The 285120-nt window shown below is 48.4% G+C and overlaps 4 protein-coding genes and 2 long non-coding RNA genes across 20 annotated transcripts; 3 read left to right on the forward strand and 3 right to left on the reverse strand.

Moving 5' to 3' along the window:
- Positions 1-8646: 8646 nt before the first annotated feature.
- On the reverse strand, positions 8647-119444 carry EVA1C (eva-1 homolog C). 11 transcript variants are annotated; one of them, XM_043448719.1, is made up of 8 exons: positions 118381-118678; positions 73829-74025; positions 70599-70722; positions 60719-60871; positions 48041-48184; positions 37887-37967; positions 36765-36854; positions 27682-28250 (listed from the first exon to the last, which is right to left on the reverse strand). In XM_043448719.1, exons 1-8 carry the CDS (start codon positions 118538-118540, stop codon positions 27874-27876), a joined length of 1326 nt encoding a protein of 441 aa, XP_043304654.1. In that variant the 5' UTR covers positions 118541-118678; the 3' UTR covers positions 27682-27873. The 11 variants fall into 11 exon arrangements, with proteins under 11 accessions (XP_043304653.1, XP_043304654.1, XP_043304655.1 ...); XM_043448720.1 differs by lacking the exon at positions 118381-118678 and adding an exon at positions 95285-95518; XM_043448718.1 differs by lacking the exons at positions 27682-28250; positions 73829-74025 and adding an exon at positions 8647-8793 and having other exon boundaries at positions 118381-119444.
- A 130-nt stretch (positions 119445-119574) lies between these two features.
- LOC122428692 lies at positions 119575-130578 on the forward strand. Its single transcript, XR_006265795.1, has 3 exons — positions 119575-119926; positions 126629-126735; positions 129502-130578. It is a non-coding gene; the product is annotated as an uncharacterized LOC122428692 (long non-coding RNA).
- On the reverse strand, positions 128604-138368 carry LOC122428691. 2 transcript variants are annotated; one of them, XR_006265794.1, is made up of 3 exons: positions 138324-138368; positions 132135-132228; positions 128604-128927 (listed from the first exon to the last, which is right to left on the reverse strand). It is a non-coding gene; the product is annotated as an uncharacterized LOC122428691 (long non-coding RNA). The 2 variants fall into 2 exon arrangements; XR_006265793.1 differs by having other exon boundaries at positions 138276-138343.
- A 51-nt stretch (positions 138369-138419) lies between these two features.
- On the forward strand, positions 138420-214460 carry URB1 (URB1 ribosome biogenesis homolog). Of its 3 annotated transcripts, none has more exons than XM_043448707.1 (39): positions 138420-138654; positions 140945-141084; positions 141992-142143; positions 143048-143180; positions 149392-149488; positions 151250-151335; positions 152868-152993; positions 155695-155819; positions 162224-162419; positions 164171-164308; positions 166900-167073; positions 167743-167872; positions 168583-168699; positions 170027-170139; positions 171908-172027; positions 173610-173726; positions 174409-174547; positions 175315-175485; positions 176662-176855; positions 178673-178915; positions 179788-179967; positions 181344-182202; positions 182992-183193; positions 183859-184042; positions 187293-187351; positions 188862-189055; positions 191287-191397; positions 191729-191792; positions 193804-193975; positions 194354-194456; positions 203131-203291; positions 203741-203852; positions 205936-206042; positions 206570-206713; positions 207811-207920; positions 209761-209958; positions 211366-211607; positions 211968-212537; positions 213698-214460. In XM_043448707.1, the coding sequence occupies exons 1-39, from the start codon at positions 138513-138515 to the stop codon at positions 213877-213879; spliced, it is 6807 nt and encodes a 2268-aa protein (XP_043304642.1). In that variant the 5' UTR covers positions 138420-138512; the 3' UTR covers positions 213880-214460. The 3 variants fall into 3 exon arrangements, with proteins under 3 accessions (XP_043304642.1, XP_043304643.1, XP_043304644.1); XM_043448708.1 differs by having other exon boundaries at positions 206573-206713; XM_043448709.1 differs by lacking the exons at positions 209761-209958; positions 211366-211607; positions 211968-212537; positions 213698-214460 and adding an exon at positions 208299-209737.
- A 7554-nt stretch (positions 214461-222014) lies between these two features.
- Positions 222015-238262, reverse strand: LOC122428797 (melanocortin 2 receptor accessory protein). Its single transcript, XM_043448905.1, has 3 exons — positions 238060-238262; positions 224654-224753; positions 222015-222563 (listed from the first exon to the last, which is right to left on the reverse strand). The coding sequence occupies exons 1-3, from the start codon at positions 238163-238165 to the stop codon at positions 222200-222202; spliced, it is 570 nt and encodes a 189-aa protein (XP_043304840.1). The 5' UTR covers positions 238166-238262; the 3' UTR covers positions 222015-222199.
- Positions 238263-254335: 16073 nt separating this feature from the next.
- Positions 254336-266235, forward strand: MIS18A (MIS18 kinetochore protein A). 2 transcript variants are annotated; one of them, XM_043449010.1, is made up of 5 exons: positions 254336-254700; positions 258499-258565; positions 261476-261598; positions 263929-264025; positions 264543-266235. In XM_043449010.1, the coding sequence occupies exons 1-5, from the start codon at positions 254361-254363 to the stop codon at positions 264621-264623; spliced, it is 708 nt and encodes a 235-aa protein (XP_043304945.1). In that variant the 5' UTR covers positions 254336-254360; the 3' UTR covers positions 264624-266235. The 2 variants fall into 2 exon arrangements, with proteins under 2 accessions (XP_043304945.1, XP_043304946.1); XM_043449011.1 differs by lacking the exon at positions 263929-264025.
- The last annotated feature ends 18885 nt before the right edge of the window (positions 266236-285120 follow it).

A 285120-nucleotide genomic window follows, 5' to 3' on the forward strand; every position in this document is an offset into this window, starting at 1 on the left:
TTACAATCATAACCACACGGCTGGTCCAGCCACAACAATGGTTATTAGCAGCTGAGACCAGCACACAACAATGACCTCATTTAACCTTGTCTCCAAATGCAGTCACATTCTAAGATGCTCAAGGTTCAGGCTTCATCACATGAATTTTGGGAAGACATAGTTCAGTCCATAGAGGCTAGAGGCTCTGTCATTTAAGAGCTGCCAGGCCTTGGATAATTTTATCAACTTATAAGCTTCAGTCTCCTTCATAAAAGGAAATAAAAACATTCTCTATTTCATCCATTAGGACGATGCATGAGACGTGAGTTCGATCCCTGAGGGGGAGAGGCCCCCTGGAGAAGGAAATGGACACCCACTCCAATATTCTTGCCTAGAAAATGCCATGGGCACAGTAGCCTGGCGGGCTTCAGGCCATGGGTTCGCGAAGATTCGGAATGGCTGAGCACACACATATGCACCAGAGACATAATCACAGTAATTTCATTAAAATAGAGGTGACATTTTTCTCATATAACAGGAGGTTGGAGGCGGACAGTTTGGGATTGGTGCAGCTGAGGACCCAGGCTCCTTCTGCCTTCTTACTCCATCATCCAGGGCTTGAAGCTTTCTGCTCTTACGCCTGGAAGTTGGCTCTCACGTCTCTAAGCGCCCGACTTATCTATCAGGCAAGAGGACAGAGGAGGGGCAAAAGGCCGGAGGCTGCAATGTGGGTGCCGCTTGTGTCTGCTCCCTCCTGAAAAAGTCCCCAGGACCTCTTTCCTTCATATCACGTTGTCTAGAACTGGTTGTTGCATCCTTGTTACTGCCTATTAAGCAGTACAGAGCAGTCAGTATTTCAGCCAGGTGTGTTACTATCTTGAACACAATTGGAGTTCCGCTGGTAAGGAAGAAAGGGAAAATGGATATTAAATACTTAACCAATCTTATCTGCTGTATCTAACCTCAAGGTTGTTGAAGGATTACTTGAGATGATATGTTTGACAGAAGACAAATAAATAGTGGTGATGGTATAAAAACTTAGCCGTTAATTCAAGACACAAGGTCCTAAAACATCAAATGTGTAAAATGATGGATTGCATTATTGCATGACCAATGAAAGGAAGAGGACAGTACTGGGGAGCCAAAAGTGAAAGAAAGTAAAGTTGCCCAGTCGTGTCCTACTCTTTGCAGCCCTGTGGACTGTAGCCTGCCAGGCTCCTCCATCCATGGAATTTTCCAGGTAAGAGTATTGGAATGGGTTGCCACTTCCTTCTCCAGGGGATCTTCCTGACCCAGGGGTCGAACCCGAGTCTCCCACATTGCAGGCAGACGCTTTACCGTCTGAGCCACCAGGGAACCAGTCCATGGAATTCTCCAGGCCAGAATACTGGAGTGGGAAGCCTTTCCTTTCTCCAGGGGATATTCCCAACCCAGGGATCAAACCCGGATCTCCCGCATTGCAGGTGGATTCTTTACCAGCTGAACCACAAGGGAACCAGTCCATGGAATTCTCCAGGCCAGAATACTGGAGTAGGTAGCCTTTCTTGTCTCCAGGGGATCTTCCCAACCCAAGGGTCAAACCCAAGACTCCCACATTGCAGGCAGATTCTTTACCAGCTGAACCCCCAGGGAAGCCCCTGGGCAGCCAAATGGCTGAGCCATTCAGGGTCCAAGGGCTCGATCCATGCCCATCCTGGTCAAAACTGAGATCTGAGGCATCCGTGTGTTTCTGATGCTTTGACTTTGGGCTTTTGCTGGCCCTGGAGGGACATCCCGGGTTAGCTGATTCCTAAAGACAGCAAACAGTTCTGCTGGGAGCAGAGCTGTTGGGGACAAAACAACGAATCCCGAGTCCACCCCAATCACTCCCTTCGCTAAGCTCTCAAAGAGCTCTCACACTCAGGGCCACTTATCCCCCTGCCCTAGTCTGGGTACCAGACAGCCCTGGCCTCCGGAGTTGGCTGGAATTATTTGCAACAGCCAGTCCCAAGCCTGTTTACCCTGCCTCGCCCGTTCCTTCTAGTTAGGCCACAGTGAAGGCTGTTTCTCACCCCTCCCCGCACTCCTCCATCTCCTGATAGACCCTGGTGCTTCCCAGTGTGGCTCTGCGAGGGGCCGTGTGCACCCCTCTCCTCTTGGGAACTGTGAGTAACAAGCTGCGTCTTCTCAGGGGACATTGTCTCCTCATCTGCTGGCTTTGCTGGCCCCAAATAATAGTAAAACCTATGTTTTAACACAAGAGGATTACATTTAGGCAAGAACAGGCAATTTAGAGAACAGCTCACGCCTGGGAAGGAGTCATGCATTGGGAGGACTGATGCTGAAGCTGAAACTCCAATACTTTGGCCACCTGATGTGAAGAGATGGCTCATTGGAAAAGACCCTGATGCTGGGAAAGATTGAAGGTGGAAGGAGAAGGGGACGACACAGGATGAGATGGTTGGATGGCATCACTGACTCAGTGGACATGACTTTGAGCAAGCTCTGGGAGATAGTGAAGGACAGCGAAGCCTGGCGTGCTGCAGTCCGTGGGGTCGCAAACAGACAACTTAGCGACCTAACAACAATGTGCCCAGGGGCATGGCTGAGATCCTGGCATGCAGCTTGGCTTCAGGTGGGCTACCTGCCCCTGCCAGGGTCTGAAGGTGCCGCTTCTTTTTCCATCGAGACAGGATGCATGGGGGGGCCACACGGGTGCCCGCCCCTTCCTCCAGGGGTGGCCCTTCTTGGCAGCTATGCCCCCACATTGCTATCTGACCCCTGCCTCATTGCCCAGCCCTACCCACCCCACTGCACCCCAGTCACGAGGCTGAGTCGGGTACAGTGGCCAGACCTTTGGCTTCCTGGAGCGCAGGCTCTAACTGAACCCATATTTGGGGAACAGAGTGGGGAGAAGAGCTCCTAAGTTTAGAAACTCAAAGAAAAGTTCTGCAGCCTGTGAAGCCAGATGCGTTCAGTAAGAGGAAGTTTATATAAAGCTGTGGGAAAGGTGGCACTTCCTTGGATACAAACGGCCCAGTTACGCATGAACCCGAGACCTTGCTGTCTTGAGAGTGAGTTTCAATAGCTGGAGACCAAGCCGCCTCCCAGCAAGAATGTGGGTGGCCAGGTGAGGTCAGGGGGACCAGCTGTTCTCCGCGGCTCCAGTCCGGGCATGGGGGAACCAGGCGCTCCCTGGATGGATGGAGCCGGGCCAGGTGTGGGGAGGTCATCACACCGCTGGCCCAGGGTAATAAATGGAACCGCGGGTCACATGTGGGACAGAACCTCCCAAAGTCACAGCCCCACCTTCTCTCTGGAGCTAATTATTCATCACCTCTGAGTGCCCGGCCAGCCGCCCCGAGGGTCGTGATGTTTTCTTCTGGCTGGGGGAACGGGCACCTCTAGTCCACGTAGAGCTCTGGATGTGGTTCCTTCTAGGCCTTTCCTGTGGTTTCCTGATCCCGGCTTCGGGTGGTCCCCTCACAAGCACGTGTGATGAGCTCTCAACCACATTCTCAAGGGGGTCTCTGCTCACCTCCGGGTTCTCCCTCCCCGTGCCCGCCTCTCATCCCCGACATCCTGGCCCGCGGCTGTGGTCCCCTTGGTCTCCCTAGACCCTCATCTCTGTGTCTTCAACTCAGGTGGCCCGCTGGGGCCCCCACCCCCAGGCTGCCCCTTTCCTAGGCTGCCCCCGAGGCAGGGGAGTTAGGGAAGCACCGCCCCTTCTCGCCTGACGTCCAATGTCCTAAAGATGTCGTTTCACATACTTTTAAAAGAATTTGGTTGTTTCAGGTGGCAGGGTGGAGGGACACAAGTCAGTGGGGCTGGAGTACGGGGTACTCCTCACACTTGGGAAATAACCACTTATGGTTTTCTGGGTGACCAGGAGACATGATGCCAGCCCCTAGTCACCATCCTCTTTACTGGGGCTGCCATTCACAGTGGTTCAGGTTGTGCACTGCACAAATGTTCCTGGCTGTGTGGCAGCTGAGATTCAGCACGGAGCTGCATCTCCTCAGAGAAAGCAATTTTTCTTATTTTCCACAAACATTGTCCTATGACTGAGCCATCTATCAGGGACTCCATCCATCTAGAGGAAGGACACTTTTTCTCATTGTCACAGTGGCAACATCTGGGCCAGTGCAGGCCCTTAACTTGTCCCACCTGAGACTCCTGCATGGGTGGCTTACTGAGTCTGGGGAAGCTGGATGATGCATGGACACTTCTTTTTTCAGTTTTTATTTATTTGCTCATTTTTAGCTGTGCTGGGCCTTCACGGCTGCACGGGCTTGTCTCCAGTTGCAGGGAGCCAGGGATACTCTAGTTGTGCTGTCCATGCTTCTCACTGCAGCGGCTTCTCTTGTTGCTGAACGCAGGCTCTAGGGCACTTGAGCTTTAGTAGTTGAGGCACATGCGCTCAGGAGTTGCGGTTCCCGGGCTCTAGAGTACCAGCTAATACTTGTGGCACACGGGTTTAATCGCTCCATGGCATGTGGGATCTTCCCGGACCAAGGATCAAACCCATGTCTCCTGCATGGGCAGGCAGATTCTTTACCACTGAGCCACCAGGGAAGCAAGCCCTATGCATGACTACGTCTAATAACTGGTCTGAATTCATGAGAGATGGGCCAAGTCCTGAACTTGACTCTCTGACATTGTCAAGGATCCTGCACTGGATGTCAGAATAAATAGACTGACAGGGACCCCGCAGTGCTGGCCCTCATCCCTGGCATGATGAAATAGAGTGGACTCCCACTTGAATTGGCTGGGAGACAAATTTAATGTCTTATTTTTACTATTTAAATAGCACACCCCTGTGTGTCCCACCTCCAGGCTGCTCCAGGGGAAGCAAGAATCACCCTCAGACCAACCACCTCTGAGCGCTTTGCTTGCATATGATTTTCTAGCATAGCTTGTCCACAGAGCGCAGCACCAGGCACATGTACGTGTCCAGTTCGTCCTGAACCCATGACCTTCATCTTCTTCCTTAAATGTGTGTTAGTCACTCAGTTCCGTTCAACTCTTTTTGAACCCCATGGACTGTAGCCCACCAGGTTCCTCTGTCTGTGGGATTTGGAGGCAAGAATACTAGAGTGGGTTGCCATTTCCGTATCCAGGGAATCTTTCCAACCCAGGGACTGAACCTGGGTCTCCTGCACTGCAGGCAGATTCTTTACCACTTGAGCCACCAGGGAAGGAGTCTTTCTTATAATTCAGGACAGTAACTATAACAAAGTCTGCTATTTGCCTCCAAATAGTAATTCTTTCCTTTTCTTCTAGCAAAAGAGCACTTTTTTTTTTTTTTAATCTGGATACACTGCTGCCAAGTAAAACACTACATCCCCTAGTATTTTCTATATCCAGGGGTAGCCAGATAATAAAGCTTTGGACAAAGAAATTAAAGTGAAGGGGTGGAGATATCACTTTCTCTCTAAAAGTGACTTCTTCCTCATCTTCTCTTTTCTGTCACCCAGAATGCAGAGGTAATGGCTGGAGTTCCAGCAGTGATATTGGACTATGAGATGACCTTGGAAAAGAAAGCCATGTGTGTTAAAGCAACGAGATAGAAGGAGCCCGGGTCTGTAACATCATGGGCCACCGTACCATGCAGGAATGGATATTTGTGTTCTTCTGTATAGATTAAGTCACTATTTTCAGGACGAAGTTACTTGTAGATGAACCCAGTCTAACTGGTATAGCAACACAACCCGTCTCATCTTCCTCTCGCGGCCTGATGGCCTCATTCCTGCAGTGCTTAGCAATGTAAACAAGAGAAATCAGAGTAGGAACTGATGAGGTAGCCTCCAGCTCTGGAAAATTGAGATCCACTGAACCAATGCATTGTGTGGGAGTGTGGAAAAATGGAAGGGCAAGTGCCTGACAGAGGAAAACAAAGGAACACATCAGAGTCTTCCCTGAGTTCCACGCTCAAAAGAAGACCTGAGCCAGATGCTCCATCACTGCATCGTCAGATAGACAAATGTGGGAATTTGCTCCTGAGTCAACATCTACTCTGGCAACTTCCCTTTTTCCTCCACTGAGCGTTTTCTGCCAGAAGTTTTTTTTTTTGGTTGTTGTGCATTTGTTTTGGCCACACTTCACAGCTTGCAGGTTCCTAGTTCCTCAACCAGGGTTTGAACCTGGGCCCCCTGAAGTGGAAACGTGGAGTCCTAACCACTGGATTGCCAGGGAATTCCCTCGGCAGTTTTGAAACGGTAAGTGGTCATGGCAAGCGGCATTTGGCCACTTAACTGAGAGAGAAGAAACAGTAAGACCTGATCACTGAGTGGGTGACTACAGAAGGGGGACGGGGAGTAAGTTTTGAATTGAAAGAAAAATCTTTTAACTCCAGAGTTGGGGTGAGTGAGCAGCACCCCTGATCTACAGACATTTCAGTTTAGGCTTTTTTGGCAATTGCTTGTGATGGTAGCAGGCAGAGGAGCTTGGGTGGAGACCATGGGCTCCATGTTCAAATCCTGACACCATCACTTGCTGGCTCTGAAATCCAATCAAGCTACTTTACTTTTGTCTGCCTCAAGGCCCTCATCTTAAAATGGGAATGATGATACACCTAATTCCATAGGGCTGTCATGAAGATGAAAATAAATACTCTCCTTAAAAGCACTTAACATGGCACAGAGAAAGAGTTTCAGAATCTCAGTTATTTGTTCACAGTTTCAGGAGGTGCAATTTCAGGACAGTCACACCCACCAGAACCAAATGATACTTGAGTTCTCCTGGACAGAGGGATGAACCTGGCATATCACCGCCTCTATCTCAGAACACAGCCTCCCCAGGAAAGATGTTTGTTAGGTTTGGGTCCAGCTGGGGTCTCTCTTGTAGTGCCTGCCACAGGTCAAATTTTAATAGAAAATTGTCAGGAAAGAAAAACCTAGGACTAAAACTACAACATGACCCAGCAATTCCACTACTGGGCATATACCCTGAAGAAAACGTAATTGAAAAAGACACAGGTGCACAATATCCACTGCAGCACTATTTACACTAGCTAGGACGTGGAAGCAACCTAGATGCCCATCAACAGATAAAGAATGGATAAAGAAGTTATGGTACCTGTATATGATGGAATATTACTCACCCATAAAATGGAACACATTTGAAACAGTTCTAATGGGAAAGTGAAGAAGAACTAAAGAGCCCCTTGATGAAAGTGAAAGAGGAGAGTGAAAAAGATGGCTTAAAACTCAACATTCAAAAAAACTAAGATCACGGCATCTGGTCCCATCCCTTCATGGTAAATAGATGGGGAAACAGTGGAAACAGTGACAGAGTTTATTTTTTTTAGACTCCAAAATCACTGCAGATGGTGACTACAGCCATGAAATTGAAAGACGCTTGCTCCTTGGAAGAAAAGCTATGACCAACCTAGATAGCATATTAAAAAGCAGAGACGTGACTTTGCCAACAAAGGTCCGTCTAGTCAAGGCTATGGTTTTTCCAGTAGTCATGTATGGACGTGAGAGTTGGACCATAAAGAAAGCTGAGCGCAGAAGAATGGATGCTTTTGAACTGTGGTGTTGGAGAAGGCTCTTGAGAGTCCCTTGGACTGCAAGGAGATGCAACCAGTCCATCCTAAAGGAAATGAGTCCTGGGTGTTCATTGGAAGGACTGATGTTGAAGCTGAAACTCCAATATTTGGCCACCTGATGTGAAGAACTGACTCCTTGGAAAAGACCCTGATGCTGGGAAAGATTGAAGGCAGGAGGAGAAGTGAACGATAGATGATGAGATGGTTGGATGGCATCACTGACTCAAAGGACATGAGTTTGAGTAAACTCCGGGAGTTGGTGATGGACAGTGAAGCCTGGCGTGCTGCAGCCCATGGGGTCACAAAGAGTCGGACACGACTGAGCAACTAAACTGAACTGAATGGGGAAGATGAACCTAGAGCCTATTATACAGAGTAAAGTAAGTCAGAAAAAGAAAAATATTGCATATTGATGCATATACATGGAATCTAGAAAGATGGTACAGATGCACCCATTTGCAGAGCAGCAGTGGAGACGCAGACAGAGAGAACAGACTTGTGAACGCAGCAGGAGCAGGAGAGGGAGGGACGATTTGAAAGAGTATCATGGAAACATAGACGTTACCGTATGTAAAACAGACAGCCAGTGGGAATTTGCTGTGTGATGCGGGGAGCTCAAATCCATGCTCTGTGACCACCTAGAGGGGTGGGATGGGGTGGGAGGTGGGAGGGAGGCTTAAGAGGGAGGGGACATAAGTATACCTGTGGCTGATTCATGATGCTGTGTGGCAGAAACCAACACAATATTGGAAGGCAATTATCCTCCAATTAAAAAAAAAAAGCAGTTGTCAAATGAGGAACTTCACTAAAATGTAGAGGGTCCAGGGCCCCGTGATCTGCTTGGGGACCATCCTGGGTGGTCCCATCATGTCCTTTATTCCCATTTTTGATGGTTCCAAGGAGCCACGGAGTATGTAGCCTTCTCTCATGCTGACCCAACATCCTTCCATTAGTCTCTCGAGAGCCTGTGGAACATTGGAAAAATCCCTCATATGCTCAGCCTCCCCTTCAGTGTCTCCTTCCTTGTGAAAGTGAAGTCGCTCAGTTGTGTCCGGCTCTTTGAGACTCCATGGACTGTAGCCCACCAGCCTCCTCTGTCCATGGAATTCTCCAGGCAAGAACACTGGAGTGGGTTGCCATTTCCTTCTCCAGGGGATCTTCCTGACCCAGGGATCAAACCCAGGTCTCCCACATTGCAGGCAGACGCTTCACCATCTGAGCCACCAGGGAGGCCGTTTCCTTCCTTGAATCTCATCAAAAGCCTGAGTTGGAATACACAAAATCTGTAATGTGCAGAATAAAATATAAATAATAATATGTTCATCAGAGTAGTCAAGATTAAAAGCTGTAACTAGTATTTACAGAGTTCCTTAAAAAAAAGATGTTGGCGATCACGCGTGGCTTAAAGGAGTATTTGTGGATTATTTCACATAAGCTTAAATAAATAAAAAGAGAAAGAAAACAGAATAAAAGAGAAAGAAAGCCTGGCTCTCCCGTGAGGACGCTCTCTGCACAGCTGTGAAGTAGGGGCCGGTTTCTCCCCGCACCCCGATTCCCAGATGGGTACAGGTCGCTGTTCCCCCAGGTTGTTCTAGATCATAACCCTCCCTCCCCCCTCAAAACCCTGTCTCTGACACCTCATCACCCCTCAGGGTCTTCGTTCGGCTCTGCTAGCTCCCCCTCAGCACCCCCACATATGAGCACCCCCCCCCCAGACCTCAGGGCACCATGAAAGCACCCTGGCAGGTCCAGTCAGTGCCCACACTCAGCTCTCTCCCTGGGGCCCATTCATTTGGCAAAAACCCCAACCATCATTAAAACCACAACTGTCATTAAAACCAACATTCCAGCAACATGGTGGAGTGAGCCCCAGAATCACGGTCATGGGGGGCACCCCAGGTCCTTAGATTCCCCCCCTGCAGCTGCATCACGCCTCCTCTCTCAGCAGCTCCCTGCCCTCCGCCCCGTCCTGTCTTACCCCCCAATTCACAGAGAAGACAGACGGCCCCCGCCCCCCACTGCAGTGGACAGACCGTCCGGGCTCCCGCCAAGGCCACCCTGGGCTTTGCTCCCCACCCAGGACACCATTCTGCTGGGACCCCCTCCCTCCTCCACAGTGTCATACTCCTTACAGCATCACCCATGCCACTGATCTCTCATTTTGTAATAGTCCCTATCTTCGAGGAGACTTTCCCGTAGCTTGGAGAAGGGAATGGCAACCCACTCCAGTATTCTTGCCTGGAGAATTCCATGAACAGAAGACTTACCGGGCTACAGTCCATGGGATCGCAGAGTCAGACACGACTGTGTGACTAACTAAAATTTTCCCTGTATCTCAAACGGTAAAGAATCTGCCTGCGAGGCAGGAGACCAGGGGTTCGATCTCTGGGTTGGGAAGTTCCTCTGGAGAAGGGAATGACAATCCACTCCAGTATTCTTGCCTGGGGAATTACATGGACAGAGAAGCCTGGCGGGCTACAGTCCGTAGGGTCGCAAAGAGTTGGACAAGATTGAGCGATTAACACAGTCCATAGTCCCTATCTTAGAGCGTTTCCCAGGTGGTGCTAGTGGAAAAGAACCCGCCTGCCAATGCAAGAGACATAGGAGACCCGGGTTTGATCCCTGGGTCGGGAAGATCCCCTGGAGGAGGAAATGGCAACCCACTCCAGTACTCTTGTCTGGAGAATCCCATGGACAGAGGAGCCTGGCAAGCTACAGTCTATGGGGCCGACCTATCTTCAATCCTCTCTTTCCACGTAATGAATTTGGCATCAGAAGTATCTCTTCTCTTTAGGGCTTCCCAGGTGGCCCTAGTGGTAAAGAACCTGCCTGCCAATTCGACAGACACAGGAGATCTGATGTTTGTATTTAAAAAATAGTATCACGGCATTTTAGTTAGGGTAACCTGACAAAAGGCAACCTTTCAGAGGCGAGTACAATAGAAACATATTGCCCGCTCGTGTAAGAGTCCTGCAGACGTTTATGGTTGGTGGACAGTATTTCTCCGGTGGTGGTTCAGTGACTCAGCGATGGGTTCCTCCCATCTGGTGGGCTCTAGTGGGTTTCCCAGGACCTTAAAGGGGCTTCCGACTGGTGGAGACGAGAAGAGAAAGTGGAGAACGCACAGTGTCTCTCACTTTCCCTGGAGGTGGGCACCCACTTCCGCTCACATTCCAACGGCCAGAGGTAGACTTACAACTTCACGTGTCAGTGAAACGTGCGTGCAGGAGGCCAGGTGGGGGGTGGGCAGCCACCCCCCATTGGGGATAGGCGTTCTTGTTTGTAGTCATCAGTTGAAATCACAGCCACCCTGATGCAGGGCGTTTTGGTAAATATCTGTGTGTGTTAGTCACTCAGTCATGTCTGACTCTTTGTAACCCCACGGACTGTAGCCCTGCAGGCTCCTCTGTCCATGGAATTCCCCAGGAAAGAATACTGAAGGGGGTTGCCATTTCCTTCTCCAGGGGATCTTCCCGACCCAGGGATCAGACCTGAATCTCCTGCATTGCAGGCAGTCTTTACTGTCTGAATCACAAGGAATTCCTGGTAAATATACACCAGATTCTAAAGTATACATATCCTTTGACCTCATAATTCCACTTCTGGCGATTTTTCCCTACAGATATATTCACAAATGTGTGTATATTTGTGTTTTAAGGATGCACTTAGTATGTTTGCTTCTTGTGGCTGCTGTCACAGATGACCACAGTGAAAGTGAAGTGAAAGGTTGCTCACTCGTGTCAAACTCTTTGTGACCCCATGAACCAGGCTCCTCTGTCCATGCGATTCTCCAGGCAAGAATACCAGAGTGAAGTAGCCACAGAATTGGTGGCTTAAACAGCAAAAATTTATTATCTCACGTTTTGGAAACCAGAAGTTCAAAATTTGTGTCCTGGAGCCAAAAATCCAGGTGTCAGCAGGTTTGTGCTTGCTGAGGGCTGTTGGAGAGGGTCCTCCCTTGCAGTCCAGTGGTGAGGAGGCTGTGCTTCCAAGGCAGGGGGTATAGGTTCAATCCCTGGTCAGGGAACTAGGAGACCACATGAGACATGGTGTCACCAGAAAAGGGAAAAAAGCCAGGGTGACCATGTGTGCCCGTTTGCCTGAGACGTGTCCCTATTAGAGAGCCCCTCCGTGCCTCTGCCACTTCTGGTGGCTGCCAGCACCCCGGAGCTTCCTCCATCTTCACATCCCCATCGCTCTGTGTGTGCCTCCTTCTCTTCTCCATAAAAGATCCTATTAAAAAGTCCTCTCTTGGGAATTCCCTGGCAGTGCAGTGGCTAGGACTCTGCTCTCTCACTGCCAAGGACCCAGCTTCCATCCCTGATCTGCGAACTGAGATTCCACAAACAATGCTGCTCTGTCAAAAAAAAAAAAAAATTCTCCCTTGACTGCCCATCCTTCTCTAGCTGCTGCCTCCCTTCCCCATGTCCCTTTCTAACAAAGCCTGTTAAAAGCCCTACCCACACCTGCCGTTCCCTCCCATCTTCTCTTGGACCTACTGCAGGCGGGCTCTCGGGCACACAGCCTCCCGGAAGTGGCTACTGTCGGACCACCATGCCATTGACCTCCACGCCATTGGAAACAGAGTCTTGGCAGACATAGTGAAACTCAGGACAAGATCACCCTGGTTTATGCAGGAGGGACCCAATCCAGTGACAAATGTCCTGATGAGAGACACACAGAAAAGGAGACGCGGAGAGAAGGGAGGCCACGTGGAGATGCAGGCGGGGACTGGAGGGATGCGGCCACCAGCCAAGGACCACGAGGCGCCCCCGGAGACTGGAGGAGCAGCCAGGAGACTCTCCTGGAGCCTGCAGAGGGCACAGCCCTCCCGAAGCCTGGGGGTCTGACTTCTCGGGTTCAGAACCGTCAGAGACTAAATTCTGCTGTTTTAAGTTTGCAGTACTTGTTACGACAGTTACAGGAAATGGATACACACTCCAAAGGCAAAGTCCTTCCCAGGCGCCTACTGGGCTCTTAGGGACCAGCGCCTGCCCTAGACTCCCCCACCCTGACCTCCTGCTCTTCTTCACTCGGGCCAGCTCCTTTCCCTCCTCAGGGCCTTTGCACCGGCCCTGCCTCTCCCCGGAGCCCTCCTGCTCCCCCGGCTTCGTGGCTTCTTCACCTCCTTCTCGTTTGTTCTCTCATCTGCCTTATTAGAGGGGACTTCTCTGACCATTCTTATAAATAGCACCGTGTTCTCCCCCTCCCCCTTTACTGTTTCATTTGTCCCCGTAGCATTTCTCACAAGGCGGCCTGCGGTGGGTTACTTAGAATGTAAGTTCCAGGAGGGCAGGCTGTTTTCCGTTTTGTTCACTCCCTAGAACAGCACTCAGCACAGGGTAAACCCTTGTATTTTTTCAAAAGTCCTTATCTGATCAAGGACTAACCTACGAAATATATAAAGAGCTCTTAAAACTCAACAATGAGAAAACAAGTTTATTTTTCCTTCTAAAAGTAGGGAAAAAATCTGAAAACAGACACCTCACTAAAGAAGAGATGGCAAATTCAAGAAATATTTATTGAATGAATAAATGAAAGGAATTTCATAAACTAGGACATCTGCTAATTTCTCAGGAGCTTGTCTGGGTCCTTTTTTTAAAAGTACCCTTTGTGCATTGTGTGTGTGTGGGGGGGTGTTGTTAGTTGCTCAGTTGTATCCAACTCTTTGCGACCCCATGGACTGTAGCCCACCGGGCTCCTCTCTCCATGGGACTCTTGAGGCAAGAACACTGGAGTGGGTTGCCATCCCCTTCTGCAGGAGATCTTCCCAACTCAGGGATCGAACCCAGGCCTCCTGCACTGCTTCTTTACCATCCAAGCCAACTGGGAAGCCCAAAGTAGTCTTTATTTACTCATATTTTTTCCTTTTTAAGTAGATTTTATTTTTTAGAACCGTATTAGATTCACAATAAAATGGAATGGAAAATATAGAGAGGCCTTGGAACTCGCTGTTCCCCCACCTGCCATGCAAGGCCTTTCCCAGTACTGAGACCCCACACCAGAGCAGCACATGTGTTCCAGCAGCTCCACTGACATTTTATTACCACCAAAGTCCATAGTTTACACTGAGGTTCACTCTTTATGTTGCATATTCTACAGGTTTGGGCAAATGTATAATGATGTACATCTGTTAGGGTGGGCGTGGGGGTTACCTGCCAGGGCCAGAATATCTGGAGAATCCTAGGTAAAAAGGGCTCCATTTTGTAGGGTGACATCAGGGCCCTCTGCAATCACTTGGCACTCCCAACCTCACTTACCTCCTGCCACCACGCTCTGTACTACTGCGGTCTCCACTTTCCAGAGGAGGCGCAGAGGGCTCAAGCCAGCCACCCAGGGTCACACAGCAACTGAGTGGCCGAGATGGGATTTGACCCCAGGTCAGCGGCAACCAGCACCCACCCTGCAGACTTTGTCACCAGCTGGCTGCTGTTGGAACTCACACACGCAGACCTACAAAGTGGGAACAGCACCCGCCACCCTGGCTGCTTGGCAGCGCACAGACTCACAGATAGGCACGCACACGCACGCATGTGTACACATAGATGCGTACGCACACCGTTCTCTGTCCTTCAATAGCTGATGATTTTGGCAGGAGGAACAGCTGAGCCAGTGGGGATCTGAGAGGCTGAAAGCCCAGTTTCTGCAGCTCTCGGGCCGGGTAGCCTTGGTGTGAGTGTGTGTGTGTTGGGTGGGGGGTGGCTGTCACGGACACAGTGCTCTGTCCCCGAGTTGATGGGGCTGGAATTTGAAGGCGCTGATGGATCCTCCCGGCCCCACCTCCACGCCTTGGGTGAGATCCAGACACACTTTCAGGCTGGAATCAAGATGAGTGGCTGAAGCCGAAATAAATGACGCTTGTTTGTGAAAGGACTTTTTAAACAGACCTCCTGAGCAGGAAGAGTCACAAGAGGATGAGAAGGCCGCGGCACCCGGGTGAGGTCACTGGATTGAGCCCTCCAGGAAGCCGAGCTGGCCAGCCAGCCAGGGCAGCCTCGCAGGTCCCCAAACCCCGCCGCCCTCCGCTCCGCATTCTCCTTCCTCGCTCTCTGGGGTCACGTTCCGGGAGCATCGAATATGTCAACCTGACATGTCACGGTTCAGTCATCCAAGCTTAGAAAGGGGCATTATTTTTAGACTGAAAAGGTGTATTTTATATTCACACACTTGACTTTCAAGACCCTGAATGAATTTTGCTGAAATAAATATTCTCCTTTGGGTCCAGTCCAAGTATGTGAAGTTTTTAGTCCCAATGGCCTTTTCTTTTTCTTTCTTGCTTTGAAAAGGAATATTAAAAGTGGCTGAAAAGAGGGATTTAGGAATGAAAGGCAATTTTCAACATGTTTTATAAAATGAAAAGGAGCAAACGCTATAATATTTCCTCAGGACACGGACTGAAGTAAAACAAGATTTAGAACCCAGTGGTCATTCCTTGCAATGTGAAATGTCTGTCTTTTCAGGACTCAGGATTCGGCACGGCCAGGTCAGAAGGAAGATGGGGATAAGGGGGACCACCCATGTGTGTCCACCCATGGAGGATTGGCCAGGACAGTAATCCTGGTTTTAGCCTTGAGACTCCTGAATTGCAGAAAATCCCTTGGTCTCCAGCAAAGCAGGATGAGGGGTCATCCTCATTGAAATCACTATGAGAAGACCTCATAAAACCCCACTGACCGGAGTATCTCACCAGCCCTGTAGGCAGGGCTGTAGGCTGCCTACTCTGGGTCAGTGTGGGCTTTCAGACAGGCTTACAGGAGGGTGTGGGATTTTTGGAGGCGTGGAGTGGAGCTGTCTTCACCTGCTCAGCTTCCTGCCCTCAGCCTGTCCCAAGCCAAGGACCCCCTGCACCCGAGGACCACCCCTGGTCATCAGACAAGGCCATCTACAGCCTGCCACCCTCCCCATCCCCAGGGTTCTCCACGTTGTCTAAGAAGATAGATTCCAAATCCCCAACCAAAATCCACTGAGTCTCAGGGAGGGGGTTGCCCAGGGATCTGCATTCTCATCTCAAGCTCCCCTGGGCTGCTTTCTCTTTTTTTCAACTGTGCCACAGGGCAAGTGGGATCTTAGTTCCCTGACCAGGGATCGAACCCTGGCCTCAGCAGTGAGAATGAAGAGTCCTAACCACTGGCCTGCCAGAGAATTCCCTCCCTTGGGTTTCTGAAGGTGGCTAGAGGCCTGGCTTCCCTGGGCTTCCCGAGCCCCGTCGTCTACCTGCTCATCTCCTGCAGCATTGGGGATTTTTGTTTGCCTCTACACAGAATCCTTCGTCTTTGGCCCAACCCACCTGCTCTGGGCTCCCTTCCAGCCTCTCCACCCTGTCCTCTGCCCCAGTGTCTTGTCAGCCATCCTGACTTCCTACAGGGCTGGGCCCCCAATAGCAGATCACATCCTTTAAGGCTGTTTGGGGGGCCACAGGTGGGACACAGCATGAACTCAGGAGCCCGGTGGTCCACACTTCGGTATGTGAGGCCCCTCCCGGGGAGGGACCAAGGGCAGGTGGGACAAGACGGGCGGGTCAGGACCCAGCCAGCCCCTCCACCCCACACCACCACATCGGCACCAGACCCTGAGAAGTCTGGGAATTCCAAGTTGAAACCTGGTCTTCAGGGTTGTTAAAAAGGTATGTTTGTCAAGGTAGGCAAGAGAATGTCTTTTACATAATTTTTTATTTTAGGCCTGATGTTTATAAGATTTTAACACTTGGCTGTGTGGTATGTGACACTCATTTCTTCTCTCCGAACCTACAAATGTGATAGGCAGACCTATAGTTTTTTGGTCTTTTTTTTTTTTTTGGCCTTGCAACAAGCTTGCAGGATCTTAGTTCTCCAAGCAAGAATCCAACCCAGACCCCCAGCAGTGGAAGCATGGAATCCTAACCACTGGATCACCAGGAAATTCCCAGACCTATAGATGTCTATGCATACACAGAAGAAAAATAGAGTTTTATATGGAGTCCTTTTCTTTTACATAATGATATAATGTACGCATTGTTCTCCAATTTGCTCTTTTCACTGAATAACATGACTTCAATAATTTTTCATGTTGGTGCATACAGATCTACCTCATTGAAAAACAACCAGTCAATCCTAAAGGAAGTAAGCTGAATATTCATTGGAAGGACCGATACTGAAGCTGAAGCTCCAATATTTTGGCTACTTGATGCGAAGAGCTAGCTCACTGGAAGAGACCCTGATGCTGAGAAAGACTGGAGGTGAAAGGAGAAGAGGGTGGCAGAGGATCAGATGGTTGGATGGCATCACCGACTCAAAGGACATGAGCTTGAGCAAACTCCAGGAGAAGGTAAAGAACAGGGAAGCCTGGCGTGCTGCAGTCCACGGGGTCCAAAGAGTCGGACACGACTGAGTGACTGAACAACAACTATGTGCTTTTATTCCAATTTTTTCAGGACGGTTGAAATTCTTCCCAAGACATCTTCCTTAAGAAAAGAAGTTTTCCACGTGTCTGAGCTACGTGATGTAGGCGAGTCTGATTGAACAGAAACCTTGGTGGCAGCCAGCACGGCCAGCCCGTGGATACCCGCCTCTGCTGAGCACACGCCTCACCCTCCCAGGGTCCGGAGGCTTTACAATCAGAGGTCACGTTCTAAGGAAGGAAGGTCAGGCTCTCAGAACTGGGAGGCAACTCACTGGGTTTGCAAATTCTTCATCGATTTGTAACACATTCTCTTGCTGGTTCATTGTCAGTGGGTCAGGAACATTCTGCTTTCTTCTCCTTAAGGGAGTTCATGTCGTGATTCCACACTTGCCTCTAATTGCTGCTCCCTCCCTTCCTCGGAAACTAATCGAGCATTTTCCAGGTCAGGTTGCTGTTTAGTCATCTGAACACGAGTCCCCTTCCTCTTGCCGTAATCTTTCCCAGGCTGGATTTTGTCTTTGAAACAATAGGAAATGACAAGGTCTATTTTTCTTTTCTTGAAAGAACTCGATCCATGGAGTCATGATTTGGAACAGAGAAAGTCCGGGGAATTAATATGCACCCCCGATCGGAAGTGACCAGCTTTCCTGCCTTTGTTCTGCCGAGTCCTGGAGTCTGAGCTCATGATACCCGGGGCAGTTTGCTTACAAGCAGGAAGGCTGCATTTTCACCTCCAGATAAATCCCCATCTGGGTTTTCTGTTGGACCCATTGGAAAGAAATGCAATTAGGCCCTGAGCAGTCTTCAAGCAAAGACTGGAAACCTTCCAAGGAAAGGCTCTGCCAAATATCACCCTTCGGTCCTCGACATACATTTGCATCATTGGAGAAGTTCACTGTGTCTTAAAGCACCCTCGAGAGTCAGGCCCTGGAAGAGCTTTCTAATAAAAGTTGTTTAATGTCTCCAACAGAAAATTCAGTTGTAATTTGGTAATTTCTAAGACACTGAGACTAACTGGGGCTTCCCTGGTGGCTCAGTGGCAAAGAATCTACCTGTCAATGCGGGAGACGCGGATTTGATCCCTGATCGGGGAAGATCCCACGTGCCAGACAGCAGCTAAGCCCAAGCGCCACTTGAGCCTGAGCCCACGAATCCTGGAGCTTATCCTCCAGAAGAAGAGAAGCCACTGCAACGAGAAGCCCATGAACCACAACTGGAGGATCGCTCCCACTCGCCACAACTAGAGAAAAGTCTTTGAAGCAAAGAAGACCCGGCACGGCCAGTAAATAAATAATCAAATAAATGAAGAAAGAAAATTATATTTCAAAAAGGCCACCTGGATAGTGATCAGCAACCTTCAAATGAGGAGAAATTACTATTCCAAGACCTCGAGGCCTACGTGGTTGGAGGCCAGGCCCAGCTGATTACTGGCTGTGAGTGGGTTGAAAGCCTGATCTCAGGGCTTCCCAGGTGGTTCAGTGGTAAAGAATCCTCCTGCCACTGCAGGAGATACGGGTTCGATCTCTGGGTCAGGAAGATCCCCGGGGGAAGGAAATGGCAACGCACTCCAGTATTCTTGCCTGAGAAATCCCATGGACAGAGGAGCCTGGCGAGCTACAGTCCATGGGGTCGGAAAAGAGTCAGACACGACTTAGTGACTAAACAACAAACCTGCTCTCAATGCTGACGTTGGCTTCTAGGGGGAAGGAAGGATGCTGGCCCAAGTGGGTGATGCCCTCTCTACAGCCAATCCTGTTGCCTGGAGTCCAGCTCCTGGGTTTCTGTACCGTTAGACTGAGCCCTCACTGCTCCCCATTCCCAAACATGCACCTCCTGTTCCCACCTCCTGGCCCGTTGCTGCGGCTTCCCCCGCCCCCCCGCTCAGGTTCCTGTAAGACCACCTTTGACAATTCTGCTCATTCCTAAGGGCCCCATTGTGCACCACCTCCCATCAGCCTCTCCAGCCCATCAGGTAGAACCATTCTCTCTGGGTTCCCAGGGCCATCTTATTTGACCATTTAACATCATTCTTACACTCTGGGTTGGGCAGCTGAAATCCCCAAAGGATAAAGAGAAGGTCTTTGCAGACTCTGCTCCCAGATTCAGCCAAGAAATGGAAGCTCCCGAAGGTTAAGAGGAAGAAGGAGGCGGAGGGGTGGGCCTGGTGGATCAGCTGCTGTTGCCTGGCGGGGTAGGGAGACAGGGCCTCGAGGTGAGCAAGGCTTGGCCTGAGGTCTCTCTCTGGACCCTTCCTGGGGGGCGGGGCGTGCTGCTAGCTGGTTGGATCAGGAAGAACTCGGGGGCTGGCTCATCTAGGAAGCTGTGTGCTTCTCAGGAGGCAAAAGAAGGGGAATGTACAGCAGCTGCTGCTGCAGGACAGGTGACCGGGGCAAAAGGCCCCCGTGGGCTGTTCCCCCCACCCCCCGGGACAGGGAAGGCGGACCCGACGGCCGGGGCTGTGGTTCTGCAGGGATCGGGACCCACAAAGACTGGACGGCACCAAGGCCCGCCGTCAGGACAGAGCCTGCAGGGCTTGGGGACTAGGGACGTGTGGGGTGTCCCCAGGCAGGTGAGCCCAGGGGGAGTAGGTGGCAACTTTGCCCCACGTTTCTGTCCCAGGATAATTTTTATTTATTGAGTCAGCAAACATTATATATATATGTTATACACATATATATGTATACATATAAACTTTTTATTTTGTATTGGGATATAGCCGATGAACCGATACAAGCCGAGTCGTGATAGTTTCAGGGGAACAGCGAAGAGACTCAGCCACACGTACACTTTCTGCACCTGGCATGTTGACCCGATGACACCCTCGGTTGGTAATGAAATGTCCACTCCGCTTCATCGCAGTGAGCTGGGCCTGGTTCTCCCTGTCTGACTGAACACTCTGGCTCAGCAGAGCTCCCTGCAGCACCTAAGACGGGAGCCACTGGCCACGTGGCCACTGAGTCACTAGCGTGACTGAGGAGCTGACTTTTAAATGCTATTAACTGCTTTCAGTTTAAGATTAGCTAGGCGCATGTGGCTGCTGGCTCCGTGTTGGACGGTCAGCATCGTGTTTAGACATCGGCTCATTCATTCTCCAGGGAGCCCAGCGCTGCCCCCGCAGGGAGGTGCCTGTTGACTTGAAATTCCTACAAAGAATGTGATGGCCTTGGATAATTATTAGCTGGCTTCCTGCATTTTCCCTTATCTGGCTGATATTATCGTGCCTCTTTCTTGCCTTATTTCCAGCTATAGACCAGTATGGCTTCCAGTCGACAGGGCATTTAGCTGGAGTGTTTATTTAGGATTTAATCTCTGAGGCTACGGGCCAGTCATGGAATGGAGTTTGGCCAACTCTGCACTGGTGGTCAGGCTTACAATGGGCTTCTTAAAACCAAACTGACCACAGTTCCGGGTTTATGACTATCCAGACAACACTGGGCCCGGCCTTTCAGGTCCCAGTGTGGGAGACTTCACAATGGACTTGGCTGAAGAATCCAAAGAAGGTCAGGCCTTGACGCTTTCCTGGGAGCTCTGCGGACAATCGTTCCTCCTCCAAACTCCCCTCTGTGGCGGGGCTGGAGGCTGCCTTGTTCTCCTCTTCAGCAGCTTTTTCTTATTTTGCCCTTGAGTTCTGTCTGGTCCTCTGAGGATACGGTAACTGGTGAAGTTTTGGCCATGCTGGATGCTGAAACTCAGGAGGAAGAAATAATTGATGATGAAAGCTTTCATTTATGGTGGTTCTTCTTTTTTAAATGCAGCTTTAAAAAAAATTATTAATTTTGGCTGTGCTGGGTTCACGGGCTTTTCTCCAGTTGCATCAAGTGGGGGTTGCCCTCCAACTGCAGCTCCCGGGCTTCTCGTTGCGGTGGCTTCTCTTGTTGCAGAGCATGGGCTCTAGGTGTTGGAGCTGCAGCAGTTGCATTTGAGGGCTCAGTGGCCGTGGGGCACCGACTCAATCGCTCCACAGCGTGTGAGACTTTCCCCGACCAGGGATCAGACCTGTGTCCCCTGTGTTGGCAAGTGGACTCCTACTCACTGTGCCACCAGGGAAGCCCAGTTTCCCAAGATTCCTGAACGAGTGGCCTATTGAAGCAGTGCTCTTAGGAGAAATACTTCTAAGAAAATTGCTGTGGTCTGATTGATTGTCTGTGTCCCCCTCCACCCAAATTCACATTCACGTCCTAAGTCCCAGAGGTAAAGCCTCCAGGAGATTTTTTTTTTTTTTTTTTTTTTGCCACATCACATGGCAGGTAGGATTTTAGTTCCCCGATAAAGAATGGAACCCACACCGTCTGCACTGGAAGCTTGGAATCTCAACCACTGTACCACTAGGGAAATCCCTCTGGAGGTTTCTAGATCAAAAACATGGAGCCCTCATGAATGAGATTAGTGCCCTTATAATAGAGACCCTACAAAGCCCCCCGTGTCCCTTCCATCATGTGAGAACACAGCAGGAAGTCTGCAACCTGGAAGAGGGCCCTCCCCCCACCATGCTGACACCTCGAGCTCGGACTTCCAGCCTCCAGACTGTGAGAAGGAAATTTCTAACTTGTATAGGCTACCTAGTCTGTGGGATTTTTGTTACAGCAGCCCAAGCAGACTAAGACAGAAATGTGCTCATTCAGTCATGTCCGACTCTTTGCAACCCCATGGACTGCAGCCTGCCAGGCTCCTCTGTCCATGGGATTCTCCAGGCAAGAATACTGCAGTGGGTTGCCATTTCCTCCTCCAGGGGATCTTCCCAACCCAGGGATCAAACCAGGGTCTCCTGCATTGCAGGTAGATTCTTTACTGTCTGAGCCACCGGGGAAGCCCTAAGACAGAATTGGAGAGGGGCAATTCTCTGCAAAAGAGGACAGCTGTGGGCTACTCGCAGCTGCCCTCACAGCAGGTGGGGTGGTGCCAGGCCTGGTGCAGGGTTCTGGGTGGGCACAGCATCACGCATGGCCCACTTGTGGGGTTGGCACTGGGACCACTCACAGGGCCTCCCGGAAATTGCTTGGTCCCTGGCTGTGTGCAGGCTTCCCTGGTGGCTCAGAGGGTAAAGCGTCTGTCTGCAATATGGGAGACCTGGGTTCGATCCCCGGGTTGGGAAGATCCCCTGGAGAAGGAAATGGCAACCCACTCCAGTACTCTTGCCTGGAAAATGCCACGGACGGAGGAGACTGGTAGGCTACAGTCCCTGGAATCGCAAAGAGTCACACATGACTGAGCAACTTCACTTCTTCTGGCTGTGCACTCCTTCTCCGTGAAGCAGCAAGTGCCCCAACATTGACAGAGCAAGAGGGGCCCAGCTAACAAAGAGCTTGAACCCAGAAGGATTGAACTTTACAGCAGGGCTCACATTTTCAAAGTCAGTGTTTTGCAGCAAGTAACTGAGGCAGTGATATGGGCAAACCTCCCACCGAGCTGGCCTCTTTTCACAGGACTTCTGGGACCCCACCGCCTGGAAACCGTGGGGCGTCTGTGGCCCTGACTTGCACAAAGCTTAGAAGCACTAGCCTATGTGTGGCGTGCAATCTCTGGGTAGAATTCCACCTGGGAGCTTCCACCAGCCACCACACTCCATCAGCAACCCCTGATCCAAAGCTGCTTTGGTCCTTTCCTTCCTGGGCTTGGTGCCCAGCCAAACATTCTCAGCAGGACTCCTCAGCCTCCTTCCTTGAGAAGACCATGGCATTCTTCTCTTGGGCTCGGAAAATGCAGACAAACAACTTACTGCATTTGCGCAAGCCAAAGACTGCCCTTCGCCTTGGCTGGCCTGTTTTCCAGCTACCTCTTCTGGGGTCCCGGGAGGCTGTGCATGCGTGTGGGGGGTGGGGGGAGACACAGATAAGAACCATCGTGGCATTCAACACGAGCTTTGAGACAGGTCATTGTGGGCGCAGCTCTTCCTCTGGCTGGAAATGTGAAAACCTTCAGCTGCCATGTTCTCTTTAGGCTCACAGAGCCAGAGATGAAGGTAGTTATGTTCACGGAGCCAGAGAAGATGCTGCTTGGGAATTAGGACTAGAGACCATGGGGGGAGGCTGTTCTGGGAGCCGAGACAGCACTGAAGTGCCTCTTGCTGAGCTCAGGAAATAAAAGGACAAGGGTTCTCTTTGATTAGAACAAAATTCTCATGAAGAATTTAAACAATGGAGCCATATGTTCATTCTCTGCTATGACCTGGAAGAGATTTATCTCTAATGACAGACTGAAAGCGAGTCATCCCGCCCTGTCAACTTCTCCCAATCCCTTATGTTATAGATGGACGACTCGGGTCCGTGGAGGTGCTGAGGGGTTTCAGCCTCCGCCTACACCACTCCAGCCTGTGCATATGACACCTCTGTGGACAGAGCCCTACCCTCCCACCTTCTCGGGAAAGTGTAAGAGACGCACATTCTGAAATTGATAGAAGCAAGAGTGTCACTCTGACTCACCTTCAGCCCCAGTTCTTTAGTTGAATGGAATCCACCTAATGCCTAATCAACTGTATCTGCAATTGCCTTTTTACATGTAGTTTCTTTTCCTTTTCTGGCTGCACTGTGAGCAGTGTATGAAATCTTAGCTCCCGACCAGGGATCGAACCTGCACCCCTTGCATTGGAAGGCACTGGAGTTTTAATCATTGGACTGCTGGGGACGTCCCCTGTAGTTTCACTGCCGTTAAAATGCTACACATGAGTGTTTACAGCAGCGCTACTCACAGTAGCCCAAAGTGGAAGCAACCCCGATGTCAACAAGTGGATGAGTTAATGAACTTAGCGTGGTCTACCCATATATGAAAGTGTTAGTCCTTCAGTCGTGTCCTACTCTTTGCAACCCCATGGAATGTAGCCTGCCAGGCTCCTCTGTCCATGGAATTCTCCAGAAAAGAATACTGGAGTGGATAGCCATTTCCTTCTTCAGGGGATCTTCCCGACTCAGGGATTGAACCAGTTCTCCTGCATTACAGATTCTTTATCGTCTGAAGCACGAGAAAATCCTGGTTTATCCATGTAGTGGATAAAAAGCCATAAAAAGGAAGAAAGTACTGATTCATGCCACAGCATGAATGAACTTGAAGACATTATGCTAAATGAAAGAAGCCAGTGACAAAAGATTCCACTTATATGTGTGATTGCCTTTATATGAACTACCCAGAATAACTAAATGCATAAGGACAGACTGGTAATTGCCAGGGGCTGGAGGAAGGAGGGAATGGGGAGTGACTGCTTAATGGGGAGTGGGTTTTATTTTCTGGTATTGAAAATGTTTTGGAATTAGGTAGAAGGGGCTTCCCTGGGGGCTCAGATGGTAAAGAGTCAGGCTGCAATGCGGGCGACTTGGGTTTGATCCCTGGGTCAGGAAGATCCTCTGGACAAAGAAATGGCAACTCACTCCAGTATCTTTGCCTGGAAAATCCCACAGGAGAAGCCTGGCAGGCTACAGTCCGTGGGGTGGCAAAGAATTGTACACGACTGAGCGACTTAACTTTGGAATTAGGTAGAAGTGGTGGTCCTACCACATTGTGAATGTATTAAAAGCCACTGAACTGTGTGCCTTAAAATGGTCAATTTTGCTTCCCATGAATTTCAACTTTGGTGTAGACTAAAAGTTTGTGTACCTTAAAACTCATGTTAAACCCTAACACCCAGTGTGTTGTTATTTGGAGGCGGCACCTTTGAGAAGTGATTAGGTCATGATGGCAGAGCCCTCATGGATAAGACTAGCACCCTTATAAAGGAGACCTCCAGCTTCCTGGGTGGCTCAGTGGTAAAGAATCTGCCTGCCAATGCAGGAGATGCAGGATCAATCCGTGGGACAGGAAGATTCCGTGAAGAAAGAAATGGCAACTCACTCAAGTATTTTTGCCTGGAAAATCCCATGGACAGGAGCCTGGTGGGCTACAGTCCATGGGGTCATGAAGAGTTGGACACGACTGAGCAACTGCGCATGCACCAAAGGAGACCTCAGAGAAGTCCCAGCCCCTTCTGCCATGTGGGCACCCAGCAAGAAGATGGCCAGCTATGAGCTAGGAAGCCAGGCTCCCACCAGACACTGAATTTGCTGGCCCCCTGATCTTGGACTTTCAGCCTGCCAAACAGAAATAAATTTCTGTTGTTTATAAGCCATTCAGTTTATGGTATTTTTGTAATAGCAGCTAGAATGAACTAAGGCAAACTGAATTATAAAAAACAAAGCAAAGCAAAATGCAGCCGCTCCCGGACACGGGCAGCCAGGCTGGTTGATGAGAGACAGACCCTTCCCCCCACACCCACCTCCTCTGTGTGACTCAGATGGGCCTTCCACCCTCAGGATCTGGGGACTGGGAGGGAAATGCCTTCCATCCTATCTGTTGATACCTGGGATGCTGAGGGAACAGCTGGGATTTCCTCCTCAACTTGCCGCTGAGTCAGCTCCAGCACTTTGTACCATGTGACTTGGCCCCAAAACTTAACCTGTCAGCCTTCAGCCTCCTCAACGACTTATACCTGCTTGCAGGGTTGATGTGATGATGAAGTAAGATAAAGAGGGAGACCTCGTTGGTAGTCAGCATATGAAGATTTGACACCATCGTTTTTATGCTCTAAGTACCTCTGGGACAAGAAAGAAAAAAAATCTTTTCTTGTTCTACTTCACCGCTATAAACCTCCTGTCCACCAGGGGGAGCCGTCTAAAGGAACCCATCACCAGTTCTCCCATCCGGAATCTGTTTCCTTAGCTCTCTTTCTTCTACTCCTTCACCTGCCCCTCCTCCCAAGCTGGCAGGACCCGTTTTTATAATTTGAAAACCAACTCCACTTGACCCCTGCCCACAGTACTGCAGGGGAAATCCAGTTAATTGTTTTCAGCACCTTAAACTCTAAGCCTGGAGTCAGTGAGCTTTTCTGTACTGGGCAAGAGAGTAAAAATTTTGTGTTAGTCACTCAGCTCAATTCAGTTCAGTTCAGTTGCTCAGTCGTATCCGACTCTTTGCAACACCATGGACTGCAGCTCGCCAGGCCTCCCTGTCCATCACCAGCTCCCGGAGCTTATTCAAACTCATGTCCATTGAGTCGGTGATGCCATCCAACCATCTCATCCTGTGTCGTCCACTTCTCCTTCTGCTGTCAGTCTTTCCCAGCATCAGGGTCTTTCCAATGAGTCAGTTCTTCACATCAGGTGGCCAAAGTATTGAAATTTCAGCTTCAATATCAGTCCTTCCAATGAACACTCAGGACTGATCTCCTTTAGGATGGACTGGTTGGATCTCCTTGCAGTCCAAGGGACTCTCAAGAGTCTTCTCCAACACCACAGTTCAAAAGCATCAATTCTTCAGTGCTCAGCTTTCTTCACCATCCAACTCTCACATCCATACATGACCACTGGAAAAACCATAGCCTTGACTAGACAGACCTTTGTTGGCAAAGTACTGTCTCTGCTTTTTAATATGCTGTCTAGGTTGGTCATAACTTTTCTTCCAAGGAGCAAGCATCTTTTAATTTCACTGCTGCAATCACCATCTGCAGTGATTTTGGAACCCCCAAAAAAGTCTGACAGTTTCCACTGTTTCCCCATCTATTTGCCATGAAGTGATGGGATCAGATGCCATGATCTTAGTTTTCTGAATGTTGAGTTTTAAGCCAACTTTTTCACTTTTCTCTTTCACTTTCATCAAGAGGCTCTTTAGTTCTTCTTCACTTTCTGCCATAAGGGTGGTGTCATCTGCATATCTGAGGTTATTGATATTTCTCCTGGCAATCTTGATTCCAGCTTGTGCTTCATTCATTAGTCACTCAGTCATGTCCAGCTCTTTGTGACTTGATGGATTGTAGCTCACCAGGTTCCTCTGTCCATGGAATTCCCCAGGCAAGAATACTGGAGTGGGTTGCCATTCCCTTCTTCAGGGAATCTTCCCAACCCAGGGATCAAACCTGGGTCTCCTGCATTGCAGGCAGATTCCTGGGGGAGGAGCTAAGATGGCGGAGGAATAGGACGGGGAGACCACTTTCTCCCCTACAAATTCATTGAAAGAACAGTTGAACGCTGAGCAAACTCCACAAAACAACTTCTGATCACTAGCAGAGGACATCAGGCGCCCAGAAATGCAGGCAGATTCCTTACCATTTGAGCCATTGAAAACCATTGTTGTTTTAGTCACTAAACTGTGTGCAACTCTTTTGTGACCTGCTCCCCCCACCCCAACCACCATGGATTGTCTCCTGCACTGGCAGACAGATTCTTTACCACTGAGCCATGTAAACCATAATTTATTTATAAAATCAAGACCAAATCCAGTCTACGGCCTGTTTTTGTACAGTCCATGAGCTAAGAATGGCTTTTACATTTTAATGTAATTGATTAAGAACATATGACATGTGAAACTTCATTAATTTCAAATTTCAGTTTCCACAAATAAAGTTTTATTGAAACACAGCTGTGTTCATCCATTATGTATTAGATGTGGTTGCTTTTGAGCTCCAGTGGCAGAGGTGAGTAGTGGTGGTGGACACCATCTGACCAGAAATGCCTAAAAGATTTATTATCTTCACCTTAAAATTTTTTTTGCCAACCCTTTCTCCAAACATAATACCACCAGTGAGCCTGAGGTCACTCAACTCATGTTTGCCATCTTGAATATTAGTATAATTTCTTAATGAATAGATAGAGATCTTCTAAAAATCCATCTGTAAAATGAGAATGATAGCATCATCGCATGAAGTTGTCATGAGTATTAAATAACTTAATGCATGAAAAGCAACAGTGCTTGGCATTAAAAGTGCTCGATAAATGTGAACTCTAGTTCTGTTAGCATATACACATGAATTTAAATAAATAACAGGAGACAAAGACTTCTCCCCTCCAATTTATTTTGAGATGTGCTGTAAACAGTTTGAAATGTCCCTTTAAGAACTTTCTGGCTTCCCCAGGATTGGATGGCATGACAGACTCTCCTTCACAGAAGGTACAAGTGGAACAGACTGGAGGGGCTTTTGGAACCTTCCCTCCTCAGAAAGCGTGCTCACGTCAAGATGTATCTGGCTCTCAGTAGAACTGGCCCATGTTTCTTGGGAGTGAAGTGTCCAAGCCACTGTTCATCCATATTTCCTGGATGATCTGTTCCCTGCGCTCAATCCTTTCTGCCAGCTCTGCAGCCTCTATGGAGCTGTAGACAGGATATGTAGTCCTACAGAACCCCGAGAGTTCCCCTGGAAAGTCAGAGTCAGAGGAGTCCTCCTCCCCCTCCTCGTCCTGGCTGTCCTCCTCGGCCTTGTCGCTTCCTGGCACCAGGTGCTCCCTGGCCAGCTGCAGCTCCTGGAGGTCCTTGGTGCAGGACACTCTGATGACCAACGCACACAGCGTGAGCGCCAGACCGATGCAGACGCTGGACACGAACAGCAGGGCGGCTCTCTCGGGGTGGGCTGTAAAGGAGAGAACACGTCAGGGCCCGGAGGAGCTGCCGGTCCTCACCAGGCCCAAGTCCCATAGAGACAGGCGTGCGCCCGGGCAGGTGGGTAATGCAGAGTCCCAATCCTGGACAGCATCTCTGAGACCATCCACACCTAACAGCACAGACGCCTACTAATTAAAACAAACAAAAGAAAGAGTTGGAGTATGTATGTATGTATGGAGTCAATATATGTATGTTTATGAGAGGACACATAGCAATGGACCTTTCTGAGTTCAAATGCAGGCCTGCCACTCACTAGTTGTGTGACTTTTGGCAAATTACATCACCTCTCTCTGCCTCAGTTTTTTCACCTGTAAAATGGAGCCAAAAGCCCCTTTCTATCATAAAGTTGAGTTACTTTCTATGATGCTCTCAGAACACTCAATGACACATAACAAATATTTAAGAAGCTGTTAGTTTTATTAATAGTAGTAAACTTTGAAAAATGAAATACATATAAAGTATGAGTGTAAGTCCTAAGATTAAATGTTACACAGCATAATTTCTTTCAGATTAAAAAATAAATATAAATTTTAAAAAATAAATAGAATAAATAATAAATAAATAAAATAAATAAAAAATAAAATAAATAAATAAAAAGGTTCTGGTAATGAAAGTTCAACATCCAAATGACTGTATAATAGGAATAGAAGTAATACTAATTTGTACTATGTACCCTGGTCTAAATCCTAACATGTGTTTAATCCTTACATTAACCCTATGTGGAAAGGACTATTCCTCTTCAGCTCTGTATCCCCTGAGGTGCTAGCATTCCCATTTGGGGAAGTAACAATCCAGTTAACTCTCTCATAATATAGATCAGGAGTTGACAGGTTTTTTCCCTGTAAAGGGTCAGACAGGACCTATTTTAGGCTTCGTGGGCCACAGGATCTGTGTTGCAACGTCTCAGCTGTGCTGTCGTAACATGAAAGATGATACAGATATGGCTGTGTTCTAATAAAACTTTATTTACAAAGGCGGCCCGTGGGCTGTACTTTGTGAATCCCCAATATAGAGACTCAGACTGAGGTCAGCGGGTGGCCTGGGGAGCCACCGTCTGAGCTTGGGTGGAGCCAGGACGGGAAGCCAGCTCCTGAGCTGTGAGCAGCTTCTGAGACGTACACCCAGAACCACTGGCACGTGCTCCTACATCTCGACAGAACCATCCTCCTCCAGGCCCACGCGCCCCTGTTCACTACACTTGAATAATGACTGTCGTCACCGCTGCCTCGGTCCTTCCCAGAGATGCAGACTGGAGGTTCAGATCTCCACGGCTGTTACGTTTCATGTCCAGTCAAGAAATCCAGCTTCTGTGATCTGACGGGAGAGCTCTAAGTGGGACACGTTATCTTCTTGAAACGTGAAACTTCCCCGGTCGGCTTCCTTCACTCACAGTTCAAGTCCCTGGTGAGGTCACCAGCCTCAAGTGCTCTTTGTTGCCGTCAGCCCTCTGAGCACAATCTCATCACTCTCTCTAAGTCACACAGGTCTGAATGCAGAGCTGATTTTGGCGGGGAGAGGGGGAGTGAGCTGTGTCTGCAAAGCAGACAATATATTATAACATTATAAAAATAAGAACAACATATCTTTCCCAGAGTTAAGGTTATTTTGATCCTGGAAGTGTTGCTAGTCACTCAGTCCTGACTCTTTGTGACCCTATGGACTGCAGCCCACCAGTCTCCTCTGCCCATGGAATTCTCCAGGCAAGAATACTGGAGTGGGATGCCATTCCCTTCTCCGGGGGATCTTCCCAACCCAGGGATGGAACCCACATCTCCTGCACTGCAGGCAGGCTCTTTACCGTCTTAGCCACTAGGGAAGCCCCGAGGTAGTTTGAAGATTTGGTCAACTGGAGGCACATCTTTTGTGTTCTATTTCTGCAAGTGGTAGTAGAATGGCGATTGGGAGATGCTGGCATTTGGGACACAGTCGTGAAGCCATTAAGCCAGAATATTACAGAAAATGATGCTGAGACCCAAGGCCCTGATCTGAGGAGGCAAACCCTTTCTCCTTCTCCCCTTGCATGTCAAAGCCTCTTCTGGGAGTGGACTCACTGCTTCTAACTCCACTCCCCCCTTCCTTTCCTTCAAATCCTCCTCCTTTCTTCTTCCTGCTTCCTCCTGCTCCCCCCCCCACCCCCACTGCCCCACCAAACATCCGGATCATTGTCTTCTCCAATCCCTCCTGTCCTCATGGTTCTGATACGGGCTTTCAGTGCAGCCATAATTCAGCTTCCCCTTCTCCTGGGAAAGCGTCAACCTTGAGCCCACCGACAGCCAGGCCTACAACATTACCTCCTGCCATGCCTGCAAGGGCTGCTGCCGATGGCGAAACGGACTCCCACCCATTTGTGACCTTTTCCAGCCAGCCCCGTTCAGGACAGGCCAGTTCCAGGCAGAAACAGCCCGTGCCAGTCAAGCTTCTGGGAAACAATGATCACCCACAGCCCTCTTCTCTCCTTGCCCACAAGACCATCATTCCCAGCAATGGTCTCAGGGGCGAACAAGGGGCTCAGGCCAGGACAGAGGAGGTCTGCCTCTGTTCCAGGTAGCCGGGCTAGTTACTGTTCCCCTTCCTTCCTTTCTCTCTCTCTCCTTCCCAACCCTATTTCTTTTTAAAGAATTAAACTAACCATGTTGTTGTTTAGTAGCTCAGTTGTGTCTGAGTAGTTGCAATGCCATGGACTGTCGCCTGCCAGGCTCCTGTACCCATGGGATTCTCCAGGCAAGAATACTGGAATGGGTTGCCAGTTCCTTCTCCAGGGGACCTTCCCGACCCAGGGTCCTGGAAGATCTAAGAACCCACATCTCTTACATCTCCTGCATTGACAGCTGGGTTCTTTACCACTAGCGCTACCAGGGAAGCCCTTTGAGAGGGTAACAGGCAGGACGGCCAGGGGTCTCCAAACAGAGGAAATAGGCTGCAAGTGTCAGACACTTTTATCTCTCTTAAGCGGCAGGAGGAAACAAGCTAGTGATATATATGTGTGTGTATATATATATATATATATATATATATATATATGTATATTTTTTTCCCCCTTCTCTATACAAATTTAAAAAGGAGGTTTCTCTTAAAATACTGTGTTGCCATAATGACACCTGGTTCCACCCTGAAGTTAACTATTCTCCAACTCTGAGTTAACCAATGCATTTTTCTTATGGAAATGTTTGTCCTAAAGCTATGTTAATATACTATGCATTCACCCCAGACTCTAATGGCTCAGAACTGACTTGACAAACCATTATGTTATACTCAGACGTTGTTCCCCTAATCTGTGTAAACGAAACTATTTGTATGGTAATCTGCCCTTCTACAGGATTCAAGTCAATCGTTTTATGGCCCAGGATGACTCATCTGGTGCCAAGATTATCCCAAAATACATCTTATGGATGAGGGGCCTGGTGCCATTCTGAGTTTTAAGACATTCCTTTCTTTCATTAACAGACGGCTAGTGACTATATAACATCCAGCTAAAAACTAGATGGGGGGCACTCTTTCTGCCCCCTTCTGATGCCCATGTCAGAAGCTTTCTCTATCTCCTTTATATTTTAATACAACTTTATTACACAAAAGCTCTGAGTGATCAAGCCTCATCTCTGGCCGCGGATTGAATTCTTCTCCTCTGGAGGCCAAGAATCCCTGCGTCTTTTCGTGGGTCAGCAACGACCATTCACCTTTCCTATTATATATTCTGTTAAAATAAAGGCGTGAGCCTCCTTGTTAAACAGAATCTTCACACTGTGCTCTTGTCAGTCTTACTCTCGCAGCTCCAGTGAGTGACTTGCATTTCATCAGTGGTAGCAAACCCTGGGGAGTCTCACCATGGTGGCCCGTGGCCTTTAAGGTCCCTCGACCCTTAGAACTCTGGTCTGCAGCCAACACAGCTCCAGCTCAAAGTTACTGTGTCTAAAAAAGACACCAAGAGACTGGGCGAGAGTTCCATCCTGGGGGCCCTGCTACCGTCGGGTGAAAGCAGGAGGCATGCTGGGCCTGGTCTGACAGCACTTAGGGATGTGATAGTAACTTTCTGTCATGGGACCAAAGATTAGAGGCCGTGGGAACACTTCAGAACCCACACCTCCATGACAAGCCGATGCTGATTTCCCATCCTTCTCCCTGACAGGGGATCATGTAACTCCAACTTCGGAATGTGTTATGATACTTCTGTTTCATTGTGGGTCTGTCTGATATCCTGGAGCTCCTTTCACATGAAACAATGACACCCTCCCAATGCAGAACGTGCAGAAATGCTGCGTTCTCACCCATGGCCCCGCTTACCCCCATGCACCCCGAAAGTCCACAGTGAGCTCTTCCAGAGGCCAAGGACACACACAGGCCCAAGTCCAAAGCAGGGTCAGAAATACTAGGCCGTGAAGGGCAGGAAATATTAATAAAAATGCTCACTAGATGGAATGGAAGACATCAAGTTCTGAGCAAGACTAAATAAATATCTTTTGACACAATCTTCAGCTGAGCCAGCTAACAAAGTCACTTCCCCAAATCTCCAACACACACACACACACATTCATACACACACACTCACACACACACAGACACACACACATACACTCACACAGAGAGACACACACACATCCATCCCTTTCCATTTCCTTAACTTCGAAAATTTTCTATGAGTTTCTTCAGACCCATGATCTAAATTCTAGAATGAATTCAATAAATATGTCTATATCATTGAGAAGAGGGTAAATTCAAACGTGGGCTTCCCCAGTGCGCTGTGGTAAAGAATTTGCCTGCCAATGCAGGAGACACGGGAGACGTGGGTTCGATCCTTGGGTCAGGAAGAGCCCCTGGAGAAGGGAATGGCAACCCACTCCAGTATTCTTGCCTGGAAAATTCCATGGACAGAGGAACCTAGTATAGTCCATGGGGTCACAAAGAGTCGGACATGACTGAGCGCCTGAGCACACACAAATTCAAACATTCCTGTGGAGATGTCTCACAAACCATTTAAATGGTTCAAAGAGAAATCGTCCATCAGGAACCCTTGGGTATTTCTGTGTCTGTTCCACCAGCCTCTGTGTCTCCACATCCCGGGATAAGCCCCTTGATTCTGGGTTCTAGCCTGTTGGTCCCCCACGTGCACTTGGTGGCACTAATGTGACAAAGCTACCTGTAGCCTGACCTGAGGACATGTCCTTCTGATTTGCTCAGTCCATTGTCTATTTGGTGATTTTGCCAGAATCTTCCCAGCTCACCCTTGGTAGCTTCTGTTGGGACCTCTCCCCTAGGAGGGCCTCCTCCTCTTAGTGGGTGCCCAGGGAGCCTGGTCCAGCCTTCAGATCACATCCCTACATCAAGGATGAAGATGCCACTGAGAGTTGGCTGGGGCACCACTTTCTAGTGATGATGAAGGTGATACTCTCATCATGCGATGCTTGTGTTGAAATGGCTCAGCCTAAGGTCCTGCCCTTCACTGCAATGTGCTGGCCTAACCAGTGAGGAGGATGCTGTGAGCTGGGGACCATTAAGAAGAGTAACAAACCCAGAGAGTAACACACCCAGGAAATTCACAGGCAAGGGCAGAGGCCCCTTCCCCCTAAGACTTTGTGAGCCTCTGTGATTTGACGAATGAACTTCTAGTAGCAGCTCTGTTTCATTAACACCTGACACAACACATTGAGAGTCTCTTTCCCTTTGACATGAAATTTTGGCTTGGCCTCAGAACATGCCTAAACATCCCTCGGTAAAACCCAATAACCCACTGAGTTTGTACAGTCCTTAGAAATTGGATACCTACAAACAGCAAATACAGGGTGATGATAAGGTACGGGATAGCTCATGAGACCAGAGGAGGACTCATCATCTGCTCACTAATTAACCATTAACTGTGCGTCTACTCGGCGCCAGCTCTGTCTCAGCCACTAGGATATGGCAATGACTAGAATGACAAACATCTGCAGCTGAAACCTTAATGTCTAGTGGAGAGATGAGTGCCTAATAAGTAAATCTCTCTAAGGACTTCTGATGCTGATGCTGAAGCTGAAGCTCTGATACTCTGGCCATCTGATGCAAAGAGCTGACTCACTGGAAAAGACCCTGATACTTTGAAAGATCAAGGGCAGAAGGAGAAGGGGGCAGCAGAGGATGAGATGGTTAGATAACATCACTGACTCAATGGACATGAGTTTGAGCAAACTCCGGGAGATAGCGAAGGACAGGGAAGCCTGGCGTGCTGCAGTCCATGGGGTCACAAAGAGCTGGACATGACTTAGCGACTGAACAACAACGGCAATGACTTCTTGGAGTTATGAGTGTGCAAGAGGATAGATAAGGATGGAGAGAAGCTAATTCAGATCTCCCGAGGATATTAGGTTTCCATCCTTCAAAATTCTGAAGGGCACACGTCTCTCTTGGAGAAGCTGGAGGGCAGGTTTTGTATCTGTTGAGGCAGATCCTGCCCTGCTGCTGGCCACGCAGTGTCCTCAGGAACACGGCTCAAGTCCTCTGATCTCAGCTTCCTTGTGTGCAGGAGAGGGGATGAGTCCCTCTGTCAGGGTCACTACTATGCATTGTAACCTCTGAAACTCATGCACTGAAGCCTTAACCCCCAATGTGACTATATCTGGAGACAGAACCTATAAGGAGATAATTAACTTTCAATGGGGTCATACGGGTGGGGCCCTGATCCAACAGGATTAGTGTCCTTATAAGAAGAGACACTAAATGGAATCTAAAATATGACACAAATGAACTTATCTACAGACTCACAGACATAGAGAATGGGCCTGGGGTTACCAGGGGTGAGGGTACGGGTAGGGGAAGGTTGGACTGGGAGTTTGGGATTAGCAAATGCAAACGATCAATATAAGATGAGTAAACAACAAAATCCTAGTGTATAGCACAGGGAACTACATTAAATAGCCTGTGATAAACCATAATGGAAATGAACATGAAAAAGAATGAATGTGTATATTAATATATGTATAACTGAACTGAACTGATAACAAAATCACTTTGATTACAGCAGAAATTAACACAATACATTAAATCAGCTATAGTTCGGTTAAAAAAAAAAAGAAGAGACACCTAGTGTTTTCTTTCTCTCTTTCCCTCCCTGCTGTGTGAAGACACAGGGAAAGGTTGTCTACAAGCCATGAAGACAGCCCTCACTAGGCACCAGGCCTGCTGGAACCTTGATCATGGCCTTCAAGCCAGGAAGAAAATACAGTTCTGTCGTTTAAGCCACCCGGTCCATGGTCTCTTGTTAAGGCCGCCTGAGCTGAACAAGACAGTTGTTGAGGAGAACGCTACAGCCCAGAGTGGCCGCAGCACATAAGCAGCCTAGCCGTCATGCCTCTCTGCAAAGGATTTTCACATTGCCTTTCCACCAAGGGGCTCTCTAGGGACTCTGAAAATATGAGATATTTCCAACAATAAAATCCCTTATATCTCTTAAGTTTGACAATTATCAGGAACAGAAATGGGATGGTGGTTAGAAAGGAGAGGACTCTCAACAACCACACAACCACCACACAAGGAGAATATTGGTAAGAAGGTCCCAAGATTACTCCAGCTCCTGGGTTGAGGTGTCTCCTCAAGCCTTTATTATCCTCTACGGAAGGCTCACTCCAAATAGCCCCAGCTCTGGCAAGGGCTCGAATAAGTCATGCCATGATGTGTTCTGTTACCATGTATTTTACAAAAGTTCTCAGAAATTTTGGCTCCCTGAACAGAGTCAGGCAGGCATTGCCGAAACTTGCAGAGTCAACATTCCAAAATATGGTCCATCCAGAGGTAAGCAGAGAGGCTGACGAGGAAAGACAGCGTGCACCATGCCCTTGCAGACAAGCCATTTGGGCTCCGCTAATTAAGGAGGATGGAGTCTGATTGATCCTCGAGGGGAAGATTATCCAGGGAAGCCTTGGCAACCGCGAGCAGTAATGCTGGTGACTCAGAAAGGGTCTCTGCCTCCACAGACCACGACCTGTTCTGTTCAGTAAGTCATCTTTCGGCTCAATGTTCTTCCAGCCAAGGGTGGAATTCAATAATCCTGTGCCCTTCCCAAGTTTTCAAGCCGGAAAATGCATTCCTCAGCTTCCTATTTTGCAAAGTGGAAAATTCCCCTGGAGACTAGCTGCTGGAGAGTGTGACTTAAGTGTTTGTGGTTCTCTTGTTGATCGCCAGTGGACCAGTACCTAAATTCAGATCTCTGTGCTTCTGGATTGTAGAAGACTGCAGTTGCTGTGTCAAATTTAAAGTCTGTCTTCTTTAATATTTTATTTGGCTGTGCTGGGTCTTAGTTGAGGCACGCGGGACCTTTTTTTGTTGTTGTTGCAGCATGTGGGATCTAGTTTCCTGACCAAGAATCCAACAGGCCCCCTGCACTGGGAATGCAGAGCCTTAGCCACTGGACCAGCACGGAAGTTCCCCGCTTTCTTTAGCCATCCAAGTGTTACAATTAAACAGAACATTTGTGAATAAGAATTCAGTAAATCCATCTAGGAAGTTTTCAATTACCTACCTCTAATGTAAGCAAATGCTGCCAACGAGTGGCTGACAATCACGCCATCTTTCCTCAGAATCCTCGGTTCCCTTGGGTCAAGGTCTACACCTGTTTCATTAAAAACAACAACAACAAAAAAATGAAAGGCTGATTAATCATAGCTGTTCCCAGTTTGCCTTTTGTTCCTAAACCAGGACTGCCATCATAAATAAAAAGCCACAGAAATCCAATAAGTGGGCCTTTGACAAAATTAGGGACGACTAAGCCAGAAAGAGCATTTTAGCAGATAGTAGCTTATGGCCTCTGGGGACCCTGGGAATGTTAGATAGGGTTTTCAGGCCTCCACTGCAGGGGGGCCAGGATATTGATGGGAACCTGGTAGGAGCCCTGTTAGAAAGAGCAGAGAGGTTGAGAGAGGCAGGGCCTGGTGGAGAGCTAGAGGGGCAGAGCTAGAATATTAACAACAATTATTCCAGGCTTTGAGACTAGGGAGGAGTTCTATTTACTTGATATTTTCCTGTGTGTTCCATATCAAGCATACTTTACTTTTATACTTAGAGGGAAAAGACTTCATAAATGGAATTCAAGTAACACAAGAAAAACTCTCAACCCACAAAGTACAACATCTTACACAGACTGTCTTGGGGGCCTCTGTAGTTTCTACTAGGAGCCCCAAGAGTCTAAATTCCATTCTAGATTTGATTTTAAAGACAAACCCAAAATATTCAGTCCCTTATTTACCAAAGCCCAGGGAAAACCTGAGGCAGAAGGGCATATATGGATGGAGGTCTGCAGGTCCAGCCTGGGTCTGACCCTTCAGGTTCCCAAATGGGATCGTCTTTCCAACAAGCCCATCAGATAATCCAGGAACCCCAGATTTATTTCTGAGCAGATCTCCTTTTTCAAGGTGATTTTTTCCTTTAGGAAATAAAGGGGAATGGAAGGAGGATTTACCCTACTTATAATTCAAAACACCCCAGGTTGGCCACCATGAGTAACCATCTGCCACAGCTCTGCCGTTCTCAGAGCCGGCAGCGCACACACCTGAGGGCCCTCTGTGTCCTAACCAGTGCATCCACCTGTGGCCACGTGGGGCTGTGCACTTAACGAGAAACCTTGGTAGTAAGCCATAAACATTACCGTAGTCGCCGTCTTTCTGCTTCACAGAAGGTTTTATATTAGCAACTGATGGATCAATTGCTGTGAGTATATTCTTGGGAACTGAAAACCAAAAAGAGATATTTTAGATACTTTGGACACTTAACAGATCTTTAAAATGTCCTGTCGATAAGATTTAAAAAGATCAATTTTCAAATCAGTACATATATCATTCACTGTGCTTTTCTAACACACTCACACAGATACACCAATGGTACCCACGTGATCATCAAATGTCCCAGAAAGGTTACCCCTTAGATCTATCTTGTAGTATTAAAAAAAAAAAAAAAAAAACAACAACACCAGGGAGAACAAATAAAGAAGATATGGTATGTCTATCCCATAGAATAATATTTAGTTGGCTTCCCTGGTGGCTCAGTGGTAAAGACTGTAATGTAAGAGCTGCAGATTTGATCCCTGTCTTCGGGAGGATCCCCTGGAAAAGGAAATGGCAACCCACTCCAGTATTCTTGCCTGGGAAATCCCATGGACAGAGGAACCTGGTGGGCTATAGCCCATGGGGTGGCAAATGAGCCAGGCAAGACTTAGCAATATGGTGTATCTATCTAATAGAATAATATTTAGCAACAGCAAGGAATGGAGTCCAGTCGTTGGGATCCTCTTGGTTTGGTTCCAGGACCCACCTTGGATACCAAAATACACAGGTGCTCAATTCCCTCATATAAGATGGCATCTGATTTGCCTGTAACCCACCCAATATCCTATCGTATACTTTAAATCATCTCTAGGTTGCTGATAATACTTAGTACAATGTAAATAGTCATAAATACAATGTAAATGTATTATAGTAAATAGTTTGTCAATGTGGAGTAAATTCAAGTTTTGCTTTTTGGAATTTTCAGGAACTCTTTTTCAAATATGTTCAGTTCTGTGGTTGGTTGAATCCACGCATGTGGAACCCACAGATACAGAAGGCCAACTGCTACAACATGGATAAACCTCGAAAACATTACGCTCAGTGAAGGAAGCCAGACACAAGAACACATACGGCATGATTCCGTTCATATGAAATCTCCAGACAAAGCCAAGTTTATAGGGACAGAAAGTAAGCTAGTGGTTCCCGTTGACTCAGTGGTAAGAATCTGCCTGCATTGCAGGAGAGAAGGGAGACATGGGTTCTATCCCTGGGGCCGGAAGATCTCCTGAAGGAGAAATGGCAACCCACTCCAGTATTCTTGCCTGGGAAATCTCATGGACAAGAGAGCCTGGCGAGCTACAGGCCAGGGAGTTGCAAAAGAGTAGGACAGGACTGAACGACTGAGCACCTCAAGACCGAGGTGGGGAAGGGGAGTGACCACGTGTGCCCATGAGGGAACTTTGGGGGATCACGGAGGTGTTTTAAAATTGGAGTATGGTGAAACCTGCACTTGTGTGCATGCGCAGTCGTGTCCGACTCTTTGTGACCCCAGGCTCCTCCGTCCATAGGTTTCCCAGGCAAGAATGCTGGAGTGGGTCATCATTTCCTTCTTCATGGGATCTTTCTGAGCCAGGGATCAAACCCACGTCTCCTACCTTGGCAGGCGAATTCTTTACCACTGAGCCACCTGGGAAGCCAGGTGAAGGCTGACAGCTCTGTACATTTGTCAGAAATCACTGAATTGTTTCTACATGAACTGGGTGAATTTTAAGGTGTGTAACTCACACCTTAAGAACGTTAATGCTGAACATCAACTTCCCCGAGATACGGTGAAACAAAAGGAATGGAACCAACTCAAAACCCAGCACTGACCTCTCCCGGCTGCAATTCTGCTTTCTGCCCACAGCTCTTAACTCTTCACTTTCTTAATAAGCCTACAGAGAATCTGAAGGCTCCGTGCTAGAATGCAGCTCTCCATATTGTAAGAAAGGATGACAGAACGATAAAGTGAGAGGGCAGTGTAACAGATTCCCATAGAAGATGGTTCAAGAGTCTGCTAAATTGACCCTAAGAATAAACTATCCGGATCTCAAGACCCTCCAGGCAAGGCAGAGGCGATGGTAGCAGGAGTCAAAACCGGAGAGCAAAGCATGAGTTCTGAAGACCCCCGCACTGCAGCCCAGCTGGGAGAAGGGAGAGGAAGCCAAGTGTTTTTGCTGCAGAAAACTGTTTGTTTTTATTTGTTCTTCGGCCCAGCTGGGATCTGGGAGAAGTGGCAACGGGAAATAGAAGTGAAGCCAATACAAACTGGGCAAGTTCAACTGTGCTGACTTTTTTTTTTTTTTTTTTTTGCCAAAGCAGTGGTAAGACACTTCTAGCAGCAAGAAAACTTCATTTACATTCTCAAAGTGCTTAACAGAAGTCTTTTGGGGGATGTCCCAGGACGTTCCTACATTGTGAATATTCCATGGGCAGGAGGCCCCGGTGCCTTTGTGACCGTCAGCAGCGGGGGTCACTTTTCAGGGCGGCAGGGTGGCATTGCTGGAGGTGGTGGACGCTGTCCAGCCCTTCCCTAGAAATGCCCCTTGGCCAGCAAGCTGCTGATCCCGGGACCCCTGGTGGTGCCCCGGGTTGCTGAGCTGTGTGGCCCCGGATGCTTCCTGATGGGACAGGCTCTGCGTCACCCCTACACCCTGACCCGTCGGCAGGAGTGAGCTTTCTCTAAATGAGTGGTGCTTCTTTTCTGTGTCTTATCTCTTGGCTTGTTCCCAAGATACAGTGGGAGGAGAGCTGGGATCCCTGAACATGCCGGAGGCTTTTCAATGCAGGCAAGACGGACTGCTCGGAGACGAAGGGCATTGTGGGATGAGTTCTGCAGAATAAAACATGAAATCGCCTGTGTATGCTATAGGTTGGGCTTCCCTTGTGGCTCAGCTGGTAAAGAATCCGCCTGCAGTGTGGGAGACCTGGTTCGATCCCTGGGTTGGGAAGATCCCCTGGAGAAGGGGAAGGCTACCCACTCCAGTATTCTGGCCTGGAGAATTCCTTGGACTGAATAGTCTATGGGGTCACAAAGAGTCGGACACAGCTGAGCGACTTTCACTTTCTCCACATGCTATAGGTACAGGGAACTTGCCCATTTACTGCTGGAAAATGGCTCTCACGGTGGGAGACTCTTTCAGACCTTTAAAATGACAACAGTTATGAACACACCTGTCAGATTCTTATATCCTGTTTCAAACTGATTTAGAATAAGGACAGACACTGGGTATGAATTATTACCACCCCACAAACCCAGCCCCCTCCATTTGAGGTGAAAAGTGTTGGTCGCTCAGTCCTGTCCAACTCTTTGCGACCCCATGGACTACAGCCCACCATTCTGCCCATGGAATTCTCCAGGCAAGAACACTGGAGTGAGTTGCCATGCCCTCCTCCAGGGGATCTTCCAGACCCAGGGATCAAACCTGGGTTTCCTGCATTGCAGGTGAATTCTTTACTGTCTGAACCACTGGGGGAGCCAGCAAACCACTTTTCACAAGGCTCCCATTAAGTGTGGGATCGTGTGAAGTCCTCTTAGTGACTGAGTCCTCTTAGTGAGGATGTGTAACATTCCCATTCCTGCAGATGGGAAAACTGAGGCTCAGAGCGCACCATCACCTAGTAAAGAGTGAAGCTTCAATTCCTAGTCTCACTCACATATGCCCTTGCTCTCTTCTGTGACCCTGGGACATTAAGCCTCTGGCAACTGGATAAAGGAGAGGACGAGACGGTTGGACGGCATCACCGACTCGAGTGTGAGCAAGCTCTGGGAGATGGTGAAGGACAGGGAAGCCTGGCGTGCTGCAGCCCGGGGGGTCCCAAAGAGTCGGGCACGACTAAGCGACTGCACACAACAACCAAGACGTTAAGCGAGTCCCACTCAGACAGTCCCTCTCAAGTCTGTTACATAAGACCAGAGATGACCATTCCAATGGGCTCCAACAGTTCGCTAAATTTAGGCAGGCCCCTTCCTGAGTTTATTTTCTCCCGGAATAAGTCTGTGTCAAGCCTGGGCCAGAGCGGCTTTAATAAAGCAGCCTCCATGGGTTGAAATTAGAGCCCCAAGTAATTTCTCACATCAGAGACAAGAGACCTCTGCTTCACTGTCGTTGCTTTTCACTAGGTACCCACACTGCACGTGCATCTCTGAATCCTGGCACCCCCTCATCCTGCCGGTCCCAAACCTGCACCACCCCTCCCTCCTGTCCCCCAGTGCAGCGCCTGCTGAAGGGGGCACCCCGCATTCCGGCACCACCGTCCCTCTCGTCCCCACATCCTCTGGGCGCCCAGCCCCTGGGAAGAGCCGCAGACGCCTGGCTGAGGTCCGCATGTTCCCTGTCCCTCTCAGGAACTGTCAGGGCAGGGATGCGGGATGTTCCTCTGTCTCCGTGACCCTCAAGGATCACTGGCTTTGGGCCCAGGGAGAAGCCCTCTCCGAGAAGGAGAGGGGAAAAGCTGACCGAGTTCTCTGGGTCTGCCCCCTCCTATGAGGAAGAAAGTCTAAAACCTAATCCCATCCAAGAAGTGTGGCAAATAACAAAAGCTGGATAAAAATTGAGAGCCAGGACCTCATCTAGCCATGCATTAAAGAAGAGTGCTCAAGCAAAACATCTCCCAGCACAATCAATGACCAAGGGTCTGACATCAGCCAGACCTGCTGCCTACAGTTCAAAGAGCAGAAGGCCTGCAGCCTGGATCATTCCCCTGAGGGTACATGGAGAGCTGAAACTCTAGCCCAGCCAAAGAGCAGTGAGGGAGGGAGAGGCAGGATTAACTGAAGCCAAAAAATAGGAGGCATGTTCTTATTAAAATGTAAATTACTTACGTTCTCAAAGAAAACCCTCCAAAGGCTCCCCTCTGCCCTTAGTGTTAAGTTGGTAAGCCACATCCAGCTCTCTGTGACCCCTGGACTGTAGCCCACCAGGCTCCTCTGTCCGTGGGATTTCCCAGGCAAGAATGCTGGAGAGCGTTGTCACGGCCTTCTCCAGGGGATTTTCCTGACCCAGGGATTGAACCTAGGTCTCCTGCATTGCAGGCAGATTCTTTTGCCATCTGAGCCACCAGGCGCCCTCAGCTACAAGCCAATCCTTAGTCTCCCATCTCCAAGGCCCCGAGGCCCTGTGCTCACCTCCCAATATCTGCCTGCCCTTCACCTTGCTGACTCTCACTCACCTTGTCTCACTTGACCCACCCCCCTGGGAAGCCCTCCTGGTCCGCTACATCACTGGGGCCTGGAATCACCACATTCCACCCAATGAGGGCAGGGCCACAGTGCTCACTCCCCCCAACCCAAGGGGTGGGGTAACCTCCTGGGTGGGCACCTCAAGACTGCTGGGCAGGACAGCAAAGCCCGAGAGGAGACCGCAGTTAGGAGACGGGTATTGGAACAGACATCAGTGGGGTGGACCTTCTCTGGGTCTCGGGCTCCCCTGAAAGCTCGGTCGGTAAAGGATCCACCTGCAATGCAGGAGACCCCTGGTTCGATTCCTGGGTTGGAAAGATCCGCTGGAGAAGGGATAGCTACCCACTCCAGTATTCTTGGGCTTCCCTGGTGGCTCAGCTGGTAAAGAATCTGCCTGCAATGCAGGAGGCCTGGGTTCGATCCCTGGGTTGGGAAGATCCCCCCCGAGAAGGGAAAGGCTACCCACTCCAGGATTCTGGCCTGGAGAATTCCATGGACTGTATAGTCCACGGGGTCGCAAAGAGGCGGACGCGACTGAGCGACTTTCCTTCACTTCCCTGAGCCTCTTACGTACGAGCATCTAGATTAGGGTGGGAGGTTGGCTGGGCTGCTCTCTGGCAGCCAAGTTTATAATCATATCATGTCACATGGTCCCTGGCCAAGGCAGATCACAGGAGGGGGCTACCTGACCCCAGACCAGTCAAAGAAACAGCTCTCTGGTAGGAATCTGGAAGGAAGTTGCCAGATTGGGAGTCTTCACATTATTAGAACATAAAAGTGTAACGTAAGAATCACCTGGGTTGTGGGAATGACTGTAGGCCATCTAGCCCAGGCTCAGAGAAAAGCTGTAGAGGCGAGCGAGAGGAGAGAGAGACAGAGAGACTTCATGCTCAAGAAGTTTCCGGTTTAGTCCCACCCTGAGCCTTTCCTTCCTGGTCTGGCTTCTGAAGATGGCCTTCTAGCCATAGGCTACCTCCCCAACCCAACTCACTTTTGGCTTAAACCAGCTCAAATTGGTTTCTTCACTCATATCCAAAGAAGTAAGACAGATCCGCTTAGAAATTAATTCCTGACATCCTTCATTTCTGTATGAACTTCCACATGAGTGGGAATATTTTTTTTTAAACACAAAATGCCCACATTCCATGCCCCATTTGGTGATCTAAAAAAAAAATACAGACATTGCAAATCACTTTCTAATGATCCAATTTCACAGTGACGACCCATCTGTCAGGGGGAGAAATGATTTAAAAATGTCAACCACTTAGAAGGTGATTAGAAGTGATAAGAAGTTGCCTGAGAAGGCATTTGTTTGGATGGGGGAGCAGGGAGGAGGGGTTGGGGACGCTGAGTTGCTCAGAGTGAGAGTCACCTCCTCTCCTTTAGAATAACTCCTGGGGACCCAGAGGGAAGACAAGGAGGGAACTGTCCAAGGTCCAACATCCGAAACCAAGACACAAAGCCCCCTCTCTGACCTCGGCCTCCTTCCTCCAGTGAACTCACTCAGATGCCTCCCCGGCCATCCTCTGACCTCATCCGAACCAGTAAGCCTGGAGGAGCCCATGTCCCCCAGCCAGCCCTCATGCATCTAGCTGGACGCACCCACCAACCAGGCAGACCAGCGTCCCCAAGAACTTCGACCACTAACCTCACAGGCCCTCGGCACACCAAGCTAGCACCACCACTGTCCTTTCTGAAGTCAGCCTGCCCTCCGGCCCCCACGGCCCTCACTTCAGACTTGCACCTCCTCCATCCCCTCTCCCCTTCCCCACGCCCCATCCTCACAGCCGACCACCTCAGCTCACACTTCTTTTGAGAAGACGAGAGCCAGAGCCGTGTGGTTGGAACTCTAAGCCGTCCCTCCATCCATCCCCAGAGCCTCTGCTCCCACCCCATGGTGACAAAGGACACATACTTCTGGCCCTCATCACCTTCTCTGGACCCCAATCTTTCCAAATAGGCCAGGTGCCCCCAGCATCTCAAATTATCTTCCTACTTTCCCAAAACTCTCCAATCCGCCCAATTTTTACCATGTCTTCGGGCCCGTTTCTGGTCTAACTGGTCTGTGCCCAGCCCCCCCTCTACCTTTCAGCCGGAGCTGTCCTTTAAGAGTCTAAACATCATCACTGAATGAGTCTCCTGCTGGCACCTCCTCCCAGGCCCCACAGGACCTGATCCTGGCCCCCTCTTGTACCACCTCACCCACCTGCTTCCTCACCCACTCACTCCTCCTCTCCCACTCAGCATCTGCCAGCTCACGCCTGCCCACCCCTCAGAGCACAGGGGCAAATTCACCCCCAAGGAAGGTACTCTTTAGAAGATTTCTCAACTCTCCCGCCAAATTAAAACAGCCCCTCTACCATTATCCTTCTGCACAGCATCCTGGCCTTTAAAAAAATAAAATTATCTGGCTGCACTGGGTCTTAGTTGCGGCATGTGGGTTCTCCCTGACCAGGGATCTAACCTCGGTAGCCCCCCATTGGGAGCTGAGTCTTAGCCACTGGACCACCAGGGAAGTTCCATCCTGCCCTTTGCTGAAGCATCGTTCATCACAATGGGTAAAGACAGATTTCTCTGGTTATTTGTTTAATGCTCATCTCTCTTCCCCCAGGACTTCCCTCATGGCTCAGACGGTAAAGAATCTGTCTGCTATGTGGGAGACCTGGATTTGATCTTTTTCCCTGGAGGAGGTCATGGCAACCCACTTCTTGCCTGGAGAATCCCATGGTCAGAGGAGCCTGGTGGGCTACAGTCCATGGGGTCGCAAAGAGTCTGACATGACTGAGCCGTTAGGCACATTTCTCTTCCTCCACTGATAATTCATAACAGCGTCTTTTCTTTTTTAACTAAAACACACCCACAACGTGCTGAACGAGTGAATGAAGGAGAGGAAGCTTGGGCTGGGATGTGTGACTCCTCAGGCCCTGAAAGCCCACCCTGTCTTAGCTAAAAGGAGCCTCAGCCTGGGCATTGCCCTTGCCTCGCCCGGGAAGGCATACCAGGAAATCCACCTTATTTGCAGGTTAACATCCTGCCCTTCCTTCCACGCTCAGCTAGAGAGACCGGCAGTTACTAGAACTTCAGACTGTTCTGTGTGGCTTCCTGGGGTTTCCCAGGTGGTGCTAGTGGTAAAGAACTCGCCTGCTAATGCAGGAGACACAAGAGACACAGGTTCCATCCCTGAGTGGGGAAGATCCCCTGGAGGAGGGCATGGCAACCCACTCCAGTGTTCTTGCCTGGAGAATCCCATGGACAGAGGAGCCTGGCAGGGCTGCAGCCCATGGGGTAGCACAGAGTTGGAAGCGATTTAGAATGCACATGTGACTTCTTGAGTTTCTTGAGGAAACTCAACCAGAATAGGTTCCAGGCTACCCAGAGCTGCTTCACACGGGAACCAGTAAAGACTGGAGGGCAAATAAAACCATGCCTCCTGGAACGTGAATGTGGGCGCTATTATTTTGGGAATATATTTCTACATCTACTTCACTGTACCTATTCCAGCTCTGATTTGGAGAGGACATATTTAGCTCAGGATATAAAAGGCTGGGGTTGCAACAAAATATTATTGAGCTGTAAAAAGGAATGATGTATTGGCACATACTCCAACATAGATGCACCTTGAAAACACACTAGGTAAAGAAGCAAGTCACAGAGAATCACACATTGTCCAATTCCATTCATATGAAATGTCCAGAAGAGATAAATTCATAAGACGGAAAGTGGTAGTTGCTTGGGGTGGGGCTGGGGGGCGAGGGGTAGATTGGGAGGTGACTGCTAAACGGTCCAGGGTTTCTTTGGGAGTTGAAGAGACTCTTCTTAAATTTTTAAAAAATTTTCATTTATTTTACTGACTGTGCATATGTGATCTTAGTTCCCTGACCAGGGATCGGACTTCTACCCCTTCAGTACAAGCTTGGAATCTTAACCACTGGACCGCTAGGGAATTCCCACGAATGTTCTTAAGTTAATTGCAATGCGAGTTGCACAATTCTGTGACTCTATTGAGACCACTGATTTGTATGATTAAGGGGTGAACTGTATAGTTTGTGATTTATAGCTCAATAAAGCTGTTAAAAAAGAAGAAGAAGAAGAAGAAAAGGCTAGGGGTATCTGGCAGGGGGAACGAGGCTTCCATGAGCACAAGTATTGGGTTCTTCAGTTATGACGTTCTTTGCTTTTCCTTTGCTTCTATACTTATTTGAAAAAAAAAAACAAAAAACCCCATACCAATCCATGTGTCAGGATTACAAACCAGAAATCCATGGTATCCTCAGAGGGTAATTAACACTTGATTTTTAAAAGTAGCTTTATAAAATTGGAATCAAATGAACTAAGAATTTCATTTTATGATTTGAAGACACTAGGAAAACAAAGTAAGGCTGTCACGTAACATATTTAAAGGCTGTAGGTAAGCACTTGATCTGTTGGCTTAACCCTAGGGATACATTGATAAAATGCCTGTTGGCAGTCCAGAGAATTAGTCATTTTAGAGCCCAAACACAAGACTGGAAGATTAACTAGGAGTCAAGCAATACTCCGTAAACTTACATGACATATCCATAAATTCTAGAGCCTCCTGAAAACTCAGATTAAACTCGTTCTTCTCAGTGACATCCAGTTTATCCCATTTCCTTATTCTTCTCCTTCCCTTCCCTCTTGTTGCCAATCTGATTACTAAAAGCACTTCTCTTTTTTTTTTTTTTTTTTGGCCAGGTGGCATGCAAGATCTTAGTTTCCCTACTAGGGATCGAACCCATGTCCCTTGCAGTGGAAGGGCAGAGTCCTAACCACTGAACCGCAGGGAAGTCCAGCTAAAAGCACTTTTGACCCAAGAAAATTCTATCACCTATCTGACACGGACGTTATAAACAAGGATGAAGGACAGGAGGAAGGCTCATGAGCATGAGGGAAGACAACCCAGTGTCAGGATGTGTTGGGCGGATTGCCGCGACTTGCTCCAAACCTCCTTCTGTTCAGACGACCACTGCCCCCCCAGGAGGCAGGTCTCCAAACAGCTGGCCGAGGGTGTATCCTTACCACATGCGTAGAAGACCGAGAGGTATTTTTTCACTCCTGGCAGACAGGGGCTTCCGAAGTGGTGGTTGTTGACGAGGACTTTGCATCTCTGCTTCCCATAACATCTCCTGGATAACACGTGCAGAGCCGAGTAAGACAGACAGTCTGAGAGGCAGGAGACATCAAAAACCTTTAGGTTAGAATCCATGTACTGCTTCGGTTATTTTCTGAGCTGGACTTCACAGTTCATGGAGATCAGCTGTGATTACTTGATTATTTTCCGTCTCATTAAAGCACCCACAGTGGGCTGAGCACTATACAGGCAGTGCTGGAAGGGCTTGCTTTAATCAGCTTGCTCTAATACCCTGCTGTCATCGTCTGAAAATCTATCTGTATATTATATTGTGTTATATAAGATGAGAGACTTACTAAAATTTTCTTTTCTCTTTTAGTTTTTATTGGAATATAATTGCCTTATATACTGTGTTAGTTTCTGCTGCACAACGTGAACCAGCTACACACACACACCCGTCCCCTCCCCCGAGCTTCCCTCTCGCCACCCCGCACCCCAGCCCCCTGGGTCAGCGCCGAGCTCCAGACTGCGCTGGCTGTGCCGCTCGGCAGCCGCCCACTGCTTATTTTACACAGAGCGGTGTGCGTCTGGCAGGAGCGCTCCTCTTCCGATCCATCGCCCCTCTTGCTTCCCCCCGCTGTGTCCACACTTCAGTTCTCTGCATCCCTGTCTCGATTTCTGCCCTGCAAATAGGTTCATCTGTACCATTTTTCTAGACTCTGTGTATATGCATTAACGTGCAATATCTGTTTTTCTCTTTTTGACTTTACTCTGTGTGACAGACTCTAGGTGGACCCACGTCTCTACAAACAAGCCAATCAGAAATCCTTACGCATTTTTGAACAAGGGGCCCTAGATTTGCATTTTACACTGCCCCGGCCCAGTCATGTAACTGGTCTTGCATACACAACAGGCAAAACATGTAGAACGCTGAATAAAGATTCTTTCTTTTATTCTTTTAGTTTAGTTATTGGTTACTGCTCTTTGAAACAGTTTAGTTATTGGTTGATTTTGAGAATCCTTCTCTTCTATGTGAACATAAGCACGATGAGGACAGAGGCTATTTTTATTTTGTTCATCATCTAATTTTTCCGGCCTGACCTGCTGTGCAAATCCAATAGCTGATGAATGAATGAATGAAAAACGGACAGGTGGATGAATAAACATGTGCATCACTTTTTCAGGACCCTGGCACAAGGCCTTCACAGTTACTAAACATTAACTGAACACGTTTGAAGAGTGAGGCACTGTGCTACATGCAGTCAGAAGAAAACAGCCAAGAGAAGCCCACCTTGCGTCCACAGGATGTGTGATGGGGCTGAAAGACAAAGCCCACACAGGCGACCCGACATCTAACATGAGACAGAGTGAGTACCAGCAGTGACTGGCTCAGACAGGACGTGATGGGGTCGGAGGAGGGGGAGATTGCTGGGGACCAGAGTGGTCAAGGCAGGCTTTACAGAGGAGGGGGCTTGGTCCTTGCAGAAGGATCATGAACTGGGTATCGGCAGGCCAAGAGAGAAAAGTATAAGCACCAAAGTCAGTGAGCCAGAAGCACTTAGTGGGCGTCTAGGGGCTGAGCCTGAGGTGCGGGCAGGGAAGCTGCGGTACGTGACCAGGAAAAGTAAAGGAGAGCAAGATCCAACTTCTTCTGAACGCTGAGCTAGAGACTTTGAACTTTATTCTGCAAGTACCAGGGAGCCTAAGAAACGCCCTGATGCGTGGGTCCTTTGGCGACATCATTATTGGTTGCCCTGGGAGAGTCAAGGAACCAAAGGCAGGGAGACTGGTTTGGAAGCAATTTTAATCATACACGTTGGGAGGAGTTAAGGGCTTGAAGAGCAGGGAACAGAGAAGGAGAGAATTCTAGAGACCTTGCAAAGTTCAGCTCACTTACAACAAACATTCTGCCGAGGCTGTGTTCTCAGCGCTTGTGTGTCTCATGAGATAGGTTGTTTATTACACATCTTATATTTCATAGAAAATATACAGAGAATATGATACATTATTAGTATCATAAGTTGTTTATATAACAGTATGCAGCTAGATAAAGGTGGGGAAGCTCACATCTCAGGGAAGTTCCATCTCTCTCTCTTGTATTAATACTTTAGAGATCTCTAAGAGTCTAGTTGAAAGCAAGAATCTTTGGGAAACACCAGAAAGGTGGGAAGACAACGATCTTAAGGAAATGACAATTAAATAAATACACACACACATATAAAACATATAACTTAGATATATTTATTTATATGTGTATATTTTATATTCCCACATATAATAATATATGGGGCATGCTTATATGGACCATATAAACATATATGTATAAATGTGTGTGTATATACATGTGCATATGTATGGCTATATATTACATATTTTTGTTATATATCTTGTTTGGTTTAGTTGCTAAGTCATGTCCAACTCTTTTATTAGCCCATGGACTGTAGTCCACCAGGCTCCTCTGTCCGTTGGATTTTCCAGGCAAGAACACTGGAGTGGGTTGCCATTTCCTTCTCCATGTTATATATCTAAAAGTATGTACTATGTATATCCCAACAAATAATGAGGAACATTATCATGAAGGCACTTGATCTGAATATCTTCATAAAGGTTCGGGTTTATTTGCCAAGTCCAAGCCCACGACGCCTGATCACTGGAGTGCAGGGCACACGGTAGGCGCCCAACAATGATGCATCCAATGAATGGACTGGTGGACTGCCATGGACACCAGGAAATGCAAACAGCCCATACATGTGGCTTTGGAATGTGTTCTGGGAGGATGACCCCTGAGTTCGAATCTATGCTGAGAAAAGCTGCCTGGAGGGGCCGCCGGAAGCTGTCATCCTTTTGTTGGCCCCTGGATCAGTTCTACTTGGCAACTTGCATCTGTTTTCTGACTGCTTCTGATATTTCTGCCTAAAGGATGTGTCTTGCTGGACCGAATTTGGTGGGTTTTCATGAATGACAGAAAAGTAAACAGAGCAAGTCAGGCAGCCAATGAGGATGGAATGAAATGGTTTGAAGTGCCGGAGCATCAAGCAGGTCTCTGTGAAGAGTAAAGACTAACAGCCTGAAGGGTGTTCTGGCGGTCCACCCAGGGCTCAAATCGGGCCACGTAAAGTGGGCTTGATAAAGAGACTTTACAAAGGCGTGAATGGGACATGAACACCTCAAAGGACGGTGCAGGGCCCTGAGGCGAGAAACAGCAGAGAGAGGCTACCAGCCCCAAGCCTGAGGGGCGAAGGCAGTGGTTTCCAGAGCACAGAGTGGGCTGCCCCATCGGGCGGGCTGCTGCATGGAGCTGGGGTCTGCAGTGGGCACTCGTGATGCTCACAGTGAGTCACGCTGTGTTCTGTCAGTTGCTTTTGTGCCTGGATCTCTCATTGGATGGGGAGCTCCCGGAGGGCACTGGGGTTTCTCTGCTGTTTGCCCAGCACCTACTATCTGTTCAACTCACTGAGACTCTGTGCTCCTCCCCCATAGCTTGAGGAACATCATTTTTACCATCTTTCCGTGAGACCTGTGCTAAGCAACTGCAGGAGTCAAAGCCCGCATACACGTGAACTGTTCTCACCAGCTGTCGCTGAGGGTGAATGAGCTCCCTTGCTGAGCCTGTGTCCTCACTGGACGGCGACGATACGGACAGCCATGCTGGTTTACTGGCTGGCATGACCACTGAACGATGTTACATTTGGAGGGTCCAATGCAGCGCCCAGTGTCTGTCAGTTTCCATTACTGACATCAGGCCATCACCTTAGATGGGAACGTGGTACCTCCACAAAAGGCCTTTGGGACTTAGATAATTTATAGTCTAAACTAAATGCCTTCTTTGGTTCTTTCAAGTGAAAACAGGCATATGGAATGATGAAACCTATATACTACAGCTTAATCTGCAAATAAACACACACACACACAAATACTGGAAGGAGAATTACTAAGATTCTCAGGGTGCTATTTTTGGCTGATGAGAAAGAATTTTTTCCCCCCTATTGATTTTAAGATACTTTCCAAGTTTTTGTGAGTTTACACTGCTTTGAAATGAAAGCATACAAAATGAACTTTCTTAAAAAGAAAAACAAAATTCGTATCTGGATAGAAGACAGCTTTTCAATATGAGTGTCTCTGGGGTAATTTTTTTCAGAAATGTAAATTTTTCTGCAAATGTAATGATAAATGATCCTTTTGTATACCTCAATTTGCCCCAGAAGCTACGGGAAGTTTATCTAGGAGTAAAGATATATCCTTTGAATTTTCTTCCAGTTTATTTAAAATTTTGTATTGAAGTAGGATTAATTTACAATGTTGTGTTAGTTTCAAGTGTATAGCAAAGTGATTCAGTTATAATATATATTCTTTTTCAGATTCTTTGCCATTATACGTTATTACACAATATTGAATATAGTTTCCTGTGCTATACAGTAGGTCCTCGTTGTTTACCTGCTTTATATAAAGTAGTGTGTATCTGTTAATCCCATCCCCTAATTTATCTCTCCTCAGCCCCCTGTAGTTCATTTTTATTACTATTTTTCATTGCTTTGTGGGTGCACAGGGTTGATTGTGAATATTTTTCTGTCTTTAGGAGCCTTATTATTATTTGGACATTTATCAATTGGAAATTCATCTATTATTAGCATATCTATCAATTGGAAAAAACCCTTATATCTCAAGATTGAGAATGAGTTGTATGATTTCTGGACAAGCCACCTATATTGAAAAGAAGTAACAAAAGAATTATGAAGTTATTCTTGGAAGTCCAACACCTATTATCGTTTTTTCTGTAAGCTACTATTTTTTTCTGTTTCAAATACATGTTTATAGCTGAAAACTTGAAAACCACAAATACTCCTAAACCAGGAAAATAAAAATCCTCAGTAAATTCCACTAATCAAGAAAAACAGTGGTTAACCTTTAAAGAGCATCTTTCTAGTCACTTTTCTATATTTAAATGTCCTTCCCCCTCAATGGATCGTATACATATGACTCTGTATGCTACTTTTCCTCATTTATTAGCATATTTATGAAAAACTTTAACATAAGCATCATTTTAAAGAGTTGTATAGTTTCTCACTTTATAAATGTACCAGCTCTATTTACAATACCCTATTGGTAGATGTTCCAATGGTTTCCATTGTTTAATGCCATAAAGAATTCTGCGTGAAACATCCTTAGAGCTAAATACTTGCACACAAGCATGACGGTTTCTAACTCTTGGAAGTAGATTGCTTTGTCAGAGGGTATTCAAAATATTAAAGCTTTTGATATACACTGCCAAGCCGTTCAGAAGGGTTGTATCAATTCACACTCTTGCCAGAACTGTATGAGAGCCCCAGAAGCTTTATATTTTCTTAGGACGCGTGCCTGATCATATTTCTTAAGGCTAACAGAGGAAGGGGGTAGGGAAGACTCCATTTGTAAGACCACAATCTTCTTGGACCCAGGAGGTCCTGTGACCAGCGTGATTTACAGAGACAGGCTTCTGCACTCATAGTTACCCTGGGAGCAAAAGAATTTATACTGGTGAGAGTGAAAGAACCCATGGTGTATTTTTAGGAAGAGGCCCAAGGCAGTTCAGGTCCTATGTAGCTCTGACCATTTCCTTGTTGACACTGAGCTCTGAACCATTGGCAGGATTCTTTTTTTTTAAGTGGTTATTTCCCTCCCAGGCTGACTTTGTTTGCACCTCTCTGCCTGGCAAACTACCCTCCGCCCCAATACATGTGATAACAAGATACTCAACTGTTTAATTTTTATATTTTTGGCTACCGTTTCACACTGAAACTGCAGTTAATCGCTCTTTACAACCTGTGTTTATTTAGATAATTAGGCTGGTTGCTCTTACGAGACTGTCTTGGCAGTGGGAGCACCTGGCACCTTGATCTTTGGCTGAAAAGTCCAGGCCTGCCCACACTTGGCCTTGGGGTGGCCTTAGTCCAGCCTTTGAGACCCATTGTGTGGTTTTTCTCACTCTCTTATTAAGGAAATAGCACCCTTGGAGCCCACCCAGAAAGTGTAACTGCTGCAGGAAATGACGTGCCACGGTGGACACCCGGCCAAAGTAGCTTTCTGGAAGCCTGCTTTCCCAGGTCTGTGGGAAGGCTTATCCTTTCTTGTGTCAGATGCTGCTCCACTGGGGTTTCTCTGCGACCAGCGCTGATCAGTCACTTTCCTATTTTCTTTCAGTTTCTTTTCCAATAGAGGAGCCATAACTTCTTCCTTTTAAAAAAAAAATTTTGGCTGCACCACGTGACATGTCGGATCTTAGTTCCCTGACCAGGAATCAAACCTGTGCCCCCTGCATTGGAAGCGCAGAGTCTTAACCACTGAACCTCCAGGGGAGTCCCAAGAGGAGCTGTAAGTTCTGAAGGATCTGACTTGCCTGAAGACCTTTCAGAAATGTCTTTGGGTCATCACCTTCAAGAGAGACACCAGAGACACCAGATTGTGTTTAAACCTGTATGACAGTTCAGTTCAGTTCAGTTCAGTCGCTCAGTCGTGTCTGACTCTCTGCGACCCCATGGACTGCAGCACACCAGGCTTCCCTGTCCTTCAGCATCTCCCGGAGTTTACTCAAACTCATGTTCATTGAGTTGGTGATGCCATCCAACCATCTCATCCTCTTTCGTCCCCTTCTCCTCCCGCCTTCAATCTTTCCCAGCATCAGGGTCTTTTCCAATGAGTCAACTCTTCGCATCAGGTGGCCAAAGGATTGGAGTTGCAGCTTCAGCATCAGTCCTTCCAATGAACACCCAGGACTGATCTCCTTTAGGATGGACTGGTTGGATCTCCTTGCAGTCCAAGGGACTCTCAAGAGTCTTCTCCAACACCACAGTTCAAAAGTATCACTTTTGACAGCTGGCATGGTCATCAGCCTTGATGCTCTTTCTAATTTTTTTGCTTGAAAGCTGTGATGATCAGCCTTTGTGTTAGTTCCTAGGGCTGCGGTAACAAAGGCCACACCCTGGGTGCCTTAAACCATAGAATTTTGTGTCCTCTCAGTTCTGAGGTGGGAAGTTGGTGCTGTCCAGTGGGTGGGCGCCTTCTGAGGCTTCCTCTCTTGCACCTCTCCCTGCGTCCTCATGTCATCTTCCCTCCTGTGCGTCCATGTCCCGAGCTCCCCTTCTTGTGAGGACAGCAGTCACACTGGATGCAGGCCCTCCTATATTACCTCAAATTAGTCACTGCTTTAAAGGCCCACCTCCTCACACGGTCACATTCTGAGGGGGTTAGGACGTCCGCAAGGGGGTTTTAGGGGGACACAGTTCAGCCCATAACGGCCTTCTGGACGGCCCACCACGGAACTCACGCCCGTGTGTAGCCTCCTCCCTTGAGGAACCAGCTGCTCTCTGTGACGGCAGACTCGAGAGGTGACAGGGTGTGGCTTCCGTTTGCTCCTCTGCCGCTTGGGCTCTGGAAGAAGAAGCTGGCTGCCATGCTGCAAGGACGCTCAAGAGACCCAAGTGGGGAGACCAAGGCCACCCATCAACAGCCAGCACCAACTTGTCCATCGCGTAAGGGAGCCTCCTTGGATGCCCAGCCCTCAGATGACCACACCCCGAGCCAGTAGCCTGACGAGGCCTCACGAGACCCTAAGTAAGAACTTCCCAACCAGGCTGCCCTGGAACCCCTGACCCCCAGAAACTGTGAGGTGCTAATCGCTCATTTTTGCTTTTAAGTCATTAAACTTGGGAGTATTTCATTACAATGCAATAGCAACTGGGGTGCAGTGGCTGGTAACACCGCAGCACGCCAGGCTTCCCGTCCTTCACTGGCTCCCAGAGTTTGCTCAAGTTCATGTCCACTGAGTCGGTGATGCTACCTAGCTGTCTCATCCTCTTGCCGAGTAATTGAGAGGTAAAGCCTTGCTCCGCTCTGCTTCCTGACTGCGTGTGACGAGCTGCCCTGGGTACCCAGACTCAGCCTGCGGGACTGCCCCAGACGTTAGCTTATATCGCAAGAGGAAAAGCGCACACATCCCCTTGCAGAGGCCCACGGTGAGCCCTGACCACTTGGCCTCCAGGCAACTATCCTTCCAAGTTCAAGCCAGGTTCCAGGGCCAAAAATAAACAGCGCTTTCTCCTTCTTCAAAGCACTAAGGCTGAGCCGCCGTAATAACTGGGAACCGAGAGCAGAGATCTCACGCCGGGGGCCGTGGACCGGATGTGGCCTGTAGGCATATTTTGTTTGGCTCTCACAGTGTTTTAAAAGTTGGAAAACTTCACATTAGAAAAAAAATCAGATTTCCAGCATCTCACGAGAGGTTGGAAGCTACGACAACACCAGGCCCATGTACCAGCCGGCAACCATCCACTTGCTGAGCCCAGTGTGGCTCACCCCACTTAGGAAGGGGGGGGGTGTTGGTGGTTCTGATTCATTCACGGGGCTCAAGATTCACTCGGGCACCTACTCTGTGCCAGGCCCTGCTCTGCTGGCTGGGAATCCTCATGGCACAGACACACGTCACCTCTGCAGTGCTGGCCTTCTCCTGGGTAGAGAGACCAGGCACCTAAGTGACTCCAGACTGTGGAGACCATCAGACAAGGACAGCTCGAGGCGGAGACCCGGACGAGGTGCCACGCTGGCAGGGTGCCTGGGAAGATCCCTGAGATGACGTCCGAGTGGATTCCCGAGTGATGAAACGAAGCTGGCCATGTGAAGATGTGGGCTGAGAACATCCCAGCCCAAAGGCAGAGCGTGTGCAAAGGCACGACAGTGTGAATGAGTGAGCAGGGCTCCAGAGGCAGAGAAGGAAGGAGAGAGGGACGCAGGACCACGACTGGGGATGGGATTCATTCTAATTACAGAAGACAGAGTTGGGGGCTTCAAGTGGGATGGGGGCTGTGATCTGAGTTGCCTTAGATAAAAACTCCCTCTGACTGCTAAGCAAAGAAGCGGCTAAGGGAGGGAACAGAATCAAGGAGAAGGGAGGAGGCCCAGATAGTCTAGATGAGAGAAGTCCAGAGCGGGCTGGGAGCAAACGGGCTGGATTTGGGATCCTGAGTGCAGGGAGTGCCCACAAGACTTTCAGACGCAGCGGAAGGGGGCTGGGGGTCAAAAGAGGGAGTCCAGCTTTCTAAAGTGGGGGACATTAAAGTGTGCTTACACCAGATGGGAAACTGACGATTCTGTGGGACAGACATGCCAAGTGCAGTTTAAAGCCTTCATGGACAGCTCACCTGCACCGAGGAGTAGAGAATTTCTTAGCGTTCAGTAAGATTAAGAAAACTCATTGGCACTGGCAGCCAAGGTTTCCTGGCGCCACACACATGTACAGTTCCGCCCTGCAGTGCTGACCTGAAAGGTGAGAACCGGGTTGAGACCTCCATAGAGAGCTGGGGGACAAGATGAGTGGGCACTTCCAGCCTGGACGGGAGAAGGTTTTGGGGGAGAACGGATACATGTGTATGTATGACTGAGTCCCTCTGCTCTTCCCCTGAGACTACCACAACACTGTTGATTGGCTATACCCTAATACAAAAAGTTTCTGCTGCTAAAAAAGAAATCAATGGGCATTTGAGATGGTGAGTGGGTGGGGACCCAAGATGGTGAGATGAATGGGCACTTTCAAGGACCCTTTCATTTTTGCCTGGACCCGTTCACACTGCAGAGCCTGGGGCCTGTAGGTCTCTGACACGGGGTGTTGGGTCATGAATGCACTTGTGGGGCAGGGAGGGAGGTGGGGGAAGAGGGCAGGGGTTTCGCCATGTGACTCAGCCAGGGCTTCAAGCTTTTAAAACTGACCAGCCAAGCAAAGGGCTCAGTGTCCCATTCACAGACTTTGCCCGAGTCAACAAGGCTTATTCATGACTGACTCGAGGATTCCTTGAACTCTCCATGGGAACCTGTCTTTTAGCCACGGTGTCTGCTACTGTTTTCTTTGGCTGATGACTTATCTCTTTAACCCTAACTCCTGAATCCAACTTCCCAGGAACGTAAGGCAGCAACTTTCAGAACATCAGTCATTCAGCCTGCATGTGCATCTACCAACTTCTGCTCAGAAGAACCCCTGATTAATATTAAGTGACCCCACACTGAGGTTAAGCAGTGTAATACCTTTCTGTAGATAGAGGTCAGGTCATCCGGGTGCCTTGTTCAGCTAAGCAAACCAGAGGACATAGGGAGCCCCTGGAGGACATGCCGGGGGGCAGTGATCAGACTGGCCCTTTAGAAGGCTGCCTCTGGCCACCCTGGGGGGAAAGCCATGTCCAGGGACAGGGGGCCTCCTGAGGTGACCAGGCAATGGTCCCTTGATCTAATGCAGCAGCAGGGACAAAGGGAGGACCGGGTCGAGACATGAACGCATGCAGATGTTATATGAGAGGGAGGCTGGAGTTTCCAAACTCACAGGTCACCTTCCGGGGCCCCGGGCACGGACAGACGGGGGAGCCACCCCGTGAGTGTCTCTCCACCCACGTGGCAGCCAAGCCTGTTAAGATGGGGGCTAATTAAGAGAGGTTGGATGCCCACTTCAGGCTGCTTCTGCTGTCTGCTGGGCTGTCCTTCAGACACCCTCCACGCTCCTGACCAAGGGCCTTCCTTCCCTGAATGCTGGGCGAGGGGCCTCAGAGACAAGGGACACGTGTTCCTTGTGAAATGGTGTTTGGCTCTCTCTCTAGTCTTGCCTGAGAGTCTGCCTGTGTGGCTAGGTCACTTTCTTTCCTTTTTTTACCCCCAGATCCAAGGTATTACTTACTCATAAACTTCTTTTTAAAATTAATGTTTCATTTCACATGTGATCCGGGGATCCGCTGCAACAATTTAACACAATAAGGAGCTCATTTGAAATTTGATGAGTGAAGTGCACCTTTTTTGCTGTTTCACTATCGAGTCTGTTCTCCCTGGTAACATGGCAGGTCTAGGCGAGGTTGTTTCACCACCGCAGATTGGGGACTGGGATCGTTAACTTCGTGTGTCATTTTGGCCAGACTACGGTGCCCAGGGGTTTGGTCAGACACCAGTCTAGATGTTGTTTTGAAGGCATTTTAAAGATATGGCTAACATTAGACATAGAGAATAAACTTATGATTATCACAGGAGTAAAGAGGCAGGATAGATTAGGAATTTGGAGTTAACAGATACATTACATCTAAAATAGATAAACAACAAGGACCTACTGTACAGCACAGGGAATTATATTCAACATCTTGTAATAACCTACAATGGGAAAGAATCTGTAAAAGGTGGCAAAAGGTAAAGAATCCACCTGTCAATGCAGGAGATGCAAGAGACGCAGATTTGATCCTTGGGTGGGGAGATCCCCTGGAGGAGGAAATGGCAACCCACTCTGGTATTCTTGCCTGGAGAACCCCATGGACAGAGGAGCGCTGTGGGCTGTGGCCCGTGGGGTCGCAGAGTCAGACACGACCGAGTGAGCACACGTGTCTATAAAGCTGAATCACTTTGTCGTACACCTGAAACATTGTAAATCACCTGCATTTAAATTTTAAAAAGATACGACTAACACTAAATCAGCAAACTTTGAGTAAAGCAGGTCACCCTCCATAACCTGAGTGGACCTCAACTGATCCATGGAAGGCTTCAAGCGCAAAGACAGGTCATCTGAAAAAGCTTTTCTCCAGGCTGAAATACAAAACTCTACCAGTATTTCCAGTCTGCTGTCCTGTGGAATTCAGACTCAAGACCGAACATCAACTCTTACCTGCATTTTCAGACCACTAACCTGCCCTACAGATTCAAACTTGCCAGGCCACACAACTGCGTGAGTCAATCTTTCAAAGCAGTCTATCTATCTGTCTTAATTATCACCTAATGATGCTGTTTCTCTGGAGAGCCCTAATAATAACAGGTGACTTTGAAGGGTGGAATGTTTCCCTGGTGGCTCAGATGGTAAAGAATCTTCCTGCAAGGCGGGAGACCTGGGTTCGATCCCTGTGTCGGGAAGATCCACTGGAGGAGGGCATGGCAACCCACTCCAATATTCTTGCCTGGAGAATCCCATGGACAGAGGACACTGGTGGGATTGCAAAGAGTCCATGGGATTGCAAAGAGCTGGACACAATTGAGCGACTAACCCCTTCACCTTCACTTGAAGGATGGGCCTTTCAGACATGTCTTAGCTCCACACTGCAGATTTCTCAGAGTGACTCGTTGAGCTCTTCTTCAGCCTGCAGGCTCAGAGCCTTCCCCTGGCTCTTCTCTCCACTTGGACACCTTCCCCAAGGTCTGCAGGCTCTCCTCCTCGCGTCTCTGCTCAGCACGCCTTCACCCGTTTACCCTGTGCCTCCCTGCAGCCCCCCACCTGCCAGCCTGCCCTCTCCTTTCCACACCGGCTTGTGCCCTTAATGCTGATCAGCACCTGAAATCTGAGGTATGCGCTCGTGCATTATCTGCTTTCACATCGCGTCCTCGTCCACCGCGGGAAGGTCAGCTCCAGGTAGACTGTCGGTCACTAACGACTCTCCCAAGCCTGGGATGGGCCTTGCATACAGCAGGCACTCAATAATGACAACGCCAGACGGATTATGCAATGGGTTGGGGGCAGAAGGAGGCAGACCCTGGTGAGGGGTTCCCCTCGCCCTTGACTTTCCCTCTAGCCAGGGTACCAGCCAGTGGAGACCGGAGCCCCAGGCTCCTCGGACAGCACCCTGACAGCACCCACATAAGACACCTACCAAAGGGGGGGAGCCGCCCGGCTTCCGAGGTGCAGACGTCCCTCTCCTGGGTCCTCCTGCCGTAGGTCGCAGAGTAGATGTTGAGGAACTTGGACTCGTGGCAGTGCAGTTTCAGCTCGTGGTCTTCACACACGGTTTTGTTTTTTAATTCATCTGAAGCAGAAACCAAAATCAGCGGCACCATCAGCTTCCCCAGAAGGACTCCGTGAGCATCGCCCGCGTCCTGGGCAGCTCCCATCCCCTGCGGGGCTGCACCCCCGGAAAGGGACAGACGGCATGGCACTCTGACCCTGCGATCCTTCTGCGGGGGGGAGCAATGAGTGGATCAGGGTAGAGACCCAGGGACGACACTGAGGACCAAACGGAGGAGGAGGGACGTCGGGGTGGAGAGGGCAGGGCGCACTGGGCCAGCCCTAGGACAAGCCTGGCCACGGAGGGACTTCACTCTCCCTCCCCACCTGAACACACAGGTTCCTTGATTCCAGGGAGCCTTTTCTCAAAGGTCATCTCGGGACCCCCACAGCTGCATGCTTAGTCCCCCAGTCGTGTCCAACTCTTTGTGACCCTTGGACTGTAGCCCACCAGGCTCCTCTGTCCGTGGGATCTGCCAGGCAAGAACACTGGAGGGGGTTGCCGTTTCCTCCTCCAGGGATCTTCCTGGCCCGGGAATTGAACCCGCATCTCTTGAGTCTCCTGTATTGGCCGGAGGGTTCTTTACCATTAGTGTCATCTGGGAAGCCCCCACACAGGTAAAGACCAAGAATAATCTCAGAGGGAGTCCAGTGAAACCTTACCACCCAACTTCACAACATTCTCACGTCCCATTGGTGTATCTACCAAGAGACAGAGAAACTACGCACAAGCAAATTATTTCCTTTTCCAGGAAAGGAACAAAAAACAAGGAGCCGTGTCTGTGAACAATTCCTCCTGGAAACACAAGGTCCTATTACACAGCATAGGGAACGACATCCGACAGCGTGTGATAAACCCGAACGGAAAAGAATATGAAAAAAAAGAATCCCTCTTTGGAGGTGTGAAGAGCTGGTTCCAAGTTTGGCAGTTCCGGAACAACGGGCCCTCAGGCTGGTGTAGGTCCCAGGAGAGGAAGATTCCAGCTCATGGTTAGTCCTCAAAGAATTTACAAAAAGTTTATTTGTTTAATCTGAGTACCACAGTGAAATTCTCTTTGCAACATTACACAGAGGTGACATTATAAACGCACCCTGGAGAAAATAGAGTTTATTGTTTTTTTTTATTGACTGTACCAAAAAAAAAAATTCAATTAATTTAAATGTTTACTAATGAATGGATTTTTTTTAGTATTTTTGAAGTAATAATAGTATTTAAAATAATATTAAATAATAACACTATTATTATAATAGTAGTATTAAAAATAATAACACCACAGACACAAAAGACTACCTAATATGTGATTCCATTTCTGTGAGATATCCAGTAAAGGCAAACCTCTAGAGACAGAATGAAGGTTGGTGGTTTTCTGAGGCTGAGGGTTGGGGACAGGAAGTGACAATGACAAGTGGACACGGAAGTATTTTGAGATGATGGAAATGTTCTGTAGCTGGTCTGATGTTGTGGTTGCACAACTCAGTACAGTTACTAAAAATAGTTGAGCTGGACACTTAAAACAAGTGAGTGCAATGCTGTGTAAGTTATATCTCAGCAAAGACATTTCTGCCTTATTTTTATTTATTTGGCTGTGCTGGGTCTTAGTTGTGGGATCTTCTGTCTACGTTGGCATGTGGGATCTTTAGTTGCAACATGCAAACTCTTAGCTTTGGCATGTGGGATCTAGTTCCCTGGCCAGGAATTGAACCCCAGGCCACCTGCATTGAGAGTGTGGAGTCTCAGCCACTGGACCACTAGGGAAGTCCCAACAAAGATATTTTTAAAACAACAATCGCTAATATTTACTGAGCCGTTTCTCTGAACTTGGGGCTTGTTCTATGATCTTGGTATGTCTCAGTGAATTTAATCATCAAAACAGCCCTTCTGCGAACCACCTCTTCTTATCCTTTGCATGTTATGTTTTGGATTTTTAGAAAATCATTTGTAGGAAGCATTCATAGATGCTGGATGCTAACTTTTGAACTTTTGTCTCTTACATGCGATAAATATCTTTTCCTAGCCTCCCACTGATTTTGGACTCTGCAAAATAAAAGCAAAGGAAAACCTAAAGGGGACCAAGGTTATTTCTTTGCATGTGTGGTTCTCTCCTGCCCCCTCCAAATGTTTTTATAAGAAAAACCATGAAAAAATGCTAGCCCCACTCTGTCACTCCAATCCTAGTTTTTTTATACTTTGAAATGGCAACCAGGGGCACATCTTACAGCCAGACAAGCACTGGTGTCACCAGCAAACATGAGCTAAATTCCAGGATGGGGAGGAAGAACAAGGAAAACTAGTCCACACCTCCCATCACCCCCACACCCACCATTTTATTTCTCTCTCCCACTCATGTTTTTATTCCACTTTTCTTCCCTGGATTGGAGGTGCAGGCTGATCCCTCAAATCAAAGTTTTCCAGTTGTCGCCTGAGGCCCATCATGAAATCAATTTAATGAGTCATGATTAGAAATCAAAAAAAAAAGAACAGTTCAGAAAACTTCAAAGTGCATCATATAAAGTAAAGATAAACACTATTTAATAAAGGATTCCTTTTAGTTGTGTGTGGTTATGTTGCGCCAAGAGGCAAAATGTTTTTCTTACTCTGGGTTGCGATCAAACCATTCTGAAATTCCCTGAAGGAGAAGGCATGAGCAGTAAACATCAGGGCAAAGGTGGCCAGCGGGACCTTCATATCCTGGAATTACCGATGCTTAAGTCCCAATCTTAAAACATGAAAGAAAATAATTTCCTAATAGAAATTCCACCTTTCGGTAACTTGTAAATCCCCATGCCTAAAAACACAGAAGGAGCAGTGAGGCCAAGCTTTTGAAGTGCTTGAAGGAAAAATTTTAGTATCTCAAGATTACCATCAGCTCCGGTGCTAGAAAACTTGGGCAATGGTTCTTTAGAACATGTTGATGGGAAAATTCATGAATGAGAGATGTAGAGCAGAAAGCAAGTTACAGATGTTCCCAGAATCCTTATCCTGTCTAGGATTTCCACATACCTGCAAGGACCCATCAGAGGAGGAAAAAGTCAAGTGATGACTAAGCAAATGTTTCGGAAGCCCTTTACCCAACGTTAAAATCTTAATAAAGCAGTTTAAACTTAGAGCCAAGAAAAGTTTTGTTTTCTTTTTCTTAATAAAAAGAACACGGAGTCTGACCTTGACATTGGAAGGTTTGATTTCGGTGAGTCATATCCGCACTGCTATGAGTTCTTCAGAGATTTTGATGAGCAAACACTAAATCCCACCAACACCAAAATACTGCCTGACTTCAAAGGTCCAGTGTGAGAGACAGCCTTTGATGCAGAACAGAGGGCTCGGGTAGACACACCAAATGAGTCCAAGCACCCTTCCAACTAGAAGAATACCAAAAATGCTAAGAATGCCCTCCATTGGCAGAGCTCACCAAAAAAGGAGGAGGGAAAAGGCAGGACGAAAACCTAAGCCTTATCTCAGTATTCCGGAAATTTTTGAACAGGAATGGTTTCTTTCTTCTTTATCAGAACTTTTTAAAATTAGAAGAGCTTTTTTAAGGCATGTCATGAAATGCATTTGGTGGTGGTGGTGGTTTAGTTGCTAAGTCATGTCCAACTCCTGCGGTCCCATGGAGTGCAGTATTTAGTAGTCCCCACCTGCCTGGTTTTTAAGATTCATAGATTAAAGGTACCAGCCTCGGTATAAGCCAAAAACTCACCCAGAGTAACGCAACACCCCCATGTAAGGCCTCCAGTGGTTTCTGTCCCCAGATTACGGGCAAATCACTTCCTGGAATGGAGGGACCTGTGCGTGTCATGTTACACGCTTGGGGTTACCACTGTATGCTGCTGAGTCTCTTGGTTCCTTGGGAATGTATTAATTCACTGTCATCGAAGAGTGACATTTCTGGGTTCTAAAAACAATGGTACTAGTAACATAATTGCCGCTTTTCTTGGAGAACTAGAACTTGTGTCAGAAGTGAGTCAGAGTGCTGGATGGCATCAGAAAAGAAAAGGTGTGGGCAGCCTTTGCAGAAACGTATTGCCAACATCCGTGTGGGTTTGGATGCTTTACCCAGGAGCCTGGGTGGAGTTACAACCACCCAGGTTTAAAGGTGGCAAATTCTCCCTCCTAATTAGAGGCCGATGTGTGCGATTCATTCCTCTTTAACACGGATCTGCACATCAGCGGATCTGCACATCACCAGCGGCCTTTCAGAGATGGGTAGTGGGAGTGATGAATCCGAGCAGGGACTCCTGGGCATGGAAGTCTTTCTGGCCCCTGCTTCTTGTTTGGAGGGAATAGACTCCAGCCTCCACGATATTCCCTGAACTGCAAAGGGCAGATCAGAACAGTTGCTAATCAGAGAAGAGAGGACATGCGGAAACTAGAGAAGAGTAGCCAAGAAACAACAGTGCAGCCTTGGGGCAGGTCCTGGTTCCTTCTCCGGGGATACACACAGCAATATCTTTGAGCTCTTTACAGAAATAAAATCCGCAATGAATGGAAGGTGTTCAGCTCAGTTCAGTTGCTCAGTCGTGTCCGACTCTTTGCGACCACATGGACTGCAGCACGCCAGGCCTCCCTGTTCATCACCAACTCTCGGAGTTTACTCAGACTCATGTCCATGGAGTCAGTGATGCCATCCAACCATCTCATCCTCTGTCGTCCCCTTCTTCTCCCGCCTTCAATCTTTCCCAGCATCAGGGTCTTTTCCAATGAGTCAGTTCTTCGCATCAGGTGGCCAAAGGATTGGAGTTTCAGCTTCAGCATCAGTCCTCCCAGTGAATATTCAGGGTTGATGTCCTTTAGGATGGACTGGTTGGATCTCCTTGCAGTCCAAGGGACTCTCAAGACTCTTCTCCAACACCACAGTTCAAAAGCATCAATCCTTTGGAGCTTTTGGAAGGTGTTAGCATTCTTCATTCAAAGAACACCACCTGAGGCCCGATTAAAGGAGTACAGGCCCTGCATTCACCCTAACCTTATCAGCAAGCCCCCTTGAACCACTGCTATGAAACGCCTCACCAGACCCCCACGGGCTGGGACTTGCAGTTTTTTGAGGCAGCAGCGTGCTGTGTCCCCCTTTCCCTGGCAAAGCAGTAAAGCCATCCTTTTTCTACTTCACTCAAAACTCTGCCTCTGAGATTCGATTCAGCACCAGTGCTCAGAAGCCAAGCTTTCAGCATCGGTGCTTTGCCCTGATGGGAATATGTTATTATTGACATTATTTACAGCTGCCAAAGCATGACAATGTTAACGTGAAGACAACTATTTAGCCTCTTTTATTGTGTTTTTAGGGGCTTCTCCTGGAGAAGGAAACAGCAACCCACTCCAGTATTCTTGCCTGGAGAATCCCATGGGCAGAGGAGCCTGGCAGGCTAGAGTCTAGAGTGTCACAGAGTCAGACACAACTGAAGCGAATGAGTACACACACACGCACGTTGTGTTTTTAAGTCCTCAACGGACAATGCACCCCACTATTACCTGGGGCAGAGCACACACAGCCCACCCCAACCACTGGTATGTCACTGCCTTGCAGTCATTCATATCTTTAGCAAGAATTACTTAAGGACTTCCCTGCTGGTCCAGTGGTTAAGAATCTGCCTGCCAATGCAGGAGACATGCGTTTGATCCCTGGTCCAGGAAGATTCCACACCATGGGGCAACTAAATCCACGCACCAAAACTATGGTGCCCATGCTTCACAGCCTGAGAGCTGCAACCACTGAAGCCTGGATGCTCTGGATCCCATGCTCTGCCACAAGAGCAGTCACTGCAGTGCGAAGCCCACTCACCTAGAGAGTGGTCCCTCTCACTGCAACTAGAGAAAGCCCCCACACAGCAATGAAGACCCACTGCAGTCAAAAATAAAATAAACAAATAAATTAAAAAAATTTAAAAGACTTACTTTAATCTGCCACTTGGGGATAATAGCTACCAGTGCCTGAACTCAACTCCCTGACAGGTCCTAAGCATTTTACACACAGAACTATATTTTTATTCTTTGCAGCAGCCCTGCATAGAAAGTGTAATGTGTGTTATCTTTATTTTATAATTGAGTTACGGAGGCTCAGAACATTTCCCTCCACTGCCCAAGATCACACGGCAGCTCCACAGCAGACAAGAACATGAACCCTAAATTCAAAAACTTGCTGAAACCAAAAATTCTCCAAAGGAATGAGATTTAAGGATGAGGTAAAGCATGGCACACAATCAAGGAAAGAAGATTCTAGTGAGGACTGCTGATAAAATACTCTCCAAAAAAACAAATACATGAATGTGCCCTGATTTGTAGCCTCAGCCAAGTTCCCTGGTGTAAATACTTCCATCAAGGCAGGTGTCACTGCACACAGGTAATGCTGGGCAGAGAGGGGTAAATTGGCTCCTGTGGTGAAGATGGCTCCATGTGCCCTGGGTTCAGCAGTGGGGCCTTGGACAATCAGAGTGTTATGCAGGAACTGGAACTGGGGCCATGGGGAAGAACCTCTGGAGGTGAGAGTGTTGCAGAAAAAGAGGGAGGCAGGTGTGGGAACAACCTCACTTCCACCACTATTTCATAACAGCCCATAGGAACTACCAGAACACTTCAGTGCCCCAGGTCACCAATGTCCATCCAGGTCACATAAGATGCTCTGGTCTGAATCTTTGTCCCGCTAAAATTCGCTTGCTGAAATCCTAATGCCCACGTGATTGGGAGGTGGGATTAGACATCAGAAGGTGGGGCCTTTGGAAGGTGCTTAGATGATGAAGCACCTAAGCTTCACGGGTGCACCCCTCATGAATGGGGTTAGTGCCCTTACATATGGGACCCCAGAGAGATTCCTTGCCTTTCTGCCAAGTGTGGTTAGAGTAAAAAGGACAGCTGTCTATGAGAAGCAGGCTGTCAGAAGATACCAAGTCTGCACCTTGATCCTGGCCTTCCCAGCACCCAGAATTGAGAGGAAAAAATTTCTGTTGATTGTAAACCACCTCATTGATGGCATTTTGTGATAGTAACTCAGACGGACTAAGACACAGGGCTTGGCCCTCTAGTGTTATACATGAGGCAGCCAGAGGGGGCTTTACAAGCCCATCCGAGGGCCCTCCCTGCTTAAATGCTGCCCTACGGGAAGACTCCACCTCCTTCCCTGGCCCTCAGGGCCCTGAATCCTGCTCCAGCTCTCTGCCTGGTGCTCCTTTTTGCTCCCTCCAGGCCCCTGCACCTCCGGCCACAGGCTTCTCTAAGGAGTGAGCTTCCTGTGCCCTGACCTGACCCCAGGAGTTCCTCATCACTTGTTGGGAAAGTCTTCCCTGAACTGAGGTCAATCAATTCCTCCTTTGAGCTTCTTGCACAGTATCAAGGGCACAGGGGTCTTCTTTAGGTATGTTTTTAAGAGAGGGTCTTTCTGGGGAAAGGAGATATTTGGCCTAGAATCTAAGACACAAGCAAGTATGTAAAGATCTCAATAAATGTTTTCTGGATGAAGGGACAATGGAAATCACCCAAGACAGAACAACCATCAAGGAATCCTCTGCCAGACGTGAGTTCTCTTCATAAGCAAGACCTGGCCCACACCTGTGCACAGCGGTTAGTTAGTAAGGGTCTGACGAAGTGAAATGAGCAGACAGACCTCACTGCCCACTGTAGAAACATGCTGTGACCAGCACTAGCTTTTCTGGGGTCCTGCTGATTTCATAAGGGCCTTTTCACTTCTTTTAGATGCTGGTCCTGCCCAGCTTTTTATCATAAGCAATTTTCCAACAGACAGAAAAGGTCAGAGACTATCACAACAAATCGGCAGAAGGGGAAAAGAAGGCGAAGCTTAGGCAGACAAGGTGTGGCCAAGGGTGTCGTCTTTTTTTGGGTGGGGGTGGCTCTTTTTTTGGCTGTGCTGGGACTTTGTTAGGGCACGAGGGATCTTTAGTTGCCGCATGTGGGATCTAGTTCCCGGACCAGGGATTGAACCCAGGCCCCCTGCATTGGGAACACAGAGTTTTAACCACCAGGCCACCAGGGAAGCCCCTGGTGTGGTCATTTCTGAGATCAGGTGCCTCTAAGAGCGTGGGCATCTAGAAGTGAATTTCCTGACTCTACTGAGTTGGGGAGGAGTTGGTGAGAATTCCTGGGGGGCGGGGGTAGACTGTTCTGCAAAGTTTGGGGGAGGAGTTGGTGAGAATTCCTGGGGGGCGGGGGTAGACTGTTCTGCAAAGTTTGGGGGAGGAGTTGGTGAGAATTCCTGGGGGGCGGGGGTAGACTGTTCTGCAAAGTTTGGGCCTATTTGTGGGAGTCTGTGATTGTGTGTACTTGCGAGTGAGTGTGTGGCTACATGAGTGACAACGCCTATGTGTGTACTATGGGTGTGATGGTACGCACGTGTGAGAGTCCAGGTGTGTGCACTGTGAGTGACAGTGGGTGGGGGCACATGTGAGTGTGAGTCTGAGTGTGTGTCTGGATGAAGTGCTGCATTGTGGTGGCAGTGCAGAATTTTACAAAATTTCTTCCCCGACCGTTGGCCAAATGTTGCTAGCACACTGCTGTCTTTCCAACAAGTTTTTCAAGTATTACCAGGAACCTGTAATTACCTACGCTTCTCTCAGGCCCTCCACGCCTGGAGGTGGGACCTCCTCACGGAACAGCAATTATTTGGGGACTGCAACCGGTTAACCACAAAACTGGTGTGCGTTAGAAAGGGGGAAGTCAGTGGAGAAAATTGCAAGAATCAGCATGGAAGAAGTTGGAGACTTCCTTGGCAGTCCAGTGGTTAACACTCCAAGCTCCCACTGCAGGGGGTGCAGGTTCAATCCTTGGTCGGGGAACTGAGATCTCACATGCTGCACAGAATGGCCGGGAAAAAAAAAAAGAATAGGAAAGGTTGCTCCTACCAAGTCCTCTTCTTTTCCTTAGGAAAGATGCCGCTTCAGGATGACCCGCTGAAGACGAAAGTGGGAAGAAGCCAGCTCGTAAAGGTCTGTCATCGTGGGCTCAGGCGGCAGCTGTGCCATCGGCCACCCCAGAAGAACAAGCTGCCCTGCGGCTGAGGGGGTGGGGGGAACCTTACAACAAGCCCTCCTCTGAAACGGAGAACCAGCTCCCCATACTTGGGAAAATCAATTGCAGTCTCTTGTCACCCGGTACCTTTAGCATCAGTACCACCGAATTTTACATAGTCGGAGGGATTTCTAAAAACACTCAGAGGTGGGCTTCCCTGGTGGTCCAGTGGCTAAGAATCTGGCTGCCAATGCAGGGGACACGGGTTTGATCCCTGGCCTGGGAGGATCCCACATGTCACACAGTAACTAAGCCCAGATGCCATGACTACTGAGCCTGTGCTCTAGAGCCTACAAGCGGTAACTACTGAGCCCCCGAGCCACAACTACTGAAGCCCGAGTGCCCTAGAGCCCGCGTTCTGCAACAAGAGAAGCCACTGCAACGAGAAGCCGGTGCCCTGAATTGAAGAGTAGCCCCCTGTTCCCCTCAACTAGAGAAAGCCTGCATGCAGCAAGAAAAAGCCCGCATGCAGTAACGAAGACCCCAGCATAGCTAAATAAATAAAAGAATTAAAAAGCAAAAAACTCAGGGGGTTGCAAGAACATACACAGATAAGTTTGCCCACACATGAGGCTGGGACCCTGGCATTTCTTTTTTTTTTTTTTTTGGCATTTCTACTAATAAGAGTTTCAAAGTGGGACGAATGCCAACTGGTCCACTGGCGGAGCATTTTCATCAGGCTATGAATGAAACCGAGAGCCCACACCCCCCACACACTCTGTCCCCCTCAGCAGTTACTTACTAGGTTGGCATTTAAAGGAGACCAAGAGGTATTTACTGCTTCCTGGACAAAGGTCAGGTCCAAAAACACGGCTATTGACCAGGAGGTGGCAGGCCCGCTGGTTCTGACACTCGTCCAGCACCTTCTAAAAGGAGGGGGTAGAAAAGGGACAGGCTTGAGAATCACACGCAGCGTCTGCGGGACCCCACACCTGGGCTGCTCTGGAGGGAGGGGCGCCTGCCTGCCTGGCCTGGGGCTCACACTTAAAGCCTTCACGCTGGTATCAGCTGAGTCTAAGACGGACACACCCACAAGGGACTGATCAGATTGGCTCTCTGTCTCCCCATCACTCCTCACAAAAGAATATCTGCTCCAACAGTGCCAGGCCTCCCACAGAAAACCAGTCTCCAATTAGCCTTGCCTGGCACCACTACTGAAGTTCTAGCAAAAGAGTGACATTGTGGTGTCCTGGGGACATAAGCCATATCAAGGTACCAGAGACTGTGGACTGGAAGAAACGCAGATGTCCACCCCTACCCACCACTGCTGTGTGAAACAATCACAGCTACGCATCCTTAGAAACACCCAACATGGGTCACAGGAACGGTCAGCATTTGGAAGACTTCTGGGCTTCCTTGGTGGCTCAGATGGTAAAAGAATCCACCTGCAAGGCAGGTGACCTGGGTTCAGTCCCTGGGTTGGGAAGATCCCCTGGGGAAGGAAATGGCTACCCACTCCAGTATTCTTGCCTGGAGAATCCCATGGACAGAGGAGTCTGGAGGGCCACAGTCCATGGGATCACAAAGAGACAGACACGACTGAGCGACTAACACTTTCACTTGCAGTTTTTGGAAACCCCGACCCAAATGCAGGTCAACACATGAAAATTAAAAAGTTGATCCTCACCCTCACCAACCTCAAGGACACAGGACCCACCCGCTTCTGGGCGGTATCCCACCCAGCGAACACTCAGGCTTGCTGTTGAGCTGGCTTTAAACACTTTTCTTCAAACCTCTCCTGACCTTTCCCAGGCTGATCACACCTTTGTGAGTGAGTCTGCTCTGGGCAAGCTCGGGGATCACCCACCACTGGGTCGCAGGTGGACCCCCATCCCACTGCCGCCCTTTCAGTTCCCACATGGGTCAGGACTCCCCCCCCGCTGCCCATCATGAACACAGAGGTCCTCCACGCCAAGAATAGGAAAAACGCTCCCAAGAATCTACTTATTCCTGTTGGACTGAATTTAGTGCCGATTCACAAGCCTGTCTAGAGTCTCCATGTTCTCACGGTAGCCCATGGAATATCTCCGCGCAGGATGCTGGCCCTACTGGGTATTCTCTGTCACCTTAGGGGCCTCACAGTTGTGCATAAAATCAGGAAAAATGCCCAGGGAAACCCCCAAGGACCCCCAAAGGATGGTGCATATTCCTTGGCTGAGGGAATCATCAGCCCTTGCATGGCTCCTTGTGTTACAACCACGGGACCCAAGGCAGCGCTCTTTCCGAAGTGTGTCAGAGCTGAGAGACGCTGTAGCCATTTAGTCATGGGATGAGGTGGGATGGGCAGACGTCAACCCGTCCCCTTCTACGTCGGGCAACCGCTCTCTGAGGAAGCCCCTTGCGTCAGCTCTCAAACACAGGTTAAAAGACAGAGGAAAGAATCTCTTAACCTCTGGAGGAAAAACAGCAGCGCGCAGGGACGCTTCTGGCAAACGAGCTCTCCGAACAACATCCGGGCTGTGTTTACAAATGCTGAGTCGTCCGCCTGGTTACGGGAACATCCTCTTCCCTCGGGGTTGCCTGGCAGAGGCAGGCGCCCTGATCGGAGGATGAGGTTGGCTCCCGCGTGTGCCAGGAGCTCACGCCTCCCCAAGCAGGCACTTCCGCCCTGGAGGCACTGGCCACCGTTCTTCGCAAACCCAGGGGAGAGCCTGACACCAGGCAGGTGGGCTCGGGCTGAGGAACGGGGAGTTCTCAGGGCAAGGGGGAGGGCTGGAGGGAGGGTGGGGCACGCAAGGAAAGGAACCGCTGGTCTCCAGAAGAAGCATGCTGTCTCTCCTCAGGGCGTGGAAACCAGGGGATTCATTCAAACACATTTATGTGGTTTCTCAGTGGGTGTCTTCACCAATCACGTGACCACCCAGATACTACAGCGCTTGGCATGAGGCAATAAACAGTCCAGGCAACAGAAAAACCCTTACGTTATCACATTAGGCTTGCTTCTCCTCTTCCAGCCTCAGGGAGAGCTGCGCCGTGTTGAGGCTGATTCCATTTCTCCTCAGTCCTCTTTGGAAATTTACCGTTACCCTCATTTCTCACAACGGACAAAAATCAAGCTGACATCTAATTCACCAACTACTCTAACCGCCTTGATGTCAACGGATTCATAGGGAACTTCAGAGTCATTAAAAAAAAATCCAAACCCAAGTGACTCCATAACCTTGGCCAACTAGTTATAGATGTTGAGGGGCCAGGAAAGCAGGATGGAGGTTGTTTGGATAACTGAAAGCAAGAATAGTCGAAAGTCATCATGGATACTGGGGTTGGCCAAAAGAGTTCTTTCAGGTTTTCTGTACGCTGTTACAGAATACATTTGTTTTGACCTCCTCATAGACCAAGTATTTCCCCAATGCCAATCAAAAAAAGAATGAGTCAGCTCCCCGCCTCCACCCCCAATTCCTGGTACTATCAAGAATAAACCAGCAGAGACTGCTCAACACAGATCCAAACCAGAATAACACGATTATCTACAACTGGAGAAGCAACCCATAAAAAATAACAAAGATAATTATTGATATTTCTCTTCCTTGAGTGCATTCTCTAAGAATCTGACCATGACCTCTGATGTCTGCCTTGCGGTTTCTACTGAAACAGGCATGGCCTTCCCTCATCTCCTGGGGGTGGGGTGGGGGGTAGAGGGGCTGACGAGAGATGTTAAGCCTCGAGGTTGAAACCCAGCATAATGGTATGACTTAGCTTTATTGCAGGGAGCAGCGTGCCTTTGAATAAATTCATTCTGCAAATGTATTAAGGGAGGGCTCCAATAAGTAGGCATTCTATATAGACTCAGAAGCAAAGAATAGCTCACTTGCCAAATTCGTGATCTGTCTACATGGAGATTTTCAGGGATCAGGTTTGCTTGGAGTGAACTGTGGAATCACAAGTATATACACAGAGAGAGGGACAGACAGGCAGAGGCAGAGAAAGAGAAAACCATTTTGTCATCTTAGAACATCTTAGGAAAGGCAATACCTGCAGTGTGGTGGGCACCACACAGGTTAGGCTGTCTTCCCTCTGGGAGGCAGGCTGCTGCGGACTACACTTTTGGTAATCTTGCCCATAAAATGCCGACTGGACACTTATCGTGGAATGCCGAGGACACTGCAGATTCAAATGGTCCCCATCACAGGCATAGGCGGTGTGGTTTTGCAGGAGTTTGGTTAGGTAACCTGGAAAATATTCAGCTGGGTTACAAGGGGTATAGGAGTTCACCACTCCTTCATGGATTTCAGAGCGGGAGGACCTCGGCTCCCCTGGGGCGGGGGCTGGGCAGTGAGGAAGGTGTGGGCGGAGCTTCCTCCGTTGTGGGCGGGGCTTTCTGTGCTATGGGCGGGGCTTCCTCCCTTGCTCCCCAGGACACGATATCAGACAGAGCTGGGGGCCCGAAAGGGAGCCGGCTTTTCTGTCTGGGCTGGAGCCCTGGGTCTGGGCTGGCCCGTGGCAAGGCTCCGAGAGCGTGTTCCCTCCAGGAAGCACTGAAGGGCTGGCCAGGAGGCAAGAAGTCCTGAAGCATCTCTATAACGTAGGAAGAAATGCGAGTGGGTGTCCCTGGGGCATGTAAATGCCTGTCCTAAGGGAGACTTGGCTTCTCTGATCCCCCACTAGCTGGGCCAGGCCTTCCTGGAGCGGGGGGATGCCCGTTTTATTTTAGGAAACCAGTCCTGGGCCAGCCTCCGTCCTGGAGAAGAAAGCAAGGCAGGCATCCTGCCTAGGGTAAGGGACTTCTCTGAAGGGAGGGTAGAGGGGATGGTGTGACTCGGTTATGGGTCCAATAGTGTCTCCCCCCAAACTGACCTTCACCAGGGACCTCAGAATGTGACCTTGTTTGGACATAGGGTCACGGCAGATGTAATTAGTTAAGCTGAGATCAGGTGTGAGAAGGTCCCTGAATCCTATATGACTGGTGTCCTGATGAGAAGAGAAGAGACACAGGACAGCAGTCATGTAAAGACTACAGTGATGTCTTTGCAAGCCAAGAACCTCCAGGGTGGCCAGGAATCAATGGGAGCTGGAAGACAGTAGGAAAGATTCTTTTTTTTTTTAGTTAAAAAAATATATATATTATATATTTTATATATAATATATATGTATATATGTGTGTGTGTATATATATATATTTGGGGGGGGGGGGAGCTGTGCTGCACAGTCTGTGGGATCTTAGTTCCCTGACCAGGGATCAAACCTGTGTCACCTGCAATGGAAGAGTCTTAACTCCCAGACCACCAGGGAAGTCCCAGAAAAGATTCTTCCTGAGAAACTCTGAAGACAGCACGACCCTGCTGACATCTGATCTAGACTTCTGGCCTCCAGAACTATGAGAGAATGTATTTCTACTGTCTTCAGTCATCCGAGTTCAGTCATTGGTTATAGCAGCCCCAGGAGATTTATACCGGCTCCCTGTCACCACACCTGCAGCGAGGCTGGCTGAGTTGAGAAGGCCCTGGGCTCGGAGGAGCCATGGATGGCCTGGCAGGCACTAGCGGCCTGGATGTTTTCTCAGAAAGGAGGAAGGAAGGCTCATCTGAGATGCAGATTCCTTTCCTCCTTCTCACACCTCATGAGGTCAATCGCGAGGCGGCTGGGAGGGAAGCCAGGGACTTTCTGGGGAGGTGTGTAGGAGACGCTTTGGCAGCGTCGGCCTTCGAGGGGAGGAGGGGTGTGGAGGAAGGCGGCCTCCAGGCGCCCCAGTCCCCACAGGGACGGGCTGTGCTCAAGCTGCTCCTGCTTGGGTTTCAAAATCCTCTCTGAACTGTCATGCTTGACAAACGGTGCCCAGTCCAGGTCCCTGGGCTCCCCTGACGGTCGCAGAGAAGGGACTGAGGTGCTCTGCCTAGATGGGCTCACCTACCGAAGCACACCTGTCCATTGAAAGTGAGGACCGGGCGCCCTCCCCGGCGCTCTGCACCCAGCCCTTAGGTGTCCGGCTGTAATTCCTTTTTTCCTTCCCACCCATAACCACCATCATAAGATCGGCCAAGGAATCAGCCACCCCGAGAAGCGAAGTCTAGCTTTGAGCAGCAAAACTGCCGTTTAGCAGCAGGCCTGTGAGTCAGGGCTTCCCAGGTGACATTAACCTGGGAACCCGCTTGCCAATGCAGTAAATGTAAGAGACGTGGGTTTGACCCCTGGGTCAGGAAGATTCCCTGGAGGAGGGCACGGCAACCCACTCCGGTATCTTTGTCTGGAGAATCCCATGGACAGAGGAGCCTGGTGGGCTGTGGTCCATAGGATCACAAAGAGTTGGACACGACTGAAATGATTTAGCATGCACGCATGCATTGTGAGTCAGGACCCTGCTTGTTGGAATGTTGTTGCTTATAAGGTGAACCCCTCGGGGCACTGAGAGGGACCAGGCAGAGATCCCTTGGTGGTTCTGGGGCCCCAGGTCAGTGTCATCCTGTAGGATGCACAGGTGAGCCCTGATGAAGCCATGATTTATGCAAGATTCTTTGTGAGGTCTTAGGATCCAGGGAACTCAGGGTGGTTCTGAGGCTGCCCCCAGGCCAGTACCCACCCTGAAGCTTCCCAGGCTGGTACTATCATCCTTGGGTCTCTTCGACTTTGTCAATAAAATGTTCTTGTCAATCATACCCCATCCTTCATGGGGATGCTCAGCTGGCTGAAATCTTAAATCAGTTCTGGGAGCATGACCTCAGCTTAGTGTTTATGATCTGTCTGAAAGGCCATGTGTTACTCTGGTTAAATGAAGGTGATGTTACGGCCCTGGGGCAGATTGAGCCACAAGGCCAAAGGGGCCTGATTCCCAGATTGACAAAGTGAGTTGCTGCCTGCTGCACAGACTGTCATGTGAGTGAGAAAGAAACTTCTGCTGTGTTCGGACTATCACCTTTCATCACCCAATTTGTCATGTGTTAATAGTTTGTCTTCAGGAAACAAACTTGATCTCCGTGGGACTGTTTGCATCAGAATACAGCCGGATGCAGAGCAGTGGCCAGAGCCTCCCTGCTACCATCTTCATATCCTGAGAGTGATGTTCTGGAGACATAAGCTCGATGCACAGAATTGATTAACGGGAGGTCTTTCTGGCCCTCTTGCACTTTGAGGAGAGAGAGGAGCCTCCTTCCCAATACATCAGTTCTGACACTGTACAAGCTCAGCAGTAAAACTTGCTCTAGACTCAGTCCAATTCCTTCTTTGGAAACTAGGCCTAAGTCCAGCAGTGGAATATTATTCAGTCCTTGGACTGCAAGGAGATCAAACCAGTCAATCCTAAAGGAAAGCATCCTTCAATATTCATTGGAAAGACTGACACTGAAGCTGAAGCTGCAATACTTTGGCCACCTGATGTGAAGATTGACTCATTGGAAAAGACCCTGATGCTGGAAAAGATTGAGGGCAGGAGGAGAAGAGAGCGGCAGACAATGAGATGGTTGTATGGCATCGCTGATTCAACGCACATAAGCTTGAGCAAACTCTGGGAGATAGTGGAGGACAGAGGAGTTTGGCGTGCGGCAGTCTACGGGGTCACAAAGAATCAGACATGACTTAGTGACTGAACAACAACAAAAAGTGAAATGAGCTATGAAGCCACAAAAGACGTGGAGGAAATAAGACGTATGTGATTCGGTGAAAGAAGCCAATTTGAAAAGGCTCCATGCTGCATGATTCCAACTATATGTCATTCAGGAAAAGGTGAAACTATGGAGACAGTGAAAATATAAGTGGTTGCCAGAGGTTTGCGGGGGAGAGAGGGATGAATAGGTGGAGCACAGAGGAACTGTAGGGCGATGAAACCATCAAAGGAGGCCCAGCATCAAGAGAGACCCTTAGTATGGACTACGGACTCTGGGTGGCAATCTGGTATCACAGCAGGTTCCCTGGTTGTGACAAGTGCACTGCTGGTGTGGGGGGTGTGGGATGGTGGGGGAAGCTGTGGGTGAAATTCCTGAACTTTCTGCTCAATTTCGCTGTGAACCTAAATCTTCTCAGAAAGAAAGTCTATTTAAAAGGGGAAAAAATCTGGACTTCCCTGGTGGTCCACTGGTTAAGACTCTGCCCTTCCAATGCAGGGGGAACGGGTTTGAGCCCTGGTCAGGGAGGTGAGACCCCACATGCCATTTGGTGTGGTCAAAAGAATTTTTAAAACTTTAAAATAAGATAATATGAAACATTTGTATGCAGTTTAAAAAAAAAAAAAAAGGAAAAAGTTTAAAAACCACCCATGCATCCCCAGGATAGCATGACCTTAGGGAAGAGAGGGTTAGGTGCCAGGGAGGGGACATAAGGGGGAGTGTATGTGAACTGGCAAAGCTCTTTCTTTACGTGAAGGGTGGCTACACATTTCACTGTGTTCTAAGTTCACCTGGCTATGCACTTAGGATCTGTGCAAGTTTTAGTTGGTAGATAAATGTTTGTTTAAAAAACCTTTGCCTGCAGCTTCATGACCAATACTTTATACTAATAAAGAAAGTCTAAGAAAAGCCCTTAAAACTATCCTATGCCTCTATCTCTAACTCTGCTTGTTGTTGTTTAGCCACTAAGTCGTGTCCCACTCTTTGCGACCCCATGGACTGCAGCCTGCCAGGTTCCTCTGTCCATGGAATTTTCCAGGCAAGAATCCTGGAGTGGGTTGCCATTTCCTTCTCCAGGGGATCTTCCTGGCCCAGGGATTGAGCCCACATCTCCTGCATTGGCAGGCAGACTCTTTACCCCTGAGCCACTGGGGAAACCCAACTCTATGCTTACCATGATGCAAACCTGTAGGCTGTAATTTGAGACTCTGCATGACATTATCCACCTGAAAGGAGAACCCTGAGCTGATGGTCTTACAGTTCTTGCGTCAGAGATTCCCTTACGAACGTTAATAAATGGAAATATAGGAAAAGCTCGTGAGGACCTACCCACCTGCCTACCCACCTTATGGGCCCCAGAGGTGCTTTCTATGCCCCATTCTGATTGGCTGTGTCAGAAGCTGCTAAGAGATCAAAAGAAGGACAGTTAGAACTACCACTGCTTTCAGCAACATGAGGGTCATCAAGGATCACTTTGAGGGGCATTTGGGATGATGAGTGGGTAACAGGAGCTTGTTTAGAAAAGGTTCAAAGTGGGCAGAAATTAAGAAAATGAGGACTTCCCTGGTGGTCCAGTGGTTAAGAATCTGCCCTGCAATGCAGAGGACATGGGTTTAATCCCTGGTTGGAGAACTAAAATCCTACATGCCACAATGCAGCTAAGCCCAGATGCCACAACTACTGAGCCCACGAGCCGCAACTAGAGAATCCGCAGGCTGCAGTGAAAGATTCTGAGTCCTATAACTAAGACCCCACGCAGCCAAATGAATAAATAAAAAATAAGCAAATGGCTCACCTGGTAGACAGAAGAATCCCCCGCAAATGTCCACAGAATCTAAATATGTTACTTTACATCACAAAGGGGATTTTGCAGTTATGATTAATTTAAAGATCTTGAGATGGCAAGACACCTTGGATGACCTGGGAGACACCAATATAACTCCAAGGTCCTTATAAGATGGAGGCAAGAAGGTCAGCGTCAGAGGAAGGAGGTGTGGCCATAGACCTAGAGGTTGGAATGAAGCAGCCATGAGCCAAAAATGCAGGCGGTATCTAGAAATTGGGAAAGACAAGGAAGCAGATGGTACCCTGAAGCCCCCCGAAAGGACGCAGGTTTGCTAACACCTTGATTTTAGACTTCTGACCTCCAGAACTGTAAGAGACCAAGCCTGTGCTGGGTGAGGAAACTAAGAGTTTGTACAGATGACCCTTATAATGACTTGGTGAGGTGAGGAGAGAAATGAGGCTTAGTCATAAGAACTGATGACCAGGGAGAGATTTTTCAATAATTACGATTGGGTTGAGGTTGGGAGAGAACCTATGTATGTACATGTGTGTGGGTATAAATACACAGACACAGGAGTCCGAGGTCATATTTAAATTACATTTCTCACTGTGGGTTAGAATCAGACAAATTTGAAACGCAGTGTTAGCAAGAAAGAGCTTGAAATGATGAACTGTGGGCTCTAAGCTAAATATAGGTGAGGCGGGACTTCACTGGAGGTCCAGTGGTTAAGAATCCATCTGCCAATGCAGGGGACATGGGTTCGATCCCTGGTCCGGGAAGATCTCACATGCTGAGGGTCAACTAAGCCCATGTGCTAGAACTACTGAAATCTAAGCACCTAGAGCCTGTGTTCTGCAACAAGAGAAGCCACCACAATAGGAAGCTGAGAGTAGCCCCCAGTCACCACAACTAGAGAAAAGCCCGCTTGGAACGGTGAAGATCCAGTGTAGCCAAAAAATAAATCAATAAGTACATTTTAAAAAATAAACCAAGAAATACAGGGAAAGAGATGGTCACAGGAGAGGACCAGGGGAACAGAGGTCTGCTGAGATCCACCAAGGTCAGAGTGGGGGCAGTTATACCAGCAAGCTGGAGGGAGAGGACAGCTTGATCAGACAAGTTGCTTGATCAGATTCCAAGGTGGAACAGTTACAAGTGATGGAAATGGCCATGGCAGAGGGTGTAAGAAGTCAGCGTAGGAAAAGATTCTTGGGAAAGAGGACCCCAGGAGCTGGGAAGATGCCCTCTGGATCAGACATCTCACAGGAAAAGGTAGGAACTGTGGGGGAGCAAGAGTCCACTGCCAAGGCTGACCTTGAACAAAGGGCAGAGAGCAGATGACCTAAAGCCCCCTCCAGCATGCAATCACCTTCCCCACTGAGCACGTCCACTCTTTCCAATGTGTTGGGTTGAGTCAACACATTACTGAGTACCTTACTTCATTCAGGATGGGCCTCCCAGGTGCCTCTAGGGTTAGAGAGGACCCACCTGCCCATGTAGGAGATGCAGGAGACACAGGTTCGATCCCTGGGTTGGGAAGATCCCTTAGAGGAGGAAATGGTAACCCACTGCAGCATTCTAGCCTGGAGAATCCCCACGGACAGAGGAGACTGGCGGGGCCCATGGGGTCACAAAGAGTCAGACAGGACTGAGGCGGCTTGGCCCCCATGCAGTTCAGGATGCACTAATGAAAGCCACGGACAGGGTGGCTTATGAACAGTGGAGTTCATTTCTCACAGTTCTGGGGGCTGGAGGTCCAAGATCCAGGGAGAGCCCAGATGCCATTTCCTGGCTCACAGATGGCCTCTTCTCACTGTGGAAGGGTCAGGGGCACTCCCTGGGTCTCTTCTGTAAGAGATTCATGGGATTAGTGAATCCCATTCACGAAGGCTGGGGAAGACTGAAGGCAAAAGGAGAAAAGGGCGGCAGAGGATGAGATGATTGGATAGCGTCACCCACTCAATGGACATAAACTTTGGCAAACTCCAGGAGACAGTGAGGGACAGGGAGGCCTGGCATGCTGCAGTCCATGTGGTCCTAAAGAGTCAGACACAACTTGGAGACTAAATGACAATTCATGACTTAAGCTCCACCCTTGGCCCCACCACTTAATACCATCCCTTTGGGAGTTAGGATTTCAATATGTTGGGGTGGGGGGGGAGGGGTGTGGGGAGTACATACACATTCAGACTGTGGCACTTAGCTTCCCCCATACCTTGGTTTCTTGGCTGGGATCCTTAAAAAAAAATTAATATAACAATCTAATTTTATTTAATTTGTGTTGTTTCTTATTTTTTTTTGCCCCTCCACATAGCATGTGGGATCTTAGTTTTCTGACCAGGGATCAAATCCGTGCCCCATGAATTAGAAGCACAGAATTTTAACCACTGGACTGCCAGGGAAGTCCCCAGATGGGATCCTTTTTAAAGATGCAGTTTTGTTAACAGTTCTATATGGATCAAATGCCCCATCACGTTGGGTCAGTCAAAAACGCTTTATGTGTTAATACTCTCAGCCAGTTTTCACTGTCTGATTGCCTATTTGTGGGCAAATATTTACTACTCTGAAAGAAGGCAAAAGTGCACACACTATTAAGAAATCGCTCCTCGGAATCTGGAATGTCCTGGAAATGCTCCCTTGACCCTTGTTTAAACTGGGGGAGGGGGAGCAGTGGGAAGTGTCCGCTCTCTTCCCTGGCAGGCAGCAGAAACTCCTACAGCCCCGGTCACAGCTCGCCCCTTCCACAGAGGCACGTCCAGAGGCTTCAGCTGGGCAAATCCTAGAGGACTTTAGATAAAGGCTTTGATGTTTTCCTGTTTCTAAAGGTGGGTGACAGGTTCATGGGAAAGAACCCCTACGAAGAACAGAAGCTCTTCTCCATCTTCAGAAAGACCCAGGGAAGACATTCTTGGAATCATCATGCCCATTGCATTTCCAAGGAAAAAACCCATTTATATACAAATAATCCAGGGAGCCCTGAAGGACCAAAATGTGAATGACGGATTTTCAAAGAATCAGGGAGCCGGGGCGGGCGGGGGTGGCGGGGAGCGGGAAGGCAAAGTGTTCTATGGGAGGAGCAGGTGTTATGCTGGGGGGAAAGAAGGGTCTATCCAAATTAAGGCTTCCCAGGTGGTAAAGAACCCATCTGCCCATGTAGGAGATGCAGAAGACGTGGGTTCGATCCCTGAATCAGGAAGATCTCCTGGAGAAGGGAATGGCAACTCACTCCAGTATTCCTGCCTGGGAAATCCCACGGACAGAGGAGCCTGGTGGGCTACATTCCATGGGGTTATAAGAGTCAGACACAACTGAGCAAGTATGCATCCAAAATTAACCTGGGAACACACGCGATAAACCAAGGCAAACTCTTCCTGCCCTTCAGGACTTCTCCGAATCACAGAGATCCCTCTGTGCACTGGGATGTGAAGAGGGACATATAGGTGGAATCTCACCCACATATTTGACCAGTTCCCCCCCTCCCACTTTTTATTTGCATGAAGCATCTGAGGGTTACTAATAAGCACATCATTCTGAAAGGAACATCCACTGTGTCTGTAAAACATGGTCAGAGCTAAGAGGTGGATCTAACTTAGATAATTTCAGAAGGCATTTCAGAATCCCATACAGCTGGAACGTCCTCATCCTGAAGCCGGGGATGGACAAGGAGGAAGTGGGAGGAGCACAGAGGATTAAAAGCCCCGAGGCCAGGGTCCAGCCTGGGATTACGGTGAGTGACTGTGATCATCCCCTCTCAGAATTGGTGGGGACAGTATCTGACATCACCCAAAAACCACTGCCTGACACTAAGGTATTGCTATCATAAAGTAAATCTTTTTTTTTTTTTTTTTTAAGATTTCCTTTTTCTGTGTGTGTGTAGACCATTTTTAAATTCTTTACTCAATTTGTTACAATATTGTCTCTGTTTTATCTTTTGGTTCTTTGGCCACAAGACATATGGGCTCTCAGGAATCCAACCAGGAATTGAAACCACACCCCCTGCAGTAGAAGGTAAAGTCTTAACCACTGGACCACCAGGGGAATGAGTCCCTACCACACGGTAAATCTTGAAGAGCATGGATTTACTCAGCGCTCTCACTGATGCAAGGCAAATCACAAGACTAGCCAGCCCTCTTTGCTTGGAGCCCCAGCGGTTAGATGGTCAACTCAAAAACAGCCCGAGTGGCAGCCGTCATGCAATGTCCAGAAATGTCAGCAAGGTCACCCGCTGAGCTTGGAGGGAAAAGAAAAATTTCCTCCCTTCTTTCCTTCCCCTCCTTCCTTCTTGTTTTTCTCTTTTTACTTCTTTTAAACAAATAAGGTTTAAGAAGCCACTAATATTTAGTAGCTCAGGGCTAAAGAATCCTTCTGCCAATGCAGGAGACTTGGGTCCAATCCTGGGTCGGGCAGATCCCCTGGAGGAGGAAATGGCAACCCACTCCAGGATTCCTGCCTGGGAAATCCCATGGACAGAGGAGCCTGGCGGTCTACAGTCCATGGGGTCGCAAAAATTCAGACATGACTTAGTGACTGAGAACACACACAGTATTTAGAAGAGACCAAACACGCTTCAGATTCTTCCTCTTTTTTTTCCCCCTGAAGCCAGAAGCCCTCCACTAAAGTCCAAATTTCCCAAGGGCTGAGGTTGCCTGAGTCAGTCCAAGCTCAGGATGTAAATACATCCCTCCCTGGCTGCACATCCGCGTGCTCAAGTCCCCTAATCACCAGCGGCCAATTTCACAACCTTACTTCTGGGAAGAGAATGGAATTCAACTGTATTGTCCTTGCTCCTCCCACCCCTCATTTTCTTAAAATAAAGCAGCACCCTGCAGTCCCTTAATGCTTTAGACAAGAGACTACACCCTTTTATTCACAAATATTCAAAGGTGTTTCTACACGTTTGAAGTTCTTTTCCAGAAAAGGGTATTTTTTTTTTTCTTTTGTGTTGGCGAGGGTGTTTAAGAGTTGGCTGGAGCACGAGGAGGGGGCGGCCCACGCAGCTTTAGAGCAATGAGTCAGTGAGTCTGAGGACGCAGCAAAGGCCCCCAGTGGATAAAGGGCTCAGGGCTGGGCACTGCACCCCCAAGAGCATTAAGATAAAAAGCAAGTTTAGCCTTTAAGTCTCTTCTTCAGTGCCAGGTTTGGCACAAAAAAAGTTGACTCCGGAGCTTAATTAGGAGAACTAGAGAGATCGGGCGGTCTCCTAGATGTCTGAGAGGCAATCACAAAGGGGGATGATAGAGGTAGCTATGCTGCTCTTAAGTGAGGCACTCAGATCCCGGACCCGAAACAAAACATCGGAGCACAGAGGTGAAGTGAGAGTCTAGGCAGGGCAGAGACAATACAGTTCTTCCCGAGCCCTGGGGAGAGGCAGTTTTCCAGGTCTCCTGACGATATAGTGGGCCAGTGGAAAGTCCTGGCTAATAGCAAGAGGGCAGAAATGATGCTGGCGACTTGACGGCGGGGCGCTGGAAGCTCCTCATGTGACCCCTACTCCTCTGTCCCGTCTGCCGTCACACAGGGCAGGCAAAGCGGACGAGGACAGGGACCTCCCTGGTGGTCCGCTGGTTGAGAATCCACTCTCCAGTGCAGGGGAAACGAGTTCGAGTCCTGGTTAGGGAACTAAGACCCCACATGCTGTGGAGCAATGAAGCCCGTGTGCCACAACACCGAGCCTTCCAGATGCAACGCGTGAGCCCGCGTGATGCAAGGGAGATCCTGAGTGCCACAGCCGAGACCCAGCACAGACAAATAAATAAACGGTTGCTTTCTTAAAAAGAGAGAGACAAGGACAAACCCTGAAGACCCAGAAGATGGGGAAAGCCCAGGATGGAAGGAACCGGGCGCCTGAATGACCACATGCAGCACAGTCCCCCGCGTGTCCAGCCCCACCAGACCTCGGCATGAGCAGAAGAGAGGGCTTTATCCTCATTGTCCCAGCGAGATTTGGCAGTTGTGTTGTGGGTTTCAGCAGCTAACCTACCCTGACTAATGCTCTGGCATTCTGTCACCTGGGACTTGTGTTAAGTAGGAAGCTTCTAGGTCTTTGAGGAGTATACCAAAACTTTTAGCATTTTATCGTTTACCTCACTGATTTGTGATGGTGCTGTTGACAACATTCCACGTGACTTTCAATCCTCATTTAGGGAATCATTGAGCTAAGGGCTTCCCTGGTGGCTCAGACAGGAAAGAATCTGTCTGCAGTGAGGGAGACCTGGGTTCAATCCCTGGGTCGGGAAGATCCCCTGGAGAAGGGAATGGCTACCCATTCCAGTATTCTCGCCTGGAGAATCCCCATGGACAGAGGAGACTTCAGGCTGCAGTCCATGAGGTCACAAAGAGTCAGACACGACTGAGCAGATGACACTTTCTTCAAGCTAAGACCTTGCTGTCCTCGAAGTGAGTTAAAGGGTGAAACGCACTGTGCGCTGCGCTTGGTTGCTCAGTCGTGTCCGACTCTTTGCAGCCCCAGGCACAGCACCCCGCCAGGCCCCTCTGTCCACGGGGTTCTCCAGGCACGAATGCTGCAGTGGGTTGCCATTTCCTCCTCCAGGGGATCTTCCCAACCCAGGGATCGAACCTGCGCATTGGCAGGCAGACTCTTTACCGCTGTGCCACCTGGGAAGCCCCTGAGTTAGATTACTAAGGAGATAAAAAGGATTAGAGGTCTCATTGATTAGCCTACTAATCACCATTCTTCATGGTGCCACTGACTTTTTAAACTTTTAAAAAGACTTTCAGCGAAAGTGTGAAGCAGAGACTTAGTGGGCTTCTGTGGAATGCTCATTAAGCAGGCCAGTTTCCAGGTGCTGGTGAGTGTGGGAGGCAGACGGGACTGTGGGCAGAGTGGGGCGGTGCCCCACAGTGCCGGCCCTGGATAAAAGCACCAAAGCACAGATGTGGAGGCCACAGGCTGGGAGGTAGGGAATTCGTGCTTTGAGACCCCTCAGGCCCGGTGCTTTTCAGGCATGTTAAGCCTAACTCCTTTAGATCTCAGGTTCTCATCTGTGATACAGTGATGGACAGGGAGGCCTGGCGTGCAGTCGTGGGGTCACAGAGTCGGACGCGACTGAGCGACTGAACTGACTGATACCTACTTTATGGGCTTCCCAGGCGGCGCTGGTGGTAAAGGACGCGCCTGCCAGTGCAGGTTAGACAGAAAAGGCTTCGATCCCTGGGTCGGGAAGATCCCCTGGGGAGGGCATGGCAACCCGCTCCAGTATGCTTGCCTGGAGAATCCCACGGACAGAGGAGCCTCGTGGGGTACAGTCCATGGGGCTGCACAGAGTCAGACACGACTGAGCGACTTAGCGCCGCACAAGCAGCTCGCACAGTGACTGGGCTTGTCGGTTTCATTCCCTGAGGACAGCATGAGTGTACACGGAAGCAGAGGCTGGAAGTCCCATCTCTGTGTTAAAGGGAGCCCCGAGACAGGCAAGGGCAAGCAGGCAAAATCCGCTGCTCCCAAGCTCAGCCTTGGTTTGGATTTAAGATAAAGCCATCTGGATGCACAGTAGATGATGCCTGTTTTCACATTCTATAAAACTGCCCAAGGACACGCTCATATACACGATGAGGGTTATACCATTAATCATTTGTCCCCAGGTTTGAGGGTCCCATGGAAGCTTTTTTTATACACACGAGCCCCAAAAAGAACTGGCTGAGTGCTAATTTGGAAATGTTTGCTGGCTTCTGATATATTCCTTTGAACCTACAAATTTAGAAAATCCAGTTTTCTACCATTTATTTTCAGCAAACTCAAACCATTACGTTCTCTTTGACAATAAAGCTGCTTGATTTTCTTCAGTTCAGTTCAGTTCAGTTGCTCAGTCGTGTCTGACTCTTTGCGACTCTGTGGACCGCGGCACGCCAGGCCTCCCTGTCCATCACCAACTCCCGGAGCTTACTCAAACTCATGTCCATTGAGTTGGTGATACCATCCAGCCATCTCATCCTCTGTCGTCCCCTTCTCCTCCCGCCTTCAATCTTCAATGCCTGATTTTATTCAAAGCAAATAAAAATACTCATTTTTTAAGAAGCTTTATTTATTTATGGCTGTGCTGGGTCTTCACTGCTGCACGTGGGCTTTTCTCTAGTGGCAGGGAGCCAGGGCTACTCTCTAGTAGCGGCACATGGGCTTCTACTGTTGCAGAGTACAGACTCCAGAGCACAAGCTCAGTAGTTCTGGCACAGGGGCTTAGTTGATCTGAGGCATGTGAGGTCTTACCGGATCAGGGATCGAACCCATGTCTCCAGCAGTGGTAGGCGGATTCTTTACCACCGAGCCACCAGGGAAGCAAAAAAAAGCCCAAAAAACAGACTATTTCTAAAGGCACATAACCTACAAAATTTTCCATGTTTGCCACTGTTTCAATAGCATATAAAGAAACCCCAAAGTGTATGTCGTTGAAAATATTCTCAAATTTTGATCAATAATAATGGAGAAAATGGAAATTAGTTGCTAACATTTGACAAGAAAAGTGACAGCCCCCAGCTCTCTGTGACTTTTCCGCCCTGAGGAATGAACACTTTTTCATTTTCCATGAGTGCCACATGGCACCCAAGTTCCATTTATCCACTTCCCCGGGCTTTGAATTCTCATATTTAATTCTGGTTTCCAGCAATCACCATTCAATGATCTCTTATTTTGTTAGTTTTTCTCTCTACATCTCCTTTTCTCTCTGCACACTGGTGCTCTGATTCACCAAACCGCATACTATCCCCGTGTATATTCATACATATGAAGTAGGTTTTTCTGTGTGAAGCCCAGCTGTGTATTTATACCTATGGGTCAGGTCCTTATGCTTAAGCATTTGTCTACATACGTCAATCCATTATATGGCTTTCAACTCCACTCAAGCAAAAATATCTAAAGTCCGTGTAAGATCGAGGCCCCCCTCCACTGCCTACCTGACTTCATCCTTTATTTATTTGGCTGTGCCGGGTCTTAGATGTGGCATAGGAGATCTTTAGCTGTGACATGTAAACTGTTAGTTGTGGCATGTGGAATCCAGTTCCCTGACCAGGGATCGAACCTTGGCTTCCTGCACTGGTAGCATGGAGTCTTAGCATTTGAACCACCAGGGAAGTCCCTGACCTCATCCTTATAGCTCTCTCCCTCAGCTCTGGCCACCGTGGTCTTCTTGTTTCTCAAAACTGCCAAGGACACTCCCACCTCAGGACCTTTGTTTTGGCCATTCTGTTCACCAGAAAGCGTCTTCCTTCTAATATCCACTTTTCCCTCCCCGCTTCATCCTGCCCTTTGTGCAAAGGTGACCTCCTCAGACGGCTTCCCTGGCGGCTCTGAGACACAGGCACTGCCTGCCCCCAGCCGTGACCCTGCTGCCTTCCACTCCATGCAGACATGCTGTCAGTTTCGCCCCTTCTGCATGTAAGCAGGAACACTGCTTTATTAACTGCTATATCCCCAGAACCTAGAAAGAGTCTGACATACAGTCGGAAGGCAATGGATAGTTTTTAAATGAGTGAGAGAGTAAGCCCAGCAGAGGAAGACCAAAGGAGAATGCCTGAGTAGTAGATTCTGATTAATCCTCACAGCGCTGACATCACCCAGTCCTCACAAATCTTGCTAGGTAACTGTGCTGGCAATTTTAAAGACCTATGTTCCTAGTGGAATGGGCCTCAACACGCCCACAAGCAGGACGTGAGCATCCCGCCCGGGCAACCAGGTGCACTGGTGTGATAAGGCTAGTCCCCACCACGTGCTCTCCTGAGTCTGACCTCACTTCAGTTCAGTTCAGTCGCTCAGTCGTGTCCGACTCCTTGTGACCCCATGGACTGCAGCATGCCAGGTCTCCCTGTCCATCACCAACTCCTGGAGCTTATTCAAACTCATGTCCATCATGTCGGTGATGCCATCAACCATCTCACCCTCGGCCATCCCCTTCTCCTCCCACCTTCAATCTTTCCCAGCATCAGGGTCTTTTCCAATGAGTCAGCTCCTCGCATCAGGTGGCCAAAGTATTGGAGTTTCAGCTTCAGCATCAGTCCTTCCAATGAATATTCAGGACTGATTTCCTTTAAGACTGACTGGTTGGATCTCCTTGCAGTCCAAGGGACTCTCAAGACTCTTCTCCAACACCACAGTTCAAAAGCATCAATTTTTCAGCCCTCAACTTTCTTTATAGTCCAACTCTCACATGCATTCATGACCACTGGAAAAACCATAGCCTTGACTAGATGGACCTTTGTTGGTAAAGTAATGTCCCTGCTTTTTAATATGCTGTCTAGGTGGTTCATAGCGCTTCTTTCTTTTTTTTTTTTTTTTTAATTTTTTTTATTAGTTGGAGGCTAATTGCTTCACAACATTTCAGTGGGTTTTGTCATACATTGATATGAATCAGCCATAGATTTACACTTATTCCCCATCCCGATCCCCCCTCCCATCTCCCTCTCCACCCGATTCCTCCATAGCGCTTCTTTCAAGGAGCAAACGTCTTTTAATTTCATGGCTGCAGTCACCATCTGCAGTGATTTTGAAGCCCAAAAAGATAGTCTGTCACTGATCCCATTGTTTCCCATCTATTTGCCATGGAGTGTTGACCTAGTGTCATTCAAACACACCAACAAAACCCCTTGTGACTTTGTTACGTACCCTACCTTGACCTCCAATGAAGACACTTGCCCACAGGTCCTGTCTCTCTCCCAATTCCCCACCTGCTTGGCCGAGCTGTTCCCTGGATGCTTCTCCCACGTGGCCCCCTATGTGTGTGCTGTGTGCTTAGTCGTGTCTAACTCTTTCACAACCCCGTGGACCGTACGTAGCCCACCAGGCTCCTCTGTCCATGGGATTTTCTACTCCAGGGGATCTTCCCAACCCAGGGATTGAACGCAAGGCGCCTGCAAATCCTGCATTGCCAGGCAGATTCTTTACCACTAAGCTACCTGGGAAGCCCATGGTGTACTGTGCCTCCCTCCTATAGGACCCATATGTGTAATCAGTCCTTTAGCTTCAAGTAATTTCCATGGCTATGTTGGTGTGATCCTTATAAAGCCTAGAAGAAGGACTTTATCCACTGTTTATGACACAATAAAAATTTGTATATGTGCATATATGCATATATTGGGCTTCCCTGATAGCTCAGCTGGTAAAGAATTTGCCTGCAATGCAGGAGACCCCGGTTCAATTCCTGGGTCGGGAAGTTCCCCTGGAGAAGGGATAGGCTACCCACTCCAGTGTTCCTGGGCTTCCCTTGTGGCTCAGACGGTACAGAATCCACCTGCAATGTGGGAAACCTGGGTTCGATCACTGGGTTGGAAGATCCCCTGGAGGAGGGCATGGCAAGCCACTCCAGTATTCTTGCCTGGAGAATCCAATGGACAGAGGAGCCTGGCGGGCTCCAGTCCATGGGGTCGCAAAGAGTCAGACATGACTGAGCGACTAAGCACAGCCCAGCAGATGCACATATTATGGGTTTCCCAGGTGGCTCCCTGGTAAAGAATCCGACTGCCAAGCAGGAGACACAGGGTCGATCCCTGGGTCGGGAAGATCCCCTGGAGAAGGAAATGGCAGCCCACTCCAGTATTCCTGCCTGGGAAATCCTATGGGCAGAGGAGCCCAGCAGGCTACAGTCCATGGGGTCACAAAGAGTCGGACACAACTTAGCGATGAAACCACAACACCATACATACGTTATATATGTGTGCCTATGGATATACACATATACAGACAGAAAGAGAGAAAAATAGGAATCAATTGATTACAAATTGTTTTAAATGGGCTGTGTCACACTTGAATTACAGTTGTATAACAACACTCACTATTTTACTTTTAAACAATCTGCAGGAGCCTCTCTGTGCCTTTCCAACCAAAGATTTCACATCCTACAAAAACGAACACTTTATTCAGTAACCAGGTACCCAGCCCGGAAAGTTATTCAGCCAATACCATCTGGATTCGAGTTGTTTAAAAGTAACTGGATCAATCCCCATTTGCCCAAAGCATTTACACGGAAAGCTTTTTCTTTTCTTTGGGGTGCAGAGTAACTCCCAAACTACAGAGCCACTTGGCGATTAAGGCAGGATGGAGGTGCATTTGATAACTTAATGCAACTTTTTACCAGCACTTAAAACTCAGATATGAAATCTACACTTGATCTTTCCTGCTTGGAATTGGCCAAATTAGTGTCTGTATCCCTATGTACAACAAAAGCCTCTCAGAAACACTCAGGGAAGCCGACCAACCAAAGAGCCCAACGCAGTCCAACACGAGCATGTGGGGGCGGGCAGGTGCCGCCTCCCCCTCGAGCCCCTCAAAACAGCCTTTCAGCTCCAGACGGTTATGTGTAGGATGATCAAGGTAGACGTGATACGCTCAAGGTAGAAATGAGGACTTCAGGGCATGCCTTGTGAGCTTTCTTCAGTTAATTGGAAAATTATATAGTGATTTCACTGCTCATAATAATAAAACTTTTTCTTTTAACTTTAAAGATGATGATGACTGGTGAGCAGTGCTATAAACCTCAGAAAGTTGTCTAGAAGGTTAAAATGACTGGACCGGATTTAGGGGCAGGGCAGATTTGCTGCACTTTTTAAAAAAATCTTTTTTATTGTGGTAGAAGTCATATAAGACATAGTATTCTAACCATATTTAATTATACAGTTCAGCGGCAATAAGTACATTCACATTGTTGTGCAACCATCACCATCATCCAGCTCCTGAATTTTTCACCTTCTTCAACTGAAGCTCTGTCCCCATTAAACACTGAACTAACCCAGGCCCCTCCCCAACCCCTCCACCCCACCTCCCCACTCCCCTGTCCCTGGCATCTATGAATGTACCTTCTGACTACCAGTTTGACTATTCTAGGGCAAGTGTTAGTTGCTCAGTTGTATCCAACTCTTTGCGACCCCATGGACTGCAGCTCGCCAGGCTCCTCTGTCCATGGGATTCTCCAGGCAAGAATACAGGAGTGGGTTGCCATTCCCTCCTCCAGGGGATCTTCCCAACTCAGGGACTGAGCCCAGGTCTCCCGCATTGCAAGTGGAGTCTGTACTGTCTGAGCACCGAGGAAGGAACTGTGTAAGTGGACTGAAACAGTATTTGTCTGCACCTACTGTACACTGGAATGCATTTTTAAGGCTAACGATACATGTTCTACAAACAGAAAATGAAAGTGGTACTTGCTCAGTGGTGTCCGACTCCTTGCAACCCCATGGACTGTAGCCTTCCAGGCTCCTCTATCCATGGGATTCTCCAGACAAGTGGGCAGCCAGTCCCTTCTCCAGGGAATCTTCCAGACCCAGGGATCAAACCTGGATCTCCTGCACTGTGGGCAGATTCTTTACCGTCTGAGCCACCAGACCGTACCTTTTCTCCCCCTGTACTATAGAGGAGGCCCTCACCAGCCATGACTGAACATGTTTTGCTCCCTCGACAGTTAACAAAACAAGAGCAGAGAAGTTTCTGAAATTTGCAACAGATGTCTCCAAGAGTCTGTCCTTAGGGAATCGGCAGGCTGACTGACTGTATCTATTACAGCCTCCTGGTGGGTTTAACAGAGGATTTGGGGGCAGGTCATTTCGCCTCCCCCTTCTTCGGTTTCACCCCGGTATTAAGGGAAGTAGCAGCATTTCTTCCTTTGTATTTTGCAGAAATGGGTGAGGCTGGCAAATGTAAAGAAATACGGGTGCCCGCACGATAATCAGACTGGTTGGGCCTTAATCATGACATTCATCCTTAATTGAGTCCCTGGCACACTCGCTCCTGGTGTAAACCCCCAATGGGCTCAGCTTCACTCAGCGGCCTCAAGGACTCACAGTTTTTTTTGTTCTCCTACGGGTTCCTTATTTACTCTTCCATACCCTTCTCATACAGTGGTCATGTATGGATGTGAGAGTTGGGCTATAAAGAAAGCCGAGCGCCAAAGAATTGATACTTTTGAACTGTGGTGTTGGAGAAAGTCCCTTGGACTGCAAGGGGATCCAACCAGTTCATCCTAAAGGAAATCAGTCCTGAAAATTAATTGGAAGGACTGATGCTGTAGCTGAAACTCTAATACTTTGGCCACCTGATGCGAAGAACAGACTCATTGGAAAAGACCCTGATGCTGGCAAAGATTGAAGGCAGGAGGAGAAGGGGATGACAGAGGATGAGATGGTTGGATGGCATCACCGACTCAATGGACATGAGTTTGAGTAGGCTCTGGGAGTTGGTGATGGACAGGGAGGCCTAGCAGGCTGCAGTCCATGGGGTCGCAAAGAGTTGGACACAACTGAGCAACTGAACTGAACTGACTTCTTTATAGAAGATGTGGTATAATGTGTGTATATACACACAATGAAATATTACTCAGTCATTGATAAGAATGAAATATTTGTAGCAACATGGATGGACTGAGAGACTGTCATACTGAGTGAAAAAGTCAGAAAGAGACAGACAGACACCAGATGATATCACTTATATGTGGAATCTAAAATATGACACAAACGAATCTATCCGTGAAACAGGAAGAGGATCAGAGACATAGAGAAGAGACTGGTCGTCACCAAGGGGAAGGAGGGTGGGAAAGAGATGGGTTGGGAGTTTGAGATTTCAGATGCAAGCTGGTATATTCAGAACGGATAAACAACAAGGTCCTATAGGACAGCACATGGAACTGTGTTCAGTGTTCTGTGATAGACCATAATGGAAAAAAATATGACAAATACATTGATATACACATATAACTGAATTACTTCGCTGTACAGCAGAAATTAACACAATATTGTAAATCAACCATACTTCAATAAAAAATTTAAAAACTGAAATAGAACATATTACTTCAAATAATGAGAACCAGTGTATTTCTACATTAGGGACAGAGCGCTAGCCTTTATATATAATTCAAACAGGCACAACTACTTTCAAGGATTGCCTTCAGAGCAAAAGCTTTGTCTTTGCTGAACACCCAAGTGGCTCAGTGATGAAGAATCCACTGGCCAATGCAGGAAACACAGGAGACTCAAGGTGGATCCCTGGGTTGGAAAGACCGCCTGGAGGAGGAAATGGCAACCCGCTCCAGTATTCTTGCCTGGGAAATTCCAGGGACAGAGGAACCTGGAGGGCTGCAGTCCATGGGGTCACAGAGAGTCGGACACAACTTAGCGACTAAGCACACACACACATGCATGTACGTAGGGACCTCCCCAGTGGCCCAGTGGCTGCGAGTCTGCCTTCCAGTGCGGTGGACGTGGGTTCAATCCCTGGTCAGGGAACTAAGATCTTACATGCCTCAGAGCTGTTAAGCCCGTGTGCCACAACGGAAAATCCACTGCACAGCACCCAAGACCAACGCAGCCAAAAATAAATTAATTAATTAAAAAAAATAAAATTAGTCATTCCTCCTTTTTAAAATGAAATGTTCAACCTTTAATGAAAGCTTTGCCATGCAGATGGGAAAGGCTACCCACTCCAGTATTCTGGCCTGGAGAATTCCATGGACTGTATATATAGTCCATGGGGTCACAAAGAGTCGGACACGACTGAGCAACTTTCACTTCACTTGCCATGATTATCCTCATGACAGCTCTCTGACATGTCAGGGGAGTTGTCCACTTTCGCTGACTCAAGAGATCTCTTGGCCCACTGGTGGTGGGATGGGGGTGAGTTCCCACTCTGACTCTCAACCTGAGTCTCTACTCCAGGTTCAAAGGCGCTTCACAACCCCTGCCAGAATCCAAGACATCAAATAAAGGAGGAATCGCTCACTTCTTTATATCTGGTGGTGGTAGTGGTTTAGCCACTAAATCGTGTCTGACTCTTGTGACCCCGTGGACTGTAGCCCCCCAAGCTCCTCTGTCCCTGGGATTCTCCAGGCAAGAATACTGGAGTGGGTTGCCATTTCCTTCTGCATCTCTATATATACTTTGTCATAATATTATGTTCAGAGTGATTTTATTTACTTATTTAAAATTTTTTTGGCCTCACCACACAGCATGTGGGATCATAGTTCCCAGGCCAGGGTTTGAACTCATACCCCTTGCAGTGGAAGTGTGGAGTCTTAACCACTGGACCACCAAGGAAATCCCCCAGAGTGATTTTAACTGCTGTGGTGGAGGAGCACAGAGGGTGTCTGGCGGGAGGGGGATAGTAATAAGGAACATGTGACTTACCCAAGAAGGAAGCAGGAAGGCTTCCAGATGGGAGGTGATGCCTGAAGAAAGAGCAGGCGGTAACCAGGTGAAAATGAGCTTCAGGCAGCAGGGGCCACATATGCAGGGGCTCAAAGGAAACTTCTAGACCTTTGGCATGGTAGGTGGACAGGGTATGAGGTCTGGAGCGAACGCTGGGCAAGTTAGCAGGGCTTCCCTAAGGAGTTTGAAGTTACCCTGAAGTTTCGATGGGAGCCACTGAAGGTTGAAGGTAGGCAAGTGATGCTGGTCAGATCTGCAATTCCGAGAAATCCTGAATCCAGCAGCCCATGTTGGAGGGACTGGAGAGACCCATGAAGAAATTCAGGTGACCGCCATCCTATGGGGGGCCAGGATGAAGGCCTGAGCTAAGACAGTGGCAGGGGGACAGGGTCAGAGGATGGAGATCAGAGTCTACAGCACCAGTGTGCGACCGGAGCTGGGGTACAGAGCTAGCTCCACACTCAGAAGGGCCAGGCTCTCGGTTTAACGCTCTGCTGTGACCTCCTTGACAGTCTTAACAATTTAACCCTTGAACTTGTGTTTTGCAAATGAAGCCCAAAGGGACAAGAGGACATGAGTATGGGCAGAGGAGATGCCCAGAGTCACTTGCCATCACACTGTCATAAAGTGTGTGAGATGTCCCGAGCAGAGAATTCCAGCAGAAGTGAAATCCCACCAGCAGAACTGAAAGTGAACTTCAGGAAAGCATGTTGCATCTCCACCCGGGGAAGCAGACGCGCTGATAGAACCACATTCTCCCTTAGAACAGGGATGGCTCTGAATGAGGGAAGCTGGCTGGGACATCATAGGAAATCCGGACAACCCAGAAACCCAGCGTATCTTCTTATTCTTGTTAGTGCCAGGCATTAGCCAGATACTCATGCTGCAAATGATGGCATAGAAGGAAAGGGAAAGACAGAGATTCCCACAGCTTCTTTTCCTTTCAACCATTGCTTACATACCAGTAAGACGAAGTAGACAGCAGTATACACACAAATGGGCAGTATACACACGAAACAAGAACGCATCATTTCTGTAATTCCATACACCTATTCGATGTTCCTATATTTGTATTTAAAACTAGCATCGCCTAATAGGAAGATGATCGATAAAATCCATGCTCCTAATTTAAAGGGTCCACTTTTTTCACTTAGAACAACATTGAAGAGCAAATAAACGCAATGATAAGCAAGCTCTGAATGTTAGAGCTTTAACAGTTCTTCCTCCTTGATTTTTGGACAAGGAGGTCCCATTTTCACCTTGCACTGGGGCCTGCTGATGATGTAGCTGGTAGACTGAAATGACAGTGATTTAGCCCTAGAATTGGATGGGGACGAGGTACATAGAAACAACAGAGAAGGGATCCCTCCCAGGTTCTGAAACACCCTCCTGGGAAATTCAGCATCGAAAGCAGGGTCTGTGATTCCGTTCTGAGTGCCCAAGGGGTGTCCCAGCAGAGTGTCTGGAGTCAGAAGCTCCAGAGAGGGACCTGGGAGGAGGGAAGCCAGGATGCGATCTGCAAACAGGTAGTGGCTGAATGAAACCCCAGGGGACAGGGGACGGCTAGTGTGAGAACTGTGGGCGAGGGCCCCGGGGGAGGGGCACTTGAGGAGATGGGAGGGCAGGGAAGACCCTTTAGGGGAGACAGAGAGGGAAGGAGGGCAGGAGGGAAGGAGGAAGAGGCCCAGAGTGGCTGCCAAGGAGATGCAAGAAGTAACACAACAGTCAGAGGTGGGTATCATGGGGCTGAGGAAAGCGGCTGCTGCCAGCTCTGGGAACCTTGAGGAAACGGTCCGACCTCTCTGAGCCTCAGATGGGCACCTATAAAATGAAGGTAACAGTAATGACACTTATCGCAGGGGACCGTCGTCAAGATTAACTGAGCTATTATGTGTGTGGGACTCAGAACTCTCTTGTATTCACTTCCCGTGGCTTCTGAAACAAGGTGCCACAGACTGGGGCTGAGAAGAACAGAAATGCATTGCTTCGCAGTTCTGGAGGCCGGAAGTCCAAAGCCAAGGGGTGGATGGGGCCCCACTCCTCCTGAGAGCTCCAGGGAAGGCTGTGTCCCAGGCCGCTCCCCCAGCTCTGGTTCTTTCCTGACACGTGGTGGCGTAACTGACCCTCACGTGGCCTTCTCGCCCTGTGTGTATGTGTCCAAACCTCCCGTCTATAAGAACACTTGGCAAATATCGGCTCTTCACATCAGGTGGCCAAAGTATTGGAACTTCAGCCTCAGCAACAGTCCTTCCAATGAATGTTCAGGGTTGATTTCCTTTAGGATTGACTGGTTTGATCTCCTTGCAGTCCAAGGGACTCTCGAGAGTCTTCCCCAGCACCACAGTTCAAAAACAACAGTTCTTCAGTGCTCAGCCATCTTTATGGGCCAACTCTCACATCCATACAGAGGGGAAAGGAAACTTATAATCCTAACTAATGGGTTAGGCATCAATGTATAACAACCTCATCTTGATTACTTCCGTAAAGACTCTATCTCCAAATAAGGGCACAGGTACCATGTAAAGACTCCAGTATCTTTTCAGGGGGGACATCCAGAGTCAATTGAGGATAAACATTCATCTCTATTGTCATTACCTTCATTAGTTGCTGTTTGGTTCAAAGGTATGAGGAAGTGACCGACCCAGGGACAACGTGAGTTTGGGGAACACAAAATTGTTGTGGCCACCATCTCCATGACAACATGACGTTTCCCCAACAGCCCAGGTGAAGGTAAACATATGAAGTAAGGAGAGAGAACAAAGAAAAGGGAATGACGCATTCTGATAACGAGCCAAAGACAAGCATGAGCAGAAATCGCAACAGCAGCTCAAGAGGGAAGCTGCTTGCTGCCCAGCGAGACTTGGTATACCAAATGGCCAGAAATAAATACCATCCCTTCCCTAAGTCAGTCAATAATACATGGTTCCATACATGCACACAGAAGGAAAACCAAGTTTTGATCATTTATTAAATAACAGGCTTCGTCTGTGGAGTCACAAGGTCTTCTGAGCCAGAAGCAAAATGGATGCCTTCCACCAACTGAAGTTCTAGCGTTCTTTGAAGTGGTAAGAACCACAACTGATCTAGAGATAAGCAGTCAATAATAAACACGTTGAGTTGCCAAAAGTGTCAAACTGGTCAACATCTTAACCGGAATTATGTCTAGGGTTAAACTGGAAGCCATCAACCTCAAAGGAGAAAACAGATGGATCTGTGAGGTGCATCAGAGCTTAGAGACAGAGAGTTGCTCTGTTTTAGATGGAGGATTGACAAGGAATATGTTAGTCCTCACCAAAGCACAGGTGAGTGGAGGCTCTCTTCCTCGCCTCCCCCCCAATCTGAAGTTCCTTCCAGAACAAATGCTCTCCTGTCACTTCATCCCAACAGGAGCAACACTGGCAGTGCCTTTCCTGGACTAGCTCCCTTGGCCAAAGCTCCAGGTTCTAGAATCTTTTTTTCTTTTCCCTCTGTACAGATGTGAGAGTTTGATCATAAAGAAGGCTGAGCGCTGAAGAGCTTTTGAACTGTGACACTAGAGAAGGCCCTCTAGAGTCCCTCAGACTGCAAGGAGATCAAACCAGTCGCTCCTAAGGAAATCAACCCCAAATATCCTTTGGAAGGACTGTGGCTGAAGCTGAAGTTCTAATATTTTGGCCACCTGATGCTCAGAGCCCATTCATTTGAAAAGACCCTGATCCTGGGAAAGATTGAAGGCAGAAGGAGAAGGGGACGACAGAGGATGAGACGGTTGGATGGCATCACCGACTCAATGGCCATGAGCTTGGGCAAACTCCGGGAGAAAGTGTAGGACAGAGGAGCCTGGCATGTTACTGTCCATGGGGTAACAAAGAGTCTGACATGACTGAGCGACGGCACGACTTCTACTTTAAGACTTGCTTCTCCTGAGTTCAAGGCCCAAAGAACTTTGCTAGACATATTGCTACCTACAGTGATTCAATCTGTGTGTGAATGGCTGATGATGGCACCTTTCACCTAAAAGTCATCTTCACCAAACATCAAAGTCACTTCAGAGTAACAGGGTAGCCAATATCCCATTCCTCCCCATGCAATGCACTGAAAAGAACACAGTTTCATTGCTGTGACATCCTGCACAAACATAAGGATAAAACCACACACACACACACAAAAATCAGACAAATCCAGTCTAAGGGATGCTCTATAAAATGCCAGTCTAAGGGATACTCTATAAAATGACCATCTCATAATCTTCAAGAATGCCAGTGTCATGAAATATACAGCCTGGGGAGCAGTTCTAGGTTGCAAAGAGGCTAAAGAGACATGATAACTGAAAATAACACATGATCTGGGATCTTCTTGAGCTCCCAAGTACATTTTGGGAACAAACGGTGAAATCTGAATGAGGTCTGTAGATCAGAAAGCAATAGAGTAGCAAGTTCTTATTTTGATCCTGATTTTGGTCATTGTTCTTGGTTATGTAAGACAGTGTCCTTGTTTTTAAGGAACACATGGGAGTACATGGGAGTAAAGGACATCTTATCTGCAACTTAGGAAAGAATAAGGGGAATCTGATAAAATGGAAACATTCAGGGAATCTGGATGAAGGCTGTAAAGGAAGTCTTTGTACTAGTATTACAAACTTTCTGTGTCTGGAAAAATAATAAATGCTGAATTAATATATGGTAGATTTAAGAGTGTGCAATGCTTTCCAGCAAGTCTCAACAGTGACTGAAGGGCAGAACCACCTCGGGAGATTTAAAAATATCAATGCCCAGGTCCCAGCCCAGAAATTCCAATTCAATTAGCCTGGGAAGGAGCTCCAGACATCAGTATATTTGAAAGAACCCCCAAGGTGATTCTAGCGGGAGGCCCAGGGGAATAATAAAGAGCCAGTTCAGCCCATGCTACTGTCAGATGAGGGGAGAGCTTTGAGCTGGGGTCTTTCTGAACCCCTCACACCTGCTCCTTTTGAGAGCTGATCCTGAGATCCAGCACAGTGACCCCAACAGGAGCAGAGTCCTCCTGGGTCCAGTCTTGGTCCTGCATCTAATAAGCTGGGAGACCTCCTGGAGAATTCCAGCCTGGGTTCTCGGTTCTCTCTGCTGTGGGCTGAGGTTAACAGAGAGCAGCTTCCAGGAGAAATGAGGTTCCAGGAGGAGGATACATCCTTGAACTCTGATGCCCCAAAGCAGTGGGTATGCTGAGGACAGCCTGACATCCTCATGGCAGAAAGAAATGAAGGCGATTAGGGCTGATCAACTTCTGGTACTGCTGGGAGGTTCTGCCAGGGACTCCCGGCAGCCCTCTCCCTTCCCAAGGACCGAAGTCTAGGATGGTTCTCAGGGAAAGGGGTTGGAGGAAGCAGGAAGACACCTATTATCCACGGGGAAAGCGGGCCAGCTGGGGAGGCCAAGTTCCCAGGGGGGACTGGGGTGGCTGCCACTGGCCCCTTTGAGACACAGCCTGATGGGGCTCTGTAAGAGGAAGGTGTCCTCACCAGGAACTACGGTGGCGTGCTGATCCCGGACCTCAAAGCTGCCCTGCGCTGGACTTCTAAAACTTCCATGCCCTGCTCAACCTTCTAATGCTGCGCTGCTCGGAATGGTGGCCCCAGGTCACACGTGGCTACTGAGCCCTTGAGATGAGGCCAGTCAGAGTTGAGATGAGCTGTAAGTGTAAAATACACCCCAGGTTGTCAAGTCCTCATAAGCAAAAGAGAACAAACTATCTCATTAATAATAAATTTTTAAAAGCTTGAAATAAAAATGTTAGCTTTGAAGTCTCATAAAAATATTTTTTAATAAAAAAAACAATAAAAACTACTGATTAAGGTGGAAAGGATCATACTTTGGGAACATTTGGTTAAATAAAATTTTCTATGAAAAGTCATTTCACCTCTTTTACTTTTTCTAGTGTGGCTACCTGAATATTCACTGAAAGGACTGATGATGAAGCTGAAACTCCAATACTTTGGCCACCTGATGCGAGGAGTCAGCTCACTGGAAAAGACTGATGCTGGGGAAAGATTGAAGGCAGGAGGAGAAGGGGATGACGGATGATGAGATGGTTGGATGGCATCACCAACTGGATGGACATGAGTTTGAGCGAACTCCAGGAGATAGTAAAGGACAGGGAAGCCTGGCATGCTGCAGTCCATGGGGTCACAAAGAGTCGGACACGACTTCCCACCTGAACAGCAACAACAACAACAACAACAAAAGAATATTAATCCATGGATTACATCATATTTCTATTGGATAGCTCTGTTTCTAAGGTCTGCACATTGTCCTTTCATAATTTCAATTCCCTGGTGATAATTAAATTAAAATCCATTTGAGAAAGGGTTTTAAATTAAAATCCAAAGGAGGAAGGAAGGCCCAGTGGAGTCGGCCCTGGGCCCCAAATGCCCTGCAGTGAGAAAAGCTTAGCTGTTTCCCCTGGTTCTCAGGCTTCAGTGATTCCAGCAAATTAACTCTTCACCACAGCCCAAGAAAATGCAAATATGGACAGGTAACCTGTATGTCCAGCATACCTCACAGTGTGCTGGAATAATAATGATAATGATGTAAATTTACAACCGAGTACTTAGGCCTGCAATTTTAACCCAATTTGTGAGGCTGAATCACAAACATTTGCTCTTCTTAAGACTCTCAGTATATCAGACTGCTTATATGCCGCCTAATAATTTACCTGTGCCACAGAAAGAAAATACATGTCAGTAATGAAGATGAATGGTGCAAAGTTTCAAGAAAGACACTAAAGTGAGTAGCAAGTCACATTCCAGAAGGTTCCATGGAAGACTGTAGGTTGGGTTTAGTTCACAGGTCACTGTCTGACTGCATTCTGAGGATGAAAGGCCCCTCACTTGTGTGAGTGTGTGTCTGTAAGTGTGAATGCATGTGCGTTCAGTTACACACAGGAGCAAATAACTAAGACACTCCCTTTGGCCAGACTTCCTTGCAGTAACAACCTGGGGCCATGAAGAATCATCGTAGGTTTATCTTTGTTTGGTTTCCAAAGCTCGTCCAGGGACCAGTCTTCTCTGGTCTGACTCTCATCTTGGACCACATACGCAACACGGATGGTGCAATCCGTCTTGTGTATGAGGTCTACACGTTAAATTTCCCATCATGGAAAAAATACAAACTTTGAATTCAGTGACTGTCCAGGTGTTTAAGGGAGCTTTCCAGAAACCAGGAAGAAGGAAATAGAGGCTGTTTTGTCAAGGACCAGCGGTGCTGTGTGCAGAGCCCAAAAGACTGGTTTGGGTGAAAAGTCACTCCCATAAGGTGGACTGGTGTTTGCAACATCATAAAAAATTTTCCCAGCCCAGAAGCTTACAATGTTCTCACAGTTCAGCTGAATCCAAGGGTTGAATACCATGCTTTGGTTCTTTTTTCAAAAAGCACAGTATATAATGTTTATTAATATTAACACAGAGAGATAGAGGATAAATGTGTACTCTATATTAAAATGTCAATGGGGTGAGAAAAAAATCACTGTCCAATGTTTAATATCCTGGGAAAGAAACAACTAGGAAAGCACATCATTGCAAAAAAGCTTTTTTCTACTTATTTTTAAAATAATTTTATTCATTTATTTATTTTTGGCTGTGCTGGGTCTTCACTGCTGTTGCGGTGGTTGGGCTTCTTATGTCGGTGGCTTCTCTGGCTGCAGAACACAGTCTCCAGGGTACTTGGGCTTCAGTAGTTTCGGCACATCAGTTCAGTAGTTGCGGCGCATAGATTCAGTAGTTGCGGCTCCCAGGTTCTAGAGCACAGGCTCAACAGCCGGGGCACACAGGCCCTGTTGCATGTGGGATCGTCCAAGACAGGCATCGAAACCCTGTCACCTGCACTGGCAGGCAGATTCTCCACCACCAGCTCACCAGGGAAGCCCCTTCTCTGCTTGTTTTTACAGCATCTATACCCACAACTGGTGATGAGCACGGTACCCAGAAGTACATCCGAAGTGCGAGGAGCATTTGGGAAAATCAGTAATGTCTCTATGTCTACATTTTCAAAAGTATACTGATAAAACAGGGACTCAACAGACATACACAACAAACCTGTGGTCACCACAGGGGGAAGGGGAAGAGACGGGTAAACTGGAAGTCTGGGGTTAACAGGTACACACTACTACCTATAAAAGAGATAAACAGCAAGGACCTACTACAGGAAACTATACTCAGGTAGATATACTAAATTATTTGTTCTAGTTCTGTGAAAAATACCGTTGGTAACTTAATAGGGATTGCATTGAATCTATAGATTGCTTTGGGTAGAATACCCCTTTTGACAATATTGATTCTTCCAATCCATGAACACGGTAAGTTTCTCCATCTGTTTGTGTCCTCTTTGATTTCTTTCATCAGTGTTTTATAGTTTTCTATGTATAGGTCTTTTGTTTCTTTAGGTAGATATACTAAATTATTTGTTTTAGGGGAACTATACTCAGGATCTTGTAAGAACCTATAATGATCTGAAAAAGAATATATATATATATATATATGTACCTGAAATGTTGTAAATCAGCTATATTTCAATTAAAAAAGAAAAAATTATAATTTTTAAAAAGTGGATTAAAAAAAAGAGAAGATAATGTAAGAAGACGCTCTGTAAATATGTCTATATATACACACATAGGGCCTCCCTGGTGGCTCAGTGGTAAATAATCCACCTGCCAATGCAGGAGCCACAGAAGACTCAGGTTCGATCCCTGGATCAAGAAGATCCCCTGGTGGAGGGCGGGGCAACCCACTCCAGTATTCTTGCCTGGAGAATCCCATGGTCAGAGGAGCCTGGGGGGCTACAGTCCATGGGATCGCAAAGAGTTGGGCACGACTGAAGCGTGCACACACAGAGAGAAAAATAACAAATACAGTCAAATATATTTTTACTTTTATTCTAAGAAGTCATGTGCATTTTAGAGACATACTGTACTTTGCTTTGGAACATGATGTCTTTTCATTAAAACGATGTCAAGGGAAGAGGCTTTGATTTCTTAATATGAATGGACTCAGAGAACTCAAGTTCTCTGACACCAAAATGTGCCGAAATGAGAAAAAGCAGCGAAGCCCTCCTGTTGGACAGCATTCTTACATCACCCACTTTAAAATTAAATCTGAAACAGAGTTCTGACAGGCCTGCTATTTTCCTCAGTGCCAAGACGCACACAATAGACCTTTTTTTTGGACAAAGCTCTTAAAATGCTTGGAGATTCAGATGTACTGAGTCACAAAACTGTACAAATACTGCACACCCATTCCCGCCGGTGCCCCTGCCCGCTCTTTTGGAAACAATACTATATTTTCTCTGCGTTTGGCAGAAGGAAAGAAATATTTTAATTAGAGCTGAAACCTGTTTGAAAGAAGGGTGACAGGAACGCAAGCTCTGACATGGGTAGCTGTCCTCCGGGCCGGTGGCCCCTGGGCAGAGGTGAGTAGTTATCATTTCAGAGGAATCCGCTTGATTCTCCTACCAGTGTGGGCTCGATAAGTCCCACAACCACTGAAACGGCAACTGTGGCCTGATAAGGTGATGACATTCAGCACAGAAGAGTGGACGGGGTTGCACTGAAGCAGCACTAGATGATTCACCCATGGAATTAACACTCTCAGATCCATCTTTGAATGGAAGTCTTTATATAACATGCAGTACAGAGAAGGTGTTCTCATGGCAAGAATACTGGGGTGGTTTGCCATTCCCTCCTCCACCAATTCAATGGACGTGAACGTGGGCAAACTCCAAGAGATGGTGAAGGACAGACAGGACTGGCGTGCTGCAGTCCATGCAGTCACAAACAGTTGGACACGGCGTGGCGACTGAACAACAGGTAGAAGAGGACATGCCCTTCCATAGAAATATCGGCGGATCTATGTGCTGTCTGTCTGTGGGTGCAAAGGCTGTGGGAGGGGGTGGTCAGAGAAGGTGCAAGAGGAACAGAAGCAGGAACAGAGAAGGAGGAAAGTAGGGGAAGGCAGTGGGAGGAACCAAACCTGCACATGGTTTTCAAGACTTGCTGTCTTCCTTTTATTTTTTATTTTTTTAATTTTTTTGTTGTTGTCATATAATTATTTATTTATTTTTATTAGTTGGAGGCTAATTACTTCACAACATTTCAGTGGGTTTTGTCATACATTGATATGAATCAGCCATAGAGTTACACGTATTCCCCATCCTGATCCCCCCTCCCACCTCCCTCTCCACCCAATTCCTCTGGGTCTTCCCAGTGCACCAGGCCCGAGCACTTGTCTCATGCATCCCACCTGGGCTGGTGATCTGTTTCACCATAGATAATATACATGTTGTTCTTTCGAAATATCCCACCCTCACCTTCTCCCACAGAGTTCAAAAGTCTGTTCTGTACTTCTGTGTCTCTTTTTCTGTTTTGCATATAGGGTTATCATTACCATCTTTCTAAATTCCATATATATGTGTTAGTATGCTGTCATGTTCTTTATCTTTCTGGCTTACTTCACTCTGTATAATGGGCTCCAGTTTCATCCATCTCATTAGAACTGATTCAAATGAATTCTTTTTAACGGCTGAGTAATATTCCATGGTGTATATGTACCACAGCTTCCTTATCCATTCATCTGCTGATGGGCATCTAGGTTGCTGCTTTCTTCCTTTTAAAAATTCAAATCAAATTGCTCCCCCGCCCACCCCATGCCCACAACTGCCTTGCTGATGTTGTGAAATAACTGAGACGTGTGTTGCAAAGACATCCTTGCACTATGAGAGAGCAACTGACTTCCAGTCTCAACACCTCTCCATCTAGAGGGACATTTCAGGTTGACGTTAATGATGGTGAGTATTTGAGCATGAAATGAGGAGGACAGAAGGGCCAGTTGTTGTTCGGTCACTGAGTCGTGTTCAGCTCTTTGCGATCCCGTGGACTGCAACACGCCAGGCTTCCCTGTCCTCCAGTCTCCCTGTTTGTTCAAACTCATTTCCATTGAGTGGATGATGCCACCCAACCACCTCATCCTCTGCCGCCCCCTTCTCTTCCTGCCTCCAATCCTGCCCAGCATCAGGGTCTCTTCCGATGAGGTGACTGTTTGTATCAGGTGGCCAAAGTACTGCAGCTTCAGCATCAGTCCTTCCAGGGAATATTCAGGGTTGATTTCCTTTAGGATGGACTGGTTTGATCTCCTTGCAGTCCAAGGGACTCTCAGGCATCTTCTCCAGCACCACAATTTGAAAGCATCAATTTTTCAGCACAGGCGAGTTCTGTAAGGAAGATGAGGGTGGAAGGAACATGAATATAAGTCCCCTAGGTGAGAGTGTGAGGACACACAACTGTGCCTGGATTGCCATGTCCTTGGCTTCGAGGAACTGAGAGTTTCAGGTGGTTGTGTGAGGCAAGCTGGCCGTGAGAAGAGCATCCCGGAGCTGTCTCTAGGTTTTCCAGACTCAACTTCAGTGTTTAAAAATATGTCACACCTTCTTGAGATTCCAAACATGAAGAAAATAAAATCATGGCATGTCGGCTGGTCTGGCCCAGTATTCCTCAAGCCCAGCGTGAGAACCGAGGACCAGGTCATTGCCTGCTGAGGGGGCCGCCCTGTGCACTGTGGGAGGTTTATCAGCATCGCTGGCTTCTACTTACTAGGTACCAGTAGGACCCCTAGTTGTAACAAATCCAATTGCCTCCAGACATTGTCAAATATTCCCCAGGGAAGAAATTTGTTCTGGGTTGAGAATCGTTGGTTTATTTTATTGCTTATTGAAACCCAGTTGATGTACAAGGTTGTGTTAGTCTCAGATGTGCAGTACAGTGATTCAGTATTTTGCAGATACAATCCATCACAGGTTATTACAAGATAATGGGTATATTTCCCAGTGAGTGTGAGCATGTGTGCATGTTCAGCTGTGTCTGGCTGCTGGTGGCTCCATGGACTGCAGCCCACCAGGCTCCTCTGTCCATAGGATTTTCCAGGCAAGAATACTGGAGTGGGTTGCCATTTCCTTCTCCAGGGAATCTTCCCAACCTAGGGATCGAAGTTTCATCGTCTGCATTGGCAGGTGGATTCTTTACCACTGAGCCACCTGGGGGAGCCCATGATTCCCACTATTACAGAGTAAATGCTTGCTGCTTATCTATTTCATATATAGTAGTTTGTATCTGTTAATCCATGTCCCTAGTTTACCCCTCTCACCTCCCCTCTGAACTCTGGTAACCACTAACTTGTTTTCTGTGTCTATGAGTCTGTTTCTGTCCTGTATATATATTCAGTTGTATTATTTTTTCAATTCCACATGTAAGTAGTACATAGCATTTGTCTTTGTCTTCTTTTGTTAAGCATAATATTAAGAATCACTGGTTTAGACTCAATGTTAGAACAAGCAAAATTTGCATTGAGTGAAGATAGTTATCTACCCTAAGGACCACGTGGCATCTTTAGTGAAGACTGACAAGCCCTAACAACCCGCCTTGATCGTCCAGAGAGAAACACAAGCCCAAGACAAAAGCAGGCCTTTTTCCTCAAAGTGCTAGTTTATGGCTTTAGGGACCCATAACACTATTTACACACAACCCTGGGGGAAAAAAATCCTGGGGCCCTTTGCTTTTTAAAAAAAAAAAAAAAGTAAATCAGGAGAAAGAGTCCTTGACACTTAAAGTGAGCTTTAAAGAGGTGAAAACACAGAAGACCACAGGCTCTGTTCTGCAGAATTCACAGCCTGCAGGACTGACCCCACACAGCAGGTCCTGCAGCATCGGGGCCTTGGAGACCCCTTTCCATCCTGAGGCTGTGGATTGGACAGCCTCAGAATGTCTTTACATCCAGTCTGACTTACCCACAAAGCATTTGGTATGGTTAGCCTCACAAAACAGAGGAAGGTTTTTAAAAACAACTGTCCCTATTTTCACCATCATATGAACAAAAAAGGCATGTGAGCCTGAACTTGGGTCAGTGTACATTTTTTTTTTTTAATAGAAAGGAGACTATAATCTCATGCACTCCCTTAAGGATATCCCTCAAAAGCTGTACAAATTGGCCTTCTAGATAAGATCCTGCATTCTCATGCCCACCTGTCCCCCAGTGAGCAAACAGAGACCAGAAAGTGCTCCCTGACCCGGTCCCTCTCGTTCCAGAGTACAGCACTATGATTGATTTATGATTTCTAAGCCTGAGAACTCTGGAAGCCGCCAAACATGAAAAGAGTGAAAAACCTTCTAAGTCAAGAGAAAAAAGGGAAGGTCTTGGTAGCAGAGCGCCCTTCTCAGACTCTGAAACACTACTCTGAAAGCTGTCACGAGTATGCATCGCTTGGGCCCTTGCAGACAAAAAGGGTTATTTTATCCAGATTATTCCCCCACATTGCAGGGGAAAAGGGACTCATTTGTAATCATCAAAGGAATGCTGACAGACTTGAAACGGGATTATGTTCTATTATCCTCATCCGAATTAAAGATTTGTTTTGGAGATCTTTCTTAGGTTTCTTCCTCCATGCTCTTCCAACTCCAAACGAGGTGATTTGTATTCGTGGGACATCGGAGGCAGACATGAAATCAGACGGTTTGCAAACATACATTTCAGATTCAGTGGCCTGAGTTTTGAATTTTAATGTTGCCTGGTTCTCTGTGTGTGTGGAAGACTAGGCCCTCAGGTTAAGAGTAACCCCAAGCATCACTTCACTTCATTCCTTAACTAGTTAATGCAGGAGACAGCCAACATCAGGAGCCTGAGGGAACAAGGGATACAGATGTCCAGAAATGCACGTGTGGCAGTGGAAAATCAAGCCATGGGCAGTGTTGTCTGGTAGGTCTACGGATATGCTTGTTGTTGTTATTCAGTTGCTAAGTCATGTCCAACTCTCTGACCCCATAGGATGGATACATTACTAATCCTTCAATTCTAAGCTCTGTGGTTTGGGTACCATTTGAAGAATGTAACTTGCCAAATCTATTTTTCATCCCTCAAACTGCTTTGTGATGAGTGCCCATGAAACCACTGAGAAAGGCGCCTCCCCAAGACAGACTGACTCTTTAGAGCAGGCCTATATGATATCATAGCATCTGAGACCCGAAAGACTTGAGAACATTTTCTGTTCTTTCAGACAGAACTTCCACTATATAATCACAATGGAACTGACGCCCACCAGGAAAAAGTCTTGGGTTACTCAGGTTGAAAGCCGTAAGTCAGTGGAAGAGTTCAACCGGGTCAAAAAGTTCAACAAGACAAAAAGCTATGTCTTGATCTTAGCTGATGAAAGAACAAGACATCTTAGAGAAAATCTCAAGGCAAGGAGATGACACTCTCTAAGCAGGAAAGAGCAAAGAATATAGGTAAAGTGCATTAGAAGCTGTATCATTTCTTTGCTCATCATGTCTTTATATCACAAGCCTTCTGTCTAGACTTACTGTTCTTCATCAGGAAGTATATCCTCTAGTAGTTCTTTCAGTAAGAATTTATCAGTGGTAAGCATGCCCTTATTTCACACTCACTCTTGCAGATAGTTTAGCTGGTTATATAGCTCTGCACTGACAGTTTTTTTCCCCCAGAACCTGTAAAATATTTCACTGGTTTCTGACTCTCACTGTCATGGCAAAGCCCTTCCAAATGAAAAACTTTCCCTCTGATTGTTTTAAGACCGTCACTTTGTTTTAGTATTTTGTAGTTTTAGTATGATAGACATAAATTTATTTTGCTTGGGATGCTTGAATCTGAATCATTCATCAACTCTTCAAAATTGACTCTAAGATATTATCACTTTGAATGTTGTCTCTCCCTCATTTTTCCTATTCTCTCTTTCTAGAATACTGATCACCTGTGTGTTGAATCTTCATTCCATTTTCTATGTCTTATAAGGGTTTTTTCATGTCTTTATCTCTTTCACTGCATTCTGGATAATTTTCCTAGCTTTATTTTCCAGCTCACTATTTCTCTCTTCAGCTACACTTAATCTATCCATCAAGCCTTGAACCTCAGTGAATATATTTTTTATGTTTGTTGATATATTTGATTCTATAAAAAAAAAAAATAGGCCTGCTCTTTCTTGATAGTGTTTCATTCCTTCTTCTTCTGGATTTTTTCTTTTATTTCTTTTTATGTTTTATATTCCCTCTTATTTATTAAACACTGTGGTTTTGCTGCTGACTGTTATTCATACAGTGTATTTTGGATTGTGTGTTCACAATCAGCAGAGTTTAATCTACCTCAATCTCGTGGGGCCTGGGTTGATGTTGCTATACAGGGAATATTTGTGGGGTTTTCTCCAGGTACCCTGGGGCAACTTTTTTAGTTTCTTAGCTTGGGTTTCCTGATAAAGGCAATGTGAATTCAAATCCCAGATTCTTTGAAAGGTAAGTGTGTGGTTACATAGTTTCAACAAAGATTATTTTTTCCTCTAATCCTGAGCCCAAGCTGAGATGTTCCCTAGTCATCTTTCTTTGCAAGAATGCTGATTTGTTTCTCACGCACCTTTTTATGAGTGTTTAGCCCTTCCAGGCCCTGGCCTTATAAGGAGATCTTTATTCCAATTCCTCACTTGATATTGGTCTAATGCCTTGTCTCTTGCCCTCATGTACCTAGTAAATTCTGGATATAAAATGCATCAAAGGCCCCAGTGCAGCCACAGGGTCAGTGCCAGCTACTTCTCTGGCACCTCTGGTCTCTCTTCATTTTTATTCCCTGGCTACTCCTTGTGTTTACTCACTCACTCAAGCATTTAAAGGATGTTTGCTATATTTTATTCAGCAGTTTTAGATGTTTTGTTGGGGAAATACTTCCAGAACACTAGTTCCACCATATTTCCAAGAAATGAATTATAGACCCTATTTTGTAATCAGTTATTTGGGGTTGGATGGTGCTATCTCTAGATGCAACATGGAATGGACAATACCTGTAAGTCCTGGGAAAGATTTGGATCTGATATATTAAGAGATAAACATTAAGAAGTGACATTGTTTTAACCAACTTATAATTGATTTGCTTTAGTATTAGAGAAGCTGCCTGCATTCAAATCTCCAAAAGTTATTTAAGCTCTCTGGCTACTATTTCTTCAACTTATAGAGAAATTTCCTTCATAACGTTGTGAGAATTAAATGAGTTAATAAACATGAAGTTTTTTAAAACACTGTGTGGCATAAAGTACTTTATGTGTTTGATACACTATAATATTTTTAGCTAACTTCTCTTACTTGTGCTAAGAAAACCAAGTAAAGAATTTACCCCTTATGTTGGGTCAGAGTTTAACCTGAGTTGGTGCACACACAGGGGCCAGTGAAGGAATAGCAGAATTAGAGGCCTCAAGGGGAAAGAAGGGCTTCCCGGGTGGCTCAGTGATAAAGAATCCAGCTGCCAATGCAGGAGACACAGGTTCAATCCCTGAGTCGGGAAGATCCCCTGGAAGAGGAAATGGCAGCCCACTCCAGTATTCTTGCCTGGAAAATTCCATGGACAGAGGAGCGTGGCAGGCTACAGTCCATGGGGTCACAAAAAGTCAGACACAACTGAGCATGCACCCAAAGGGAAAGAAAGAAGCTCAAAGGAAACAGTTTAGAATCACCTGGTCAGCCACCCTCCCATCTGAGAGTCTCCTTCCAATGCTAAAATCTAGGAGCCTCTAGGACAGATGTTATTCAGGGAAGCTATTGCATTCTAGAAATATACAAACACATTAGCCTCATTAAAGTATCATAAAAGTTCAGAATGCCTCACGCTATGCATCCACATTCATTACTTAGCTTGAACGACAAGAGTGTGGATTTTTGAAACAAGATAGTTACTGGCTTCACATTCTTCCTCTGCATTTTACTGGCAGTTGGGGGAACTCGCGCAGTGGGCAAGGAGGCGATGGGGCTGGGCCACAGGGGAGCAGTTGCTGTTTCAGTGTATATTACCCCCAAAGTGGTGCCTTTTCAAGAATTTTGCAAGTGCCGACAGGATGGCTAAGAATACAAGTGGTCTCAAAAAAATTTTAAATCACAAACCCGAACAGCAAAAACATTTTGAGAACACATCTCCAATATACTGCATTTAGAAATTGTGTCATGAATCAACTATATTTCAATAAAATAAATGTTTAAAAAAGCAATGATAAACTGTTGTACTGTCAGACTGTATGTTTCTTGTTTGTCTGTTTTGTTAGCCATGCTGCATAGCTTACAGGATCTTATTTCCCTGACCGGGGATGAAACCCAGGCCCCGGCAGCCAAAGTGCCAAACCCTAACCACTGGACTTCCAGGGAACTCCCTCAACTTGTATGTTAATCAGAAACAAGACATAGCTTCTTTTTTTCAAGGAAGAAATGAACAGAAGAGAAGCTCTAACATCTTTCTATTATACCCACTGATCGCCTCGTGCCTGCACCGACTGTGGATCAACAGTGTTGAGAAGATGTTGAAGGAAGAAACGAGAACAGGTCAGTCTACTCAGAGGACAATTGAAATCGCTACGATGAGTCCAGTTCAGTTCAGCTCAGTCGCTCAGTTGTGTCCGACTCTTTGCGACCCCACGGACTGCAGCTCGCCAGGCCTCCCTGTCCATCACCAACTCCCGGAGTTTACCCAAATGGAAAACTATCTAAAAAGGTCAGGCAAATTGTGGCATTTTTTTCTGACTTTGCCCCCCACTCAGCACCCACGTGGGCCAAGTGTTCCAGCCTGGTCCCACCCCTGGTCTCCTGTTAGGGTCTGCCTCTGCTTCCGAGCTGGGGGTCTCCGGCAAGTTAACTAAGCTCTCTGAGGCTGGGTAAAGTGAGACTTCTACTTAACTCACAGGGTTGCTATGAGGATGAAGTCAGATAACACTATGCTCAACTAATTTTCACTCCCTTCCTTTCTCTTCCTCCCTCGAAACTACTGCTAGGCTGCCTTTTCCAATACAGCGCCTGGGAGACCAAAGCCATCAATTACGGGACCACTCGCCTGCCCAGACTCCTCTTCTCGGCTACAGAAAGAGCCGTCAGAACACTTTTTGAATGTAGTTATTTTCCATGGAAACAGGCTAGACCTCTGAGATGCTTACTCTCCATTCCTCTTCTTCTATAATGACAGCTAGACAACTCCTTTAGACATCCGCTTTGTTTTCCTTTGGTTACGAGCTGGCTTTTGGCTCCATCAAAGTTTTGAAAGTGAAGACAATCTCGAATTAAAGCATGATGTGACCAACGGATGATAAAAGGCAGAGCTGTGTGTGTGCACATGGGCACATGTGCGTGTCTGTGTAAGTCTGAACACCTGTGTGCTGGGACACAGTGGCAGACTGAGAGCAGGGAACATCCATCCCGGTCTCCCCGGCAGTCAGCCCTGGCATGGGCGGAGGGGGAAGTGAGACCCAGTCACACCCGCGTACCCCTGGATGAACTGTGCACGCTTCATCCCTGCCCTCTGACACGGGCAGCAGTGGTCCTCAGCTCTGGCTGCACTCTAGAATTGCCTGGGGGCTTTGAAAAAGAGACCCAGGCCTGGATCTCCCAGATGAATTTCATCAGGAGCCCTGGGCTGCTGCTAGAGCATCCATATATTTGTTGAGACTCGAGCGATACTAAGGTGTCAACCAGGGTTGAGACTCACTGTTTCTCTAAGCAGGAAAGGAAGGTTCAACCTCTTCTCAATGGACCACTTCATCAGGACAAAGTTCCCAGTCCAGGGATCCCAACCAAGGGAACGACCATTTTTCTATTTTCTGAAATTCTTTTTTTTTTAGGTTTTTGTTTTTTTTTTTAATTTGGCTGCGCTGGGTCTCCCTTGCTGCTCATGGGCTTTCCCTAGTTGCAATGAGCAGGGGTTACTCTCTATTTGCGGAGCTTGGACTTCTCTTTGCAGTGGCTTCTCTCGTTGCAGAGTACAGGCTCTAAGGGAAGCAGGTTTCAGTACTTGCAGCTGGAGGGTTCTAGAGCACAGGCTGAGTAGTTGGCTTAGTTACCCAGAGGCATGTGGAATCATCCCAGATCAGGGATCAAACCTGCGTCCCCTGCATTGACAGGCGGACTCCTAACCACTGGACCACCAGGGAAGTCCTATATTCTGAAATTCTTGACCAATGAAATAAGGAGTTAGGGTCAGGCTTATTCACTAGGCTGCAAATGATCTGATAACAAGCCCACATCTTGTCTTGCCCACTTGGGCTACTGATGGAGGCAGGTGGGATAGGACACCAGCCCAGAGACCCCTTTTGATCATGCAGTGCCCTTTCTTTGAGGTCTGGGGACATCTGGGAACAAGGAAGGCCTTAAAAGCAGCCCCACTCCCCTTATTTCTCACTTCATTTCTGTTTCCCACATTTACCACTCTGTGCCTGAGGGTAAAACCAAACGTGTCGACATATGATCATGACTCTTTTTGTCAAAAGTCAGGAGTTTTCTAGGAATCCAAGTGGGAATGTGATGAATTTTCCGTCCTTTCCTTCCCTCCCTCATCAGTCCATCAATCACTTTGAACATCTTTGAGAAGACAGTAAACAAAAGAAAAAAGAACAGGGAGAAAAGGAAAGAGCAGAGAGAGAAGACCATGCCTGCTCTCCACAGAGAGGAAAACCATCAAAAATATATAGGTAAATAAACAAGATGGGACGTCCCTGGTGGTCCAGTGGTTAAGAATCTGCCTTGCAATGCAGGGTTCAATCCCTGGTCAGGGAACTACTGATAGGATCCCACATGTCTCAGAGCAATGAAGCCCATATGCCACAACTTGAGGGTCAACTAAGCCCAAATGCCACAACCGAGAGTCCAAGTGCCATAACGAAGGAGCCCATGTGCCAAAACTAAGATCTGATGCAGCCAAATAAATAAATATTATTTTTTAAAAACCGAATAAGACCTGAGGGACACGGCAAACTCAGTTCAGAGACACACTAAAACATCACTCTTGAAAGCCGGACCACGTGTAGAAAGGATCTTTAGGATCTTTTTAATCATCGGAAGCGAAATGGCACCGCTCCCTCCCCTCTGCCCTCATCCTGCCGTGTTCTCTGGACAAAGATGATGCTGACATTGTATTTCTATATACGAAAAAAAATCAATGATCAGTTCGGACCTCTCAGGCTAAATCCTCAAGTTGGGAATGCAGTCAAAAGAACAGAACGCGATCCCAAAGAGGAAAATGGATGAAAGCCAAGCGCATTTGAGTTTGGGATTAAGGATCAGAGGCACTAATTTTGCATGAACTGTTCTTGCCTTCCTGGGATGTGTTTTTAATGCAGTGATGATAGCCTTCCAGTGGCCGCTGGCAGCATCTCAATGTCTTCAGGGAGGAGAGGGAAGGGGGTGTTTAGGGAGCCTGTTTCCTAGCAGGCTTGGAGGTGATTAGCACAAGTCACGAGCATGAAGGGGGAGGAGAGGAGAAGGCCCTGATGCAGCCTCTGGCTTATTAAGAGTGAGATCTGATGCTGGAATCCCCGGGGCAAAAAAATCAATGACCCAGGAAAACTACACCAGCTGACAGCCTCAGGGAAAAAAAAAAAAAGGCTCAAGGAAGAGTTGCAGAGAAGAGAAAGGCTTAAGTAACTTTCCAAAATTCTGTGCTGCTAATCTCCCGGGAGGCCCAATACTGTACAGACAAAGGCTAGGACCCCTTTCATTTCAGCATGTTCTTCCACCTGAATTCACCATCCTGCTTCCATCCCCTTCTTCACGAAGGCTGAAAGGGTCCCAAGTTCCCTCCACCCTCCCTCTGGCTGGATTTTTGATGTTTCCTCGTTTAGAAAAACAAGCAAGCAAAGACAGCATCAAATGCTGCTCTCCAATGCTCAGCTACTGCTGTCAGGCTCTGAAGGCGGGGGGGGGGGGGGGGGGGGGGGGCGGTGGTCCACTGTCTCTTTTCAGGCACTGGTTTCTACACACCCCTCCAAGTTCAGGAACAGGGCCTCTTGTTCCCAGGAGAGCAGGAATCAGGCTTTGAGGCCACAGAGGTGGGAGCTGGGGAAGGGTGTGTGTGTGTGTGTGTTGGAGTCACATGACCAGGATCCACTGTGTCAACTAGCTTTCAACTGAACCCTCAGACTGTCATCTTTGGAGCTTAGGCATTTTCTTGGATGCTGCATGTCACGTGGCTTGGGGGGTCCCTAAAGGTTCATTAAGTTTCAAGTCAAATGAGTCAACTTTGGAAGACATTATCCCTGAGCCTTTTCTAATATTTCCCTAAAGCCATACAAGCTAGAATTTAGATCTAAACGTGAGTGTGTCTGTGGTTTCAGACAAGGTTATTTTTCTTTTCTTCTCCCCAAAAGGCTCCCAGACACTTTCTCCCTGGTCTTCAGATCTCTAAAGAGCAAGGTTGACCAGAGAAATCATGGAGGTTGCCTGTGGGTGGACCTGGCAACGTCACCATCGACCGAATATCAGCTCAGGGAGTCTCAGACCCTGGAATCTAGGTGCCCACTAAAAGCACAAGAAAATTCCTTTTATCATTTAATCATTTAGAGAAATACATGAAAACACCCATTTCCAAGTTTAGAGCACCCCTGTTTGACATCTCAAGTTCACCCTCTGAAACAGCTGTTACCTTCAGACAGTTCCAAACTTGGGTGGTAACCTATAGACTGCTTCAAGGATTGCAACCGCTTCACTAAAGAAACAGCTCTAAGTGCCTATAATCTGTGAGAACAATCTAATGGTTACACCGCAACAGCACCTAACGCAACATTTGCTCAGTTACAATGATGTCACAAAAGAAAGGCTCCTTGGCTTTCTGTTCTTTCCTCAACAATACGCACAGCCTGCCGGTGGCTGAATTCAGACTGCTTTCCATAGCTTAAATCAGCAAAGACAGAACTTTTCTAGCAGCCAAGAAAGTTCTATTACCAAAAAAAAAAAAAAAAAAAAAGTCAATAGCACTTGAAATTCAGCATTTTTCCCAGCACATTTACCACAGCGCTCTGACCCTCAGTCTTAAGGACCTCAGTTTCCTTGCCAAATAAGCATGTCTTGGCTTCCTTTGCGAGGTAGAAACACTGCCTTGATATTAAATATTCAAAGCAAAGAACCTCTGACCCGAGGGCTCTGAGCTAACAATGACATTCTCTGTAAGTAAACGAGAAACCCAGCTCAGCTTCGGGTTTGCCAGTGTCCCTCACCATGAACTAGTGTACTGCACAAACAGGACTGAGGAAGGAGGCTTGCTGACTGTGATTATGCCGCAAAAGACCTTCAAGGCAGAGATGCAGGAAGCCTGGACTTGACAGGAGATGCTGGAGAAGGCAAAGAATGGGACTCAGAGCTGCTTTCTGGGCTGGGCAGGGGCGAGGAAAGGGTGAAAGGCCTCCAACCTCGAGAGATGGAGACCCAGGTCTGATCCACCTATGCAGGGACGTCTGGTTACTCTCAGCAACGGGGAAAGTAATTTAAGAACGCGGTCCCTCTAGCCCCCATCAATTCAGAAACCTCTCTCCCTTTGTGGCGCCACACCTACAACCCTAGAATGATCTGAGATCGGCTGTGGGAGCCTTGGTCTCAGTCTTCCCCCAAAGAAAAGCCTCATCGGTTACTGGGAGGGGAAATCGTTATTCTTTTCTTTTTTAAGGTGATAGGGGCTGGAAGGGACCAACTCTGGTGCCTTTTGGCGGTAAAGTCTTACCCCTGAGTCTCCTCTCTCTGTTCTGCAAGCTTCTATTCATCTCTCATTGCATCTCCATCGGACCTTCCACCACCCCACCCCCGGGATTCCCTCAGGTCTGTTGGCAAAGACTTCAGGCCAAATGTCTCCTGGATTGGTCTCCTTACGTGGGCACCCGCGAGGTCGGCTGGGGCACACCCAAACTGCGTGTAAAGTAAACCAAGTACCACGTAGACCACAACACGTGTACCAACAGCGCTGAGCTCTCGGCGCACAAGACTCAGCGTAAGGTGCTGTAACGCATCCTTCGGAGTCTGGTCCCCGACCCTAGGAAACTGACGAAGTCAATTCATCGGGAGACAAACTCCAAACACTCTACCCACCCTTCCTTCTTGGGGGACTCCTCTGCCGGCATCCCACATGCAGCTACTTATATGCGAAGAGTTCGCATCAGGTAAGAAAACGGGCTCCTAGCTCGCCCTAACTTTCTAACAACCCGGCCTTGCCCCCTCGGGCTCCGGCCCCCAACCGAGGGCTCACCTTAGCGCCCCGCGGCGCAGGGGGGCGCTCAGCGAGGGAGGTGGCCTCTTACCGGAGAAGTCGGTGAGCGCCGAGATCTCTCTGGAGCAGACCAGGACGGTGCAGCAAAAGAGACGTAGGAGCTGCCCGGGAGGCTCCACCTGCCTGCGGAGGCCGGGATGCTGCGCGGGTTGCGCGGCGGAGGGTGGGCGCGCGTGGCCGGGCAGCAGCATGATGTGCCGCGCGACAGAGCGCGGGCTCGGGCCCGGGGCGCACTGGGGATCGCCGGGCGGAGGGCGGCGTCACATGGCAGGACGACGTCTCCGCGGCCCCCTGCCACCTCCCGGTCCAGGCTGCCAGCGCCTCCTCTCCGCCGCGGGCGAGCACCGGCTCCCCAGCGAAGAGGAGGGGGCGGAGACCTGGGGCGGGGCGAGGAGCCCCGGGAAGGATCCGCGTAGTTTCCCCGAGAGGAAATCTCCGCTGCGGGCCGCGCGGGAGGAAACGAGGGCGGGGGGCGAAGGGAAAGTGTAGCCCCTCTGCGCCCTCGAGGCTGCCCGAGGCCGGGGCCCTGGCGCACTGCCCGCCGCGGAGGGCGCCCCCAACAGCGCGCGACTGGAGCGCCTTGCACACCCCGGGTCCCAGCCCCTCCGAGACGGCCAGGCATCCGCTGCCAGGCCCGCGCTGGCCCCGTGCCAGCCTCGCCCTGGCCGCCGGAGGAGCGCCCGTGACGCACTTTGGAGCCAGCGCCGCGCGCTGAGCCCGGGAGCCCCGGGGCGGGGCCGAGGCCGGGGTGGTGGGAAGGTGGGGTCCGGGAGGTGCGGGACCGCAGCACTGACATCTTTGGCGACCGGCCGCGCTCCACGTGCAGAATCACCGAGCACGCAGTTATCCCCATTTCACAGGAGAGGAGACTGAGACCCCGGAGCCCTGGCGATCGCCAAAGCGGACGCAGCCCTGACGGGAACCACAGCGGGGCGAAGGGGGAGCGGAAAGGGGAGGCGTTGTGCTCCGAACGGGTCACAGGGTCCAGAACAGGTTTCTTTCAGCTGCCCACTTTTCCTGTGGGTGCTGGGTGTCGGCCGCGCTCAGGATCTGACGCTGGGCCGGCCCAGCCCGCGGCCGAACGCTAATAAACGGGCTTTGTTTTAAAATGGGGCCACAGCATCTTTCCGAACCTCTCGATGACGCGCGGGGTAACCTACGTTTGGACGCCCAGGCAGTGGGCGAGCAGTGGATTTTCTCACCGCCCGGGCTCGGGGGGCATCGAGGACAAGAGCACCGGGGCTCTGTGGATGCGCGCCGGGTGCCGAACCTGGGGTCCACCGACCCAAAGCCCGCGGACTGCGCGGGGCATCCGGGCCGGCGGGGAGGGAGGCGGGCCGCGCGGGAGCGCGCTCGGCACAGAGTGTTCCCGAACACCGCGGGAGCGCCTGCCAAGTTCGCAGCGGGCCTGACGCGGAAACGTAGATAATGAGGCCCAAGGGCGGGCCCAGGCGCCCTGCGGGCCCCCAGGCTCTGAACTGCCGGAGGAGGGGAGACGCGCCGTACCTCGTGCCGGGAAGGCCTGGAGAGGGAATCCCCGAGCGACCCGCTGGCCTACCTGCGGGAACCTCTTAGAGGTGGGCCGCAAGGACCCCGGGGCTGGATGTCATCGCGTCCCACTCTGGGCTCGGGAAGGGAAAATTCCAGCCATTTCCTCTTCTGTCTGGAGGGGGTGCGGTTGCGGGGGCGGGGAGCGCGGCAGATGTAACCATCAAATGTGTTTGTGGGACCCAGTCAGCCAGGCACCAGGATTTTTAAAACCTACGTGAAAACGTTCAGCCTTCTCAATAACCCTTGAACCTCAGTATTCTTGTGCGCTTTCAAGGTTGGGGAAACTGAAGCGGTGGGGGGGGGGGGGGAGGGGGGGCGGCCGGGGGTGGGGGGAGATGGGGTGGGTAAGGATGCCTAGCACCTAGCAGCCATTCAGTAAGTGACCTTTGCTCAAAACTGTTTCCTCCATGTACATTGCATTCCATTGATCCATCTAGTTTGGATAGGAGTTAGGTACCTATGTGGGCTGGATCCTCTGCTAGGAGCTGAATATCTGCCCCAGGAGGGGAACCATGCTCCCTCAGGGCCGGGGGCTCCCACCACTGTCCTGCAAGGATGCCAGCGTGGGTACTGCCTCTAACGGGGACAGCATCCCCAGGCTTCCTTATCTGTAAAGGTGGCAGGCCTACTGTGAAGATTTAAGGGGTTGATACAGGTAAGGAGAATAGGAACTGGGCCTGGAAGGAGTAAGCGCTCAGTCAACATTAGTCATTGGCACAGTGAGGAAGAGGCTTCCCTAGTGGCTCGGTGATAAAGAACCCACCTGTCAATGCCCCAGGCTCGGGTTGGATCCCTGGGTTGGGAAGATCCCCTGGAGTAGGAAATGACAACCCACTCCAGTATTCTTGCCTGGGAAATCCCATGGACAGAGGAGCCTAGCAGGCAACAGTCCACGGGGTGGCACACGATTAGCAACTAAACAACAACCAACAGGTGAGGAAGACAGACTTTGAACTGGTAATACCAAATGAACAGTGAGGGACCGCAGGAGCAAGACAGAGGGAGGGTGGGAGGAAGGGAGTGAGGAAGGCAGGTGTTAGCAACCTTTTTAATACTGAGCCACCTGGGGAGCCCTTAAGATTACATGGGAAGAGTTGGCCAAGCAAAAGCTAGGTATTTGGGGAGGATGAACATCTTAGGAGTGTTCTTAGGAGAACACCAAGTCTCAGGTGGTGCAGTGGTAAGGAATCTACCTTTTAATGTAGGCGATGCAAGAGATGCAGGTTCCATCCCTGGGTTGGGAAGATCCTCTGGAATAGGAAATGGCAACCCACTCCAGTATTCTTGCCTGAGAAATTCCATGGACAGAGGAGCCTGGCTGGGGTTGCAGTCCATGGGGTTGCAAAGAGTCAGACACAACTGAGCACACACACATGCGCACACGCACACACGACATCTTAGGAAAATGAATGAGCACATGTGAAATCCAAATGGAACACAGCTCCACAGAGAGGCATGGAGGGAATGGAACAGAGAGAAAAAGGTAGGGTGAGGTGATATGGAGAGGTCAGCCGCTGGAGCTCAGGGACCAGAGACCCTGCTGAGCGTGGCCATCTTTGTCCTAAGCTTTGTGAGCATTTCCATCTTAAGCTAGCAAACTGCTGTAAGCAGATGAGTGACACAATCAAGTGTGTGTTGGTAAAAGATGACTCTGCTGCGTGCAGCTGGACTGGAGTGGTCAACAATGGGCCCAGGGGTGATAATACACCCAAAAGAATCAAATTCAAGAGATATTTGTGCATCTGTGTTCATGGCAGCTTTATTCACAGTAGCCAAATGTAGAGCAACCTAGGTGTCCATGGATGGATGAATGGATGAACCAAGTGTGGAATATTACCCAGTCATAAAAAGGAATGAACTTCTGATACATGCTACAGCATGGAAACAGCTTAAAAAGCATGCTAGGTGAAATAAGAAAGTGGTGAGCATTGCATAAATACCACTGACATGAAATATCCATAGCAGACCAAGTTATAGAGACAGAGAGGTTACTGAGAGGTGGGGTAAAGGAGAACAGAAAATTATCTCTTAATGGATATGGGGCTTCTGTTTGGGGCAATGAAAAAGTTCTGGAAATAGATGGTGATGATGGGTATATAACACTCTGGATGTAATTAATATCACTGAATTGTACACTTAAAGTGGCAGTTCTTATGCTGTGTAGTTACCATAACCTCAAAAAGACAAATAATGTAGTATGCCAAAGCATACTGAACCGTCAGTGGGTAAGTTGTGTGGTATGTGGATTATATCTCCATAAAGCTTTTTTTCTTTTTTGGCAATGCTGCAAGGCATGTGGGATCTCAATTCACAGGGATCAAACCCAAGCCCCCTACAGTGGAGGCAGAGAGACTTAACTGCTGGGCTCCTAAGGAATTCCCCATAAAGCTGCTTGTTCATTTAAAATCTTTTTATTTAAAGTTTTTATTGACATGTAGTTGATTTACAATGTTGTGTTCATTACTGCTGTACAGTGAAGTGACTCTTGCTTGCTAAGTCGATTCAGTCGTGTCTGACTCTGCGACCCTATGGACTGTAACCCAACAGTCTCCTCCGTCCATGGAATTCTCCAGGCAGCAATACTGGAGTGGGTTGCCATGGTCTCCTCCAGGGATCTTCCCAACCCAGGGATCCAACCCAAGTCTTTTAGGTCTTCTGCGCTGGCATATCTGCATAGGCTGCCTGGTGACTCAGTGGTAAAGAACCCACCTGACAATGCAGGAGATATGTGTTTGATCCCTGGGTTGGGAAGATCCCCTGCAGAAGGAGATGGCAACCCACTCCCATATTCTTGCCTGGGGAGTCCTATGGACAGAGGAGCCTGGTGGGCTCTACTCCATGGGGTCACAAAAGCGACTTAACAACTGAACAACAGCATATATATATAAAATAATTATACATATATAAACATTCTTTGCAATTTTTTTCTTTTTCATATTCTTTTCCAATTTAGTTTATTACAAGATATTGAATATAGTTCACTGTGTTACACAGTAGGACTGTTTTTTATAGGGCTTCCCTGGTGGCTTAGATGGAAAAGCATCTGCCCGCAATGCTAGAGACCTGGCTTCGATCCCCGGGTGGGGAAGATCCCCTGGAGATGGAAATGGCTACCCACTCTGGTATTCTTTCCTGGAAAATCCTATGGACAGAGGACCCTTGTAGGCTACAGCCCATGGGGTCACAAAGAGTCAGACACGACTGAGCAACTTTACTTTCTTTCTTTTTTAAAAAGTGCAAAGACCACGAGTGGGTCCAGGGAGATGGTCAGGAGGGGAGAGTGACAGGGAGGCTGTGACTGCACGCTGGCCTGGGGCTTTGCAGGCCCAGAGAGAAGGGGAAGTGGCGAGATTGGAAAGGTGTTCAGGGAGGGTGGAGCCACGCGGCTGCGGGATGTGAGTGATGAGGCTGGAGGACGAGACCCTGCCTGCTCTCTGCTGTGCCCTTCACTTGCTCCCTGTTAAATCACGTCTTAGTCCTAATCTGATCTCTTTAAGAATTTTGACATCTTGCTAGAGAATTAATGCATTCTACTTATTTGCCTCTCTGTTCCTCATACTTTGTGTGCTGCCAGCAAAATGGAAGCCAGTTACCCCCTGCTCCCATTTCCCTCTCTGAAAATAAACCATCAATACCCAAGCTCTGGGGTACTGACTACAGTACCCAAGCTCTGGGGTACTGACTGGGACCAGCTACAGAATTCAGTCTTGTTCAGTCACTCAGTTGTGTCCGACTCGGCAACCCCACGGACTGCAGCACGCCAGTCTTCCCTGGCCTTCATCATCTCCCGGAGTTTGCTCAAACTCATGTCCATTGAGTCAGTGATGTCACCCAACCATCTCAGCCTCTGTCGTCCCCTTCCCCTCCTGCCTTCAATCTTTCCCAGCATCAGTGTCCTTTCCAGAGTCAGCTCTTCACGTCAGGTGGCCAAAGTATTGGAGCTTCAGCTTCAGTGCAAAATGAAAACGCATGGCTCCTTGCTCAAAAATTATTACGAATTTCAAGGTAGTGATGGTAGGGCAGTAAACCCAGCATGGTCTCTTCGAACAGAGGGCCCTGAGCAGCCACACAGGCCATGTGCCCATGAAGCTGGCCCAGGCACTACCAGTGTGTCCTTGTCTCAGACACAGAAGCCGACAACCTAACTCATGCAGAGCAGTCTTCTTAAACTGCCAAGGCACAGGAATTAGGGGATGGATGCTAAGATGGAATAAAATAAAAGTGTCGCTTTCTATTGGATGGACCATTGGCCATCTTGCCCCTTCTTGCACATGAGTTTGAGAAGTGCCTCCGTACCTGGAATAATTGGTCTAAGATGCATCTTTGCCAGACATTGTAAATTACGTACCTTAATTCCTGTCTTTTTAATTTTTTCCTTTTGAAGCCACCCTGTTCCTTCTTCTCGGCTCTAAGCTTCCTCCTTATTTTCCTCCTTCCTTGAGATCCTGGCTACTTCCCTCCCCATGTAGCCAAATCTATTTTGGAGGATGTTTGTGTGCTAGGCACATCAACTCCCAGCCCCGAGCCATCAAGGTAAGGCTTTGGGCCGCTCAACAAAGATGGGCTGTAGCTGCTCTGAGAAGACATAAGCCACCATCTGTCAGCTGCAAAGAAACCAACCTTTCAGCTCAGGATACTGAGGCTGAATGTCATCCAGAGCTAAAAAGGCTTATTTTTAGACAGCAACAAACGGTGGTTTGTTTATAGAGCTGGCACCAAAGAGCCACATCAATAGCAAACAGCATGCTCGCTGAGGACTGTGAAAGCTGGGGATGTAGCGGAGAGAGGCTGCGAGGGGAATGTTTGACCCAAAAGTCCTTGAGAGGAGGCCTTGAAGGATATGGGCTCAACACTGGGGGTGGTCCAAGGTCCAAGGCGTCAGGTGCAGTAGTCTGTACCTGGCCCCTGCCACCCACAGAGGCATTGGACCTCCCTGCCTTTCATTTTTCAAGTTTTGCAAAAGGAAAATGCTGGACTCAAAATTCCACTTTGGCTCTAAAAGCCCACACTCTAAATTAGATGTAGGATTTCAGGAAACTGGGCTAAATCTCTACTGGTTCCTTGACATTCCTATTAAGGAGTGTCTGTGTGTGTGTGTGTGTGTGTCCGCTTAGTTGCTCAGTCGTGTCTGGCTCTTTGTGACCCCATGGACTGTAGCCTGCCAGGCTCCTCTGTTTATGGATGTCTCCAGGCAAGAATGCTGCAGTGGGTAGCCCTTCCCTTCTGCACGGGATCTTCCCGATCCAGGGATTGAACCTGAGTCTCCTGTGCCACAGGCAGATTCTTTACCATCTGAACCACCAGGGAAGCCCAATATTTTCTTAAATACATATTTTCATTTCTTTTTTTTTTGCATGCTGTTTCTATGTTGTTCATATTTTTCTCTTTGTAGATGAAGAATATACTATGAGCATATTTTTTCCTGGGGGGGGGGGGCAGTTTGGTTCTTGGGGCATTGTGAATGATTAAATTCTGATCCGTGGGAGTGTTCAAAGTGGTAAATTCAGCTCCTGGAGGAGCGCATGACTCCGTCTTGGAGGGAGCGGACACCATCTCGCTCTCTAAGGCTGGGAGTTCTGGGTTCCCTTAGAAGCCCTGAGGCTGCAGCCCACTGCCAGTGACACGCTGCCTTCACAAGTGCCTCTAGAGCCCTACCTGAGAGCAGGGCAGTTTGCTCCAGAGAATGGCAGCCCACTGCAGTACTCTCGCCTAGAGAATCCCCATGGACAGAGGAGCCTGGCCAGCTATAGTCCTTGGGGTTGCAAGAGTCAGACACGACTTAGCGACTAAACCACTCTTCATACCTCACTTTCTTCCATCAGAGAGGAAGCGTGCTGATAGGAGAAAGCTCCGTAGGAGGCTGGGAAGACGCTTGCCCCTCCGGCTGTCGTGCAGTGGGTGATTGTAGGGGCTCCGCGGGCAGCTCTCACGGGCTCCCATCCCAGCCCTGCCCCTACTGGCGCTTGTGCTGTGGGTGGTGGTAGAGTATAGAGCGGCAGCCCCACACATGGGCATAAGCATGACCATTTTAAGGCCTCTGTGTATTGTTTTTGCTTGAGCATGATACAGTGTCTGGTTTCCATTCAAACCAGGGATGTCTCTGTAATCAAATGCTCCTTGCCTTGTTAGGTAAGGATGGAGATGATTTCCGTTTTGTCAGGAGACATGGCTAGCTATTTTTCACCAGAATTTTGGTTTTTTTCTTTCTTTGAACTGTCCCTGACCCTGGTTTCTGAATCCCCCTCTTTTCTCCCAACCTCTGGCCCACTCTGTCAGACTCCTTACTCTTCTCCTCTGCCAAGAAGCAGCCCTGTTGCCCAGCCCTCTGTGACACACCTGCGTTCTTGGGACCTTGCTTTCCTCCAGAATGGCAGGGAAGCCCGATGTTTTCTTTTATCCCAATGTTTTCTTAAATACATATTTTCATTTCTTTCTTCTTTTTTTTTGCATGCTGTTTCTATGTTGTTCATATTTTTCTCTTTGTAGATGAAGAATATAGTATGAGAAATTTTTTTCTGGAGGGCTGTTTGGTTCTTGGAGCATTGTGAATGATTAAATTCAGCCAAATCTGACATCAGCTCTTCCAATCCTAAAAGGCCTCACACTATGTAATCTTGCTTTTTTAAAATTAGCTTTTACTGTGATAAAATACGTATAACATAAAATGTAGCATCTTCACCATTTTTTAAAATTCACTTATTTCTAACTGAAGGATAATTGCTTTACAGTATTGCGTTGGTTTCTACCAAACATCTTCACCATTTTCAAATGAAGGTACGGTTCCTGCAACCCCACGAGGGAAAGTACCAGGAACTGACAAGGGCGCCCTCTGTAGGTGAGAATCTTAATTTACGTCTTAGGAATGAGAACCCTGGACTGAAATTCATAAATCATTTTTTTTTTTAATTGTGGTAAAACACATCTAAGCTAAAGTTTACCATTTTAAGTGTACAGTTTAATGGCATTTGTTACATTCACATTGTTGTGCAACCATTGCTCCCATCTGTCTCCCTAACATTCTGCATCTTCAAAAGCTATAACTCTTTCCCCATTAAACAAGAGCTCTCCTTTCTCCGCTCTCCCCAGGTCCTGACAGTCAACATTTTACCTTCTGTCTCTATGGATATAACTACTCCCAGTTCAGTTCAGTCACTCAGTCGTGTCCGACTCTTTGTGACCCCATAAATCGCAACAGTTACCCCCGCTCCCATTTCCCTCTCTGAAAATAAACCATCAAATACCTAAGCTCTGGAATACTGACTGGGACCAGCTACAGAATTCACTGTTTTGTTCAATCACTCAGTCGTGTCTGACTCTTTGCAACCCCATGGACTGCAGCACGCCAGGCCTCCCTGTCCATCACCAACTCCCGGAGTCCACCCAAACTCATGTCCGTCGAGTCGGTGATGCCATCCAGCCATCTCATCCTCTGTTGTCCCCTTCTCCTCCTGCCCCCAATTCCTCCCAGCTCTTCACATAAGGTGGCCAAAGTATTAGAGCTTCAGCTTCAGCATCAGTCCTTCCAATGAACACTGAGGACTGATCTCCTTTAGGATGGACTGGTTGGATCTCCTTGCAGTCCAAGGGACTCTCAAGAGTCTTCTCCAACACCACAGTTCAAAAGCATCAATTCTTCAGCGCTCAGCTTTCTTCATGGTCCAACTCTCACATCCATACATGACCACTGGAAAAAGCATAGCCTTGACAAGATGGACCTTTGTTGGCAAAGTAATATCTCTGCTTTTTAATATGCTGTCTAGGTTGGTCATAACTTTCCTTCCAAGGAGTAAGTGTCTTTTAATTTTATGGCTGCAACCTCCATCTGCAGTGATTTTGGAGCCCCAAAAATAAAGTCTGACACTGTTTCCACTGTTTCCCCATCTATTTGCCATGAAGTGAAGGGACCAGATGCCATGATCTTAGTTTTCTGAATGTTGAGCTTTAAGCCGACGTTTTCACTCTCCTCTTTCACTTTCATCAAGAGGCTTTTTAGCTCCTCTTCACTTTCTGCCAGAAGGGTGGTGTCACCTGCATATCTGAGGTTACTGATATTTCTCCCAGCAATCTTGATTCCAGCTTGTGCTTCCTCCAGCCCAGCGTTTCTCATGATGTACTCTGCATATAAGCTAAATAAGCAGGGTGACGATATACAGCCTTGACGTACTCCTTTTCCTATTTGGAACCAGTCTGTTGTTCCACGTCCAGTTCTAACTGTTGCTTCCTGACCTGCATATAGGTTTCTCAAGAGGCAGGTCAGGTGGTCTGGTATTCCCATCTCCTTCAGAATTTTCCACAGTTTGTTGTGATCCACACAGTCAAAGGCTTTGGCATAGTCAATAAAGGAGAAATAGATGTTTTTCTGGAACTCTCTTGCTTTTTCGATGATCCAGCAGATGTTGGCAATTTTATCTCTGGTTCCTCTGCCTTTTCTAAAACCAGCTTGAACATCTGGAAATTCATGGTTCACATATTGCTGAAGCCTGGCTTGGAGAATTTTGAGCATTAGTTTACTAGCGTGTGAGATGAGCGCAATTGTGCGGTAGTTTGAGCATTCTTTGGCATTGCTTTTTTTTGGGATTGGAATGAAAACTGACCTTTTCCAGTCCTGTGGCCACTGCTGAGTTTTCCAGATTTGCTGGCATATTGAGTGCAGCACTTTCACAGCATCATCTTTCAGGATTTGAAATAGCTCAACTGGAATTCCATCACATCCACTAGCTTTGTTCATAGTGATGCTTTCTAAGGCCCACTTGACTTCACATTCCAGGATGTCTGGCTCTAGGTGAGTGATCACACCATTGTGATTATCTCAGTCCCTCATATAATTGTGATCACACAGCATTTATCCTCTTACGTCCGACTTAGCATATCTTCAAGATTCATCCACGTTGTAGTATGTATAGAATTTCCTTCCTTTTTAAGGCTGGATAGTATTCTAGTGTAGGTGTACACCACACTTTAATTATCTTTTTATCTTTTGATGGACACTTGGGTTGCATCTACTTCTTGATATTGTGAACAATATGGCTATGGACATGAGTATACAAAAAGAAAGGGAGAGAAAAAAAAAGAAAGGGAGAAAGAAAAATTGAATTTAAATGATCATTTAAAGTAAGTAGTACTAATCACTCAGTTGTGTTGACTGGGGAAACGTAAAGCTATCAAAAAGAAACAAACACTGAAGTCCATTGACAGGAGTTCTGAATCCACAAAAGTGAGTACCAATTAAGGGTATAGAGCAGAGATTCCCAAACTTTCTCAATTCATGACACCCTTAGGGTCTCAGAGACTTTTTCCCAGGGCCCTAGGCAAAAAAAATAAAATAAAATTACCAAATTGTTACAAACTTGTGAAATAGTTAGACCCAAACAATTTAGCAAGTATTTATGTTCTAACAAGTAGCTATGTGGGGGGAAATGCACAGCATTTAAAAGAAAAAAATATTTTTTCTTTTATTCTTAAATAACTTCAATTATTTACTAAGGATATGTGTGCACCTGTTAGGCATACTGCTCTTTCTAAGCTTGAAATCAGATTAGACACTTTTACCCTTATTTTCTGTTTCATGTAGCTTCTTCTTGGCTCTTACTTCTTATTACAGTAACCACTGGAATCCCAGCTTTGAGAAACTCTGATGTCTTTGACAGAAGAGTAACCAGAGAAAGAAAAAGAAGAAAGAAATGGAGCACAATCGAATGCTCAAACTATGAACTATCTGCGTTCATACTTCGTAACGGGTGTCAGGAGTTCATGCATTTCCCTCCACTTATAAAACTCGTCCAATCTGTGAGTTTTGGGGGGGTGCTCTGGGCAGCTGGGTTCCCAGGTTAAGAACTGAAAATCTAGGCAATTTGAATACTCCAGAGACCTTACTTTGTCAACAAGAACTGCATGAACTGTCCGGATGACTCTCCAACAACCTCGCTTTTACGGCTCTGGCCCGGCCTCCCTTGCAGCCACACTGGCCCTTTGGCTGCTTCCTGACCCCTCTGATTACCATGGTATCTCAGTGCCTTTGCATTTGTTGTGGCTTCTGCCTGGAATGGTCCCGCCGCCCCTGGACTGCCACAGCGCTCCGCTCTAACTCGTTCAGAACTGGCTGCCGGCCCCAGAGTACACCATTCAACTTGAGCTGCCTGACATTCCGTTGGTCTTCCTGCACTTTCAAGGCTGATTTGCCCCACACAAACCTCTTTGGAAATATGATTACATGTGAAATTAGTGATCCAGGACTACTTCAATAGCAACAAAGTAAAATTGCAGTGTTGATGTAGTTAAAATGTTACCGAGCATCAATAGAGAGGAGACCTAAAGAAGGAGAAGACAGCAGTGGTACTCAGCTGCTGAGACCTCTAATTCCAGATTGTTCCTAGATGGGTGAAAAAACCCTTCCCAGTCTGGAGGAAGGAACTGCAAAATCTTACTACCCAGGCTGGGAGGAATTTGTGTGCGCGCTTTGCAATTCACCACACCATCATTTTCCCATTCATCTTTGGGGCCATCTTTTTTTGTTTGTTTGTTTGTTTATTAAATGTTGTTTTCAGGGGTCTCAAAATTCTGTGCCTAAGTTTTGGTCAAGTTGTTTCCATTACAAAGTGTTTATTTTAAATGCTAATAATTTAAAATTTCCCCCCTCCCCGGCTCAGTGGTAAAGAATCTGCCTGCCAGTGCAGGAGACATGAGTTCAATCCCTGGATTGGGAAGATCCCCTGGAGGAGGGCATGGCAACTCACCCCAGTATTCTTGCCTGGAGAATCCCATGGACAGAGGAGCCTGCAGGCTGTAGACCATGGGATGGCAAAAAGAACCGGATACAACTTAGCGACTAAACAACAGTAACAACCTCCCCAGCTCACCAAACATTCTCTTTCCCTTCTGAAGGTTTTTAGTGAAGCACTGTTGTCAGTAACCAGTTTTTTACTATTACACTTATATGGCTAATTGAGACAAACAGTTCCGAGATCATTCTTTTACCATCCATTAAAACGGGGGTGCAGGCACTGGGGATAATATTACGTTAGCCTCCTGAACTTTCTAGGCCAACTCGGTGACCTTGCCCACTCCAGCAGCCCGCTGCTTTGATGACACCCACAGCCCATGTCACGAACCGTAAAAGGACCCTAAGGAGGATCAGAGAATCTCTCAACACACATATTAGCCTCGCAACATTTCCAGAATACGGACCCACCTTCTAGCTGCTTCTAAGAACGGCAGTCAAAACTCCTCTGTTCAACAAATCTGCAAGCAATGTGAGCTGGGTGGCAGCCACGCACAGATGCGTGGCATCACTGGTTTGTCCTGAACGGTTCAGGATGGTCAGGAAGTCAGCTGCTTCCACTGGTGGGTCATATTTACTGTCACCAGTAAGAATGGTGCCATGGCAAACATCTTTGATAGATACCGTCTCAACACTGAAGCCCCTGGAATCCCCAGGAAGAGCTTCACCCGAAGCTTCATGGTGCATTCCAAGGGACTGGACTTCATCTGTATCCCTGGCTGGAGCCAAGTGACCGCCGTGCTGGGGGCTGAGAACAGCAGTCTCCACAGGGACAGTACCAGTTCCATCAACTTTACAGACGTCCTGGAAGGGCAGACAGAAGGGCTTGTCAGTCAGATAAGTTGGTAGCTGGATGCAATCCAGAGCTTCAGGCGGTATGGTTCCGCCGGCACTGCCATCTTTATGGATGACTTTCCACGGCTCCAGAGTGTCACCATTCCAACCAGAGCTGGCACAAATGCTACTGTGTCAGGCTTATGGCCGGTTTTCCTAACGTAGGTGCTGACTTCCTTGACAGTGTCTTCGTATCTCTTTCTGGCTGTAGGGATCCCTTTTGTTAACACCAACAGTTACTTGCTTTACACCCAGTGTGTAAGCCAGAAAGACATGCTCATAGGTCTGGAGAGACTAGCTTCAAATTCACCATCAGCGGCAAACAGGACAGCATGGTCTGGCTGAGGTGTGCTTGCAGTCATCTTTTTGATAAAGTCTGTATCCTGGGACATCAACAATGGTCATGTCCTTGCTGATCTTGCGTTGCCACAGGGAGATGTTGATGGTGGTACCACTGATCAATGGGGATACCACACTCACATCCATCTTTCACTTTATCCAAGACATAGGCATCCTTGAAGGAGCCCTTTTCTATCTCAGCAGACTGTTTCTCAAATTTTTATGGTTCCTGTGTCAGCCTCCCCCCCATTTGTAGATCAGATGGGCATGAATGTCAAACTTACCTGAGCTACGTGTCCAATGATGACAGTTTTGATGTGAGTCTTTTCCTTTGCCACTTGGCTTAGATTCAGTGGTGGGTTTCACAACACCTGTGTTCTGGTGGAAAACCAATTGTTAGCGAGGAGTACCATCTTTACCATTTATCAAGTTCCTATATATGCACAGGTCTTGGTTTTCTTTTGAATACATTTTTTATCTTGGAATAATTCTAGATTTGCAGAATATCTGAAAAGAGGAATTTGGCACACCCTCACCCAGTTTCATCTAATGGCCCTATTTTTCATGCATATTTTGGTACTCTTGTTCAAACTAAGAGACCAACTTTGGTACATTGCTATTAACTAAACTCCAGACTTTATTCGTTATTTCACTAACTTTTCTGCTAGTATCCCCTTTTCTGTCCAAGAATCCAGTCCAGGGCATCAAAGTGTGCTTATTTGTCATGTCTCCACAATCACACCTGATCTTTGACAGTTTCCTAGTTTTTCCTTGTTTCTGATCTTTGACAGTTTTCTAGTTTTTCCTTGTTTTTCATGATCTTGACAGTTTTAAAGAGTACAGGTGATGTATCTTTTTATACTGTCCCTCCACTTAGATTTGTCTGACATCTTTAATATGATTGGGGCCAGGGATTTGGGGAAGGATCCTCTAAATGTGAAATACCCTTCTCATCACATCAAGTGCACATGGAAGCAACATCACTTACTGCTGGTGATGTTAACCTCGATCACTTAGCTAAGGTCGTGGTTGTCATGTTCCTCCACTATAAAGCAACGATTTTTCCTTTGCCATACTCTAATCTTTGGACGTTGGTCACCAAGCCTACACTGGAGGATGGCGGAGGGAGTGTGTGAACGAAGTTCCACCTCTTGGATCAAGGAATATCTACATATATTATTGGGATTACTTTTGTAGGAAGTATTTGTAAGGAAGCTTACCTTGTAAGGAAGATCTTCTCTCCCATTTATTTTTCAATAATTTTTTTATCAGTATAGACTTATTAATTTATACCTGAGATTATAATCCAATTATTTGGATTATTTTTTCACTCAAATTGTTAATTATTTTGTCACAAATTGTTCCAGTGGGCACTCTCTGAGGTTGGTTCCTAGGTCCCTTTGATATATAATTGCCCACCCACCCCCACCTACCCCCCAGCCCTCCACTCCCCGCTTAAAGCATTTCTTACTTTATGGTACTACCAGATGCTCTGGGCTCATTTTATATGCCCTGTCACAGCCATTTCTCCAAGGAGTCCTGGTTTCTTTTATTTGATAATGGTATTAGAAATCAAGATGTGGGTGCTGGGTATGCTCAATGCTATTGGGGTGTCACTACTTATAAGTTCTGTCAGTGAAAAGAGCTGGGAAATATATGCATGTGTACAAACCCGGGTACAACAAATATCTATACTTATTTCTGTATCAATTTATCTGTTTATATTAGATTAAATACGACACCACCAATGTCTCCAGGCTTTATCCAGTCCCACAGGTTCATTCTAGCCTTGCTGTGCTGTGATTAGTCTTTCAGTCATGTCTGACTCTTTGCGAGCCCATGGACTGTAGCCCGCCAGGCTCCTCTGTCCATGGGGATTCTCCAGGCAAGAATACTGGAGTGGGTTGCCATGCCCTCCTCCAGTCTTCCCAACCCCAGGGGTCGAACCCAGGTCTCCCACGTTGCAGATGGGTTTGAACCCAGGTCCCCTGCACTGCAGGTGGATTCTTTACCATCTGATCCACCAGAGAAGCCCATGAATACTAGAGTGGGTAGCCTATCCCTTCTCCAGGGGATCTTCCTGACCCAGGAATTAAACCTGGGTCTCCTGCACTGCAGGAAGATTCTTTACAAGCTGAGCTACCAGGGAAGCCCTAACCTTTTTGCTTATAAGTATCTACCCTCTTTAGCAGTGAGAAACCTGACCCCCATTACCTCCCATCCATTTGCTTATTGATTCAACTCCAGTAACACGAAAACTAGTTTCAGAGTTGTTAACCTATACTTCCATGATAGAGGTCTTTTTTGAATCTGTATTCTGTTCCCTAAGGTTATTTGACTTTCTCTTTTCACCATCACCATTCTAATTTGATTATTATAACTTTAAGATATATCTTTATCCAAAAAAAGAAGTCTTTTTGAGTTAGCTACTCACATTTATTTTTCTATACAAATTTATTAGGGGCTTTTTCAGTTTCTTGACTGTGACTGAAATGGCGATAGTTTCTCTTATAGCTTCATTTAGAAAGACTTAACAGACACGCGCTGTGAAGACATTCTTCATGGGTATTTTACTGTCTAGTTAGTCAGGTATTCTTTACAATCTTCTCCTTAAAGATGCTGTTTTAACTTTGAGATTACTTTTAGTTTTGAAAGTTTTTTTGAATAGTTGTTTCTAAATATGCTTGTAATTATATTTAAATATTTACTATTTAAAATTTATGTTTATATAATGTTTTACTCCTGTGTTTTGTTGTTTTGCTTCCTTTATTTTTCCATCCTCACTGATCTGGCCACAAGTATGTTTACTTAATGTAAAAACCAAAGCAATCAGCTTTTGGTTTGTGAATATTCCTTATTGTTTTTCTCATTCTAATTGTAATTGATTATTTGATTGATTATCTCATTATAATTGTAATTTCTCATTCATTGTAATTGATTTGGCTCCTTATCTTTGCCTCCTTTTTCTTCTTACTTCTTTGGGTTATTCTATTGCACTTTTTCCAATTTCTTGATTTGAATATGTATTATCAGTTCATTTGTTTTTAGTCTTTCTTGCTTTCTGATAAATGTGCTTCAAGCTATTAATTTTCCTCCAAGACTTGTGTGCCACAGATTAAGCAATGTAAAGTGCCCATTTTACTGCATTCCAAGTCTTTCATAAATTCCCTAGTGCTTCCCAAGGATTATTTAAAATTTTTTTCCCCCTCTCATAGGCTTATGAGATTTTAAAAAGCCTATCCTTTTATTATCAAGGTCGAATTTTACTGCCTGATGGTCAGAGAACATGGTCTGTATGATATTCATTTTGGAGGAATGAATTTCGGCCTTCTTTGTGGCCTAGGAGATTGTCCATTTTTATGACAATTCCATTATATTTAAGAAGAAAATGTATTCTGTTTATGTGTATAAATTTTGTGATAAACATGCTTTCAGATGAACTTGACAGGGTCTTTGATTGAGCATCTCCCTTTACCCCTTTCTAAAACTTGAATTTAACTCTGTAATATTGAAATAGGAGTAAATAAACACACTCACCAGATGTGAATGAGAAGTATGGCCAGAGGAGATGAGCTGGTGGGCTATTAGAGGCTGGACTATTCCTCTGGCTAATTCAGCACAGTCCAGGTGCCAATTTATAAGCTTGTAGATTGGAAAACCTGCATTCTGAGGCTTTTTGACAGCATACCTGTTGACTCTTTTAGAATAGATTGGCATCAAGACCCAGGTCTCTGTATTCATTTATACACACATTTATCTAATTGACAAATTTTTATTGAGCCCTATGAGCTGCCAAAGCCTGTTCTCGGCTTGGAAAATGAAGCACTGAATTTTCTTTTGTGTCATTATACAGTGCACATTTTAGTAAAGGAGTTTGACAAATATCTAATATTACTAGTAGGTGAGGAGAAGGGGGTGACAGAGGATGAGATGGTTGGATGGCATCACTGACTCAATGGACATGAGTTTGAGCAAATCTGGGAGACAGTGAAGGACAGGGAAGCCTGGCGTGCTGCAGTCCATGGGGTCGCAAAGAGTCGGACACGACTGAGCGACTGAACAACAACAGCAGGTGAAAAAGGCGCGGTAGGAAAACAGAGGAGGGCAGGAAGACAGGGAGTGAGAAGTGGAGAGGAAGCGCCTACATGCAGTCAGAGGAGCCCTGTGAGGCCTGGGCAGTTTCAGAGGAGGGACAGCGAGCACAGAGGCCCTGAAGCGGACACCAGCTGAGAATATCCTAGGGACCATGGTGCTTATTTTCAGTAGACTGGAGTGTTCTTGGGGCAAATAAAGTCCTTTCTCTCCATGCAGGCTTGTTACATAGAAAGGATGTCACCATCCAGAGGCTGACTGGTGAGCCTCACATCTGAACAAGTTGGGTTAGTGACCGATGAGCCACTGCACCAGGCTGACTTAGTCTGACGCATCCACCTGTTCTTCTGAGCCATATCCCATCTGGTATGTCTCTGGCTAAGGTTGGGAAGGGCAACAACAACTTCTCTTCCTTTGTTTTTAAGCTGAGGTTAGGAAACACTGGGTGAACGGTCCAGCACCCATCAGCTGGGTAGTACTGGCAAGTTCTCCCACTCTCTCCCTTTTTGTAGAGAACTGATAATATGCCCAAGGCCACACAGGCAGAAACTGAATAGTTTTTTACTGTTTCCTACATCTCCCTCCTGTTTCTTTGGTCAGGTCCACTCTGGTTGAAAACAAACTTGGTGGTTAGCAATAAACCACAGAAAAGAACCCGTGTTGACAATCAGTCAAAATTAAGTCTGTCTTAGCTTTCTTTCACTAGACTTAGAGAACAAACTCATGGTTCTCAGGAAGGAATGTTGGGGGAAAGGGATAGTTAGGGAGCTTCAGATGGACATCTACACACTGTTATATTTAAAACGGATAACCAACAAGGACCCACTGTATAGCACAGGGAACTCTGCTCAGTGTTATGTGGCAGCCTGGATGGGAGCGGAGTTTGGGGGAAATGGATACATGTACATGTATGGCTGAGTCCCTTTGCTGTCCACCTGAAACTGTAACAACATTGTTATCTGTTATACTCCAATATTAAATAAAAAGTTTTTAAAAAAAGAATTAAGTCTATCTTTACTAACAAGAGTATTACCCTTTACAGCTGAATTTTGGGCATATCCCTGTCTCTTAATATTGCTGCAAGAACTCATATCTGGTCAGGCCACTCGCTCTGACCTGCCTACAAGGTAAGCATTTCACAAGCACAATAGTCTTGCCAGGTCAGGGGCTCAGGGTCAATCCCATAGACTTTTCCTATTAGAGACTCTGGAACTTCTACAGGTCACAAAAAACCCACGTCCTTAGATGTTCAATACAGATCTGCATAAAGAACACAGGAGAGTATTTCCTCAAAGCAGAGGGTGAGTTAACCGATGATTCCAGGAATCACCAAACTACTCATCTGGCTCATGATTTATTTGAACACATAACCAAATATTGATGAAGGTGTGTTCCTTAACACACCTGCCTGTTTTTACTTATTTATTGATGCCTCCATTTTATTTCAGAACATTTCATGTGGCTCTCAAGTCAACGAGTAACATCTCACAAAGATACAGTCCCTTTCCCCCCGTCAAAGCAGTTTTTCATGGGCATCATTTTCTCCGCTCAGCAACAGCTGGCTTCGCTGTCTCCATTTTAATGGCCGGGGCTTAGATGTGGAGGCCGCTGCGCTGTCTACCAGGGATTTTCACAGATGTGACTTCATTCGATCCTCTCCTCCCACCCTGCACGGCCGAAAGGGTGCCTGTCCTCACATTAGTTTGTCAGTCTGCGGTGACATCCCACCAGACAAGCCGGTCTTTGTCCGAGAGGTGAGATAAGCTAGGGGTCGGGGTTAGGGGCATCCGCACGACTTCGGGCCGGTTGCCTGAGCAGGGACCTACCCGCAGAGGCCCGCCTGGCAATTTTCAGTTCAGTTGCTCAGTCATGTCCCACTCCTTGAGACCCCATGGACCGCAGCATGCCAGGCTTCCCCGTCCATCACCAACTCCCGGAGTTCACTCAAACTCATGTCCATGGAGTCGGTTATGCCATCCAACCATCTCATTCTGTCGTCCCCTTCTTCTCCCACCCTCAATCTATTAGTCAGGGGCATTCACCCTCCCGACCCACCCGCAGGGCTTCGCCTTAAGCAAAGCATAGAATCCCGCCGCGTGTTAATCACGTTCCAGAGGCCACAGCACAGCACCCTCGGGGCAAGAACGGATCTGACTGTGCTGCGACCACGGGTCTGGGCTCGCGCCTTTTGGGAGCGGAGGATTTGGGGGTTCTTCCTGCCAAGAACCTTCGAGAAGGGCCGCCGAAGGCCCTCTCCTCGCCGCGGCCGAGCGGAGCTTGGGGGAGCGTGTTGCAGAGAGTGTCGCCTCGCTCACGGGCCACCAGCGACCCACCTGCATCCGTAGCACCACACGGGAACCCCTGACTCGGAAACCGCTTACCCTCCACTACCGGATTTCCGCCGGACCGCGCTTCTCACAGGCCCCGCCCCTTCCGTCGACTTTTCCCTCGAGGCCCCGCCCCTTCCGCCAACCCCGCCCCCGTTCAGCCCACGTGTGAGCCCTGTCGCGCGTTTGCTTCCGCCAGGTCTCCGGGTGCGTGGATCCCGGCGCGCCCCCGCCCTCTTGGCCATGGGGGTCCCCAAGAGGAAGGTCTCGGGCGGCCAGGACGGCGCGGCTGCCCCGGCGGGCGCAGCCAAGCGGGCCCGCACCGAAGAGCTCACGGGCGTGCGCTTCAAGGCTCAGCTGAGGGACCCGCAGGGCGCGGGGCCGGGTGAGTGCAGCGGGGAAGAGAGCGCGAGATTGAGAGGCGATCTCCAGGCTTCTTCTGTCTGCGTGGGGCCTCCGTGTGCAGACGCAGCACCTCCTTTCTGCAGCGAGGGCCAGAGCCCAGCCTCCCGATTTGCAGTCGGGAAACCGAGACCTGGGTGCAGGGGAGTCCAGGGCCACGATTTGCTTGATTTTGACAGTTTCCCTGCGAGTGTACTCTTTCCCTGCTTCCCCTGCCCGGGCAGCATCTGTCAGCAAGCTCTAAAGTTTTTTTTTTTCTTTTTTTGCAACTGTTAGGAAAGTGGATAAATGTGCTCCTCATTCACCACAGCAAATATTTATGGAGTCCTGACTATGAGTCGGGGGCTTCCCTCATAGCTCAATCGGTAAAGAATCTGCCTGCAATACAGAAGACGCAGGTTCGATTCCTGGGTCGGGAAGATCCCCTGGAGAAGGGCATGGCAACCCACTCCAGTACTCTGCATGGAGAATACCGTGGACAGAGGGCTATAGGCCATGGGATCGCAAGAGTCTGTTCGGGGCTGTTCAGTGAGCCGGTTTGCAGTTACTGCCATGCCTGTCAGCTCTTTTTTGCATAGCTTTGATTCTCCACCACTCACACTGACCCCAGAACATGTAATAAGCTATCACATAAAGCCACCGAAGGGCCTGTCAGTTGGCCAAGATTAGAGACTGATACGAAGTAGATTCTATTTTTCACTTTTTGAAAAGTAATCACCCTGCATAATTTCTTATAATCCATTAGAAAGTAGTTAGATTATGAGGTCAAAACACAATCGAATTAGGCTAATATGTGGAAACACTGGCATTGTGTCAAAGTGAAACAGTGACAGTGTTTCTCTCAAGTGAAAAATTATTAAGTTCATGGCCAGAATATCCTCAGTTTCTAGTTTGTCTTCCACAGATTTTTTTTTTTTAAGGTTTGATATCTGCAACTGCTAGCTAGTGCTAGGAAGAGGATATCTGCTTTAGCATACATTTTATTCATTCATTTGTTCATTAGTTTTTGGAGAAGGAAATGGCAACCCACTCCAGTATTCTTGCCTGAAAAATGCCATGGAGAGAGGAGCCTGGTGGGCTACAGTCCACAGGGTTGCAGAGTTGGACATGACTGAGTGACTAAGCACATATAGTTCATTCATTCATTTGTTCATTATTTACAAGGGGGTGTTATTTGCTGATATAGAGATCAAATGGTGAGTAAAAATCAGATGGGCCCTCCATTTTTAGATTGAATGTGTAGATGAGAACATACAGTATTTGTCTTTCCCTAACTTGTTTCATTTAATAGCTTCAGGGTTCATGTAGAATGTTGCAAAAGGTAAAGTTTCCTACTTTCTTTTTTTTCTTTTTTTAATTTTGGCTGCACTGAGTGGCACGTGGGGTCTTGGGGTTGAACCTGCACCTTGTGAGTGGAAGCTTGGAGTCTTAACCGCTGGACCAGCAGAGAAGTCCCCGTGTCCTTCTTTTTTAAAGGCTGAGTAATAGCCCACTGTGTGTATTTCTTTCCTTTGTTTTTTGTTTTTTTGATGTGGATCAGTTTTAAACAATTCATTTTGCTTTAGTTATCTATTTGTTCACGCATATATTATGCATGGCTCACTGTACAGAATGTGCTAGCCTAGTTCTCCAGCCAAGGATCCAACCCCTGCCCCCTGCGGTGGAAGCACAGAGTCTTAGCCAGTAGACCACCAGGATAGTCCCTGATGTGGACCCTTTTTAAAGTCTTTATTGAATTTGTTACAATATTGTTTCTGTTTTATGTTTTGTGTTTTTTTGGCCAGGAGGCCTCTGGGATCTTGGCTCCTTGACCAGGGGTTGAGCCCTGCCCCCCTTCATTGGAAGGTGAAGGTTTAACCACTGGAAGTCCCTTTTGTGTGTATTTCTGTGTATAGACATACCACATTCTCTTTATCCATTATGCCCCCTTCATGTTGATGAGGGGCAGGGATGGAGAGGAGGGTTAGATTGATAAAGACCCAGAGGATGCTCAGGAGCATTGGATGGCAACCCGTCAGGAGGATTCCTGCATCAGGAGGGGTTCTGCTGTCAACCAGTGCCCTTGAAAGATGCTCCCCATGACCTCCTGGTGATGGGGAAAAGGATATGTCCTCTCGATCTCCCCGTCTCCACCCTACTCCTCTGTTCCATCTTGTCACGGGCCGCTTCCAATCACCTGGCTGTTTCCTGCCAGCAGTCTGCCCCTATCACCGTAGCACCTGGGATTGTTCTAAAGAGACCGTCTTTATTAACATCTGAAACTCTCATTTCAGCCCTGGAGGCATTTGTTTCTGCTGCTAAGAAGCTCCCCCAAGAAGATGTGTATGATGTTGTGGAGGGGTACATCAAGATTTCTGTGGAGTGTGCTGAGATGTTCCAGCTCCTGAGTGGGGAGAAGCGCCCTGAAAGTGAAGTATGCTCTTCCTTACCTGGCCTGATGGGGAGAAGAAAAAGTTAGTGCTACTGTTGTGTTAGGGCTTCCCTGGTGTCTCAGTGGTAAAGAGTTCACCCGCCAAGCAGGAGACCCAAGTTCGATCCCTGGGTCGGGAAGATCCCCTGGAGAAAGAAATGGCAGCCCACTCCAGTATTCTAGCCTGGAAAATCCCATGGACAGAAGAGCCTCGAGGGCTACAGTCCATGGGGTCGCCAGAGTTGGATATGACTGAGTGACTGAATAACAACAACTTTTATGTTAACCTTGATGAAGAGAAATGTGATATAAATCTCCAAGATATTACCAGCTTTCTACTGAAAATGATGCTCTGTGCCTGGGCTGTAGAGATATATCCATTTTTGCATTGTAACCTTTGAAAGCCTTTAGAGGAAAGTGCTAACTTGTTACTGGTGAATGATAGCAGAAGGAAGGATCATATATTCTTGTCTAAATGCACTTGGTTTCTGCATGGTTTGCTTTAACGGAAGGGAAATAGGTAAAGACTGTGTGTCCCAGGTTCAGATGTATATTGAGTTGTCAGTTGTTTTCTGCTTCCAAAGAGGTTCAGAATTTGAGGTGTTTATGAACCTGTTGAAGTCTCAGGATTATTGCTGTAAGGCTGTAGACATGAATATCCCCAAAGCAGTGAGGCGGAATCATTACTAGAAATTTCTCTTTTAATTTCATTTGGTTTACTTGTAAGCAAGCTGTTCTGTGTTTAGCTAGGCTCCTGGAGCAAGGCTAATTCCAGAGCTCAGGGCCTGGAAGATCCCTGTGTCTGATTCGGGATCTGTTAAACCTGCAGGTGACTGTGGCTAAGACAAGTGTTTGTAGAGGAGGAAAAGAAAGGAGGTGATTTGTAAGTACTTCGATTGTGTCTTTGCAGATGCTTTTAGTATTTCAAGTTTTCGAGGCCATATTATTGCGGACAGCCAGTGACCTTTCCCATTTTCACGTGGTGGGGACCAACATCGTGAAGAAGCTAATGAATAACCACATGAAGCTCATTTGTGAGTCCCTGTATGCCTCGGGTTACAGGTAAGTTGACCGCCTGTACGTGGCAGGACTAGCCTTGGACTTGGTCAGCGTTCAGCTCTCCATGAGGGCACTTGACCTTTCCTCTGCTCACCCGCAGAGCTGAGCTGCTTCCGAGGCTATGGCAGTGCCCCCTGCTCCTCCTGTTGACTGTCCCCTCGCTGTCACCGACTCCTCTGTTGCTGTGTGTCCCTCTGCTCCCGCCCTGCCACTCCCCCCCGCCCACCCCCGCGGTCTGGAGAACACCCCAGACCTCCTGCCTGTCCTTTTAACCCTGACAGCTCGTCTCCTAGGTCCTCGCAGACTCCGTCCCTCTCCACTTCATGGCCTTGCAGAGGTGTCACCTCAGGGAGTCCCTCTCTGACCATCCCATCCACAGCTGAACATGTGCCATAATATCCATAGCCATCTCCTGACCCACTGTCTCCCTCCGCTGGGATGCAGGGTGCACAAGGGTGGGGCCTTGACTGTCTTGTAAATTGCTGTTTTCCCAGCACTTAAATAGGACGTGGTAGGTGCTTGGTCACCGTGGATTCTGGGTAACCTACCGCAGGGGGGAACGGCCGCCAGGCACTTGCATCTAGAGATGTCCCCTGTGCAAAAGTCTTCTCCTGACCCGCACTGGGTTGGGGATGGGGGTCCAGCTCCATGATGATTTACTGGAGAGAGACATTGCCACCTTCTGTCTTCATCTTGTGTTCTTGGATTATCCTCAGACTCACTTGTTTAGCTTTCTTTGAAGATTTTGTTAGGATATTTTTTTTTCTTAAAGAAAGGGCATGTGTTTCCTTCCTCCTGTTTTCTGGTATGGGGCCAGCAGACCGCACAGACAGGTTGCAGCTGGCTCGAGGCGAGGGGCCTTTGTGGTCCTGCCGTCCCGACACCAGGCCCCACTTGTCCTGAACAGGATGGCTCGAGCCTGCCTGAACCTGATGGCTGCCATGGTGACCCAAGGTCCCGAGGCCGCCAGGGACGTCTGCAGCCATTTCGATTTAAATAAGAAGACCTTGTATGCCCTGGTGACCAAGAGGGATCCAAAGGTGAGGAGTGTCTCATGTGTTTCCCCCCTGCCCCGAGTGTTTCCTTTCCTTCCAGGGGACTGCGGTGGTTCCTGGGTCCTCCTCTCTCTGGCCTCGGTCCTCACGTAGATAGAGCGGGAGGCCTCTGTGTGGAAAGGTGTGCGCCTCGGCAGCCACTTTGAGCCTGTGAGGAAGGGCTGCCTCACCCTGGCCGGTGGTAGAGTCCTGGTTGCCTGGTGGGGCCTGAGTGACAGGGACGTCTGAGGCCAGCTCCTCCGGGGCTCAGCATGGCGGGGCCTTTCTGGCCCGTGAGGATGGTGCAGCTGGAGGGCGTCTTCCAGAGCAGTGGTCTCCATGGGCCTCGTGGGGTGGTCCTCGTGGTGGGCGGGCTGGTCCTCCCGTGCTTGTTCCGTCCACTGTATGGAAAAACCCTTGAGAGGCCACGCCAGTGAGGTCATCAGAAACAACATTTATGGCTTTAAAAAAAAATAATTATTATTATATTATTTATTTATTTTGTGACTGTGCTGGGTCTTCGTTGCTCTGCACGCTTTGCTCTAGTTGTGGCATGCAGGGGCTGCTGTCCAGCTGCGGTGTGCGGGCTTCCCCCCGCCGTGGCTTCTCCTCCTGAGGAGCACAGGCCCTGGGCACACGGATTTCAGTAGCTGCGGCTCCCAGCCTCTAGAGCACAGGTTCAGTAGTTTGTGGCACAGGCTCAGTTGCTCTGTGGCATGTGGGAATCTTCCTGGATCGAGGGCTGAACCCATGTCTCCTGCATTTGGCAGGCAGATTCTTTACCACGGATCCACCAGGGAAGCCTGACATGTGTGAATACGTTCCTTGTGCCTCCCAGTTAGAAGTCTTACCAGTGAGTAGGGGCTGATTGTGGCAAAGAGAATCGAAGTGTGAATGGTTGGTTTTTAGGAGAGTTGTCTAAAGAACAGTTTTCTAGGAGCTCCAGAAGTTTCCCTTGGGTTTGAAAGGAACTTGAGGGAAAAGCACGAGTTTCAGAACAATGAGCCGGAGCACGGGCACCCTTCCAACCCCTGTGCCAGCTATGGGCGGTCAAGGCGCCCCTTCCCCTTTGCAGGGTCTGCCCTCCCTGCTGAGCTTCCCAGGTGGCGCTAGTGGTAAAGAACCCTGCCTGCCAATGCAGGAGATGTGAGAGACATGGGTTCGATCCCTGGGTCAGGAAGATCCCCTGGAGAAGGGCATGGCAGCCCACCCCAGTGTTCTTGCCTGGAGAATCCCCATGGACAGAGGAGCCTGGCGGGCTACAGTCCATGGGGTAACTGGAGCGACTTAATACACACACACACACACACACCCTCACTGCTGACTCTGTCCCCCACTGCCCCCTACCTTGGCATCGGCACCAGGTGACGGAGGCCCACGTCTGGCTGCCCGGGTGGAGGAAAACGGGACTTACTGTAGAAATGAAAGTGTTTTGCTTTGCTTAATCATCTGTATCAAGTATCTCACATACTTTGTGCGTGCTGTGCTAAATCACTTCCTTCCTGTCCAACTCTTTTGAGACCCCATGGACTATAGCCTGCTCCAGGCTCCTCTGTCCATGGGATTCTCCAGGTAAGAATACTGGAGTGGGCTGCCTTGCCCTCCTCCAGGGGATCTTCCCAATCCAGTGATCGAACCCACATCTCTCACGTCTCCTACATTGGCAGGAAGGGTTCTTTACCACTAAGTGCCACCTAGGAAGCCTGGTCCCCCCTGGATTGGGAGTGTGGAGTCTTAGCCACTGGACCACCAGGGAAGTCCGAAATACTTTGTATATTTTAGGAAATAGTTTCTAGACAGACAGTAAAAAAAAAATTTTTTTTCATATGGGAAATGTCAGGGACATTCAAAAATAGGCATCGGCACAGTGACTTCCTATGTCCCTCACATCCAACTTCAGACGCTGTCATCCTTCCCTACCTTTGGGTTTTGGGGCAGACAGTCAATTACAGCGTGTGTGTGTGTGTGTGTGTGTGTGTGTGTGTGTGTGTGTGTGTGTGTGTGTGTATACACTAAGTCGCTTCAATCAAAGAGTCATGTCCGACTCTTTGCAGCCCTGTTGACCATAACCTGCCAGGTTCCACTGTCTGTGAGATTCGGTTGCCATGTCCTCCTCCCAGGGATTTTCTCGACCCAGGGATCGAACCAGCTCTCTTGCTTCTCCTGCATTGGCAAGTGGGTTCTTTACCACCAGCGCCACCTGGGAAGCCCCTGTTACAGCACATTGCACATATATTTCAACCATAAATATTTCAGTATCTCTAACAGAAAGCAACGTTTTAGAAAACAAAACCATGGTGCCATCATCGTACTTAACACTGTTAATAATTTCTCACCATCATCTAATGCCCAGTTCAGTCTCGGCTTTTCCCCCACTGTCTCAGAAACATCTGTACCCTCTGTCGTTCAAATCAGGACCCACACAGGGGCTACACGGGATATTTTGTTGGTACTTCTCTTAAATCTCTCCAGATCTTTGTTTTGTTTTTCTCCCACTTTTTTTTTTTAATGCCATTTACTTATTGAAGAAGCTAAGGGAGATTTTTTTTTTTTCAGTGTTTTTAACATTTTGGAGGGAGTTATTCAAGCCTCGTGAAGAAAAAGGATTATGAATATTGTTTCTCATCCAAAGAAAGCATTGTTAAAAGTCCTGTGCCAAAGAGCATTTTTACCAAATATGTTTTGATCTATTTCAGACAGTGTTTTGCAGAACATGCCGTCGAGTTCAGGATGTTTTCTCCCTGGGATAACAGCCCCGTGAAGTCAGAGTGTAGGAATGAGGGGCAGGCGTGTGTGGCCTTCTTGCCTTTGATGGAGTTTGCTGGAGACGCGGGGCGCTGGCTGGGGGCCGCGAGGGGCTGTGGTCAGGGGGACGAGGCCTGGCGGGGGCTGCTGGAAAACAGCCAAGGCTGTGTCTCGGGGGTCTTGTTCTCCACCGTGTCAGGAATCTGAACTTTGGGGTTCTCTGGGACATAAAAGATGGATGCTAGCGGGTGAGAACTAACTTCCATTTCAGTTCAAAATCCATTGCTGGCAGCATCCGTGAGAGGGCCTCTGCTGTGTTCACATGGGATAGAAAGACCTAGAATGGCAGGTCAGGACCAGCACTCCAGAGCCCTGATTCCCAGGATTTCAGTGGACAGAGAACCCCAAACTTCTGGAACCTTTCCAACTCAGCGGGGAAGGATGAAACCTAATTTCGTTTTACCAGGCAAGTTCTAGCGTTTTGCCAGGATTCTTTTGAAATTTAAGGCGTGTGTAGACCAGGATAAGTGAACTTTGCTTGAATCAGGTGGCACGTTGGTTTGAACAGTGAGGCATCCAGATGGCTGAGCAGCAGTGGTTACTTGAAGCAGTTACTGAGGACAGGGACAGTATCCGAGTCGCCTCTGCGTCCTCTCAGCCTGAGATGGTGACACCTGAGTGTCACTGGTGTGGTGCAAACATAGAGCTGATGACCGAAGGCCCCGGAGCACTGCTGACACTGACGGAGTCAGAGTGTAGCTGATTTTCAGGACTTGAAGGGGTCATTGTACCCAAACCGCATACTGTGAAGAGGCCCGCAGGTTGGTCCCCAGAACGAGAGGGTAGTTTGGGGCTCTTAGTGGAATAAAGCAGCCCGGGTCTCGTAAGGTCTTGCTGAAGTGTGTGCTGTGCTGTGGATGGAGATAAACTCAGTAAATGCGAGGACCTTGCAAGGCCTCCACTCGGATGTTACAGAGCAGGGTTGAATGCACATTCTTTTCTCCAGAAAAAACAGCCAATAAAACAAGACAGTTAATTCTGTACTCACAGAGGCCTCAACGGTGCCACGTGTGGTCCTTGCAGCTTGAGGAGAAGTGGCATGGAGCTGCCAGGGGAGCCCTGAAGGAGGAGCTTCTCTGTAGGCAGACGTGAGGTCAAGCAGGAGGCAGTGTGTGTGTGCAAGTATTTCTTATCACTCAGTAGTTGTGTAACCTCAAGTGAGGGGCTTCCCTGGCAGCTCAGCTGGTGAAGAGTCCGCCTACAATGCAGGAGACCTGGGTTCGATCCCTGGGTCAGGAAGATCCCTGGAGAAGGGAATGGCAGCCCACTCCAGTGTTCTTCCTGGACAATCCCATGGACAGAGGAGCCTGGCGGGCCACAGTTCATGGGGTCCCAGAGAGTCAGACGCGGCTAAGTGACAGACACATAAGCTTAAGTGAGGATTTTAAAACCTCAGTTTCCCATCTGTGAGACAGGTGTGGTGGGTGTCGTACCTCAGATTCTTACTGTAACTGAGATAACAAATGTGCTCCTGGTAGGGTGTCTGCAGTCGTGAGTGCCCAGTAAACATTACTGATATCATGCTCATCACCGTCATCATCACATCTTCGTCCACATCCTCATCCTTATCAACGTCACCCTCACCCCCCTCACCCCCCTCACCCCCCTCACCCTCCTCACCCCCTCACCCTCCTCACCCCCCTCATCCCCCTCACCCCCCTCACCCCCCTCACCCCCTCTCCCCCCTCTCCTCACCCCTCACCCCCTCACCCCCCTCACCCCCCTCCCCCCTCACCCCCCTCTCACCCCTCACCACCCTCACCCTCTCCCCTCACCCCCCACCCCCCTCAACCCCCCTCACCCTCCTCACCCTCCCACCCCTCACCCCCTCACCTCCTCACCCTCCTCACCCTCCTCACCCTCACCCTCCACCTCCTCCTCACCTCCTCCCTCACCCCCTCACCCTCCTCACCGCCTCACCCCCCTCACGCCCCTCACCCTCTCATCCTCTCACCCTACTCTCCCTCCTCACCCTCCTCACCCCTCATCTCCTCACCCCCTCACCCTCCTCAGCCTCCTACCCACCCTCACCGCCCTCACCCCCCTCTTCCCCCCTCAGCCTCCTCCTCACCACCCTCTCCCCTCACCCCTACACCCCTCCCCCTCAGCCTCCTCACCCTCTCCCTCCTCATCCTCCTCACCCCCCACCCTCCTCACCCCCCTCACCCCCTCACCACCCACCCTCCTCACCCCCTCACCCCCTCACCCCCTCCCCCCCTCCTCCCCTCACCCCCTCCCCCTCACCTCTCCCCTCTCAGCCTCCTCACCGCCCTCTCCCTCCTCCACCCTCACCCTCCTCACCACCCTCAGCCTCCTCACCCCCCTCTCCCTCCTCACCCTCCTCACCTTCCTCACCCTCCTCATCCTCCTCACCCTCCTCACCCTCCTCACCCCCCTCTCCCCCCTTATCCCCCCACCCCCCTCAGCCTCCTCACCCTCCTCACCACCCTCACCCTCCTCACCCTCCTCACCATCACCGCTGCCACCGCTAAGTGAATGGGACTCCCTGGACAGTGGAGACTCCTCAGTCTCTTCAGGCCTTGAAGGCGGTGGTTCTCCATGATGTTAACTGGCTTCTTGTCTTCCAGTTAAAGTTACTTTGGAGTAACTGAACTAGGGAGACGCTGTCGGGTAAGCAGTGGAGGCTCTGAGCCCGTGTGCTCATGTGGGTCCAGCTGACACGTGCCCTGGTTCTTTGGGTGTAAACAGGAATGTGAGACACAGCTTTGCCTTAAAGCCACTGGGAGGGGAGACTGGTGAGGTGGCCCTCACGGCCTCTCCTGAGGGGCTGGCCGTTGGTCATGGCCTTTGCGCCCTCGTTAAGGATGCCGTGCTGGGTCCAGCTGCTGCCCCGCGGGACAGTGCAGACTGCAGTCCTGGGAAGGCCATGCTGCCTGTGTAATGTGGCCGCATCTGTGTGTCTGCTGTGAATATCTAATATCTAATAAAAGCCAGACATCACCTCATGGGTGTCTCATCAAAAGCAATACCAGCCTTTCCATCATCTCTGGATTTTCGAAAACAGACCCATTATCTCATGACTTGAGAGCGGATGGTATGTAGACAGGCCGAGCATCTTCTGCTGTATATCCTCAAAGTGGTCCCTGAACTAAAAACGTGTGTGTCTTACAGGCAGGGGAGGGGAGACCTATGCTTTGGTATTTAGAGAGGGCTTGAAAGAAGAATAGCAGCTTGAGAGGGAAAGAGCAAAAGAAAAACCCTTGGTTTCCATAAAGAGATGACCAGTGGTTCTAGACGTCGACGCTCAGACAGTACCTGAGGACCCTGTGATATAGGGATGAGTGGGACGTGGGGGGCAGCCTCGTGTTCCTGCTTCCTCAGGGGGGTGTGTGCGCGTGTGCGTGTGTATGCGTGTGAACACACGTGTGACATACATTTCCTTCCCCCCCAGGGAGTACCTGACGTCCGGCTGGCCTACATTCAGTTCGCCCTTTCCTTTCTGATTGCCGGCGATGACAGCACAGTCACGCAGGTGCTGGAGTTGAAAGGTAAGAGGGCCTCGTTGTCTTGGGGCCGGCCTCCCCATGATTGTTCTGAGCGTTTAGCGGGTTAACAGAGGTCAGCCGCCTCTGTGGCTGCCTTGCACACGGGAGTGAGGGGTATGTGCGGTGAGACTTTGGTCACCATGGCTTGAAAGCCACTGGTCAGTGCAGACAGAGGGGTCCCTGTTGCACTAGCTCAATGCTGAGTGAGCCTAACAGAGGAGAAATGCCAACTTCAGTTCAGTCGCTCAGTTGTGGCCGACTCTTTGCGACCCCATGGACTGCAGCACGCAAACAAAGGAGGCTTTGTAGCTCCAGAAAGGATGCAGATTCATAGCCCTGGTTACCTAGCTTCTCTTAGTAGTTGTGGTTTTTTTTTTGAAAAAGAAACGCCTGGTGTGAGCAGGATATCAGTCATCGAGCTTCAGAATTCCAGCTGGTGCCGGTCTCCCTAGAGCGAGGCCTGCCATGGTTTCATCCTTTAGGGCCACCAGCTTTTTTCTCAAGACTGTGGGTGGCAGTGCAGAGGGGGTCATTGTCTAGTGAGACCCCCGGGGTCGAGCCCTGTCTGCGGGTGAGGAGCGGCTGCCGTCTCAGCTGGGATCCTTAGACTCGTGGGAGGAGATGAGCATGGAGCCTGCAACCATTTCCCCACCTCCCCCAGCATAGGAGACCTGAGTCCCCTCCAGGGCAGGCTGCCAACCCCACTCACGAGCAGGTGCGGGTGCGGGTCCCTGGAGGTGGTCAGCCTGGGGTCAGGTGGCCGCCCCGACCGCAGCCCCGTGGAGGGCGCTGCACCCCGTGGTGTCGTGCCCAGGTCCCGCTTGTTGCCGGCCTGCGTGGGACGCCCTCTGCCTCCAGGACTGGGCATTTCTTCAGAATCTTCCCCTGCCTCTTCTTGGTGCCTTGCTTTTATTAAGCGGAGGACACTGATTTTGGTGTCCTCCGTCTATACTGCTAAAGGGGCAAGGATGCACTTCTGTTAAAGTTTCAGCAGGGCAGCTGGGCTGGGCCAGCCTTTCCACGTCCAGCCGTTTATCCTAAGGTAATAATTAAGTTGAGTAGAGGTTAACAGTCAACTGGGAAGCCAGACATTACCCAGTGTAAACTTCTGGGAAGTGGAGCTATGGTTGATTTTAAGTTTCTATCTGGCATTTTCTGATTTTTTTTTTTTTTAAGAATAATGAATTTCTCTTTGAAGAAATGATATGTGTTCGTGAAGAATGTACAGAGCAAGAGAAACTAATTCGTTTGTTGGTTTTTACCAGTGTCACCAGTATGTTACTAATGACAGAGGATCAAGCTGTGGAAGGTTGAGTTCTTGGGGAGAGAAAGCAAATAAATCAGTCCAATTCTATGGCCAGTCAATAAAGTGACGACTGTCATTTCAGAGACATCTCTGAACTGGTCTAAGCGAAGAGTGAAACTTTGGAAAACTAATCATACCATACATGCTCTTTCAAACTGTTAGTGTTAACTTTACTGAAGTTAATGTGAAAAAAGAAAGGTCAAATAGAACCAAAGAACTGTTGAACTTTAATGGTCACTTATTGTTTTGCCTTTAGATACTTATTTCCTATGTCACAAAAATAGTTTTTCCTGCTGTGAACTTGTGTAATTTAAAAAGACAACCTGAGAAAAAAAAAGGCAAGTCAGTGATATTGTTTGCCGTACCATTTTAAGAACAATTTTAAGAAGTAATGCTCTCTCATCTGTTCCCATTCAAAGTATTTTTGAATCTAATGCTTTGAAACTTTTTACTTCCAGAATTTATTCCTTGCATTTTTAGCTCAGGCATCAAGGAAGATAGGATCTCCACCATCAACATTTTGTTGTCCACGCTGAAAACAAAGGTACGTGTTTGGTGATCAGTATTCCTGTCGTGTGTTTGCTGGTGTTTTTTTGACAGGACTTCAGAGCTGTGACATCATAAGTTAGGCGGGTTGTTGGTTGGGTTGGATGGGAAACTTTCTTAAGCAAGAACTTGGTGGTCGTGAGCAATCCTGAAGGTTACAGCTGCCATTTCTTACAAGAGGAGAAGAACAGCCACCCGCTTCCCCCACCCCCGACCCCATTCCACAGGAAAGCACTGGGGTAACTACAAGCTGTAAATGACAACCCTTCTTCCCATACACGCCTAGCATGCTGTGTTGTGTTACATAATAACACAAAATGTTTTTTTGTGTCATCTTCCATATTCTGCCTTGTATAAGCATCTTGCAGAAATCTGAAAACTTGCTGAAAGGATCGCTGTCTTTGACATAGAAGCCCCTTCCGTGATCCATGAGAAAAACTCTGTGACCCTCCCAAAATAAAAAAAAAGTTGTCCAAAGGCTATGAGCTGGCAGCCCACGTGGAAAGGGCTCATGAGCACATAGCGTTTAGTGCTTCTCAACTTGGGCACAGTTCTGTCCCCCCCGGGCCATCTGGCAAGTTTCGATTGTCACAACGGGAGAAATGTGACTGCATCTGGGGACAGAGACCAAGGTCGAGCAGCCGCTGTAGGCCGCTCGCGTGTAGCCTCTCACAGCTGCAGTTTGTCCCCAAATGTCAGTGGTACTGAGGTTGAAAAATGTCCTGGGTTCAAAGCAGAGCAAGTCATGAGATTACAGGTTTTTTCACCTACCAAGTTGGCCTTGACTTTAAAGACCTGATATTCAGCACTAGCAAAGAATCAGGTGCTTCCCTGGAGGAAGTGTTACAGCCCCTCTGGAAGACAGGAGGTCTGGTAGTGTGTGTGTCAGAGGTCTTGAAAATGTGTTGGGGTTTGGGGAGTCGCCTCAGGATCACCTGGGGAGTGGATTTGAAATAACTCAAAAGCCCTCAGAGATCCGGGCTGGGGGGTAGGTTGAGTGGAGCTGAGAGCTTGCGCACCATTCCAAGTGCATAGGCAGGGATGCAGTGTAGGCGCTGGGCAAGGATGCTGCTCATGGAAACGACCTGATTGTACCCACCTGGGGAATGGGTACATGAGTTACGGTCACTCCTAGGATAGAATGATGATCGGCCCTCCGAAACGATGTTCTAAAGGAATTTTTAATGATGTGGAGACAGTTCATGCTACATAAATAAAGCAGGTACAAAGCAATATATAATCTCAAAGAAGTTAAAAAAAAAACCAAAACCCCAATACACTTAATATATACACATGTATATATTTTGTGTGTGTTCTGGGGAGGGGCAGAGGCTGAAAGGAAATATACTGAAATGTAAGCTGTTGGTGTCCTAGGAAGGTGACAATATTGATGAATTTTGGTTTCCTCTTTACATTTTTTCTTTTTCTGGCTAAGTGTTCTGCCACAAGTCTATATTATTTTATGATGATGAAATCCAGCATTTTTTAAAAATCAACTTCCTTGAAAGCCATTTGTTCTATTGTTTTCAGGTAGTTCACAATAAAAATATCACAAAAACCCAGAAGGTGCATTTCTTCACTGCACAAGTGCTGAACCACATAGCATCTCTCTACAGCTGGAAGGGGATTGTCGACGTGAGCCTGGACAGCGCCGAGGTACAATTTCTGGGATTCACGTGTCATCACTGTTAGCATGTGATACCCAGAGCTGGGAGACTGAAGCCTCTATACATGTTATCTTGATGGCTCAAGTGGTATAGAATCTGCCTGCAATCCAGGAGACGTGGGTTCGATCCCTGGGTTGGGAAGATCTGGAGGAGGAAATGGCCGTCCAGTCCAGTATACTTGCCTGGGAAATCCCATGGACAGAGGAGTCTGACGGGCTACAGTCCCTGGGATCACAAAGAATCCGACACGACTGAGCATGCATGCACACACGAAAACATGATCTATGCATACACCTGCCTTAAAAAATAAGTCCCCCCATTTGATCTGTTTCTTTTGGCCTGTGGTTATATTAATTATCTACCTAGATACAATATGACTCTTTAAATTAGAGTAAAATTTTCTCTAATCTCCGAGGTATCATGTTAAACTTGTTTTGTCTTTTTCTTTGATGAGCAAACCATTATTCCTTTTAGCTGCAGGGCATCTTCATTTTCCCTGCAGTGTTCGCATGGTAGACTTAGAGGGTGGATTCCCGCTCTCTCCCTCCTTGCTTACCTCTCCTCTCCCATCTGTTCTTTTCGCATGTTTCCCGTCGTCAGAGTTTCAAGGCCTGTTGCTTCTATTTAGGGTCCTGGGATCTAGGGCGCATTGCCTTCCTCACCTGCTGACGAGTATGGTTCGCTCTGTGTGTGTGCTCAGTCGCTCGGTCATCTCCGCCTCTTTGCGGCCCCGTGGACTGTCGCCGGCCAGGTTCCTCTGTCCATGGGGATTCTTCAGGGAAGAATACTGGAGTGGGTTGCTATTTCCTACTCTGGGGTCTTCCTGACCCAGGAATCAAACCCCCATCTCTTGCCTCTCCTGCGTTGGCAGGTGGGTTTTTAACCACTAGCGCCACCTGGGAAGCAACAAGTGCTAAATAAGAAGAATCACTCTCATGAGGACCTGAGGCCAGCATACCTTTGAATTTTCCTTCTTTTGATTTTTCTCAGGGCATTTCTGAACATGGACTTGGCCAGAGTAGTGAAGGCTCGGACTTCCTGTTAACTCCATGATAGTTAATCTCTCAAGAGCCCACTGTTGTACTTCTTTTTATCTCCACGACTTGCCTGTGTCCTTGTTCTGCACATATTTTAGATGTTCCATAACCAGGAAGCCCCGGGAGCTTCATAAGAACACTCCCAATTGTGTAATTTTATTCAAAAGAGCAAGAGAAACTAAGTCATTCATAAGCTTGTTTGAAAATACAGGTTTAAACCTGCCCCTCTTTCTGGCTGCACTGTGTAGCTTATGGGGTCGTAATTCCCTGACCAGGGATTGAACCTGCACCCCGGCAGTGAAAGTGCAGAGTCCTATCCACAGGACCACCAGGGCAGTCCCTAACGGTTCTGTTGCATAGATGAAGACACAGAGAATCGGGGCATTAAGCGATGCTCTGGTTACTGGTAGTCTCGTGTCCAGACCCCATCCTGAGCCTCTCCTGGGGCCTGTTAAGATTTGCCTCGTTAGAATGAAAGATGTTCCTGTCACCTGGGAGATTCTGAGGGATTCAGGATCTCCATGTGAGACGCTCCTCTCACCCCCATCACTCAGAAAATTGCAAGGGTTTTAGGAGCTCTGTGCCGGGAACGGGGCAACAACCAAACGTTTCCATCTTCTGCCACAGTATCACAAAGCAAAAGCAAGAACAGGCTTAGAAGAAACACAGCATGTGCTGTAAACAGAATCTTTGCTGCTGGGGGTCCCAAGGCTGACCTGCTCTGTACTTCTGTCTTGGTGCCGACCTCAGCGTCTCATCCGCAGTTTGCTCCTTCCTCGAAAGGATGCAATCCTGTCTCCCCAGCTGGGCTCATGGGGCTGCACTAAGAAGTACTGTAAAGTGCTCGGAGACGGTCAGAGATGACAGAAAATCTCAAAAGTTATCTGTAGTTTCTTGTGGTTCCAGCAACCCCCTGTTTGTTCAGCTTTAAAAAAGAAAATTTTAATTTTCTAACAAACAGAAAAACCCACAGTTGACCCATTCTCCCCAGTCCCTCGATCCCCATATCTGACAGCTACCAATCTGCTCTCTGTGAGGTTTTTTAAAAAAATTATTATTGTTTTATTTGTTTATCTTGTTCAGATCCCACATATCAGACATTTTTAAGTTTTGATTGGTATTTCTCTTTTTTGTGAACTTTTGTTTTTGAATTATTATTGCTGTCGTTCAGTCACTAACTCATGTCCACGTCTTTGCGACCCCATGGACTGCAGCTCGCCGGGTTCCTCTGTCCTCCACTATCTCCCAGAGTTTGCTCAGATTCGTGTCCATTGAGTTGGTGATGCCATCCAACAATCTCATCTTCTGTCATCCCCTTCTTCGTTTGCCTTCAGTCTTTCCCAGCATCAGGGTCTTTTCCAGTGAGTCAGCTCTTCACATCAGGTGGCTAAAGTATTGGAGCTTCAACATCAGTCCTTCCAATGAATATTCAGGGTTGATTTCCTTTAGGATTGACTGGTTTGATCTCCTTGCTGTACAAGGGACTCTCAAGAGTCTTCTCTAGCACCACAGTTCTACCAAGTGTTTAATTTAAAATGTTTTCTGAGTTGCTGTTAATATGAGGCATGTGATATTGTCCAGTTTTTACCCTGTAGTTGTTACTAAGGCTTATGAAGCTTGGCTGGTGATTAAGTGTCTTTGAAACCCTCATAGACTTCTGCTGAAGATGCAGGGAAGACCATGGTGCGGGAGCTTGTTCATAACTTCCTGATGGATCTATGCTGTTCGCTCAAGCATGGGATTAATTTTTACGACGCATCCCTCGGTACCTTCGGCAGGTAAGGCTAGAGCCTGTGTGCATCCTGAGTGTGAGTTCTCAGAGGTCATCACATCCATGGCTTCCCGTGGAAATCTGTTAAGTGATGGAAGTGTAAGGAAGTTCTAAGGGGTTAGAACTAGCATTTTAGATGTTACCTGACTCATTTTGGGGATGAACTTGGAACAGGAACCGTTTCGTTGTGTGCACTCAGGGCGGAGTCTCAGGGGAGTCGACTCAGACACACGGTGTGAGGTGTCCCACCCAGAAGGGTGCTGTGTCCACTTGGGGACAGTGCACCAGATGGATCTGAGAATAAATCCAGAGACAAGGGGCCCTCCTGGGGGCCTCCCCGCAGTGCTTGGTGGCTACCGTTGTTACCCTAGTTTTCAGATGAGGGAAGGGGGCCCACAGAGGTCAGGTCACTCACCCTGTAAGTGGCGGAGCTCAGGTTGGAACCTGGGAGGCCTTGGTTCCCAGCCCACACTCTTTTTTTTTTTTTTTTTTTTTTAAATTTTTTTATTAGTTGGAGGCTAATTACTTCACAACATTTCAGTGGGTTTTGTCATACATTGACATGAATCAGCCATAGATTTACACTTATTCCCCATCCCGATCCCCCCTCCCATCTCCCTCTACACCCGATTCCTCTGGGTCTTCCCAGTGCACAAGGCCCGAGAACTTGTCTCATGCATCCCACCTGGGCTGGTGATCTGTTTCACCATAGATAGTATACATGCTGTTCTTTTGAAACATCCCACCCTTACCTTCTCCCACAGAGTTCAAAAGTCTGTTCTGTATTTCTGTGTCTCTTTTTCTGTTTTGCATATAGGGTTATCATTACCATCTTTCTAAATTCCATATATATGTGTTAGTATGCTGTAATGTTCTTTATCTTTCTGGCTTACTTCACTCTGTATAAGGGGCTCCAGTTTCATCCATCTCATTAGGACTGATTCAAATGAATTCTTTTTAACGGCTGAGTAATATTCCATGGTGTATATGTACCACAGCTTCCTTATCCATTCATCTGCTGATGGGCATCTAGGGTGCTTCCATGTCCTGGCTATTATAAACAGTGCTGCGATAAACATTGGGGTGCACGTGTCTCTTTCAGATCTGGTTTCCTCAGTGTGTATGCCCAGAAGTGGGATTGCTGGGTCATATGGCAATTCTATTTCCAGTTTTTTAAGAAATCTCCACACTGTTTTCCATAGCGGCTGTACTAGTTTGCATTCCCACCAACAGTGTAAGAGGGTTCCCTTTTCTCCACACCCTCTCCAGCATTTATTGCTTGTAGACTTTTGGATAGCAGCCATCCTGACTGGCGTGTAATGGTACCTCATTGTGGTTTTGATTTGCATTTCTCTGATAATGAGTGATGTTGAGCATCTTTTCATGTGTTTGTTAGCCATCTGTATGTCTTCTTTGGAGAAATGTCTGTTTAGTTCTCTGGCCCATTTTTTGATTGGGTCATTTATTTTTCTGGAATTGAGCTGCAGGAATTGCTTGTATATTTTTGAGATTAATCCTTTGTCTGTTTCTTCATTTGCTATTATTTTCTCCCAATCTGAGGGCTGTCTTTTCACCTTACTTATAGTTTCCTTTGTTGTGCAAAAGCTTTTAAGTTTCATTAGGTCCCATTTGTTTAGTTTTGCTTTTATTTCCAATATTCTGGGAGGTGGGTCATAAAGGATCTTGCTGTGGTTTATGTCGGAGAGTGTTTTGCCTATGTTCTCCTCTAGGAGTTTTATAGTTTCTGGTCTTACATTTAGATCTTTAATCCATTTTGAGTTTATTTTTGTGTATGGTGTCAGAAAGTGTTCTAGTTTCATTCTTTTACAAGTGGTTGACCAGTTTTCCCAGCACCACTTGTTAAAAGGTTGTCTTTTTTCCATTGTATATCCTTGCCTCCTTTGTTGAAGATAAGGTGTCCATAGGTTTGTGGATTTATCTCTGGGCTTTCTATTCTGTTCCATTGATCTGTATTTCTGTCTTTGTGCCATTACCATACTGTCTTGATGACTGTGGCTTTGTAGTAGAGCCTGAAGTCAGGCAGGTTGATTCCTCCAGTTCCATTCTTCTTTCTCAAGATTACTTTGGCTATTCGAGGTTTTTTGTATTTCCATACAAATTGTGAAATTCTTTGGTCTAGTTCTGTGAAAAATACCGTTGGTAGCTTGATAGGGATTGCATTGAATCTATAGATTGCTTTGGGTAGAAGAGCCATTTTGACAATATTGATTCTTCCAATCCATGAACACGGTATGTTTCTCCATCTGTTTGTGTCCTCTTTGATTTCTTTCATCAGTGTTTTATAGTTTTCTATGTATAGGTCTTTTGTTTCTTTAGGTAGATATACTCCTAAGTATTTTATTCTTTTTGTTGCAATGGTGAATGGTATTGTTTCCTTAATTTCTCTTTCTGTTTTTTCATTGTTAGTATATAGGAATGCAAGGGATTTCTGTGTGTTAATTTTATATCCTGCAACTTTACTATATTCATTGATTAGTTCTAGTAATTTTCTGGTAGAGTCTTTAGGGTTTTCTATATAGAGGATCATGTCTCTGCAAACAGTGAGAGTTTCACTTCTTCTTTTCCTATCTGGATTCCTTTTACTTCTTTTTCTGCTCTGATTGCTGTGGCCAAAACTTCCAACACTATGTTGAACAGTAGTGGTGAGAGTGGCCCAGCCCACACTCTTGATGGTCACACAATCCCCGTCTCCCCAGAGCCGGCTGCTAGTGACTCAGGCTTTCACAGTTTTCTTCTTGCCTTTTATTTCATATTGCACCATCATGAGAGCATTTCACTGGCGAGGAAACATGAAGTCCACAGCTAATCGTTTTGATTATGTTCTTTTGCACATTCTCTTTAGAGACAGAAACCTATAATATGTATCTGTGTTAATTTTTAAACCAAAATACCCTACTGTTAGATATATTGTTCATCAATCTGCTTTTTTCCCATTTGACAGTAAAAATATTGGATATGTTTTCTGGTCATCATGAGTGACCCTTAGTTTTATCTCCTTGACATTTTATTATAAGAATAGAGTTGCCCTCCCCCCTCCCCCCCACCAAAAAAAAAAAAAGAGGCTCAGGAATAGAGTTGGTTTGTTTTGGTTTCCACCAGTCAGGCAGTGACTGATTCCCTCATAATGGGATTAACCTAGTGAGAATTTTTCTCCCTGTTTGTGGCTTTGAACTTGTTTCAATTCTGTAGTTATTATGCATTAACTTGCCATGTTATTTCTAAGTCTTTTAACTTTGTTTTGGTGATATTGTAGCTTTTCTGTCATCAGTGAGAGAAAACTTGTTTTCTTGCTGAGATGTAAGAGCAGATTTTTATAGTATAATATCAACATGCTGAAAAATGCCTTTTTCCTGTGAAGGAGACCCATAAAGTAGATGATCATTTCATGAGCATATTGAATCAACTTGTGGTCGTGGGTCTGTTTAAATAAGCTGTGGTTTATGTAAAATTTTTCAGCCATGGGCCAAAGGCAAATATTTGTGCTTAGGAGAGAGGAAAGGGGTTTTGTTGGTGGGGTGTTAATGGAAAGCTTTGAGAAGATTGAAATGCCTGGCTTCCCAGTGGTCGTCAAGCTCCCTTGTGTCCTGCTGGTCTCCGTGCAGACGTCACCACGTCAGAGAGGCCTTCCCTGGCAACCCTCCACGAAGAGAGACCTTCCACTCTCACTGTCCTTTTGCCTGGCCCTTGCTTCTGATGGCGACTTGTCACCACTTTGCATATTTGTTTGCTTGTTCGTTATCTGATAGGCAGGAATCGGTGAGAAGAGAGGCTAGTCTGTTTTGTTTTGTTTCTATTTCATTTCTGCCTGTGCTGGTCTTTGTTGCTGCGTGCGGGCTTTCTCTAGTTGTGGTGCTTGGGCTCCCCATTGCGGGGTCTTGTGGAGCTTGGGCTCTTCGGTATGAGAGCTTCAGTAGCTGTGGTGCAGGGACGCAGTTGCTCCACGGCATGTGGGACCTTCCGGGACCAGGGATCAAACCCACGTCCCCTGCGTTGACAGGCCGGTTCTTGCCCACTGGGCCATCAAAGAGGGCCTGGCTAGTCCGTCCTGAACCCCCAGAGTCTAGGACAGCGCACATGGAGAGGCGTTTCAGCGAGGCCAGGGCTGGCCGACGTTTCCCCTAAAGGCCCAGGTAGTTATAGTTACGGCAGGCTCCGTGTGCCATGCTGTCCCTGCCGTGGCCACTCAGCCCTGCCATTGTGGTGCCCCAGCAGCCACGACATGAATAAACAAGTGGGTGTAACCGTGTTCCAATAAAGCTTTATTGACAAAGGCAGGTGGCGGGCCAGAGCTTGCTGAGCCCTGCCGTGGAGGTTCAGAGAGCAGTTTCTGGAGCGCCTCAGAGACCTCAGCAGGTTATTGCTCTTCTTCGCCAGTATTACCTCATCTGTTTAAAAAATAAAAAAGAGAGAGATACAATTAGCGCCCACCTCAGAGAGCGTGTGGTAACTGCTTAGAGCAGTATCTGGCACATGCTGCAAATTCTGTAAATATTGTTCATTTTATTACATCATTGATTAAAATTGTGTGTGTGTATGTGTGTGTGTGTGTGTGTGTGTGTGTGTGTGTGCGCGCCATATTTTTGGCATGCTTTGCAAATTTAACATTCCGTGCATTTGAAAGCACAAAGTGTGTTTTGCTCATGAAATTTTCCTGTTAAGAATGTTAAGCTTTTTGAAGGGTAGCTTTCTAATCAAAATTACTAATTCAAATTTTGAAAAATCTTTATTATTTGTGAAGTACCATATTGCATCTTAGTTTTGGTCAGTTTATAAGGGGCTACAAAGCCGATGGTCCCACAAGCCATCAACATGACATGCCAGTGAGGCCAGTTTTGAGTTTTTTCCTGAATATTATGACTTCCAGGGACAAGCTTGATACGAAAATGTATCTGGGGGTAAAACCTGCTTGACCACGTAGACCCTGGGCTAGGTGCCCAGGTTTGTGCAGGTTTTAAGTCTGTAAGTTTTCCTGTTTTTATCATCGTATATCTTTGAAAACTGTTCACTTTGAGACAAGTTTCAACTGTTTTCATACAGTAGATGCCTGCCGCCCCCTGCTATTAGCTTCTTTTGGCTGCGTAGAAATTTGAAATAAGCTAGAAACAGAGGAAACAGAAGACCTGCAGAAGGACCCTGTGCCACTTGGTTAATTCTAGAAATGATTTTGTGGCACTCTGGACTGTGGCATTTCATGAGCACTTCATGGGGAGAAAGTGTAATGTTTTTATTTTTCACGTTTTATTTTTGCCAAGTCTCTGCTGCCGCACACAGGCTTTTTCTGGCTGCAGGCGAGGGCTCCGGCCGCAGCGGCTTCTCCTGCGCGGCGTGGGCTCTGGGGCGCAGGGTCAGTGGCTGCGGTGCACAGGCTTAGCTGCTCTGCAGCAGGTGGGATCTTCCCGGACCAGGGATCGAGCCCATGTGTCCTGCATTGGCAGACGGACTCTTTACCACTGAGCCGCCAGGGAGACCCAATGTAATCTTTTTAAAGGAAAATGCATGCCTCTGCATTTTTTACTTAATGTGCACATGCGTCTTCATATATGTGCTTTTTCATGTGTAGTTGGAGGAAGTGAAAGTGAAAGTTGCTCAGTGGTGTCCAATTCTTTGCAGCCCCATGGACTATACAGTCCATGGAATTTTCCAGGCCAGGATACTGGAGTGGGTAGCCTGTCCCTTCTCCAGGGGATCTTCCCGACCCAGGAGTTGAACCAGGGTCTCCTGCATTGCAGGTGGATTCTTTACCAACTGAGCCACCAGGGAAGCCCAAGAATACTAGAGTGGGAGGCCTATCCCTTCTCCAGGGGATCTTCCCGACCCAGGAGTTGAACCAGGGTCTCCTGCATTGCAGGTGGGTTCTTTACCATCTGAGCTATCAGGGAAACTCGTAGTTGGAGGAAAGAAGTCAGTAAAATCTCAAAAGGAAATTTTAAAATTGCTTTTATGCTGTGTGTTCAGAGAGAAAGGGTTTTTCTGTTTTCTCTGAAAGTCAGTTGAACTTGAGGGATGGAAGGAGAGGTGGAAAACAGAACAAAGGAGAGATCTTTTTTAGCTATTCAAAAGTAGGGGAGTGAGACTTCCCTGGTGGTCCAGTGGTTAAGACTCTGTGCTTCCAACACAGTGGGCACAGATTTGGTCTCTGGTGGGGGAAGTCCTGCAGGCCGAAGAAATAGAGGAGTGAAGTTCAGGCCCTTTGGTGGAGAGCAGGAACCCCACAGACCATGAGAACATCTCACTCTATGCTGTGAGGGAAACTGACCAGAAGTGAAATTTTCCCATCGCTGCATCACAACGTAAAACGCTGTGTTTACTGGTGGGTTCCGAGGACTTGCCCCATCATCCTGAGTGCTCAGTGTCCTGCTCACCCCTCTCTCTTCTGTCTCTCTGTGACAGAGGAGGAAACCTGACTCTCCTGCACTTCCTGCTGGGTTTGAAAACCGCGGCGGATGACGAGCTGGTCGCCGAACTGGTGGTGAACATTCTGAAAGTGTGCCCGGACCTACTGAACAAGTACTTCAAGGAAGTGACGTTTTCCTTTCTCCCAAGGGTGAAGTCCACTTGGTCAAATAACATTAGGCTGCTAAACAAGGTGACGACCACTGCATTTCGAAGTCTGCCTCATGGGGTCGTGGGTGAAGTGTGAGGAGTTGGGGAGGTGAGGATGGGAGGTTGGGTGACATCCTGATAAACTGCAGGATGAGAAACTTCTTTCAGCGGTTCTTCCAGGATATTTTTATTGTTGTTCAGTCACTCAGTTGTGTCTGAGTCTACGACCCCATGGACTGCAGCACCCCAGGCTTCCCTGTCCTTCACCATCTCCCCGAGTTTGCTCAAACTCATGTCAGTTGAGTCCGTGATGCCATCCAACCATCTCATCCTCTGTTGTCCCCCTTCTCCTCTTGCCCTCAATCTTTCCCAGCATCAGCGTCTTTTCCAGTGAGTTGGCTCTTCGCATCAGGTGGCCAAAGTATTGGAGCTTTAAGCTTCAGCATCAGTCCTAGATGATGTTAATTCGGTGTCTTTTTCCTCTCAGGACATTTTACTTTTCACTAAGCTGCATTCTGAGGTTTATGCTGCTGAATCTGTTGAGCCAATTTCACCTTCTTCATCCAGATTTCTCTTTGAGTGTGATCTCGATGAGTTTAGCCACAGCTGGGCTTGAATTAGCAAAATGCCTGACCTTGAAATGCAGGCCAAGGAGCACAGCTATTTAAAGATTGCTATTTCAAGTTCTTAGAACAGCTTGAAATAAGCTGTGTCTTAGTGGTCTGTCTTGTGGATATAATGAATTTCCATCTGATCACGGGTGTCAGCCTCCCCTTGTTTACCAGTGGAAGTACCTGCTACAAGTCCTTCCATTCACCATCGTCCCTTCTCTCAGCCTTACGGTCTGCCTAATGGTAACATGGGGCTTCCCAAGTGGCTCAGTGGGTAAGGAACCCTCCTGCCAATGCAGGAGATGCAGGAAACTCAGGTTTGATCCCTGGGTGGGGAAGACGCCCTGGAGAAGGAAATGGTAACCCAGTCCAGTATTCCTGCCTGGAGGATCCCATGGACAGAGGAGCCTGGCGGGCTACAGTCCACGGGGTCGCAGAGTCGGAGATGACTGAATGACTGAGCACGCAGTGATAACACAGCTGGAATTGTTTTCTTGTGCCTTGACTTGGGCGTGGGGTTACCTGCAAAACAAACTCAGTCCATCATTTTCCTTGAGCGCCTGTGTGTGCGGCCCCCCGTGTGCTGGGACAGGAAGGAGGCACTCTGCCCCCCACTTTGGTGATGGTGTGGCCGTGGCCACCCCTGCTGGGCGCCCCCTGGCTGCTCCCTGGAGTGGGATGGGGAGGGGCAGATACACAGCTGCGGCCAGGCTGGATGGTCGTCCTGCAGTCTCTAGGACTCTCCAGTCTCCAGGCTAGAGTCTGCCTTCTAGCCTTGCAGTCCGAGGGAGGTTCCCCTCAGTGAGGTCCAGTGTTGTCATCTGTAAACATGCTTTATCTTGATATAAAATATCCCATCCGCAACGGGTTGTCATGAAGTGCTAAAAAGCCGACATAACTTGCCAGGTGCCGTAACTGGGGAGAAGTCATCCCGTGGTGACTTGTTTGCCATCAGAGGCTCTAACAGGCTCCCCAGACCCACCGGTCAAGCTCTGCTGTGACGGTCACTGCCCCCAGTAGAAGTCTTGCCACCTGCCTGGTCTCTAACCATTCCAGACCCTGTTCCCTGTGGCGAGCCTTGGGCCTTTGTTACTGTCATTGTTTCCCCAGAGCGGTTTCACTTTTGGGCGCCTCCCATTAGACTCAGGTTTGGAAATTAACTTCTCTGTCATCCCTTTCCTAGATCTATGCTGCCCAGCCGGACATCTCCCGGGCGTTTCAGACCCGAGAGTTCATCCCGCTGCCCCGGCTTCTGGCCATGGTGATGGTGACCACCGCACCCCTGGTGTGCAACAAGATCATGTTCACGCAGGCACTGAATGTGAGTGGGGGCCCTGCTCCAGACCCTCCCACTTGCCCCCCGGCCCTGCCAGCCACTCTGCTGAGATTACCAGCCTACGTGTATTGGGTCATCTTATGTCAGAGCTTCCGAGGTTTTCCATGTGTCCACTTGCCTGGGGCCCAAGTCACTGCCTGCCTGGCTGCAGCGCTGAGCTGGGGCTGCAGGGTCCTGTGTGGCTCTGGGCCTTTGTCAGTGGGGGGCAGGGGGAGCAGGGGGTACAGTCAGAGGAGGGGATGTGTGCTCAGCCCAGTGTCACACATTGAAGTCTCATTACTTGAGGATCTTTGGACAGAGCGGGCCTGACATTTGCCTAGCAAATCCTTTCTTCTGAGCTTTAAACAAATAGTGCTAACTTTTCTGGGGAACATTGACTTTGAGGACCAGCTGTTTCAGGAGTTTGGGGAGGATGTGTTCATGGAAAAACTTGATCCTTAGATTCTGTGTCATTCTTTAACATAAAGCTCTGAGTCCCAGCAGAAGCCACACTGTGAAGGACCCGTGCCTTCTTCACTGTAGCATCATGGCCTTAGCCAAACCTGCCATGAGTCGTTAGCACACGGATCCTGGGTTTCCCAGGTGGTGCTAGTGGTAAAGAACCCGCCTGCCAATGCAGAACCCATAAGTAGACGTGGCTTCAATCCCTGGGTCGAGAAGATTCTCTGGAGGAGGGCATGGTAATGCCCTCTAGTATTCATGCCTGGAGAATCCCATGGACAGAGGAACCTGGCTGGCTATGGTCCATAGGGTCACAAAGAGTCAGACACGAAGCAAATTAGCACGCATGCATACACACACGGGTTCTGGGTCCTGCCAGCCCCTCATAAACCTGGGTTGCCTCAGGATCCACCCAGCAGAGGCCAGGTGTTCAGAGCGGTGCAGGGCTTAGGGCTTCCTCAGGGCAGGTAGAGTCCCCGTGTTTCAGGCAGGCTGGTTGGGGTGTGAGCACAGAGGACCAGGGTCCACTGCAGTGGGTCACAGAGTGTGGGTTGGACCCGGTGTCCATGGGGCAGCTGCTGTAAAGTGGCCCCAACTCCTCGGATTGTACTGTGGGATAAGAGTTTTTTTTGCTCCCGTCCAGGGATGGTGCTGAGAATGAGCAACGGGGCATGTGGAGTGGACAGAAGAGGCCTGGGTGGGACCAGGCAGGTTGCTCTGATGGCCAAATCCCAGAACCAGAGTTAGGATGCAGCGAGCGTGCCCGTTTGTTTTGTGAGGCACAATATAGTTTATCCCAAGAGACCTGCAAGAAAGTCGAGAGGGGGTGTCTGACGCTGCCTCTTGCAGGTGGGAGGTGATGGCTGACTGCATTTCCTCTCTGCTTTGAGCCGACCCTGGTCTGTCCCCGGCTGCCTGGGATGTCAAAGGCTGTCTCGCTCCCAGGACAGTTTATGCCCCGGGTGGGGTGGCCTCGGGCTGGGGGAGAGGACACGTCCTCCTGTGCAGGCCCAGGGCCAGCGAAAGGGAAGCTGAGGCTCTGCCCCCGTCCGTGGCCCTTTCGCAGCTGCGCCTGTGTTCACGTGAGTGACGCCAGCGAAGGGTGTGTCTCGGGGGTAGAGTTAGGAGTGTGTGTGTGCGGGCTGTCAATGACGTTTTCCTTCTATTCATTACAGTTTTATCTATGAAATTTTAATAGCGTAAATTTTAGAACCAGAAAGAATAGAGTGAGCTCGTTTTACAAACGGGAAATTAGAAGGCTGTTCGGAGACAAGGCCTCAGGCTGTTGGCCAAGCTTTGTGCTCTAAGCCGGCGATATACATGTTGGGCACTCATTTCGGTCCTGCCTTTGAAATGATGACGGGGGAGTGGTTATTGGTTCAGGGAATTTAACAGAGCCCTTCTTGAGTGTACAACGTCCATATAAAATGAGACACCAACTGATTGGGATGCTGGGGGCCTGGGGTGTTACTAAACGGAAGGTCCATCAGAAAACCTTGTTAATTCTACTTGACTCTTAAGCTGCAGTATCCCACCCTGTGCTCCCTGGACTTCTCTGTCCCTGGGGGTCCCCGGGGGCTGATGGCAGTGGGCTGGCCTGGGCCTGTGAGGGAACGTGTCTCCCGAGTGCCCAGGAGATGTCCCCGCTCCTGCTGGCCCCGGGGCCTTGCCTGCCCCTTGGGGGTGCTGGCATAAGCTCCTGACCCTTGCTCAGTCTCTGCAGCGAGTGAGGGCGTGGAAGGTCCTCCTGCCTGTCATCCGAATCCAAGCAGAGAGTCCGGGTGTGGGCGGCCTGGGGTGGGGCTCCGGGAGCTTAGAGGGGGCTGTGCAGACCCAGTGCCTGGTACCTTTGCTTTTCGTCTCCATCCGATGAGAAGTGCTTCTTCAGGGGCTGGTCAGGTCCTGGTGGGGCCTCGGCTGCGTTGACACGGATTGTCTGTGTGAACCCAGCGGCTGTCAGAGCAGACTTATCAGAGTCCTCCTTTAGTGACCAGCCTCCCGGCATCTGCTGAGGTCAGGTCTGCAGGAGGTCAAGTGGGCAGAGGCCAGCGGGCCCCCAGGGAAGGCCCGGGTGCTCTGGGTCCACCAGGGCCATCCAAAGACGTTTGTGGACTCAACTCTTTGTTTTCTTCCAGTTGGACAGCGTATCCGTGAAACACACAGCTTTATCCCTCGTTGCCGTCATTTTGAAGAGAGCCTTCAAGACCATCGAGCACTGCCTGAATAAAGAGGCCTGGCAGGAGTCAGGCGTCTACACAGCTGCCATGATGGAAGACTTCGTGCAGCTGTTCAGAGAAGCTCTGAGCAAGGTAGGCCCGGAGCCAGGCCTGGCCTCTTCTCTCAGGGGGCACAGCAGCTGAGAGACGAGCTCGGGGGCGCAGACGGTGGGGGTGAGGCGACGGGAAGTGGGGGGGCCCGGGGACCTCTGGTCTCCGTAGGAACCATTGCACCGCTTCGCTCCCCTCCCCACTGCTGCACCCCGGCCGGGCTGGGGCCTGCTCCCTCCTCCCCTGGTCTGATGAGCAGGGAGGCTGGGGGTCCGTGGCCTGGCTGACCTCCCAGAAGAGCCGTCCACGGGCTTGCTGGGCAGGGTGCCCCTAGCCGGTCCTAAGGGGGAATTTCTTAGTTCCCAACGTTGGCTCTGGTGAGCGAGTCTTTAGGGGTGTCTTTTAATGATCAGTACTTGTGTTTTCATCCGACGGACGGAGGAGCTCGGTGGGCGACAGTCCATGGGGTCGCAGAGTCGGACACAAACTGAGCGCCTGAGCACACACTTGTGTGCTCACCAGATCCTTACCGGGCTCAGCTCGGGGACTTACACCCCAGAACAGAGCTCCCAGAGGCCAGGGTCTCTCCCTTACACACTCGCGTGTGCTGGCCCCCTCCCCCGTTCTTGGCTTCTCATCATCAGTGGGATCACTTTGTTTCTCTTCTCTCCATGTGACTGATTTTTTGTTTGTTTCTTTGTTTCCTTTCAGATTTTACCAGACCTGAATGCCATCATCTGGGTCTGGCAGTCTCTGAGGAAGCAGGATTCAGAACAGGACGATGAGAAAGGAAAGAAAAAGGCCAGCAGGACTGCTGCTCCCTGTGTGGCTCCTGAGAGCGGTGAGGGCTGGCTCACCACCACGGGCCCGGGCAGGCTGGCACACCACGGGCCCGGGCAGCCCTGGAACCTCCTCTCCCGGGAGCTTGTGAAGGCCTCTCTGACTCTGAAAGGATCCTGTGTCCTTTTTGGCTTAGTGAGAAGAAGGAGCCTGGCATTGTCCTTTGAGTTTTAACATCTGTTAGAAATGTGCCCAAGCTTTATGCAAGCACCATGTGCATCCCTCAACCCTTGCGTGATGGATGCTGTGTGTTCTGGCCCTTTGGTGAGGGGAGGGTGGAGCAGGGTAGGACATCTTTTGTTCTGCCGGTAGGACCTCACCCCCGGCTGGTAAGATGCGTTGCTCAGGCCTTGGCACTGGCGAGGCATGGTGCCTTGTGTCTTGTGTCTCTGTCCTGCTTAATCCTTCTCTGGGCTCTGTGCGGAGTAGGCCCTGCTCTGTGTCCCCGCTTGTTCAGACAAGGACCCTGAAGCACAGAGAGCCCAAGTAACTTTACCCTGCCCGGGGTCACAGCAGTGAAGTGGGGATTTAGACCCAGCCTGTTTGAGCAGTCTTGACTTCTTCACCACGTTGACTCCCTAAGTCTCGCTCCTCGGGCATCTGTCTGCAGCCTCGGTGTTCTGCGTGCAGTTGACCGTGATGGGATTGCTTACTGATTGAGGACAGAGAACGAGGGTGTTTCCTGATTCACACTGTTTAATTCTGATTCAGATGACGCAGAAACCATTCTTCTGAAAGCCGTGCTGCTCCAGGTCATCTGCCTCTACCAGAAGGTGGTCCCGCACGTGGTCACGCAGTACAACTTTGACTTCAGCAAGCTCCTGAAAGGTGCGTCCTGAGCGACGGCAGGTGCCCCTCTGCTGGGCCTGCCCATGGGGGTGAAGGGGCCGCAGATAAACCGAGTCCCCAGGGCAGAGGACCAGGAAGGTGGGTGGGCGGTCTGGCCGGCTTACGTGGTCCGCTGGCCTGGTTGTTTTCATCTAGATCAGTGCTGGTCTTCTTTACAGAAATATCAGATGAACACTTGACAGCATCAGGAGAGAGAAGGGAGAAGCCAGCCAGGCTGAGTTGCCTGCCAGCCAGGCTGAGTTGCCTGCCGGGGGTGATCGTAGATGAGATTGCTTGCTAAGTCGCTTCAGTCGTGTCCGACTCTTTGCAACCCCGTGGGCTGTAGCCCGCCAGGCTCCTCTGTCCATGGGATTCCTCAGGCAAGAATACTGGAGTGGGTTACCATGGCCTCCTCCAGGGGATCTTCTCAACCCAGGGATCGACCCCATGTCTCTTATGTCTCCTGCTTTGGCAAGTGGGTTCTTTACCACTAGTGCCACCTGGGAAGCTATATAGGTTATGTGATGTTGATCCTGTATCTTCTTTTCAAAGGAAGAGGGGTACAGAAATGAGAGCCCCTGAGAAGGAGGTCCTGTTCGTGCACACATACTTCAGACAGAGTTACTCAGATTTGACTCAGTGAGTCAGGTTCCAACCACATCTTATAGAAGTAACATCATGCTTATCCAGCCACGTTTCCTTGATGGAAAAGTTTCTGTACTAAAACTGACTTCATAACTGAGCCAACGGAGGAAAACTTGCAGAAATAATCAGTCTTGGAGTTTATCTAAGCTATTGAAATAGTCCTATTCAAAAAGCTACAATTACGCTTTTGATGGTTTGAAGGCAGAAAGTTCTCTTGCTGTGAGAAGACGAGATTTGCTGGAACGTGGCCATTGAGTGTTTACTCACTGCGTCCTCACCAAGTAAAGGGTTAACCCAGAAATGAAGCCAGGGGCTGAGGACCCCGCCTGATGCTAGCAGTGCTGGGAGCAAGGCCTGTGTCCCCCACCAGGGGTCGCACTGACAGGAGGGCCATGTGCCTGGGGGCTTCCAGCTGTCAGAGGTGGTCAGTGTGGCCGCGTGCCGGGAAGGGCTTCCTGGGCCCAGCAGCGTCCCAGCTCTTGAGTGAAAGGATTGGGGTGACCGCAGGTCAGGGGGGGTTGAGGCGTGTGGGCAGGAGAGTGGGCGCAGGGTGGGCCGAGCCCTACGCCCTTCCTCCTGTTTCCACCAACAGTTTCTCGTCAGATCCTCGTGGCCGGGGCATCGGTAGCCAGGCCGCTTCCTCCCCCTGACTTCTCGTCTGTTTCCTCTTGTCCGCCCACAGGGGTCATCTCAGAGGAGGGCCTGCGGGAGGAGGTGCCCCCGCTTCTGCAGCACCACATTCTCAAGGTGGCCCTGGAGCTGCCCGCCAGCAAGTTTCTGTGGTTAAAGGCCCAGGTAAGAGGCCGAGAGCCTGCCCTCTGGCCTTGGTTCCCCTGCAGGGGGGGCGGCTGTCTGGGAATTTCTAGTTGGAGTGCAATCCGGACGACCAGTTCCAGAGAAAGACATTCGTGGAGCAAAACCTTGGTGCAGAGGCCCAGTCCCAGTTTGTGAGCTAGGAATCGCTTTACAAGCAAATGAACGTGCTTAGCTGTCCTTACTGAAGAGGCATCGTTGCCGCGTACTGCGAGTTTTTGTGTTTTTTTACCAGGACTTTTACAGTTTTCTGGTCCTTTTAAAACCTTTTTGGAAAGCAACAAAATACATTTCTTCTCTTTTGTCCTCATCCTGGAATGACTCAAGACAGAGCTGGAGATAGACCCCAGCAGGAGACGGCTGAGGCCAATGGAGAAGCGATCACTGGTGCAGTTCTCTGTGCCTCTGACGATGTCTCCTGGCTCCTGCTGGAGAACATAATGGTGACCGATAGAGGGAACTCAGGATGCAAGAGATGTTTATCCGTGCACTTAAATACAGGCGGCGGTGTTGCTTCTGTCCAGGGAGGAAAAACGACCAGGTCAGATTAAGCGCTGTCAATGAGGGTGTATCTCAGTAGCTCAGATGACTTGTTGTCGTGACTCAGGTCTTCATAAGCCTTTGTAAGGAACCATTAGTGTGGAATGTACGTTGGCACTATTGGAGGTGAAACTTCCAGAGAGGTGCGGGAACGCCATGGCACTGGGGGCTCTGTGCTCCTCCGTCTCTAAGGCTCACCTGTGTCCTCGCCGAGAATAATTCTTATCCAGAACTCAGCGCCAGGCTTGGCACGAGTGTTCTACGTTCGTCTCTTTTACCACCACTCACAGACAAGGCAGATAGAGCGCAGAGTGGTTAGGAGACTTTTGGGGGATCCAGGATGGGACCCGGGCAGTGTGGACCAGAACCTGCTCTCGACCCAATGAAGTCACTGCCAGGACTGCAGAGAGATGATGCGTCTGGGGTGTTTAGTTTATCATCCCAGCTGACCCGGACCATTGAGGTCGTGCTCATTTAGTTGGAAAGTGAGCAGAGAGGCCTCTTATCTTGAAAGAGCTGGTATTAACATAGTAGTTTATAGCCTGTGCTTCTATTTTTGCTTTAATATGGGTCTGCTGGACTTTGTGAACGCCAGCTCCTCAGGGGCTCAGATCGGGGCTGCAGGGACTCTCTGGGAAGACACACGGTCTGGGTGGGGTCTGGAGCTCCATGTGCTCAGGGCCCAGAAGCCTCTGAGAGTCTGAATTGTGTATAAAGGGACCAGTTACATCAGCTCTGGCGTCTTGCTGAGATGCAGCAAGTACGGTTAGGTGGGATCGGGTAGCTGTGGTTCCCCACCAGCCTCTGACCGGGGCTGCATCTGCGCCAGGGCTCCCGGGCTTGAGTCCCACCTCAGTTGTTAAAACAGCCCATTACCTCCTTATGTCTTGGTGTCACACTTGTGAAAAGGGGGTGACAGTCGTCCCCAGCTCAGGTTTTTCGGGAGGAGAAAGCGAGTCAGCATCTGTGAAGCACCTGAAGGGCTCTCTGCTTCCTGCTGTGACTCTGTTGTTATTGCTGCTGCTGTCGGGGGATAGGGGGCTGAACCTGCTGACTCCGGAGGTGCCTCGTGTCTGACGTCCCAGCAGGCTTGCCAAGGGGTGGTTGAAATGAGACGAGAGGCTGGAGAGAAGACTGGGCCTGTCGTATCTGTTTGCTCAGCAGCAGTGACCTCTGTTATGTTTATAACTTTCTGTCATTCAAACTCCAGGAAGGCCCAGATGCAGAAATCATCGGAGGCAAGCGATCAGTGTTTTACTTACTGATGAAAATGTTTGTGACCAGCGGCCATTCACAGCTCAAGTCATCAACCAAACTTCTGATTGTGAAGGTGAGCCTTTTCTATATCAGTTCCTAGTTCTGGAAGCATTTCGCAGTCTTTCTTATAGTAGGGGGCTTAGTCAACAGATGCTGAAATAAGAATGTATTGGGACTGATGTAATTTAAGGAGAGAGGGTTTTATGGCAGCTGTAATTTATTCTGTCTTCATCCGGTTGTGTTCCCAAGAGGCAGCCTGGTGAAGTGGGGAAAGCCAGCACTTTGAACCCTGTCATGAGTGGCATGGGACCCATTGCTTCACCTCTCTGAACTTAGTTTTCCTGTTGCAAATGGGAATAACGAAGCTATAGAATTGCAGAAGAAATGATGCGTGATCAAGCAGTAGGCCATGCCCGGCACAGTCTGGGCTCAGTAAACATTAGATTGCCCGCCCTCTGGGCACCAGTTCAGTAGGCAGGGCCTCGGCCTCCATCTCCAGACTCAGCCCTCTCCAGGGCTTCAGCCTTTTGACCCAGGCCATCATCACAGCCCAGGTGTCACCAAAGTTAGAGGAAGGAGATGAGTTTGTTGGTGTCTCTTCTTTCTTACACTTGACCTTGTTTTCCAGGGCTACTTTAGGTCTTAACTACAGTGCTAGGAAATCCAGTTTCTTGGTTCTGCTTTGTCAGGGGGTTGAGCGGCAGGGGGGAGTTGCTACAAAAGTCAATTTCATTGTGTTTGGTAGTTTAGTCGCTCAGTCGTGTCCGACTCTCTGCGACCCCATGGACTTGGGCCCCCCGGGCTCCCCTGTCCAAGGGATTCTCCAGGCAAGAATACTGGAGTGGGTTGCCATTCCCAACCCAGGGATTGAACCAACCCAGGGATCGAGCCCAAGTCTCCTGCACTGCAGGCAGATTCATTAACTACCTGAACCACTAGAGAGAAGTTTAGGGCACAAAGATTTCACTCTTCATACAAGTGCCAGTTGTGTCGCTGGCGCTTGAACCTCGCATGAGCTGCCCCGAGGACGTGAACGTCTGGGGCTTGACCTCTGACCTCTGCACGCCTGTGCGGGTGTGTGATCTCACAACCGCTCCCTGCATGTGGGTGGAGGGGCCTGCCGGGCTCTCCCTCGGTGTGGGGCTCGCGCTCCTGAGCCCCCGAGTTCTGTCATCCATTTGACCACGTGGGGCTGTCGCTTCACCAAGTCCTGCCTCAAACACACTCTCCCCTCCTTAGAGACGGCGGGGCTCCCGGTTCCCTCCTTAGAGACGGCGGGGCTCCTGGCCCAGGCCTGGGTCCCCAGGGGCCACGCTGAGGCGGCGCGGCCTGGCTGGTGCCCTGTCTTAAGGACTCTCACAGGCTGAGGCTCGAGTCCAGGCTGAAAGTCAGACTTGCCGGTGGCAGCTGGGTGCTTCCCCTTTCTGTCGTTTAGGAGTCGAAGGGAAGGAATGAGCAGCAAGACTGCGTTCTCGGTGATGGAGCCCAGGGCCCCCTCTCCTCGTGGCAGAGGGGAGTGCTGTTCCGAGGCATAGCTTACGGAGGAAAGGCAGATGGAACTTCAGCCCCATGTGCTTCCCGGGGGCACAAGGAGCCCAAGACCACGGAAAGCGGGGTTCTGCCCTGACTGACCCCCGCTGTCTGCCTCCCAACAGATCCTGCGGGACACGGGCGTGTTTGAGCACACCTGGCCGGAGCTGGAGCTGTGGCTGGAGCACTTGGATGGCACGGCGGAGGAGAGCAAGGAGGCCGTGATTCAGTTTTTGGAACGCGTGAGCGCCTATTTCCTGTGTAGAGGAGCGTTCAGGACGGCGTACTCAGTGGTCCTTAGTGAATTTAAGGCGTTTCTTAGGCGATTGAGAGGCCCGTCTTCCTGGCTCACTTCCTAATTCTTGCTGAGACATCAGAAACTACTTAGTTTTAGCATCTGTAAAATGGGAATATATCACCGAGTGTTATTTAACTTCCCTTGGGGCACTCGTTTTCACAGGAGGGATTAGTGGTATACTAAAGTGAAAGTGAAGTCGCTCAGTCATGTCTGACTCTTTGTGACCCCATGAGCTGTAGCCTGCCAGGCTCCTCCATCCATGGGATTTTCCAGGCAAGGATACTGGAGTCGGTTGCCATTTCCTTCTCCAGGGGATCTTCCCGACCCAGGGCTTGAACCCGGGTCTTCCGCACTACAGGCAGACTCTTTACAGTCTGAGCCAGGGAAGCCCACAGTGGTATACTAAAATCAGTATTAAAAGCAATAGTCTAGTGTGAAAAGGAGATATTTTTTAAAAGCTCTACAGTAGAAAGTGTTTTTTTAAAAACTTGGCAGCAAAAGTATTGCTCTTACGGAGGCCTGTTAAGACTCTTGCTCTTCCTTTTATTTCACCTGTGACTTTAGGGGCACTTTTCATCCCACCTGTGACTGTCTAAACACTTCCCACTTGACTCTTCAATGTTCAGGTCCTCCTGACGTTGGTGGCGAATCCGTATTCATACACGGACAAGGCGTCTGACTCTGTCCAGGAAGCCAGCACCCTGCAGGCTGCTGGGACGCGGCAGGACACCGATGACGCCAGCATTCCCATCTCCCACATCGATGGTAGGTACCTTTCCCCAATGCTCCTTGGGCTTCTGAAGAGCCAGCCACGGTGGCGTGTTAGAGACAGACAGCAGAATGGCTCTGAAGCCTCGTGCAGAGGGCAGATGTCCCCTTTCCAGAGATCAGCCCCCTCTGGAATGGGAATCCCCTTGTTTGTTTCTGTAGCAGGAAATACGTCCAGGGCTTATTGGCTGCGTTATTTTCATTTGCGCAGTGTTTACACTGTGCCAGGTGCTGCTCTAGGCTCTTTACAGATCCTAACTTGTGTAACCTCATAAACAACTCCAGAGTAGGCGGGTTGTCCTCATTTTATGTTTGGACAAGGCAGTTCGGGCGCAGAGAGGTTAAGCAGTCTGCTCCGCCTCATGCAACAAGCACGTAGCAAAGTGAGGATCTGCCTCCAGACCCCCGGGCCCTAGTCTGTGCGTTAACCTTTTCACACTCTTGTTGCTCCTCAGATTTTGGCTTGTTTCCCTGACTATCCGGGTTACAGTTTCTGGGCTTTTCTCAGTGTTTCCTGAGGAAACGTCAGCCCATTATCACCTGAGCGGATAAATCCTGCATTGTGTCAGAGATAAAGATTTTTACAGACAGTACCATATCGGTTTAGAATCGAACATTCATTAAGCATTTTCCCCCAAGAGAAGTTTAGCTTCCTTTGCTCCCCTCTGTGCGCGTGTTCCTTCTCATGCCCTCCCTGGGGGCGTCCTGCAGTGGGGACCTTCGGTGCCTCTTCACCGGGGCCTGATTCCCCGTTTCCGTCTCAGATGTTCTCGACATGGTGGATGTGCTGGTGGAGGGCAGCGAAGGCTTGGATGAGGAGATTGGCTTCGTACTGAATGAAGACATGATCCTTCTCACGTTCCCGTTCAGTGCCGTGGTCCCCGCCGCCCTGGAGGCCAGGAATAAGTTGCTCCTTGGGACAGAAAGCGAAGCAGGTACCCGTGTGTGGTCAGGGTGTTCTGGGTGCGTCAGGCCAGCTGGGCCTCTGGAGGGTAGGAGCTGGGCTTCCAGCGGCTCTGGAAATGGTTGCTGCAAACCCAAGGCAGCAAGGGTTCAGACCCACCGCAGTGAGAGCGGCACCGCGGGGAGAGCTCCGTGCAGGAATGGGGCCCGGAGGCTGGTGCGGCTGTCGGGGAGACGGGCCCTTTGACAGCCGAGCCTGAAGTTACGTGCTTGTGTGGCTGCAGACACCTGCTGTCACACCAGTGTTTTCTCTTTGGTGTTTATTCACGGTTATCTTGATGCTGAGCGCTGCCCTGGTGCCCCAGATGGTAAAGAACCCGCCTGCCAATGCAGGAGACCCAGGTTCGGTCCCTGGGTCGGGAAAATCCCCTGGAGGAGGGTATGGCAACCCACTCCAGTATTCCTGCCTGGAGAATCCCGTGGACAGAGGATCCTGGAGGGCTGCAGTCCATGGGGTCACAAAGAGTCAGACACGACTGATCAGCTAACACACACCTGATGCTGAGGGACCAGTCCTTCCTGGGTGTCCAGGAAACACAGACCAGAGGAAGCGCTCACCGATCAGTGGCGTCATTTAGTCAGGGTCTTTCGGGATTTGCTGCAGTAGCAGATACGTCCCAACGCGTCAGTGGTTTAGGGACGAAGGGTCTCTTGCTTGACCTTGTCCAGGTCAGGTGCTCTCCTGGGTGGTTGTCGTCCAGGAGATCACGGCTGCTCCCATCTGATTATCTGTGCCGTCTCAACATACGGCGTCCAGAGTGCCTGTGGAAGGGGAAGAGAGTGGACAGTCCCGCGGGGTGCTCTGGCCAGGCCCGGCAGTGGCTAAGCCGGTCGTGGGGTCCCCGCCTGACTGCAGGGAGGCCGTGTGCCGAGGAAGAGAGGAAGCGGCTAGGTTGGCATCAAGCAGATCCCGGCGGCCTTGGCTTCACCTCTTCCGGTCCTGGGTCTCCCACTTCTGGGCCTCCGCACCTGCAGGCTGACTGTGTGCTGTATGTTTAAGTAAAAGTCTGGTGTGGTCTGCAGTGGTAGCTTCGCCTTCCAGTGAGGTTGTGTGATTCCTTAGAGTTGCGATGAATCTTTCTGGGCCTCAAATTCGTGCGGGAGTTGGGGTGACTGATGGTCCCAGCAAGCTCCTCTCTCCCATGCAGGAGAGAGCGTCGTGGCGTATCTCATCGGGGTTCTCACGGACCTCCTCCACACCCAGAGAGACCCGCTGGCCCTGTGTCTTCTGCTTCAGTCTTACGACCAGTTGGAGCCTCCGAGCCTGCCTTGCTGCTGCCGGCTGTCCCAGTTCAACAGATACTACAGCCTCTGGATCCCGGAGCCAGCCCGCAAGGCCCTGGTGAGCCGCGGCGATCCTCTGGAAACCTGGCCTTCCTTTCCCTGGGAAACCCCGGAGGCCCCTGCCTGTGGCCCGCAGCAGCCTGTACCCCAGCTGTGTAGCTCACGGGTGAACTTTCTTCACCTTATCATTTTCCTTGGTTAGAAGAGGAAGCACAGTGGTGGTCAGCTGACGTGTCGAGATTCAAAGGGGCTCAGTGATGCGGCAGAATTGAAATCCCCGCTGGCTGCATGACTGGGGATAGGGGGGTCCCTTCTTCTCCCTTTCTGCACGGTCTGTACACGCTGGCCTTGTGGCCCTTGTCCAGACACCCCAGCACCCCCTAGACCAGGTGTGCCCAGCAGTCAGACCTGGGCCCTGAAGGCCGCCAGCTGCCTACATTCTGCTAAAACTGGGAAAGCGAAAAAGGAAAGAAGGAAACCCATTTTCTCTTGGTGAGGACTGCATTCTTAGCACATTATTGACCAGGAGCTTTTTGCAGAAATTAACAAGTATGGCTGGCCATTTGTTATGTAAGTGAATATTGAAATAACTCCACTCAATAACATTCGGGCAATGAAAGAAGAATTAATATGTCGGTGGTCAATAAGTTGTTAAAAGGGGTGCTGCAGGTCTGGCTCTGATGCAGGGTACTTAGGATTGCTGAGCAGGGCAGGAAGGTCACTTGGCGTGTGCATTTTTGTGTTTTCATTCAGTTGCTTTTGTGTTTTCATTCAGTTGGGGCTGCGGTTAAAAAAGCAGGCAGCTCAGGACTCCCTGCCTCATGGACTTGGTAGCAGTAGCTCAGGTTGATTGCGTGTTCCCTGTTTGTCAGGGCCTCCCCCTAAGGGCAGTATGTGTCTTTTCCGCCACTTAATCCTCAGCACTCAGAGAAGGTCAAGACTTACTGTCCTCGTCGTACACATGGGGAAACCGAGGTGCAGAGCGATTCCAGCACCCGTCAGTGGGGGACTCAGGGTTTTGCCAGGCAGCCGGGCTCTGGAGCCCAGGCCCATCTCAGTCGTCACCACCTTCCCGCCGGCCAGGCCGTGGTCAGGACGTGGTCGGAGCCACACAGCAGCTTCCGTGTGGCTCAGCAGTTGGGCTATGCCACCGTGCTCCCAGGGTCGGCGTCCATGCTGTGGAGCTGGCCACAGGCCGTTCCCACCCATGAGGGCGCGTGCAGATCCCCAGATGCTCAGTCACGGGGCAAGTCTGTTCAGCAGGTCTGGGCAGGCCCAGGAGTCTGCATCTCTAGCAGGTTCCTGGTTGATGCTGCTGCCGGCCCAGGGACCCCACCTCCAGCCCCTCTGAGTTTCCTAGCTCATGTAGCCTAGTTGTGTTGGCCTTAGGAAGCGGAGTGTTTGGAGGGATAACAGTACAGGCCACGTGGGGTGAATAAAGATGGCAGTTGGGAATGAAGTTAGAAGAAATGAACCCCTTTGAGACAGGCTGATTGCAGGAATCCGTCTTCCATGCAGTCCCGGCCGTCCCATCCTTCTGGGGGAGGCCTTAAAAGGTCTGCCGCTCACTGAGCTGGCACATTCCCAGGGCAGGATTGCCCAGTCTGCAGGGATCAATCACAGTGACTCCCGTTTGAGTGAAGTCCTGTCTTTGTCCTGGGCGGCTCCAGTTCTCCAGGGCGTGTAAATAACCTCCCCGACCCAGCGCCCTCTCGTAAACACACGCTAGGATAAAACACGTATGACCGAGCGCATTGGACTTGACGGGGTCGCATGGTTTTCAGCATCAGTGGGTGACTTTCTGTGAAGCTCCCCGCTGTCGTGCATGTCACCCGTGCTGATCCGTCTGTCCTTCTTGCCTCTGCTGCCCCCCAGCCACTGCAGACTTCGGGCAGCCCTGCCCCGCCGGGCCCTGCGGCGCCCTCCTTCTCCCCCCTGCTGCAGACGGCCTACGCCGGTCAGGACCGAGGCCGGGGCCCGGGCGGGCTCCCGCTCCTGGACGAGGGGGTTCAGGCGCAGCTGCGGGCCGCCCTCCTGCGCCTCCCGATGCACCAGGCCCTGCGCGCCGCCAAACACCTGCTGCTGTATGTCAGGAGCGCCGTGGAGAACTTCGCCCAGGTCAGCGCTGCCCCGGTCCCCTGTACCACCGCCCACAGCGAGTGTGGCTTCTGCCGATCGGGTCTGAATTGATAGTCGTGTGGGGAGCGTCCCGGGGCCTGCTGTTGCCCTGCTTGCTCTGCACGTGGGGAGGGTGGCGGCCAGTGCACAGGGCCCCGGGCGGGCCTGTAGGTCGGGCGCCCGGGTGGCTGGTCTGGCTCCCTTTTCCCTGCAGCAGAGGTCTCGATCTCAACATGGGGAGCCCAGCGCAGCTGAACTTGGTCAGCCGGGCAGTGATGGCTCCGGACAGGGCCCTGCCCACGGCTGACCAGGTCAGCATCACGGCCAGGCCTCCCGTCTTCCTTCATGAGTTTAAATTTGGTGGCTCATTGTTGAGCGTTCTTTCCCTGAGGTGGTTTACCAGAATTTTAGCTTAGGTTTTGGAGTGGGCCTTTCCCCTTCATCTTGGTCAAAACAAACCTATGTGTTTCATCAAGATTTAGGAGAACACGTCTTAATTAAGACGGCTTCCCAGGTGGCGCTAGTGGTCAAGAACCGCCTGCCAATGCAGGAGATGCAGATTTGATCCCTGGGTCGGGAAGATCCCTTGGAGGAGGTCATGGCAGCCCACTCCAGTACTCTTGCCTGGAGAATCCCAGGACAGAGGAGCCTGGCGGGCCATAGTCCAGGGGGTCGCAAGGAGTCGGGCACGACTGAGTGACTGAACACACCCGTCCTGTTGAGACACGACTTTGATGTTGTCAGTGTTGCCATTTGAGCCCCGGCTCCCTCTTTGATCCTGGTTTCTGGCAGCATCGCCCGCTCTGCCCCAGGGGACCTGGCGGTGACTGTCAGCCCTTCCAGGCCTGAGAGTCATGTGTCTTGCCTCACAGCTGGGCCGGAGTGCGGGGCCGCCCCTGCTGCAGCTGCTCCTGGATCTCCTCCGGCGCCTGGTCATCCACTGCCAGCAGCTGGACGCCCAGAACCAGCAGAAGTGCCAGGCCGCCCAGGCCGAGTCTGACCTCTTTGTGGACATGGAGTCCGTGGCCTCACTGGAACTGGCCAGCGACAAGGTATGGCCGCCCTTCTTCCCCCTTCCTGTTGGCCTTCTCCTGGGAGGTCACAGACACTGGTTTTCCCTCCATTTCTGGTTGGAAGCTAGTACCTGTTCACTGCAGGGAAGCAGGGAAAAGCCGAGGCCACTAGAGGAGATACTAAACACCATCCCCACCCCACCCCGAGAGAAGCACGTTCACTTTGGGTGCTCACACTCCCCTTCTGCGAACACTTTTCCCTCCCACTTTGCGCCCCAAGCATCCTGAGAACTCAGCCTGCATCTTTTCCTTGTAAAGGGTTGCGGCCTGTATTGAGTAAAGGCTGGGCACAGATGCAGCCCTCCATCATGAACACTTCCAGCGACCACTCTGCCCGAGAAGAGTGAGCCTCTTTCTCTTGTTGCTGGCTCGGCAATCAGCTGCTTACCTAAAGCCCAACCAAGTCTTTTGCACCCTTTGCCATTTGAGATGTTGTACTGGGTTCAGGAAGCAGGCGTGCTCCTCGTTTCAGAGTCAGATGTCAGGCGCCCTTGCTTTGGTCTCCGCGGGGGCTCGGGGGTGGGGGTGGGGTGGGGGCGCAGGACCACCTGATAGCCAGTCGTCAGGCACAGCACTCCTAATCTGCGCTTTTCTGTTTTCACTTGGGAAAGCTCAGATGGCAAGTTCATAGGCTCCTCTTCCCTCCCCTGAAGAGTAAATAAAGAGAAACATAGATTTCTGTCCCCAGGGACTGGGTGGCCTCCTTGGCTGTGAACCGCGTTCAGCAGGGCTGAATCAAACCCTCCCTGACGCAGCAGAGCGTGCTCCGTGGTTTCAACCAGTCTTGGGGTCAGAGTTTGTTCCCTGAGGGCCTGGTGTCCTTCTGAGAGTGGACACAGGCTCACCTTCAGTTCTGGCCCATGTAAGCCCTGTCCGCCCTCCCTCAGCCACAGAATCTCTTCTCAGCGGAGGCCACCCTGCCCCTGTGGTCAGGTGGTACCTGCGTCCCTCGCCCAGATTAATTTAGGAGGGCAGGGCTGCTAGGGAGAAACCAGGAGACGGGTGGTAATCGCATTTCGGCGTTTCTGCGTGGCCCGGGCCGGCCTGGGTGACGGTGGAGAGCAGTTTCTCTGTACAGTTACTTCATTCAGCCTCCGTTCATCAGATTCCTGCTGGTCTCGGGCGGAGGGGCACCACCTGAGTTACAGTCCAGGCCCCTTGGTCCCCGAGGGGAGGGGGTGCATTCCAGTGGGGTCACAGCTCTGAGTGGGTCTGGGTTGGGGTGCTGTGGGCAGGGGAGCCCGAGCTTGAGGCCGGGGGTGGCTGAGGAAAGCTGCCCTCCGCGGTCCGTCCTGCTCGAGGGCAGCCGCTGGCGGGGCGGTGGCTGAGGCCTCTGCCCTGTGACTGTGTTCCAGACGCTGGAGGAGGTGCTGGTGGCCATCCTCAGACACCCGACGCTGGAGGGCTGGTTCCTGGCCCTGGAGCGGCAGGCCCTCCCACCGCATGCCCTCAGCCCGGTCCTTGTGAAGCTCCTGGCGGCCAGCCTCAGCTCAGGGATCCTTCCGCTGCTGGTGGCCAGTGCCCCGGCCCTGCGGAGCCTCGGTCAGCTGGGGCTGCTGGCCAGGTACTCGGAGGCCGTCACTCAGAGCATCCTCCGCGAGCTGCGCAGCCCGAGGGCCGGCTTGGCCACGCCCACACCGAAGACCCTCCTCCCTCCGCTCGAGGCGCTGCGGGGGCTGCACCCCTACATGGAGGACGCCCCGCTCCGGGAGGTTACCCTGGCCCTGCTGAGCCTGCCTGAGGCCCGCCTGGCGACCCAGCGACCCACCCAGCCCCCCCGGAAGGAGAGACCGCTGACCGCCCTCGGGAGGACCCTGGTCCAGCTGCTGAGCGGCCGCACCCAGGAGCAGCCACTGAGCGGGGAGCTCCTCTGGGCCTCCGAGTATGCGCGGGGCCTGGCGGCTCTGCTGCCCGTGCTGGCCGTGGCCGAGCTGGACGCCGTGCTCCTCGGGGCTCTGCAGAGAGAGCCGGCGCTGGTCCCCGCAGTCGGGCTGACCCTGCTTGACGACTGCCTGGAGCGGCGGACGCCGGCTGCCCTCGGCGTGGCCGCCCTGCTCCTGCGGCACAGCTGGCCCCACCAGCTGCGCTTTGAGCGCTGGTGCCGGCAGGCTGGCTCCGGACTCCGCCTGCGGGAGGCCCCGGACGACTTCCTCCCCATCGTCCACGTGTACCTGCAGGGCAGGACGCAAGGACGCTTCACACGCCCCGCAGAAGGTACGGGAAGGGGCGGCTGGGGGTCGCCGGGAGGGCCATGTCCCTTCCTCCCCATGTGTCCATCCTTAAGCCCTGGAGCACCACGTTCCAGGGTTTGATTTAGCTGTTTCCCCCTGGTGTCCGCCCCAGCTCCCGAATCGACTCCGAGTTACCCAGGGAAAGCTGGGGCAGTGGCTGTGGTCACTGGGGGGCCAAGGAAGGAGCAGCTCCGTCTGGGTCTCACTAGGGGGAGAGGGAATTGCTTGGGTCCTTTGCCCCTTTCCCCCCGTCCAGCATATTGGTTGAGCCTGCTGAGCGGAGCCTGAATGGCTCCATGGGGTCTCAGATTCAGGCACTTTCTGGTCACCCCGGTTTAATCCCTTTTTATCAGCATGTATGAACAGCGTTTTGCTCACTGCTCTGCCTCTGAGCTGCGCAGCGTGGTATCATTGATGACAAAAAACGTTCTTACAAAGTAAGAGGCCCCCCACTCGTGCGGCCTGCGGTTCTCCCTGCCCCTCTCCTGTTCCCGGGTGAGTTCAGGACTTGGGTGCTCACCATCTCGTCATGACCTTCGAGCTGGGGCCCACAGGGCTGAACGATCCCTGCGAGGGTTGAGGGGTGACAGGTGGCCGGTGGCTTGCTGCTGAACGTTTTAACATCCAGCTCTCAGGGGAGACTGATGTGCAGCATTTGTCAATTTCCATGGCATCAGAACTTGCCAGGGTCCCATCTCGAGCCACCAGTGTGACCTCGCTCAGGCCACAAGGCCGTGACGTCTGACCCCCCTCCCGTTCATCTCTGCCCCAGCTTCGTCTTCTGTCATTCCTGTCTTGAGGAAGGCCCTGTGGACGCCACTGCAGACCAAGCTTCTCGGCGCCGACGGGCCCCCAGAGTCCGGGCTGCCGCAGCAGATCCTGGCCCAGCTGGTCCCGTTTGCCAGAGCCAAGGACCTGCGTGCCCTCATGGACCGCTTGCCCAGCTTGCTGCAGACTCCAGCCAGTCACACGAGGTATGAAAGCTCAGACCGGTCTGATGGCCCTTCCCGTCCCAGCTTCCCCTTCCCTGTGGTGCTTACGAAACCATGACGATTGCTGCCCTGCCGTTGTGTCAGCCAGTGAGGAGGCACTTTCTCCGAGAACCCGTCTTAAAAGCATCCTGGCTGGAGCGAGTCCATGTCCATAAGTGGGTGGTTCTGAGTCCCTTAGAGCTGTGGTCCTCTATCGGGGTGATTTTGCCCACTCGAGTGGACAGTTGGCAATGTCTGATATTTTTTTATTGTCATGATATGGGACTGGGGAGTCTAGCTTCTGGCTTCCAGAGGATAGAGGTCAAAGGTACAGCTACATATCCTGTAATGCATAGGATAGGCCCTCCCCACCAAAGAGAGAAAGAATTATCTGGCCCCACATGTCAATAGTGCTGAGGGTGAGATAGCCTGATTAGACAGAGTCTGGGCAATATATTCTTTTTCTGGTGTGTTAGTAGTGTTTCTCCTTGTCATAAAGTTCTGATACACCTCTGAAGTTTGAGTAAGGGGCAGGTGAAGCCTCTGATTTCTGAGCTTGGGGAGTTAGTTGTAGGGACCAGGACTCAGGGTGTTGGTCTTCTGTGGCCCTCTGTGATGTTGGGTTATACTGAAAACCTCGAACTCTGGACTTTTGTCTCCTGCTGCAGCTGGATCGTGGCTGACGCCGTCTCAGCCGTCCTGGAAGGGTCGGCAGAAGAGCTGCAAGCCTGGAAAAAGACTCTACTAAAGGCCTGTGTGCAGTGGCTGATTGCATCCTTCAGTGGCGGCCAGCAGGAGGATGGTACCCAGGATCAGGAGAAGCAAATGCTGCTGAGGTTAAACAAACTGTTGGTAGGTGTCTCTTATTAGAGACCCTGGTTAGATTCACAAGGGAAGGAGGGAGATAGACAAGCCGAGATTTACAGATACATTTAAGCTGGGGGCATGAGTTTGATCTAGCAGGGAATAAGAGGGGCCATGTCTCAGAGGCGAAGGACAGGTGGACAGCAAATTCTGAAATGATGAGCCATCTTTTGTCAGAAATGGATGTAGAGATTTGTCAAAATGCTTTTTTGTTGTACCTCCTGAGATGGCTATCTGGTTTTGTGTTAGACTGTTAATAAGATGAATTATATTAATTGCTTTTTTAACATTAAACCAACCTTGCATTCCTAGGTTAAACTTAGTCATGATATATTACCATTTATATGTACTCTTAGGTTTGATTTGCTGATATTTTATTAAGAATTTTTGTGTATCTGTCCATGAAGGGTATAAGCTTAAAATATTATTTTCTTGTAACATTCTTGTCTAGCTTTCAGATCAGCTAATAGCGGCCTGCAGTGCTGGAGACCTGGGTTCAATCCCTGGGTTGGGAAGAGCCCCTGGAGGAGGGCCTAGCAACCCACTCCAGTATTTTTGCCTGGAGAATCCCCATGGACAGAGGAGCCTGGCAGGCTACAGTCCACAGGGTCGCAAAGAGTTGGGCACGACTGAGCAACCCAGCACAATAGTGGCCTCAAAGTGAGTTAGGAAGAGTTTCACTGGGTACAAGGTTCCAGGTTAACAGTTTTTAGTTTTTCTAGGCATTTTAAAGGCATTGCTTTACTGTCTTCTGGTGTGTGTTATTTCTGACGAGAAGCCTCTCGTTTAAAAAAGTGAATTATTTATTGGCTGCGCTGGGTCTTTGTTGCTGCGCACAGGTTTTTTCTGTCGTGGCGGTGAGTGGGGGCCGCTCTCTAGTTGCTGGTCACAAGCTCCTTGCCGCAGTGGCTGCTCTTGTTGCAGAGCGTGGGCTCAAGGGCTCAGGAGTCTCGACTTGCAGGCTCGGTCGCTGAGGTGCATAGGCCTTGCAGCGCGTGTATCTCCCCAGACCAGGGATTGAGCCTGTGATCCCTGCAGCGGCAGACGGATTCTTAACCACTGGACCATCAGGGAAGTCCAGAGACCTCACCTTCTTACCTGTGTTTCTCTGTACATGACAGCTTTGCCCCCCAGCTTCTTCGAGGATGTTTTTTCCCTTACACGGCTTAAACAATTTGATGACGATATGCCTTAGTGTAATTTTCTTCAGGTTCTCAGTGCTTTGGGTTCAATGAGCCTCCTGGCTTTGTGAGTTTAGAGTTTTCATAAAATTTGGAACTATTTAGCTGTTTCAGGTCTTCACTCTCTGTCATTGTTAGTGTTACATTTTTGCACAGAAATAATTAACGTCCCGAAGGCTAGTGTGTGAGTTTTTTCTCAATGCATGGTGTAAACAAAGGTCCGTCTAGTCGAGACTATGGTTTTTCCAGTGGTCACGTATGGATGTGAGAGTTGGACTATAAAGAAAGCTGAGTGCCAAAGAATTGATGCTTTTGAATTGTGGTGTTGAATAAGATTCTTGAGAGTCCCTTGGACAGCACGGAGATCCAACCAGTCTATCCAAAGGGAAATTAGTCCTGAATATTCATTGGAAGGACGGATGCTGAAGCTGAAGCTCCAAAACTTTGGCCACCTGATGGCGAAGAACTGAATCATTGGAAAAAACCCTGATTCTGGGAGGGATTGAAGGCAGGAGGAGAGGGGGACGACAGAGGATGAGATGGTTGGATGGCATCACCAACTCGATGGACATGAGTTTGAGTAAACTCTGGGAGTTGGTGATGGACAGGGAGGCCTGGTGTGCTGCAGTCCATGGGGTCACAAAGAGTCGGACACGACTGATCGACTGAACTGAATGGTGTAAAGTTGTGTTAAAAGTTGTAGAGCCTATGACTGGTGTGTCACCGCTGAACCCAAGACTTAAAAAGGGATCCTCAGGAGAAGAGCCCCAGGTGGAAGGTTTTAAGTGTGATAAATACATTCATAGATTGTGGATCATGGTGCAGTGCCTGAGCAGTTCTGTTAAAGGACTTTCAGTTCAGTTCAGTTCAGTTCAGTCGTGTCCAACTCTTTGTGACCCCATGGACGGCAGTACGCCAGGCCTCCTTGTCCATCACCAACTCCCGGAATTTACTCAAACTCATCTCCACTGAGTTGGTGATGCCATCCAACCATCTCATCCTCTGTCGTCCCCTTCTCCTCCTGCCTTCAATGTTTCCCAGCATCAGGGTCTTTTCCAATGAGTCAGCTCTTCACATCAGGTGGCCAAGGTATTGGAGTTTATAACCTGCATTTCAGACTTACTGCGTTGTGTTACAGGACTGTGAACTTACGATACATAGGAAGCCGACACGGCAGAACTAGGGGCGAGGAGAGGCAGTCCCGAGACCTGGAAGGAGCCGAGCTCGGGAGGCGGGGGTGCAGGGCGGTGCTATTGTAGAGATTTGTGTTCTCGGGGCACGCCTCCCTCCCTCCCCCAGGCTTTGCTGTTCCCCCCGACCCCTTTTTAACAGACTAAAACTTTTTAGAGCAGATCTAGGTTCACAGCACCATTGAACAGGAAGTGCAGGGTTCCTGGGTGCCCCCACCCCCCCCCACACACAGCCACCCCACTGTCAGTAGCATCCCCAGTAGACCTTCACTTGTAATGGAAGTGTGACTTCCATCTTGTGCAATATAAGATCGTAAGTGTGTAGCTTACTGTTGGCAAGTACGCACCCCTGTGCCCCAGGGTCTTACCCAGGACGGTCATCATTCCAGAAAGCTCTCTCGTGCTTTTTCCTGGTCCGTCCCCTCCCCCCAGAGCAGCCAGTCTCCTGATGTAACGTAACAGAGCCTGTTCGGAGCCTGTCTCCACGGCAGGGGCTGTGGACCTATGACAGGCCTGTTAGGGCGCAGTGGTCTTGCCCTGGGTGGATGTTCACTCTTGTGTTTAAGCAGTCACATGTGGCTACACCCGTGTGTGTGCTACGAATCAGTCAGTGCTGTTCGGAATGGTGGACAAAGGGGAAGTTACAGGACTGTTCGGGAATTTCCTCTCGGTCATTGGTGACCATAGATATCTAATAAAATGACAGAACTACTAGTGGAAATAACAATTTAAAAAAATCAAAGGAAAAAAGGACTGCTTGCTTTTGCAAATTGCTTCAGTAACTATATTCTATATTTAAATCCCATGTCCTCTATTTTAAATTAATTCAGATATTCTACACATACTTCTCACTTACTTTATTCCTAGAATTCACTTAATGAAGTTGACCCTGGTGACTGGCAGAAATTTGTGAAGACCGGACTCAAGTAAGTCGAATTTGTTTTCTCGGTGCGGCTCGGGAAGGCAGTGGGTGTCCTGGCTGGGGTGCGGCCGGAGCTGTTATTGCAGAGGGGAGGTGGCGGGGCTGGCGCTGCTCCCGTATTGGGCAGACGAGACCGTGCTGGGGAGGGAGACGACCCGCCCCGTGTTACGCGTGTGCTTCTGACAAGGGCAGGAGAAGCGGCCTTCAAACAACCGAGTGTTTTTTAAAAGCCAGAGGCGTGCAGAGAGTGGTACAGTAGCACCCAGACCTAATAAAGGTGACAGTTTTCTCTGTCTGTCCTCATGGACTCTTCCCCCCCCTCGTCCAAGTGTCGTTCTTCTGAGGCTGAGCTTTGTCATGGCGCTGTGTGTGTTTTTAACACTTTGGTTGCGTGTCAGTGTATCTCTAGAATAAACCGCAGTGTTTTTTGTGTTTGACATTGTATACAGAGTATCAATTTACTGTTCCTTTTGTGCACTCAGAAGTTTTCAAGTGACCCTTGTTGAGACCCTCGGTAGGTGGAGATGATCCCGGTCATTCCTTTCCACTGCCCGGGGGCATTCTGTCTTCTGACTGTGCCCCATTTATTTAGCTGGTCCCCTGCTGATGGACGGAGCCTCCCCTCTCCTTTCCCTCCTCCCTCCCGTCCTGACAGTGAATGTCTCATGCCTCCTTATGCGCAGGTGCCAGATCTTTCTGGGCAAGGGGGCGCTCACTAGCTCTTAGTGTGGGCATGGCTTCAGCTTTACTGGGTTTTTCCATTTGTTCCCCGAGGTTTTCGTGCTGTCATAACAGAGCGGAAGTCCATTTTGTCCTCACATCCTCACCAGCAGTTGATGCAGTCAGACTTTCTTTTTGGCACTCAGGTGGTCATGAAACAGTGTCTCACTGTGGCTCTAATTTTCATTTCCCTGATTATTCATCGATCTGAAATGGAAAAACACTAATAGGAAAATGAGTGAAAGCAGGTCCGAGGTTAACGGTAACTGAGGATTGCCTTCACGACCTGACGACATTTCTTTGAGTCTTTGGTTAGTTTGTGTCTCTAGAATGCTCACGGAGTGCCCAGTGCTTCTTAACAACATTCACATATGACCGAAACCTTCTTTCCCAGAGCATGATGCTAGCATTTCCTTCATTGGTTCTGAAGGGATTTAAGATGAGAACTTCTGAGCCGTCAGAGGGGCGTTTTGAGGAGCTGGAAGGAAGGAAGGAGGCTGCCGTGGAAGGTGGGCTGAGCATCATCTTTATTCAGTCTGCTCAGCTCAGCAGGAAGTTCACTGGGTGTTTGCACCGTCAAGGGACGCAAGCTCCGTCTGGCCCTTGCTTTCAGAGCGCTCCCTGTGACGCGTGCTGGCTCAGTGTGCGATGGGTAGTCAGGGTGATGGTGACTGACTCTGCGCTCTAGACTTCTCAGCTTTGAGGCACGCGGGATGATCTCCTTAATAAAGTGCTGAGCAAAAAGGTTTCTTACAGGTTGTGACGCCGTTTCCCCCTTGGTTCCTGCCTCCTAGGTTTCGGTATCAGGACCGTGCGTTTCTGGAAGCCCTCGGAGCCGCCATACAGCTCTTGTACCCCCCGGGAAGCCCCACGCGCTCGCAGCTGACACAGCTCCCCGTGGTCCACATGATGCTCACCCAGCACTCCCTGTTCCTGCCCACCCTGCTGGGGGCCGCAGAGGAGGAGCCCGCAGACAGCCCCGTGCGAGGTGCCGCCCCGCCCCACGCCCCAGCCCAGACACACAGTTCCTTTTCCGATTCCACCAAGCTAGCTATGCAGTGGAGCTTAGCGCCCCCGTGTTCCCAGAGCTGAGGAAGCGCTACCCAGGCAGTATCCGAACATTTCCTGTGGGCTCCCAGGGCAAAAGATCCACCCACCAATGCAGGAGATGCGGGACACTTCGTTTCTGTCAGATTCAAGCTCTAGAAGTGTTTCCTCTGACTTCAGGTCACATGGCAAATGCACCCCGCTTTTTAGAGCCTGTTCTGGCTTATAGGAATCAGGTTTAAGGTCTTCTGCCATATCATGGGTGAGTGTTAAAACCTGGGAGTTACAGAAAGTTAGGAGGGGGTGTCTGACCTGGGAGAAATTGTTCAGTTGTGTGAGATGTCTGAATGTGGTGACTGAAATGTTCATCAAGGGTGAAGGGTTCGAAGGTCCCCGTTGCTGGGTCCCCGCCGGGGCCTCTTACAGCCCCGGCTTCGGCTCCTTCCTCTCTAGTTCACTGAACGCCTACTCTGCATGGTGAAGGCTGTGGGAGATGGCAGAGGTCTGAAGGGTCCTGTCCCCCTGAAGTCACATCCTGTTGTTTAGAGACGAGCTGACATCCCCAAACTGTGAGAGATCGCTACAGAGCCAATTGTAATAAACTGTTGAATTGGAGAGAACCATTACCCAAGTTCCTAGTATGGTCAGTTCAGTTCAGTTCAGTCACTCAGTCGTGTCCAACTCTTTGTGACCCCATGAACTGCAGCACGCCAGGCCTCCCTGTCCATCACCAACTCCCGGAGTTTACTCAAACTCATGTCCATTGAGTCAGTGATGCCATCCAACCATCTCATCCTCTGTCGTCCTCTTCTCCTCCCGCCTTCAATTTTTCACAGCATCAGGATCTTCTCCAGTGAGGCAGTTCTTTGCATCAGGTGGCCAAAGTATTGGAGTTTCAGCTTCAGCATCAATCTTTCCAATGAATATTGAGGGCTGAGTTCCTTTAGGATCAGCCTGGTTGGATCTCCTTGCTGTCCAAGGGACTCTCAAGAGTCTTCTCCAACACCACAGTTCAAAAGCATCAAATCTTTGGTGCTTAGCTTTCTTCACAGTCCAATTCTCACATCCATACATGACGACTGGAAAAACCATAGCCTTGATTAGACGGACCTTTGTTGGCAAAGTAACGTCTCTGTTTTTTAATATGCTGTCTACGTTGGTCATAACTTTTCTTCCAGGGAGCAAGTGTCTTTTAATTTCATGGCTGCAATCACCATCTGCAGTGATTTTGGAGCCCAAAAAAGTCTGTCACTGTTTCCATTGTTCCCCATCTATTTGCCATGAAGCAATGGAAGCAGATGCCATGATCTTAGTTTTCTGAATGTTGAGTTTTAAGCCAACTTTTTCACTCTCCTCTTTCAATTTCATCAAGAGGCTCTTTAGTTCTTCTTCACTTTCTGCCATAAGGGTGGTGTCACCTGCATATCTGAGGTTACTGATATTTCTCCTGGCAATCTTGATTCCAGCTTGTGCTTCCTCCAGCCCAGCGTTTCTCATGATGTACTGTGCATATAAGTTAAATGAGCAGGGTGATAATATACAGCCTTGACATACTCCTTTTCCTATTTGGAACCAGTCTGTTGTTCCATGTCCAGTTCTAACTGTTGCTTCCTGACCTGCATACAGATTACTCAGGAGACGAGTCAGGTGGTCTGGTATTCCCATCTCTTTAAGAATTTTCCACAGTTTTTGGTGTTCCACACAGTCGAAGGCTTTGGCATAGTCAATAAAGCAGAAATAGATGTTTTTCTGGAACTGTCTTGCTTTTTTGATAATCCAGTGGATGTTGGCAATTTGATCTCTGGTTCCTCTGCCTTTTCTAAAAGTAAAAAGGCTGTTCCCCTTTTCTGGCAAGAATGGAAATACTAGAGATTTCGGTAACATAATCATGGAGAGAAAGGTTTAGGTTTTTAAATCTGTTGGCTCAAAGTTTGGGAGGAGACTGAGGAGATGATGGTACCAAAGACCAAGGAAGGGAGATGGTTGTCAAGGCACTTTTATTTGGGAAAAAAAAATGGAAACTTAGGGAAGGACTAGGTGCAGTTCTCAGCCCAGTGTTGTCCAGAGAAGGTGTCTCCAGCATTTATGTTCCCAGAAGTGCGTCCTCCTCTGTGGGAACTCTGCGCCTGCTCGGCCCCGCACTGCGGGCAGCTCAGCGGCATTTTCTTCCAGAAGCGCTGGTGGACCTGATGGCAGGCGTGGTGCGGCTGTGCCCCTCTGTCTGTGCAAGCAGCCACTTCGCGGTGCTCCTTGGGGCCTACGGTGCCTCACTCAGCATCCTGGGTGAGTTGTGGGGACCAGGGCGTGGGACCCAGGAGGTTGTGGGGACCAGGGCGTGGGACCCAGGAATGTGAGGAGCGGGCAGTGTGACCTGGGCCCGCGGGGACCAGGGGGTAGGACCCAGGAATGTGAGGACCAGGCGGTGTGACCTGAGCCCACAGGGACCCGGGGGTGGGACCCAGGAATGTGGGGAGCGGGCGGTGTGACCTGGGGCCGCGGGGACCAGGGGGTATGTCTCTGGGGTATGGGCACCAGCCGGTGCAGCCAGGATTGTATGGGAGGCCTCAAGGGGTGTCACCAGCAAGCTTTCTGAGCTGACCCTCTCTGACTTCAGACCAGAAGATCTTATTGCTGCTGCGGGCGTACGAACAGAACAGCCACAGCCTCATCAGCTTCAGGTGGGTGCCGCTGGCCACGCGAGCAGCGGACCCCAAAGGCCGCATGCCCGGGCCGGCCTCGGGGGGCGAACACGGGCAGGGGGACCCCTCCGCTCGCACCCCAGCGCCGGCGGGCCTGCTCTGCCCTCTGCCCATGAGGACGGTCCCCGGTGGCTGGGCCTATGTGCGCCTGATGCCCCGCTGGTCAACTGTGCGTGTCTGTCACAGGCCCACCCTCAGATTTTCTCCCAGCTCGGGGGTCGTTTAGCTGATTTTTCTGAAAACTTTTCACTTCGTGCTGGCCTTTGGGTGGGAGGGACTTGGGTGTGGGTGTGCAGGAGGAGTGGGGCGTGCGGGCGGGGTGTTTATTCCACTCTCCCCGAGCACATGCGCGCACGTGTGCACTGTCTGTCTCTTTTCTATCGGTCTTTCTCTGTGTCTGTCTGTCTGTGTCTGTCTCTCCTGAGTTCCCAGGGGCTGCTTGCTCCTCCGCCAGCACAGCCTTGGGGCCGGCTCTGCAGGGCCCGGGGCTCAGCTGCTCACAGGAGTATCTGAGGTCCTCTTTCGCTGCCCTGGTTTCTTGTCTCCTCTTTGAGACCCAGTACAAAGGAAGAGCTCTGTGTGCTGAGACAGGAAGTTAGCTGACTGGGCCAAGAAAAATAGTTCAAGACAACTCTGCAGGGAAGGGAAAAAAATATTTCCCTTCTAGAATACTTTTTTTTTTTAAGATTAAAGATGTATTAACCACCTCCACTGTCCATCCCCCAAGAAAAAGACAACAAACAGTAAAAAAAAAAAAACAGAAAACCCTTTTCTCCGTCTTCAGAGCACCCAGGTTGTTAATAAACATTTTCTCTCCTTCCCCCCACCCCACGGCCTCACCCTCTTGCTAGCCTTGGAGTTGGTGCTTTATCAGTTGTATTCTTACTGGAATAAACAGCCCCTGGGTACATGTGGGAGAGGAGAGAAACCAGGAGCGGTTTCACTCAGGGTGACGAGCGAGCAGTCCACCCACCCCCACCTCGGCATGAGAAAACCCCTCTCAGGGCTCACGGAGTTCACAAGGGTGCCCCCACCCCCCCCCGCCCCAGTGCAGATGGGTTCAGTTCCTTTCCAGGAGGAAGGCAAGCTGACCTCACTGGGCAGTTCCCATCGAGATCAGTGGTGTGAAAAGTGGAGATGGGGGACCCTAGAGTTGGGGGTGGTTCTCAGGCTGTGTGAGCCGACCTGGTCCACTCACGGCCGTGTGGGAACAGGGATGGGTTTATATAAATAGAGCATCATCGAACCACCACGATTTTGCTGCTATGTCCAGCCCAGGCTCTCCAGATTTGAAATCCCACTCTGCCACTTACCAGCTGGGCAGGGGACCAGCTGGCCAACTTCCCAGATCTTCTCTGTGTCTCTTTCCCCCCAATGTGGATGATAATAGTACCTTCCTCATGGGATTCTTGGGCTTCTCTCATAGCTCAGTTGGTAAAGAATCCTTCTGCAAGGCAGGAGACCCTGGTTCGATTCCTGGGTGGGGAAGACCTGCTGGAGAAGGGATAGGCTACCCACTCCAGTATTCTTGGACTTCCCTGGTGGTTCAGCTGGTAAAGAATCTGCCTGCAATGCGGGAGACCTGGTTTGATCCCTGGGTTGGGAAGATCCCCTGGAGCAGGGAACAGCTACCAACTCCAGAATTCTGGCCTGGAGAATTCCATGGACTGTATAGTCCATGGGGTTGCGAAGAGTCGGACACGACTGAGTGATTTTCACTTACGGGATTCTTGTGCAGTTTAAGTGGATTAATCCACAGACTTAGACTCATGCCTGACACATCACAGACCCTCCACAAGTGTTGGCCTCCGTCATCCCCAGCAGTGTCACCCTCACCCTTACGGTCCTCAGCCTCTCCATCACCCCTGCCTTCCCACTATGTTACGATGAGGGTTAAATGATAGAACATCTTACACCTGGCATGTCACTGCCCAACAAAGCTGCCTACAGTGGTCTCCACCATCATCACCTCTGTGACCACCGACTCTAGGGTGCTGCTGTGGGGCTCAGCGGCCGTGGAGCATCAGAAGACGTGCCGGAGCCTGGGCAAGTCGCTCTGGCAACAGCCGAGTGTTGGGGACATCCTCCGCCTGCTGGATCGAGACCGCGTGATGAAGACCATCCTCCACTTCCCCCAGAACCGGAGGCTGCTGCCCCCCGAGGTGCGGTGGGCCCTGGGGCGGAGCCATCCGGCTTTAGCCGCTGTAAAATAGGAGCCCTGTTTTGCTTGTGATTTGTTCACTTTTTATAAGTAAAACTCGAAGCATATACAAAGGTATAGAGACAGAACCCATGTACCCATCAGCTGGCTTCATCAGCTGTCAGCACTGGCCACACTTAACTTCATTTATAACTTCTTTCCACAAAGCAGATATCAAAGGTATCTCATGTACAAGCCGTCTGTTTATAGAAACATTTTTGTGTGTGTGTACTTCAATATTCAAAATAACTTGAGCTCTAAGTGATAGTGGAAAACATCCACATGGTGTTTCGTTTACAAGGTTGACCTGCACGTTTCTGTCTGTCTCGGGCTGTTTCAGGACGCGCAGGAGCCGATATTTAAAGACAGGAGCACAGTGGATCTCGGTGACCTTTATGACCCCTGTTTCCTCCTCCATCTCTTCAGTGAGCTGACCAGGCCAGGTAACTGCAGTCTTCCAGAGTGGGTGGAGGGGTCACAATTTTTACTGTAATTACCAGTGCATGTGTGCTTATTTGCTCAGTCGTGTCTGATCCGTTGCGGCCCCGTGGACTGCAGCCCACCAGGCTCCTCCGTCCATGGGATTCCCCAGGCAAGAATACTGGAGTGGGTTGCCATTTCCTCCTCCAGGGGATCTTCCTGATCCAGGGATTGAACCTGTGTCTCCCTCATTGGCCGACAAATTCTTTACTGCTGTGCCACCTGGGAAGCCCGCATAATTACCCGATTAGGACCTTAGTCTTGAAAATAATTCTTGAAGGATCTTCAGCTGCCTTCTCACCTTTTCTTTCCAGTGATTTTCAGCAAAGTAACAGTTAATGTTTTGAATACATGGTTGTTGTTGTTGTTTTTTAATTATAATTTTAAAATCTGGGCACGTCCTTGATGTTTTCCTAATGGTAATGGCACGAGCCTTTTCTGAGTTCTCACTGAAATGAGAGATTTTGTCCTTGACAATGAGTGAGAGCCTGCTAAGGTTGGCTTTCTCTTGGTTTAAGTGTATTTTTGAAATGGCGTTTTGTGTCTGCTACGCTGACGGTGGGACTCATTGCAGGTGAATTGGTCAGGGAGAGAGAAAGGACAGAGACATGCACAGGTGCACACTGGTGAGGACCAGGGTCTGATTCCCAGGCTGTCGGGTCTGTCGGTTTGGGGCATTTTGTCAACAATTGGTGTGTAATGCTATCTCAGTGCGGTGTGTATTTGCTTTTTCCTAACAGCTAATGATGTTGAGCATCTTGTGACTTACTTGCCATCTATAATCTTTTCTGGCGAAATGTCAATTCATGTCTTTTACCTATTTATTCTGATGGGTTTTATTTGTTTTTACCATTGGGTTTTGAGGTTTCTTTATATATTGTAGTTATGAGTCCTTTGTTTGATACGTGGTCTGCAAATATTTTCTCCCAATGTGTAGCTTATCTTTTCACCTTCCTAACACCCTTCTTCAAAGAGCAGAAGTCTTCAGTTTTGATGAAGTCCAGTTTATCAGTTTTCCCTTTTACGGGTCAAGCTTTTGGTGTCAAGTCTTAAGAACTCTTTGCCCATCCCTCCATCCCAAAGAACTCCCATGTTTATTTCTGAAAGTTTCATCGTTGTAGCCTTTGCATTTAAGTCTGAGGCCTCTTTTGAGTTAATTTTTGTACAGGGTGTGGAGTGTAGGTCCAGCCGCATTGGTTTGCCTGCGGATGTTCTGATCCAGCCCCCATTTGGCGATCCACCCTCTCTCCTCCTCATCCCTTCTCCCGGTGACCAGCAGCCAGGGGAGTCCCGGCTCCCCCGCACTGACGCTTCCTGGCTGGGAGGGCAGGAGTGGTCGTCACCGCTCCCCTCGTGGCCCCAAGCGGAAGCCTCATCTGTCTGCTGTGTTAGGCTCCCTCTGATGCATCGTGGGGACCAGGCAGTGTGCTGTCTGAGAGGGTCCCTGGCATCTCCCTCCTGGTTGCCATGGCCGTGTAGACTAGGTGCCCTGGGAGACCATGCCTCACTGATCACTCTTGTGTTCTCCTTTTTAAATTTGGTATCCTTTTTTCCCCCCCGGCCATGCAGCTTGTGGGATCCTAGTTCCCTGCCTAGGGTTTGAACCCTAGGCCCACTAAAGCTCTGAGTCTATAAGCACTGAACCACTGGGGAATTCTCTGAACCTGACATTATCTTGCACTCAAACGTTGCTCCTTGTGACCAGATTTGCTGATCCTCCACCACTGCTCTTCAGTTCCTAACAGAAGATGAGAGGGCTGGGTTCTCAGAGCAGACCCCTTCCCTGGACCCCGGGTTCTGTGGCTGAGCTAAGTCTTCTTTGCAAGAGAGCAAGTGCAAGCGTCAGGTGATGATGACGGCCAGTGGTGACTGTTCCCAGCGACCGGGGGAGGCGCATCTGCTATGCTCTTTGATTCCCCCATGCCTTGGCTCTGCTGGCTAAGTCTGTTTCTCATCAAATATGAAAATAGATTTTCCACAGTCTAAAAATATGATGCAACTTAAGTGAATTACTACAAGTCATTTAGTCTGCTGCCCTGTCTTTCAATAGAGCTTTTAGGAAGCAGAAGGCAGAGGCTTGGAAAACACTTTAACAGAGAAATAGTAAAATCAGGACTGTTGTTCTCAGGATCTTGAATATTGCCTCTTTTAGGCAAAGGAGGGTAAGGGAAGGATGGGATCTGAAAGGCCTTTTGTGAAGAGAGGTAACTAGTAAATGCGCTTTCAAGTTAGGGAAATACAGCCCGTTTTACATTTTATTGTTATAAAATTTGCAGATCATGTCTACCAGAAAGGATTTGCTGTAGCTTAAAATACTGGTTACACTATGATCATTCACATTAAAGTAGAATATTTTAAAAAGTGTAGAAATAGATAGGCAAGTAGAAATGCAAAACAAGCACACCAAGAAAAACTAGGTCATTAAATTTTGCTCTGGGCTACTTATAATCCAGAACAAAAAAAAAACGAAGCAGAATATTTTAAACAAATTTTTATCATCTGGTAAAGAGAAGCATATGAATTCATCAGGAGGAGAAAACTAGCAGTAAAGGGACAAGTTGAATAAAACAGAAGTCTGTGAACCGCATTTATAATGGCCCAAGGCTTATTGTGGTTGAATTAAGTCATGAATCTTTTTTTCATATTGTTACTTTTTTAAGTTATTATTGCATTTACTTTTGCCCTGGTGGATAAGTGAGCATGAACAATGTTTTAAATAAACTTTTATTGAAGTGTGATATATAGAAACCCATACAGGTCATATTATGTGTGAGTTGAGGGGAAAACCACCAGTCAGATCAAGGAACAGAACATAGTCAACAGCCCCCAGGCCGCTTGCTGGCCAGTGCCCCTTCCCCCTCAGTAGGGCCAGTGTCCTGTGTTTGAACTTGATCTAAATGACATTAAACACTCTCTTTTGTAGAAGCTCCATTTACCCACATTGTATTTGTGAGGTTCGTCCATGCCGTGTGTGGCAGAAGTTTTTCCACAGCATGTTTTTGTTTCCTGAGGTGGCACCAGGGTCCAAGCGTTGCCAGACATTTAGTAATCCTAAATCGGGTGTGTGATTGGTTTTGGTGGGGTGGCCAGGCTCGAGAGAACCAGCCTCAGCGTTGCGTGGCAACCCTTTGCTGAAAATGGGAACCTGTGTCCTTAGCCTTGCAGCTTGTCCTTTGAGTCCTTGGCTGAGAAGCAGGGCCAGCCGAGGCTGTTAGCAATGGCAGTGACTGGTGCTCGTCCTCAGGAGAACCAGGCCGAGCCCTTCCGTCGCCGCTTCACAGGACCGGGAGGCCCCGCGCGGTTCTCCCTAGGGCCCTGGACGCGGGCTCGGCGGAGCCTCCCTGGGGCGCGCCTTCCTGGCCAGGCCGCCTCTGGGAGATGGTGTGAGAGGAGGTGTGAGGAAAGCTCCCGACGCTCCGACAGCACGCTGAGCGGCCACTGAGCCCCTTAAGACGTGGACTGCTTTGTATTTTAGTCCTTGATGATTGTCCCGGTTAAGCCAGGACAAATTTGTTGTCACCAGGGGATTTTTTTTTGAGGTTCTTAAACCTACTGGTATTTCTGTTTTTGATCACCTTTTATATTTTCAACTCTCAAGGGGCAGCTCTTTTTCATACATTTTACAAAGCCGAGACTTCCGGAGAATAGCAGATCCCACAGAACATGAAACTGACTTTTCCTCATGGACATGTGGAAAATCCTTTTGTCTTTAAAGTGTCCGTGATTACTGCTAAATATTAGCTATTTTTAGTGAGTATAATATTAAATGTTTAGAATGTTCTCTTTCCCAAACTTGTTCTATTTATGTGTTTTTATTATGTATCAATAGGTATGTAGGTGTATCTCAAATATATCTCATTTTCCCCAAAATAGTATAATTTTATCCCTCAGCTTGATGCTTTTGGAAATTTTTCCCCCTCCCATCAGAAGTAGTCACTTGTTAGAAATGAGAAAATTTAGTCTGTAAGCTGTTAAGAGCAGAAGAGTCTTCTAATTACTCTTTTTTTCCTTTTACTTTTTTTTCCTTCCAGTTTTACTGAAGCATAATTGACATCAGCACTGTATAAATTTAAGGTATTCAGCATAGCGATTTGACTTAACATACACCATGAAATGATTAGGACAGTCAGTTGAGTGAACATCCAACACCTCATATACAATAAAATTAAAGAAATATAAAAAAATCTTTTCCTTGTGCTGAGAACTCAGCATTTACTCTCTTAGGAACTTTCATATATAGCATACAATAATATTAATTAACTTTACTGTACTGTACATTATATCCCCAGTACTTATTTACCCTATAACTGGGAGCCTGTGTGTTTTGACTTCCTTCATCGCTTTTCCCTCCTGTCCCCTGTATCTGGTAGCCACGAATCTGCTCTCTTTTCCTCTGGGTTTGTTTGTTGTTTTTCAAGTATCATTGACCTACAGCATTGTTAGGTCCTGGTGCATAACTAATGATTTGATGTTTCTGTATATTTCAAAATGATCACTGCTCCATCCTTTTACTTAAAATCTGCCTCCTGAGATTAATAGTGGTTTCCTGTAGACAGCAGACACTGGGTTTTGTTTTTCCATCTAGTCTGACCACGTTACCGTTACTCAGTCTCAATCATGTCTTTTATTTCATGGCTGCAGTCACCATCCACAGTGATTTTGGAGCCCCAAAAAAATAAAATCTGTCACTGTTTCCCTTTTTTATCCTCATCTATTTGCCATGAAGTAATGCTTTTTAATTGGAATGTATGTACCATTTACATTTAATGTCATTATTGATCTGATTCCACTTTATTGTCTTTATTGACATTTAGCTATAATTAGTTTGTGTGCTTGTGAGTGTATGTATATGTGTGTGTGTGTTGGTTGCTTTAGAGTTTATTATATACATATTCAATTTATTGTGGTTTACCTTCAAGTGAGATTATACCACTTCATGGATAGTAGAAGCACCTTAGAATAGTATCTCTCTCTCCCCTCTTAGCTTTCACGCTATATGTATCATAAAATTTCCATCCATGTGTTAAAAAGTTCACAATATGTGGTTATTTTTGCTTCAAACTGTCAATTACCATTTAAAGGGATTTAAATATTTTATGTTTATCCCAAAGTTATCATTTCTTGTTCTCTTCATTCTTTTATGTAGATCCAGATTGCCATCTTCTATCATTTTCCTTCTCCTCAAAACACTTCTTTTAAGAATTCTTGTAGTTTATGGCTATTCATGATCCATTCTTTCAGCTTTTAAAAAGTCTTAACTTCTGAAAGATTTTTGCGGGGTATAAAGTTCTAGGTTGACAAGTTTTATTCTTATTGTACTTTAAAGATGTTGACGCCTTGATCTAGATTGCATTGTTTCTAACAGGAATTCTGCTGCCATTCTTACCTGTGCTCCTCTGCATATTTTGAGATCACTTTTAAGACTTTTTAATCATTGGTTTCAAGCAATTTGATTATGATAAACTTGGGTATAATTTTCTTTATTTTTTTGGTTTGGGGTGTTCAGTGACTGTGTTTTGTAGTTTTTCAAATTTGGAAGAGTTTTGGCCATTATTTCTTCATTTTTAGGGACTCCACTTCCACATGTATTAGCCTGTTTGAAATTGTCCCACAGCTTACTGATGCTCAAGTTTTTAGGATTATTTTTTCTCTCTGTTTCAGTTTGGTTAAATTCTGTTGTGTCTTCAAGTTCATGGATCTTTTTTTCTGCAGTGTCTAATCTTCTGATCAGCTTATCTAGTACATTTTTCTTTTTTGTTTGTTTTGTTGAAGTATAGTTAATTTACAATGTTGTATTAGCTTCAGGGATACAGCAAAATGATTCAGTTATACAAAAACATATCTATTCTTTTCCCTTATAGGTTATTACAAAATATTGAGTATAGTTCTCTGGGCTATAAGGTAGGCCTTTTTTCCCTCTTATATAGTAGTGTATGTATGTTAATTCCATACTCCTAATTTATTTCTCCTCCCTGGTCCTTTGGTAACCATAAAGAAGTTCATTGTTTTATTTTTTCTTTTTTTAGGTTCCACATATAGGCAATATCATGTTATTTCTCTCTCTCTCTCTCTGGGGCTTACTTCAGTTAGTATGATAATCTCTAAGTTCATCTCCATGTTGCTACAAGTGGCATTATTTTGTTCTTTTTTATGGCTGAGTAATATTCCATTGTATAAATGTACCACATCTTCTTTTACGCATTCCTCTGTTGATGGGCATTTAGGTTGCTTCCATGTCTTAGTTTTTGTGAGCAGTGCTGCAGTGAACATTGGGGTACATGTATCTTTTCGAATTATGGTTGTCTCCAGATATATGCCCATATATCTGGAAGGCAATGGAAACCCACTCCCGTACTATTGCCTGGAAAATTCCATGGACGGAGGAGCCTGGTGGGCTGCCGTCTATGGGGTCACACAGAGTCAGACACAACTGAAGCGACTCAGCAGCAGCAGCAGCCAGGTATATGCCCAGGAGTGGGATTACTGAATCATGTGGTAGCTCTATTTTTAATTTTTTAAAGAACCTCCATACTGTTCTTAGTGACTGTACCAGTTTACATTGTCAACAATTCATCCAGTGCATTTTTCATTTCAGACGTTTTAAAGTTTTATCTCTAGAAGCTTGATTAGGATTTTCTTATCTTCCATGTCTCTCCTTAGCACACCCAGTCTTTCCTCTAGCTTCTTTTTATTTATTTGTATATTTTTAGCCATGCTGGGTCTTCATGGCTGCACGGCCTTTTCTCTGGTTGTGGTGTGCAGGCCCAGGTGTTGTAGTTCCCAGGCTCTAGAGCACAGGCTGAATAGTTGTGCCCCACAGACTTAGTTGCTCCAAGGCAAGTGGGATTTTCCCAGACCAGGGATTGAACCTGCATCTCCTGCATCAACAGGCAGATTCTTTACCACTGAACCACCAGGGAAGTCCATCCTCTAGTTTCCTGAGCTTGTAGAATTCAGCGCTGCTAACTTTATACATGTCTTTGTCTACTAATTCTGTTATCTGTGTCATTTACAAGTCATTTCCAGATAGTAAGTTTTTCTCTTCATAATGGGCCATGTTCCTGCTTGTTTGACTATCGGGCAGTTTTTATTGGAAGCCAGACATTGTGAGTTTTACCCTTTTTGGGGCTGGGTATTTTTGGTATTCTTGTGAAACGTTGTTTGGCTTTGTTCTAGTACACATCCAAGTTCCTTAGAAATGGTTTGATCCTTCCAGTGTTGCTTATAAGCTCTGTTAGGTGGGACCAGAGGAACATGGAAGGACCTTTGCTGCACAGGTGAAGTGACATGCCCTGTCCCTGGGTGCTGTGGGGACGTGGCCCTGGCTGGTGGGAACAGGAGCTGTCTCCAGGCGGGTGGGAGCCTGGGGTCATCCCTGCTCACCCCTCCGGGTGGTTCTTTCCCCACCTGGGGGGTTTGCTCATGTGCTCATGCCGACGGGCACTCTCCCAGTGGAGCAGTCTTCTCTTGGGCTCGGCCTCGTGAGCTCCGGCCACTTGGCCTCCCAGGCCCCCCTCCCCCCAGCTCTGTGTCCCCAGCTCACAGCTGCCTGGGCTCTGCCTCGGTTTGCCCCCCTGTGCCATGGCCTGGGAACTCCAGGTGTGAGCTGGAATGATTGGAGGGTCGCCTGGTTTCCCGTCTCAGGATCACCGTCCTCTGTTGCTCCATGTCCAGTGTCTTGGAAATCCTTAGTTCATGCCTTCAGCTGTTTTTTCAGTTGGACAGATGAATCTCTTTCCTGTCTCTTTCCTGGCTGGAAGTGGAAATGCTAGTCCTTGTGCGATACGGTGTGAGAGCTGAGAAAGGGGAAGGGACCCGCACGTAAGCGGCTTCCAGGAGCTCCCGCTGCTTCGGAGGAGGAGGATGCGCGGGTCCCTGCCCTGGCGTGACAGCCCTGTCAGCCCAGGCAGGCACTGCAGGCACGCCCACAGGTCCTCCACCGGCTGGTCTCTACACTTCTGGACAGCCCCCCATTTGAGGACCGTTATGTGTCTGTATAGCTGTTTGGACTAAGAAGAAGTAGCTATTATCATTTTTCTCCATTTATTTATTTTTAGCTTTTTTTTGTTTGTTTAAACTGTGGACATTATCTTTTTAAGTGTTAAATTTTGGGGAGAGAAGAGAAAAGAAAAAAGAGTAGAAAATATTATCAGTGGTATTGGTTTATCTTTTATTGATAGTGCATTCCAAGGTCACTCATCCGACTGACTAAGCTGGCTTTCCCTGCCAACTCCCTTCCTCCTACCTCCCCCCACCCCCCCGTTATGGCTTCTTCATGCTGGGACCTCAGTGGTGGGTGCTAATGTCACCTCTGACACCTCCGAACATCTCTGATGTTCTCTGACTCATTGGGTATTTGTTAGAAGCGATGAAAGAGTCCTCGTTGGGATTTACAAGTGTCTCTGAAACTGAAGGCCTGTGGTTGCTGCCACGGGAGGGGAGACGGTCTTTTAGACAACCGCAGCAGAACTTACGGGAGCAGGAGGGAGACTTGCATTTCTGTGTCTGGCACACACACGCTGCAGATGATAGTAAAATGCAAAAGGAAATGGAATTCTGTGTTGCACGTGTATCATGGAATCGTTGTGTGTGTGTGTGTGTGTGTGTGTAGTTAACGCTGTGTTTTATCTCCCTCAGAATTTGTGGTGGACTGTAGAAAATTCGTGGATTCCAACGCTCTGGGCCTGACCGTCGCGGCCCTCAGCAGCTACGACCCGCAGATGCGCGCTGCGGCCTATTCGGTGCTGGCGGCCTACTACTCGCAGCTGGAGGGGGCGCGCTTCCGGGAGCAGCCCCAGGTAACCCCCAGGGGCTGAGGGGGCCAGCTCTCTGCCCGGCCTGGTGGGAGGATTTCCTGAAGAACTCAGAGGCGTTGCCCAGAGACTCTGATACAGAACCGAAGCCTTGTCTCCTCCTGGCGGGGCAGGGGGTGGTACCAGAGGTCATCTTGGGCCCTCAGCCCTGGGTGGTGGAGAGAGGTCTCCCCTAACAAGAACTCTTCTTGCATCACGGAGGGCAGAGCAGTTCTCATTTCTGCCGACTGGTTCCTTGATCTGAACTCAGGTTACAGCAGCTGTCACCCAGGACACACAGAGCCTCAGAAGCCATGCCCTGAAGGCGGGGGTGGGGGCTGGATGTGAGACGCGGGCCACCCTGCAAAGCCGTGGAGTCGGCTGCAAGAGACAAGGCTGGTCGCAGCTGTTCTGCAAATTCTCCCCCCGACCCCGCCCTTTTTCCTGCTTTTAAGGTACTGTACCTGTTGGACGTGGTCCGGAACGGGATCCGAACCAAGAACATGAGACTCACCTTCACCCTGACTCTCTTCATTGCCAAGGCAGCCTTGCAGATTTTGAAACCAGGTACCACTGCTAGAAACAGGTTGGGGCGAGGTGGAAATTCTGAAGCTGAGCAAGGCCATTTGGCGGCGTTAATCCCACTAGCATAACCAGTCCACTAGCACATGTGTGAGGGTCACAAGTGCAAGGTGCAAGAGAATGTGTGTGAGTGTGATGGGGGTGAGTGTGAGTTCCTATCTGCCTGCAGGCGTGAAAAGCTGTAGTAAAAGCAGATCACAGCTCCACCAGAGGGCCTGTTGAGGGACTCACAGATCTACATGCAAGCGCTTGGAAGGGGCCTGACCCAGAGGCCCCATCGGTGCTGGCAGCCACGCTCCAAGCTCGGAGTCAGCGTCAGCGCAGCTCACCAGCGGAAGGACAGGCGGCCTGTGGGTCCCTGTGCCTGCGTCCCCAGGGGGTCACTGTCAGCGCAGCTCACCAGGGGAAGGACAATCAGCCTGTGGGTCCCTGTGCCCGCGTCCCCAGGGGGTCAGCATCAGCGCAGTTCACGCGGCCTGTGGGCCCCTGTGCCCGCATCCCCGGGGGGTCAGCGTCAGCGTCAGCGCAGCTCACCAATAGGAGGACAGGCGGCCTGTGGGCCCCTGTGCCCGCGTCACCAGGGCGCAGAACATGGCTCCACTTTGTCTTCACAGCTGCCCACTATCGGGGTGATCTGAGCACAAGTCAGTCTATCATGGGACCTTTTCTTTTTGTTACTAGTGAAAAGTTACAGAATGTTGATGCCGTTAGGGACCACAGGGCTCTTTGCAGGTAATGTGGTTGTTTGCAGATGGCGAAACAGCCTTCCAGCCGGAGGTTAACCCCAAGGTTAAGCAGCTTGTCTGTGCATGCCTGCTAAGTTGCTTCAGTCATGTCTGTCCCTTTGCAACCCCATGGACTGTAGCCCACCAGGCTCCTCTGTCCATGGGATTCTCCAGGCAGGAATGCTAGAGGGGGTTGCTATTTCCTTCTCCACTGCATCTTCCTGACCCAGGGATCAAACCCGCATCTCTTAGGTCTCCTGCATCAGCAGGTGCGTCCTTTACCACTAGCGCCACCTGGGAAACCCGAATAGCTTGTCCAAGGCCCCATGATTGGTCTGCAGTCACGTCGCTGTTGGAACTCAGATCTGATTTTCATCTGGTCCTATGTCATTTTTATGGCATGGTTTGGTTTTTTTTTTAACCTTAGAAATTATGGGAGGAAAGAAGGTAATTAGCCATTTAGACTCTAAAGAAACAGGCTCTTCAGAGAAAATATCCTGGCCGAGGTCACGAGGGATAGTCTTGGCCTTCTGTCCAGTCTGTGCCCCCCCAGGTGAGCTGTCCCACATCAGACCTCATGTCAGTGCAGGGGCTCAGGGCAGCGGTGTTGGATGGGCTGTGAGGCTGCAGGTGCTTTGGATAAATGGGAGGCGACGGTCCAAGGGTAAGACCAGGGGAGGAGGTGTTGGCCCTATTGCATCCCAGAGCCAAGTGACCCAGGGCAGGTCTGAGCCCCCTTTGCTGTGGAAGTTCCCTCAGTGGGAGGCTGATGAGCTGGTATTAGCCCTGTGCTGTCTTCGGTGTGGCAGCCCGCACTCTGCTCACCAGCTGATTGGAGCTTAGGCTGATGCCTCGGAGGGAATGGTATCAGCAAAGGACCGAACATCCCCAAGTGGTTCCTGAGCCGTGAGAGAAGCCCTTATGCCGTGTAGACCTAAGGTGTCTTACTGCATTTTAATTCTTGAGAGCTGATCACCTGGATGAGAATTAGAAAGCCCCGTGGGGGCAGAGATTTCTGTCTGACCACCACCCCCCCCCAGGACCCCACTCCCCGACTCCACCTGGCCACGGGGTGTCCTTTTGGCACCCTCCTGAGTGACAGCCGGGCTTCCCTGGTGATGCAGATGGTAAAGTGTCTCCCTGCACTGCAGGAGACCTGGGTTCGATCCCAGGGTTGGAAAGATCCCCTGGAGAAGGAAATGGCAACCCACTCCAGTAGTCTTGCCTGGAAAATCCCATGGATGGAGGAGTCTGGTAGGCTACAGTCCACGGGGTCGCAAAGAGTCAGACATGACCGAGCGACTTCACTTTCCCTTTGAGTGACAGTCTGCTTGTGTTCACAGAGGAGCACATGTACATGAAGATCAACAAGTTCCTGCTGTCCCACGAGTACCTGAACATGAGCAAAGTTCCAGGCTTCTACCAGTTCTTCTACAGCTCAGACTTCGAGGTAGCACCCTGCCCTGAGACCCATGAGGTCCCCAGTCTCCTGAGTGGGATGCTCAGCCACTGTGCCAACGCATCCCTACGGAGACTTGTTGGCGGCAGAGCCCAGGCCGGGGTGGAGCGTGGGGGTCGCGTGCGGGGTCAGGCGGGCCTGCCTGTGAAAACGCTTCCCAGTCCACACTGTGATTCTCAGGTGCTTCTCAGACCTCGCAGACCCCAGAGGCCTCAAATCACAGCCTCCTCGCTGTTATTTTCTGGGCGAATCACAGGGTTGACTATTGATGTGCTTTTATGGAACACATGAGCACAGTTGAGTGTATAAATGTGACCTGGTCCTTTATTCCTGACCCGGAGAAATGGAAGCAGAGAGAGAGGGAGGGTTTTTAATAACAGACCCAGAAACGGAGGGTCGGGGGCTGCCATGCTGCAGTCTTCACCACCCCTTGAAAATAGTGGTGCTGGAAGAGTTTTCAGGGAAAAAAAGAGACTTCACATGTTTAACGACGGTCTCTTGTTTGCGGGGCTTCACAGCAGAAGACGGAGCGGGAGTGGGTGTTGGGGCTCCTCCGCCAGGGAATGCGGGACAAGCACTGCTTCGAGCTCTGCGCCAGGCGGGGCGTCCTCCACATCGTCCTGTCCTTCTTCAGCAGCCCGCTGTGCGACGAGGCGGCCCAGGTAGGCGCCCCTGCTCGGGTTTCCACCACCTGCAAGTCCCGCCCCGTGGACCCTCACCTGACCGCCTGCCTCAACATTCGCTTCCCGGTGCCCTCACCTGGGCCCAGGGCCAGTGGGGAGGGAGGCGGGTAGTGAGAAACAGGAGGCTCTGGGCAGCCGAGAGCTCTGCAAACATGTCACCCCACACACGACTGAGGCGCTTCCAGACATGCACCAGCCACCAGCGTGTCACGTAACACAGAAACTGCAGGTCTTCAGACCTTGGTGGGGAAAGGAGTCAGCCTTCGAAACCGGCTGCCTCACAGCTGAGGAGGAAGTCCACACATGAGCTCTGTCACTGAAGCAAGAAATCATGTGGAGTGAGATGTTAACTAGGAAAAGCCTGTGGGGTTTTGATGAGTTTGTAGCCTTATCAGTGTCTGTCTCTGGCATCACGTAAAATATGGCTAAAGAGGAGTGAGTCTGCATAAGCGGAATGTGAGTAAGGTGGATTTCTACTTTTTATGGCATGTTAGCACTCTAACACACCCAATTAGGGACTTCCCTGGTACTCCAGTGGTTAGGGCTCCGTGCTTCCACTGCAGGGGGCATAAGTTCAATCCCTGGTCCAGAAACTAAGATTCCCATATGCCATGTGGTTTGCAAAAAAAAAAAATGGGGTGGGGGGGGGAGCACCCCTTTCACAGTTCCAGCGAGAGTCCCATCTCTCTGTCCTCTCCATGTGGTAAAACAGAGGCGATGAAATGAGCCACCAGCAGCAGTTCATGGCTGGACTAGCTGTGAATCTTCACTGTCCCGGCTCAGGCTGCCGGGATGCGGGGCCGCGTGGTTTCCGTGCCGCGTCTCCCCTGGTGATGGGTTAGCGGGTGGGTGTCCCCAGGCTCGCGCTCTCCCTGCGGCCGTCTGCCTCCTCTGGCAATTACGGTGGGGAGGGTGGTCCCCCACGGCCACCATTCTCGCAGACCTGGCAGGTGTCACGTGCAGCGATCGTCTGTGTAGTGGGGACACACCGTTCTGTTTTTTAAAGGCCTTTCCTGGTTCGGGTAAGTCAAGTTTTTCCCACAGAAAACCAATGACTTTTTGCTTGGGGTCTACAGAACTGGATTCTGGAGATTCTGCAGAATGCCGCCCGGGATGCCAGGTCTGCCTATGAGATGCTACGAGACTACAGCCTCCTGACGTGGGTCCTAAACATCCTGGAGAGCAAGTGAGCACCTTGTATCCTGAGAAGAGGGGGTGGGGGGGGTAGGGGGTAGGGGCGGAGGAGCGCAAGCGCAGTGGGCATCGGGTGGAGGGGGAGCACGCGTGCGTGCTGGGCATGGGGAGGGGTGGGGAGCGCATGCGCATTGAGCATCGGGTGGGGGAGCGTGCATGCGTGTTGGGCATGGGGGTGGGGAAGCTTATGCGCACTGGGCATCAGGGAAAAAGAGGGAGCGAGTGCACATGCGTGCTGGGCATGGGGTGGGGCGGGAGACCGCATGCGCGCTGGACATGGGGCGGGTATAGGCAGAATGAGTGCATGCGTGCTGGCCATCAGGCAGAGGGGAGTCGGGGGGAGACCCTGAGATCATGGCACCTCCTGCAGCTCCAGTGTCCGCTAGGAGCGTCCAGGAGAATCCGCGTTCCCCAAAACAGCGTCCTCTACACCACCTTTCCATCTTCTGTGCAGCCCAGGCTGCTCTCCAGGAGTGGGGTTCTTTCCGAGGTTGTGAGGCAGAGACGGGTTTCGGGAGCGCTCGCTCACGCGGTGATGTGGGTTCAGCGCGCCCAGGGTCAAGGTGCCCTGTTAAGGGCCCATGCCGCATCGAGGGCTGGCGTGGGCGTCTTGTCTTGTGACCGGGGCTGCTGTCACTGGCTGGCAAAACGGCACGGATTCGTTTTCTCCCCTCCCAGGGGCCAGCTCGGTCGGCTTCGGTGAGAGCCCTCTTCCCAGGGTCCACAGTGTCCCTGTGTCCGGGCAGGGAGAGAGAAGGAGAGCGCTCTGGTGTCTTCCGCTTCTTGACAGACAGTGACAATGAAAGTCGTTCAGTCGTATCCGACTCTTTGTGACCCCATGGACTATACAGTCCATGAATTCTCCAGGCCAGAATACTGGAGTGGGCAGCCTTTCCCTTTTCCTGAGGCTCTTCCCAGCCCAGGGATTGAACCCAGGTCTCCTGCATCGCAGGCGAACTCTTTACCAGCTGAACCACAAGCTTCTTACAGGGTGCTAATCCGGTCATGGGGCTCCATCCTCATGACTTCATCTAAACCTAATGACCTCCCAAAGGCCCCACCTCCAAATACAGTCACAGCGGGAGTTGGGGCTTCTACCTGTGAATGGTGGGGCGGGGTGGAAGGGCACACAGTTCAGCCACAACGTGACCCGTTTTGATTCCTAACAGTCTTCTACTTCTGAGGCTGTGTGAAAAGATGACTCTTGTCTCAGCAGGCAGCCCCCTCAGTGACAGGAATCTTTCCTTCAGACAGCTGTCTGTGATAATAACTCTGGGACTATCCAGACTCTTTGACCCCCCCCCCTTTTTTTAATTTTTCCTTTCTTTCTTCTTTTGTGCATTTTTAAAAAGAACTTATAATTTTTTCTCCTAAAGAAAGTAGTATCTTCTCTCCGAAGGCCGCACTGGCTGATTGTCTGCTCCTGGCTGTTACCTCTGTGCTTTAGAGTGGGTTGTTCTCGTGCGCAGGGAGGCTCTCCCTTCCATGCCAGAGACTCCAGAGTATATCTTAGATGGGACTGAGGGGAGAAAGGAGGGTTGGTGAGAAAGTTTCTTCCACCAGAAAGTTTCTGATGAGAAGGGAGGGTTGGGGCCTCGCCCTGGGATGGAGCTGCGTTTTGTAGCAGACACCCTGTCTTTCCTTGGGTGCTGTGCCTGTCCGGGGCTGCAGTGGCTCAGTGAGCGCATGGAAGGGTTGGGGGCTGGGGGAGAAGCCGGCCCCTGGGGTGGCCACCACCATCACCATCTCCTCCCTGGTTCCCACCCACCCCCTCCAGGAGATGGGAGGAGAGGATGTGACAGAGAGCTGACTCTCCCCATGTTTGGCTTCAGGTTTCTGGAAACTGCACTGCTCTCCAACCTCATCTCCCTGCTGCACATGCTGTGGGTGACCACGCTGGGCAACAGAGACGTGCAGGCCGGGGCGCAGCCTCCCTGCAGGCCTGGGTCCCAGGAGCCCCCGAAGCTGCTGGCCCTGCACCTGGTGGACGAGTTCCTCTACGTTCTCCTTGTGCTCACGAAGCACCTGAGGTGAGCCCCTCCCCCGGTCCCGGCTCCACAGGCGGGCTCGGCCGGGGCTGTGGTCCTAACCTCAGGACACCCATTTCCCCTGTTCCTCTTTAACAGTTAGACTTTAGGAGGCTGCTTAACACAGGAAACCTGCAGCCTGTCACGCCAGATCATTTTTAGCAGGCAAACCATCTACCTGGATATTTGGATTCAAGCAGTCAAAATGATGTAGAAAGAACATGTTTTCTGTGATTTTAAATTTAAGAAAGTTAGGTTGTTCCCAAACTCACCTCCACCTGTATTAGCCTGCATAGGCTCCCTTTCAGCTATGAATTTCCTAGAAAACTTCAGTATTTTCCCCTTGGAATTACACACTTGGTTTCCTCAGGAGAACTCAGTGCTTGTCGGATTCTACTGTGTTAGAGAAAATACACCATGTCCTCAAGCTTCTGGTGTGGGAACAGAGGTGTGCTGATGGGAACCAGGCAATGGATAGCGAATGGATTGTCATCTCAGAGTGAAAACCTTCTTGATAAAGAACAGAGTGTTTGGTTTTCTGTTGTTCTGAAATTAGCTGTTGAATCGATGCTGGGTAGCCATGTTTCTTAGTTCAGTTTAGTTCAGTTCAGTCACTCAGTCGTGTCTGACTCTTTGCAGCCCCATGGACTGTAGCACACCCAGCCTCCCTGTCCATCACCATCTCCCGGAACTTGCTCAAACTCAGGTCCGTTGAGTCGGTGATGCCATCCAACCATCTCATCCTCTGTCGTCCCCTTCTCTTCCCGCCTTCAATCTCTCCCAGCATCAGGGTCTTTATTTTGGAGTTGTCCAAAGACACAACACTCCAGTATTCTTGCCTGGGAATTCCGTGGACAGAGGAGCCTGGCAGGCTACAGTCCATGGGGTCACAAAGAGTTGGACACGGCTTAGCAACTAAACCACCACCAAAGACACACTGGTCTCTGAGAACTGGCTGTCATTGAGAATAACAATTGTATCAATAATAAATTGATACAATTATTTAATAAATTTATTAAATAATAATAAATGTGAAAAGTGTATAGAGCAGACAGTTTTGAATTTTAAATTCCTTAGAACTTGGAAGAATATATGTCCTTCCAGTGCCCTCCGCAGGCTGGGCCATGGGTGGTGCTATCCATGGGCTTCTCTTGGCCTTTAGTTCCTGAGTTGGAGAGGATCCCACGGTCCTGGAGTTGATAGCGGGGCGGCTGGCATCCTGACCCTCTCCGGGTTTCCAGAGAGCTTTCTGTGCCTCCAGGGTGGAGGTTGGACCCTGGTCCCCTGTCCGCCTCCCCTGGGGAGGTGCTGGGCTCCACGCCCTGGTCTGTTGGAAAGGGTCGCCTGGGTCCTGGGCTGCAGACGACGAGGCAGCTCTTGCCCAGCCCGGGATCATCGGCTCCCCCATAGGCCCACCTTGGCCTCCACCCAGCTGACCGGCTTCTTCGGGGCACTCGACTCGGTCCTGAGGTACCGGACCACCGTGCTGCGGGCCTTCAAGGACATGAACCGCCTGACCGTGAACGCCACGGTGCTGTCCACCCGGGACGTCCTCGTGCTCCTGCACAAGTGGAACCTCGTGGAGAGAGACGTCCGGCTGCAGGAGGACCTGAGGGCCGCCGCGGAGAAGTGCCAAGTCCGGGAGCTGCTGAGTGAGTGTCCGCCGCGTGGTTCTGTCTCATCTCTCCGCAGCGTGCTTGCTGCCCTCCCCGCCCCCCAGAGCAGCTGGCGTCTCCCCCCCACCCCCGAGGCTTAGAGACAGGGCCTGTGTGTCTTCATGGCGCTCGCAGGAGATGCGGCCCGGCTCTGCCGCTCCCCGGTGCTCAGCTACAGTAGCGCTAATGACGGTCACAGGGAAACACCGAGCCCCGCCCGAGCCCCAGGCCGGCGCGTCCTATGGGAACCCAGCTCTGAGCTGTGCCCTCCCCTGCGTGGATGCCCCACCCTCTGCATCTCTGTGGGCAAATGGCGGTCTCACGCCTTTTCTCTTTTCCTCTGTGTGCGGGTAACAGAGATGCTCAAGGAGAAGAACAAGCCTGGCGCGCCAGCCCGAGCCAGAGGCCCGCGGGCCCGGAAGGGGAGACCCAGCGAGGCGGAGGAGGCGGCGGACCCCGAGCTGCCGGCGGCCGCCCTGGAGTCCTGCAGGGGCCTCCTGAGGTCCATCCTGACCCACTGGGAGCCCGAGGCCCCCGGCGCCGACCCGGAGCGCGAAGACGCGGGCCCTGTGGGTGCCATCGCCTCCCTGGTGGCCAGCTGGGTGCTGCGCTCCGCAGCTGGGAGCCCGCTTGGCCGGGCGGACGCGGCGAGCCTCCTGGGCTGGCTCGAGAGCCACATCCTGCCGCGGCCCGCGGTGGTGGCTGAGCTCCTCCGCGACGGCGCCGTGACGAGCGGCCTGTTCCACCTGTACAGCAGGTTCTGCGGCGCCGCGGAGCCGGAGGGGCCGAACCGCTTGGCCGGCCTCTTCAACGCCGTCCTGCTGCGGCTGGTGGCGGCCCGAGGCCCCGTGGGGAGCCCCCTCCAGCCGGTGCTCGAGGCCGTCCACCTCTCCTCCCTGGACGCCGAGGAGGATGCGGACACACGAGGTAACGTGGGGGGCTGGGCTCGGAGGCTGCAGACCGCGTGGGGAGGGCTTGGCGCCGGGAGCACTCCCCGTTCTCACAGCCTGCGGGCGCTGTCAGTGAAGCCTTACGGGGAGGACGGCCCTCAGCACGGGTCTGGGGAGCACAGAGAGTCAGCCCCTGGGTCCCAAGTGCGCAGGGGAGAGGAAGGCCCTGCCTCTGCCTTCAGGTAGGACTTTGATCGACGGGGAAACAGCGGAGAGGAACGCCCTCCGGACGGCCTTGTGTCCCCCTGGGGGCGCTGCGAGGCTTTCTAACTTCCTGCTGTTATCATTCATGCAGAATTACGTTGCGCCTCGTGGTCACAAGCGCACACACATGCGCATACAGGCGCCCAAGTCACAGTTCAGCTGCACAGCGTTTAGTGGGTGCTTGATAAAGGTGTGGTGGCTTCCCTGGTGGGTTAGTGGTGAAAAACCTGCATGCCAGTTCAGGGGACATAAGAGACGCAGGTTCGGTCCCTGGGTGGGGAAGATCCCCCGGAGGAGGGCAGGGCAACCCGACCCAGCATTCTTGCTGGGGAATCCCCACGGACAGAGGAGCCTGGGGCGACAGTCCATGGGGTCTCAAAGAGTCAGACTCAACTGAAGCGACCTAGCAGGCGATAAAGGTGTGCCTGCTTGGGTGAGGCAACAGCAAAGGCCATAGGAGGGCAACAGGGAGGCGGTGGGCGTCTGCAGGGTTCTCCTTAGTCATCTGGAGGGTTGGCCCTTCAGGGAGGGCTGGAGGGGGGCAGGGAAGGGGCGGGGCCACAGCCCGGCAGGTGAGCTCACCTGGTTGCAGGGGGGCCCTGCTGTCTCCCCTGCCCTGTAAACCTCCTCCACTTGCCTGTGCCCATGGCCCAAGGGCCACCCCTCCCAAACTTCAGTTGTGGTTCTTGGCCTGGGTGGGTCAACACCAAGGATGAGGCTTAGATTCAACACACAGTCATCACGTGAGAAAAGTTTTAACACGAACTGGAAGGATGAGCCCAGCAGTTAGGCACAGGAAGGACTGACTATCTGCACGCTTGCCACAGGTTGCCACCTGGGGCCGCGTGAGCCCCGGGTGACCGTGTGGGGGGTGGGAGACTCGTTCCCAGCCGACCGGGCTGCACCCTAACGGCCTCGTTGTTGCTTCCTCAGCTGCCGCCGCGTTCCTGGTATCTCTATACATTAAGGACATCTGGCTGGGGGCCCAGCGACCAGACACTCTCTTGAGCCATGTCCGGATGGTCCTCGACGCCGCGGAGGAGTCGGGAGGGGGCGACGAGGAGGCCATCGTCCGGCTCTGCAGGGACATCGCGGCCACGGTCCCCGACACCTGACCCCTGTGGCCGGCACCTCCGGCTCCAGGTTGCAGGAGTCGGGTTGAGTCTGGTTTCCCCGGAAGGCCTGTGAGATGCAGGCTGTGCATGTAGACCCGCTGTTGTGTCGGGAAACGTTGGCTTCATTTAGGTGACTGATAACATAATAAGCTCAAGGGACCGTGTATGCAGAGAGGTCAGGGTTAGAGTGGGCCTGGGCGGCCCCAGGGCCAGGAGCCCTGGTCCGGGAAGACCCTTCCTATGAGGTGCTCATTATTCCTCAGAGAAATACCTCAAATTGAGGTAACGCTAAAGTTGAAATGTCTAAAAGTATACGAGACACAGGAGCATGAAGAGAGATGTTTCAAGTTTCCTTTTCAGAAGAAGTCACAGCAAAGCTTTGTGTAACTTTTTGAATAAATAAACCCTTCCAGTATTGTGTTAAAGTTGTTTTACTAAATGAAAGGTCATTGTACTAAATTCTTAAAGTATAAAATTATTTTGACTTCTGCTTGGAAAAGACAGCCTATATTTTTAAAAATTCCGTTTGAAAGAGAGGACTTTGAATTTTATAACTTGTTAATAAATGTCTATTTTTGTTAGGTTTTGTGTTTCGTTTTTATTGACTGAATCAGACTATTTTTATTCTATAGAAACCTGCATTTTAGAGTTGAGGATTTGAGTTTTAAGTTTCCTATATAAATTGATACTGTAGCTGGCGAGCATTGAATGTGAAGTTTCATGAATTTCATGCCAGGTAAAGTTCGGTCCTGTTCACCTGAAGCTCTGTACGTACCCTCTTGCCATGCCAGCACTCAGCACTCCTGGTCCGTCACCGGGGAGGTGGCTGTTTATTTACCCTAACGGCATTTATCCCCTGGAGGAAGTCATGGCATCCCACCCCGGAATTCTTGCCTGGAGAATCGCCATGGACAGAGGAGCCTGGCAGGCTACAGTCTATGGGGTCACAAAGAGTCGGACACAACTAACCACGTGACATTTATAGCGCTGGGAATGGCTTGGTTGCAGCTTAAGCATGTGTTTCCCTTTGTTTCCCTCCAGTGTTGTTTAAACTCTTTGCTGCTGTTATTTTTTTTGTTTTGTTTTGTTTTGTTTAATAATGACTTGCCAAGTTCTTGCCAAGACAGGAGTAATTCTCTGTGCGTTTATCCCCTTCCTACCAGTCAGGCTGATCATCTGGAAGTCAAGGAGTGTTGACTTCTCCTATTCCTTCCCCTGCAAAATTCCCACAGTGGTGGTCTTAGAATCTTCAGAATCCAGAATGCAGTATTTAGATTCAAGTTGGAAGGGCCACGTGGTCCTCTTCCCTTTGTGCCTCTCCGGAGCCCGTCAGTGTCCCTTCCCCCATCGTCCCTCTAACCCACTGCCCCTGGGTCTGGCAGGCCAAGCCTGGCCCTCAGCTGGCAGAATTTTTTTTCAGTCACCTGGGATGGGGTGGGGTGGGACTTGTGGGCTTCATGGTGTGATGCTGGCTCCAGACAATTTGCCTGGAGGAAACTGTCAGGCCCTAGAGAACTAGGTCCTTTGGGGGTCTCAGGTCACATGGTCACACCCAGAACGGGACCCTCCTGCCACTCGGGCTGAGGCCCTGCCTGCTGGACCCGGCTGCATGGAAGGTGTGGCTTGGCTCCCTTGACCACAGTCAGCAAGCCTGGCCGGGCGGGCACTGTGAGGGGGTGGAGGGGAACCTGGCAGGCCCTTCAAGGGTGCCCTAAAAAAGGTACAGGTCAGCCATGCTGAAGAAGGACTTCACAGGGCCTGGACCCCATCTCAGGCCTGTCCATGCTGACCATGCTCAGCCACCTCTCCAGTGGACTTTACACTCTGTGTTTAGTGTCTATGGGAACAACGACAGAAGGATAAGATCCCCTCCGGACAGGGGAATCTTGAAGACTGTATCCAGGTTACTCATTGCCTAAGAGAGCACATACACTAATCACCCCTTCCTCCAGACAGGCCATAAGTTTTTCTGTACCTGTCAGAGTGTAACCTCATGCTTATTGATTATTGGCTAATTGTTTAACTGTCTGAGCACGTGGCACATGAGTGATGGGGTTATTGGGATTGTATTTACCCTTCCTTAGTTTGTGTAAGTCTCAAGGAATTTGGGGTGGTGGGTTCGGACACGTACACGTGGCCCATTTTCACAAATGCTGGTCAGGGTCCTTGGCTAAGACGAGACTCTGCCTTGGGCCCACCGGTGTAATAAACTGCACTCCACTCTCTGCATTGTCCTTCTGAGTGAGTTTGTTTCCCGGAACGCGTGATACATTTGGTGCATTGGCCAGGAAACTCCTCACTTTGAGGAGACAAGTCCCATTTGGGACTACTCCAAGGCCTTGTGGCTTGAATCTTCTAGAGGGGGGGAGGCGCCTCACCCTTCTGGAAGTATTCTGCTTCTCAATGCCCGGACCTTTCACTTTAGCAGGTAGTGGACGGCAGCAAGGGAACGGAGCGCTCAGGTGAGGAGGAACCCACTTGGCAGGGTGGAAGAGGGGGCCTGATCACCCCCCCTGGGAGGGACTAGAAGGGGCGGGGACCCACAGGAGCCTGGAATAGGCAGGCGGTGATTGCTTGGTACACAGGTCAACGAGCGTGCTAGGGCTTAGGAAGGAAATTTGTGAAGGTCATTTAGGAGGTGTGTCCACGCCATCTCGGGGAAAATTATTACCAGCGATCGCCAGGGGATTTTTAGGATAGGAAACGGGTACTTGTATGCTCATATTCTGCCCTCCCCCAGGAGGTGTCCCATCTGCTGTGAAATTCTTGACCCCCTCGGGATTGTCAGGCTAGAAGGAGGGGGATACAGAAGTGAGTATGAATTGGCTTTTCCGGAGATGGCCTGGGACGTGGGATATTTAACCCATCTGTGTTTTCATCCGCACCTGATCAAGCCCACCAAGGCAGAATGGACTTTAAGGGAGAAACAGTCTTGGACTATGTGGTGTTCTGGTTTGGCTGTGCTGACCAGCAGGTGAAGACACGCCAATCCCCCTTCTCCCTCTGGGATCTGGCAGGTAAGGCTCTTCTCACCCCAATTAGGAAGGAGCAGAATAGGCAATTTAAGTGTCATTGAGTGGAAATATCAGAAGTACATAAGGTACTGAGAACTTCGGAGACAGAACAAAAAGGAAAAGTAGAAGAAGGTCCGAGAAGGTAAGCAAGATAGGGGGAAGTGAATATAAGGCAACTGTATTGGAGTGCATGATTAAAAATTTAAAGAAGGGATTAGGAGGAGACTATGGGGTGAAGATGAAGCCTAACCGCCTCCACATACTCTATGAGGTCGAATGGCCACCTATGGGAGTAGGATGGCCACCAGAGAACACCATGAACTTAAAAATAGTGGAAGCAATCTATACCGTAGTCACAGGAGAGCCAGGATACCTGGATCAATATCCATCTATTGACTCATGGCTAGGGTTCGCTCAAGACCCTCCTACTTGGACAAGGTTCTGTATCCAGAAGGGAAAGGGAAAAATATTAATGGCACAAAAATTGACTGATGATAAAAAAGGAAATTCTACAGGATTTGGACGGGGGTGACCTGACCCCTCCCCCATGCTGGATAATGACGCGCCTGCCTCCCAGTGCTTCACCGGGACCGGAGGCCGCCTTAATGCCCGATCCAGGGCCAGGTAAAGTTCCTGCAGCGGCCACTGCTCTTCCGCCAGCTCTCCCGGAGGTCCTAGAGCCGCCGTTTTGGCCAGCTCCAATCCCGGTGACAGAAGCCTCTGGCCAACACTTCCAGGATCCGGCTCCAACCGAACCGCCCAAGCTATACCCTCCTCTCCCGGTGAGTACTGACAAGAAGGGGAGGGAGACGTTGGAATTAAGCAGAGACCACGCTCTGCCAGAGAGCCGGAGGGAACGAAAGAGAACAGACTAGAGACTTACAGTGCAAGCTGCTGCTCTGGGAAAGTCTATCTCGGGCCCTCCAGAAAACCTCATCTGTCCCAGGGACAGGACAGTCCTTCAGCCAGTCCCAACGGAGGCCCCGGGCCCCATTACAGCCAAACCAGTGTGCTCGGTACCGAGCTTTTGGCCGCTGGAAGAATGAATGCCCTAAGACAAGGAAGGAAGAGGAAGCTCCTGCAGTTGTGGGGCTTGCTGACTTGGAAATTAAATAGGGCTGCTGGGGCTCAGAGATATCAGGTCCCCGAGAGCCCATGGTAACCTTAGAAGTGGGGGACCAAAACATTGCCTTCATGGTGGATATAGGAGCAGAACTGTCGGTAGTAACAAAACCTGTGGCATCACTGTCCAAAAAGACTACCGCTGTAACTGGGGTATCGGAAGAAGAGATGATTAAACCGTTTTGCCAGCCCAGAAAATGTCAGATGGGGGGTCACCAAGTGATTCATGAATTCCTCTACATTCCTGAGTGTCCAATACCCCTGTAGGGAAGAGACTTGTTCTCCAAACTAGGAGCACAAGTGACTTTCTTCCCTGAGGAGAGGCCCACCTTCCGGATGGACTCTATGACTTATTTGCTCTCTCTCTCATCTCCAAGATGAGTGGAGGTTGCATGAGCCTCCGAAGGAAGAACCGGGTGGGCCAGAAGAGCATGAGAGAGAGCTAACTCAATTATTCCCTGAGGTCTGGGTGGAAGACAACCCCCCCTACCCCCAGGCTGGCTAAACATCACGCCCCAGTGATAATAGAACTCAAACCAGGCACCATCCCGGTTAGAAAGCGCCAGTACCCGCTACCGACAGAGGCCTGGGCTGGCATACTGCCCCACATCAATAGATTGAAACAAGCGGGAATTCTAGCAGAGTGCCAGTCGGCTTGGAACACGCCAATCCTGCTAGTCAAAAAGGAAGGAGGACAGGACTATAGGCCTGTATAAGATCTCAGGCTACTCAACCAGGCTACTGTGACTTTACACCCCACTGTTTCAAACCCCTATACCTTGCTTAGCCTCCTCCCACTGAGGACTAAAGTTTATACTTGCCTAGATCTCAAGGATGCCTTCTTCTGCATACGCCTCGCCCCAGGGTCACAGCCCATCTTCGCCTTTGAATGGGAAGATCCAGTCGGGAGCACCAAACAACAGCTCATCTGGCCTCCCCGACAAGGGTTTAAGAACTCCCCAGCCATCTTTGGGGAAGCCTGGGCTTCTGACCTGGACTCATTCCATCCAAAGGAGTATGGATGTCGGCTCCTACAATACGGGGATGACCTGCTGCTGGCTGCCGAGACCAAGGAAAAATGCTGGAAAGGGACAAAATCACTGCTCCAGCTGCTGATGGAAGCAGGTTACTGGGTGTTGAAGAAGAAGGCACAGATCTACAAGGAGGAGGTAAGGTATCTGGGGTTTGTTTTAAAGAAGGGCTCAAGGTTCCAGACCCTAATTGGGTCCCATATACTGATGACACTAGCCTGATAAAACAAGGACAATGGCTGTCATGTTAGCCAAAGCGGAAGGGGCCATCAAGATTGAAAAGAGATGGTGGGAATTGCCAAGTGGCAAATTATTGGTACCAGAGGAGCTGGCACACACTCTGGTGAGCCAAACACACCAAGCGACCCACCTAGGCTATGCTGCCTGCTCACAGGTTAATGCTGCCTCTCGGGTATTCAGACAAAAACCTCTGGGTATTCAGCTGAAAGGCACGCTGCCCCTTGAGCACCTGGGAGTGGACTTCACTGAAATGAAACCTCATCAACACTACCGTTACCTTCTGGTCATAGTATGTACGTTCTTGGGATGGGTAGAAGCTTTTCCTACCTGGACTGAAAGAACATCAGAAATAGCCCAGTGCCTGCTTAGGAAAATACTTCCCAGATTTGGACTTCCTACCAGCACTGGTTCAGACAATGGCCTGACTTTTGTAGCTGATTTAGTACAACAAGTAAGCAAAACTTTAAACATCAAATGGAAACTGCACACTGCATATTGGCCCAGAGTTCTGAGATGGTAGAATGAACCAACCAGACACTTAAAGAGGCTCTCCAAGTGGATCATAGAGACTGACTGCTCCTGGGTGGACTTGCTTCCGACGGCTCTGCTCAGACTCAGGATGACCCCACAGTCCCAAGGCTATTCTCCATACGAAATTGTGTATGGGAGGCCCCCTCTCATAATAAAACAGGTGTCAAAAATTTGCCTCAGGTATGGGGGGATAGGATTTCACAGCAGATGGAATTGGGTAAGGTAATAAATCGGGTAACTAAGTTTGTACAAGAAAGTGTGCCGTTCCCCCTTGGGGAACAGATTCATGAGCTTACGCTTGGTGACCAAGTATGGGTCAAAGATTGGAAACTTGATTTACTAGCCCCTCTGTGGAAGGGCCCTTATGTTATTCTAACTACCCCTACTGCAGTTAAAGTTGCAGGTATTATCCCTTGGATCCATCATAAGAGGGTGAAGAGAACATACCACGCAGACCCAGAAAACGCTGAGTGGACTGCACAGAGGGACCCCGCTGACCCTCAAGCGACTAAGACCATCCTTAAGAAGAAGAAAAAGAAGATCCCGGATGAGCCCCTTCAGGATGAAGCCACACAATCAACTCCTGCTGCTTGGCCTCATCAACGTGATTTTGAATTTAACTTCCATTTCAACTCAGGACAGTGTTTTCATCTCATGGGCACATTCCTATGCAGCCTTCCACAACACCTCCAACTGCTGGGTATGTGGGACTATGCCTCTGTCTGTGAAGGATGGACTTCCTTGGTGGGTGTCACCGCTCTGCCAAGGAGATTTTAAACCACTCTGCTCTTTTCTGGGATGACAAAAAGAGATTTTCCCCTCTCTTGTCAATGATAACCTCTCCTTGCTCTCTTGGTGTAAGACCTACAGTCAGTAGACTCAGGTCATGGGGTTACATTTGATATAAATGCCAGTGTAACAAAAGCCTAACCTACAACAAGCCCTGGTAAATCTACCTTATTTGCATGCTAGGTGGACAAGATCTGTGTTTCAACGGTATGAGTATATGGTATGAGCTGCCTTATTCGTACCCTCTTTAGGGACAACAGATATTATGATTAAAGTAGAGGCCTTGACTAATTTCACAAAACAGGCCCTCCTAGATAGAACAAAAGCCATCCAAGCCTTAAATGAAGAGCAAATCCAAATGAGAAAAGCGGTAATTCATAATAGAATGGCTTTGGACATACAGCTGCTCAAGGAGGGACCTGTGCTGTAATTAAGGTTGAATGTTGTGTATACACTTCTGACTTATCTGGCAATGTATCGACTGCTTTAGATGACATGAAAAACCAGGTAAAAGCAATGTCGAATGAAAACATTCCTTTCTGGACTTTGGTCCTATCTTGGGTGAAGGGCGATTGGTGGAAAACTATATTTACCACTGTTATAGTTGCCTTGATAGTTCTGCCTTGTGGACCCTGAATTTTACAATGCCTTGTGAATTTTGTAACCCAGAGGTTGATAGCATTCTCTCATGTGGGTGGCTGGAGGGCTAGGGTACAATATATTGCAATAATTGATGCTCGTTACGGAAACTAGGAGCATCAAGAGAGGGGAATGAAGAAGGAATTCATAGGGCCTGGACCCCATCTCAGGCCTGTCCATGCTGACCACGCTCGGCCGCCTCTCCAGTGGACTCTGAACTCTGTGTTTGGTGTCTATGGAAACGACAACAGAAGGCTAAGACCCCCTCCAGACAGGGGAACCTTGAAGATTGTATCCAGGTTACTCCTCGCCTAAGAGAACACATACACTGATCACCCCTTCCTCCAGACAGGCCATAAGTTTTTCTGTACCTGTCGGAGTGTAACCTCGTGCTTATTGATTATTGGCTAATTGTTTAACTGCCTGAGCACATGGCATATGAGTGATGGGGTTATTGGGATTGTATTTACCCTTCCTTAGTTTATGTAAGTCTCAAGGAATTTGGGGTGGTGGGTTTGGACATGTACACATGGGTATAAAAGATTTTCACAAATGCTGGTCGGGGTCCCTGGCTAAGAGGAGACTCTGCCTTGGGCCTGCCGGTGTAATAAACTGCACTCCACTCTCTGCATTGTCCTTCTGAGTGAGTTTGTTTCCCAGAACGCGTGGCTACAACAATGTGAACTGAGAGTCAGTTATTAAAAAGAGTATTGCAGAAGTAATAGCTGAAACTATAATGTGATATAGTAAAGATTAGTGGATATATTTTCATCTTCATTCATATATATTTTATTTCTCTGTCCTCAATGCAAGCATAAGCGGTAAGTGCGCTAAATAAGAAGGAGCAACATTTGTGCCTGTTTCCCTCGGTTAGTGGGGCCTGGTTGCCGGCCCAGGACAGATGCTTACACGTGCCCCCTGGTGGCCTCATCCTTGACCTACTTGCCTGTCCCGCTATGTAAACAGGCTTCCAGAGGGCACGTGGGTTTGGGGTGTTGGTTCTCCCATCGAGAGGTTCTGTCTGCAGGCGAGGCTCACTGGGCGTGTTGCTGACGTCAGCTGGTGCCCTGTGGGGCCCCATCGAGGGCCAGTTCCCAGAGGAGAGCAGGGTGGGCCTGGGGGCGCCGAGGTGGAGGGGCTCTCCCGTTGCAGCCACTGGACAGGCCGGGATGCTCCCGCTTCTGGTTCCTCGACCAAGCTCGGTGAGGCTGCAGGGTCCCCTGGGGGGGCCCTGGCGTGCTGGGGTTGCCTCCAGATGCAGAGCAGCCTGAGGCAGAGACTCCAGGAACATGTTGGGGGCCGCTGGGTGGCGTTGTTCCTGCGGACAGAGCAGATGGGAGAAGACATCCAAGCTGCCCAGGGAAGAGTCCTTCCTGGGGACCTCCTGCCACACCCTCCTGCCCTGCCAAAGCCTAAGGAGGACTTTGAGCTCTCTGCCCAGTATCTATGGAAACGACATACCAACTGGAAAACCAGGCCCGCAGAAGGAAGGAAGAGCCCCAGGGCTGTCCATCGGCTAAAAGAATACCCTAATTATCTATGCAACTGAATAGAATCAGGCATTCTATTATGCTTATTGGGGTATGACCACAGGCCTATTGATAACAGTCCACTGTTAACTACCTAGGCTTAAGGCACACGAATCACAAATCACGGGTTAATTTTGTATCTTTCTTTTCCTTTGTTCAGACTAGTTTCAGGGAATTTGGGGAGGTGGGTTTGGGCACATACGCTTAGGGTATATAAGGTTTTCACAAAATCTGGTTGGGGCCCTTAGCTAAGAGGAGACTCTGCCTTGGGCCCGCCAGTATAATAAACTGCACGCCGTGATCTGCATTGTCTTCTGAGTGAGTTTGTTTCCAGGAATGCGTGGCTACAACATGAGCATTCATCGTCACAAAGTCCCTGGAGAGTGGTTTGTTTAGCGAGCCATGTGGCCGGTTGGGGGAAAGCAGCATCAGCGTTTTGCCCTGTTGTAAAATCGCAGCCCAGGAGATGGGAGAGACCCCCACGTGCCCAGTGGACCTCGGAACCTTCCGCCTGGGTGGGAGCTGATGGTCCTTAGCACAGGGCTGGCTCCAGGTCACCTCAGAAGAGTAGAAGACAAGGGCGATTTCTTTGGTTGGTCTGTCAGGACATCTCTTGAGGGTAAGAATCTGCTTAGCTTCAATGTGAGTTCTGAAAACTGAAGGACTAGGTTTCTTCGTTGCTCCAAAGCTGATCCCCGCCTCCCACATGTGACCGAGGGGGGCCAGGATGACCTGGTGTGTGTAGACCTGATGGGTGAGACACTGTGGACGCCATGGGTGGGGAAAGGGCTAGAAGAAATAGAGCACCCCCCCCCCTGCCCCCAAGGCTAGTCTATGCATCTTCAGATCCTCAGGGAACCGGCCATGGGCCCCCACCCCACCCCCAGGCACAGGGGCTGCCCTCCGGTTCTCTTGGAGGCTTGGAGGCTCCTCTTCCCTTCCTCTCGGGGCAGCTCTGCTCACCTCTCCCTGCCCCCAGCTTCCTGTGCCGACTCCTGGTTCCCACTCCCCAGACTTGGTCCAGAATAGGGGCCCAGCCCTCCGCCCCACCCCCACCCCCCATGTCTTCCTCTGGACACATCAGTGCCTCCTGACCCCAGCTATCCTGCCAGGCCACACACTTCTCCAGGAGGCAATGGCTTGCCCTCAGTCACCCTCTCTGGGTTAGCTGCCCGTCCCTGGTCCCATCAGCCATGGCAAGGAGACAGGTGGTATAGAGCCCTTGGAAGCATCGTTCTTAGGACAGCGGTGGCTGTCTTGGGTGAATTAAGCCAGAGGAAAATTGAGTGTGGGAGGCCAACTGCGTGAACACAGGAGAGTGAATGTCTAATGGGCTCGGCTCTAATGACTGCTTGGAACGCGTGAATGCCTCCAACTGAACCACGGAGGTACACAGCAGGCATCTGACAACAGAAGGTGGCCACAGATGAGGGTCTTTGCTTTCCTGGTGAACTGGTGACCTGGTTAGCACAGGGTCACTTTGGCTTCATTATCTGCAGCAGCTTAAGGGAGGTATATTCTGTACACAACCGAGCTCAAAATGTAAAATCCAGCCCTCTTTAGTATGTTCCCTGAGTTGTGGGACCGTTACCACCATCGCTGAAAGAAACCCCTGCCCCTGAGCACTCGCCTCCCTTTGCTTCCCCCCAGCCCTGGGCAACCACTAATCCTTCTGTGTCCATGCGTTTGTCTCTTCTGCAACGTTTCACAGCCACGGAGTCACGGTGTGTGGCCTTTGCTGTCTGGCTTCTTTCACGTAGCAGTGTTTCTGATGTTCATCCAGGTAGCATGAATCAAAAGGCTCTATTCCTTTTCACGGCCAGAGTATTCTACCTCGGACATAGTGGCCCCCTGTTTAGCCGCACACCCCTGTCCTTACCTCGTCTGCGGAGAGCCTGACCAGGACATGTAGAGAAGGATGAGGAAGAGAAAAACCATGAAAGCTGCCAGGCTCACCCAGAAGGCGATGACGATCGAATCTGTGGGTGGGGGACGCACATGTCGACATCAGTGTGATCTCACATGCCCCACGGTCCCCGTGTGCTGCAGAACTGGGGCTCTGGGAGAGAGCCTTCCCAGTCAGTGACCAGTGAGAAGATTTTCCCGCCAATAACAGCCTCGAGGGACTTCCCTGGTGGTCCAGTGGTTAAGAATCTGCCTTCCAGGGCACCGTGTGCCTGCCTGTGTGCTGAGTCGCTTCCGTCGTGTCCAACTCTGTGCGAGCCCGCCAGGCTCCTCTGTCCCTGGGATTCTGCAGGCAAGGATGCTGGAGTGGGGTGCCATGCCCTCCTCCAGGGGATCTTCCCAACCCAGGGATCAAATCCGTGTTTCATACATCTCCTGCCTTGGCGGGCAGTTCTTTACCACTAGCAACACCCAATGCAGGGTACATGGGTACAGTCCCTGGTCGGGGAACTGAGATCCCATGTGCCACAGAGCAACCAAGCCTGCTCCAGAAGTAAGAGCGTTGCGCTCCAGTGAAGACCCGGCACAGCCAAAATAATAATAACAATTAAATAATAATGATGACCTTCGGAAGGAAAGAGGCAGCAGGGACCTGGCTTTTCCCCAGAGCAACGAGTCACTGGGTCAGTTTAGGCTGATGACGGAGGGAAAAACAGTCAATGAAACTAGGTTCCCACGCCACCACCACCCCCCACCCCCGACTTGATTTTTTGGCTGCTTCTGTTGCTCAGAGAGTGGGTTTTCCCTTCTTCCTTCCTCTCAGGAAGGAGAAGAAAGTGCTGTGAGCAACTTCACGTGGCAGGACAGCCTCCTCTCTCCTGTGAGGACTGCAGCCCCTACCAGGGGCCTTCTGCGACCAGCCCAGTTGGGGACCACTTCAAAGACTCCAAGATCAGAGACTTAGAAAAATGATATGCACCAGACAATGCTGCTAACCTGCTCCGGGGAGGGCCAGGCTGTGGAGATGTTACCCAAGGCTGCCCCGGCCAGCCTGCTGGAGGTGAAAGGAGATGGTCCCTCTCTTTCTGGGGCACAGGGCCAGCTGGGGAGCAGTGGCAAGAGGAAGAAGTACCATTGCAGCCACCACTCTGACTGTATCCGTGGCTGGAGGTGAAGAGACCCAGGAAAAACAGGAAGGATGCTCAGCCTCTTCCGGGCCCTGGTAGAACCTGGTGGAACCTAGTGGTTTGGGAGGTACCTTTATCCAGGGTCCAGGTCAAAACATTCTGCAAGTTGCTAGGGAACTGTAGGAATGTGTTTGTTTCTCTTGTTTGTTTCCATGGCTCTGGGCACAGATTATTGTTGTTTTTGTCGCTAAGTCATGTCCAACTCTGTGTGACCCCATGGACTGTAGCCCACCAGGCTCCTCTGTCCATGGGATTTCCCAGGCAAGAATGCTGAAGTGGGTTGCCGTTTCCTTCTCCAGGGGATCTTCCTGACCCAGGGATGCAGTCCGCATCTCCTACACTGCGGGCAGATTCTTTACCACTGAGCCACCAGGGAAGCATGCTGGGTTCGTAATTAGTGTCTGCAAGTATCTTATCCCAGACACACTCCTGCCCCCATGACAAGGTGCCCCAGACTGGGATACGCCGGGCGCCGACATGAATGACCCAAGGAAGCCACTGAAGGACGGTAATCAGGAGGCATGTCGTAAGCGCCTATGCAAGTCAGGCTCTGCTGGGGGCTGTTAAGGATTCCGAGGAGGCCAACCTCGCCCGCCAGAAATCGCTGACACCCCTTAGATTCTGCACCTGTCCAGCAGCATCCTCCTCGACACTCCTGCTGTATCTCACCAGGACTAGTCCTGCCTGCCTTCTGTCAGGTTCTGTTCTAACAAAATAAATTTCTGTGACGTATTCAGGTAGAAAAGTGTTAATAAATGGATATATAAATGAACAAATAACTGAATGGATGAATGATTAGAGATGTGTGGGGTAAATACTAGTTATTGAGCAAAATTGTTACCTCTGCCCTCTACGACCCAAGACAGCTAGAGGGAGAAACTAAAACCTTATAAGGGTGGATTTTAAATCCTAAAGTGTCAAAAACAGGTAATAAGGAAAAGATGCAGTATTGGCAAAAGGCCTCATGGACTCCACCACCTTGAAATGTATCAGCAAGTTGGCACTCACACGGCAGAGAGGCAAGGACAGCAAAGCCCCCCAGGCTGACTCACATCCTCTCTGCTTTCTTTCCCTGATCTGAGAAATGGCTGGCCTGCCCTGGAGCGTCACACTGTTAAAGGGGATGCATGGGCTCCTGGGAAACAGGAAATGAGGTTGCTGCTGTCTGTACTCAGCTTCTTTTTTTTTAATTTTTAAAAATCCACGATCTGGGATAAGAAACCTACAAATTGAGCCTGGAACATCTTGTCTTCCAGAAAGCAAAAAAGCTATAAAAACCCAAACAAAGCAAACTCCTAATATAGCCAAATGTGTGTTAGTTTCAGATGTACAGCAAAGTGAATCATCTCTCTCTCTCTCTCTCTCTATATATATATATATACTTATATACATACATAAACATACACATGGTTACCCTGGTGGCTAAGTGGTAAAGAATCTGCCTGCAATGCAGGAGACCTGGGTTTGATCCCTGGGTTGGGAAGATCCCCTGGAGAAGGGAACGGCTACCCACTCCAGAATTCTTGCCTGGAGAATTCCAAGGACAGAGGAGCCTGGCAGGCTACAGTCCATGGGGTCGCAAAGAGTCAGACACGATATACACTCTTTCTTAAATTCTTTTCCTATATAGGCCATTACTGAGTATTGAGTAGACTTCCCTGTGCTATAGAGTAGGTCCTTATTAGTTTTCTATTTTATGTATAGTAGTGTGTATATTGAAGAAGGCAATGGCACCCCACTCCAGTACTCTTGCCTGGAAAATCCCATGGACGGAGGAGCCTGGTAGGCTGCAGTCCATGGGGTCGCGAAGAGTCAGACATGACTGAGTGACTTCACTTTCACTTTTATGCATTGGAGAAGGAAATGGCAACCCACTCCAGTGTTCTTGCCTGGAGAATCCCAGGGATGGGGTCGCACAGAGTCGGACACGACTGAAGTGACTTAGCAGCAGTGGCAGCAGCAGTGTGTATATGTCAATCAAAAGAAGCCTCTGACTTTCAAAGTGTTCCTTGCCTGCTCACTGTATTATTCCCCAGAATCTGCTTCAATTCAACTCTGTCCTAAAGAGTCACAATTTATTGTCTAACCCTCAAAGTATAAGAGTACATATGTTCTCAGAAAATTTGGTTTGGGAGTTCTATTCTTTAAGGAAATTTCAGATTTCTGCAGACACTAACGCTCTTTTTCTTTCATTAAAAAAAAAAATGCAGGATTTGAGGTCTTTGGTACCTAGATAAGTTCCATCAGAACCTCGAAGAAAACAGCATCAGAAACTGAGCAGTTGAGACGCCCTTTTCCCCTCTCCCAGGCTCACTCTGTCTGTCCTAGCCCTTGGTCATTATCTCCAGATGCTGAGCAGGAAATGAGATGATACCTCTTCCAGAACACAGAGTCTTCAGAGAAGTGAAATTTTAATTTTGTCAGACCAAAAGAGCGAGCAGCAGATACCAGCCGTTTCCTGCACTGCATTCTCTTTCATCATGTGCTTTTGAAAAAGGCAGCCAAGAAAAGAGGGTTTTTTCCTCTTCCTCCTGAAGGGTCAGCCTAAGTGCTTGGCGAGAACATTTTGTTACAAGGGCAAGGACTGTCATTCTCCAGGGTGGGAAATGTTTAAACAACTGTGAGCTTGTCTTTACAAGAAGCACCAGACTGGCTTGACAATGAAACTGGTTCAGTCTTGGAAAACTCCCCTTCCTTTCCCTCTTCTCTAGAGTCCCAGGAGAAAGTTAACAGCAAGATCTTTCCCTTCCTGGGGGATAATAATGGGGTTAAGAGCCTAGACCCTGGAGGAGGTTGATTTTGAGTTCAAATTCTGACTTGACTATTTCCTAGCTTTGTGATCTCAAGCAATCTGAGATTTTTACATCTCCAAATCTGTTTCCTCATCAGTTAAATGGGGATAATAGCATGTGTTATATAGACTGTTGTGCAAATTAAATAAAATAATATGCATATGCAATGCCCATGGTGGGATTTCCTCATTTAATGGCTATGAAATGATCTGTACATAGAATTAAAATTATTATTTCTGTTAAGAGGGTTTTGTGGCAAGTGATATCGCTGCTTCCTTCAAGTGCCCTGAAATGTAAGCTACGAGTAAAGGTAATTGCTCTTGTCAATCCTTCACCTGCTTCCATAGTAATAGATCCCCTCCTGTAGCCAGGCACATGGCTGCCTGAGATAGAGACTATATTTCCCAGCCTCCCTTTCAGTTAGTACGGTCATGTGACAGGTTCTGGCCAATGAGATGTGAATGCAGCATTTGCAGGCCGGCTTCCAGGAGTCCTGCAGAGATGCCTAGATTTCGAATACATGCATCCCTTCACATTCCCTTACTCCATTTTGCTACCCAGAACATGGATGCGATGGCTATAGCCAGAACTGGAACACATCCCAGGGATGGCAGAGGTGTGAGCTAAAACAAAGCCAGTCCTTGAAGACTTCATGGAGCTGACCTACCACCCTGCCCTGCAAACTTATACATGAGAGAGAAATCAAAGTCTGTTTGATCTGGTACTCCATTAATGTAACCAATTTTCTCCATTGAATCTGTACAAAAATCAATAAATGACTTCTTAAATGAACATACCACAACTGACAATTGCAAGTAAATGCTGACCTTCAAAATAATCATCCTCTCTCTACTGTGGTGGTGGTGGTGGTTTGGTCGCTAAGTCGTGTCCAACTCTTGTGACACCATGGACTGGAGCCTGCTGGATTCCTCTGTCCATGGAATTCTCCAGGCAAGAATACTGGAGTGGGTTGCCATTTCCTTCTCCAGGGGATCTTCTTGACCCAGGAATTGAACTCAGGTCTCCTGCATTGCAGGCAGATTCTTTACCGACTGAGCTACGAGGGAAACCCTCTCTACGGTAGAGTCATGTAAATTTTCTAAAATATCTATATTGATCAAACATTTATAAATTATTCTTTTGGAATTATCTTCAAGGATAACCCCCACACACACACACCAATTTTGCTACTTTACGAGATCATATCTTATTTTCGATACCCAAATGGTACCAATCACTTAATTTCATCTACTTGATTGGTTTCTGGGTGATTCTAAACTGTTTCCCAGAAGCAAATCTACCTTCCAAAGAAATACATAATATATCACTGTGGACATTTCATAGAATGTGTCAGGGCCACCAAAGTCAGTTCCAAAGGACGAGTCCCAAGCAGGTTTTGAGGAATGACAGACTCACTCAAGTACGGCAGCTCCACATGAGGCTAGCTTGATGGGAAATTTGTTCCAAGATTACATTGTCAATCTTGGTTTAAAAACCTCTTTCACTGCTTACATCGTACCCATGGAACTGACCATCTGCAGAAGGCTTAGACATCATAATAAAAGTTGTGGGACTTCCCTGGTGGCCCAGTAGTCAAGGATCCATCTTTCAATTCAAGGGATGTGCATTGGATCCCTGGTTGGAGAGCTAAGATCCCACATACTTGCAGGGCAACTAAGCCTACTGGAGCTAGAGGGTGCTCTAGAGTGCTGGGTGCTGAGTGCTGGGTGCTCTAGAGCCCGCGCTCCTCAACAAGAGAAGCCCAGTTGCGTGCCGCAACTAAGTGCCACAACGGAGACCCTGCACAGCCAAAAAAGAGAAAAAAAGCAAAAGTTGTAACCTGAACTTGTTGCCTGTGACTGAAGGAGATGAATAGCATCATCGACTCAATGGACGTGAGTTTGAGCAAACTCTGGGAAATGGTGAAGGACAGGGAACCCTGGCATGCTGAAGTCCACGGGGTCGCAAAGAGTTGGACACAGCTGAGCAACTGAAGAGCAACTGCCTGAACGTGGTCGCTCTGACCAGAAGAGAAGGCTTATCCTCATTCAGTCTTCACGCTGAAGTCTGCTCACTGTGTCCAGAAGAAACTGGTTAGTGATTGTTCAGAAGAGATTGGTTAGTGGTGTCTTTTTGTTCTTCTCCCAGTTGTTGGAGAAGCAGATGAACAGACTGCCTTATTATTGAAGCTGCCAGAGGCAGTGCCTCAGCAGAAGTTGGTGTGGGCTTTGGCAAATTCTTTCTAACTGGTAATTAAAGGAAGAAGACATACTGACCTAAGAGGTAACTAATACAGCAGCAAGGCAGGCACTACCCAAGGGAAATCAATCCACCTCAGTACTCCCTGCAAGGGAGCATTCAACCAGTATTTGGAGACACATCGTATTAACATTAACTGAATTTTCACTGTAAGATGGGAATATGAGATTGTCTTTTTTTTCTCCAGAGCTTAGCCTCTGAAAAGGGAACAGAATCAAATGTGGAATCAGTTTGTTCAGGCAGGGTCTCAGGAGACAGATTTCTGTTTTCCACCTTTTTGACAGAACTGGGGAGATTCTTAACATTTCCATGAAACAGAAGCCATGTCTGAAAATCACACGGGTGACAGTCTTTGTGAAGTTCCTATAACAGAATCACACACCAGATTTCAAGCCTTCCCTGGGGAAGGGCAACCCACAACCTTCAACTCAGCGTTGAAGGCTCATAAAAATGTGTCTGCATCCTGAGATCTTTTCAATTATCTGTCCAGCCATGATGAAATAAATTCCACCATCTGGGCATGAACACAAAAATCTTAAAATCTTTCTTGCTTGTTAGGTTAACACATGAACTCGGGTATTTTTTTCCTTCTATTTTTGTCTCTTTCTCTACTTGACATAAGTCAAACCCAGTCTGGCCTTCACCATGTCAACCCACTGCCCCAGGTGACCTTCTAGTGAGGCGATCCGAGGGAGAGCTTCGCCTCTCTGTCTCCCCCTAAAGCATTCCTGGCATCTTTCTGTCTTTCATGTACACAGACCTGGGCGTGATGGCTTGTGATTTGTTTAACTGGGATGGAGATCCAACCCAGAGAAGCTGGCAAGGAGAAAAAGTTGCATTTGTCAGCAACCGAGGTCACAGGCTCTCTGTGGCTGACCTCTGTCCAGGCTTACCGGGACGCGCACCTATGTTACTCTACCTTCAAAGCCTGAGATAGCCTGATGCTGCTTCCTGCTGATCCTCACAAGAAACAAAAGAGATAGTGATACGGGAGCACAGACTTTGGATGAGGGAGATTTCTGGTTTTGCATTTTTAGGCTCTTTTAAATTTACTTATTTATGTCTGTGCTGGGTCTTTGCTGCTGGGTGTGGGACTTCTCTAATTGAGGCAAGGAGCTCCTCTAGTTGGGATACTCAGGCCTCTCATTGCAGTGGCTTCTCTTGTTGCAGAGCACAGGTTCAGTAGTTGTGGCAGACAGGCTTAGTTGCCCCAGGGCATTGGGATCTTCCTGGACCAGGATTGAACATGTGTCCTCTGCATTGACAGGCAGAGAGTCTCAACCCCCGGACCACAAGGGAAGTTCCTGGCTTTTTCCTTTTTTCTTTTTTTAAATAAATTTATTTAAATTCAAGTACTGAGGACAAAAGTAGGCAAGACATCTTTACTTAACACACAGCAGTGGAAGGAGTCCTTTCCCTGGGGCCACTGCTTATAAGACCAAAATCCTGGAAGCGTTCTATATGTTCAAAGACACCAATTTCTAGAACACCAGGCAGCTACTTACAAGGTTTTTGTGAAAGAATATTTCACAACATGGGGAAACAAAAGATAGTGAGGTCTATAAGAGCAGGGTACAAAATAGCATACACAGCCAGATCTGTTTTGAAATATATCTAGGAAACAGAATGTGTACGGTGAATTGTCTCTATCTGCTTCAGCTGATGGCCAAGACAAAGGTACCACTATAGACTGAATGCTCGTGTCCCTACCACCCCTGACGTGTGGAAGTCCTAATCCCCAGGGTGATAGTATTTGCAGGTGGGGCCTTGAGAGCTAATTAGGTTTAGAAGAGGTCATGAGGGTGGGGCCCTCATGATGGGGTTAGTGCCTTTATAAGAAGAGAAAGAGACCCTCTGTCTGTGTTTACACCAAGAAGAGCCCTGTGAGCACACGACAAGAAGGTGGCCGTGTACGAGCCAAGAAGACACCCTCACCAGATCCGTGTGCATACTGTGTGCTCGGCCCCATTCTGAGCTGTGGGGAGAGAGACGGACAGACAGGTGGACAAGGTTTTCTGCTCTGCTGGATCCCACATCCTGGGGAGAGCCTGCCCCCTAATCATGACAAGCGTCCTGGGGAGAGTCCTGAGGCATGGGAGCTGAATTTGAGGTCCTGGATCTGTGACTATCCAGCTGGGTGACATTAAGTTATCAGCTTCTATGGGTCCCACGTACGTCTATTTCCGTATGGTATTCTATGATCCCAGGGCACTCATCCACTCATGTATGCAACTGCTCCTGCCTAGACTGTCAATGCCTGTCTTTTTAAAAAAAGATCTTGTCTTTTTAAAAAAAATATGTATTTATTTGGGCACACCAGGTCTTAATTGTGGCATATGGGACCTAGTTCCCTGACCAGGGATCAAACTCAGAGCATGAGTCTTAGTCACTGGATCACCAGCGAAGTCCCAAGGACCTTTTCAACTTTATGCCTCTAGCCTCAGCACATGGCTGTTTCCTGCCCACACGTGACCACTACCCTACCGACCCTCACATGTATATACCCACCAGAACCATATTTTTAACAAGCAAATCGGACTTTGTCTCTTCCCTGATTACTGTTTTACATGATTTCCCACAGCTTATGGGGCTCTTCCGAGGCTGGCCTGCAAGAATCTGGCCCCTGAGAGGTCTGGAGCTCCTCCTCTATTCCTCTTCCCAAAACACCTCCTGGAAACACCTCTTTTATATACAGGAATGTAACTGTTCTCCATCCTGCACCCGTTCTGTTTCCTTTAGCAGTTCCAGGCAGGAGTTATTACAAACAGCACGCAGAATAGGAGTCCAATTGCATGTGGCTGTATAGGTGTGTCTGTGTATGTGCTTGAATGCGTGTGTGTGCATGCCTGTGTGCATATGAGGATACGGACACAGAACCACCCTAGTTGGCTAGGGACCAAAATGTTACCACTGATATTCTTCTGAGTAGCTGTTGTTCAGTTGATAAGTTGCGTCTGACTCTGTGACCCCATGGACTGCAGCCTGCCAGCCTCCTCTGTCCTCCATTGAGAGGTAGAGTGAAATCATCTACTGAGTAGCATATCCAACTTTAGAAAAGGTATTTTAACATCTTGCAAGGTGGTCCCATGGTTGGGACTCCAAGCTTCCACTGCAGGGGGCCTGGGTTCAGTCCCTACCTGGGGAACTAAGATCCCACATATTGCGTGATGAGGCCAAAAAAAAAAAAAAAAGTAAAAGAAATAAGATGAATAAAAAACTGGAAACAAAGAAATAAAAAAATATATATATATATATTTAAAGGTGGTTGTAATAACACATTCAGGTAAAGAATCTGCCTGCAAATTGACCTTGCTGATTGAAATATTGGGATGAATGAATCGTATGTGTAAACATTACACTTCCTTTCTTGCGTGATAAAATGTCCCCATAAAGTGACTCTCTAAGCTATTAAGTATAAAATCAATTATTCAAAAGATTAAATAAAGAACAATGAAAAGAAGAACGTCTCCTGCAGGAGACACAGGAGACTCAGGTTCGATCCCTTGGTTGGGAAGATCCCCTGGAGGAGGAAATGGCAACCCACTCCAGTATTCTTGCCTGAAAAATCCTGTAGACAGAGGAGCCTGGCGGGCTATAGTACACAGGGTCAGAAGAGTCGGACATGACTGAGTGACTAAGCATGCCTGTCATTCATTTATCCCATCTCCTGCTGATGGATATTAGGCCATTTCCAATTTCTGACTGTCAGACACAGTGCTGCAGTGAACACTGAAGTGCATGCATCCTGGTGGACACACCCAAGCGCTTCCCTAGGTGGACACCGGGAAGGGGATTCTGCGTGATGGCTTGTGAACATCTGTAACTTTTTTTGGTTCTTGCCAAGCTGCTCTCCCTAATGGTGAACTCAACTTTCATCCCACCAGCTGCATTTAACAGTACTAATTTCTGTACTTCCTACCCCAACACTTCAAATATCAGCCTTTGAACTCGTGCTGATTGAGTGGTTGTTAAATGGTACCCACTTGTTCTTTCCCAGTGCGTTTCCCTGATGACACTGAGCATTTTCTCCTGTTCCTTGGCCCTTTGAGCTTCTTCTGTTAGTGTCTTTTCGTATCAATCGCTTGTATTTCTATTTTTTTTTCCTTTTGATGGATGGGTTGTGTTGACTTATGAAATAATAAAGTGGTTTCCATTTTAAGAGAAAAAGATAGTTTCCAAAAGTAGCTCCCCAAAATAAAAGGAATAGTCACTGCAGTCTCTTTGTCATTCCTGGAATACACCAGGCACTCCTCTGCTTCAGAGCCTTTGCCCTTGGTGTTCCTAAAAGGTTCCTTCCCAAGACGTTGTCAAGACTTGATCTCTCACCTCTTCACAGGTCACCTTGGCAAGGCCTTTACCAGCCTCCTTCCGCCCTTCCTTGGGTCCCCGCTCTCCTAGCCACCTTTCCCATTTGACTTTTCTTTGGAGCACATCTTGCCATCTGCCATATTTTTCTTGTTTATGGTGAAATGAGAAGACTGCCTCCAATTTTTTGTTTTGGTTGTTTTTGGCTGTGCCACACGGCATGCAGGATCTGAGTTCCCCAACTAGGGAGTGAACCCCTGCCCCCTGCCCTGGAAGCACAAGGGCTGAACCACTGGACCTCCAGGGAAGTCCTCTGCCTCCAATTTTTAACCCTTCTTGCACTAGAACCCATCTAATCCCCTCCTCCTGAATCTGGCCTGGCCTCACTAACTTACTTGCCCAAGACACAGAGCTGGTGAGCTGCAGAGTTCAGATGCGAATTACGGCCAACAGGCTTAGAGTCCACGTACTTAGACTCGACAGAGTCACTGGCTCATGGCCAGTCACCCAGAAATAAGAAAACAACAACACCAAGACAATTAACCTATTCAAGGTGCAAACACCCTTGTGGGGGTGGGGTGGGTAGGGAGTTTTGCCTAGCCCCAAATTTCTTTCCCAGAGACAATAGAAATTGAAATCAGATAAGACATAAAGTCCAGGATAACTGAGACATAAACAGGAATAAAGGAGCCCAGAAAAAGCACCTCCCTCTGTGAATATCAAAGATTCCTGATATCTAGGACTTGGGTATAAAATGGTATTTGGCAGCCTTTGTGATAAATTTAGAATTAACTTTCTAAGACACTTTCGTGACAGTGTATCTTTCTAAGATACTTTTGAGACAGAACATTCTTTCAAGATGGATTTCCTTTTTTCTTAATAAATGAGACAAAACTTTATTTGTTTGTTTATTTTTGGCCATAGCACATGGCTTGTGGGATCTTATTAGATCCCTGACCAGGAACTGAACCCGGGGCTCTGGGCCGTGAAAGCACCCAGTTCCACCCACTGGGCCACCAGGGAATTCCCTTAAAATGTGTTTCTTGATAGAGTTTAATATATTTGTTTGGGGTTCCAATATGCTGGGTGGGTTTCTTCAAATTGTAGATATCATGTTTTCTATAGTCTGTATGCAGATATGGGAGAGTTATTTAGTCAGTCCCCTAAGATGTATAACTTGAATACGTTCTGTAAAAATACCAATCGATAGTCTTCATAGGAGGGACAGAGAGCCTGACCTCTCCCTGTGAGTGTCAGAATTCTTCAACATCTAGGTTGTCTGGGGTAGGGGACAGTGACTGGTCTCTCTGGCAAGATTCCTTACTGAAATAATTGTTCCTGGGTTTGGGAATTTGAGGAAGAACTTATTTGACCTCATCTCTAGGTCCCCAGGTTACAAGTGTCCAACTCTAGTTCAGAGTGCAAAAAAAAAAAAAAAAAAAATCTCAAACCTCACACACAATTCAGAGAACACCAGGTGTTTTCCCCAGAAATGTGAGTTGTCTGCGGGTAACGGGCAGGGGGGCGGAGACTGAGATCATGTGTTCTAAGCTTCTAAAGTTGCAAACAGTCCCCACACACAACGCAGTGGGGATCAGCTTTAGAGCCCAGGTGATGAGTGAGATGTCAGAAGCTGAGCTAGAATTTTATTTAATTTGTGTGCATTTTAAAAAGTCCTTCCTGAATGCAGATCTATATGTTATCCAGGTCAGCGTAGATCTTGAAGTTCTGAACTTTTGATAATATCTGTGAGTGGGCTTTTATTTCAAATCTGCCACTTTCTCCCTATTACTCTGTCTTCCATATTGTGAGTTGTATGTGAAAAAACTCTGCATTTTCATTTAATGGTTATATAGCTTGCATCAGAAAACACACACCAAATCTATTGTCCCCCCAAAAGTTTTGCTACAGTGTCAGGGATACAGGAGGTCCTCAGCAAACGTGAAACAGAGGTCTTTCACTTCTGGAAGGTGGATAGACACGGGAAACAGAACACTTCCTGACCAGACATCCTATAGGACTTTCCCCAAGGGCCCTGCCGGGGATCTACCTCCTTTTAGTAAATAATAACACCACCCAAGTGAATTTCAGTTTGAGCTGGTTTGTAACAGACTACGTTTCTTTTCATATGGGAAGCATCCTGTTCTTTCCAAGGACGCATTTATTTCAGACAGACATAGTGTGTGACTGTAGTGAAGTCCCTGAAACCCGAGGGACTTCAGGACCGGCAGAAAGGATGGGTTCCTGGAACTTTGTCTTTGTTTTGTTTTTTACGCTCATTTCCTTATCTGACTTGTTATCTGGTCTGAGTAACTGGAATAATCAGAGAAGATTATTGACAAACTACCAAGTTACTTCAGAGGTAAAGACTGGGCAGGTTAAGATGAGGAAAAGGATGTTAACTTGTCTGGTGGTCCTTCCTGAGACCATGAAGATGAAGCATCGCTGGGTATTTTAAATAAGAATTAGTAAGTCACACATCTTAGAAGTGAACACGGTAGCTCTCTCCCACATCTACATGGAAACAACAGAAAACTCGAAGTCCACAGTTTGAAGAAACTCATCTAGCTTATTGGACCCCTAGACAAATATAACTCTATCAAGAAATCTGTCTCACCAGTGTAGTCTGACCCCAGAGTTCTTAGTTTCTCAGGAGGTTAGTTTCCAACTTATTACAGAAGAGAATAGATACTCCCTCCATTCCCTTCTATCTATGAGTTCAGAGTCCTATTCTGGCTTTCCCGTGATATCTGTTGGGATTCATAAGTGAATGGAGAAAAGTCATTTGCGCCAACCCCCAGCCTCCGATTGGCCGGCTTCCCCAGTTCAGGACTCACGTTTGTTGGCTCTCAGCTTCTTCTCATCCACGGGCATGAGGTCCAAGTAGTCCAGGTAGTATTCGTAGCTGTAGTATGGGACAGAGGTGTTGGTTCTGTTGGCCATGCCCGCGTCGCTGGCCGGTGGCCCTTCCGGAGCTGCTCCGAGCTTGCTCCGGAGATGGCCCAGCTGATTTACGTAAAATCATCCAAGTATGTCTGTGGGTCTCCAGGCTCAAGGCCTGCCCACTTATCAGAGCCGTGGGGCGGGGAGGAAGGTTGGGGGGTGTGCCTGTCATCTTTAGAGTTCCAGTAGAGTGATCCATCCTGCCTGGCTTGACGCAGCTCCAAAACAAACAGAGCTACAAGGCGGGAGCCTGAGGTCCCTGTGCAAGTCCTGGTTGGCCCTCAGCATCCGGACAAGAAAACAGATCCCCCGGGGACCCTCGAAAGACAAGATGTGGACTAGGACCAGAAAGGACAACCACTGTGGGCCCTAAAGAATTAATCGAACCAAATCAAGAGCCTGGCACTGCCCTTGACTTGCATTAAGGCAGCCCTCGGCACTGTTAAGCAACCAGCAAACCACTGGCCTAGATTCCTTATCTGAGGGCGGAGCCTGAGTGGTGTCGGCCTTGAACTTGCAACCTCTCTCATGGACACATCACCACTTCATTAAACCCAAAGCGCGCCCTGCTCCAACGGAGGGCACGTCCCCGCTTTCACGTGCGCTCCCAAGAACCAAGCAGTCAGCGGCCTCAGTTCACACTGGGGAGGCTGCTTTCCAGGTCAAGAACCCTCACGGATTGTGTTCTTGGGAAACAGGACCGCAGGGTTCACCAGTCCTTGGCTGATGACAAACGTGACAAGGATTCATCTGGTCAGGGCCTGACTCCGAGTTGTACACTCACTTTTTAAAGAGCAGAGATGCAAACAAGAGGAGCATTCCAAGTACTGGAAACGAGCAGGACTAAATGTGAGAAGCTCCCTAAAATTTAGCCTTTGGGAATTAGTGATGAAGTCAAAACACACACACCGTCACAGGGACTTGCCCTCCAAGATCCTGACTTTCTAGTCTTCTTGACTCAGGTCTACACTGCCAGAGGAAAGCTGGGCATTGATAGTGTAGACAGTGAACCCAGATAAATTCAGGCCGCCTACAAAGGTCCATCTCGTCAAAGATATGGTTTTTCCAGGTAGTCATGTATGGATGTGAGAGATGGATTATAAACAAAGCTGAGCGCCAAAGAATTGATGCTTTTGAACTGTAGTCTTGGAGGAGACTCTTGAGAGTCCTTTGGACTTCAAGGAGATCCAACCAGTCCGTCCTAAAGGAAATCAGTCCTGAATATTCATTGGAAAGACTGATGCTGAAGCTGAAACTCCAATACTTTGGCCACCTAATGGGAAGAACTGACTCATTTGAAAAGACCCTGATGCTGGGAACGATTGAAGGTGGGAGAAGGGGATGACAGAGGATGCGATAGTTGAACGGCATCACTGACTCAATGGACATGAGTTGGTGATGGACAGGGAGGCCTGGCGTGTTGCAGTCCATGGGGTCGCAAAGAGTCGGACACGACTGAGCGACTGAACTGAACTGAACTGAATTGAAGGATAATTGCTTTACAATATTGTGATGGTTTTTGCCATACAGCAACGTGAAAAACTCTCACAGACACACCCAGAGACAGTGTTCAATGAGGTATCTGGGCTTCTGGTGATGCAGTCACTTTGACGCATAGCAGCATCAGCCCTCCCTCCTTCCCTGCCCTCTCCCCCCTCTCCCTTCCCCCTCTTTCTCCTTCCTCCCTCCCTTGATATATTTTCCAATTGAACACACTTTAATTTCATCAGCTTGGAATTTTCACTTCAGACAAGACACCGATTATTCAAATGAATTCATTGATTGCTCTGGTAATAATCTTGACTTTTAAAAACCCCATGGAATTTCTCTGCTAGGAAAACAGATTTAAAACGTGTTTTCCCCTTTGACATAAGTAAGAACTAATACTCCCATCAAGGTCAGCTCTCTGAGATAACAATGACATGTTCATATTAACGAAGACCTCCAAGACCTTGACAATTGGCCTTGCTTTTCCTCTCACTTTAATTTATAAACCCAAACTCAAAGGTGAATGTTTCTCCTTCCATGTTTTCTTTTACAGGAAATGCTCACATTTGTTAGCTAGCCTTGTAACCGCAGGCTAGCACAGGGGAGAAGGAACAGGGAAGAAAGGGGAGAACAAACACTGGCTGAACAGCGCAGGAGCCGGCTGCTCAGTTCTGTGCTTCTGTGGTCCTCAACATGCTCCCCTCCCGAAAGGGGATAACATCCAGGAAGGACAGCCTCATGCCAGGAGACCCTGAACTTGCAGACTGGTATGCATTCATGTTATGTGGTTGGCATGACAAATTACCAGAGACTCAGTGGCCTAAAATAACACACATTTACTATCTCACAGTCCTGGAAGTCAACAACTCAAAATGAGTTCTGGGACTGAATTGTGGTGTTGGAGAAGACTCTTGAGAGTTCCTTTGTCTGCAAGGAGATCCAACCAGTCAGTCCTAAAGGAAATCAACCCGGAATATTCATTGGAAGGATTAATGCTGAAGCTGAAGCTCCAATACTTAGGCCACCTGATGCGAAGAGCCGAAGAGCGGACTCATTAGAAAAGACCCTGATGATGGGAAGGATTGAGGGCAAGAGGGGAAGTGGGTGACAGAGGATAAGCTGGTTGGATAGCATCACTGACTCAATGGACATGAGTTTGAGCAAACTCTGGAAGATAGTAAAGGACAGGGGAGCCTGGCATGCTGCAGTCCATGTGGTCACAGAGTCAGGCATGACTTAGTGGCTGAAAAATGACAACAATTATCTTCAGTTCAGTTGCTCAGTCATGTCCGACTCTTTGCATAATTATCTTACACTCCTGGAAGTCAGAAATTCAAAATGAGTTCTGGGGCTAAAATCAAGATGGGGCCAAGACTGTTTCCTGCTGGTGACCCTGTGGAGAAATCTGTGTCCTTGCCTTTTCAAGCTTCTAGAGGCTGTCCTCTTTCCTTTTTTAAAAAAAAATTATTTAATATTTGTTTATTTGGCTGCACCAGGCCTTAGTTGCAGCACCCTGTGGCATGCCTAACTCAAGTGCGGCGTGTGGGGTCAAACCTGGCCTCCCGCATTGGGAGTGTGGAATCTTAGCCTCTGGACCGCCAGAGAAGCCCCTGTCCTCATTCCTTGACTTGTGTTTCCGTTAGACCTTTTTCCTCTTGATTCTGCTGTCACATCACCTTCTTTTTCTGCATCAACTCTTTTCTTCCTACCTATGAAGGTACCCACGACATTTTGACCACCCAGACAATCCAGGAAATCTCTCCACCCAGAATCCATAGTTCAGTTATATCTGCAAAGTCTCTTTTGCCATATGAAGTCATATTCATGGGTTCCAAGCATTAGATGTAGATATTTGGAGGGGGGTACTATTATTCAGCCTGCCACATGGGGCAAACACTGTTGTGGGTATATAAATCCTTAAACACAAGTGCCTCTCTCTGGGGTATCTGTTGTTGTCAGAGATTTTTGGTAGAAGTTACTTTTTAATATTGAACAAGCGTGGGTATATAACAGAGAAAATTCAAAATTTTCATAGTTTAAAAAAAATTTTTTTTATCATAGGCAATTTCAAACTTTTGCAAAAGCAGCAAGAATAGTATTTTAAAACTCCATGGAATCATCACAACTTCAACAACCATCAAGTCCTAAGTAACTTAGTATCTGTAGCTCCATTCACTCCCCCCATCCTGGACTATTGTATAGCAAATTCTAATACATCATTTCATCTGTAAATATTTCAGTACATATCTCTGAAGGAAGATTTTTTAAAAAAGTAAAATCATAGTACTGTTATCCCACCTAAAAATAGTTAATTGCATCAAACATCTAGTCAATACTATAATTTTTCCAGTTTGCCTCATAATTTCTTTTGCAGTTGATTTGTTCAAATCAGGAGGAAATGAGTTTCATGTGTCACAGTTGGTTGAAATGACTCTCAAGTCTTGCTAAATTTGTAGGCCCCGTCTTCCTCCTACTTTTTTTTAAATTTGGAATTTCCTTGTTGGGGGAAAGAGTTATTCACTCTGAAGAGTCTGCCAGTTACGTCCCATGTTGTGTTAGTCATGTTCCCCATTCCCTGTATTTCCTGGAAAGTGAAGTTAGACCTAGAGGCCGGATCAGATTTAGGTTCGATTTTTTGTTGACAAGAATACCTCATTGGTGGTGTGGTGTCCTACCCTCAGGAGACACATAATGTCTGGTTGTGTCTTTTCTGTGTGATATTATCAACCAGTGATATTCATTGTTGAGATCCATTGAAAAGTGAAAGTGAAGTCGTGTCCTCTTTGCGACCCCATGGACTGTAGCCCACCAGGTTCCTCTGTCCATGGGATTTTCCAGGCAAGAATACTGGAGTAGATTGCCATTTCCTTCTCCAGGAGATCTCCTGACCCAGGGATTGAACCCGGGTTTCCTGCTTTGTAGGCAGACGCTTTACCATCTGAGCCACTGAGGAAGATCCATTAAATATCGTAAAAATAATGATTTCTTTTTTTTTGCCCACAAGGCTTACAGGATTTTAGTTCCCCAACCAGAGATTGAACCTATGTCCTCTGAAAAATAAAAATTGTGATTTCCTTATTCCATCATTTCTTTTTCACTTATTAGCTACTATCCTTCTAAATAAACAAATGAAAAAAGGAAAAATATCTTTGTTTATGAACTATCTGGTTACCTCAGATACAGTTCATATCAAGATGGGATACATGTTTGATTTACTTCTTTCTTCTTTTTGCCAATTTCCAAAATAACAGTTGGGCTTTCTAGAATCTTTCAGCAGTGAACAGGGAGAGGTTTTTTGTTTGTTTGTTTGTTTGTTTGTTTTGAGCTTGTGCAATTAAACCTTCTTGTGTGTCCCATCCATTATAGCTATTGTCTTTACCAATGCACAGTTTACCTCATATTTGGAGAGTGAGAGCCTTCTTGTGTTGGCTCTATTAGGAGTTTGCTTTATTTTGGTTTTTATAGCTTTTTTGCTTTCTGGAAAGATGTTTCTGGAAAGCCTGGACAAGATGTTCCAGGCTCATTTTGTAGATTTCTTATCCCAAATCGAGGATTCAGCCACTTCTCCAAGGACTACTGGTTTTTTAGTGTGAAATATTCAGCTATCATAATCTGTATGTTAAAGGTGCTAATTGCTACTGAGTTGGTTACAGTGTTCAGGCTTATTCAACCTAGAAAGCTAGGAAATATTTATTCTTTGAAGCAAAAGAAATTCATGAGTTCATACTGATACATTTTTTTTCCTATTTAAAAATTTTTTCCCTTTTTCTCATATGTGCTAAGTCGCTTTAGTTGTGTCCAACTTTTTGTGACCCTATGGACCATAGCCTGCCAGGTTCCTCTGTCCATGGGGGTTCTCTAGGAAAGAATACTGGAGTGGGTTGCCATGCCCTCCTCCTCCAGGGGATCCTCCCAACCCAGGGATCAAGCCTGCATTTCCTGTGGCTCCTGCATAGGCAGGCAGGTTCTTTACCACTAGTGCCACCTGGGAAGCCCTTGTCTCATACTGATGCTTGTAAATTCAAAATCATCACCTTAGAGGCTTTCCTTAAACTTAACTTTCCTAGCTGCATCTCTTCTTTTCAAAACTTAAAATCCTATTCCCCCCAAGTAATAATTACTCAATATACAATGCATTCACAGTCGCAGAATAATAATATCAATATCAACAAGAACAAGATTACTGAAAGCAATTTAAGATCTTTTGCAAGGAGGCAGGGTTTTTTTGTTTTTGCTTCCTGTTTTGGGGGGTTTTTTGTCCTTAGAGTATCTCCAACAAAATATATATAGTCAAATTTATTTACTTAATTATTTATTTTGGTCATACTGAGTGGCTTTCAGGATTTCAATTCCCCAAACAGAGATCAAGCCAGGAGTCCCAGCATGAAAGTGCCAAGTCCTGACCACCAGGTCATCAGGGAATTCCCTTAATTTTTAAAGTCACTCGAAATAGTTCTACCTATGAAGTTACGCCACCATTAAATATATTAGATATTTCAATATGTAGAGATCACTTTTTAAATATTTGTTTTGTTTTATGGTTATGTACTAATTTATATTGAACTGTGGTGTTGGGGAAGACTCTTGAGAGTCCCTTGGGCTGCAAGGAGATCCAACCAGTCCATCCTAAAGGAGATCAGTCCTGGGTGTTCATTGGAAGGACTGACGCTGAAGCTGAAACTCCAATACTTTGGCCACCTCATGAGAAGAGTTGACTCATTGGAAAAGACCCTGATGCTGGCAGGGATTGGGGGCAGGAGGAGAAGGGAACGACAGAGGATGAGATGGCTGGATGGCATCACTGACTCGATGGGCATGGGTTTGGGTAAACTCTGGGAGCTGGTGATGGACAGGGAGGCCTGGCGTGCTGCGATTCATGGGGTCGCAAAGAGTCAGACAGGACTGAGCGACTGAACTGAACTGAACTGAATATATATTTACATGATTCCAAAATAAAATATTACAAAATAAGCTATATTTGTAGACAAACTCCTATCTACAGAGCTTATAACAGTCTGTATTCTTACTGGGTAGGAATCTACCTGCTTTCCTGCACAATAGTCTGGGCAACAGATTATGTTGTCAGACTTTTGAATTTTATCAATCTGATAGCTGAGCTGTTTTCAGTGCAGTCAAAAAAATGACTGTGGTAGAGTATATATTAAAAAATATTAAATATTTGCTTTTCTTTAACTGTGACTATGCATGTCACATTCCTTGTTGCAGCACATTTTTGAATAAGAAAGGATATGTTCAAGATACATTTTAAAAGTTCAGTTGGACTTCCCTGGTGGCACAGTGTCTAAGAATCCACCTGCCAATGCAGGGGACTCGGGTTCCATCCCTGGTCCAGGAAGATCCCACGTGCCTTGAAGCAACTAAAGCCCTGCGCCACTACTCCTGAGCCCACGCTCTAGAGCCTGCGAGCCGCAGCTTCTGAAGCCTGCTCCCTCTAGAGCTTCTGCTCCACAATGAGAGAACCATTGCAGTGAGAGGACCACACACTGCCGGCAGAGTAGTTCACACCCGCAGAGACTAGAGAAAGCCCATGCAAAGTAACAGAGACCCAGTGCAGCCAGAAATAGAAAATAGTACACGAAATCATTAAGATAATAAACGTTGAGTTATGTCTAAAAACATCCATTATACATGGATCAAAATTCGAGTGGATAAGCAGTTCCAGCCTGAAAATTACTTGCCCTCTCAATTTTGAACTTTTCTAGCTTCTGAAATTGAGCTGTTGATGAGAAGTCTAAAGCCACTCTGATTCTTGCACCTTTTTCTTTTCTTTGAAATTTTGGAATCTTTTCTGAAGGTTGAAGTTCGGATATTTTACAAGGCTAAGTCATGGTATGAGATTATTTCATTCTTTTGCTGGGCAGTTGGTATATACTTTCCATCTAAAGAGTCGTATGTTTAGCGGAGAAATTGTATTATTGTGTATGAGTGTGTGTTAAGTCATTTCAGTTGCATCCAACTGTTTGTGACCCTATGGACTGTAGCCCACCAGGCTCCTCTGTCAATGGGATTCTCCTGGCAAGAATAGTGGAGTGGGTTGCCATGTCCTCTATTCCTTTGATTATTTGCTTTATTTTGTCTTTCCTGTCTGTTTGGACCGCCTGTTGGTCAGATATTGGGTCTCTTGCATTGATTGCTTATGCCTCTTATTTTTTTCCTCGCCTTTTATATATCTTAGTTATTTTACTATATTTTCTTCAATGTGAATTTTCTTTAATGTTACCTTCCAGTCCTTCTACCATAGATGCAACATTGCCTCAAATCTCTTGAAAGATACACAAGTCATACTGTGATACTTTAGGTCTCTGCCGTATTATTCCAGATTCAGGAGTCACAATCTTCACTTTTGGATCAGTCTGTGTTGCGTTTAGATGTTTGGTATGTTTGATGCAGTTTATAATAAAGACTATTCCCTGAGACCTTCCTCTGGTTATATATATAAAAAAATAATGAAAAGAACTGGGGGAAACAAGGGAGTGATTGGAAAGAAAGCAAGAGACTGACTTTAGAATTGTATACTGGAACTATATTCTTCCCTTATCCTGTCATTCTCCAGAGTTAGCCCCCTTGAGAGATTATAGTTTGAATGCCTCAAGGCATTATCAAATGTGAAAAGTGAAAAGAAAGTGAAAGTCACTGAGTCGTGTCCAACTCTTTGCGACCCCAGGGACTGTACAGTCTATGGAATTCTCCAGGTCAGAATACTGGAGCGGGTAGACTTTATCAAATGTATGGTGTTATATTTCAACAATTTGGTGTAATGGTATGACCACTCTATCTAGGAGCAAGAAACTGAGGTTCTAGATTGGAAGCTGTGTTTCAGGACCCTTGGGAGTTAGTGACAGACACCAGAGTCTAACTAGCTTGAACACCAACGGGGTTTCCTGGGAGCACGCTGAGAGGCGCGCCCACAGAACTGGGAACAGGGGTAACTGAGGTACGGCTGTTACTCTCGATCTCTGCCTCACATCTTGCTGCTCCCTGAGGATCAGAGTCATGCAGGCTATTCCACAGAGCCGGATACCTGACTGATGACGGTTCTGGGCTCATGATTCAAGAGGAAGGGGTGGGCAGATCCCCCCCAAGCTCTGACCTGAAACATTCCAGGGATGGGCTTGGACAGGCTCTGCTTCGGACACCTGGCTCACCTCGAACCAGTCTCTGCGGCCAGGAAGGTGGTGGCTGAGACCGATGTGAGCCCATCTCTGGGACAGGTCAGGAGTGGGGCGAGACCTTCAAGATGGGGAGCACACTGCAGTCACACTGTTGGGGTGGGGGAGGGTAAACAGCTTTCCCAAGAAAAAGGGAACAATGCTGGACCTGTCATAGCCCGGATGTCCACCCATCTCTTCCACTAACCTGAGCCGTGACTTCTGATCCAAATTGAATCTCAGCTCATCTACTTGCAGAGTAAGACATGCGGATAAAGCAACTCTGTGGTTCTCTTCCAGCTCAAACACATGTTTTTGCTGAAAAATCACAAGTCCGTCTCCTTATTCTTTTTTAACTTGCGTGAGAATTAAACATCTCTGTTAAAGACCGGGAAATCGTGATTCCACACATTAACTAGGAGAGGGAAACAGAACTATTTAAAGAACGTCTTGCCTCTGAGGATGTTTTAGAAGGTGCAGCATATCCCTGCAGTTACTGTTTCACCCCTGGAATACAGATATAAATATCTACCCACCCTTTTCCCACGGCGTATTTTATCTCCCTAAGGGGGCCCTGATTGTGGCAGAAGGTCCCTAGGGGCTGAGTGCGGAGCATGGCTTTCTCTCGGTGCCAGCTGGTCAGGGAGGGCAATGCAAGTGACATTTGGCTCCCAGACATCTCTCTACCGGTAGCAGTTGGACCAAACACCCTTGAAATGCAGCTGCAACCAGCTCTCTATATACTATAGGGGCCAGCTGGCTGACTCCAAGAACCTGTAATCTCTCCTTATTATCACTCTATGTGTAAGGAAGTGCATGCAGTTAACATCTAGTCCCTGATTGTAAGTGAACGCCATTAATTTCTGATTTTCCCAATTGCTAGAGTTGTAAACTTTTTCCATCAAAACTATCAGGGTCTAGGTATGAGGAGGAGGAGAAAAAAAAGGAAAAAAAAAACCAAACTATCAGGGTCTCATGAATATTTTCTCCCATTTTCCCTGTCCCTTCTTCCCCTGAGTTAAGCTTTGTCTCTCTCTCTTTCCCTAGTGCGAGCTATAGATATTAATTAGACTAGTGTTTTTTCTGTTAATTACACCAAGACTTTTGAACCCAGCCAGAAATGAGGGTTGAATCAGATAGTCCCAAGTAACTGGTATGTGGAGAAGGGTGGACTTAAGGATAGAATCAAGAGAAAACTTTATTGGAACTTCCCTGATGGTCCAATGGTTAAGACTCTGTGCTCCCAATACAGGGGGCATGGGTTCGATCCCTGGCCAGGGAACTGGGGAACTAAGCTGCCCTCCCCCCACCGCACACACACAAGAATAGAACCGTATTCTGACTTTTGTTTCCCACTGTGCCCTTAGCACACACTTGGTGTGGATGGCCCTCCCAAGCCCTCGGCAGGGACAGAGGCGGTCTGTGGGTGGCTTCTTTCCCTCTGTCCCTCCAGATCCACTCTCCTCCCTGATGTGGACGGGTCACCTCAATATGCTCTGTGCTCTCTCTATTCCAGCTGGACTTGGGCAATGGGGAGTTCCAGCAGGGGATTGGAAGGAAGGATGAGAACACGGTCAAGGAGTTTAAATTGCAGCCTCCCTCCCTGGGAGGTCAGCTCAACTGGCTGCCTCCCGTGATGGATGGGTGACCATCTCAAGGTGGGTCTGCTCTTCCCAACTCTCTTCCCTCTCCTGCATCCTTGTGGGTTGAGGCAGAGGTGGTGTCAGTTCCAAGCCTATTAACCTGGGTTCCTTCTACCTCTTGAGGTTTTCTCCTGTGTACACTCTCCATCTTTGTTATCTGATCCTTTATAAAGAAACCCTCCCTATATTTTTGGAATTTGAGTGCTGCTCCCTTAGGGAGCAATTTTGTGGCCAACTGTAGCTGAGAACAGAATCTCAATGCTGAACCAACAGTATTCAGTCCAAGATATTAACCACCGCTGCAATCTTCACTCCAGGGTGAGAATCACCCTCCTTCCCCAAGGGGGGATGTGCAGGGGGTCCTGCCTCTAGTGGGGGAAGGGCATGGGACCAACTCTTCTCTTACACCTCGTCTGCAGCCTGCTGACTCCATTCCTAGACTGAAAAGGGGGTCAGAGGGGACAGACCAGTCTCACCTAAACTGATTCTGTTATAACTGGGTTCTGCACCCTCTGGCCAGGCATGGTTAGAACCCATCCTTTCTTCTGGCCCCTCGAGACTGCCAGCACCCCAGCCCCCCAGCCCCCAGCTGCACAACCCGTGACTGGGAAGGTCTCCCCTCCGGCTGGCGCTCCCCTGTCCTGGTTCTCCAGGGCGCCTTTCACATGTGGCTGCCCCCTCCTCTCATCCTTTCAGGTTATCTTCCTGGGCAGCACTTGAAATTCTGGGTGACCCTCCCGTTGGTAAAGTTCATGTCTAGTTGGCAATCTGATCTGGCTCATTTTGTTGTGCTCCTTCAAATAGCTCAATGGCTGGATCGTCCTGCCGGCCACTGTGTCTGCAAACCCACAGGGTACCCACAGGCTTTGGGAACGGTTCCCTGAAGTCTCCTCTCAACCGACTGAAACAAGTAGGGAGACACCCTCCACCTCCTCTGTTGGGGATGAGGACTGGAACTCACAACCCAGCCAGTCTGCAAAGAAACACCTGTGAAGTCACGTCTGTTACCGCTTTCTCCAGTCTCTGATACTCCCTGGATGCGGGAGGAGGTTTAAGGGAGGGAGGGAATCAGTTCTCCAGTAGCCTCTCTGAAGATGCCTCTGGAGTGTAGGGTGGCGGTGGGGTGCGGGGTGAGAGAAGCAGTTGGCCTCACACTTGGGCAGGTCATCTTTGCCGCATCTTGGAGGCTCCCTTTTAACAGACTGTAACGGACTGTTATACACGCTCTTGTTGTTTAGTTGCTAAGTTGTGTCCAACTCTATTGCAATCCCATGGACTGTAGCCCACCAGGCTCCTCTGTCCATGGGGACTCTCCAGGCAAGAAGACTAGAGGGGGTTGCCATTCCCTTCTCCAGGGGAGCTTCCAGACCCAGGGATCGAACCCGGCTTTCCTGCACTGCAGGCAGATTCTTTAGCACTGAGCCACCTGGGAACATAAGTTTTTAACTGCTAATAAAAAGAAACAAGGCAGAACAGTTCAAATTGGCTTCCATAATAAAGAGAATTTATTGGTTTGCATAATCGAAAAAGTCCAGAGATCAGGCGCTCCGTTTGCCTGTGATTCTCTCAGCTCTGTCCAGCTCAGTATTTCTAAGGCAGCTGCCCTATAGCCCCGGTGTGTCCGTTTTCATACCCAGGGAAGAAGGAGGATCTCTCTCCCCTCAACCACTGAACAAGTCTTGAGATTCACTCTGATTGGATGAAATTTGACTACATAGGCTAAGTTCTTATCCCAAGTCAATCCTACCACCACGGGAGTACGATGCTCTGATTGGCTTAAGCCTAGGGTAGAAGCCAGCTCAATCACTATGGGAGAGGGATGGGTCATCCTGACTGGGTTAAACCTCTGGGGACCCATTCCTGGAGTTGGTGAGGAAGGTAGTGGAGGTGATGAGTCTTAGACTCAGCCTTACCCACATGTCCTAGTTGTGTAACTAAGAGAAGGCTGGGAAGGATTATTCAGGAAGCAACTACAACCACCCAGTCCAAGGTCATTCTACTCAAGCAACTCTTTTCCCAAGGTCATCCTACTCAAGTATCTCTTTGGTCCCTGCATAAAATATGATTTTGTGGGTATCTAAGTCCTTTATATTCATAATACAAACATACTCATGACTTAAAAAGGCATTCATTCTGCTTTCCCCTGGAGAAGTGATGGCTACCACTCCAATGTTCTTGCTGGCGAATCCCATGGACAGAGGAGCCTAGAGTGGGCTGTAGTCAACAGGGTTGCAAAGAGTCAGACATGACTGAACCACTAGCACTTTTGCTTTGGGATGACTTCGCCACTAGACGTGGTCCATTATATTTTTAAGGCCCTACAAAAATGTTTTAAACTTTTAGGTCAAAGAAAATATTTTAAAATATATTTCTATGTGCATTTTTATAGCAATACAGTTGTAAAATATTATTATTTTTATTTACTTTTTAAAAGTTTTAGAAAATTTAAATGGAGGCATGGGCCCAGCAAGGCACATGGATCGGTGTCCCTAGGACAAGAAACAAGGTAGACAAGTTCCTAGGACCCGGCAAAGTCATCAGACAGCCCTGCTCGGCATTCCTTCTTTATTGGGATATCCCGCCACAGTATTTAGTGCAGCCATGAAATTAAAAGACGCTTGCCCCTTGGAAGAAAAGCTATGACAAACCTAGATAGCACATTAAAAAGCAGAGATAATACTTTGCCGATGAAGGGCTGTCTAGTCAAGGCTATGGTTTTTCCAGTAGTCGTGTATGGATGTGAGATTTGGACCATAAAAAAAGCTGAGTGCTGAAGAATTGATGCTTTTGAATTGTGGTGTTGGAGAAGACTCTTGAGAGTCCCTTGGACTGCAAGGAGATCCAACCAGTCCATCCTAAAGGAGATCAGTCCTGAATATTCTTTGGAAGGACTGATGCTGAAGCTGAAACTCCAATACTTTGGCCACCTCATGCAAAGAATTGACTCATTGGAAAAGACCCTAATGCTGGGAAAGATTGAAGGCAGGAGGAGAAGGGGATGACAGAGGATGAGATGGTCAGATGGCATCACCGACTCAATGGACATGAGTTTGAGTAAACTCCGGGAGTTGGTGATGGACATGGAAGCCTGGCATGCTACAGTCCATGGGGTCTCAAAGAGTCAGATATGACTGAGTGATTGAACTGAACTGAACTGAATAGGAATTTAAAGTCTGAATCAAAGAGATTATCCTTTGAACTCCAAGGTTACTACCCACTTACTTGTACCAGAGCTACTGAGCTTGAAAACAGCAGTCCTGGGAGGCCAGGCCCGCCTCCACCACAGCAGCGGAGGAGGGAAGGCAGTTAATTCTATGGGTGAGATAAAAACCTAAAATGTTCAAAGCATTTTCTTCTACTTGGAGCCTAAAGAACATGGGCACAGTCTGCTAACATATTTTCATGCATATTATATCATGATCCCCATAACAACCCAACTCACTTAATCCGTGAAGAATTAGACCCAGGGAAGGCAAGTAACCTTCTGGTTTCCTACACAGTTATACCTCCAGGAAGGGTAGGTCAACTCAAGGCTTTTGACTCCAAAGCTTTTGCCTTACTGCTAGTGCCCAGAGGCAATAAAACTGGAAGTCAATTTTTTTTTGGTAAATAGTTTATCTGACCATGCAAAGTGGGCTGTGACTTAGGGCACACCCAAGGAGTTCTAAGAGCAGACCAGGGCCTTAGGGGTAGCGTTCTTCCCAGATGTGCTGCAGGGTTGTCCATGATGCAGGTCCATTCCCCACCAGGCTTTCCTGCCCTAATCTGTGGTGCTTTAAGGTCAGAGGCCGGCTTCCTGGGGCAGCTGAGGAAGGCTAACCACCCAGAAGGGAGGCTTGCTCGATGCACGGGGCCAGCGGCTCCCAGATCCACACAGCAGAGGCACTTCCAGGCCTTTCAGCATCACCGCTGCTGCTCACACTGCCTCTCCAGCCTGTCCTTGCAGTGCTAGTCTGAGTGATCTGGGGCCCTTTCCAGGATCTTGGTTACAGCAATATTAATGCACAAAAGAAACGCGTATTGGGGTGCTTCCCCAGCAACCTTTGCTTTCTCCACTTCTAGGAAATTAGGCAGACAAACTAAACCTCTGCAAAAGGGGAGGTGCCTCTACTGACAGTATCTGCATCACCCAGGAGCTTCTTAAGCAAATTCTCAGGCCCATCCTCACCTATTGATTGAGAATCTGTAAAGGTGGAATGTTGCCTGCCAGTATCAGGAAACAAAGGATGTTTTGGCCATCAGTGGCCTCCCTGATTTCAATAAGCCCATTGAAAAAGCACTAAATTCATTAACTTGAGAAGCCTGCGTGTGAGCTAAATCGCTGCAGTCATGTCAGACTCTTTGCCATCCTATGGACATCCTCTGTCCGTGGGATTCTCTAGGCAAGAATACTGGAGTGGCTTGCCGTATCCTCCTCCAGGGGATCTTCCCCACCCAGGGATTGAACCCCTGTCTCTTACGTCTCCTGCATTGGCAAGCAGGTTCTTTACCACTAGAATCACCTGAGCAGCCATGGTTTTCTTTACTTAACAGTTGATGTTCCAACTACCTGTTTTGTTTTCCTCCAAAATCTCCTAGATATCCTGGCTCCTTCCTTTCCTCTTTGGTACAGTCCCTCATAACTATCTGAGATACTGCCTCCTGGGCTTAAGTCCTCAGCAAGTTCATCAAATAAAACATTCTCAACTTTTAAGTTGTGCTCTTTTGTCAGGAGACGGTGGGACTCAAAAATCTGTGTTTTAACCAGCTCCCATGTGACTCTTGGCTCAGATGTTAAAGAATCTGTCTGCAATGCAGGAGGCTTGGGTTCGATCCCTGGGTCAGGAAGATCCCTTGGGGAAGGGAATGGCAACCCACTCCAGTATCCTTGCCTGGAGAATTCCCTGGAGAGAGGAGCCTGGTGGGCTAGAGGCCATGGAGTCACAAACAGTGGACCACGACTGAGCGACTAACGCTTTCACTTTCTTTCAGATGACTCTTAGGCACGCTAAATGTGAAGGGCTGTAGCGTCTCGGGAGGAGGCCTGAGAAAGGAGGGCTGTGCCCCAGCTCTCCCATCTCTGGGTGGTGTATGGGCGGCATAGTCTCTTTAGCAACCATTGCCAAGGTCGCTTTAGTTCAGTTCATTCAGTTCAGTCGCTCAGTCGTGTCCGACTCTTTGCGACCCCATGGACTGCAGCACGCCAGGCCTCCCTGTCCATCACCAACTCCTGGAGTTTACTCAGACTCATGTCCATTGAGTCTGTGATGCCATCCAACCATCTCATCCTCTGTTGTCCCCTTCTCGGAAGCGGAAGCGCCGAGGAATTGATGCTTTTGAAGTGTGGTGTTGGAGAAGACTCTTCAAAGTTCCTTGGACTGCAAGAAGATCCAACCAGTCCATCCGAAAATAAATCAGTCCTAAATATTCATTGGAAGGACTGATGTTGAAGCTGAAACGCCAATAATTTGGCCACCTGATGCGAAGAGCTGACTCATTTGAAAAGACCCTGATACTGGGAAAGATTGAAGGCGGGAGGAGAAGGTTGCTCTAAGGGGTTTGTGATTTAGTTTGGTGGGCGTAACTTTCTCAAGCACGCCTCTACCCTTCTTTGTAAGAGGCTGAACTCTCTTCCCCAGGTAGTGCAGGGAGGTCTTCTACAGCCTTTCAATTTTTTGAAGGTGGAAACCCGGCCCAGGTGCCTGGACACCGCAGCTAGTCCCTAACTCCAAGGCAAGCATGCCGGCTATCAGGTCACCCTCCGACCCCGCCTCCCTCGGGCCCCGCCCCTCGGGCCCCGCCTCCCGCAGGCCTCGCCCCTCTGGTCCTCCACCGCCTCGCCCCGCCCCGCGCACGCGCAGGGGCGGCTTTTTTTCCCATCCCGTGATGCTCCGCGGCGCGGGCGATTTGTAGCTAATGGCGGGTGCTTGGTCCGCGGATAGTTGTGAAGGATGCTCCTCTACTAGCTGTACTTGTGGCCACAAGGGCAAGTGGGGCGACTCCTCGCTGTTAGGCAAGCGGCTCTCGGAAGACTCGAGCCGCCACCAGCTGCTGCAGAAGTGGGCGAGCATGTGGAGCTCCGTGAGCGGAGACGCGTCGGTGGCCTGCCCTGAGAGGACGCGGCGCGAGGAGGCTGCGGAGCCGGCGGAGGAGGACAGGCCGCTGGTGTTTCTCTGCTCGCGCTGCCGGCGGCCCCTGGGAGACTCGCTGAGCTGGGTGGCGAGCCAGGAAGACACCAATTCCATCTTGCTTCGCTGTCAGTCCGGGCTGGGGCGGGTGGGTGGGATTTAGGACTAAGGGTGGCCTTCTTCCCTGGCGTGCTGACCTGGGCGGCCCCGGAAGAGGCGGGGATGTTTTGGAGAGACTCAGGGTCTTTAAAAGCAGAAAAATCTGAGAGGCTGAGCTGTTCCAGAAAAGGGGCAGGAGGAGAGTCATCCCTGCATCTTGGGCTTACGCGTGGAAGTCCTTTTCTGGGTTCCCCCATCCCAGAAGACCAATGGATGAATCAACAACGTCGTGAGCATATATTAGGAGGAAAAAAAAAAGTCAACCAACCAGGTTGTAAGCATTTAAGGTGTAGCTACTCTGTGTTATTCCTCATAGAAATTAGTGGTCTCTGTTAATCGGTTGGTAATATTGTTAATTGTTTATTTAGTAAATTAAGCTTTTCAGCGGCCTGCTTCCTGCAGGGGATGTCAGGATTGATTTTTTAGATCCTAATAGTTGTATCAGCGGACGCCTTTAGTCTGAAGTGTTACAACTTCAGAGTTGACGAATCATAATGCTATTATAAAAATGGAAGGAGACTTGTAATAAAAGCACTAACAACTCTCACAAAATTGGAGAGGAAGGAGGATATGATAAAAGGGTGAAGAAAGTCAGAATTCTAGCTTTTAATATTGATTCTACCAGTTACCTGTATGTTTCCCCAGCGTTTCTTTGCTTTGTTGTTTTCATAGTATTTATTTAGGGAAGTGGGTCACTGAGTTACCACTGAGCAAGTTTTCTGAATTAGTAAGTTTTCTGAGTTACCACTGAGTGGTTTTCTGAGTTGATGTAACAATGACTGTTCTTTTTGGACTTGTGGTTTTCAAGATTAAGTTTCTGCTCTATTTGAATTCTGTAAGTACTTTTAATGGCAGAAATTCACCACCGATTTATTGACATTTGTGGAAAGTTTTCCTTCCTGGGATGTATTGGGAAGAAAGAAGGAGAGCAGTGTCCACCTGTTACCTGAAATTTTTTGAAGTCTGTTTTCCTTAAGGATACACTTAACAATAGTTACTGAATCCTTTTTGGTTGTTAAACATAAGCCTAAGAACATACATTTCCTGTAGTAATTCATTGAGATTAATCCTTCACACCTATTAAAATCAAACAGTGCAGAAGGGTGTAAAAGTAAAAAGGACTTGTCCCCAAATCTTATCCCCCGATCCTGATACTCTTAAGTCCCCAGAGTTCAACATGCTTTATTCTCATTTATACTTCCAGATACTCTCCATGCATATATGAGCATGTTTAAATGTACATTTTTTGGAATTCCCTAAACATAAATTTTCAAAAACACCCTTGGGATAATGTTTATACTGTTAAGCATCCTTACCTTTTTATTCTACACCTGTATTCTGAGTATTTTTCCATATTAGTGCATATCGGCATAGTTCAGAGTTTTAGCAGCTGCCTCTTGTACCCCTGCTGAGAGGCAGTGTAGGTGATGGCCCTCAACTGCATGGGTTTGAATCCTGGTCTGCTGCTTACTGGCTGTGTCTTGGGGCAAGCTACATAGCCTCTCTGTGCTTCAGTGCTCTCTTCTGTAGACGTGAGGATAATACAAGCGGCAGTTAGGAGGACTGAGCGAGTTTGTATGTGTCCTCTGCTCAGAAGAAATAGGAAGTGCCACTTTAGTGACATCCTTATGGAGATGCTGTTCACCCCCCCAGTCTGCCCCTGTTGATAGCGGTCCAGGTTTTTTCCAGGGTTGCCGTTTTAGAACCACATGTGTGTATTTGGGTTGAGATTTTGCTACAGAGCGAGGGCCTTTGTAGGCTGTTATAATTGAGAATCTGAATCTTTATTCTGCTATTGAAATGAGAGTCTACTCTAGTGAGTGTGGTTTTTAAGCTGGAGAGTGCTAGGACTCAGGTTTTTCTTTGGAGGGTGCACTGTAGAGAAGAATAAGCATGGGCGTGGGGAGGTCAGCCAGGGGCCAGTACAGCCGCTCGGGGAGAGGAGGCGGCGGTGGTGTGGGGCTGGAGGGAGGGTCATGAGGTAGAATGGACAGGACTTCTCAGAGCAGCGTCTGAACGGGAGCAGGGTAAGGGGATGATGAATGTAGGTGACACCGATTTCAGAAATGAGCGACAGGCGGATGGGAGTGGAGTTTACTGAGTTAAGGTAGACTGTAGAGGAGGTGAACTCAAGAGTCTGTTCTGATGTCCTTTCTTCATGTCCCTCCACCTTTAGTGTGTCCTGAATTTGGATGCTCTGGGAATGTTTCCTGTTGCTTCTAGCTTCAAGTTGTGGTCTAAAAGATTTGGGGCTGGGTTCCTGTGGACCCTGTCTGTTACTTACAGGGAAATGAGCTCTGTGTTTGAGACTTGGAGATGTATGCACAGACTTTTACCCTCTTCTTTAGGTTAATCCCTGTTTTACTGTGTTTAGCAGGTATTCTTGATAGTCTGTGATTTGAGGTTCTGATTTTTCCAAGTTTTACCATCAATTGAATTTTTTCTTCCTAATTTTATTCGTTTTGTTAATTTCAGTGTTTTTTGGGAAGGGAAGGAAATAACTCTTATTCTGCCAAGTTTTCCCAGAAGACCCTGTACTCTTAGTTTTAAACCAGTGTGTGTGTGTGTGTGTGTGTTTTCCCAGAAGACCCTGTACTCTTAGTTTTAAACCAGTGTGTGTGTGTGTGTGTGTGTGTGGCTTTTGGGCCTTTATTTTTTTTCTGGCTTTCTGAGTTCTAAAATTAAAGTTGAATTAGAAGTTCTCTAAATACCTGTGTGTGTGTGAAGGGAAGGAAATAACTCTTATTCTGCTATGTTTTCCCAGAAGACCCTATACTCTTAGTTTTAAACCAGTGTGTGTGTGTGTGTGTGGCTTTTGGGCCTTTATTTTTTTTCTGGCTTTCTGTGTGTGTGTGTGTGTGTGTGTGTGGCTTTTGGGCCTTTATTTTTTTTCTGGCTTTCTGTGTGTGTGTGGCTTTTGGGCCTTTATTTTTTTTCTGGCTTTCTGAGTTCTAAAATTAAAGTTGAATTAGAAGTTCTCTAAATACCTGTGTGTGTGTGTGTGTGTGTGTGTGTGTGGCTTTGGGGCCTTTATTTTTTTTCTGGCTTTCTGAGTTCTAAAATTAAAGTTGAATTAGAAGTTCTCTAAATACCTGTGTGTGTGTGTGTGTGTGTGGCTTTGGGGCCTTTATTTTTTTTCTGGCTTTCTGAGTTCTAAAATTAAAGTTGAATTAGAAGTTCTCTAAATACCTGTGTGTGTGTGAAGGGAAGGAAATAACTCTTATTCTGCTATGTTTTCCCAGAAGACCCTATACTCTTAGTTTTAAACCAGTATGTGTGTGGCTTTTGGGCCTTTATTTTTTTTCTGGCTTTCTGTGTGTGTGTGTGTGTGTGTGTGTGTGGCTTTTGGGCTTTTATTTTTTTTCTGGCTTTCTGAGTTCTAAAATTAAAGTTGAATTAGAAGTTCTCTAAATACCTGTGTGTGTGTGTGTGTGTGTGTGGCTTTGGGGCCTTTATTTTTTTTCTGGCTTTCTGAGTTCTAAAATTAAAGTTGAATTAAAAGTTCTCTAAATACCTGTGTGTGTGTGTGAAGGGAAGGAAATAACTCTTATTCTGCTATGTTTTCCCAGAAGACCCTATACTCTTAGTTTTAAACCAGTGTGTGTGTGTGTGTGTGTGTGTGTGTGTGTGTGTGTGTGTGGCTTTGGGGCCTTTATTTTTTTTCTGGCTTTCTGAGTTCTAAAATTAAAGTTGAATTAGAAGTTCTCTAAATACCTGCATGTGTATTAATCAAACCACACTAATACATTGTTGTTACTTCTTTCCAGGTGTTACCTGTAATGTTTCTGTGAACGAGGAACAGATACTATCCAAACGTAAAAATGAAAATGGTTGGTGAGTAAAGCTATATCTATATGAGTATGTATGTTTTTATTTTTTTAAATAAAAATCTTTAAAAAGATCATCAGCAGTAAAATTTGGGATAAAACTGTTTTCATGGGGTGTGTGTGCTTAGTCGCTCAGCTGTGTCTGACTCTCTGCGACCCCATGGACTGTAGCCCGCCAGACTCCTCTGTCCGTGGGGGTTCTCCAGGCAACAGTACTGGAGTGGGTTGCCATGCCCTCCTTCAGAGGATCTTCCCAACCCAGGGATCGAACCCAGGTCTCCCGCATTTCAGGTGAATTCTTTATAGTCTGAGCCACCAGGGAAGCCCTTTTTCATGGTAATCAATATCAAATCAGTCATTGTGCATGCTTCGTCACTTCAGTCCTGTCTGACTCTTTGTGGACTGTAGCCCGCCAGGCTCCTCTGTCCATGGGATTCTCCAGGCAAGAATACTGCTGTGGGTTACTGTGTCCTCCTCCAGGGGATCTTCCTGACCAGGGGATCTTCTGACCCAGGGATCGAGCCCACGTCTCTTACATCTCCTGCATTGGCAGATGGTTTCCTGAGTGACAGTGGGCGCCTTTAGATTTAAGATGGACGAGTTTCTAAACTTCTCAAGGCCCGTTCCAACACTTCCATTTTGGGTGTTTGGCTTGGTCCTGAAGGACATTGAAAATAAAAACAGAAAAAGAAAGTATCTTTATCATGGAATCTCTGAGCCAAAGAATGCCTTAGATAAATGCTCCCCACTTCTCATGGCCTGGCACGCATAGATAATGTGGCACATACAGACACGTGTGGCCCATTGAGGTGGACAGACAAAGCTGCATGCATGGCGGCCCAGGGCCTCCAGCTGTCCCAGGCCGCTTCTCTCTCCAGGTGTTGAAGCGGTCAGTATCCTGCTCTGCCTGCCACTGTCTATTGCAAGCAGCAGCCTCAGCAAACTGAATGGGAAGCTCTGCTTTGTAGAATTGTTGCCCGAAAGTTGTCTTACTGATGCATGTGAATAAGTGGTACACGAGCAATTCAATAGAAATTAATAATCATATGTTAAAATTTTATTATTTTTTTATTTTAATATTTATCTATTTGGCCGCACAGGATCCTCATGGCGGCACTTGGGATCTTTGACCTTTACTGGTGGACTCTTTAGTGTGCAGACTCTTAGTTGTGGCACGTCGGATCTAGTTCCCTGGTGCCCAGGGATCAAACCTGGGCCCCCTGCATTGCGGAGCTCAGTCCCAGCCGCTGGACCACCAGGGAAGTCCCTATTTTTTTTTTATTTTAAAACATTGGTTTTTCATTTTTAGTAATGTTAGAGTGTCCTATTCAGATAAAGTATATTTTCATGTAAAAAATTACTCTCTTTAAGGAGAATTTAAAGTCATGTAATAGGACAGGTGGCATGTGAATGTAACAGAAATTGTACTGATAGCATGCTGGTGATAACAATTTGGAAAACCCAGCCTTGGATCATTTCTCACTTTATTGATGAAGAAAATGAGACGTTGGGAGGTTTACAGCCTCACCAAGGACATAGGACGTTAGCAGGAGCTAATGATGGTGCTTTGCTATCCCTTTGCTTCCTGCAGAGTGTCCTCTGCTTCCCAATTCCAGTCATTCTGCTGTCAGCTTACAGCTTTGCTGTTGCATACTTGATATTTTTCATTACATTGACTGAGTTTTTATTTAAGTTTTTTTAAAGGAAATCTGTATGACTGCCCTGAGTATATCAACTGCTGTTACTCGAAAGTAACTGTGACAATAATTACAGTGGAAACAAATGTTATTAAATTCTAGCTGAGATACCACTGGCTGGCTGGTTCTGAGCCTGGGGTCTGTCCTTTTACAGTTAAAAGATTTGCAGCTGTGAGATACACATTAAAAACCTTCTAGCACCAGGCTGAGACTTTTCTGTTCTTCATAATCAAGATTTCTAGAGAACTGAAAAGGGAATCGACTCTTGCTCTGAACCAGTGTTGCTGAGTTCTGTTCGCTTGTATCACCTGAACCCCATCCTTTATGTGAAACTATGGCTCATGGGCCAAGCGCCTGTTTTTGTAAATATGTTTCTGTTGGAACACAGCTCATTCAGTTATGTATTATCTGTGGTGGCTTCCATGCTGCAGTGGTAGGGACAAGTAGTTGCAGTAGACTCCACATGGCCTGCAAGCCTGAAATATTTGTTCTCTGACTCATCACAGAAAAAAATCTGCCTATCCCTGCCCCAGAGCATTAATGATCCTTGGTGGACAATGTGACATTTAAAGAACATGTACAATCTTTTTGCCTTATTTCAGAATTTTAGTTAATTTTTAGTACCAAATTGAGGCATTTACGTTCTAGAAAAGCACCATCTTAGTATTCTCTTCTTTTTTGCTTTTCTAAATTCTCATTTAATTTTGTCTGTGCTCCGCCTTCATTGCTGTGCACGGGCTTTCTCTAGTTGCAGTGAGCAGGGACTGCTGTCTAGTTGGCGGTGTTCGAGCTTCTCATTGCGGCGGCTTGTTGTGGAGCATGGGCTCCAGGAGCTTGGGCTTCAGTAGTTGTGGTGCACAGGCTTAGTTGCTCCATGGCATGTGGAATCTTCCTGGGCCAGGGATCGAACCCATGGCCCCTGCATTGGCAGATGGATTCTTATCCATTGCACCACCGAGGAAATCCAGCATCCGCTCTGCTTTGTCACTTGTGTACATGCCGTCTGTCACTAGATACTGAAGGCAGTGTGACCTGGAGGTGACTTGTCCATATTTCAGATGTAAGCATCTTACTATCATTTTTTTTTTCCTTTTTATACATATGACCTGGTAGGGTTAGAATAGCATACTTCAGCAACTTTAATGTTCAGGTGTTTACAGATCTCAGCAGTGGGGTTTTTGTGGTAAGCAGTTACTGAAGGGTGACCCTTTTTGTTGCAGTGTCCTGGAGACCTTGTACTGTGCCGGATGCTCGCTCACCCTCGGCTACCTGTACAGGTGCACACCCAAGGACCTAGACTACAAGCGGGACTTGTTCTGCCTCAGTGTCGAAGCCATTGAAAGGTACGTTTGAGGCATAAATGAACAGCTCATAACTGAATTCTCAGAGTTGTTTGCAGACAAATTGGTATGAAAATTTGAAAACTAACATTGTTTGGTTAAAATATGTTTTTAAATAGTAATTTCTCACCCTAAAGCAAGTGGGTTTTTTTTGTTTTTTTTGGACCTGATTTATTTGCTATTGGAAAAGTCTGTCATGCTAAATTGTAGAAGAAAGCACTGTGAGTACATTTTGCAGAGTAAAAATTTGCTGTTTTTCTTAATTAAATTTAGTTTAATAGGATTTTTTTAAAGCAGTTGTGTGTATCAATATATTTTGTCCATTTTATTTTTCCCTCTAGTTTTTAGTCTAATAGAATAACTTGAAGAAATAGGGATTTCAGAAATGGTCGGGAAAGAAGTCCCTTTGATGTTCTGGAAAAGTAGAAATGCAAAGTCCAGCTATTTCCTAGAGGGGTGTAAATAACTGTCTGCTGTTTTGAGAGATGCAAGGAAGTACCTTCATTTTTCAAGACTTCTAAAAGGTGTTTGGAGACAAGGTGAATTAGGGTCGGATGATATATATCTTGATGGCCCTTTAGTTCATTAACCTTTTAAAATTGGAAACAAAATTAATTGACCCCACTATCTTTTCGCTTATTCTGGAGAAGATGTAACTCTCAAGACTTTAGAGATTGTTGTTGTTTAGTAGCTCAGTTGTGTCCAACTCTTTGTTACCCCATAGACTGTAGCCCACCAGGCTCCTCTGTCTTTGGGATTCTCCAGGCAAGAATACTGGAGTGGGTTGCCATTCCCTTCTCCAGGGGATCTTCCTGACCCAGGGATCAAACCCGTATCTCCTGCCTTGGTGGGTGGGTTCTTAGCTCTGAGCCACCAGTTAGAGAGGTTTTCTTAGAGATGCCTAGGAAACCTTAAATATCAAGAAAGTAGAACAATTTAAGAAGAAAAGAAAGTGCCTACACTTTCATTACTTGAAGTATATTGTCACTCTGTTGAATCTCTTAGATTTTCTCTTTAAAAAAATTTAGAATAATATTCTTTTTTATATAATTTTTCATTTATTTTTTGATTGCTACAGTTTTACCACCATCTTTGAAACTAGACAAGTTTGGATCAAAATTGTGAAATCTGTGAACTTTTCACAGCCTTTAACACAGAGAATAATGTCACAAGTACTGCTCATTGATGTAAAGCATGCAGGCCCACCTGGAGAGGGAGCAGATCTGTTTTGGTTTAATATGTAAATAGAAGACGTATGCCCAAACAACTGCTCTCATAACCTCCGTGGGAATTTTACCAAGATTCGTGAAAATTATGTGGGGGAGAGTACAACTATAAACTACATGAAATCTTAAACCAGTATGGTTGGTACGGAACTTTAAAAGCGATCCATATCTGTATAAAAGAAAATATGTGGAAGATTTCTGCATAGAGGATCCTAGTATCGAAGCTGTTCTTTCCCCAACAGTTGAATTTAAGGAAAAGTTACCTCATAGGGCAGAATTTAAATGACAGGGAACCAGTATGTTTTAGAAAGGGATGCCCTCCGTTATGTTTATTTACAGCATTATAAATTAATCAGTGCCATTTAATTTTCCCCATCTCATTTTTCTTTTCTAAACAAGATACTAACTGCCTTCTTTAATTTTTCCTTTGATGACATCTTTTAGAAATTTAATCAGTTAATCTTGGGTTTCCAACAGAAGACTGTTCATATTTAACAGAAGTGACATACTGAAGTTGTTACTTGTGATGAAAGACTTCTAAAGAAATGCAAACGAATGAAGGTTTTTTTGTTTGTTTGTTTTTGGAGAAATAACAGCACCTTCTCTACTGTTTAGATTTATTTGGTTGCCAAAGCCGGGCTTGTTTTCTTCCATTGCTAGGGCAGTTGTATTTTCAAATTGTAGCATGTCATCACCTCAGAGAGCGGAGCAAAACATGAGTTATAGAATAACTGTTGAAATTGCTGAAATCTTGGTAATCAACAAGTGATGCTACAGATTACATACTATATACATTTTGATCTTTTAAAACTTCAAAATGTTACTGTTGTACCACGCAGCTTACTAAAGAGCCAGCTTTATTCCCAATAATGAAATATTTATAGTATTGAGAAATATGTAGACCTCTTGAACAAAGCTGTTATGGAGAAAAACATGATTTCATGCAGTTAGCTTCCTATGTAGGTTGCTATTAACAAAAGTAATTGTTTTATGTGTTTACTCGGTACTAATATATACTTCAATATACTTTGAGTTTTAATGTTATCAATATAAACTTTATATTTACTCCCTTCTCATATTTTAACTTTGTACTGTACTGTACTTCAGTTATGTTTTAGGGTCATCTGAAAAGCAAATTGTGTCAGAAGACAAAGAGCTTTTTAATCTTGAAAGTAGAGTTGAAATAGAAAAATCTCTAAAGCAGGTAATTTTGTTCTGCACTTTTTGTGTCTTTGTATGAACAACTTCCAGTCAATGACCAAGTGCTGCTCCACGAATAATTCTTAATTGTGTCTTCTCTTTTGATCTTAGCATTCATGGTGAGAGAGTGCTTATTTTATTTCAGTTGTTAGTAAAGTTGATTTACTGCGAGCCAAAAATCAAAGCAGTATGTATTCTAAAACTATTAAAGTAGAAATATATCTTTAAATCAGTATTTCATTTGATTTGATTTTCATGATAAAAACAGCCTTGTTTTTGAATGTTAACATCCTGTCACATGCAAGATAGTGGTGAATAAATGTAAAAGCTATGGATCAGAGGTTGAGAGCTATTATTAATAGGCTTATGTCTTATTTAAACAGAAGTCCATTAAATAAACACAGATATGTATAATGTATAACATAGCAGACATTATATTAATGATCAACATTTAAATCATATTTAACCATGTATGATTTTAATCATCTGTATTTTTTTCTATTCTTTTTTCCATTTGATAGATGGAAGATGTTTTGAAAGCCTTGCAAACAAAGCTTTGGGAGGTCGAATCAAAACTGTCCTTTACCAGTTGTAAAAGCTGAATTGGTTCCAAGGCCCACATTCTGCAGTCCTCTGCTGATGGAGAGTTCTTTCATATGTAGCAATTCTTGTTATAATTTACTTCACTGAGAACTGAAATAATTGGAAACGTTCATGTACACTGTATCCTCTTGTACTGATCAGCTGGTCTCATGAGAAGAACTGTAGAACTTTTCTGGATGTGTTTGATTGTAAAGAGGTGATTGTTTCCTAAACTCCAGTTTTAAAGCCATGATAATTGCTGGAATTTGAGAGTTGTTGTTTTGATAACAAACTCTTATAATTTTTTGAAGGGTTTTCTCCTCTGTACCAAATTTGTAATTTTTTACTTACTATTTTTTAATTTTATTCTCTGTACCGAATTTGTTATTTTTTATTTCCTATTTTTTTAACTATATTTCACTTTTAATAGTTTGAGCACTGTTTAATCTTGAGTGCTTAGAAAGTCTTAGAGTTTTTTCCATCCACTGTGTGGTTGAATCTTCTTTGAAAACTAATGAATAAGCTTTCTGGAGAAACTGGTCAGTTGAATTATTTGTCCAAACTCTGAAACCTTGCACGAGTAGATTAGCATGTGTTCTGTTGGTGGTTGGATTCCATTTGGTCCTGTTAATTTGCTCCTGTGTGCTTACTTAGTCGGTCAGTCGTGTCAGACTCTTTGCAGCCCCATGGACTGTGGCCCTCCAGGCTACTCTGCCCATGGGATTTTACAGGCAAGATTGCTGGAGTGGGTTGCCGCTTCCTTCTCCAGGAATCGAACTGATGTCTCCTGCATTGCAGGGGGATTCCTTACCTGCTGAGCCATCAGGGAAGCCCGTATTTACTACCATATACCCCATAATCTGGCAGCATAGTTACCAAAGAGAGTAGTAATTATTCCCAAGGGTGGGATTCTGGGAGAATTTTCAGTTTTCATAATGTAAGACTTCTAGTAAGCACTTGTTATTTTTATAATAAGGGAGAAAATAAAGATTAAAGCAAAGTGCTTTACAATTGATTTTTATGAAACAGTTGTTTAAGTGAGCTCAGAAATCCTGCTGTCATAAATACCACACATTTACTGGGCATGGCAGTGTAAGGGGTCCTGCTCAGGACTCTTAAAGGTAACCCCAAATTTCCCCAGTCCCCACTCTGTTTTTGAGTATAAATGAGGCCACCTAACATTAGTACTCAGCATGTTTGAGTAACTTAACTCAATTTCTGCTCAGAACCGCCCTAATTATTTCCAAGAATACCTCAAGTTGTCATGGCAAAAGGTCCTAAGTCAAATTGACTTGATCACTGATCATTCACGATTACTAAGTTCTTTTTGAGAGATTGTCCGCAGCCTCTAGTCATTTGAAGTTAGCTGTCCAGGTCTCTTCCCCACACCTTCTGGCAACAGTCACCCTTCTCAGTAAGCTTGATGAGGTCCCCAGGGTCTGTCATTGTAGGTGTTTCGGTGGCGCTTTCATGAAAGTTCATTTAGAACAGATGGGAGAGTTACTTTAACCGAGAGATTCAGCTGACTTTCTTGTCGCATGGGTGACAGACTTCTCCAGTCACTTTCAGGGCCATTCCAGTTTGGCTCCTTAATTCCTTTTACCCTGTTCATCCTGGGCTACAATTTCTATCCAATCCATACATCTTGAAAACGACTCATTTCACCAATGCAAGGTAATTTCTAATATCCAACAGTGCTAACCAAGCCTCTTGTGGTTCAGGAAATACGCAGCCCAAGTGCCTTTGCGGCAGTTTGGGCCTTTGATTAGCATTTCCCTGTACACTCTCCGCGCTTGGAGTTTTATTTCCAATGAGGGTCCTTCAGCTGAAGCTCGCTTAAACCATGCGGGTGGAGAGCTCACACACCCTCATCACACAGTCTTTGTTGAAGCATCTGAAAGCGAATCCTAGGAAGCAGTCGTGTCTCGTGGAAGGCGCAGTCTGTGTCTTTGGCCTCTGTGATGTCACTGAAAGCGGGGGCTTACTATCACCGTGGGGAAGAGAGCTCTGAGACTCCCACGTGCCTACTCGACGGGTGCACGTGCGACAGCTTCGTCCTCTGCAGGCTGCCCTGTGGCACTTTGGAGGAGAGGGCCCATCCTCACACTCTAGGTCAGCCTCTGCGGAAACCACCCGTTTCCCTGAAGCCTCGTGACTTCAGGCTTAGTGACTTTTTAGGCTTTGCATGATGGCTCATTGGCATGCTGTTTGTTGACTTCCCCTACGTAGCCACATACTAAAATGGACAGTCAGGACTGGTTCCTGCTCCTTGTGACTGTGCTCTTGTTTCTGGTTACCACTGCCCGTGAGCAGCAGTGAGGATCCTGGAGCAAGAAACGGACCTTCCAGCCTGATTGCACAGGACCCCAGCAAAGAGGCTTCAGACAGGACCTGACCAGGATTTGTTTCTGCACCCAGTCCCCGTGAAGGGGTGCTCCCCAGTTCTTTAGAGAGAACCTCTGGAAACTAGTATCAGGACCTATTTACAGATGGTTGTAAATGCATATGTATAGAACATTGAACATGATTTTCATCCCAGAGTGTGGGTTCTGCTGTTCTCAGCAAGCTCTCCTGTTACCTTCACAAGTTTCCAAGCTTACGAGGCTCAATGGGTATTGCTTGTGTAGGATCGATGTCTGGATGGAGTATGTCCTACCTGGGGGATTCTAGTCAGGCTTGGGGCGTTAAAAATGGGCAAAAGGAGAGTGCCTCCTTGCATAGCTGGGTCTAGGTGTTCAGCAGGACGTACTTGAGAGGAGCCATGATGAGCAACGTGATGAGCTTTTGAGGGAATCTCAGGGGTAGTCAACCCCCGGCCAGAGTCCCCCCCTTCAACTGCTTTATTAGGCTTGTGACCTTGGGCAAATCTTTTACCCATTTGAGCCTCTGTTTTCTTATCTGTAGAATGAGCTGTGATAACCTGCTTTTCTTGCATCACAGATAAATTAGTGCTTATGATGGTACTTTGAAAACAGTAAAGCATCACAAAAATAAATGACAAAGGTGTAGCCTTGCTTAATTTGGTCTGATTCAGTCTTCTTGTCAGTCTGACTTCTAGTCAGATTGTTTGGATGTCCTGGTGGCTCAGAGTCAAAGAATCTGCCTGCAGTGCAGGAGATCCGAGTTTGATCCCTGGGTCGGGAAGATCCCCCTGGAGAAGGGAATGTCTACCCACTCCAGTGTTCTTGCCTGGAGAATTCCACGGACAGAGGAGCCTGGCAGGCTACAGTCCATGGGATCGGAAAGAGTTAGACATAACTGAGCAACTAATTCAAAAGAAAAGAAAATCTGAAACACCATGTTTATAATAAATACAGTGACACTGGATTAAGTTCATTCTCTAATTACAAATACATGAACCCTGTAGAAAGTTTGAAAAGTTAAAACATAGCACAAAGAACAAACTAAAACCCCCACACAATCTCACGACTACTTTTTGGAGTTATGTTCCTGTTGTCATTTTATATACAAATTTAGAATTGTTCTAGACATACTGTTTTTACTAAAAATATTTCATAAACATTTCTGCATCATTAAACGTTCTTTTGTAACCTGATTTTTAATGACTACCTAGGATGAAACGTCTATTTTAAAGCTTGTTTAAATGTGATCCTTTGGTATGAGATTCATACTTTTTAGTGGCTTAACAACTTAGTTTACTTGTCAGATAGGAGAGAAGGCATGAGAGAAGTCTTCAATCAGCCGCCTCTTTGTCTTAACTGCAGGGTGCACAGGAGCAGACAGCCAATGGTTAGAATTTCAGGAATTTGTGAACTGGCTGTTCAATCCTTGGTGACGTCAAATTGGCCAGGATTAGGAGCACAGACACAAGCAAGAGGAACATTCCAAGTATTGGGAATGAGCAGGACCAAATGTGACAAGATCCCTAAGATTTAGCGATGAAATCAAAACACACACTGTCATGGGGACTTTCCTTCCAAGCTCCTGACTTTGTAGTCTTCTTGACTCAGGTCTACACTGCCAGGGGAAAGCAGGGCATTGATGGTGTAGACAGCAAACCCAGATAAATTCAGGCTCCTGACTGGTTTTGATTCCATGCATCCAGGTAATGCTAGTTGTAAAGAACCCTCCTGCCAGTGGAAGAGATGTTAGAGATGTGGGTTCAGTCCCTGGGTGGGGAAGATCCCCTGGAGAAGGACATGGCCACCCACTTCATTCAGTATTCTTGCCTGGAGAAGCCCACGGAGAGAGGCGCCTGGCAGGCCACAATCCACGGGGTCACAAAGACTCAGACAATACTGAAGTGACTTAGCATGTATGTAGGAGTATTTATACCAGAGAAATCTGCAATTGCTAAAAGGCAGGGTTACTTCCAGAGAGCTGCTTTCCCGGAATATTACTATATATTTTGAACCTCTCTACTGTTTGACTTAAAGTTTGAGAAGAGAAATTGACTCTGTCTTCAGCACTCAAAAGACCAAGTCCTGAGATCTTTTCGCCTAATAAATATCAAATTGTTAGATGAAAAGATCTCAGGACTTGGTCTTTTGGTGATTGGACTGTCAAGGTCTTCACCTCTTCTGAGGAAAAAAGCGAAATACCTGAATACAAAATACCTTAAGCGACTTAAGATTACATATAAATAGTGACTGTTACACACATCTTTTTTTGTTCTTCCTGAATTAAGATAAATAACTGGACAGTTGCTTGCCTGTGAACAAGCAGAGAAAGTTCATCTGCAATCACTTGAACTGAGGGACAACATTTACTCTTTAGCCCAGACATGTTCTGGATACCGATGGTTAATTTTGTTTTGTGAGAGCTAAGTTGCGTCTATAGGATGTTTTATTATCCAGGCCTCTGTTCACGATGGTCCAAGTGCAATCAAGGCTGATCTACATAACTATAGTCTCTTTGGAGTGTTTGCACTTGTCTAAAATCTTGTTATAATAATCTGGGAGGCAGTAAAGTGAGGGGATCTGAGGAACTGATGTACTGGAGTCGAGTTTTATTGGCCCAAATGTGATTTTGAAGAGAACTGGCCTCATTTCATTCAGAATTAGCTCCTACTGACCTCTGCGAGCTTGACAGAATTAAATTAACTCTATAACTTTTTCCTCCTAAACAATTACTACCATGGTTTCTAGATCCTTTAATTTTATGGCAGAGAGATGGACAAAGGAATCTCTCAAGGGTCCTTTCAACCTTATAACTCACGTAAGCTGAAAGGAAATCAGAAATAAATGAAAGGAGGGAAACAAGAATCCAGGAGCCGACTTGGAAGACTTGAGGATAATTTAGTTCTCTTTTTAACTCTGTCACCTTCCTGTCTGTCTCAGGAGCTGCAAGCTTGTAATTTTGAAGACTTGAGAATCATACAAATTGTGGAAAAGTAAATGGGCTTCCCTGGTGGCTCAGCAGTAAAGAACCCACCTGCCAATGCAGGAGATGAGGGTGTGATCCCTGGGTCAGGAAGGTCCCCTGGAGAAGGGCATGGCAACCCACTCCAGTATTCTTGCCTGGAGAATCCCATGGACAGAGGAACCTGGTGGGCTACGGTTCATGGGGTTGCAAAGAGTCAGACACGACTGAGCGACTGGACAACTACAAGATGTGTGTTTGATTGAATAACATTTTCCAGAGCAAATGCAAGAGTGTGCTATAATTTCCAGGAGACATCTTATGAAGCCATCAAATGGTATTCCCTGAAGGGGACAGATAGCTTGCTTTTGACGGTCACATCAGTCTCGCCAGGGCTGGGTAACCTTTTTGTTCTTAGCACCGAGTAATCACTTACTGTGTAATCATTTGCTGTGCGCGGAGCTCCACCTAGCTTGTCTCACTCCACCCTCACAGAACCGCCTCTCGTGGAAATCCTTGTTCCACTTTTATAGATGCAGAAACTGAAATTTGCAGAAGTTAAATGAATTGCCTGAAGTCCTGCTCGGCTGGAGGATGGAGCCAAGGGTTTTCCTTCTGTGCACTGCTGCCTCCTCTACTGAGTGCATTTGGCGGGGGTGGTGCTTCCTTGCCTCTTAGCAGGAAAAACGGGAAAGGAAGCTGTGGTACTGAAAGTACTGGTGTCCAGAAATGTTGAGGAGTCATGAGCTGCTCAGGACTTGCCTGGTGGTCCGGTGATTAGGACCCCGCACGTCCAGTGCAGGGGACACAGGTTCGATCCCTGGCCGAGGAGCTTGATCCCACATGCTGCTCAGTGCAGCCAAATAAATACATCTTAAAAAAAGTAGTCATGAGCGCCCCACCCCCGATTTCTTTTTCCCTATAATTAAAGCTGATGGAGCCCCCTTGACATGAGTTCACTTCCCTTTCTTCATCCCTGCTTTGAGATCCTCTGGCTGCCGTATCTCCCAGCCTCTTCCCTCCTCAGCCCAGAGCTGCTGGCTGGCCTGTTTGAAGCTGTCACCTCTCCAGGTAATTCTGAGTCTCCCTTGCAACTGCCTCCCGTGTGCCATTGATTCTGCTTTACTGCACTTGCCACAATGAGCGTATTTTATTCCTCTGTGTTTAGTGGCTGTCTCTCCATCGGAGTGTTAGCTCCTTGAGGGCAGCAGTTTTATCATCTTCCGCCTTGTGCTGCAGGAATGCACACTCATGGCAAATGCTCATTTAACAGGTCAGTGGAATGAATGAACGCTGCTGCCTCAACGTAGCTGTTTCCCCACATCGTCAGCCTTTGTTCACCCTCTGGATTCCCGAGTCTTGCCCTGTGAGCATGCTTAGTCTCTGCTTGGTGACGGTCGGCCTGGCCCTGACCTCCCTGGAACCGTTTCCACTCCACCCGCTGTGGTCTTCCACCCTGGGCGTTACTGAATCCGCTCTCTTGAAGGCCACCGAGGAGTTCCAACGAAGTGTCACTGTCTGAAACCCCTAAGGCTTCCAATAATTTAAAATTGTCCTCCCCTTTAAAGTTCTCTTTTCAATTGTCCGTCTTTTCTCAGCGATGCATGATGAAAGAGGCAGGGGCGTGATGCCATGAGGGATTTGCTGTCAAATATTTCAGTAAAGTAACTATACAGCAAGAGGGCACGTGGGCATGGCTTGATCACTGATCACCTTTGAATGGTGATCAGTGTGTGTCTGAGTCGCTCAGTCGCAACTGACACTTTGGGTCTCCATGGACTGTAGCCCGCCAGGCTCCTCTGTCCATGGGATTCTCTGGGCTAGAAGACTGGAGTGGGTTGCCGTGCCTTCCTCCAGGGGATCTTCCCAACCGAGGGACTGAACCTGGGTCTCCCGCATTGCAGGCAGATTCTTTACCATCTGAGCCGCCAGAGAATATGTGCATTGAGTGGGTATTGGGCTTCATTATATCTTTATTTGGGTGTGTGTGTTTGTGAGACCAAAAACCAAGCCCACATCCTTAGTGGCACCTGACCCTCCTCTCTGCTGCCCTTCCTGGCGGCTCTCCTTCCTCCCGCCTCCCCTCTTTATGCCCTTGACCTTGTTTCTCTCCCGCCTCTCTTGGATGCTTCCCGGCCTGTCACTGACCGGCGCTGGGTCTCTGACTCCCACGGCCCTAAGCCATCTCCACAGACCCACCCCGTTGTGAATTGCCGACCACCTGCAGGCCTATGGCCCTGCTCATGTCCTTTAGGTGCGTGCCGAGCATCCCCTCTAATGGATGCGGACGGCTTCCTCTCGAGGCCCCCTGCACACCCCTGTCCCCTGCCTGTGCCTCCTGAGTTCTCACTGACATTGTCCTCCTTGTGTCCTGGCCGCAAAACCCCAAAGGCCCGTGACCTCCTCGCCATTCTCTGCCCCGCCTCCAATTGTCAGGTCCCCTGTCTTCCTTCCCAAAGCCTCTTCTTTTCCCTTCCCTGCCCTTTCTTCCTTGCCATTTATCCTTGTTCAGCCTTCCTTATTCCTTGCCCAAGTTATTGCTTAGTTGGTCTTCCTATTTTAATTCTTACCCCTCGATGCAATGAACACACCATTGTCAAATGAATCTTCTCCTGTTCCGCATTTCCCCAAAACACACGCAGAATACAGCTCTCTTAATCTGAGACTCCATGTCCTCTGACCTGGCCCCAGATGACTTCCCAGCTCTGTTCCCACGTTTCCTACCCGGGACTCAGCTTGTGTCAACACTCTGCGTCTCACCCCAGGCCTTCTCTATATATACAGTTCTTACTGTCTTTCAAGGTCCTGCTCAAATGCCCCTTCTTCCAGGAAGCCCTTGCTGATTTCTCAGCCAGAGCTAACTGCTTCCACTTCATCATTCCTAAATTATTTCAGGATGTTCTTGCCTCATTTCATGTAATAATTTTTGTAGGAACCTTTCCTGCAAAACTAGAGTTCCCTCCACCCCAGGCCAGAGACCCAACGTGTTGTGAGACCTTATATGCTGGAGGTAATTAATACTTGTCAAATAAGGACAGAATTTTAATCTGTCATTTTAATCTTGTCTACTTTGTATAATTACGATGATAAATGGAAAAGCATGAAAAACGTCTAAGCTAGAGACAAATTTATACCTAAGCATTCTAAATTGCTTTTAATATTTCAGAATTGACAGACTAAAAAGAAACTATCCCAAAATGCAGTGGTGGGGTAGGGTTAGAATTCAGTGTTAACCAATGTAAATAGGAATTCAAGGGAGAATTACCAAACTGAACTCATTTACATGTGTAATTACCCACCTGTGATCATTCTACTGTCTTATCTATTCCATTTTCCTCCTCCTACATCAAGTTAAAAATACTTCACATCAATTTTTTTCTTTCTAACCAAATACAATGAGTTCTTGGAATTGGGAGTGGGATGTGGTTGCAACTCTACCACTTGAAGCAAGGTGCAAACGGGCCACACGTGTGCAGTTAGTGTGGGGGGGAAGCCGAGCAGATAAACTTACAAGCCATGCTCAAATATGTAAGAGGATGTGTGGAAATAAACGGCATCAGAAACATCTTGTTGCTTCCAGCCATCAGGAAAGCCGTGAAAGAAAACCACAACTCTTATTTTAATGTGGAAATCCACGGAGCACAGGCCTATGGCAACCTGAGGTTGCTGCTTCCTTTGACAAGATGGTATTTGATAGTAGGAAGGTGTCAGTGGCTTTGCCTTCTTAAGAAACTCTTTTTGTGGGGGAGGAAAGGATCTCTCAGAGCTTGAGGAGAGAGGCTCTTGAGCTTGAAGAAAAAAGTGGTTCTTTGGGTTCCTTAGTGTTTGGATGGGGGAAGAAACTGTAACCCCTGGGGTTGCTCTCCAGGCTGCCTGTGGTCCCTGCAGGCAGGGACTGATGGAACCTCCCTGGGTCACCCAGAGGGCAGGGGCCTTCCCTTGAGACCCTGGCACTCACAGCGTGGGCATTACCTCCTAGATCCTGCCAGGTCTGCTCTGAATTTAACAAGACCCTGGTGATCTGCACGCACGTTCACATTGGAGGTGTGCTGCTTAGAGGACAGGGTTAGTGAACACCCCTTTCATGTGCTTGTCTGTTTGATCACAACCAGGGTCATCATTAATGACCCCGAACACCACTGTCGTGTTCTCAGCATCTCCTTTAACACGCGTAAAGTGGGAAGGTTAGTAGTACTCCTCTCCTGCTTTTGAGTTGGATTTTTCTTAATCAGACCACAAGGGGACGCATTTCACCGTGTAAATCCTCCCCGTGTCCAGCCGGTCACAACCACAGAGTCGAGAAGAGCTGCAGCCGAAGCCCCCTCCCAGACCTAGGCTGCTCCGTCTCAACTTGGAGTCTCCTACCCTCTGCGCTTGTAACCAAGCTCTTTAATTAAAATAAGATCAAGGTCTCTCCCTGCCAGCCCCCACCCCCGCCCAGTGCCAAGGGCTTGGGTTACTCAGCATTCATTCTGAAATCGTCTACACTTGCACGCCCACAAGCCTTCCCCAAGAGATTGACATTTTTATACGGGGAAGTTAATTATGTTTTCTCTTGCAGTCATTTCTGAGGTTTCCATGACTCAGGTTCATTACCAAGTCCCATCCCCCAGTCCTTAAGGCTGCGCTTGCCAGCTCCCTTTAAACTTGCCAAGAGGGGCGTCAGCCTCCCCCGAGGAAGCACGTTTCCCATCACCTGGCTCGAGTGTCTGACTCACAGGGCTTCCCCGGAATCCTTGCCTGGATCACTGCCGTTTATTCCTTGGGAAATACGAAGGAACACTGTTACTCCCTGGCGGCTCAGACGGTAAAGCTTACCCCTGGCAGTGCAGGAAATGCGGATTTAATCCCTGGGTCAGGAAGATCCTCTGGAGGAGGAAATGGCAACCACTCCAGTATTCTTGCCTGGAAAATCCCATGGACAGAGGAGCCTAGTGGGCTACAGTCCGTTGGGTGGAAAAGAGTTGGACTTGACTTATCGACTTCGCATCACTGACTCAATGGACATGAGTTTGAGTAAACTCTGGGAGTTGGTGATGGACAGGGAGGCCTGGCATGCTGCAGTCCATGGGGTCGCAAAGAGTCGGACACGACTGAGCGACCGAACTGGACTGACTTAGCAACTAAACGACAAGAACAGTTATTTCTTTATAGCAGGAGGCAACAAAAGCATTTTATTCAGGTTAAAACATTTTCCAGAATCTTAAATTTAGACAATCCCATTTTATGTCAGAATTTCATTTGTTGAAGCAGAAATTAAAAAAAAAAATTCTCGTGTATTATTTTGTTCAGTGGAATGTAACTGAGGCCAAGAAATAGTGCTGTGGGGTTGGACCAGCCTGGGAAGCCTGGAGCCTTGGCGTCTGGGTCCTGCTGTGCCTCTATCTGACAGGGCAGTTTGCATCTTTGGCTTCCCATCTCTCAGCTTTGCTCTCCTCATCCATATAATGAGGAGGCTGTACTAGAATGATCTACAGTGAAAGTGTTGGTCGCTCAGTCGTGCCTGACTCTGTGACCCCATGGACTGCAGCCCACCAGGCTCCTCTGTCCATGGAATTCTGCAGGCAGGAATACTGGAGTGGGTTGCCATTTCCTTCTCCAGGGGAATCTTCCCAACCCAGGGATTGATCCTGGGTCTCCCACACTGCAGGCGGATTCTTTACCAACTGAGCTACCAGGGAAGCCTGATCTACATTGCAGAAGAATGATCTACAAGTTTCTTCCTTTAATTAATCTAGTAAAAGCAATCAGAAGTCGTGTTGTTTTAATTAAGCATTGACTTGAAATGGAAAATTGGATCAATAGCTGATATAGGATTATAGCATCTATAATCTGATGGATATCGACGACATCCTGCCGTTTAGAGATCCAGGACCACAAAAGAGTCTAAAGGCAAGCACAGCCCGCACTGGCTGCCGCTGCTTAATTAACAGTCGTACGTGGCTGGCAGGTGGCGCGTCTTGAAGATATTCTTGAATCGGCTCACAGAATCCTAAATAGAATTAGCACATGGGCACGTGAACACTTAACCCCATCTCTGGTCACCAACATTTGATCGAGAATCTTAGTTATTAAAACCTATCACTGATTTCTTTTATCACTACTTCAGCTGCTTTCAGTGAAAAAAAAATGTATGTCCCGTATGTCATTTCACTTTGGCTTGTCCTCCTGCTCACTTTCCCCCATCACTGTGTTCCCTTGGCAAAGCCTTTAGTCAGCCAGAACTTAAATTAATCAGGGTTGCATGTCAGACGCGGAGTAAGGCGAGTGAAATCCCGTGATGCCAGCTCACTGGGCAGAGTTTCCAAGGCAACCGCTGTTGTCTGTGTCTTCACTCTGAAGGGAAACCTGGGAGATTCTGGTCCTGACGTCGCTCTGAAAAGAACCAGCATGGGGTGAAACGATCTGTGAACGAGGGACTTTGGTTCCGGCCTGGTGTTTGTCTTATTGCTGTTAGGAAAGGTCATATTCACATTTATTTTCTCTAGCTCTGAAATGAGGATTTGAATTGAACTACTTGTGGATGGGCAATTAAAAGCATATTTAAAATATACACGGACTACAGTTCTGAGAATCACTGATCTTCCACTGATAAAGAAGGGACAGAATCAGAATTCTCACAGGAAAAAGAAAGAAATTTTGCCCTTAAATGAGGGAAGGATTAGCATGGGCCAAGATGCAGAAAACAAAAAGGGCAGAGAACAGTCCCCAACCAGAACACAGTCAAGCTCCCACCTTCAAGTTTTTCTCCTTGTTAATGAGACTGTAACATTTATTGTCCAAGCCAGGGCACATGAGAGGGTGAAGGGGGAGATTCAATAATGAAATGTTGGGTCAGGATGACAGACATAAACCTTCCCAGGCAAGCCTGTGTGTATATCACCTGCATTTTGTGCTGTATGGTAAGAAGGCTTTGGAACAAAGATCCCTTCAGCTAATGCAGTTTGAAAACTGCTAGGCTCAAGTGGTGAAGATTCTGGTTCATCTGATGAGATCTATATGAGTGGGAGTGGAAGAGAAAAACAGAGGAACATGGGAGGGTTTGAACAGCCACTCAGAGACGTGACAGGGAATCAAACAGAAATGAACAGAAAAGGCTTGGAGGTCTTGGTTGTCGCTAAGGGAGCACCACTTTGGGTGACCGCGGTCAGCAGATTCGTGACTTAATCCAGTAAAGACTATAGGAATTATGATTTACCTTTGAGAGGGTTTCTGGGGGAGAAAATCCCAACACAATAAACATGAAAACAGTTTGTGGTTATCATTAATCCTATTTTCTGTAAAGAAATTCACTCAAAGTGGACATCAATCAGCTTATGAAAAATGTTTCTTGTTATCCTCAAAGAAATAAACTGCTTGCCATATATTGTGAGCTAATGATAAGATAAACTGAAAAGTTTGCAGTCCCTTTATAGTGCTAAATATATTTAGCTCAGGTGTAAACACATGTTTGTTCTTTATTCAGGTGAGGTTTCCTGATGGAATAATCTTTTTTTTTTAATGTTTATTTTATTTTTTTGGCTACACAGCGTCTTTGTTGCTGCATGGGCTTTTCCCTAGTTGTGACGAGCAGCTGGAGCTGCTCCCTAGCTGTGGTGGGCACGCTTCCCGTGGCGGGGGCCACTCTGGTAGCCAGGGGGTCCCCTCCTGTACTCAGGGGGTCTGGGCGTGCAGGCTTCAGTGCTTGTGACTCCCAGGCTCTGGAGCACAGGCGCAGTAGTTGTGAATGGGCTTAGTTGCTCCGAGACATGTGGAATCTTCCCCGATCAGGACTCGAACCCAAGTCTCCTACATTGGCAGGCATATTCTTTATCACTGAGCTACCAGGGAAGTCCTGGATGAACTAATCTTAAAAGTTTTAAAAAGTATGTCTTACTTCGAGCTGCTATAACAAAATACCACAGACTGCATGGCTTGTAAACAACAGAAATCTATTTCTCACAGTTCTGGAGGTTGGAAGTCTAAGATCAGAGGGGCAACCCTCCGGATTCTGGTGAGAACCCTCTTCCAGGTTGCAGACAGCGGTTTTCTTGTTGTTTCCTCACGTGGCGGAGAGAGAGTCAGAGAACTCTCTGGGGTCTCTTTTATAAGGGCACTAATTGCATTTGCTGCACTGATTTTTATTACTCTGTCAACAAAGGTCCGTATAGTCGAGGCTATGGTCTTCCCAGTGGCCATGTAGTGTTGTGACAGCTGGGTAGTAAGGAAGGCAGAGCTCAGAAGAATCGATGCCTTCGAACTGTTGTGCTGGAGAAGGTTCCAGAAAGTCCCTTGAATAGCAAAGAGATCAGTCAATCTTAAGGGAAATCAACCCTGAATACTCATTGGAAGAACTGATGCTGAAGTTGAAACTCCGGTATTTTGGTCACCTGATGCCAACAACTGACTCATTGGAAAAGTCCCTGATGCTGAGAAAGACTGAGGGCAGAAGGAGAAGAGGGTGTCAGAGGATGAGATGGCTGGATATCATCACCGATGCAATGGACATGAACTTGGACAAACTTTGGGAGATGATGAGGGACAGAGAGGCCTAGCGTGCTGCAGTCTACAAGGCTGCAAAGAGTCGGAAGCACCTGGGCGACTGAACAACAACAATTTCATTTGCATGGGCTCCACCCTCATGACGTAATAGCCCTTGCCTCCTAATACCATCACACTGGGAGTTAAGATTTCAATATATGATTCTGGGGAAGGGGCACAGAACAGAGATTCAGATCATTGAAAAGTAATCAAGAAATGCACTTTTGCTGAAGAAAAATTAGAAAATACAGGCAACTGAAATGAAGGCAATAAGACCATCTGTAACTCTAAACACTATGTTAGTGTATATCCTTCCACACTATCTCCTCTGCATTTCATTTATACATATAATTGGTTGCTGAAAGGATACTGATGTGAGATCAATGTAACATGGAGTTGAAAAGAGCATTGACTGGTTTTTGATCACTTTTGGAGGATCTGAATTGCTTGTGTGTGTTTGCTCAGTCACATCTGACTCTGTGTGACGCCTCGGACTGTAACCGCCAGGCTCCTCCGTCCATGGGATTCTCCAGGCAAGAATACTGCAGTGGGTTGCCATTTCCTACTCCAAGGGATCTTCCCGACTCAGAGATCGAACCCACGTCTCTTGCTTCTCCTGCACTGGTTAGCAGACTCTTTATCACTGTGCCACTTGGGAAGCCCAAAAAAATGCATAGGAAATATTATGTTTTTCATGTTAACAAATATATACTTACAATATTGTTTTAATGACTGTATAATAGCCCATGTATTGGATTAGTTCATTTAACCAAACTCCTGACATTAGGGCTTCCCTTGTGTCTCAGCTGGCAAAGAATCCGCCTGCAATGTGGGAGACCTGGGTTCAATTCCTGGGTTGGGAAGATCCCCTGGAGAAGCGAAAGGCTACCCACTCCAGTTGTCTGGCCTGGAGAATTCCATGGGCTGTGTAGTCGCTGGGTTCGCAGAGAGCCGGACACGACTGAGCGACTTTCACTTTCTTTCCTGACATCAGATAGGAGGTAGTTTCCAGGCCTTTTATGTTATAGACAATGTAGTATTGCGCATCTCCTAGTGAAATCTTTGTGCAAAAGCAGTGAATGGAGCTGGAGTGTGTGACCCTGTGGCAGGTCTGAGGGCGCAGATCTGTCAGCTGTGTGTTCTGTTCATGCATCACGTGTGGAATGAGCACACGATAAGAAGGGAAGAGGAGACGGGGCTTCCGGTTCCCACCCAAGCATACAGTCCTGAACGTGTCACTCAACCACCTCATGGTTCAGTTTTCTTATTCGTGGCAGCATCACAGAAAGTAGAGATAATGAATGGACCTGATCCCTTGAACGGGACAACTGTGAGGCTCAGCTAGGGTAACAGTGTGAAAAAACCAAAGTTGTGAAGCAGTGTACTGTCTGGGGATGTATTCTTTTCTTTTCAAAATGCTATTTTGCAATTTTTTTTTCAGTGGCATAAACAGCAGACATTTATTTCACATGGTTCTGGAGGGCGGGAAGTCCGAGATCAAGCTGGCAACAGGCTCTGTGTAAGAATGCTTCCTGGTTTGCAGGTTCATCTTGTCCTGTGTCCTCGTGTGGCCTTTCCTTGGTGAGTACACATGAGGGAGGCGTGAAGAGAGAGATCTTAGGTCCTTCCTTTTTGTATAAGGTATTAATCCCATCTTCTTTTTTTTGCTGAGTCACAGGTAGTTTGTTTTATGAAGACTTCATATTAAAGTTCAAGTGGATGAATGCCAAAGTCTCCATGACCTTAATGCCACTGGAGCTGGACAACTGTTAGCCTACGAAGTAGAAGACTAAGAAGTAAGTTGAAGTTCTGCATGAATTAACTGGAATTGTCTCTGAAGCTGTGCAACATTAAGTCATCTAGAACTGTCTCAGTTTTGCAGATTGTGCATTTTGGTTGTGCTGGATCTTGGTTGCTGCAAGCAGGCCTTCTCCAGCTGCAGGGCACAGGCCTCATTGGGGTGGCTTCTCACTGCAGGGCACAGGCTCGGGGGCGTGAGGGCTTCAGTGGTTGCGGCTCCTGGGCTCTAGAGCACAGGTTCAGTAGTTGTGTCGAATGGGGCTTCGTTGTCCCCTGGCATGTGGGATCTTCCGGTACCAGGGATCGAACCTGTGTCTCCTGCATTGGCTGTTGATTCTTTACCCCTGAGCCACCGGGGAAGTCCCTGTTTCCTCCAATTTTTGACATTCTCCAGGAAAAATGGATTTTTTATGAGCCAAACCACAAGGTTTGGGTAACGTGGTGCCTGAATGGGCACTTCTGGGCAGAAGCTAGTAGAAACTCTCAGGCTGATCAGACAGCTTGGCTGCCTCCCGGATGACTGCAAACTGAAGGCAGAGGGAGCTTGCAGCTCGCAGAGGCGGGACCCTTGCTGTGTGATCCTGGGGGCGGGGGGGGGGGGGGTCATTCCCTCCCTGGCCCCTCACCCTCCCTCCTGCCCCCATCAGTCAGGAGGCTGCTCTGAGGCTGGCGAGTGTGATTTGGACCTGATCCTGTCCAGCCCAAGAGACAGAGGCCAGCCTGCTGTCAGAGATAACAACGGCTGTTGGAAGGGAAGTCTGGGGAAAATATTTGAAAAAAGAATCCTGGGAATTCCAGCTCCAGCCGGGCAAGGGCCCCAAAGGGGGCAGGTCAGGAGCATGAATGGAAATTTGCAGCCTGAGTTAACCCCAAAGGGGCAAGCCTACAGCTGGAAACCGCATGCCTCCCACATACCCATCACTCGTCCACAGGTGGGAAAGCAAAGAGTGCAGTGCTGTTCATCAGACACAAAGGGGTGCTGAGCCTTCCTTCTCTCTGACCCTTGTCCACGGGGTGCCCTGCCCTGGTGGCGGGGGGCACCATTCACACAGTCTTCTCTGAGATACTGTGTCTTGGCCATTTAGGGTCTGTATTAGGACAATGCCTCTTGCCTTCTCCCCTGCCTCTTGGAGATGGGGAGCACACAGTAGATGTCCCTGTGGTCACCGATGGAGGCGTAAACAGCACAGGACACAGAGAGGAGAGGCTGAGGACCTCCCACCCACCCACAGGAGACCTTGGCACCACCAGCCTGCCAGCGATGCAGCCTGCAAGAAGACCTGCATGGTAATTCTCAGATTCCTAAAGAAAATAACTTTCTATTCCCACCCCCATAGGAAGATGTCTTGGGTTAGAAAGAAAGGAGTGAATGCAAAATTATAAAGACAACGAGTCTGAGTTCCCTGATAAGTGCGTTAGGAAGCTTGCATATTTTCCATCCCTGGAGAGGTCCAGAAACTGGAACTTGGTGTGGCAGGAGGCCGACTGAGTTAAGTAAGGGGGGAAGCAAAGGCTATTTCTGTTACAGGCTGGAATGGACTGACAAGAGCCCACTCGTTTTACTAGAGCAGGGACGGACAAGTGCTAGGCTTTTTACAGGCCTTTCTTTGTTGTAGATACATCTGTCGCAATTACTTTAAGTTCTCCCAGCTAATTTAAGTATGATATATGCATGCTCAGTCACTCAGGCATGTCCGATTCTTTGCGACCCCATGGACTGTAGCCTGCCAGGCTCCTCTGTCCATGGGATTCTCCAGGCAAGAATACCAGAGTGGGTGCCATGCCCTCCTCCAGGGGATCTTCCCCACCCAGGGTTGGAAGCTGTGTCTCTTATGTCTCCTGCATTGGCGGGCAGGTTCTTTCCCTCTTTACCCGGGAAACCCAAGTATGATAATAGTGCTGACCAATTAAACATCCCAGTACATTCCCTACTGCTTTTAAACTATTAACATTTGATGATGGTGTGGAAGAAGGGGAGCCCTGTTGGTAAAATTGGCCTGTAGTTTATTTGCTATTTGTAAAGAAAGACTAATCATACCTGATAAATATAAGAAGGCGTGTCCTAATACAGACTATAAACAGTGGCAGGAATGCTTCTAAGAGTCCAGGAGTCATTAATCCCAATGCACGTGGAGACCATCTCCTGCCTGCAGGAAATAGAGTCTGGAAGAGGGCATTCGTTTGAGGTAAATGGCTAACTTTGGGGGTTGCCTTCAAATATCAAGTTTCTATTTTTGTTTGATGACTGCATTTTTTTCAGTTGCTGATAAATCGTAAGCAGAGGGACAGACTGTTATGGGTTTATCTTCTTAAATGTTAAGTTCATGGAGAGATGCACGAAAGCTCCATTTGAGGGCTAAGAGGTTAAAGGTTATGTCTCTGTTTTGAGCTTTCCAGATCCCAGAATAAAGTGCTTAGGGGGAATCATTTTTTTTTTAAAAGTTTGAAGCATAGCTAATTTACAATGCTGTCTTAGTTTCTAGTGGACAACAAAGTGATTAAATTTTGCGTATATATGTATGCATTCTTTTTCATATTCTTTCCCATTGTAGTTTATTACAAGATATTGGATATAGTTCCCTGTGCTACACAATAGGACCTTGTTGTTTATAGATTTTATATATATATTGGTTTGTATCTGCCAATCCCAAACTCCTCATTTATCTCTCCCACCTTTTCCCTTTGGTAACCATAAATTTGTTTTCTGTGTCTGTGTTTCTGTTTTGTAAATAAGTTCATTTGTATCACTTGTTTAGTTTCCACGTTTAAGTGATAGCATATTATATTGGTTTTTCTGTGTCTGACTGACTTCACTAAGTATGACAATCTCTAGGTCTACCCATGTTGCTGCAAATGGCATTGTTTCATTCTTTGTTATGGCTGAGTAAAATTGCATTGTATATATGTGCCATATCTTCTTTGTCCGTTTCTCTGTTGGTGGACATTTAGGGGTTTCTGTGTCCTGACTATTGTAAATAGCGCTGCAGTGAACACTGGGGTATGTGTATCTATTCCAGTTACTGTTCTCCATAGTGGCTCCATCAGTTTTCGTGAGGGGAATCCTTTCTTAAGGGGAAGTAGTGGTTAGTGATCTAAGAATTGGAGGTTAGACAACTTGAAGAGAGGGAGTGTGGGAGAAAAGAAGAAATAGCAAGAAAGACACAGACAGACACCGCAAGTAGACCCTGTACTTTCAGGAACCACAGAAATCATCCAGGAACGTCCTTTCCTCAAGGCTATTCACCCCACTGAGAGAAGGAAGACTCAGGGATACTTTGTTGTCTCTTAAGAGACCCCTTGGAGGAAATCTGTTAGAAAGCCTGCCTTCCTTTCTTTTTTTTTCCCTTCAGTAGCTGCAGCTCCCGGCTCTAGAGCGCAGGCTCAGGAGTTGCGGGGCATGGGCTTAGGTGCTCTGAGGCGTGTGGGATCTTCCTGGACCGGGATGGAACCCATGTCCCCTGGACTGGCAGATGGACTCTCACAACTGGACCCCCAGGGAAAGTCCCCTTCTTTGCCATTCTAGGGCTCACAATTCTATTGGACTTTCTGGGCTGAGAAAGAGGAGAGAGGGCTGAGTAATAGCAGATGGTTAGAGAGAAATTAGATTTTAGACCTGTGCAGTCAACCTATGGGCAGCAAAGCTCCTTCTGGAAGCTGCAAGGCCGCCTCTGGACCCCCAGCTGGGGTTGCCAGCTTTGGAGGGGAAAGACAGCGGACTGCCTGTGAGCCCCCTGGGGGACAGAAGAGACGGCTTGTAGGGTCCCGGCAGTCTGGAGGGTGCCAGAGTCTGCAGTCAGAGCAGGGTGACCTGGTCCCGATCCAGTGGGTCAATACGGGAGATGATCAGCATGCCGACTACACATACCTGCCTCTACGACGATGACTGGCTGTCTTTAGGGATTTGTTATGCAAAGAGACAGAGGCTTGGCTGGTATAGAAGATCTGTATTGTTAAAAAAAATATTTTTTTATTAGTGTGTATTTTAGAGGTAGGGGGTGGGGGGAAACCCAGTATAGATATTTTCATTTTGGGGGAAAAAATATTTGGGACGTGAATCGAGGCTCAGTTAGGTTCAATGTTGGGGGCTGGTGAGCTGTTAGTTGGCTCATGGACTGGGGATAATGCCAAGAAAAGAGTGTCCAGTCTGAAGTTTCTGCCTTTTTGTCAGGACTCAGTCATCTGAGCCTCGCTGTTTTCCTTTGTGAAATGGGGTGGTTGAGAGGCTGAGATGAAAACTCCACATAAACATTGTAAACTCTCACCAACAAGTTGGGGTGTTTTTCCTCAGCTGAGGATGGAAGCTCCTTGGGTTCTCCCCTTCATCTTCATCTCTAAGATGGCGTCAGTTATGGCTGCCGTATGAGAGAAACCCAAGTGTCGTCAATGACCGCCTGCTCAGGACTTTTATTACCTTTATGCTGAGTTTTTCTTCATCCCTCCACGCCTTTTTTGGGGAGATAAGGCAATATAGTAGATCTACAGGGCTCTGTACATACAAAGTACTGAATGGAAGGGGAGGAAAAAAAAGACCCCCATGCTCAGCCTCCCTCCTCAGGTCTGCAGAATGTCAGAGAAGAAGGAGTGGCCCCCGCAATGCTCTGGGAGGCCGTGGTAAGCAGCCAGGGTCCCTACCCAGACTTCAGGCAGTCATGTTGAAATCCAAGATGGCGGGGCCCCAACAAACCATCCCTCTCTCTGCCGGCAAACTGTGGAATCTCACTCAACCTGGGGAGTTTAATCACAGCTAAGCAAATGATCTTGGATTTATTTTGAGGGCCTTCCAAAGCCAGAGGGGAAAAGTAATTTTATTTTTATAAAGAAGAAGAAGGGGAAAAAGCAACCCAGAAACGTTTGCCAGCTGAGATCTTTCTTCAT

Source organism: Cervus canadensis, chromosome 27 (genome assembly GCF_019320065.1).
Source record: "Cervus canadensis isolate Bull #8, Minnesota chromosome 27, ASM1932006v1, whole genome shotgun sequence".
Classification (NCBI taxonomy): domain Eukaryota; kingdom Metazoa; phylum Chordata; class Mammalia; order Artiodactyla; family Cervidae; genus Cervus; species Cervus canadensis.

Excerpts from the sequence above, each read along its gene's own strand:
- EVA1C (XM_043448710.1), bottom strand. The coding sequence starts at position 119,202 with ATGGGGATAACTGCGTGCTCGGTGATTCTGCACGTGGAGCGCGGCCGG. Across the intron at positions 60,872-70,598 it reads CTCCTTTAAATGCCAACCTA|ATGAATTAAAAAACAAAACC; the intron begins GTAAGTAACTGC and ends TTTCTGCTTCAG. Across the intron at positions 48,185-60,718 it reads CGGGCGGCTCCCCCCCTTTG|ACTGTCTGTCTTACTCGGCT; the intron begins GTAGGTGTCTTA and ends CCTGCCTCTCAG.
- URB1 (XM_043448707.1), top strand. The coding sequence starts at position 138,513 with ATGGGGGTCCCCAAGAGGAAGGTCTCGGGCGGCCAGGACGGCGCGGCT. Across the intron at positions 176,856-178,672 it reads AGCCAGCCCGCAAGGCCCTG|CCACTGCAGACTTCGGGCAG; the intron begins GTGAGCCGCGGC and ends GCTGCCCCCCAG. Across the intron at positions 206,714-207,810 it reads TGTGCGACGAGGCGGCCCAG|AACTGGATTCTGGAGATTCT; the intron begins GTAGGCGCCCCT and ends TGGGGTCTACAG.
- LOC122428797 (XM_043448905.1), bottom strand. The coding sequence starts at position 238,165 with ATGGCCAACAGAACCAACACCTCTGTCCCATACTACAGCTACGAATAC. Across the intron at positions 224,754-238,059 it reads GAAGCTGAGAGCCAACAAAC|ATTCGATCGTCATCGCCTTC; the intron begins GTGAGTCCTGAA and ends CCCCACCCACAG. Across the intron at positions 222,564-224,653 it reads TCAGGCTCTCCGCAGACGAG|GAACAACGCCACCCAGCGGC; the intron begins GTAAGGACAGGG and ends CTCTGTCCGCAG.
- MIS18A (XM_043449010.1), top strand. The coding sequence starts at position 254,361 with ATGGCGGGTGCTTGGTCCGCGGATAGTTGTGAAGGATGCTCCTCTACT. Across the intron at positions 258,566-261,475 it reads CGTAAAAATGAAAATGGTTG|TGTCCTGGAGACCTTGTACT; the intron begins GTGAGTAAAGCT and ends TTTTTGTTGCAG. Across the intron at positions 264,026-264,542 it reads TAGAAAAATCTCTAAAGCAG|ATGGAAGATGTTTTGAAAGC; the intron begins GTAATTTTGTTC and ends TCCATTTGATAG.